General features: G+C 40.5%; 7 protein-coding genes across 37 annotated transcripts; 4 read left to right on the top strand and 3 right to left on the bottom strand.

Moving 5' to 3' along the window:
• Window positions 1-1,352: 1,352 nt before the first annotated feature.
• Window positions 1,353-59,852, top strand: bbox1 (gamma-butyrobetaine hydroxylase 1). 3 transcript variants are annotated; one of them, XM_088296393.1, is made up of 9 exons: window positions 1,353-1,499; window positions 32,756-32,792; window positions 35,793-36,247; window positions 40,316-40,430; window positions 55,070-55,268; window positions 57,383-57,488; window positions 57,592-57,788; window positions 58,764-58,831; window positions 59,481-59,852. In XM_088296393.1, the coding sequence occupies exons 3-9, from the start codon at window positions 35,834-35,836 to the stop codon at window positions 59,675-59,677; spliced, it is 1,296 nt and encodes a 431-aa protein (XP_088152519.1). In that variant the 5' UTR covers window positions 1,353-1,499; window positions 32,756-32,792; window positions 35,793-35,833; the 3' UTR covers window positions 59,678-59,852. The 3 variants fall into 3 exon arrangements, with proteins under 3 accessions (XP_088152519.1, XP_088152517.1, XP_088152518.1); XM_088296391.1 differs by having other exon boundaries at window positions 1,359-1,499; window positions 58,665-58,831; XM_088296392.1 differs by lacking the exon at window positions 32,756-32,792 and having other exon boundaries at window positions 1,380-1,499; window positions 58,665-58,831.
• Window positions 28,771-30,018, top strand: fibinb (fin bud initiation factor b). The gene has a single exon (XM_088296394.1). It carries the CDS (start codon window positions 29,078-29,080, stop codon window positions 29,711-29,713), a length of 636 nt encoding a protein of 211 aa, XP_088152520.1. The 5' UTR covers window positions 28,771-29,077; the 3' UTR covers window positions 29,714-30,018.
• A 473-nt stretch (window positions 59,853-60,325) lies between the features above and the next one.
• Window positions 60,326-99,595, bottom strand: madd (MAP-kinase activating death domain). 23 transcript variants are annotated; one of them, XM_088296368.1, is made up of 39 exons: window positions 99,216-99,594; window positions 95,682-95,897; window positions 93,213-93,854; window positions 91,492-91,795; window positions 90,381-90,512; window positions 90,053-90,166; window positions 89,894-89,974; window positions 87,965-88,021; window positions 87,033-87,205; window positions 86,654-86,889; window positions 86,397-86,553; window positions 86,168-86,271; window positions 85,816-86,015; window positions 85,428-85,684; window positions 85,051-85,181; window positions 84,521-84,622; window positions 84,160-84,201; window positions 83,474-83,491; window positions 82,326-82,385; window positions 80,794-80,902; window positions 80,478-80,664; window positions 79,829-79,979; window positions 79,402-79,605; window positions 78,085-78,135; window positions 76,455-76,558; window positions 76,127-76,210; window positions 75,720-75,878; window positions 75,201-75,321; window positions 74,957-75,019; window positions 74,090-74,210; window positions 73,695-73,800; window positions 73,497-73,607; window positions 73,315-73,422; window positions 73,056-73,220; window positions 72,901-72,973; window positions 72,174-72,280; window positions 67,264-67,333; window positions 64,946-64,992; window positions 60,326-61,792 (listed from the first exon to the last, which is right to left on the bottom strand). In XM_088296368.1, the coding sequence occupies exons 2-39, from the start codon at window positions 95,738-95,740 to the stop codon at window positions 61,679-61,681; spliced, it is 5,124 nt and encodes a 1,707-aa protein (XP_088152494.1). In that variant the 5' UTR covers window positions 95,741-95,897; window positions 99,216-99,594; the 3' UTR covers window positions 60,326-61,678. The 23 variants fall into 23 exon arrangements, with proteins under 23 accessions (XP_088152494.1, XP_088152495.1, XP_088152505.1 ...); XM_088296369.1 differs by having other exon boundaries at window positions 76,130-76,210; XM_088296379.1 differs by having other exon boundaries at window positions 85,545-85,684.
• A 3,277-nt stretch (window positions 99,596-102,872) lies between these two features.
• Window positions 102,873-115,900, bottom strand: nr1h3 (nuclear receptor subfamily 1, group H, member 3). 2 transcript variants are annotated; one of them, XM_088296924.1, is made up of 11 exons: window positions 115,878-115,900; window positions 110,731-110,926; window positions 109,342-109,422; window positions 108,875-109,111; window positions 108,154-108,420; window positions 107,826-108,031; window positions 105,338-105,517; window positions 104,978-105,077; window positions 104,613-104,726; window positions 104,397-104,491; window positions 102,873-103,713 (listed from the first exon to the last, which is right to left on the bottom strand). In XM_088296924.1, the coding sequence occupies exons 3-11, from the start codon at window positions 109,382-109,384 to the stop codon at window positions 103,567-103,569; spliced, it is 1,389 nt and encodes a 462-aa protein (XP_088153050.1). In that variant the 5' UTR covers window positions 109,385-109,422; window positions 110,731-110,926; window positions 115,878-115,900; the 3' UTR covers window positions 102,873-103,566. The 2 variants fall into 2 exon arrangements, with proteins under 2 accessions (XP_088153050.1, XP_088153049.1); XM_088296923.1 differs by lacking the exon at window positions 115,878-115,900 and adding an exon at window positions 113,785-113,954.
• A 139-nt stretch (window positions 115,901-116,039) lies between these two features.
• Window positions 116,040-121,297, top strand: arl14ep (ARF like GTPase 14 effector protein). 2 transcript variants are annotated; one of them, XM_088296926.1, is made up of 5 exons: window positions 116,040-116,245; window positions 117,195-117,390; window positions 117,530-117,625; window positions 118,629-118,669; window positions 119,162-121,297. In XM_088296926.1, exons 1-5 carry the CDS (start codon window positions 116,175-116,177, stop codon window positions 119,388-119,390), a joined length of 633 nt encoding a protein of 210 aa, XP_088153052.1. In that variant the 5' UTR covers window positions 116,040-116,174; the 3' UTR covers window positions 119,391-121,297. The 2 variants fall into 2 exon arrangements, with proteins under 2 accessions (XP_088153052.1, XP_088153051.1); XM_088296925.1 differs by having other exon boundaries at window positions 116,045-116,245; window positions 117,491-117,625.
• Window positions 121,298-121,782: 485 nt separating this feature from the next.
• Window positions 121,783-124,009, bottom strand: fshb (follicle stimulating hormone subunit beta). Its single transcript, XM_088296927.1, has 3 exons — window positions 123,893-124,009; window positions 123,088-123,271; window positions 121,783-122,213 (listed from the first exon to the last, which is right to left on the bottom strand). Exons 2-3 carry the CDS (start codon window positions 123,244-123,246, stop codon window positions 122,016-122,018), a joined length of 357 nt encoding a protein of 118 aa, XP_088153053.1. The 5' UTR covers window positions 123,247-123,271; window positions 123,893-124,009; the 3' UTR covers window positions 121,783-122,015.
• A 6,108-nt stretch (window positions 124,010-130,117) lies between these two features.
• kcna4 (potassium voltage-gated channel, shaker-related subfamily, member 4) lies at window positions 130,118-191,448 on the top strand. 5 transcript variants are annotated; one of them, XM_088296919.1, is made up of 4 exons: window positions 130,118-130,589; window positions 130,769-131,083; window positions 131,190-134,272; window positions 178,064-178,192. In XM_088296919.1, the coding sequence occupies exon 3, from the start codon at window positions 131,233-131,235 to the stop codon at window positions 133,318-133,320; it is 2,088 nt and encodes a 695-aa protein (XP_088153045.1). In that variant the 5' UTR covers window positions 130,118-130,589; window positions 130,769-131,083; window positions 131,190-131,232; the 3' UTR covers window positions 133,321-134,272; window positions 178,064-178,192. The 5 variants fall into 5 exon arrangements, with proteins under 5 accessions (XP_088153045.1, XP_088153047.1, XP_088153044.1 ...); XM_088296920.1 differs by having other exon boundaries at window positions 130,128-130,203; window positions 130,299-130,589; window positions 130,769-134,272; XM_088296921.1 differs by lacking the exon at window positions 178,064-178,192 and adding an exon at window positions 191,088-191,448 and having other exon boundaries at window positions 130,769-134,272.
• Window positions 191,449-203,288: the final 11,840 nt, after the last annotated feature.

The following is a 203,288-nucleotide window of genomic DNA, read 5'->3' as shown; positions in this document are numbered from 1 at the left end:
GGCCGCCCATTTTGTACCCTTACCCAAGCTGCCGACGGCCCTGGAAACGGCCAACCTCCTGGTGCAGCATGTGGTCAAACTCCATGGCATCCCGGACGACCTGGTATCCGACCGAGGCCCGCAGTTCATCTCCCGGGTGTGGAAGCGGTTCTGTCAGTGCCTGGGGGCGACATCCAGCCTCTCCTCAGGATACCACCCACAGACGAACGGGCAGTCGGAACGCGCAAACCAGGACCTTGAAACCGCACTCCGATGTGTTTGCCTGGACCAGCCGTCTACCTGGGTCGATCACCTGCCATGGATCGAATACGCCCATAATACCCTGGTTTCCTCGGCGACGGGCCAGTCGTCATTCCAGACGGCCTACGGATATCAACCTCCGCTGTTCCCGACTCAAGCTGGTACGGAAGAGGTTCCCTCGATCCAGCAGCACCTGAAACGGGCGCACCGGGCATGGAGAGAGGCCCGGGCCGCCCTGTCACGCACAACGCAGCGGAACCAGCGCATCGCGGATCGTCGCCGCCGCCCGGCCCCAGGGTACAAGATCGGCGACAAGGTATGGCTGTCTACACGCGACCTTAACCTGGCGGGGTCGTCCCGCAAGCTGGACCCGCGTTTCGTGGGCCCCTTCGAAGTCTCGGCCATCATCAACCCGATCTCCGTTCGCCTTAAGCTGCCTCCCACCATGAAGATACACCCTGTTTTCCACGTCTCGCTCATCAAGCCGGCCCCTACCTGCCCTCTGGTGCCACCTACCGCCCCGCCACCACCTCCGAGGATCATCGACGGCGATCCTGTCTACACCGTGAAGGAGATCTTGGACTCCAGGCGCAGGGGAAGGGGGTTTCAGTACCTGGTCGACTGGGAAGGCTACGGTCCAGAGGAGCGGCAATGGATCCCCCGCTCCTGGGTCATGTGTCCATCTCTGCTTCGCGATTACCACCACGCCAACCCGTCGAAACCAGGTAGTCCGCCAAGGGGCGTCCATTGAGGGGGGGGTACTGTCACAATCCATGTGTTTTTGTTGCAGCTGGGTGGGCGTGCCCGTCGGCGCGCTACCTCGGGACTCGGCCGCGAGCGAGACGCGCTCACGAGCCACACAGCTGCGACCCATGAAGCTAATGACTCACGGGCTATTTAAGCCAGCCACGCCGACACTCTCACGTCGGATTATTGACCGAACTTGCTCTCGCCCATGTGCCTTCGCCTACAGTCCAAGTTATTGAAATATAAACTTTACCTTTAACAGTTCAGTCAGCACTAGTAAGTTTTCGGGGTCCACTTATTTACATATGTCTTTGCTATTCATGCATAGGCCTTGATTTAGTTGTGGGTGCGTCGCTATTGTTGAGAGGCGTAGAAGCAGGTTGAACAGGTTGTTGCCTGCGTGAGTGCTCCCTCCTCTCGCAGGTTGACTGCTGAATCATTCGGGCTGATTACTCACTGAAGATAATTGTTGCTCGAGCACCTGTTCTCCTCTGAGAGGGCCTGAGAATAAGGTAAGGATTTACTAGGAAGGCTTGATTTGTCTCATTGTACAGCAAAGTGCAAGCTAAATGTCAACGTGTAAGATCAATGGACACATTTGTTATAAATGGCTTGTGATGTAAGAGCCAAGTCAATATTTCAAAGAGGAACTCAAAACAAGCCACAACAGAATTTCAAACAGCTTCAGACAGATACATTTTAGGATTGGGAACTGTAGAGTAAATCAACATAGAATAGAAAAGTTGTGCACAGCTTAGGCATTATCTGGCAGTTTATTTTTTTTTTAGCAGCATGGCAAGGTACTTTTTGAAGTTACAATCAAAACACTGGAAAAATATTTAGAGAAATGAAGTGAAGGAATTTAAGAGCAAAATAAATATATGTGACTTAAACTCGGACAAATTTAGCCGTTTCATGGCAGTAAAACCGCCGGATGACTTACGTGTTACACAAAAGTTTGTGGATGAATTCACGGATTCATGATGATTAGCATGTCTGTCTCACATCTATGAGGTTGTGGGCTCGAATCTTGGCTCCGGCCTTTATTTCTGGCATTTGCGTGGTTTGTTCATGCCACAAGTTTATGTTGATGAAGTTTGGGATTTTTCGGTAAAGATGGTTTTAATTTTAATCTGACCATCGTTTTTTCACATTCATTTAGTTTTTAATTAATTTTAGAGTGGGTTTGTTAGTTTTCCTTTGTTTTTGTTTTTTTCAAAAATGCTTCATTTTAGTTCACTTTTTATTTGTATTTTTTATGTGGCGTATTTGTTGAGTGCAAGATAAAGTCACAATAAATATTCTGTCACAAAAACTCACCAGAAGACACCAGTTTAAGAATGTATTTACTTACCAACAGATGAACAAACTCCCACAAACCAAATCAAACAGGTGGGGCAGGTCGGGTTAGATTAGATGCATCATAATGAACTATAAAACCATTCATTGAGTACATAATGTAGTATTGGATTCATTTTGAAAAACATTTCTTTGCTTAACTCAAAAATAGAGAAGCCGTATTTGTGTCATCTGGTGGTGCTGAGCGCTTAGTGGGAGCAAAATTCACGGGCTGCCAGATGACGTTGCTTCTAGGCAACACACAGTAAATAAACTACAATTCCCAAATGGCTGTCCTACCTTCCTTCTTCCTTACAGCCGCAATACCAAAATAAATATATATAAAATCAACCCTGAAAGATGAAAACATTTATTTGCTATAATTAAATTGAGTTATGTTAATTATAAATGGAAAATGTGTTTTTTTTTAACACAGTTATTTTATTTCATTTACAAAAATGTTTTTTCAATTTTAATTAGTTTCTTTTTTTAAACTATTTTCTCCTCCAGACCATGTTAACTTAAATGAAAACTTAACAGCCCATGGGTGTAACTGTTGTTGACCGATTAGCAACCAGTTCAGTTTGCACCTGGCTTTTGCCCAAAGTCAGCTGGGATAGGCAGCATCTCTTCCACAACCTTAATGAAGACACGCACTATAGAAAATGGCTGCAGTGGATAGAAAAAAATGATCAAGCACAAACACACAGCGTCACAACTTCACATACCTTCCTGTGGTACAGAAAGAATGCCAGTTCCTTCCCTTTGAGAGCAGCTCTACATGACGTTCCCAGTGACTTGCACTGTATCTAGCATAGACCTGTTTGATTGTGATAGCTTCCACTCACACTGGGTCTCACATTATGTTGCAGTTCGACAAGGCAAAGATAGTTGTGTGCGAGAGTTCTGGAAGAAATTGTTTTTCAGTCTGTTTGTCTTTGTATTGATGCACCGCCTGCCAGAGGGCGACAGGTCGAAGAGGTGTGAGCTCATTGTCAATTAGCAATGAGTGAATATTAAACTGCCATTACTTTTTGTCTTGTTTCAGGATTTGAAAACTAGTTTGATTGATTGAAATGAATAATTTAATTCATGGGGATATTATGTAATAATATCATGAGATTGTATATTCATTCGCAGTACATTTACTGCTTCAACTGGCATTTCGAGGACAACTATAAATTGCATGCGTTGAAAGCAAGTTTGAGAGCCATGGTTTAAATATTTAGTGCCAAATTTTACATTCATAGGAACATTAACTGCTTTCAAGATTCGTTTACATCTACCTTCATTACTGTTACCATTCTCCTGCTTAAATTGAATTCACTGTATATTAACTGACATAGTTTCTTCAATACAGTATTTATATTCACCTGTATTTTTACTTGAGTTTTCTCAGGATTACATACATTGCTCCCATTAGTAGGCAAACATAGTGACTAACTTGGAAGAAGAAAAAAACATGTTTCAGACTCAAGATGTTCTGAAAGTATTTCTGCCCTCGTTTCAAAAATCTTTTAGCTGCGGCAACTGATGATTAGTGTTGAAAGTAGCTGCTGTGATGATTTGTCTGTTTAGTAAAAACCATCACCTCCCACTGTCGGGGCTCGCCATAAGGCGAGAAGGAGGTGGACCCAAATAGGCGAGGAGGCAGGGATAAGGGTAACTTAAAGGGAGTTTATTAAATGAACAAACAAGGACAAAACAACGTGGCAGGGTGCAAAATACCAAAAGGCAAGCTAAACGTGACTAAACTGGAAACAGGACTAGGGACAAAACGAGACGGGATCGCACACGGCGGAGAGGAACAGGTGACGAGGGCTGGGAGCATGAACGAGAGCAGGAGCGGGAGCAAGAGCGTGAAAAGGAACGTGAACAAAACGTGGTCGTGGAAAGTCCGTAAATCGTGGCAGCAAGAAACAATGACCCGACAACGTGTTGTGGGTCTGGGAGGCTTAAATAGTCTGAGTCATTAGGGGAGCAGATAGGAATCAGGTGTGTGAGGAGGGTAACGGGGAACAGGTGCGTGGCTGGTGAGGACGAGTGCTGAGGGGAGGCGCTATCACAGCTGACCAAAACAAAAACAAAGTGCACATGGCAGGGAGGTGACGAAAACAATAACAAAACCGCATGACACGAAAACAATACAAAACCCCTGTCATGCCTGACGCGGATCATGACAGTACCCACCCCTCAAGGGACGGATTCCAGACGTCCCACAAAAAGAACAAAAAGAAAAACCATGTCCAAAAACGAGGGTGGGCGGAAGGGGTCGGGCGGTGGGTCAACGACCCGTGATCGAAGCCGGTCTGGCGGATGTCCGGGAGGCCAGACCAGCGAGTCCTTTCGTGGCCATTCAGGCGGCCGTCCGGGTGGCCGAACCCGCAAGTCCAGTCGTGGCCATTCGGGCGGGCGTCCGGGAGGCCAAACCAGGGAGTCCGACTGTGGCCATTCAGGCGGGCGTCCGGGAGGCCCAGATCGCCACATCGAGTGCGCCGCCGAGGCTGAGACGAGAAGCGGCGGCGGGTCGAGGGGCTCAGCCGAGGCAGAGGCTTGGAGCGGCGGCGGACCGGGCGCAGCCGAGACAGGAACTTGGAGCAACGGCTGGTCGTCCAGCCCCGCCGAGTCAGGAACGTGGAGCGGCGGCTGGTCGTCGAGCGTCGATGAGACCGGAACGTGGATCGGCGGCTGGTCGTCGAGCGTCGCCGAGACAGGAACGTGGAGCGGCGGCTGGTCGTCCAGCCCAGCCGAGTCAGGAACGTGGAGCGGCGGCTGGTCGTCGAGCGTCGATGAGACCGGAACGTGGATTGGCGGCTGGTCATCGAGCGTCGACGAGACAGGAACGTGGATCGGCGGCAGGTCGTCGAGCGCTGCCGAGACAGGAACGTGGAGCGGCGGCTGGTCGTCGAGCGTCGATGAGACAGGAACGTGGAGCGGCGGCTGGTCGTCGAGCCCCGCCGAGACAGGAACGCGGAGCGGCGGCTGGTCGTCGAGCGTCGACGAGACCGGAACGTGGATCGGCGGCTGGTCGTCGAGCGTCGACGAGACAGGAACGTGGAGCGGCGGCTGGTCGTCGAACCCCGCCGAGACAGGAACGTGGAGCGGCGGCTGGTCGTCGAACCCCGCCGAGACAGGAACGTGGAGCGGCGGTTGGTCGTCGAACCCCGCCGAGACCGGAACGTGGAGCGGCGGCTGGTCGTCGAACCCCGCCGAGACCGGAACATGGAGCGGCGGCTGGGCGTCGAACCCCACTGAGACAGGAACGAGGAGCGGCGGGGAATCGTCGGATGCCGCCGAGGCCGGAATGGGGCGCGATGGTGGGTCGTCGTGCGTCGCAGAGGCTGAGGCGAGATGCGGCGGCGGACCGTCGTCCATCGCGGGCACCGGGACCGGGAGCGGCGGCTGGTCGTTGAACCCTGCCGAGACAAGAACGTGGAGTGGCGGTGGGTCGTCGAGCTCTGCCGGGACCAAGGCGAGCAGTGGCGCAGGGTCGTCGGATGCTGCCGAGGCCAGAGCGGGGCGCGATGGCGGACCGTCGTCCATCGCGGGCACCGGAACCGGGAGCGGCGGCGCTTCGTCAGGCGCCGCTGAGGCAGATACGGCAGGCGGCTGCTCGTCGTCCACCACAGATGCAGGGACCGGGAGTGACGGCTGCGGCCCGGGTTCTGCCGAAACGTGAGCTTGGGGCGGAAGCAAGGCGTGCCCCGCTCGAACGAGAACTTGGGACGGACGCCGGACGGGCTCCGCGTGAACGTGAACTTGGGACGGGAGCAGGATGTGCTCCCCCTGAACGCGAACCTGGGACGGACGCACAACGTGCTCCGCCTGAACTTGAACTGGGGACGGACGCACAACGTGCTCCGCCTGAACTTGAACTGGGGACGGACGCACAACATGCTCCGCTGGATCGGGAGCTGGGGTCGCAAGCGAGGCGCCGGGACGGGATTCGGCCGCCGACGGGGAGCCGTGACACGGCTCAAGCAGCCGACGGGGAGCCGTGACACGGCTCAAGCAGCCGACGGGGAGCCGGGACAGGGCTCTGCCGCCGGCGTGGAGCCGGGACAGGGCTCTGCCGCCGGCGGGGAGCCGGGACAGGGCTCTGCCGCCGGCGGGGAGCCGGGACAGGGCTCAGCCGCCGGCGGGGTGCCGGGACAGGGCTCAGCAGCCGGCGGGGAGCCGGGACAGGGCTCAGCAGCCGGCGGGGAGCCGGGACAGGGCTCAGCAGCCGGCGGGGAGCCGGGACAGGGCTCAGCAGCCGGCGGGGAGCCCGTACAGGGCTCAGCAGCCGGCGGGGAGCCCGTACAGGGCTCAGCAGCTGGCGTGGAGCCGGGACTGGGCTCGGCCCCTGGCGGGGAGCCGGAACGGGGCTCGGCCGCTTTCGGGGAGCCGGAACGGGACTCTGGAGGCTGCGGCTGACGTGGAGGCGGCGTGGTCTGCGCAGTGGGGGCTGCGTTGGTCACTGCTGCTGGCGTGGGGGCGACAGCGGGCCGGGCGCAGCAGTCGATCTGGGCATAGCCGAACCTGGGGCCCTGATCCCTATCAGCCTGCCGCCAAAGGGAATCAGGGGAACGGGGAACACGAGGGACCGTGACTACTGGTGCTGGTGATCGTGAGCCGTGAGACGCAAGGGGGACGTGACAAGGCATGGGGACCGACGGTGGACGAGGTGCACGACGTGAGCGTGGCTTACGTGATTTGTGGCGTGAGGCGCGCGAGGTAGAGTGAGAGGTGGTCTCGAAGAACTCGAACGAAAAGGGTGTCAGGAATTGCTCGGAGGAAGGAAGGGGACTGGTCCTAACTGAGCCCGGGTTGCGCTGGGCGTCTAACAGGGCGTAGATGTACTCTGCATCGTCCTCGTGATCCGAGTCAACAAAAATGTGCGGGGCATAGTGCTCGGAATCATCGATGGGGTCGGCAATTAGTAGGAAGTCAGTGGGTGAGGGGGCATGGTGCTCAAAATCGTTGTCGTGACCCGAGTCGACCCCCACGTGAGGGGCATAGTGCTCAAAACATTCTGTTAACTCATAATCAAAAAATGCGTGAGGAGGTGAATCGGCCTTGCGGTCAAAATTGTCGTCATAATCGGGATCTATGATAAGGTGGGGAGGAATGACGGGTAAGAAGTCGAGGGCGTTACCGTAAAACGAAGGAGAGGTAAGGGGCTGGTCGGCAGGCTGATGAGGGCGGTTGTCTGTGCGGCGGTGTCCGTGACGCCGCCGCGAGCTCCTCGCTGGGTCCTTCTTTTTTGGTCGGGTCATTCTGTCGGGGCTCGCCGTAAGGCGAGGAGGAGGTGGACCCAAATAGGCGAGGAGGCAGGGATAAGGGTAACTTAAAGAGAGTTTATTAAATGAACAAACAAGGACAAAACAACGTGGCAGGGTGCAAAAGAACAAAAGGCAAACTAAACGTGACTAAACTGGAAACAGGACTAGGGACAAAACGAGACGGGATCGCACACTGCGGAGAGGAACAGGTGACGAGGGCTGGGAGCATGAACGAGAGCAGGAGCGGGAGCAAGAGCGTGAAAAGGAGCGTGAAAAGGAGCGTGAAAAGGAGCGTGAAAAGGAGCGTGAAAAGGAGCGTGAAAAGGAACGTGAAAAGGAACGTGAAAAGGAACGTGAAAAGGAACGTGAAAAGGAACGTGAAAAGGAACGTGAAAAGGAACGTGGTCGTGGAAAGTCCGTAAATCGTGGCAGCAAGAAACAATGACCCGACAACGTGTTGTGGGTCTGGGAGGCTTAAATAGTCTGAGTCATTAGGGGAGCAGATAGGAATCAGGTGTGTGATGAGGGTAACGGGGAACAGGTGCGTGGCTGGTGAGGACGAGTGCTGAGGGGAGGCGCTATCACAGCTGACCAAAACAAAAACAAAGTGCACATGGCAGGGAGGTGACGAAAACAATAACAAAACCGCATGACACGAAAACAATACAAAACCCCTGTCATGCCTGACGCGGATCATGACACCCACAGATTCTCATTCTCCTGCTTCCTATTAAAATCTTTCCCCGATGGACCAGCAGAAGTTTCTTGTCGTCATGCTTTTCACGGAATCGTGTACACATCTCAAACACACCATCAATGTCAATAATTCCAGCAAGGGGCTGCAGCCGTCCAAAACCCAACAATGAGTGAGTTTTGTGATTCAGATTTACTTTTGAATGAAGTGAAATATTAAAAAAAATAGCAATATTAATTCAGTAAGAGGGCGGTATGGTGGGTGAGTGGTTAGCACGATGGCCTCAAAGTGCAGAGGTGCAGCATTCGATTCCAGCTGCAGCCTTCCTGTGTGGAGTCTGCATTTCTCCCCGTGCCTGCGTGGGTTTTCTCCGTGAACTCCAGTTTCATCCCACATTCCAAAGATATGCATAGTTGGTTGGACACACTAAATTGTCCCCAGGTGTGATTAGCATAAATGATTGTGAATGGATTTGTGAGACAATTTAGAAATTCTGGAGAGTCTGTGGGTTTGTTGTTCTATTTGGAACATGATACGTGCAAATAGGTGGTTGCTTTATGTAAGGATATTAGGGCAGCAACAAACGATTAATAATCCATTCATCCAGACGTGGGCAAACTCAGGCCCGGGGGCCACATGCAGCCCGTTAAACATGTTATTCTTATCCCTTTCAAACTTGAAAAATATTAAATGAATAAAACTTGTTCATGTTTTATTTTCTAAATACTGTGGTTTTTCAAAGACACATATATTGTTGGAAGGCTTTTGTTCACTTTCATTTAATATTAAATGCATATTTATTCTCCTTTGAGGTGAGGTTACCAAAACACTCCATCCATCTGCTCCTGGTTCGGCCCCGCTGTCAAATTTTAGAACCCATTGTGGCCCGCCAATCAAAAGGTTTGCCCACCCCTGGATTAATCAGTCACTTCTTGAGGGCACACCGCATGTGGGTGGGGCCATAGGGATCAGGTAAAATGTGAGTGGTCTGATCCTCGGGTAGAGAAGTTGTCTGGTGGAATGTATCGCCCAATCAGTGAAGGAGCCTGAGTTGGTATGCGAGGTCAACACATTCCAACTAAACATAGTCGGACTCGCTTTGACACATAGCTTGAGCACTTTGACCAGTCCTCTTTAGAGGGGTTGGACTCACTGCCACTCGGGATAGAGGCACCGAGCAGGTGCTTATTGCTCCTCTGCTTTGTGACTGTACATTGGGGTTGACGGTGGGGAGCCTCTCTCCACGGTGGGAGGATGGGTTCTGTCTCTTGTTCGTGCTTGAGCACAAAACAACATTTCAAGTTCCTTGGAAAGGCTTTTCTGTACACCATTTTTTCTGAGGGTTGTCAATGATCAACGTGTGCAATGATTATGAGACCTGGAAGGGCATGATTAGGAGGTCCCACCCCCAAAACCCAAGTGGTGGACATCATGGAAGACCATGTTTAAATATAACAGTGTCCACACTTGCCCTTTGAACCTGAACAACCTAAGTCGCAGTTCCATGATTGACTTTTTGGTTGTTTCATCGGACTTGGAGTTGTAATGTTGGACAATCCGGTGAAGAAGGGGCCATATGCCAGTCCGACCTGGCAGAGCCAAATGTAAGGAGGAGTTTCAGAATCAGAATCAGAATGCCCTTTACTGTCACTATACTGTGTACAATGAGATTGGAGAGCTTCCCCTCCCCAGTCCAAATGTAAACAGTAAGGGATATAAGGGCTACAAGTACAAAAAATAACATTCCAATGATGAGTTTTTTTGTTTTTTTTTTACGATATTGAGAGCCCTGCCGAGGCACCGGGCGGTGTAGATGTCCGACAGTGAGGGGAGAGGGCAGCCAATAATCCTTTGCGCTGTTTTGACCGTCCTCTGGAGCCTCACTCTGTCCGCCTCAGTGCAGCCGCTGCACCAGGTGGAGACACAGTACGTCAACAGGCTCTCGATGGACGAGTGGTAGAAGGCCAGCAGCAGCTTCTTGTCCAGGTTGAATTTCCTGAGGACTCTCAGGAAGTGCAGACGCTGGTGGACCTTCTTTACCACTGCTGTGGTGATGTGAGTCCAAGACAGGTCGTCGGAGATCTGTACTCCCAGGAACTTGAAAGTGTGGACCCTCTCCACACACACGCCTTCGATGCAGAGGGGGGGCGGCACCGTCTTGTTCCTCCTGAAGTCGATGACGATCTCCTTTGTTTTTGCAATGTTGAGTTGCAGTCTGTTGTCCTCGCACCAAGCCGTCAGTCTCTGGACCTCCTCTCTGTAGGCTGTCTCGTCACCTTCCGAGATCAGACCGACCAGTCGTAGGTGTAGAGGGCGTTTAGGAGAGGGCTCAGCACGCATCCTTGAGGGGAACCAGTGCTCAGCGTACGGGTGGAGGACGTGTAGGGGCCGAGCAACACAGTCTGGGGTCTGTTGGTCAGAATGTCGTTAATCCAGATGCGTGTGATGATGTCACATGCGCCTTTATCATTTCACCCCACCCAGATGATTTTCAAAGTGCAATACTTAGTAAATGATCATGTGTATCAATTCGAGAGACGTTTTTGTGACATGGATATTTTATTGTTTAATACAACATATTGAAATTTTGAATAATCATGTCCCATACACTTTAAATAAATGTGAGAATATGCCCAAATAGTAATAGCTGTGTCCCTCATCCTTGATAAATATTTTGTGCATTTGTCCTACTTTATGCTTTTAAAATGTCAAGTGTCTGGGAAGGTGTTGCTTTATTGCTCTGAGACTCTCAGGGACTCCAGAGTGCATGGAAACATCTTCATTGCAGTCGCCTGCAATACAGGCGATAATAAGGCCTTTTCTTTACAAGCAAATGAAAGAGAAGTTTGTTTTATCCATTGATTGTTCAACGTAACACAAGCGGTGCTACATAATTAGAACTGTAAAGAATTACTATAATTTTTCCACCCAGGGAAATGGGTGAGGAGATTCTTTATCTCTTAAAGTTGCTACAGAAGCCGCTGCTGCTTATGTGATACAAAATTATTTTTATTGGAGTTGGCGATCATGTCAGTTTGTGATGTCCCTTTTCTCTGCATTAGTTTCTTTTTTTTAACTGATTCTCTTCAAAATATGTCAGCCACATGGGCATTCAGATCACACTTTTCACACATTTTTCCCCAGAATTATGGGCAAGTTGATAGTTGTCATGGTTGCACTAAAAAAAGAACCGCATAAATGCGTCCTAAAACCGAAGCAATTTGCTAGAGGAAGTTAAAGGAGGTGACTTGGGTGATAATTTCTGAAATGTTCCTCTAATTTGAGTGACACATTGTTAACAATCATGCATGCAAAATTGAACAGACGATAAGGATTGTCTCATAGGGTTGTATGAACGGATTATTTATTTAAACAATATAGTCATTCAGATCAAACCATTCGCAAACGTCTCTCGCTGTATTGGCCTCACCATGCGTCCCAGTTGAGCATCTCCCTTTGTCGCTGTAATCATTTAACAACAATAAAAGTGTATTGCTAATATTAATAAGAATATCCCCCATTCACAGTTAAAATATTTAGAATGGTAAATTTTTCTGTCTTCTCTTGATCATGTCGCAGAGTTTTTTAGACCCACCACAGACGTAGTCAGCTAGTATTTGCCTCATGATACAACTCATGTTGACTAACAGTGGTTGAAAGACACCCTCTCTGTTATGTGCCGATGTTTATGCATCCATTTTTCTTTAGATGGGCAGGGAATAACATACATAATGGCTTTGACTTACTTGCAAAGGGGCATCCCGATAATTTATTGACAAGAAAAATTTTACACAACCTAAGTGATGAAAGCAAACACTTTAATGGCAATAATTTAGACAGAGAACATCCGAGACACTTACAAGAAATGTGAATATCAAAGCCATCAAACCTCTTTTCAAACAAAGAGAAGTGATAGTGTTTTTGATGTGACACAAGAAAGGATAGAAAGGAAGACTATCCCATTTAGATAGATTGATTGATAGATAGAACCGCAGACATGCTCGTTCATTTTTCACCACTAGATGTCAGCAGCAATCAGCATCTCCACTTGTATTTGAAAATGACATTTCTGACACATCCCTGGCATTTAACCGCTCCTCATGAATTATAAAAAAGCATCCAATCTTAAAAGACTCCAAGGATTATGTATGACAAACAAACAACATCTATATCTTCTGAGGTTGGCACTAAAATTAAATTGAAGCCCAAAATGATTCACAGTTTGAATGTTGCAAAATATTGCATTTCCTCAAATGTGTCCGATATGATGTAGAAATGAAACAATCAATATTGTGAATATGTTTCATTAGTATCTTTAATACACACTGGTTTGTGTCAGGGTATAGAAATCATTTGGGCTTAATTGTATATTTCCTTTGTGCAACCACAAACCTTGATTTTCTGTTTGACGTCATTTGTGTACAAAGGGTATGATGTAGAATTCAGTGACATGAGGTGAGAAATTGCAACACACACACACACATATAGATCAGTTTAAGTTTTAAACATTCCTTGCAAGGTGTGCAATGATAAACCATTCGTAACATAGATGAATGCATCCTTGAGCGGACTAAATAGCCTCACTTGTAATCGAATGGCCATTGTTCCAGCTCTAAAAGTAAACAGAGTAAAGGGGAAAAAGAAAGAAAGTAAACTAAGGGTACAGATTAATAAACTGAGGGTACAGATGATCAATGAATTGTATTTTTGTCATTCGTGGAACCAGAGGCCCTCCGTACAAAAGCAACTAAACAAAAAAGTGAGAAGAAATTCTTCCAGTAGGAGGCATTTAATCGCTACAGACTGATATGTAAAAAGGATACTGTTCACAAAAAGATTTGACATTCAGCATCACAACCCAGATTTGCCAGAAACGCAGAGAAAAGGGGCTATGATAAATATTTGTGGAAGACACGGGAATTCCAGTGAGATTTGTTTGACTTTTCTTGGCTCATGAGTGTACCAATCTGTTTTTTGTTTTGTTTGTGTTTTCTTTCGATCCTGGGATCGGATGAAAAGGTTGACGTCATTGCTCGTTGTTCTTCATACAATATAAACTTCTTAACGACTTCATCCTTCCAAAGAAAAGTCTGTGAACGGTCTATAATTAAATGATAACAGACGTTTTTTATTTCAAGTGTGGCAGCTGCATCCGTTCAAACCAGCTCTTAGCCTAACATTTTGTAAATTAGGCAGATGATGGTCCTGTGATATGATTTTTTCCTCTTGTGTCACATTTCGTACCGGGTGTGTCCAATGGTTGCAAAAATTGTGGATTCAAATAAAAATGGAATTACAACAGAGGCTTATTTTTTTTTAATGTATTCTTTATTTTTTGTGGAGCTTGTGTCAGGCTGAAAATAATGTAGCCCTGCGTGCCTTTACTGGGGACGGAAATATCCCACTGAAATGTATTACAGCGCGGAGAGCAATATTTCTTCTTAAAAATGAAACAAAATCCAATCCCACGGCCGAAGAAAATGTTCTCCTGCAGCTTTCCCCTCATTAAAGAAAAATGTTCATGATTTCTCAAAGTGACCACCCCAATATTTAATAGGTATTTGAACAATGAGAAGCCTTAAACCGATGCCTCGGGTTAAACCTAAAAGCCCACTGACTAATCTCACCGCACATTTCATTTGCGTTTGTGTGACAAACTGGAAAGACTTCAGCAACTAATCTGAATCATGTGGCAGACAGACTGAGATAGACATGTTTTTCCATGACACAAAAGCCCACCATGATTTAGAATGCTTCCTTTAATATAAATCTTGAAATACTTTATAAAAGTTACTTTACACTGAATGAAATCATATTATTTTCTCAGCTCTTTTGCATTTTTGACAAATAGCAACAGTTTGAATAATGCAGGCCTTCTTTGCATCATAAATGAACAATATCGGGCAAACCTTAAAATAGAATTCATAAAACAACACAGAGAATATAGTACGAGTTCTAAGATATAATGATTAATTGAAAATGATAGCGTACTGAAAACGCAACATGTACTGGTACTAATTTGATGTATGACCTTACAGTTACCTCAGCCATCTTGTGTCAGTTATCATGAGCAAGTTTGGAGTTAGGTGGAGACTTGCGACCAAAAGACGGCTGACAAGAAACCTCTGTGGACATGCCAAGATAGTATGCAAGTGGGACCTCCAAAATTGAATGCAGTCCATCTTGTCAGTTCACTGTATAAATTCTATTTACATGGAATTTCCTTTTTTTTTTTAAGAGGTGGGTGGGTTATGTACAACCTGAGGAGGATTCCATTAGCGGTTCCAATGTTCCAAATCAAGTCAGCACAAATCACTGGTAGAAAAAAAAAATTGCTGCTTAGTTAAGAGTGGATAAAAAGCGGTTTGATATTTGCAAGAGACGACTGCATGCGCCAGAGGTATGTCCCAGTCAAGCGCATTATTGGTGTCATTCACAAGAATCAGCATGCTGCTGCTGCTGCTGCTGCTGCTGCCAGGCAGTCAGCATACGCGCGGAGTCTCAGCCATCATTCATGTAGGAGCAAGATCCAAAGATTACCGCACCGGTTCAGCTCTGTTGCCAACGACCACAATATCTTACAGCATGTGGAAAGCATGCACACAAATTGAGCTCAAATACGCGAGCATGAGGCAGACTTTTTACAGAGCTACTGAACAACTCCATTGTACTTTCCTTGAATGGGTTTTTGATTATCTGCATGACACATATTCCATATTCATAATGTAAACTAATCTGATTGCTCTGATCCCGCAGCTCAGTGAGTGATTGCTAAATTGCATATGCTATTTAAAAAAAAAAAAATAAAGCAACTTTTCTTGTTCAACAATATTCAAAGGTTATTAAAATAACCTATGATTGGCATAAAACGCGCATTTCGCTTGTCCCGAAAGGTACATAAATTATTCTAAATCACTCTCTGACTTGCTTTTTTACTGTGAGAAATATTTTAATTAGCTGTAAATGCAATTCATTAAACAGAATTAAACCAGTCACTGTTCAAGCTCCACACCAACCTTTGTGACCTTTTGCAGAGGATAATACGTGTTGTCGAGGAGTTACACTCTGCAGACTCTGTGTCGTAGCAACGCACAACCTCACTTAATCGACAGCTTATCTCATGCCTGACACTCTTCCAATTATACTGGCTGGAGTAAATGTAGTTTATTGTCCAATAGAAAGTTGCCAAATATAGTTTTGTGTCATCATCTGATTCTTATTAGCTGTCATACTGATATATTCATCATCTTCCACCTGAGTAATTTTAGTAATCCCAATTTTCTAACATGTAGTCCTCTGTGAAGATATAAGTAATAAATAGGAGATGTTTTTATCTGATGCTTTGGCTCCCGCCCACTCTTTCCCTGAACTCTAATCCAGGAAACCTCTGGGACATTGTGTATCTTTGCATTCATCACCGCCACGTCACATCACAGACTCCCTTCAGAAGCAAACTGTTGCCCAACAAGTCCACCCTCTGTCTCATCAAGAGCAAGGCCAGACTTCATCAGGAGTGCAGACACGTGTATAGAGCCATGAACATTGTTGAGCCAAATCAATTCCTTTAAAATATTCGAAGAAATTGGATGAACTGATGATTACACTTTACCTCTTTGTGACGACCAGATCAGAATCAAAAATTGAGTTGATTATAGTTATATTACTCAACAAACCACATATGTAATCAAGATTTCCAACTGGAATATTTTATGAATCAAGATCTGGAATTAGATTAATGTTCCCGTTCCTTTCAGGCAGCGTATTTTGTAGAGTCAAAAGCCTCAATTATAGTGAGGTTGTAAAGAATGCAAAATAACTTTTGCACACTGTCGGACTCACTTTCATCAACAAATTCTGGAAAAATACTCTGACCTCACTTTAAAAAGCCTCTATCAGCCCTTACCAGTGCAGCTTCTGTCCTCGCCACAGCACAGAGACGGTGCTTATAAAAAATAAATAATTACTTCATTACCACTGATCCTTGGCAAAGAGTTTGTGATCCTTGACAAAGAGTTTCACTCCTCACCTATCACTAAGTCATCATACTTTCACCTCTACATCAGCCCGCTTTATCATCTGATCACCAAAAACCTCGACCCACCACTTACATACAGAATTCAATTCTTTTCTTTTTTCTGGAGAAATGTATGGCAATTCACAATCGTCCTCCTCCACATCCGTCAGACATTCAAGATATTGCCACTGTTGTTTGCTCTCTCCAATCCTCCTCTTCTGTTGAGCTTTCTGTTTGCCTCAGCTCTGGAGGGACCAGCTTGGTTCCCCAATTCTAATTCCAGCTACTGTCTGCTATCTGTAACATTAAACCATCCCTTCTTAAAAAATCATACTCAATAGTCATCTGTTCAAGACTGTATTTACTGTATTTCCTCTACTCTGTAACACAAGTGAGCTCTTCTTTTAGTTTTTACGATGATACCCCTTTCTAATGTATCCATAAAAACAAAGACCACGCTGTGTTTTTGCAGACAATTCCCAAGTTGCAAAAGGAATTAGGTCCATATTAGAAAATTAAATAACATCTAACACCGTTTTATGATCATATTTGGGGTCAAGTCAAGTTTACCTTTGGGACCACTGAAAAAAAAGAGAGCACCGACAAGGAAGCCATGTTGTTTTGACCCAACCACTAGCCCCTGCTGGTGTTTACTTCTTTTTGACCCTGGGGAAAGCACTTAACAACCAAAACAAGGTGTTGCACAAGCTGTTGTGTTGTGATTAGGATAGCTCTATCTATCCAAAACAGATGCAAACACTTGCATGGATGAGGAGAAATACAAAAGATACATTTTTGCCTCCGTGTCAAAAAGTGAACATTTGTTTAGACTTACGGAGGTTTGGCAATGATGAAGAATTCTGAGAAGTTGTCTCAGGGCTTGGCTGATCTTGTGCAATGGTTATGGACTTTGGACTTGCCAAAAGTGAATTATCTCTGTTGTGTGTCTCTGTTTTGATCGTTTGTTACAGAGAGACACTTTCAAGTACTGACAGGGAGAAATTAAGTGCAGAAGTGTTTGAACTACAGCCACTGAAAATTTGTTTTTTTTCCCCCTTGAACTCTAGTTATTAGTTTTAGTTTGCGTTCCCATTGGCATTTTAACCCTGCCTTTCATATTTTTGTAAACTAAAATATGTTAATCCTGCACAAAATGGAGATCTTGGTGAGCTGGTATTCTGTCTCGGTGGAAGACATCTCTGTCATTTATATTTCTGGCGCTGTAGTTGCCAGTATTATAATAGCTCTACGAAGAAAGGTCAAAACTATGAAAATTATTTTTATTATAGTCAGCTTGGATAACTTGGCATGAGGAGTCACTGGTTCGAGAATAAAAAGTCTCAAAGTAATTATATAATAATGGAAGAGTACTTAGCTGATGGCACTAAACGTGGGAACTAATCTAGAAAACTTTGCATTACTTACTTCTTTTTTGTCAATAGCGTGACAATTAGCGTAATTCAGCAGATGTCATTTTAGCTGATTATCCAAAGCCTCTAGAGTTGTCCAACAAGCTGAGGGTGGAACAACCAAGAGGAAAAAAAATGTGTAAACATTTTAAAACAAACCTCCATTCAAAACAAATCGAAAAGAATTTCTATGAAAGAAAAAGAAAATAAAGTTGGAGTTTCGCTGTGTTCCGCCATTGTCACGCAAGCCCCAACTCAACACTAAATTATATTAGATATACCCACTTTGAAATCTGTTCTCAATGGGTTTTTTTCAGGCTCTAATACACCATTGTCGAGTCAACATCTGTTGTTTTTTTCCCCTTCAGTTAACGGGTGTAAATGGGCCCCCAAAAGACTGAATTATGGCACCTTCAGGTTTGTATGAAAGGGGATGTTAATATGTTCATGTTAGCTGAAGCACTCCAATGTCTTTGTCCCACCTACTCATTCACACTGACCTTCACCGGTTGTCTGCATTACATCATTACGTTCTAATACACTTATTCACTGTAAATTCTTCTTGTGTCAGAAAAATCTGTTGCTGCAGCCAGGAGGGTCTTTCTGCTACTAGAGTACTTTTTGCTGTCGGAGACATGGGCAGGACTTTGGTGGAGATGTGACAAGTTGCATAAAAGTTCAACTTTGTGGTCTTGGTGGTAAATGCGGAGGACCGGAGTGCAAATTAAGGAGCTAGTAAGGCAAGGCAGAATTAATTGAAAAAAAGAAGAAGAAAAAAAAAAGAAAAACACAAAAAGGCAACTAAGCCATATAGGATCAAATGTCTAGAAGAACAGGTGAAGACAAAAACAAGTTGACAAGACATGAACAAGAGACACAGGGAAACAAGGCAAACGTGAATGGAAACAGATTATTTTCAAAGCAATACAAAAGTCCACAAACACTGATCATAACACCAGACTGCATCATAATAGTTATTTTTTATTTAAAGTAGGAAAACAACGGTGACCTCTCATAAACTCCAATACTACTTTATATGTCGGCCTCAATTAGCACAGTGGTCATAAAACAATTAAGTTCATAATCAACCGCATTAATAATCTTGTTAAAAATGTTGGCGCCTTGCATGGCGTTGAAAAAGGGTCCCTGTTCCAAGACTGAGCTCATATTGTCATATTGTGTAAATTATTCCATCAAATTATATTTGATGTACCCGATAAAACGACAAGACGTTATGGGTTTAACACAGTATTTAATCTCAAATGCATAATATTAAGTGACTTTATGAAACCATCAATTCGTCTCAGTTTCTATGCCACGGGAAATGCAATTGTGAGGGATTATCAATATGTAGATGGCACAATCATCTCATTTTGATGGCATTCAGATGAGATCTGAGCTCGAAAACGTCATCAGTTTTCTGGACAGCTTTTACCACTCAAAGCTGGTCGTCATTACCGTAGAAATGTAGAAAGTGTGCAACGTGTGCCACTTTGGTCTCCAAGCTGTCTTTGGAATAATTGCCTTCATTGGCTTGAGCAGGATTCTTGTCAGCACTGTCAGTGTGCAGAAAAAAACCACCATCAACGTTCTTTCACGCTTCAAAATCTCTGGTAATCATTTTCATCAAAACTGTGGCTTCAATTCAGTTGCTGAGACTGGCCTTGCTGCTTTGTATATTGATTTTTCTCTCTATTCCATGTGTATATGCGTCATACTTCCCATCCACATTCAAATTATACAAGTCCCAAAAGTTAAGATCTTTTCAATCCGACACGTACTCAACAACCTTGTTCCCACAATGATTTGATTAGGCCAGTGGTTCTCAATTATTTCCTGTCACGCCCCCCCTACCAAGAAGAAAAATATTTGCGCACCCCACCACCACCATTTTTTTTTACATTTCGTACTAATGTACATGTTCTCTGTATATTCATGTTAGATTGTCAATAAAATATCCCTTAACAAATATAAATTGATTTAAAAAAAAAAAACATCATTTTGAAAACGACTATTGTGAGGATCTCGAAACTCAGTACTGTTGTGCAAATATTGATGAGATGATAAATATTTACTATACGTTAGGGCTGGGCGATATGGCTGAAAACTATATCAGTAGACATGCATGTCATATCGGTCGATATCAATGTATATTGAATTATTTTATATATACTATATATATATATATATATATAGAGAGAGAGAGAGAGAGAGAGAGAAAGAGAGAGAGAGAGATTTTTTTTTTTTTACGATTGTTGAGAGAGCTGGGACTGTATGTGAATTTGAGGGGGTTCACCGGAGCGCCTCATCCAAACAGAATCAAAGAGCGTGACCGCACACAGGGATAGAGAACAACATAGCTTTAATAGCACTCCAATCAATTCAACAGAGCTCAATAACTCACTTTCATTCTGGCGCATACACAACGACGAAAACGGTAGCAATCGAGCATCCGGGCTAACGGACTCGATACGTTTCTCTTAGGACCGCTTAGCTGTCCAACAATATGCCCGACATAAATTAACATAAATTCAAGCACCCATTAGCTGCCCGAAAACATGCCTGTTGTTAAATACGCAAATTTAACAGCAAACCAATACCTGTATAAACAGAGCAGTAATGAGAAATTTACAACAACTATTGAAAATAAAACAGGGAAAAGGGCTGAATTCCGATTAGTTTTATTTGAAAATGTACAACGCACGCCGGCCTCCATTGAGACGGAAAAATTCTGGTGCTACGGGCCGTTTTGTCCCGCGCGTGTCCGCGGTGGGTGCACGACTCGTGCGTGTCCTCGGAGGGTGCTCGTTAGCGGCTTCACTGCTACGTACGCCTGCCTCCCATGCAATGGCGGTCTCGTGTACTAGAGCTCCGGGCCGTTTTGTCCCGTGCGTGTCCGGGAGGGGGTGCTTGTTATCGGCTTCACCATTAAGCAAGCGTTTCCTGAAGTAGGCCGGTAGGTCCACTTTAGCCACACGTTTTTGTTTTGTTTGTTTTGAGTCATGCTAGCTCAGCGGCGCATGCGTAAGCCTCCGGTTAGATTTCCTCAATGGGAGCGAGTTTGTGACGAATAGGGCAGTGATAGGTTGAATTTGCTCCGTTGTTTTTTTTTTTTTGGATCGATAATTTATCAATACCATTTTCTATTGATATCACTCACCCACCTATCATGATACATATCGATATCGAATTATCGTCACAGCCCAACTATACGTTTTTGTTTTGTTTTTTTTAAACTTTATTAACATGAACAAACCAAACAGTTATTAATACGTACATAATATAGAAAAGACAAAAAGAGCCAGGGGGATTTTAAACAAAAATTCGATATAAATAACTTAAAGCAACTATTTTAATATGTTTACTATACGTTTTTTTATGTTTAGAATACGTTTACATTGAACCTCTTCGTTGTGATGACGTCAGCCATTTCCGTGTTCCAGCCTGAGAGCCTCTGCTAAATTGCTAACGTAGCCGTCATATTATTTTATGTATAGATATGAAATGGTTGCAATATAACATTTCTGTTCATGGCTGCTGGATCTCCGCCCAAACGCGGTCCGAGTCAGACTTCTGTTAAAAGTCAAGCGTACATCGAAGTAATTCATTTTAGCGATTAGTACGCTTAGCGCCTCTTTACTCGCCGCCTCGTTTAGAACGCTACTTGTTTGCGGAGTCGTTTATTTGCCATCACGTAGCTTGTTGCTTCTGCTGTGCGCGGACTAACATATAGTTCAAATAAAGTCCGTTCTGCTGCGGCGCAAGATAGCTTGGCGTGGGGCATTTAAGAAGCGGCGAAAGAAATCACTCCCGGGTCAACGAGCGACAGATAAACATCTCGCAAAAGATAATAATGAGTATAATAATAATAATTAAGATAATCTTGGCTGGTTCTCAAAGATGGTTTATTTTATCAATAAGCTGGCATCCATGCGTGCTTGTCAAAATGTCTTACTTTATACAGCAAGTCTGGCGAAATGAGCCTGCCTATGTTAAGCAACAGCTGAGGTGTGCCAGAATGCAGACAAGACCATTAAGCTTGACACATAGGAACGGGGAACGGAATAATGACTAGCACAGGCTGTCACAAAATTATCTGATCACAGTTAAAGATTTTATGTACTTTTAGGCATTTCTCATTACAACTAGAAATGAAAATAAGTATTGATAGAACACAAATTGGGTTTATGAAACAAAGGAAAGGAACAAAAAAAAGCATGATAAGGATGTGCTGTATAATGGCACCAAATTGGTCAACCTTTGAAGGGAAAACATCTGGGAATCGGTTTTGGCCTATTGCAGTTTCCCAAACTTTAATGAGCCAAAGCACCAAATAAAACTGAAATAATGGTCTCAATAAACTCACAAATTTACTAACCATAATTATTTTTTTCTTATATAAATGTTAAACATAATAAATAAAAAATATTTATGTGCCTGTTTAAAAAGTGGACACAAAGCTGCATAAATAGGTGGATACACACATTTTTAGGGACTTTCTGTCATCTAGTGGAAGAGCATTTAACTGTTCTACCATTCACTTTATCACTGGTATAGATTGATGAACAAAGAAATATATGTAATTAAAGAATTATTTTCTGATGAATCCATTGGAATCAGCCCCTCTAATCTTAGGGCACACTTCGGTGCCAGGTCACACTGGTTGGGAATCACCGCTCTCTCTATAAAGTAGTCGAAGGGCCCCGAGGTGGGGCAAGTTCAGTTTGCTTGGCAGTTTTAAAAGTTGCACAAAACTTTTTAACCACAATTATGCATAACGCTCGACACATATCTTGCAAGATCTTGCTTCAGACAGCATGAAAGATTAACACTGGGTGGTGAGTTTCACTCAATCATTTTTTACAGTGTATTTATGTCCATGCACTTATGAGAAAAATGCCATTTTGGAGTGCAAAAAAAAAAATTCTGTTTATTCATTTACCTTCGTCAATGGCTTGAAAGCAACAGTTTTCATATCAGCTTGGTCACAATGAACAAAACACACACGAATAAGTGTCAAAATGTACATCAGCGGTCACCAAAATGATGCTCACAGGCAATCAGGTCGCCCCCCCCCCCCCCAAAAAAAAAACGGCTTGAAAAATACTCACCAATGATGGGATATTTTGATTTCCAAGGAATGTTGTCGAAGTTACGTGCAGATATTAATAGAAATAGAACAATATTTGATTAATAATATATATATATATATATATATAAATTTATAGTGTAATTAATGGTAATTTGAACAACAACTCAACAACTTCAGACAAGCTAAACAACTTCAGACCAGTAGCGCTGAGGTCTCATCTGATGAAGACCCTGGAGAGACTGGTCCTCGTCCATCTGCGCCCCCTGGTCAGCTCCTCAATGGACCCACTCCAGTTCGCATACCAGCCTGGCATCAGTGTGGATGATGCCATCATCTACCTGCTCCACACTTCACTCTCCCACGTGGAGAAGGCGGGGGGCACGGTGAGGATCATGTTCTTTGATTTCTCCAGTGCCTTCAACACCATCCAGCCCACCTTATTGGGAAACAAGCTGGAGCAGGCGGGAGTGGCCCACCACCTCATCACATGGATCCACGACTACCTCACAAACCGGCCACAGTACGTGAGGACACAGGACTGTGTGTCTGACGTGCTCCTCTGCAGCACGGGAGCGCCGCAGGCAACTGTTCTGGCTCCCTTCCTGTTCACCCTCTACACCTCGGACTACAAATACAATTCCACAACCTGTCACCTGCAGAAGTTCTCTGATGACTGTGCGATTGTCGGCCTCATCACTGACGGTGACGATTGGGAGTACAGAGGGGCTACGTAGGGTTTTGTGGACTGGTGTCAGCAGAACCGCCTCCAAATCAACGCTGGGGAATCCAAAGAGCTGGTGCTGGATTTCCGCAAGCGTCGGCACTCTCCACCTGCACCAGTGAGTATCCAGGGAACAGACGTTGAGAGGGTCTCAACTTACAAGTATTCATCTGAACAAGAAACTGGACTGGAGCAACAACACAGACGCTCTCTATAGGAAGGGTCAGAGCAGACTCTTCCTACTCAGGAGGCTGAGGTCCTTTGACGTTCAGGGAACACTCCTCAGGAACTTCTATGACTCTGTGGTTTCATCAGTCATTTTCTATGCAGTGGTCTCCTGGGCAGGAGGCATCTCAGGCTCGAACAAAAAGAGACTGGACAAACTAGTGAGGAGAGCCAGGTCTGTCCTGGGCTGCTCCCTGGACTCTGTGGACTCAGTGGGGGGCAGGAGGATGACGGCAAAACTGTCATCAATGCTGGACAACCCAGCCCACCCACTCAATGACACTCTGAGAACACTCCACAGCTCCTTCAGTGATAGACTGTTACACCCTCGCTGTACCAAAGAGAGATTTCGCCGCTCCTTCCTGCCGGCTGCTGTCAGACTTTTTAACAAGAACATTAGGTCAGGCCTACAAACGGGCAGGCATTAGTGCAATTGTGCAATCCTAGGATGCAATATACACTACTACTGTACTTTCAGCCAATGGTGTACTTAAATATTGACCAATGATGTATTTTGTTTACCATTACAGTATTCTTAGTACAGTACTTTTATCACTGCAGTATTTCTACCATTGCAGTACGTTCACTATTACAGTACTTTTATCATTGCAGTACTTTCTATCATTTCAGTACTCTTACCATTACAGTACTTTTAACATTGCAATATTTTTATCATTGCAGTATTTTCAATCATTCAGTAGTTTTTATCATGACAGCGTTTCCCCCTCTGTATAATGGACAGGCATTAGGAGTCTTTCCTTACACTTATATACACGTTTATACTGTGTATATTTGCATGCTTTTTATGAATGTCTGCTGCTAATGTTATACATTAACAGCTACATTACGCCGCCGACTCTGTGTGATCTATATCTTTGCTGCTGTAACACCTCAAATTTCCCCATTGTGGGACTAATAAAGGACATCTTATCTTATCTTAAATGCTTGTTATTTTCACAAGTGTATATGCAACTTGTAGTCCGTCGTATAAAATTAGTTCAGTACAGTAGTTCTTAGTCACAAAAAGCTGGTGAACCTTGATCTCCATGATTCATGCGTTATTACACATACAGTACTTGTAAGAGTCCACATAATGAACAGTGCTACTGACACCGTCCTGTCATCACAAGTTTTGCTCGGTCACTGAGGTAATGTAGCAGACTGTTAGGAGTAGTTGGTTTCAAGTGTGATGTCTGGACCTTGAATTACCGTAGACTGTGACATAAGAACCCAAAGTTAATAATGTTTCCAGATGTGCAACCAAGAATATTTTTATTGAGGTCGTTCAAAGATCGGGTAAGTGTTGTAGTTTTTTCTTTGTAGTTTAAGAGAGCTTTCTTATCATATTCAGCACAAGTCTGAGTGTGAATTTGTTTCGCAATGAAATCCATCCCAACCACACTGTTTGCAAAATAACGTTTTCAAAATAACAGTTATCTTTTACTATATCCAAATGACCATCAATGGTACAAAACCCATTTCCAATGAAGTTTGGAGGTTATATAAAACAATGATTTGCAAATCGTCGAGAGCACTTGCCCCCCCGCAACCTGAATAAGAGGAAGCACTCCGGAAAATGGATAGTTTTGCTATAGTAGGCGAGTGAGAGTGTTTCTTCCAACCCCCCACTCAATAATACACTGACCTAAAATATACTCACACATATAATCACAGCAACGCCTAAATTGGAGTGTGACTGGCGTATTGGGTGGTTGAACCATCCTTGCAGACCGACTCAAGTGTGGCCCCATTCAACACGCTTTTTTACCATGATGCACGTCTGCCACTTCTAACCTGCCGGGTCAGTTCACCATGTTATTACCTGGTAAGCAGCCATCCCCCGTCACTTCTTGTAATTAAGCATGCGCCTAATCATCAGCTGCTGTCACACCTGCTTCTCCATCTCGCTCCCCCTAATTAAACACTCTGCGTGTGATGTGGAGCTGCTGTCAAGCTGTAGCTGCATGGACTTTGTAATTTTATGTTTCCGCACAAAGATGTCGACGCTCCTCTCTGCCTTGTGGTTTTCATTGCGTGGTTCTGCTTGCCTGTTTGCTTTCTAGGTTAGTTTTCTTATTTGACAAACAATGTTGGTTCTGTTTCGGACCAAGTCACTTCGGCTACAAGTGGAGGCACAAATTGGGTTCACTTGAGTTGGATGGTAATTATATGTGTCATTACAGTTAATGCCTCAGTTCATTTAATGGCACAGTCCTATGTGGGTGTGTGGAGTTCATTATAGAATGATTACATGTAATTATAATGACATTCATTAAATCTCAAACTGCATAACTTCCCTGGGTCAAAAACGACTGTGCTTTCTTACTTCCCTGTGACTCTGAAATGAAACCATTACATTAAAAAAAAAAAGGGAGAGAAAGACAGAATGAAAGGGAAAAAAAACTTTTCCAGGCTACAAATTCAATTTTCACAGCAGCAAGTTCTGCTAAAGTTGAAGTAAGTCCAGGACTGGGTCCTTTTCTAACTGTTAGAGTAGAAACTTGGCAAACTTAAATACGGTCATAAACATCAGGGCCAGAGTGACACGAAGACAGACTTCCTTGCACGCAATATTGACTCATGCTGATTTGCCCAGACTGGATTACATGAGGATTTTCTGTGTTAAATTTATTTTTCAGTTCCATCACTAAATCTAAGAAAATAAACCAAAACTTAACAAGCTGTCACTTCAATTTAAAAGCCTTTTGGATGAGAGTCACAACCTTAAGCCTTCCAAATAAACAGTCATGCAGTGGGAGAGCTGGTGGTCTGCGTCATTTGCATTTTCCACTGGAAAGACATGCTCATGTGAGCAGAATCGTGATCACCTTTTAAAACTGAAATTGTTCTTCGGTATAGAGATTGAAAAGGCTGTTCATTTTGAAATTCAAATTCTGATACAGAAAGATAACAACACCCTTATTACTTTCATTTCTGCAATGTATGAAAGAGCACACACACAAAACAAAAAGAACGATTTAGATTGCAGCTCTCTGCTGCATGTTAATGTGTGTTGTACAAATATTTTAAACGCTTCTAGGCATTTGAAAAGTCACATGGAGTCTAATTTCTTTCCAGCTAATCCTGTTTTGTCATTTAATACCAGCAGGTGACTAAAATAACAGGTGCTCACAACACGTGCTAACTTTTCAACTTCTATATCTCCTAGCAGCCGATTTAGCGAATAGTAAGTGTTGACAAGAGAGACTGAGTGAAGAAGAAAAAAAAACTTGCATTTGACCCACACTGGTCAAAACATGAGCCAACCCTGTATATGCCAATACCGTCTAATACACACTAATTCCATTTTATTGTATTTATGATGGCTTTAGTTTGGGATGGTGTGCAAATATATTGCATTGCTGGGTATGCCTTCAATATTGATGTAAATAAAAAGAGCTGTGCGCAAATTGAGATGCACCTTGGTTGTTAAAAGCAAAGGCAGAATCCCAATTTAAAGATTTGACTGAGAGTGAGCCGTAGCATATTTGTTGTTGCATATACATGTGTCACAGGAATGTTTGAATGTGAATGCATGTGGCGTATATACTCCAGAGGTCTCAGGCATAAGTAACATTTTGATGATCTTAAATTACTAGTCAATGCCATTTTGTTTGCCGTTGCTTTGCTTGTAATGCACTTCTATCACATGCATTTGCTTGTTATAATAGCCAATCAGTGCCGACTATGTTTTGCATACTACTGTTAATGGTCTTATCATTCAAATCATATCTGAAAAGCACAATGACACAAACATCACTTAATTCTTCACAATTCTAAACACTGCATAATACTTAAGTTTGTTCCTTGTATTATGTTGAGCAAGGTACTAGCTATGTCTATCCATCCATTATCCAAGCTGCTTATCCCCACTTTACGGGTTGCGGGCATACTGGAGCCTATCCCAGCTGTCTTGGGGCAGTAGGCGAGGTACAGTCCCAATTGGTTGCCTGCCAATCGCAGGGCACACAAATACAGACAACCATTCACAGTCAACAATTTACAGACAATTTAGACTATTCAATTAATCTAACCATGCATGTCTCCCATGGTAAATATGAGAAATTGGATGCATATTATATTATATTATATTATATTATATTATATTATATTATATTATATTATATTATATTATATTATATTATATTATATTATATTATATTATATTATATTATATTTAGGGCTGTCAAAATTAAAGCATTAACTCAATTGATTAATCCAAAATATTTTAACTCAGTTAAATATTGTAACTCAATTAACTCAGTTTGATTTACTTCAAGAATAATTTGCATACTTAGCAAATATTGCGTCATATTAACTGTACATCTTTAGCAAGTCTCAGAACAAAACACCGTGTTCTAGTTCCCACTGGGCCTTGCAAACTAACACTGCTGGAGTGTGGCGCTTGTGGGCAGTTTTGAGAAATGTTTCGAAGAAAAATGCCTGTGAAGATGTCATTACTTAGATCGTATTCAAGAATCAAAGAAAGCTATAAGAACAGTCTTTGAATTAAATATACTTGATATTAGGTGATTCTGCATCAATTCCAAGATATTATTCAAGCAAATATGTTACAAGCTTCGCACAAAATAGTAGTTGAAAAATGTGATTAATCGCAATTAATCATGGAATTTTTTGTGATTAATTAGTTTAACAAAATAATTACTTGACAGCACTAATTATTTTATATATTTACTACTCCAGGTATTTAATCACTTGACAGCACTAATTATATTATATTATATATTTACTACTCCTGGTATTTACAAAGAGAATACACATTATTCATTATATGCCCCTACTTTTTGTGACAATTTAGTTTGGTGGCGTGCCACTGTAAAATCATGAGATTGCAGCCACTGGTGTATAATTCATTCCAATAATGAAAGCCAGCAACTGCTCCCGTTTATTGAGTAGCAGCAGACTGACGACCCCTTCAACCCAAGTGCTGCCTTGTAGTGACGACATGTAATCCGAGACGAGTAGAAGTAAAATGTGCTCAATTCCCTACTCGCCACTTCAGCCGTCCAGAAGTTGCGTTTGCGGCTCCAGCCAAAGTCGGAAGTTGTACTTTTTCCACTCAGAAGCTCGCCTTTATTCAAGCAGCGTGGTTGAAACTGCCAGGCTTCACTGTGGGACCACTTTACCACTTTGATGCCACTTTGGCGTTCGGGGAGCGAGGGGAAACAGTCGACGCGAGCAATGCGAAAGTAAAGTGAGCAGTTTTGAACGTGCAAAACCGTTCGAAATGCTTCCGCGTGGGCTGTAGTAAGTCTATAACGGACCGTTTAACGACACAGTGATTTGATTGTGTGCGAGTGACTTTTTTTTAAATGAGCAACAGAATGGCTTTTACGCACTTGCTGCTGTGTGCGGGGATATTGATGATGCGTCTGTGTGGAGCCTACTATAGCGGACATCTACAGCCGGAGATGTCGAACGGTACTTTTCACCACTACTTTGTGCCGGACGGCGACTATGAGGAGAACGACGACCCGGAGAAATGTCAACTGCTCTTCAGAATGACCGATGAACGAAAATGTGGTCCCGACGAGGACCAGGACTCGGTCATCCGGGACGATTTCACCATCATCAAGCGGCAAATTGAGGACTCTGCCCGGGTGCTGGAAGGGCTCGGGAGGAGCATCTCGTACGATCTGGACGGAGAGGACAGCTACGGGAAGTATCTGCGGAAAGAGACCACTCAGATCAGTGACGCGTTCACGAACTCCGAGAAGTCCCTGCTGGAGCTGGAGGTGAAGTTCAAGCAGAGCCAGGAGGGCGAGTTGAAGCAAGAGCATCGGCTAAGCGACGACTTCCTCAACATGATCGTGAGCACACGGGATACCCTGAAGGAGACTCTGGACATTTCTCTGGGCCTGAGGGACAAACATGAGCTGCTCTCGCTCATCGTCCGCAGCCACGGCACAAGGCTCAGTCGACTGAAGAATGAATACTTGAAGTACTGAGGGAATAGTCAAAAGTACATTATCCCCCCCCCCTCTACTGTACTTTTATGATGTGTGTGACCTCAAAGGAATGCAATCACAAAATATTGACAAGCACAATCAATTGGATGCATAATTCAGCCTTTATAAAAACACTGTTCAGTTTTCATTGATTGAACAATGTTGTTTATTCTGTGTTATATGGTCCTTTTTTTGCAGTGGTATACTGAATTCCATCATATTGGGAGTTGTGGCTAATATTTTGCCCACCACATGCAGTTAAATGTATAATATTACCACAGCGAACCACAATCACAATTTTTTTTTTTAATTGTGCTCTCTTACCACGTCGAACAAAACAGCATGCCAGTTGTTCTGGATTTAAATCACCGCTAATTTAGAGAACATGCAGTGGTGGACGCTGTTCCTTATCTGAATTGCATTTTTATTCCATCTGTTTTTCAGCAGTATTTGTCAGGTTTGATCTAAAAAAAATCTAAAAATAATACAGCCAGTGTGACACAGGCAGTTTAAATTACAATACATACTTTCTACACAGTATTGTCACTGTAACTATAATAATCCCAGATGTTTCATATACCTAAAGATTTGCTTCCACTTACTTTTTTCTTTTTCTTTTTTCCAAGTATGTAAAGCAATTTATAATTTAATAATTTATATCTGTGCAAAGCATAAATAGTCCACATTTAGTTGAACCAATAAAACGTGAATTGTTTTTGGGTTTGTGACTGACAAAACAGTTAGTAAAACTATATGGTTGTCAAATTTTATAATCTTGTCATGGAATGCGTGGCCCATTGGACCACAACTGTGTACTTTACTATACCCAGCAGCGCCATGAGAGGTGGGCGGTTGGATGTGGGGAAAGTGATGACGATTTTATGCGCCCATGACTGACAGGGGCCCAAGGAAAATGTAATTTTCATAGTACAGTTTTTGTTTTCCGCAGGGCCCCAAATCCCTGGCAGTGCCCCTGATTGTACCTAAACTAAGAGCATGATCACAGAGTATCCCAAGTACCCCATTTGCAAAACATGTGCTGAGTTCTGACAAACTCACTGGATAACTATAATTTTTTTTGAATGTACAAAAGGATATTTAGACCTACTAATTTCGTAACAGACCAGCAGACGTTGCACAGTTCCCTACTGTTCTGGTGCTAAATATTTAACTCCAAATGCAAGGCCTACAGAAGGCAATATATTGTGTACGGGATATGTTTTGAAGCTATGTACTAAATATGTTGAGTGCCAGTATCTATCTTAAAACAATATTTTAATGTATATTCTTTAACTATGCTAAATTTGAAATAGAGCTGCATATATGTATTGTAATATACTGTCTGTGTGAGATTTCATATGTCTATAAATATATAATATAGATAAAGACTGCGGGCAGCACACTAAGATCTCAACCTCAAACACCAATTTGTGAGTCAACATCTGATTGTATTGTTTTTTTTTTTTATCAAATAAAGAGTTCTTATTTGAAATATTATTTTTGGGGTGAACCATGTGTTATTTAAGGGATATTTTAAACTGTGTAGGAAAGGAGTAAATTCGTAATTTTCTTTTTAGTCATTCCAATTATTGAATGCGGTATCATCTTTCTTCCATTGGGAACAAGCACACTTTTGAGCACTAGAATTACTTCTTTAAATTAAAAACACACAGAGACCCTCTAATAATGTTATGTAGGAAGAACCTGCTCATTGGATTATATAAGATGAGCAGCAATGGAAGGGTGTAGAATAGTGGGCCTCAAAAACTTTTTTCCCCTCATTACAAGTCAGCAGGGTCTCGAATACAGCATTTAACGGGGTATAGCTACACTCAGTTGCACTGAGGTTGCTTAGTAACTAAACGAAAAAAAACCTTGGTTACAAAGAGTAAATTGATATTTTGAATTTAATGTGATATTTTTGACACAAACCATACAGTTTGTGCTTATGGTCATCGAGTCTATCTGTTGTCCTAAAATAGATGGCACCTTTTGCCATGTACTTATATTTTATTCATTTATTTTTACTGTTTTATTGAATGCAATAATAAGGACCTACTCAGACCAGTTTAATTGCTGGAAAATCCCAGTTTCACTTTATGTGTTGTTGATGCCTGTTTGTTATGACTCAATATTAAATAGCATGTTGCTTTTGTTGTTACAAAGGGACAGGTAAAGCCTTTATGACCGAGTTGCCTTTGGAATATGTTAAGATTAACACTTGACAAGTCTAATTTTCATTCAGTTTGTTTTTCTGAGACAATGACACATCCTTTGTGGATTTTTTAATTTGCTCAATTTACTATATGAAATGATATGAGGAAGTAAATCAAGGTAGGCTGAGTTCACTGTAAAAAATGGGGAGTGATATTTACCTGAAAAAAATTGTAGTTTTGTAGTATTGTAGTTTTTTTTCACTCAGGCATTCTCAGTAAATGTTACAAGAAGCGTTTTTGAGTAAATTTAATTAGTTTATTTAATTAATACACTCAAGGGAAGTTAGCTTTTACTTTTTACACATAGCTCAATCCATATACAAGGTTCCTCAATGTGATTGAGATTTCAAGCAACAACCTCCAGATTCGGAGACGGCTGCTCTACACCTGCGCTACGGTTTACACTGGTATCTCCAAAAGGTCAAAAATTACGTCGCTTTAAAAGGATTCCAACGGACCATAGCAGTGGCATGGCTCAGGTTTAGAGTGGGCGTTTCTCAATTTTGAGGTTATAATCCTCTTCCGTATTGAGCAACTTTGTGAATGAAACGTGTGTACAAAAACAAAGTGGGTACAACCTCGGAGTGACTTTTTAAATTTAATGAACGTGTAAAATGTACTGAAAAACTCTTCATGTAAAATGTGCAAAGAAATTCTGAGTGAAAAAAAAACATGTTTCAAGCAAATATCACTCCCCATTTTTTTACAGCGTGGACGGTTGAGAACACAGCTGTATGGTTATGTCATATGTTGCACTGCCTCCTCCTGCTACCTATCGCCTACTTTCTCGTCCATACATACTGACAGCCAACCTTTGTGTTGACAGGACGACAAGCCAGGGGACCGAGGACCTCTTAATACAGGTAGCCACTAAGATCATGCCTTTTCATGGTATCTGGGTACAAATATGGGGGAAAAAAACATTAAGTCTAGCAGAAATGCTCGAGGCGGTACGGACCCGAAGAGCAATCGATGTGGTCATTTAGCTAGCTAGCACGCAAACCAGGGGCATGCATATATTCGACACAATACATGTTTCATGTTTTTTTTTTAATTTATGTATTTGGCCTTTGTTGCGTACCCTGTTGGGAGTCGTCACGTGGACGTCACTCGAGGTAACGACAAAGTTGTTTACATAATTATGTGTTTCAAAGACTCCCCAAAAACGGTTTACACGTTTTTTTTTGTTTTTTTTGTCGCTGCTTTAGTGTGTTTGCAAATCAAACCTCCCCGCTTAAAGTGATGTCACATCTTGTTTAAAGACACAGGAGCTGATTCGGCTCACGTGCGGAAAATATCTGTAATTCAAGTTTATATAGTGAGTAAGCGCAATTGAGACTTCCTATCCCAGGATTTCAGATTTTATTTGCAACGTCGTTTCAACTTAAATGTGGGGATTATCAACACTTATGTCTGACATTCATTTGTAGATCAGGCACGGCTCCCAGTTTTCTCTCTTCGTCTCTTCGTGCACGGCCGATATGAAGTTATTAATACATTCTAAACTACAAAACACTTATCACTGAGAGAGGGGAGTGTGGGGAGGACAGGATTTATTTGGTATTATAAACTGTAGTAATATTAATTGGGTATGGCTTTCTTTTTTAATCCATTAGCTTTTCTACTTTAAGATTTATAGTTATGAATGTAATGTGCAGCCTCCACATTTGAAACAGATTGTGTTCATCTACGAAATATTTGCTTGGATTTTGCCCATTAACCATGTAGCATACAGTATTTCATTTTTTTATTTATTTATTTTTTTTGGGGGGGGGGGGGGGGTTCAGTTGTTTGGGTTGACAGTTCATCAGATGAAGAAGTTGAACCGGTGCCTTACTGGCATTAGTATTTGAATTAAATTTAGGATTTGGAGAAAAACGTGAGAAAAGAAACCCCAAGAAAATATGAGGTTTTAAATTACTAAGATGAATATTAATTCACCCTTTTTCTTTTAAAGAACCATAATGTCCAGCACTAGACTTATATTTACTTGATTTGTTTCACATTTTCCTAAAATGTATTGTCAACTAATTAATGTATATTCATGTTATATTGCTGTTTATTATGAAATATTAGCTTCAGGGGCGCTGCCAGGAATTTTGGGCCCCATGATAAGAAATCTTTCTGGGCGCCCTGCAGCTGGCCATTAGGCCGGCAGAAAATTTTGATACCGTTTTACATAAAACTATGCATTTCATTGATATTTTTGACTATTCCTATATGTGTGAATACATTAAAAAGAGAGAAGAGAGGGCCATTTGTGTCCAAACAGATTTGAATCAAACTTAATGTCCTTGTTGATAGTGATGGCACAACACAACACTAAGTCAGAAATATAAGGTCAATCGGAGCAGGAGTTTGGGACAATAAAGGGGCTTGTTATCCTTACTTTGAACCCTTACATCTCAGGAACTACTGCGACAATCTTCCCAAAACCGGTACTGTTGGAAAGGAAAATTAACAATTTTATTTTGCGTGATTGAGCGCGAATTACGAAAGGAAACATTCATTCCTATATAGCAGTTCAAAAACCTATCTATCTATCAATCTCTCTCTCTCTCTCTCTCTCTCTCTCTCTATCTATCTATCTATCTATCTAGTCATTGTTTATCTTCCTTGGTTTCTAGAGCTGGGTGGCACGGTGGACCACTGGTTAGCACGATGGTCTCACAGTTCAGAGTTGCAGGGTTTGATTCCGGCTGCGGCCTTCCCTGTGTGGAGTTTGCACATTCTCCTCGTGCCTGTGTGATTTTTCTGCGGTCCTCCAGTTTCATTGCACATTCAAAAAACGTGTACGGCAGGTTAACTGAGCACTCTAAATTGTCCCCAGGCATGAGTGTGAGCGCGGATTGTTGCTCATCTTTGTGTTTCCTGCAATTCGTTGGCTACCAATTCGGAATGTACCCCACCTACAGCCCGAAGACAGCTGGGATAGGCTCCAGTTCCCCAGCAACCTCTGTGATGTGAAGCGGCTTAGATAATGGATCATACTCGCCAGAGGCGCTGATGCAGATGCAGCAAACCTCCTTTCTTTGCCCCTGCTTGTCTGTCAGATAATTTCTTCTTTGGTTGAAAAGTACATTTTAATATCTGTTAAGAATTCTTCGAGTCGTTTAATATGTGACGTTTCATTGTCTTATTCTGAAAGGCGTGTCTTTTATTTTGAAGGGTCGCTTTGTATTTCAGTTTCCTGTTTAGCGTTTTTGTTCGTCATTCAGCTCAGAGCGGTGCAGTAGTCAATGACGATATATTTTATATATATATAATTGTGCATAGACATGTATGCACATCTGCACAGTGAAGCTGAATAAAGTGCTGAGTTCTCCTGAAGACTCTGTGCTCTCTTACCGGAGCCCCTGTAGTGGTCAATAATCCAAATAACCAGTTCAGAGGTCGAATCCTCAACAATATCACTATTATAGTGTGTAAAATATTTGTTTTGATATCAACAAAATAAATGGTGCCACTAGAATCATTGCAAAACATTTTATTTTTAGTACATATAATCTAAAATCCACACTTTGATCCTTGTTGCACATTACCAATCACAGAGTGGCAAATAAAATCAATAATGTATTAACACCCAAAATTTCCTTAAAATGACTGCTATTAGTGATGTACTTAACTGAATTTGCCTTTGGGCGATGATCACAAAGATGAGTCAAAAGAAAATGTAGTGAAATTATTATCAATGTCTACTGACTTTGAAGGTAATGTTCATACGCTAAGCGGGCAATAGTTTAACAGATGAGTGTATGGCTCCATCGACATCAAAACAAGCACACAAAATGAAACACTGTTAAAACGATTGTTGGGTGAACTGTGTCTCGTTCTTGCCATTTACATTTTGTCTAACTTCACAGGTGACAGCCCTTCTGTGTCATTTGGAAGAGAAGCCTGAACAATGTTGAGTACCTTGGCCCATCTTGCCCGGCCCGCTCTGCAGAGATGCACCTCATCTGTGGCCTGTTTGACTGTCAAGTTTTATCGTAGACCAGAGAAGGTTTCACAACCACCATCTGCTCGTTCTGATCTGACATCCGTGCAGCGTCGCGAAAAGAAGACTTTGGCTTCACCCTCCCTCTCTGTGGCCAATCACAACCACTCTGTGAGACATGCCCGAGCACTGGATGAAGAGCGACTGGTGGAAGTTGAGTGGGAAGATGGCGGGCAGAGTTTGTATCCCTTCACGTGGCTGAGGGACAACTGCCAGTGCTCACTCTGTACACTGCAATCAGCTCAGGCCCGCAGTCTGCTGATGTCCGATCTGGACATCCACACCGGCATTAACACTGTGGAGGTTACTGATGACAGCAAGGTAGGCCAACCGAGCGTTATTACCAACCTACCTTGAGACCCAGAAACACTTAAAAACATTAATACACGATAAGTATTACAAACAAGTATATTACAAACACTTGAATGAGACAAGACCAAACTATAACTACAGCTAATTTGGACTCTAATATCGCTTTGACACTCACAATCAACATTGACTGTTTATTTCTTTTATATTGGCAACGTGTTGCTCTTTAGCAAAAATAATGAGGCCAGCGAGTTATAGTGATTTAATGCTTCTTATAAGCTGTTTTTTTTTTTTTTTTTTTTACAAACCAACATATGACTTTACTCAAGATACCAGATTAATTTGTTTTTACATTACATTCTCAGGCAAAACATTCCAAGGAAATGAATGCTGCATTCTGACCATCTTCAAAAATCAAATCATTCTGGTTTTCAACATTATTGTGCCATGTGGTCATTTTTGCAAACATCCCTATGTTACAGTTCAAGTGGCTCCCAGATTAATTGACTCTGGCTTCCATTTTAGGACCATTGGGGAAATGTTGGTCACACATTTATCACTCCTTCATACCGCGACATCGAAATTGTTCAACTGTATAAATGTCCATGTTTGCAAACATGTCAAACGTCGCGGCTTGTTTGCTACTCACAATCTGCAGCAAAAAATTCAAACACATCTTCCATGTCAGAGGTAGAGTATGAAGCCTTTCACAACATTGCTTCAAACATCCATCCATCCATTATCTGTCCCGCTTCTCCTCACGAGGGTCGCGGGGAGTGCTGGAGCCTATCCCATCGAGCAGTAGGCCGGGGACACCCTGAACTGGTTACCAGCCAATCGCAGGGCACACATAGATGAACAACCAGCCGCGCTCACACTCACACCTAGGGGCAATTTAGAGTGTCCAATCATCCTGCCATGCATGTTTTTGGAATGTGGGAGGAAACCGGAGTATCCGGAGGAAACCCACGCAGGCACGGGGAGAACATGCAAACTCCACACAGTTAGGATGGAGCCGGAATCAAGCCCACGACCTCTGCACTGTGAGGCCATCGTGCAAACCAGTCTCCACCATGCCGCCTGCTTCAAACATGTTCATACATATTCTTGCAACAATTCTGTTTATGACCACGCATACAAGCAGTGCAAGTACATACAAGCGTTTGAGCTGATGAAGGTCTGGCAACTCATAGTCTAGTGCAGTGCTTCTCAATTTTTTTTATGTTACGATCCGCCCAACAAGAAGAAAACAATTCGCGCCCCCTCCCCACCACCAACTCTCAGCCGCAACTATAAAATAGCATTTTCGTTGCAAAACTAACCGACACCGTAGAGTTAATACTCTCTGCGCACAATGGCCAATGAAAGCGCCACTGTCAACTACTGGAGTGGATGTGCAATTACACTTTATTGTAGTAAGGCGGGGGAAAAAAAGCAAGTTTCCCGGGGTCACATGCGCCCCTAACACTGATGGTGTAGTGGTACACTCGCCCGAGTTGTGTGCGGGCAGCGTGGGTTCAGTTCCCACTCAGTGACGGTGTCTGTGTCTGCCCTGTGACTGGCTGGCGACCAGTTTAGGGTGTAGTGCGCCTTTCGCCCGTAGCCAGCTGGGATAGGCTCCAGCACCCTCCCGCGACCCTGTACAGGATAAGCGCTGTGGATAATGACATGACATGACACATGCGCCCCCCTCAGCATCGCACGCGCCCCCTCAGGGGGGCCCGCCCCATTATTTGAGAAGCACTGGTCTCTAGTGGGTGAGAATGCTCACAGTAAGTGTAGCTTTATTTATTTGCATCACGGGTAATGCATAGTAACACTGTCCGTCCACATCTAACTTTTAATATTTTATTTATTTTTCATAAACTTCAGTTGAATTTCTTCCAGCAGTTCAGGAGCAGCAAATGAGCCGTTGCGTTTCAGATGTTTTTTGAAAGCAAAACAAAACAAAAGTGTGCGGACAGCAAGAACAAGATTAGTGGACCAAGTAACAGCCGCAAATGGAATTTGGAGTTAGTTAATGTGGGCGCCAGTTGAACCATTATGGGCACCTAGCAGTCATTGAATGGTTGGGGGTGCCGCTACTGCCCAACAATTCAGATTCCCTTAAAACCATTAAAGTGTTTAATGGAACAAAACATTTTGATACAGATTAGGATAGAAATGACCGCTTTTTTACCCTACTGAAAAGGTCAAACCACAGAAGGACACAGGCTCAAATCCGTGTTCAACAGAGTGCTGTTTGTGCAAGGTGACACTCAAGCACAACTGTGACATTACCAAGAAGTGCTCCCATCTACCTGTATTAGTTCTTATTCTGTTCAGGGTCGCCTGACCACCATTATTGCGTGGATGGATATACATTAATTCAGTCTTTTGAAATAAAGTAAATGTATAGTAAGCAAAAAAAAATGTACAGTGTGAATTTGAAGACGCCGTGCGTGCACATTCAGCATACTGGCTTTATTTTGCACTAAACCACAAATGGACCTCACCAAAAGTGTCCTAAGATGAATCTTTGTGATTGCAGCATCAGTCTTTGAGGCTGTTTTTCTTCAACTGGAACACGTGTCAAAGTCAAGGTTGTGAACAGTCTTGGAAAACCCAATAGTGTATTTTGGCAAAAACACGTCAGGCATCTGCTCAAAAGCTGACTATGAAGAGGAGTATCACATTTTCAGCACAATCAAAAGCATAAAAACACAAGCGATGAAGGTCAAAATGTTAATGTGGACGTCTGGGAAAGTGATGTTTAATTGTTTTTATACAAATAGTTGAGTCTGTCTCTGGGGTGCCTGCTCAAGTGTACACTGCCTATTTTTCGCAAATTTGTCTGTAATAAGCCATTCTGAATGTTGTCGAATTGTGACCCCCTGCCCCCAAAAAAGCATGATAGCAAGGCGGGGCAAATGTCTTTAAGTGAATTTGAATCAGGAGCTGCTTCATTTTGGCACAGGAGCTTGTGGAGAAAAACGTTTGCCAACTTCAGCAGGATTCATGTTCTTCCAGCTGCAATGTGTGTCTGGGTACATTACTTTTCATCAATTTTTAATTCGCCCATTTCAATATATGATAGGCTAAGCAGACGATACCATCTAATAGTGCTCCCATGTCCTCTACTTTGCACGCCGATATATTTTTGTTGATTACATACATCCGATATATGTTTCCAAGTCACTATAATAAAAATACTATTTTGGTACTAGCTGCGCCCCAGCCCCCAGCCCTGTCCGACACAAAGTTGGAACGATTTCACTCTAATTTTTTCTCCCCCAACACGTCATGGTATTTAGAATTGTCATTTTTGCCCCCTAAATCTCAAATATAAAACAACCATTCAGACTCACATTCACACCTATGAAAAAATGTTGTCTTATCTATTGACTTAACGTGCATGTTTTTGTAATGTGGGAGGAAATCGCCGGAGTACCCGGAGGGAACCCAATCCGCCTCGGAGAGAACATGCTAACTCCACACAGGAAGGCCAGGGACCAGATTAGAACCCACAACCTTTGAACTGTCAGGCGGATGTGCCGCTGCATATCCTGTCAAACAATATAAAAATGGCCCAATTGCTTTTCTTTTTCACAACATCTGCAGTTATGCAAATAGCATGTTTTGTTTTGCATGAAAAAAGTAATATATTACAACACACGTTTGAATTCTTAAAACAGTCCATATTTAAATCCAAAGAATGGAAATAACTTAATGAAAGGCTTCTTTAATTTTACATGTGTGACTTTATTGTAGTATTTTTTTTTTTGCATGGAAAAATGCAGAAGAGCTGAAAATACACCTTGATATTGATTTATTTCACATAGATGTCAAACATTTTCAACACGCTTGCACATCTATGTTTCATTCGAGACGTAACGTGCAATTTACTGCTTGACAATAGACATACATTGGGACAACGTGGAGCACCACAGTCCGCCATTTGAAGATTGTCACTCTAAACGATTGATTGATTCACAAAATAGTTGTTGATTAATGGAATAATCGATCGGTTCCGGTTACCTGCAACACTTAATGAGTGGATGGGAATTTTGGTTTTGTAAACTTTGGTTGGTTCCTCCACAGTTGTCCATTGTGTGGCCTGACCAGCACGCGAGTGTGTTTAATGCGGCGTGGCTAAAGAAACGCTGCTTCTCTCTTGAGGCCAGACAAGCCTTGCAAGAAGAGTTCTTCCTCAATGGTGAGTTGGTATTTTTACATCTTTTGTTTGGTTTCTAAAGCATCAGCCTTTGTATTTATTTATTTTTTTGTAATGACTTCAAAAGAGCAAAAATACTCAGCTGTTGCCTTGTTTGCGGTTGTTTTCTCTCAAAAGCATTAAATCACCAGTTTTTAATGAATTGAACTGAATGAATTGTGAAACCAAGAATGAATTAGTGTTTCAGATTTTTCTTTCTGGGCAGTTAATGGGCCTCTTATCACCTTGATGATTTTATTGAATTTCCACAGTTTAATGGCTTTCAGTCCAAGCAGGATTTAGTGGTTGACAACAAAATCATTTTTTCTGCTGAGGCAACATTGCGGTACTGTCGGAAAATTGACCTGAAAGGATGGAACAAATAATCGCAATTTTTTTTTTTTTACTCTCAAACCTAATGGGGTGTTAAGAAGAAGCTACGCATTCAGATTAAATCAGCACAAGTCATTTATTTTTGGACTTTGTTTACACTTATTCAGTGTGCTTTACAGTGTGCCAAACATGAATAGCAAAAGTTCAGCTGCAAGAACGAGGTCTCGCACTTGAGTGGAGCGGGGGTGGACTTTAGTTGGACTGTGTGAGTTGGACTGTGTTCTCTACCTTTGGTCCTGAAGGACTCACAGGGCTGTGTGGATCCTGCTGTACCTGGTCCAGACTGATTACTATGATTATGGTGTGTGTGCGTGTGTGTCAACCCCCTCATTGACTCCTCTATGGGAGGCTACGTTTTCATTGCAGTGATGTGTTTGTTTGTGAACCGGATTATGGACAAACTATTTGGGAGACCACAGACAGGGGGGTAGGTGCATGCAAATGACACTCTTGGGTTCTAAATTAGATTGTCAAAGATGGGAGCAATCATCTAAGATGCCGCATAGCTCAAAGAGCCAGATGCTGAACAATGTGACACACTCACACTTTTGAGGTTTAATTATTTCTCTCTCAGAGCCAGATTCAAGTTCCTTCCACTGGGAAAAAACACAGCAAAGATGGACAAATAATGATAAACAGCTTCTTCCAAGAGTTTTTCCCATAATCCCACATAAGTGTTATTCATAGTTGGATTTATTTCCCCACTCATACAGTGAAGCCAGGCCAGAATATGCCTCTTCAGAATAATCTTTAAAGCGAACATACTCACTAAATTGGCCACTGTGAGGTCAATAAGATAAGTGGACCTCTGGGGATTTGATTGTTTTCAGCAGGCACTACACAGGATGTTTTACCTTTCTGCTGCTGCTGTTTCTGTGGTTACGCAGACTGTAGTATGTTGTTGGGCTCCAGTAGCAATACTTGGTAGAGCATGTAATTACTTTGGATTACCATCCATAAAAACTCAAGTTATATCATTTTCATAGGCCCCAGCTGACAACACTGGAGTTGGAATGGAGAACAGAGTGGAACCGGGACTAACATTCCGGTGCTTGCGGTACCGTTTGGATTTGTAAATGTCAGCACAGTGTAACACATGTCATCAAATGATTTCATCCAAAAGAGGTTGCAATTCAATAATTAGGAACCGTAATCGGACCCCAAATCTTCCAAATTCAAACCATGCCCCAGTCCTCATCTTAATAACAAAGAAAGAGAAATTGGCAATATAAATTTCTCTTACTGAAAGGCAGGATACTCCGTATCTAAAAAAGTTTAGGAAGAAATTCAAACTCATTTGAATTCTAGCCCTGATCTTTCAGTGTTTTCTTCTAATGCGCTAAAACCATACTCTATGTGTCAGGCAGTTGTCCTTGCGACAATGGCAGCGTATCACACATTGCAGTTTCTTCGGCGTTAGGTAAGAGGAGGTCAGTCTTGGGAGCACCTCCTTTTTGCCACATGGAAAACTGATTTGGAGCAAGAGTCAACAAAAGATCTGCATGTTCTTCCAGAACGCAAGCCCACCGCTGTCAATATTTCCTTTCCTGGGAATGAACAAATCCCAGAGCCCGTATGTATTTCTTACCTGGAATCAAAAGACTCACTGCCTTATTTCCTTAACTGAAGAACTTTAACGCTCAGGGCCAGGGGGGGTTCTGTTCTACCTCCAATTCACTGTTTCTGTTCTTCAGAATGTTACCTTAGAATTACAGATGGAATCAGTTATTGTTATTATAATACAAACTTTTCGGTGCTTTTTCTTTCTACCTCAATTCTAGTTCCTACGACAGACGAATTGGCATTTGCCAACTTGCTGTCACATTTGCTCATAACACACACATACACACGTGCCCATGTCGTGTGTAGGCTGTCGCCTTCATTTCCTTTGTGCTGCATCAGTTGTCTGTCGGAACAAAGATGACATTATGTCCTTGACAAAAAAAGAGTTGAGCTCTAGTTATTTGCTCATGGAATTTTAATTAGCTGCAAATTTATCTTTGAGCTGCCCAATACATTCTATATCAAATATGTCCCACACATCTTATACATTGTTTGTAGTTATATCTATATATTTTTTTGCTCAATTATAAGTAGAGCGATGATGTGCACATTCCGCCACACTGAAGGTTTGCGTCATGCTGCTCCTTATCTGTAATGACCCATTTTTAGTCAGAAATCTGCCTGCTGTTTGCTAAAAAAATCCTGCCAGATGTGTTTAATGTTTGACCAATGGCGACGTCTGCAATTTATGCATGTCATACTTATTTTGTAGGAGTTGAACTCATAATACGTGCCTGAAGGTCAGAAATAATGCAAATGAATTTCCGATGGGCGCTAATCACTGTCCTCCTATGCCGACAAGTCTGCTGCTTTCTACAGTACTTGCGATCTGCAAACTGGGTCACAGAGTATTTAGATCTCTTAGGATTGGCTCACTGACAAAGTACAAAATTACTATTTTGCTTTAAACAGCCATTTTTGCAAAGTAGAAACATAAATGTCATTGTGCTTAGCTAGCTGACACATTTTAGTTAAGAATTCGTGTGTAATCTTAATCGTAATCTAATCGTAAGATTTAATCATTTTTCACTCAACAGAAGAACAGCATTTTATACATTCAATTCTCCAAAAGTGAAGGAATGCAGTTGTATAATTGAGATTGGCTAATTTTCAATTTTCAACACAATGCACTTGTGTGAACTTAGCTTCAGCGCAAGCCCCGACAGATTTCATGTCTCAGCTCAGTAAAAGCTGATTCATCATGCGGACTATCTGGTTTCCTCTTTCCCATCTGGCCTCAATTTTGTCTTCAGTGTCATCACAATCTTGGTGACACAAAGGATCTTGCAGACATAGATTCACCCATGGAAAACTTACATGTTCTCTCAAAGCCAGCTATCACTTGAGTCGCCGTTTTTAGCTTCATCATAATTGAATTCTCTTCAAGGCTTTTTTGTCGACAAACTACATGTCAGTTCTTCGCCAATCTTCAGCCATTGAGACTAATGTCTCTCAATGCTTTGTTTTTCTATTTCTAAACAACTTTCAATTATAAAGAATACATAAATGCATTAATTCGTAAGAGAAAATGTGTATTTACATATTGAGTTCTTACACAGGATAAGAAAAGGCCTTTGGTAAAGGATGGCTCAAATCACTCAAGTTCGCGTTTACAGATTCGTGCCCCTAAAACTGATCTTCATATTCGGAATGGATTTTTGTTGAGTGTCTCTTGAGATATACTTACAAAGGTATGTGAAGGAAAGCTTTGAAAGTCTTCCATGATTATTTTTGGCGATAGAAAACAAACGTAAATGTTCAGATGTACTTTTCTTCCTGGCAAATGATTAAGGATCGGGTGAGAGGGTATGAGTTGGGAAAAGGTTAAGCAATATAAAATTAGAAGGCGGACGGATAGAACTTAATCTTTATTATATGCTGTATACAACTCCATTTTTTAAATAAATTCTCTTCAATATTGTTGTGACTTTCGGCTATTCCCATCAGCAAATGATTTGTGTGGTTTGAAAATTTTTCTTGACACAACCCACAGTTTGTTTTTTTTCCCTTTTCTTTTTTTCCATCCGTGCAGTAACCCGCACACTGCCAGTGCCAAAGAATTGAGAGGAATGAATTCTCTGAACATCATTGTGTGAAATGAACTCTCAAGTCTTTTACAAAGCTTTTAAGCCGATGTCGCAGAGTGAATTGCTAAGCAAGTAACATGCATCTTGGCAGTACTCAAAGTGAGTGCTTTCTCTTCTCAAGAACGCTTTTTGTGCACTTGCAGAAAATCATTTCTTCTGAATGAACTCAATTATTACAGGATTTTCTGCTTTAATAAACTTTTCACTGTACGCTGGCGGGAACAGTTCTGATTTCAGTCCCGAGCCAACCATAGAAAAAGGTGAGCCAATAAGTCTCATTTGGACCATTTCATTCTGCTCGCACCTCTTCAATAAACTCGTTGTTTGAGACAATTTAAAGTTGTACGGTCACAAGTTGTGCTGCTAAAGTGTCAGTCAGAAAAACTACTTTCTGTTTTATTTATTATGTATCTTCCTTTATAAAATGTCAGTCCCATCTGCCTGGAGCTTCCCTGTGTCCAATCCATGGATTGACCCGTTGAAATGATGGCAGCTTTCTGATAAAACTCACTCAAGTCAAGACAAAGTTGCCTTGAAGGCTGTACAGGAGGTGACGTAGCGCTCCAGGCTTCAACTGACACACTGCCTTGAGCTGACCGACCAATGGCTACCGGAGCTTTAGCTTCGGGTTTCCTTCTCTGGGAAAGCCACTGTAGCCGACTACATTTTCCTGGGAAGTGGCAATGTACGTCGAGTATCCTGTCGGACTCTTGCTGACATTTCAAACATGCACCTCCACAGTCCTCCCTGACAAAGCCGTCGTGCTTTTACACAAATGAGCACTAATACATTGACGTACATGTGTACTCATGGCTTTTTCCCTATGACACATGCTTAAATGTCAGCAAACAACACGCATGTTAATTCTGACATGGCCTCTCAGCCCACCACAGCTGGAAACTTTGCAAAAGACAGCAAAGCTGATTCCTTGTCGACTGTAGAAGCGCTGGCCTTCCCAGATGGGAGGAAAAGAGGGGTGATTTAATCTCCAGCTTTTTCCAGTACGTTTTTTTTTTTGGGGGGGGGGGTTGTTTTGCCTTAATGCTTCAACATTGACGCAGACAGTCGTAAGCTTTAATCACCAGTCGAGCTTCTCTTTTAATCCATGTCTAGTCATTTTTCTATGCCCCGAGTACAGTCCACTCATCGGTAAATTACTTGCAGCTCTGCATTGATTTAAGTCGTCTTGTTTACTTAAAGTGGCCACAAAGAATACACATACTGTGCATATATTTCTGTATCATTTGTTCATATAGACATTTTTACCATCACTGACATCCTTGTGAGGAAGTTATTCCATGATCAAACGAGTTATATTCACCTTTCTTTGACCCATCTGTCGCCAATACAATCCCCTCGACATCCGTGTGCGTGGTGTGTTTCCCAACGAGAATTCTGCGGAACTGCAGCTGGTACTTCAGTGGTGATGTATATGCGCACATAGTGAGAAAAGCGGTAGCCTCTTTGTCACCGGTGGCATCTCAAACCACTGGTGGGCCTGTACGAGACATCCAGACCCAGTTTCACAAGAGTGATAATTGTTACAATCAGGCTGGCGCCTGGCCTCTTTTCTCTTTTGTTATCACAAGCAGAAATTCCTGACCCTCTGAACTGTGCAGCCACAAATGGAATGCGAAGACATATATGAAGGGACGTATGCCAGTCCTCACAGTCACTAGGGCTGGGTGATTATGGGGGGGGGGGGGGGGGGAATTACAATTATTTTTGATTGAGCATAAAAAAAATGTGATTTATCACTAATTTAAAAACTTACTATTTAATCAGTTAACAACTAAATATACAGCAGGCTAACTTAAAAGAACACCCAAAAATAGATTTATTACACAGTAGCAATAATATATCACAATAATAGCAATATAAATTAATAAATAAGGAAAAATTACTCTTATGGCAGTATGACAACCTTTTAATTTTAATGATAATATTTGCTAGCCCGTCAATGAGGTTTTCTATTGATTGCTTGAAAAAAGCTGGCAATGTTTTTAAAATGAACTATGTGATATATTTCAATATACAATATATATGTATATATAAAATCTTTTTATTTTGTTTTTAGTTTTACACTAAACTCCAGCGCTGCCAATCAATAGAAATGTGCGTTAAGAACAAATTCTTTGAATTTACACATTTATTAAATTTTTTTTTTTTTTACTGTAATTACTTTCAGAATATTATATAATAGAATAAAAAGAATTGTGTACTTTTCAATTACACAACAAAATCATTGCTCTTTAACCTTAATCATAAATAAATTAAGGCTTTAATATTTGTTATTGTAATGTATTTATTGCATCACCCTTCTAATGGGAGGGAAGTTGCAGCCCGAATCAAAGTGAATGTACTGTACCGGTTTTGTCAAAAATATGTCTATGGGTGAAATCATTTGTAAAGTTAAAATTAAAACGCACTTGCTAGCAAATAGCATTGCTGATAGATTGGATAGTTCATAGGTTTCTAGATTGATGACCAAGTGCAAGTAAGAATATCATTCATCTTTGCATTAATACTGTATTATTCCATATCCTTAAAAAAATGTGAATATGTATCAGAATGTGGAAATGATGCGAATTGGGATGCTTGTGGACTTTTTGTCTTCACAATTTTTTATTCAACAAAATAGATTTCTCCAATGTTCTGAAATTAAGTCTGCTGCGTTTCTTCAAAGCAATTTCTCCTGGCGTGGAGAACACACGGTCACATGGCACTGATAATGCCGGCATACACCGGTACTATTTCGCCGGAAAGAGGAGGTTGGGATAGGGCCTCTGCTGGCTCCTCCAATTAATCAAAAGATCAAGATCTTTTGATTAATTGGAGGAGCCTGTCCAATATTGCCCTCTGACTTATACTGCTGTACTTCAGAAATTGTATCTGCACTTGCACTTCTCCCAAGTCTCCCCACTTCTTCATCCAAGCGCTGCCACCAGTCACCTTAAAAAAATACAAAAATGGCATTTTAGTACAATTTCCCAAAACAAACAAATGAGGAATAAGATGTGGTTGCAGAGCTGTGATGATGGTCCAGGCTGGGACTCAGACCGTAGCCTGGTTATGGCCTCTGCGTACCATGAGGAACTGCGGAGCGATTTGTTCTTTGGGTCAAGAAGTGTCGCTAAGGTTAACACACTCAGACTCCAGACTGGAAGCTGTGTCTGTGACTGGACGCTTCAGGTGTTTGTGTAGTTGTATGGCTGCCTGTGTGTGCAAGGTTTGTTTAAGTGGGGGTTTTCTAAGAAAAATACACGTCCAGTTTCTTTGCTCTGACCCAACTCGGCCAGCCTTTATTTGCAACAACCCGCTCCCCAATCCACTCTAATCCTATATTCAGGTTTACACACACACCCAACTGCCCCCCAGTGCCCCCTACTGGTGCACCCGATAACAACAACATATCATATTGTTACATTCTTTCTCTTTTTGGAAAGCTTGTCCTTTAAATTGGACTTGGTGCTGAACACACATTAACAAACACAAGGAAGAAAAAAAAACATTACAATGTGAACAATGCTGAGACAACAGTTTTTTTTTGTTTGTTTTTTTCCCAGTGACGGATGCAATTTCAACATCACAAACAAAACAGTGCTTCTCTGTTAGGAAGAATCCCACTATTTTTTTTTCCAACAATTACAATTCCCCTAAAAAAAAATCCCCAAAGCATGTTGATTAAGTAGGTAAAGTCCTTGTACCGCTGCGGCTTGTGAACAACTCTACCACGCCTAGTTGTCATCGGCCTATCACTATCGGACGGGGTGGCTGGCTGAGGTTGTATTGGACTCGTTTGGGTGTTTGGTGGATCCTCAGCCTCAATGTCTATTGGTCCCACATGTGGATTTCCCAGAGCGCGCCTGAGGTCTTTACGGTTCCTTCTCAGAACAGTACCTGAATCCAATACAATGTCATAGGATCTGCAATCCACAGAGTTTTTCACTCTGCCCAACCTCCACTTAGTGTGGGGGTGAAAAGGCTGAACCCTAACACAATCGCCAGGTTTTAATGCATCAAGATCCCTAGCAGAGCGGTTGTAATAAGCACACTGGCGGAATTGATTTTTCAGCAGCACTGGCCCTGCCCTAATCACTTTGGGCCGAAGAAGGCTGGGCTTGACTGGGAGCAGTGTCCGGCTCAGCAATCTTTGCGCCGGGCTTGAGTCTAGTCCTTGTGACGGTGTATTGTGGTGATCCAATAACGCAAGATATGGGTCCTGCCCAGCTGGTTTTGCCTTTTGTAAAAGTCTTTTTGCTGTCTTCACGGCAGACTCTGCTTTGCCATTACTCTGAGGGTAACCTGGAGATGATGTTTTGTGCTCAAACTCCCACAGCCGACTGAACCTATGGAAATCCTCAGATGAGTATTGAGGTCCATTATCTGAAATTACAGTGCTGGGTATGCCATATCTAGCAAAATGGGCTTTCAGTTTCTTTATCACTGTGGCAGATTTAGTGTCAGGCAAAAAGTCTATTTCCCAATAATTCGAGTAATAGTCCACTGTCACATGGTAGTTTTTGTCCTCAAACTGAAAAATGTCGATGCCCACCTTAGCCCATGGTCTGTTTGGCATATCATGTGGGTTGAGTGTTTCCTTCTGTTGTCTGTCATCTACTGACCTGCAGATGTCACAACGAGTGATATGTGCTGTAATATGGTCGTTCATGCCAATCCAGAAAACACATTCTCTGGCTCTCATCAGACATCCCCCAACCCCTAGATGAGATGAATGCAGGCGGCTGGTGATGTCCTTCTGGAGTGCGGTAGGGATAACAGCACGTTCACCTTTAAAAACAATGCCATCTTGGTGACTCAGTTCACCTTGAATAGTATGGCCTGATCTCCGGCGGTATTGCTCTTTTGTCTGATGGCCATCCCTGTTGCATCGTCTTAATAAGAGTTTGAAGCGTTCTATCTTCTTCTGTAGCTACTCTCATCCTGCTCAGGCTGTCATTGGAGATAGGTAGGTGCTGTACCATGTTAACAGTCTCTATGTCAGCCTCAACAGAGCTCTGGGATGAGCATTCTGGGAGATATGCTCTGCTTAACGTGTCTGCCAGTAACATGTCCCTGCCTGGAACGTACACGACAGTCAGATCATATTTCTAAATGCGCAGCATCATCCTTTGGAGTCTCTTTGGAGCGCTCAACAGAGGTTTCCTCACAATTGTCTCGAGCGGCTTATGATCGGATTGGACAGTGACCTTACGCCCATACGTGAACTGATGACATTTCTCTACACTGAAAACCATGGCTAAAAACTCTCTCGATCTGAGCATAGCCACGCTCCGTCTGTGTGAGTGCTCTGCTTGCAAAAGCAATGGGCTTGCCTTTCTGCATTAGTGCTGCCCCCAAACCAGTGTCTGATGCATCGCATTGCACCACTAAATCCTCCTCAGGGCAGTAATACTTCAGGACAGGAGCACCGGCAATCATCATTTTAAGTTTCGCAAAAGCCTTTTCATGTTGCTCCATCTATTCCCATTCAACATCTTTGTGTGTCAACTGTCTCAGTACCTCACATTGGTCTGAAAGCTTGGGGCAAAATTTCACCAGATAGTTTACCATACCCAACAGTCTTTGCACTGCCTTGACGTCTGTGGGCCTCGCCATGTGCTCAATGGCACGGACCTTGTCTGGGTCTACTTTCAGTCCACTTGCTGTGAGCCTGTGTAATTGCACTCAGCCTGTCTCAGTTTGAACTTGTCTGGGTTCAATTTAATGTTCTTTTGTTTACATCTGTCCAGAAACTGTCTCAACTTTGCGTCGTGATCTCTTATTGCATCTTCCTGCCTCTCACCCTGGCCTGTAATAAGCACATCGTCAGCAATGATATACAGACCAGGCAGTCCATCCAATGCTTGATTCAATTTTCTCTGGAAAACCTCAGGTGCCGGACTAATCCCCATGGGCATCCGGAGCCATCTGTAGCGCCCAAATGGGGTGGAGAATGTGGTCAGGTAGCTAGACTCCTCTTCAAGTTTGACATGCCAGAAACCACTTTTAACATCACACACCGTGAACAGTCTAGCTTTAGACAAGTCTGGGAGTACATCTTCAATAGTTGCCAATGGGACGTGACTGCGCTTGAGAGCCTTGTTCAAGGGCTTTGGATCAATGCATATTCTTGGTCTGCCATTTTGTTTTTGTACTACCACCATGCTGCTGATCCAATCGGTGCTACAGTCGACAGGTACGATAATACCTCTGCGCTCAAGGTCTTGAAGCTCCTCCTTCAGGGGCTTCAGCATGGCAACAGGCACACGTCGCTTTGGCAGCTGTACTGGTTTGACACTTTTGTCCACTTCCATCGTGGACTCTCCTTCCAGACACCCATCTCCTGAGAATACATCTGCAAGGTCGATCTTAATCTGTTCAAATGTCCACTCTCCTATTGTCTCTTTCTCTGTTGTCACAATACTGTCCATTGCCATGATATTTTCATAATGCATAGCAAGTTTCATAGCCTCACTGGCTCTTTTCCCTATAAGTGGGACAGTGCAGTCATCATCCACTACTTGGAACTCTAACCTATACAGTTTCTGGTTTCTTGGGTTCCTCAGCTTTACTTTACATTTGCCCAGTGGTTTCACCTTACTACCATTATACACCAACTAGTACTGACTTTGTCTCATCCAGTCTCACATCCGTGTTTAGCAGGTTAACAGGAAATACGTTACATGTAGCCTTTATTTGCAACAACCCGCTCCTCCAATCCACTCTAACCCTATATTCAGGCTTACACACACACCCAACTGCCCCCCAGTACCCCCTACTGGTGCACCCGATAACAACAACATATCATATTGTTACAAGGTTGAAACGTGACGCTCAAGTGCACGACTTGGCATTTTTATCATCGAGATGACCTTTGAACATGACACTCGTCTCTCTTCAGACAACTCCACTGTTGTCGCAAGTGCTTTTCTTATGATGGTGAACTCATCAGCTGTCAGTGGAGTCGAATCCGTCTTTAGGGAGGCCAGAAATACCCACACTGATTCCCCTCATCATGCAGCCTTGACGGCATTTCAGAGGTACTGTTCCAATGAGTTGGCACCTCATTGATGAGTTTCAGAGTTGACCGTTGATCTGTTGCTGCACCTGAGCGAGCTTTTTCTGGGCTGTAGTGCTGTCATGAAATTGTGTGACAATTTGTTTCTGATGGCTTTAAGTGCGGGGATTTGATTGCATAGTTTTCTAACTAATAAATTGAGACTATGTGCAATGAGCAGATGCTATCGTGTTTGGAGCTGCGTCTGTCACTTTCCCTTATTCGTTATGGTCCATTCCTCCATCACACCCCTTTCGACCTGGGCCAAATTGTCAGCAGTTTGACTGTGGAAAGTATTGCACAACTGCAAATTCTCATTAATGTGGTGACAGGTCCGAGCCAAGTAGGCCTCCATAGATCCACGTCAGTTGTTAAACTCACTGGCTCAGCTTGCTGTACTTCCAATTTGACTTTTTCCCATTTCTCCTGATACGTGTTGGCCACCGTTTGTCTGAAAATCAAACAAAAATCAAATCAATACATTAATTTCAGATGAAATGAATTGGATATTTCAACTACTACTTTATTTCCAAACAAACATTTCTTGTTGGCAAAACGGTGCTCAAGGCTTCACTTCACAAAGTTGAGGTGCAGGAAGTCCTTGAGAATGAATTTCAACAGACCTTGATCAAGTAGTAACTGCTTCCTGGAAGCTTGATTGTTAAAATTGAAGTGGCGAATAAATCAAAAATAATGACTGAGTCCCAATTAATTATCAACAAAGCACGTGTGAGAAAGTAAGAGAATTGCTGTATAGCTGTCCGCGTTCTGGGTTTATCAGGAACGTCCTTCTCATGCTTGGCCCGACAATGCCTCAGCATTGAGGAGTTGCTTTTGTTGGTATATGAGAGCTCTGTGGAACAAATGCGACACTTCACCTGCAAAAAATATAGTGTGATTAGTAAACTAAGCGTTACCTTGAAATTAATTAACATTCCCTCCCCGGCTAACAGTAGGATAACGGCAAGGCTAATAGCAACAAAGAGCTTCAGGCCGTAAAAACAAAAAGGCCTTAGCGCAACAAAATGAGCTCCTTACTCTTCCTGTGGCTTCATGTCACCGATGGCTTTGTCCTCTCAAGCAGTCCCGTTCATGTCCGACAAAGCTTGCAGCCGCCAGCTTCGGCGTGAGAGTGAGTGGGCGTCGATATCAGATAAAGAACTCTTCTTGAACGGCGCGCATCGTGGAGCGGCGTGTGCTTTAATCGGGGCCGTGCGTCATGTTCAAAGAAGCAGCGTGCGCTCTCCCAGGCTCATCTATGGAGATCTGCTCACTTCCACAGTTCCTCATTCTCATATAAATCAGCCACGTCGAGGTTAATCCTTTTGATATGTTGAAATGGTCATAGGTAGGGATGTCCACATGAATTTCAGTGCCAATTGATCACCGTTTTATTTGGATTTATGAAAGTACAATCATTTCCAATGGAGAGTTTGTAATACGTCCTTTCAGTGACTCTCGCAGGAACATGGGGAGAGCGGAGGGGGGCGTGGCCATATTCCTCATTAAAAGTTGGCATTTTTCAAGTCGTCACATATTTCCTAATTTCTCCAAAATGAATAGATAAAACAGAAAATGATAACTAATTTGAGTTTCCTGATCAAAGAAAATATACAAACTGATCATCTTGGATCTTGTCCTCTAAATCCTCCTCTTACGAGAACTACACTTTGCAGCTGACGGAAGTCGCTGGAGAGGGGCTCCATGGAAAAAGGAGTATAACCAGATGGGCATACAGCAGTGGGAGGAATTTTTCCATTTGTCTGTCTGAAAGAATCTTGCTGATTTTCTCAGTGTGCCTGTCATATTCAATTGCTTTCAGTATAAAAGTATCAAATTAGAAGCCCAATCAATATAAAGTTACACTTCTGTATTTAATATATATTTTTATTTCACTTATTTAGAGGAAAAATGTTCCAATGTATATTGCAAGACTTGTGCACCTAAGGGTTCCCCCCTCGGGGGACGATAATGTGCTCTCAAGGTTGTGATGCGTGTTTAAGAGATTGGGCACGCTCTGCTGCTCATCTCAGCTCCAAACGAGGATGCTTCTTATCCATTTCATCAGCACCACTCCAGGGTGGATTTTATGACCCAGGCCTCATTACCTTAGCTCAAAACGGTCATTTTATAATATAGCTTGAAATTGTTCACCTTGCATCAATATTGTCTTACTTTTATCAATGAAGAATGTTAACCACATTAATAGGTTTCTGAAAATGCAGACTTTCAAATGTTTTCTCGGAATGAGCTAAATGATTTCTACGTGAACGTTGTCATTGTTCTTGATGCATGACATGCAAACAGAGATTCATGTCTATTTAATATTAATTTTCCACCATTATTGAGACTCACCTTGACATTTCTTGATAGTGTTTCTGTCATATTCTATCTGAGTTTTGGCCTAGTGAGTTGGGAGGAGTGTGTAAGGAGGCACACACCTAGGATCCTGCGGTAATCACCTCCTTGTCTCAACTCTGCATCCACACCAGGAAGATGCCAGCTCATTTCTCTTGTTTCTTTGTTTGGAGCCGCTTGCCGTCTTCATCATTTTTTTCTACTACTCCCTGTTGGATCGTCTTCGTTTTTTGTCCCCATTCACAGAAGTATTGGCGTCTTCCTGTGAACAGTCCCTTTTCCATCTTCCAATCCCCGTTAACCACCTTGTCCTCGTCTTCTGTCCTCTATCATAAGAGAGCGATCTGGCGTCTTCCTGGTGTGGTCACTGAGCTCAAGACTGGTAGCTGATTAGCAATGGCTCCCAGGTGTGTGCCTCCTTGCGCGTTCCACGCAGCTTACTGCGTCAGGATGAGGGAAAAAGGGAAAAAAATAGCAGCTTGTCTGAAAAACATGACAGTTGCATCTTAATACAAACAGTTGACTATTACATATTGCTGGGAATTTTTTATTTATTTATTTTATGATGAAGTGTTGGGATAAAATGTTCCTCCTTTCTGAAACCTGTGAGGTGTTTACGAAGGCTAAGTGTGAGAGTTGCCTGAATGCATTGTTAGGAATGATCTACAAGAGAAGTGGACTCTTGGGACTTTGGCGGTTAAGTCTGATAAGACTCTGTGACACTCTTGTAGAACCCCTGTTATGCAACACTGAACTCAAGGAGACCGTCTGTGCTTGCTTGCTGTGGGGCCGTTGAAAAGGAAGATGACATTTCCTCGGCGGCTTTGGAATAATAAACTTGTGATGTGTCCTGAAATGTAGTTAGAACTGAAAAGCTGACCCATTAGAGGCAATTATCGGCGAGCCATCTTTGGCAACTCTGTAGTATCTTGTCAGGGCTTGAAAATAACTGAGGCGATGGGATTCCAACAATATTTAGTGAATAAGTATTATCATCACTAGAGATGGAAACTTAATGTTCACTGTAATTAATCATGGTAAATTAATCACACCTAAAACTAGAGCGCATCTCAGTACACTGTAACAGAGCAGTTTTGCAGAACAACTTGGAAACGCCATTTTGGAGAAAATGTAAGTGTGCCGATTCTAATTCTAATTGCATTGTCATTTTCTGGTTTCAGAGCGCTCCTACTGGAACAGCAAACTGTGTATTCCCACTGCCAACTTCCAGGACATCCTCAATGATGACAAGGCCGCGCTGGCGTGGCTTGTGGCGCTGAGGCGCGTTGGTATCGTCTACCTGAAAGGCGCTCCGGCAGAGAAAGGCCAAGTGACCAGACTTGCCGAGAGGATCGGTTACCTTAGACTGACGTTCTACGGGTAAGAATCAGTGACGTTCCCCCATTGCGCGCCTGTCAACAGCAGCCAAGCCACCTTTAAATAAGCTGCGGCTTCACTAAATGCTCAAATGGTGAGTTTTCCACAGGAGCATGATCTAGAGCTCCGGAGCTCAGCCCAGGGTTATTAAATAAAACTTGATATATTATTTATATCTGTTTTCCAAGGAATCCAAAAAACTATGGAAACATTTGTTAGAAAATGTGCGCTTTGTCCATTGCACTGATTTATTTGGCTTCCTCTGAAAATCTAAGAGTGAAGTCCCCTGGCAAGTGTATCTCTCTGGAGTAGATCGCTTTGGTTTATTACACGAAGACGCGGACGGGAAAAGCAAGCCAAAATCATTCCAGCTGTTTTCAACCAGAGGAATTACCTGCTGCACTCAGTCAGAACAGAGGTTTGGAGCATGGCGCCTTTCCATTGCCAGAGGATGAGCTCACAGGGTTGGAAGTAAAGAGCTGTCTGTTTCTCATCGTCAGAACATGGGAGCGAACGTTACCTCGTTAGCACTCGGCTCTTGTTTTCAACACATCTAACAGAACAGCCTACAGTGCCACACGTTCTGTTCATAGTGTGATTTGCTGAACCTTTTATCTTAACACCACATCTTTTCAGTTCATGGGAACATGTTTCAGACAAAAACATGATTCTGCCATGGGCTGCCCGGTATCGCCCCATTCTTGCCAATCATCAGATGGAGGACATGGAAAGGAGCCTCTGAACTCCTTTAAAAGTCATTTAGTGGCAGCCGTTTTAGATAAGTTTGAACTGATTTTTCAAGGTGCATAAGATAACGTGTCACATGATTACTTTAACGTCAACATACACAGTACCAAGAGAAAGAATTCTTCTAATTGTCTGATTTTCCTTTTTTGCTTGTGGGTATGTGCTTGAATGTCATCTTGCTTATGTTTTAGTGTGTTAGTATGTACAAAAATAAATAAAAATCAAAAATTTTTTCCCCTGATATTTGACTATTTTACAAAAGCTAATATCGGTCGATTAAATCGGTCAGGCCCTAACAATGCAATTATTAAAGGTAATGAACACATTTTTTATTTCAAAAGCATGTATTAAGCTGGCAGCCATCAATCAGGTCGCAAGAAGTAGCTCTCAGCTTCAAAAAGGTTCGGTGACCCCTGTTGTATTCTGTCAACTTCAGTGAGGAATGCACTCATGGATAAAGAGTATTGTTAAAGCCAAGCAACCACTGACAGGCACTTGTCACAACATGGACAAGCTAAATCTTCAGATTAAGGCTCAGCTGTCTACCTGCACCTCAAAGAGAAAGTTCACTCTTAAAAGGACAAAGGCAAAGATATTCTGGACAAAGAAAGCAGATGCGTTGATGTCAAGGTCGGGGGGGAAAAAAACTTCTCTTGATAGATGACGAGGCTTAAGACATCTGCCACATACAATATCGTGCTTTCAGAAATTCTAAAGTGACTCTGTTTAGCCTCCAAGAAATAACATATTTGCACAATAGCCACTTTTGGCTTTTAGGCGCTTCCACAATCCATTGTTACACTGGAATGGAATGCTGACGATCGTAATTGCACCTGTTGTCGGTGGTCAAGTTCGTTGACTCGAATTTAAGGGATGGATTGTTGGGTTTCCACTTTATACATCAACACTGGAGCAAGAGCTTTCCTGTCCAGGCTACGTGCATGAATAGATGCAGTCCTATATATAGTTTTATAAACATAAGATGCAGTTTCAGTTCGTTTTTTTGCAAATATTTCTGTTTTTATTTCATTAACAAAACAGTTTTTTTGTTTAGTTTGGTTGTAGTAACCTTGTAATAACCTTGCTGTGCAGGCAGGCTGGCAGTTAATGCAGTTCACTAAACAATCCCTGACAGCAACTGTAACAAAGTGCACCAGAAGGCTTGTGTCTCAAACGAGTGTAAAGATGTCATTTCCAGCTGACCTGCAAGCCTAATGAAGAAAAGTGCCATAAAAGATGGCTGGCTGGATCATATTTCGTTGCGTAATCACTGTTTCTGTGAACTGTTTCACATCTGTGTCTGACTCAGTATCACCTGTACTGATGAATGCTCTTGTTCATGTCATGTTCTTTCCTATTGCTGTCCTCAGGCATACATGGCACGTTGAGGACAAGTACATGGCCAACAATGTGGCCTATACTTCAGAAAGTCTCAGTCCCCACACAGACTACCCTGCATTACACTTTGCCCCTGGAGTGAGTACATTCAAAGTCACGTGCCTCAATATGAGCAGCAGTATTTGTATTTGTGTGCGGAATGCTTAGTAAAGAGCGCATTATCTTGGTGCGTTGAGCGTAGGTGCAGTTTCTGCACTGCATCGGCCAAGCCGAAGAGGGCGGCGACAGTGTGGTGGTTGATGGCTTCCACACGGCTGAGCAGCTGCGGCGCGAAGACCCCGAGGCTTTCCGCACGCTCACCTCGCTCCTGGTGGACTTCACCGACACGGGGAGGGACTACTGTGACTTCCTGCTGCAGTCCAAGAAGAGCATTATTGAGTGAGAGAGGCGGCATGTCAAAAAACACGTACACCCACAAACAGCAATCAACACCTCCAAACATGAAAAATTAGACTTCTCCGGGTCGGGGATGAGATCCTGCCTCTAGTGGAGGAGTTCAAGTATCTCGGGGGTCGGGATGGCCAGGGAGGTTGACAGGCGGATCGGTGCAGCGTCTGCTGTGATCCAGACACGATTGTTCTGTTATGGTGTGGGTGGAGCTGAGACGAAAGGTGAAACTCTCGATTTACAGGTCCTGCTACATTGCTAACCTCAACTTTGTTTGCAACCTGTGGCATGTGACCGAAAGAACAAACTCATGACAAAAATGAGTTTCCTCATCAGGATGCCATGGCTTTCTTAGAATTTGGGTGCGAAAAGTTGGGAGTCGAGCCGCTGCTCACCAATGTTGAGAGGTGGTAGTGATTTAATAATTGTAACTTTGCACCCAAAAATGTAAATTGTTCTTTTTTGGGGTGAGGGTGGTGGTTGGTCAAGGGTCCACTCAATGGAACAACGAGTACACCTCACCAAGTAGTTTTGAGTGTACAGATAAGAAAGGGGAACACTGCCATCTGCTGCCCTACACTTTTAGTGTTCTGGCTTTCTTAAATCGAATGCCAGCCAGTCCAAGAACATTCTGAAAGAGCCTGCAAGCATCTTGATAATCACTTAGTTTTTCATTGGACTGACCAACATAATCTGTTTATTCTTAAATGTCGTGTCTGAGTGGTGAAAAACTGCACCACATCATAATGGAAGCTGTTTTGATATTTCATGTTAAAATAAGGCGTTTTGGTGGCTGTGTTGAAGTATTATTATTTTGTTGTCGTCATCTTTTGTTGGCATTTCACCCTTGTTGAATTTTGTGATCAGAATTAATAAGCAGGGTCAAGTTGTGAGGATAAACTACAACAACGCCACCAGGGATTCGGTGCTCAATCTCACTCTTCATCAAGTCCAACCCTTCTACAGAGCACTCAAGGCCTACGCGGACATCATGAAGCAACCCGAGAATGTGGTCACCTACAAGATGCAGTCAGGTCAGCGTCAACTGTTTTCCCAGAGCTCTGCTGCTGCTGCAAGATAACATTTCATTTGTGTTCTATTTGGAAAACTGCCTTGAAGAGTGAGAAAACTAATATTTGTCAGCTTTGCCTGTATTAATAGTTTAAACTGAAAATGTAGAACAAACTACGCTATATATGTCCTCAGATATTTGCTTCTTTTTGTGCCTACCTACCCTAAGATACCACAAGAAGCAGCCAAACCCCTGGTTAATAGGAAAGTAGTAGTTAAAAGTATTATTGAAATGAGAGATGTTGACTGAGCGTCGAAGGCCGCACCATTCCCTATTCCTTCATCATTGTGCAGTACAGGTAACTTATAAATATTTTTTTTAATACAGTGGGCTATAAACAGTGAATTTCCCCCATTATGGACATTAGGGACCAAGAACTACCACAATTAGCAAAAATCAGTTAATAATTGAAATATTGGTCTACCCTAAAAGGTTGAGAATCACCTCTAGATGCCACAATTTTTTCATGGGGGATAGATACATCCCACCCTCAAAACAATCATAAAATGGTAGGGAATAGTGTATGACACTCATCAGTCAAATGGAAAATGGCAGCAGGTTCTCATACACTACTAACTTATCTTTCACCAATGGTTGTGCTTGCTTTCCAGGTGATATGGTGACGTTCGACAACTGGCGCCTTCTGCACGGCCGAAAGAGCTTCGTGAGCATGCCGAATAGGGTGCGATACCTGGAGGGTGCCTACCTGGATTGGGACGAAGTCATGTCTCGCCTCCGGATACTCCGTACCTGCGTCAATTACGCTGAACCACGACATGTTAATGACAGTCAAGTAGCGACACTTTAATCACTGCATAGCATTTAAATTGCCTTCATGACATAGTTGGAGGAGTTTGAACCTGTAGCGCAAAGCTCTTATTTAACCATTTATAAACTCTGCTTTGAAGCAATTTTACAAAACCACAGATAAAATATTTTCAAAGTCAAACATCTTTTAAGTATATGAAAAAGTTATACAAAGTATATGTTTTCACCAGCATCGCTATGCTTATATATCGATTATAAAGTGAAAAGTTGCCTTACTTTTAATGGGAGTGCTTCACACACTTGAAGCGTCTGGCAGGGACCTAACTCACCAGCAGAGGTCTTAAATCTCCCAACAGGTGGGGGTTTTCTATATCTCACTTTTGATGTCTATGAAATCTGTTCTTCCAATCAAATGCAACCAGATCCTTTTCCTGATGCATGACAAAGTTATTCATGTTCATGCAATTCAGTCATGTAAGCCCAACGATCAACTAGGTTGTTCATTTTTGGATGTAATCCTGTGGCTTTTATCCTTTTTCACTGGGCTTAAATCAGATGCACACTAGCTGTGCAGTCAAAGTGGTCTGTAAATCAACACCAAGTGTTTGTTTTACTACATTGACAATAAAGCAACATTTTAGCAGTTTGTGTCTAATGTAGTTTTTCCAAAGAATCAAGAAGACGGAGCTCCATATTGGACCACTTTATTAGACGACTAAAGCTGTACATATTTTTTTTTTAAATAGTCCAATTACTAGAACACTCACTTGGCATTTCTTTCCTCACAAGACAAGTTGCCAGTCAACACAATGACAAACATTGGAAAGGTCCACTGATCCTCAAAGCTTTGTAGCAGCCCCACATTCAATTTTGGATTCAGGCTGATTGTGAAAGATGGGATGGAATTAGTAGCACTTCCTACTTATTCACTTGTTTACAGTCTATGGCTAAAAATACAGGCTTGTACCAATGTATTACTGGATGTGGAGGAACCACTTAACACGCAAACACACACGCAGCCAAAATTGAGGATGAGCAATGAGAATCTTTTATTATTAAGGGATGACAACTGAGATGCTCCAGAAAATGTTGTCCCACCATTTTGTCAGTGTTCATTTCTTTACTTCCTTTGTGGAAGAATCGCTATTTATCACTCTCCCGACTACAAAGTGGCCATGTGATAACCGTTAATCCCAAAGACCAAAATTGTACATACCCAAGCATTACTACTGAGGTCTGCCTGGAGTGAAGTCTAATAAGTGCATTGTATCTGGAGTCTCGAGTTTGAGGGTCACATTCAACACTTTATGGAGCGGGTTTCTATAGTGTGACCAATCTAGCGAAGGATTACAAGGTCCACACGCTGACAAGACAAACAATCACATCACACCGATGTCGTATCACCTCAATCGACAAATGTTTTAGTTCTCACTGACATTGTTCACCTTGTGAGAGCCAGATGAGAAATGGCTAACAAGTTCTTATTGCACATTTAGGCAATTCAATATTTACGGGTATTTCTTTTCAGAAATATACAGCAATATGTATATATTAAATAAATACTATATATGTAAATATATATATATAATATTTATTCCTGAATGGTCATAGTAACATGTAACATACAGCAGAGCACAGACGAAGTTACGGTGGAACTAGAACGGCAAATCAGCCCGGGGGACTGAGCTAAGAGCAAGAGAACACGTTCCATTGGCGGCGCACGTGTTAGCAGAGAGCCACGTCACGTTAAATAAGCACACAATCACACCAAGTTCTATGAGGAGAGGGCGGTGAGCATGGGACCGGCATGCACTCGGTTCCTCTAAGACCATCTGGTCGGAGGGCGGACGACTTAAAAGAGATGAGGACAAACCTCCTGGGAAAGAATATTTACACCAGAACACGGAGGGTCTAAAACAGGCCAATATTTACACTGATTTGTGTGCTTCCATGTCACTGAGGGATTGTCTGTGGAGTTGGAACTCAAGCAGAGGCACATGAAGGAGGACGGGGCGGGAGTCCAAGGGGGGTAGAGGGTGCACTAGCTCGGGAGGGGTCGTGGCGATAGAATCTTGGCTTTTCCTTCCGTCTCCTTCCCCTTCACAGCTGCCACGTAGGAGAAAAGGCAGAGGACCGAGTAACAGATTTGATGGGCCTGCACAAGACGAGGAAGAGGTGATAGATGTTAGCTGTGGTCTTGGTCTCATCGGAATTAAACATGGAAATTGACTAATTGGTCAAACACCTGATACAAAGATTCAAAGGACTGCATTCAAAGGGTCAAACTGGGTTTACCTGGCACAAGTTGACGTAACCTTGCTGCTATCTTTGTCATTCTATCCGACCGTGGCCTGGCATCCACACAACCAAACATGTTCCCATCTTTATCAGAGTTTCTAATATTTTTGTCATTTTTCGAAATGAATCATGTACGACTAACTTTGACCTGCAGTCATCCTTTGACAATTGGGTCAATATCGCTATTAAGTGCCTTGGATCTCCTCATCACGCTGACTATAGTGAGTGAAGTGGTTAGATCATTTACATCATAATAAAAACAAAAAAAACACACTTTAGAAAGTTTAATGACCTCGAGCTATTTGATCAAACGAGTCATTTTGATCATTATTCTGTTCACATCAAACAGACATTATGAGGCCAAACATTCAAGGCTATGTGCATTTGATCCGGTGTTTTTAGTTATCTATCACTAAGATTTAGAAACGGTATAGTCAATATTTTACAAATTCTGCAAGGGTGTGCAAACTTAGAACAAATTACCGCAGTTTAAAAGTTACGAGGTCACTCACAAATATATTTTTTTTTACACCATATTAACAGACAATACGTATCTTCATTAAAAAAAAGAAATACATTTCCAAGTGACCCCAAACTTTAAATGCCAACGTAACATGGTGTACTGTCACTCAAACTGGGACTCCGTGCCATTCATGTAGTGACCTAACCAAAGCAACTCCACTCGGCTTTCAGGACATGTTTGGTTTGCTGCAGATTGCATCCCGGGACCATCGTAAACTGAGGAGGTCGTAATTGTCAAAAAACCGCAACGCTCGTGTGGATTTTGCACCACCTTGGAACTAATGCAAAGTGAATACCATACTTCATTTTTTTTGAGAACTACGCATTTCCTTAGTACAGTAATTCTCAAGGTGTGCTATGTGTAGAACTATTGCAACCTGGTTTCCCACACGTACAAGTTGCAAGAAAGAATCACTGCAGTCATACAATTGATTAGCATTTCATCTTTTTTAAACATGTATTTAGGTACTTTTTTTTTTTTAAGGTGCGGTAAACAGCCATTTTTTTTAATGCCTTATATTAAAGCAGGATTAATGATCAAACTGTATATCATGTGACTTACAATAACTTTTTGATGAATGCTGGGTCTGTTATGCTAGACCTTTTACAGATCTGTTCAGCTCCATCGGATCGGAAAATATTTTGCATCTCATGCATAATCGGCCATCAGTCACTGATCAGATCCACAAAATAAGACAACGCAAACACAATTCAATCCTTAGACATTCTGTGCTGCCATTGTTAATAAAAGTTTTCTCATCATATACAGTAGGGTTTCTTTTCTCCGGTCTTGCTTTCTTCACTTTTGATTTTATTTTGATTTTTGAAGTGAATAGCATGCTCCATTGGGTTTTAAATAGTATTACAGTAGCCTCAAAGTTCCTCTGGTTACTTCTGTCAGCCATCACATCATCAATAGACACCAGCGAGACTGTTGCATGGCACGGCGTTACCTCAACAATGTTTGACAAATGACGTTGAATGGTTTGAATCAAGAGCTCGTCCTTTCCTTCTCCATATAATCTTCTCATGACTACGGATACAACTTGACCTTGGTTTTATTTGTCCAAATAGTAGAAAACACGGGGGGCCCCCCGCCCCATTTATTTTTTTTTTTTAGATGTCTTCTTGTAAATTATTTAATTTTGACAATGATGCATACACCTACTCCAAAGTATTCCCGGTTTGTGCTTATTTTATTAATTCCCAGAGGAACCAATTATGTGCTCATCCCTTCGGTATCCTACATGTAGTTGGATGTTGTTGAGCGACTCAAGACTGATGGAAGGCGACACAATTGTTGACTGATAGGTCCGTGGGCTGGTCACAACCCAGTGGAGAATGCTGTGACCGGCCCCCCCAAAAAAGAGGAAAAAAACTAAGAAACCTACTGTGAAGGCCTGGCCAAGTTTCAATGAGGAATCTCCGGATATGGTGACATCACATTTTCAACTATCATTCATGGCAAGTCATTTTTATGTAAGAATTAAAAATGATTCCAGTCGTGCCTTGAGATGTAAGTTTAAACTCTTCCCTTACCATGCTCATCCACCCAAAACACTTGTTCTTTCTTTCAAATGTTCTTTCACCTCAAAATGAACGGAAATGACATCAATTGATTCCAGCCTCTCCTCAAAAAATGTTGCAATGTAAAGATATCACGCTATAATATCCATTATTATAAACCTATAGTAATGACATAATTATACAATTCATCACAGAATTCTAATGAACAATTTTAATCTTCAAAGCACATTGTGCTGCTAATTGTGGTGTGCAGCCCTTGTCCACATGAGGGCAGTATAAGTCAGAAATACAACTAGTATACTGTACACGTTAGTTTCTCTCTCAGCTTCTCAGTATGGTAGAAACAGTTTTTCTTCACAGAAGATGAACATATGCCTGTGAGTTCTGCAAAATTGTCTGTCTAAATGCTGCCCGGTTTGTGCTCAGAGAGGTGTTGCGCTAGGGAAACGCAGATGCTAAATTTGAAAACTTTCAGCTGAGCGTGGCAATTTAATAATAATCATAATAATATTCCCTTTATTAGTCCCACAATGGGGAAATTCGAGATTCGAACCCAGGCCTCCTGGGGAGACTGGGTCCTGAACGCGGCGCCTTAGACCACTCGGCCATCCTACAGCTTGAAGCCTTTTTTTTTTTTTTTGGAAGAAAAGTTACATATTAAATCTGTTGAACTGTGATTTGTTGCGAGGCGAGTTCAATCACACCCCTAAAAAAAAAATTTAAAAAAAAAATCTAGTCACTTGTACCTCAAGGAACCACTGTATTCTATTTACAATTCACGGGTCGGCCCAGTCCTAATCCCCCGCAAATTGCAACTTCCAAAAACATTAGGTCGACAAGTCAGACCATGAAAAGCTGACTTTGAATGTTATTAGCTAAATCAATGTATATGAAAATATGAAAAATGGACTTTCAGTACTGTGTGACATAGTGGTGCACTGGCAGACTGATGAGGACTCACCATGGGGGTCTTGTACTTGTGGATCACCACTTCTTTAGTTTCAGGAACTATGCCGATGCAAGAGACAGAAGAGAAATTCAAGGGCAGCAGGAACTTGAGTCAGTTTATCTTTGAACGTTTTTGGGGTGTTAAAGAAGTGGAAACTGAACATGGATTAAAAACAGGTTGTGAGCCACCGATGTCCCGCCCCACCAGTCAAAAATGGACAGAAATTAAATTCAGGGGATTGCAGCCAATTAAACGTGCTGCGTGGGGCTGTGAATGCCTAAATGAAATGTGAATTTCATGAAATGTAATAAATCTCCAGGTTAGCCTGCTCAAGGACAAAACATAGCCCACAAAAAAAATGGACAAATGTGTTTTTCAAGAGAATTACTTAAATATGAAAAGGACATAAAAACAAGACAACTTTTTTCTCCACCCCAATGAAATGAAAGTGAAAGGACATGACGAAGAAGTGCCCAACATATTTGGCCCCAGGCTGACTTTTCATTAGTAACTGAACCCATAGCAGAGAAGAGGAGGTTGAACAATTGAAGGACATGTTAAACCTCTTCTCCCAGCACCCTAAAAAAAAAATACATGATTTTTTTTTTTTTTCAGTTTCGGAAGATCTCCCCTTGCTGTGGCAAAAAATGTCCCATGAGAGATGGAGTCTGGGGTGATCTCCCAAATGAACCGCAGCTGATGAGGGGAGCACAGCACAGGAAAATGAAGGAGTCGAAAGGACAGATATTGTGTGTATCATTTGTTGGAATAAAAAAGGTGACAACACTTTACCTGCTGGAGAATGAAGGTTTTCATAGTGGCAAAGATGAGGGCAACATTACAAAATCAGCACAGAGACACGACAGTAACCCAGCCTGGCGCTTTACCTTCAACCTTCGCAAACTATTTGCTACGTTTGTGCCTGCTCCTCACAACATCCAACTACAAGACTAACCTACTTAACCTCTTCTTTCCATTAGTCTGTTCAGTAGATATAAATCCATATCAATAATAACGGCAATTAACTACGTGTGGTTTACTCCATTCATTGACCTTCAGCTAAAATAAGTCAAATTAGGACATATTATCTCTGCTTTCAATGGATAGTTTGCATTTATGCCTGGGGTGAGGTGGCATTAAGATGAATCTCATTACACCCCAAAAAATCACGGTGGAATAATTAAAGAATAAGGAACTGTCGTTATAACTAAAATCAATTTAGTACGCTTGCTGCCTTCTGCACTACAGATTTCTCATTCCTATTCAAAGACTTATAAGGCCCGATCCCAATACCACTCCTAACGTCTCGTCTTGTCCTTTCCCCCTTGAAATGCGTGCTCGTGATAAACAAGAAGACAATTCACCGTTAAACTTTTGGGGGTAGAGTCACAAACAAGTGGGGTGTGACTCTTTAGCACGAAGACAGACCCTGACACGCCCCTCGGCAACAAATACGATGTGTGCAGAAATGACATCAACGAGCGTGACGAAGCAGGAAACGCATAAATGCAAGTAATATATTTGTGTTTCATAGTAGTGATGCGTGGTTTTATCAAATTGTCAAATTGATTTTCATACCAATAACACTCAAAATTTCAATATTATTATTTTTTTAATTATTTATTTCATTTGTAGGTTATTGTAATTTGCCGCGTTTTAAAAGTAGTTGCTTAACGCTCACTGGCACGTTGTCAAGGCGAGGCTGCTTCTGAATTGTTTGGTATCCATTTTTTATTGTGTAATCAATAATGTAATGTGGTTATTATGAGGAAGTAATGTCGCATTTGCTTCCAACACAACCTGCATGCGGCTCAAAGTGATGACGTAGTGGATCTCGTGTGTTCCCACTTCCTAGGGGGATTTTTTTTTTCACCTTTCACCCGCTTCATCCCTCCCCCAAACAAGGTAAAGAGGGGGGGGCAGGACAACAAACAAAGTTTTAAGGGGAAGTAATGAGATTGGGCCTTAGAAACATCTGCTGGAGCATAAATCAAGGCAAAATCCTGTTTTTTTTTTTCACTTTAACACAAGCACAAATATATTTTTATAGTAATCCTACCACAAAATCAATATATCTTGGATATGAGTAACTACCTTGAGGCACTTAGGAATTATCAAGCAACAGAATCACATTGTCTCTAATTTTATTTTAAAATGCATCCTATTTTGCTGCCTAGTCCACTTGTGCACCATCCAAGGTGTCATTTTGTGGTGTGTCCATGAGTTTAATGCTCACGTCCAATTTAGTCAACCCTTATTAGCTCTTTGCCATAAAGCTGAGTTACTGCCGCGCCAAGTACAGGCCTACAATCAATAGATGGTGTAATTACCAAATTCCTCCAGGACAAAGACTCCCTTCACTGTATTGCACTTTTTTATGTGACTCAGCTCTATGAAAACCTAAAAACAAAAACAAAAAACAAAAACAAACAAAAAAAAAACAACACAAGACAGAACATTATTAACTCAACAATACTGGATGAGACTTTAAATATATATATGTATATATATGTTCAAAAATAACCACTTTAAAACTTGCCTTATTCAGTATGAAAGGTAAATTAAAAAAAAAAAAAGCTACACGTGAAATGCAATGCTTTTAACAGCAACAGAAGAAAAATAATAACAATAAATAAAGCACAAATATGAGAAGTTTCCATGATACATGGGCAACAGTTAAATGCAACAATTAATGCTCAAATGACTGTTCCAAGCTAACAACGACCGGATTTGATATTGGCATTGGAAGTCACATCAGAGATCAAATCGTTTTCAGTTTTGAAAAGGTAATAGAACAGTGTTCATTCGAAGCAATGTGGCCCATAGATGCATGCATGGAATTTTCATATCAAAGAGAAAAGGACACACAGCTATAAGAGTAAAAGGAAAGAATAGAAAACAAAAAGGAACCCATAAGATGTTACTGCTAAGAAGCAAACACAGCAGAGGTTGTGTACCTTCCGCTCCTTGCAGGGGGAGAAAGCATGGGAGAGAAATGGTTTGGATTATTATCGGACAAAAGTGCACAAACACTCAACGACACTCTTAGTCTAGAATCAAGACCGTACCCTAACCGTTAAGGCGACAAAAACAAAAAAACGGAGAAACACTTTGACTAGGGTGTTCAAAAGCTGGCTTCACCTTTGCTTTCCATTCCCCAGAGCCCTCCATGCCTCCTCCTCCAGCAACAAGGGCTGGCACCACACGCTCACACAAGTACAACAAATTCATGAGGGCACTCAATGATGGGCACTCGCTTCCTACAGCTTTATAGAGACGCCACCTCGGACATTTGTGTTACTGCAGAGCAACAGCCTGTACATCGACATTTTTTGTGTAGAATGTTTTAGAGAAAGCCATTATGATATGATAGACAACAGAAATAGGTTCTACTTTTGAAACATTAAGACTGTTAAAATGTGAAGACCAAACACCCGCAATTGGCAAGAGTTGATGAAAGATTAAAGATGAACAAAGGCAGGTAGATGAATTCTATTTAGATTTGAAGATTAGGTGGTAGACGGTGGAACCTCCAAAGTCAAATAGCCCTAAAGTTAACTAATTCTGAGTTTAACGAAACATTTCAGGAGACAAATGCATATCAAAAGTCGTTTGAAGGTATGGTAAACTTTACCTTTAATCAAATGTTTAACATGTGTTGATCATGGTTTATTTCTTACCTAACAGGTTGATTTTTTTTGAAGGATGGATATATTTTCCTCAGGAATAAATGAAATTAATGAAGGGTGCCCCAGGGGCCCATATTAGGCCCACTGCTTTTTAAAATTTTATCTGGTTCCTCTTGGGGATGTGATCAGGAGTCACTGAATCAGCTTCCATAAATTATGCAGATGATACATCTTTATATGGCCATGTTTCATGCCAATCGATGCTCTTTTAAAATGTATTATGGATGTTAAGTCACAGATGGAACTTCATTTCCTGCAGCTCAATCAGGACAAAACAGAGGTATACTTTAAATCATGATTCTAATGAGAGTGAGAGAGAAACTTTGATTTTAAACTGTGAACTGAATCCCTCACAATATGTAAAGAATCAAAGCGTCACTCAAGACTCGGATTTTGAATTCACTCAACATTAAAAACGTTACGAAAAGAGGTTTTGAATCATCTTAAAAATGGAGCCGGAGTTTGCTCTGTTTGTCTCTGAAGCCAACACGGAGACGGTGATGCGTGCTTTTCTATCTTGTCATCAAGATTATCGTAATGGCCCGCTCTCCGGTCTTTCAAAGAAGTCTCTTGCCAATGATCTACAGCTACTGCAAGACTCTGCGGCACATGCGATGATGACAAGGACCAAAGGGCGGGCCCAGATTACATCAGGTCTAAAAATCACCGCATTTGCTCCCTGTGTGTTTCAGGACTGATTTTAATTCACTTTTATGGCTTTTTAAATGCCTCCTTCCTTAAAACACTCTCTAGTGATTTAAGGTCTTTTTTGTGATGTCATTTTTACATAAAAACCTCCTATTTAACGTCAATGGAGCATCCCATTATGTACCACTGCACACTCACATCAACAAAATACCATCCGCTAATTATATAAGTCAAAACGTGAATTTATTGCGCTGTGATTGGTTAAAATGGTACATGGAGCCAGTGCTAGCCACGTACATCGAAGTTGCGCGAGCTCCAACCATGCAAAAAGCCTTTCAACTTTAAGTTAAGAGAGAAAACATCGTCATGAGCGACACAATAAATAAAACAACGAGTTGACAAGGATTAAGTCGATATTAATCTGCATGATGGTCCTTCTGCGACAAAGCAAAAAAAGCAAACTTAAATATAGCTAACCTAACTATTTTCACTCGTTTTTGTCTGAAAAACAAAAACCAGACTTCCAAGAAAGGTGACGACTACGCCAGACAGCTTCCGGAGTATGATAAAATAGGCGGAGATTTGCAACACTTGTCAGACATGATAAGCAATAAAGAGCGCCAACAGATTTGCTCCCGAACTACTTTCACCACTTTAAATTGCTGAATATTGCATGAAAAAAATAACAGATGAAGAGGGGACAAACCATTAGTAATGATTTATGAAAAATATCAATTTGACCATTTTTGGACATAGGTGGCGAACATAAAAACTAAGTAAAAATGTAATACATGATGTTCCATTACATGCCTCTTTCTTAATAATTTAATAATTACTGGGAAATGACCATTACACATTACTTGAGAATGATAAAATGTTTCATAAAATATTAGAATTTGTAAAGATTTTGTTTTGTTGACGTTTGACTGCGGAACAATTTTAATTGTTTTCTATGCGGACATTTTACTGAAAAAGAAAAAATAGGTAGACTTCGGAAGTTCCACTGTATTTGTGGTGCACCCATACTAATGAATTCCCTCATATTACAAAATAATCATCGTCCTAAAAAATTTAAGCCGTCATATATAGTAAAAATATATGTATTTATTTATCAAGTACATTGTACATTTTTTTATATGTTTTGCTACATTGAATATCATTTATTATGCAAATTCTTTTGGTAGTTTTCTTCCCTTTGAGAAGTTTTATTTTTGATTAAAAAGTCTGACATTTAAATGCTTAACCCTAGTGCAGTATTGAATGTAAAAATAAAAATAAAAAATGACAAAGTTAATACACCTCAAAAGCAGAGACAATATTTTGGTTATTTTTTGCATTGTTAAGTTATTTTAATTTCAACGCACAAGGGTTAAAGAAGATTATCAATTCACCTAAATTTGTATAATTAATTAGTTAACCTTTCAACTGCCAAGCCAGAGCGGGATTGCAACTGAATGTTCCAAAAAAAAAAACAGCATGCCGTACAGACAAGTGAGAAATTAGAGAAAAAACAAGAAACAACAGCTAGTGATTTGAAAGACTGAAAAAAAGTTAAATGTCAAATATTAGAGAAACCTTATTTTAAAAAAAAAAATAAATAAATAAATCGCTGGCGAGAGATGTCGGACATCGGGTGACCAGGTGTCCCTGTTTAATCGGGACAGTCACGGTTTTGAGCCTTGTATCCCGAGATTTTCATTTAAAGACATGAAGAAAACACTTTTGCATTTTTTCATATTCCATTCCATAAGCAAGGTCAAAACCAAACAGCGGAACAACACCCTCAGTTCTGCCAGTGTACGGCGAAGGGATCCTGGAGGTTAAAGTAAGTTGGACAACATATGGTGTAGATAAAGCACTATACAACTGCCTTCCATTTACCATTATGATGAAATTGGACTTGTTTGCCGGCAAAAGTATAATTAATAAATAATTCCAATGGATGGATTCGGGATTCTATAGTTAAATGTTCAGTGTATATGCGAACGCAGAATTGGCCTGCGAGTCCAGGCTCTATAATCCATACAGTATTCTTTCATTTTTGATGAAACATTGTTAAAGACGGACGGCAATTGTTATCACAGAGAGCCTTCTTTATGCAAATCATGTTGGATTTGGAAAGAATTGGCAATATTTGCCATAACAACAAGCATTTTTCATTTCTGATACCCCAAATGGAATAGAAAAATCAATTAATCTGCAAAAAATATCAACCTCCCTAAAAGTAGAGCCAATTTGAAGAAACCGATGTCATTTTCGGACACAGTTTCCTCAAATTACTGAGAAATCATCAAAATATCTTGCCAGCCATCTGTCCTAACTCACTGACTATGCAGATGTGAAAACAACACATGACAATGTTTGAGGGTCCAAACTTGAAATGTCCAGGTTGCTACTGAATAGCCAATTATTAATGAAAAGTCTTCGATCAAGGTCATCAGTCTTACCACTGATGCACAACACACACATCAACACTTAAATTCCGCCCACACAGTAAATGAACAAAAAGTTTTATCTCCCAAATGTGAAAAGAAACACGTGGAGGAATGTGTTCATAGTTGATATAGTTTGAGAAATGCAAGCATGCAGGCAAAGACACTAACACGAAAAGAAAACAGCTAAATCAAAAACGCCAAAGACAAGTTCTTCCTCTAAGGAAAATATCTAGTATGACAAAAGGCCAATCGAACATTTCACCAGACATGACTACCTTTGGACTACAAGCTAAAGTGGGTAACACTAGAGGAAGACGGTCACAACGTGAAAGGAAATGCAAAGTAGTGAGATGAGCAGAAAGGCATTGAATAAGATGGGATGAAAACTCGATTACCATGAGTGAGTTTTGTTTTCATGCCCTTGAATGAGGTATGAAGCCTCTTTCTGCGGTGGTCCGTGCTACTTACCTGACTGTGCATGAACTTCAGGTTAATTCCTTCCAGTGTGACCTGCAGCAATCCTCCCTCACCAGTTTTCATATCTTGGACAGGAAACTCTCCACCAAGCTCTGGGCCTAACGAAAAAGTCAAACATTTCGCGCTCTTCAGAATTGAAACATTTTTTAGACAAATTTAGAGGCTTAGTTACATTTATCTGGTTGTAAATGTTTACCATGAAGGAAAGGGACAGGAAGTTGTTTCATTGACCAGGACGTCATAAACATTTAGGATGTTACGATTCAGTCGCCAATACAAGGAGCCCTCAGTTTACGACATATATTTTAAGGTCACGACGGGAAGGTGATGAACTTTTGATGAAGAAAATGCGTCATCATATGGCACAAGAAAGCACGCTCAGTTGTCGCTCTATTTGATGTTTTTAATTTGACTGTTTTATAGTCATGGCCTAGAATTCTTTTCCCCAGAAATAATAAATGTAATTATGACGATGACAGCATCAGTTAGCAATAGTCTCCAGCACGTGGTTACTTGCATTTACGTCATCGCTGTAAGAACAGAGCGGAAACCGGTCGTTTGTGACTTATTGGAATGGTGAGTGAAAGCCTTTTACAAAAATTATTATAAGTGCGCCACTTCTTTTGTGTACTGGAGTTAATTGTGACTTTGATCACAACTACTTGGGGCATCACACACAGATAAATCCAAACTATACTATAAAAACACATAGCCGTACCTGGTTTGGAGCTTTGCTGTCTGGCGGCAGCTCTTTCCATACTATCTTTAACACAGTAGTAGAGTTCACGACACTAGAAAGCGAAGAGAAAAGTACTGCATCTTAAGGAGAGTGGAAGGGGCCGGGGACAAACTTCAGAGGGACAAACTTCAAACCTTTTTGGTGTAGAACTTATTGAGTTGAGTCTCTTGGCCGTTACGTCTCCAGAGACATAAAACCTTGGTCTTGGGGCAGTAAGTCATATTGATGAGCTTCTCGTACCACCAGCGCTCGTACACTGTACCAATGTTGCTGCGAAGTACTATGCAGTCATCACAAACCTGAGACAATGAGTGAATACACATAATATACTTTACCAACACGGCCCAAGTTCAATTTGTAATATCAAGCCACAATAGCAACGTTTATGCAAACCTCCATGAAAAAGATGTCTCCAGTGGTGTCAGTACCAGCATGTACAACAAACGTTTGTTTCTTGATATGACGGCTTCCACAGGGCCTGATAGAGAGCTCACGGCCATGCTAAGAGTACAACACAAAAAAGTGATCCATACTGTAACAGTTTAAAACGTACATTGAAGTGACAAAATGTTCACCATTTGTGTCAGTTTGTCCAGCAATTCATTGATCTCTTGACTGTACGTAAGGCCAATGTGGGACTTGCCCATCAAGCGCCTCACTTTCTTTCGGATGTCATTTTTGTTCACCTAGAAAAACATGCACAAGAATAACTGTTGAATGTATGATGGTATCAACCCATCAATTATATATTACATGCAAATATTGTTTCTTACTTTCGTCATGAGCATGTACGCAATCATGTTGTGCAGTAGTGTCGTCAGGAGTTTGTCTTCATCATCTTCCAGACGCTTTCGATCATGTTCTCCCAGTGACAAGTATCTATTGAAAGACAGACCAGAAACATACTTTGGGTACATTGTGAAAGGTTCATTAATTAAGTATATATTACAGCAATTCTATCTAAAAATAAAGAAGTGAAATAGCACTTACTGAAGTGCAGTCTTCCGCAAAGGTTGAACTGCTAAAATTATTTCTGGGTCATTACGTAAATCAGCTTTATGGTATTCTTGTAAACATGCTAACTAGCCAACCAACCCAGCAATCAAAACACAAATCTATCCTGATTCAAGCTTGGGGGGGAAAAACTAAAAGCTAAATTATTTCAAACCGTTCAATCATCTCTTGTGGTCCTTGGTCCAATCCCATTCCCTCACGCTCTAACATGACGGAATCCAAATAGGCATCCTCCCAGAACTGCACCTGGTCCCACAGAGTGGAACGTTCCTTACCTGTAAAAAACATCATATCATTCAAAATGTGCCAAGATCAAACAAGAGCAAACATGGTCGCCGTTTACTGTTGAAGTAAGTTTTTGTATTTCTTGTATTTAGGTTCTCAGGACTATAATAGAGCAGATTTTTGTTAACAAAAAATATTTGGATTTGATTAGGATCTTCAGTGACATAGCGTTGTGCATTTGAGTCCATTTCTTGCAATGTTTAAAAAAAAAGAAGCTCTAAATAGACTTGTCAGTCAAATGATTATTTACATCAGTAGTGGATTTTATTATTAGCTTTAACAGACTGATTAGGGATTGGTTAATACTGACTACTTATACCTATGCACAGTTCCACTACTAGCCCTGTGGGTGCACTAAGCTGAAAAGTCAGATGGTTTTTACTTTTTCCATTATTATTTAACAATCATTTGATGACATTATTAGCTTGCATTTGTCAGAATCGGCAGAAAGGGAAAGGATGAGGAGAAAGTGAACATGTCAATATTTACAGTGCAAGATTTACAAGGGTAACGCCAGAGGACAGTCACACTTTGCAGCTTCCCATTCCTTCTCAACAAAACAAACAAAAACAAACAAACAAAAAAACAAAAACATACAGCTTGGATTTAGAGAAAATTGATCAAGTGGAAAAAAAAACCCACAAAACACCAGCTGTTAAATTAAGCACTAGACTTGGTGAACAACATTTGCACCCTACACAAAGGAAAAAGGGCCACAGCAAGAGATTAGCCCTACTTAGCGAAAAGGTTTCCATGGCAGCATCCTCTAGTTGATCCCAAACGGAGCTCTTATCGCGGCCTGGAAGATTTACCCATGAGGAAAAATAAGCGGGAGGGAAGAGAAGCAGAGGGGGTTAGGCCAAAATTGAAAAGCGTTAATGGCAACATAAAAAAAGGGTACAGACCAAACACAGAAAAAAACAAACAGGAAGAGAGGCAATCAGATTGACACAAGTGATTTCAACACAAACGGCACGTACCCAACAGGCCTTCGCAAAGATAGATCCTCATACTGATGTCCTCCATTGGCTGAGTAGGCATCCCTTTTGCCATTGCAGATGCATGTTCTTTTGCGCCAGGTTTTAGTGTGTGAGTCTTTCCCTGGTTAAACCAGACAAACCATACACATTTTGTGCCATCAAAGTAATGCCATTTTTTAGTTGGTGACATCCATTTATTCGTATTTTCTTTAAATGTGCTTCCACATGGCCATCATATGTGATATGCTCCCAGGTGCAGCTCTTACTGAAACAGCTTTTATAATGAAGTCGAATTTATTGATTAGGGATGTCAACGTAGATTTCTGAAAAGCTTCATAGGAAGGCTGATATGAATTTTTTGAGGCAGATAAATCAATAAATATTGACTGAATAAAATAATTTCTTTCATTGTTCAATACATAAGACGTGAAATACACATACTACAGACAAATAAATCAAGCCAAGATTTCTTTTTCCCCAAGAATGCAATGAGACTTGAGCTATAATTCTTCAACTTACAAACACTGAGCTGGTAGCAGGGTTTGTTTCAATCTCACTGTCAGAGAGGGTCCCTCTGGACTGGGTTGAATGTAAAGCACTTCTTCCACCCGAGCCATCTCCCACTGTACTGCTCAGGTCACTGTCGGCACCCAAAGTCTCTCCAGAGCTATTGCTTATCTACAGACACAAAATAAATTCATTAAAATGCTGTAAATGGCAACTTTTGTTCACTTGATTAGTGTGGCTTCACCACCCTTACATATTGTTCTTTTGATATTCCCAAAATGTTAAAAACAGAGATTTAGTTGACAACTACTCAAAATAGGACAAATGATTGGTTGATTCGTAACTATCATCTAGGATGTAAAATGAATGTAGATAAATAAGACAAAGGAAAAAGGCACTATGAGTTGGTCCTGCCCTACCACTGTGCTGGCCTCTGAGTCTTGGCTGGTACTTCTTGTTAAGATGGGAGGTTCAGAACTTGTTACAGACTCAGTGTCACTCTTCTACGAAGACAAGGAGAGACAAAAGATCATAGACAAAAATCACCAATCATGACAGCAGCATATTTTGATCAGACATCACAGAGTACACTGGCTAGCAATATCCATTCTAAGTACAAAGTATATAAGTGGGAGTGAAATGTACGCGTACAGATACCCAGGATGCTGCTGGATCGGCAAACTTTAGTAAAATGCCCAACCTCCCCTAGATTCTATTTACTCAGGTTTATGTACAGCATGCACTAACCTGAGATCCAGAGGTGACACTGAGACCACTATCAGCACTCATTTGAGATTTCTTCTCCTCTGCATCTGTCACCTGGGGGCGCTGCTGCTTTGCTCCATCAGCCCCTGAGGACGAATACAACTGTCAGACTATCTATCAATGTATCTTGCGCAATCTTACCTTGCTGCGAGTCACCCGATTCAAAGCCAGCAATGCACATCAACAACACAAGGAAAGAAATATATCGTCTTCACTTCATAGATGAAATTTTCCAGTACACTATGGTGCAGAAAGCACAACTACTGCTACTGGTCAGAACATAAAGGTGACCGTTATACCTATCAAAAATTTGCATTTTTCACCATTATTCTGTGCAATTGCAGTATTAGTTTTAATTACAATCACCAGGGACATGAATGTCATGGCAATATTGGGATTCCAAGGATCTTTTCAACCCCCCCCCCCAAAAAAAATGCAAATTATAGATCCTTACTTGGTAAATGCATGCATGATTTCAGATTTGTTTTCTTAAATTACCAGTTGTAAAATTAAACATCCATCCATGCTCTACGCTGTGGTCCTGCTTAATCTGTGCAGGCTTGCGTCAGTGAGTTAGATGGTGAAGAATTTTACAAACATTCCAGCGAAACAAAAGGAACATTTTTTTGTATAAAGAAAATACGAGGTGAAAAATAAGAGAATGTCTTGCTGATATATCAAAATAAATTACAAGTACAAAGTACTTACACATTAAATTATCTCTATCTATCAAGGCAAAAATGAACAAGAAAAAGACTCATTTATGTCATTGAAACCCCTAAATTGTGCAATTGTGAATTCATGTGAATGGTGAGTGTACATAAACTGACAGATTCATTCAAGTGTAAATTAAGAAACTTCAAGAGGACCAGACAGTGAAGCAAGAAGGGAGCAAGCCCAAAGTGCAGTCAAATTGTGAAAAACAATCACAAATGAAAACCAAACTGCAAGAGCGTGAAGCAGTGTAACACTCCATCACAGACCGAAACAGTAAGTCTTCGTCAGTGCTGCCGATGTGGCTCAAAAACACACAGACACAGGCAGTTAGGCATGCCGACAAACTGAGAGACAATAAGTGTAATTAGTCTGTCACCTTCAGTGGAATATGACACATTTAGTCATTTTGCAATATGAAACATTTACAAACGGCATCAATATCTATAAAGAATAAAATCAAAAAATAAAAAGCCAGACATTAGAAAGAATAAAGAGAAGGAAAGGGCAGCATGTGTAAATGTAAGCTGATTTTGATGCAAGGTCTTACATTCAAAATATCTTAAAGCCTGTAAACTATAGCATAGAATTTGCTACTGCTAAAACAAACAAAATTGGGCTGCAACATGAATTTAAATCTTATTGATATCAGATCATGAATATGATTTATGAGGCCTAGACTGTCAACCATAAGAAACAGGCTAAAATGGGTCTACGTCATGTATTAAATATAAAATGTTGCGCTACCTGACTTTATGAGTCAATAATATAATCACACTAATGAGTCCCTTTTATATGCCGGCGTAAAGAGATAGTTGACTATAAAAAGACAGAGAGGGGTGGGAAAAGAGCCAACAATTTAATACCCCAATCTTTTTTGATGTGTGAAGTTTCTTACTCTGTGGTTTTTCCATAGATTTTTGCTTATCCTGGTGCTTGCTCCACAATTCTACCCAAGATGCATTGCAAGCAAGGAGAGAAAGACAGATAGTCAGAGAGCATGTTGAAAATGTATGGTCGATGAGCATTGAAAGTAAAATGAAATCAAGTTAAACAAACTCAAAAAAATAGATATGGCACGACTGAATGATGTCAGGAGAATGTTTTGTAATGTTTCCATGTAGCTCCGTAACAACCTGAAAACTGACATAGCTTTTCAAGTTGTGCCCATTATTGTGAGTATAGCTATAAATGGTAACATTACAACACATTCAGAGCACCTGGAGAGCCACACCAACATCAGAATGCGCTCTGAGTCAGATCACAGAACAGAGAACACCCTTAACAAATTGAAGTGGTTGGGCTGGCCAGTTAACAGTTAACGGCGCGAGTCAAGAGCACGGAATGTGGTTGATGGGCTGACAAGCCACAAGATGAAATGGGATCAGTTGCAAAAGCTGGGGTGCACATCTCACAGCATTCTGTAGAATTGAGGGTGCAACTTCTAACAGGAAGAGAAGGGTTGCAAGGTTGAGAGAGGTGTCAAGCTACTTGAAGGTTGACTGAACGTGTCCCTGGTATACAGGCCCAGAAAATTATCTCATTTACGGTTCACCAATTATTGTACTTCGTGCTTTAGCAATGACACAACTCAAATGCTTCCATTTTGTTTGTAACTGGGACTGTTTCCTGGGAGTTTGTTTCCACAATCCATGCTGAGAGCAAATAGAACGGCCATATTCTAGGTGTTTTACGAACCTGCAGTAAAGGCAAAAGCAAGCGATCATTTTTCTAAAGATGCCCATATGACTGGTTTACCTTGGCCACTACTGCAGATTTAGGTATTGCAAAACAAAAGGACATGCGTTCAAGGTGCTGAGAGGCTGACGACAGACCTCTCGAGAGGAGGCAAACTGGGACACAAATGTTTTAGGAAGGCGAGACAAACGCAGTCCCAGCATGGACACAGGGCTACACACTATTCCAAACATTTTTTTTTATTTTGACACTTTAAGAGTTATATTATATTGAATTTTTTTTATACATGTCCACATGTGAATGTAAATCATTCACAGTCTTAGTTGCTTTTAGCATTGTCCTGATTGCTGAAAAGCCAATTGACCAGTAATGTGTGGAATGTTGTAACTCCTGCATTGTCATGAATGTAACTTTCTTGGGAATGGTTGAAGAAGGGAGAGGAATTTGTTCTGGAGTTGATGAGCTTTTCAAGGGATCTCACTGCGCACATGCAACCAGGCTGGAGTGGTGTACACACCAATCGAGGCAATAAAGTTCTCTTCATTCAGGCTCCGGGTGTCAAAATGGCGGGCTCCTCTGCCCGTTGTGTGATGCGGCAGCTGCAGATGAGGAATGGTCAGAAGACCTGGTGGTCTGGCTGCCTCCATTCGACCGGAAGGACTCTCTTTACTCCCCGGGCTGCCAGCGCTATCTGTGGGACTTCGCTTGCGCTTTTCAGGGTCTAACAAGTTATCAAAATTAAAGGGGCCACAGACGAAGTTCAGCAGAATTAGAGGAGTGTTTATTAGTTTTGTTAGTTAAATGAAAGAAAGCTCGACACAAATGCAGGCTGGTACATGCGGCACAGGCATATGCTTAGAAAAAAAGTTTTAAGGATGAGTACATCATTTGTATTACCGGTAATATCTTATCACAAAAAACACAAAGATTATCTGTTAACTTACCTTTGGTTTGATAATGTGTGCGGGCTATCTCCAGTAAGCTGAAGACACTGGCCATTCCTCCAAGGCCTGCATTTGTGTAGGAATGCTCCAAACTGGATACTGTACATTTCAGTATGTCCAACATGCCCTTGTACACCTTTCTGCTCACCTCCTGAAAACAAAGATGATTCATATCAAAAATACAAGCACATGCAAGAACTGACACTTAGCAAAACAAGATGTGATATCAAGTGTGGAAAGTTGCTCTGCTATTTTATGTTGGTTTTCAACAGAAAAACCTTCATATAAATAACGTAATCGCTTCCTCGCATTCTATTATAAGCTCTCTTAATAAATTCAATTGTCTGTTTATTTTTTTCCCAATTTAGCAAAAAATACAGGTTCTTAAAAATATAGATTAAATGAGAAAAAAAACAGGATGTTTTTTGCAGGGTTGATTAACACTCAAATGACATTCATAATCTAATATTAATTACAAGATCTTGAGGCAAAGAAAATATATTCATATCCTGATAGTGACATTTGCCAAAGCTTCATCTTTAATAACCTAATTTAATGAACCATATTGTGACGAAACATAAATTGTATAGAAATCTGCTAATTAAAAAAGAGTTGGCATTTTTAATTGGGGTTGAAAGAATCCTCTTACCACATCTCGTATGATCTCCTGTCTGCAGTCTTCCTCTGACTGGCTGGCTCTGTTAAGTTTACTCAGCACAAAGACACGGAGCTGCTCATTCTCCAGCAGGCGTCGCACTTTTTTCATGTTGTACCAGCTGACACCTTTTCCATCCAAGACACTCTGTACAACCTCCTTCAAGAACTGCTGGTTTTCACTGCATTCATACCACAGGCTTAGATGTATTCATCAGATATGCAAAGGTCGTTTTTCAATACATAGCAAGCAATATTGCACACGTGGCTGTGATACTTCTCTTAAAAAGTTAGCATATTTTAAAGAATACCTCGTATTATTGATCCGGCCCTGAGGAGAGGGTGATTCTCTTTTCACCGTTGGACTGTGTTTGATTCCAGAAGACTTCTGGTCCACAAGTGCCCGAGGTGCTCGTGCACCTGTGAACGAAAGCAACACACTAAGATCTCGAAACACTGCAGACAGCCTAAAAAATAGGATCCAAAATTTGCACAAAAGGAAAAACTCAGGAAGTCTGGGTAAACAGCAACAGCATTTTAGAAGGTGTTTGTTTTGTTTTGATGCCGCTCCTTCATCACCGTAATAAGTGAAATGAAACAACGAGTAATCTACGGTCAATAATTGACCACATGATCACAGAAGCTGCAAGACAAATATTACAACAGGAGAGTTGAAGGGCAAAACACACAAGCATAGAATAGACGCGCACACAAAAGGAGAACTAAATTCTGCTCTGGGTGGTGGCATAACATTGGATTGGCACATACTGTACGAGACCAAAACTATTCAGTGTAGAAACGACGTCAGCAGTTACATGCCCAAAAGAAAAGGAGGATGGATTGCTAAATTCACTAAAGCAAGAAAACAAGAGCTCAAGCTGACTCAAGTGAATTGCCGCAATGTCGTTGATGTCTTGTAAAGGGTTGTGTCAATCATGCTCCTAGTACAAACCACATCACATTAACAAAGGCAAGCATCAAGTGTGAGTCATCGCTTATTTATATAATGCAATTCTTTTACATTACAGACCTAGTTAGCCAAAATAAAGATTTTTAATCTAATTGCCCTTCTGTTACGAATATATGCATCTTCAGGATTGACGTGATGTTGACATGAATGAAAAAATGTGTTTGTTTTAGCTCACTGACTTAATTTTAAAGGGCAGAATTTACATAATATAACAGGTAGCAAATTCTTATCTTAAATTTTTATTGTCTAATTAGGAGTCCAGGCAGATGAAAACCAACACAATATCAATGGAACAATAAATAAATAAATCACAAACAGTATTGACCTGGATCTTGTGTGTACTAGTATGTAAAATCTCACAATAAACAAAAAATGCATCACTAGCATGATATTCCTGAAGAAAACAAGAACAAAGGAAACCCCAGTTGTTGTTTTGGTTTTTTTTCCTTTTGTTTTTTTAAACAACCGTAGTCGAGATTTACCAGCTACATAGCATTAATGTAAATGCTAATATGCGGAGTACAGTATAATTATGCCCAACCCCATTGAAATTGTCGAAACAGGGGGAAAAAAGAAACCTGCAAGAAGTATTTTTTTTATTTATTTTTTTTAATCGATTCTGTTCTGTGTTTGGTGCCTGTGCCCATCTGTTGCATAATGTGGTACTTCACTTACATCCGTCCCAACCTTTAAAAACATTTGTAATGGATGACTAAATAAATAAAATCTATCATGTGACTCGAAAATAGTCTGAGGGGAAACTAAGTGAATCCTTGATGGCACACACAGAGGAAGAGAGAAAAGGATGTGGGGAGATGTAGTTGACTGGCTTGGAGAAACATGCACCTCACTCGAGAAAAGGGCACAACCCACCTTCTCCGCTCCCCGGGCCGGCCTCTGTTATTATCTCCATTAGAGAATTTAGCCCAAATACTGCACACAAAACCCAGAATTAGTTGCTGCCACGAGTGGACAGAGACAGGGATACCGGCCCAATCACAACCAGTCTGAACATCAACCCATACACACATCATGCATGCACACTTAAGATGACTCCAAACAGAAGAAAAGTGGCCAAAAACAAAAAAGGAAATGATGGCTCATGATGTATAATTCCCGAAAATGTATTGTATTGCAACGAGTACAAGTTGCGCATTGCACATGTGTAAAGTGCAAAATATATACTGTATGAGCCTACACAGGACTTTGACTACAATTGAATGCTCTATGGAAAAAAAACTCAAAAGCATCAGGACACTATAATAGGCCGTTAATGTTTAACTTGTCATCTTGATAAATATTTGGGATTGAATGGAGAAGAAACCCCAAAACATCAGGAAGCCACCTAACACACAGTAAGACAAAACAAAAGCATAGTCTCAGGTGGGAAAAGGTCAACTGCTTGGGAATTCCCGAAAAGGGAATGTTGTTCTAAGGCAAACGGAGGTTCACTGGATGCTGTAGTGTTCCCCTGTTATTTGCTGGGGATACGGCCAAATACCCCAAAACCCTAAAATGGCCCCAAAGTACTACATGAAGCGCCTCACTTCACTTTAATATACTGTCGTTCCTTCAAGATGCAGGCAAAGCAAAATAAAAAATAAAAAATCACCTAAACTCACATGAATAGTTCTTTGGCACCAAGACGGCACCATAGCAATACTTTAATGGTTTTGGCCGGAGCACAAAAACAGCAAACAGCGACTAATGGAAGATAGGCTGAAAAAACAAAAATCGCAAATATGTGGGGAACGCTATGGCTTGTAAATATGTAGCTGTCACAACAAAATTAGTTTTCCCTTTGCAGAGTAAATGCATATATAAATGGTTGCATTATGTTGAGGGTTATTTCGATGAATAAGACCACCACCAGCAGTAAATATGGAAGGAATGGGAAGGTGTGGATCAACAGTTCACCACGGTGTCCACTATCTTAGTCCTAAACCGAAAAACCAAGATAGGTATGGGCCTACTGAGGGGAAGGGGGCAAATGCAAACCAAAACAATAAGACTAGACATACCCGGACTGTCAGGTGCATCTGGACAACAAAGACAAAACATACCGTAATGAAAAGGAATGGGACATTTTCTATGGCAGCTATTCCACATGGATTGGAGCTATTGAGCACCATGCTACTTTTTCTCTCAGTTTTTCTTAAAGTAATTACATTTTTGCCTGAAAGCATGATCATTTGGCCAATAGCTTTAATTTTTCCTATCACAACGACCATGAATAAATGACTACTAATGCGAGAATCAACTATTTCACCACAGACACAAATAAAATTCAACAACTTTTACAATACACATAGCCTTTTAAATCTCTTATTCAAAACGTCCTACTATTTTTTGTTATTTGCTCACTATGAGGTGTGATTTACGCATAATAACAGTGCATCATGTCCATAAAAGGAATGATATTCTTGACATCAAATCAAAATCAGACTGCATTTTTAATGGTAGAAAGAGGAATTGTTGCTAATTCAGTCACTATGTTTTAATGTTACAAAGGAGCACCAATAATAAAATGTAGACTCCCTAGGGAAGCGCAACAACATTTAAACCCAATAACATTTGAGTTTTTTTAAGAATTGTGAGAACACTGTGTTTAAAATCCTCAATACACTCCTTTAAAATAGTGCCATAAGTGTTAGCAATCAGAGGGAGGACAAAAAAGTCAGGCTATAAAAATAGAATTGCTACAGACCTGCTTGGTCCAGCTCCTCCTCAATGTCAAAATTTAAGTATTCTTTTATGAGAAAGAAATGTATTTCGATGGAAAAGCAGAACACAAAAAACAATAGTCATTCAAATAATGAAAACCTACACTTTCTTATATGCTCAAGTTTAAAAGCGATCCCCTTAGTAAGCCATGCGCGTACTTAGCTACCTGTATACTGTAAGCGCAAACCTCTTAAGATCAAATCATTATTTTGTCATACTTAGTATTAATTTGTTTAGGCAATAACAAAGCATTAAAAAATACTAAATTAAGTGGGCTCAGAAAATCAACTGACCTTGGAGAAAGAAAGTCTGTCAAAAATGTGTGATCGGTTGTGCTACTCTACCTTTGAGGCTGGGGAAAGGAGTGGATTTCTCCCTCGCAGCTTTGTTTGGTAGAGCAAGCTGGGACAGACTGAAACTGGTGCCATGATTCTTGTAAAGATTACCTAAAATGGATAGATGTTGATGTTATTATCAACAACTACAACAACAGGGGGCGCTGTGTAGCCGCAAGATGTCTCCGTACAACCCTGCATGAAAACTATTTTGTGACCGGATATATACTTATCATCACCGGACAAATATGTGTAAAGCAAAACCAGTCAAAGCCTGTGAAATATTTACCCGAAAACGCGACCTTCAGAAGCTAAAAAACAACTATAAAAACGTTTCAAACTATTCTCATCCTGAGTGATCGTTACTGTGGGAGTTGTCCATCTTTTACCACTGATCACGATCAAGCCATTCTTTCCACAGCACTTGATGGGGTGCTCTTCCCTTGCAGAATTTGCTAAGGCATCGAAAGGCCAAACATTTTCCACCAGGCAACTCTGTAGCAAAATAGCACAATTTATATTAGTTAAAATGTTCTTACTTGCAAAAGACATCAGTCCCCCAAATCCGTCATTACTGCTGTTGGAAATGGTTGAGTTTGGTGAGCTGTCGCCTTCTCCATCAGACTCCCCGGGCAGCCTCAAACTAATCGGGCGTGAAGGACGCTGTGCCCTTTAAAAATAAAACAGATCTATTTAAATATCCTCAGAGATGCACAAACAATTGCATGCAATATGAGGAAAATATTAAAACTTATAATAAGTAAATACAAATCACAACACCACACCGCCAAAGATTCAAGACCACCATGAATGGATAAATAGTTGGACATGCTGGGTTTTGACATTGCATGGTTGGTCAGAGCGCCCATTTGAATGAAGAGTTAGTTCATTCAAGTGATGAACAAGTTTAACACACTTGTTGCCATTGAGGTTCTGGTTGAATCGAGGGGTGTATGACTCCACTTGCTCTTCTGCATCAGGATCATCTTCAGAGGGAAAGCCATACTGAGGCTCAAAATAGGGGTTGTCATACTCTCGTTTTTTTGTGGCCGGTTCCGCCAGGCCAGATTCAATTGTTGATCTGAGAGACGGCTGGCTGGTAACGCCAAGGGCTGCATTCTGAGGGCCAGAACCAACAGCTGGCGTCTCACTCTCAGGTGCGTCCCCTTGTTCCTGTTAAAAAAAAGATTTCAAAAATGGATTATATGGCAAAATGTGCAGATAGAATAGCTAGATAACTACAGATATTTAACAAGCAAATAATTTTATTTTATTTCAATTTAGCAATGTTAGTGATAACATACGTGGTTGACTCCCTGAATGATCGTGCTGGGACTGGAGCTTGCAGTTGTGCTGGAGCTTGAGCGAAGGGCCTGTCCATCGGATGTTTCGCCAGGACCGTCCCCGCTGGACGGACCGTCTGAGCCTTCTCTTAAGTCTTGGAACTCTTGAAACTCCACCTCACTTGCATCTCCCAGAGCAGCATGGGTATGTGGTTGAAGGCCTAAAGCATTCAAATCAAACAATTAAACCAACAAACAAAAAGGTTGGAAGTGATAATTTACATAAAACCAATTGGGAAATAAAAGCGGTTCTAAGATTTTCCAATGTAAAACGAACAAAGCTTGAGACATTTTGATAAACTTAAAAACATACTTGGTGTGTCTCCCTGAATGTCTCCTTGAATCATCTCACTCACAAGTTCTCCAAGTGAGGAATAGGATGAACTGGAGTCATCATATGCCTCACTGTCACTACCACTGAGGAAAGAAATACATGATAATCTATTAAACCAGATTACAAACGATGAAATTCTATGCATTATCCATGATCAGTAACTCAACACTGTCTCGAGGAAAACCAAAATGAGTGCATTCATCCTTACCTGTCTGTGGCGTCAGAATCATTGCTCTCATCCTCAAATGGACTTGCCATAGCCTCAACTAGCTGCGAGCCCCCATCAAAAACTCTGTAAACTACTGACTGGAGCTGGTGAGCATACCACTTCGGTTTATCACCAATTAAGGATGGGTCAAAAACATCTGAAACCAAAGTGTGCAGGGGTGTACAGTTAACGGTCATTCTAATGCAAGGAAATGTTACATTTAGAAACAAGACATCAAACTGTAAAGATTATCTTACTATTATGTATTCTCTGAAATGCCAGATTAGTGGGATTGAGAGCCCATTCTCCATAGAACTCCACTGCCTGGGTGTGGGAAAGCTTATCAGCAAAACTCGATCGTCTTGGGCGAGATGCAAGAAACGACGATGACTGAAAAGCCACCACAGGGCGGGGGAAGAGGCGCAAGGTCCGTGTGTGCATTTGGAAACCATGGAGAACATTTTGAGAGTTGAAGAACCGTACCATGGCCACTCTGTTAAATAATAAAAAAAATGTGTGAATTATAGTTCAGTTCTTTTCTTTCAAAATCAAGCACATCCCTTGAACTTTCGGCATTAACGGTAAGAAAATGGACAAATATGTGACACCAACACATACTATAAACAAAAGGCTTGCCTGGTGGCTACATCCACAGAATCGACATCATTGCCATAAATGAGGGGGTTAAACTCAGTGGATGATGGCGAAGCTTTATCACGTCCAGGGGGAAGCAGAGGCATTTCCTGACCTTCCTGGAACTTCTCCAGGTTCAATATGGGTTGGGTGTTCAAACTCATACTTGCCAAGGCCTGGAACAAGTGATAGAAGGATAAAGAGTGAGACCGCAAGAATAAAATTGAAAAAAATAATAAAATAAGGGATTGATGATCCACTCCCACCTGAGGCATCAACATTACGACAGTTACGCCACAACCATCTACGCACTAAAAAAGGAAATCTATTCATTTGAGGAACTAATTTTTTTCAAGAGATCATCTGGGTCATTTGAAACAAAAAAAAAGGAAAGTAAGGATGGATGGAAATTGCACAAATGCTCTTACTAGCATCTCTCCAAAAGGAAATGTTGACACCAAATAATCCAAAATAAGCAAATCCCCTTGTTTTAACAGTTTTTCAAGATGTTTGCAATCTTATAATACACAGAAGCTAGGATCTGTGCAATGTTGATGCTTGCGGTGGGTGTGTCATTATCAGAGAAGAGGGGGACAGAATGTTCTGAATCTTGCTGCAGAGTTGTCAGTGTTTAGCTAAGCATAATGGAATATTGTAATTAGTTGCTGGATCTGGTGAAATGTCTTTGTTAAAAGGTATCTGCTTCACCTTTTCTGCTTTTGGTTACCAGGGCACTCGATGATGCAAGAATCAAGGCACACATATTCAGTCATGCTCAAGCCAGAGCTAAGCAGCACGTTTAGGGGTCCGTGAAACATTCTGAGACACTGTTATGCATGTAACTCAATTCTTGAAAAAAGAGAAAAGTAATCGTCATGAGCAAAGTAATGTGAAAGAGGATGCAGGAGCATTCCGCAGGAGAATAAATGAGTAACCTTATTTTCTGTGGAGAAGATCTGCTTTTGGGTGATCATGGTCAACCTAACCAGACACTAGGAGAGAGATGTTGGGAGAATCATAAGACGGCCTGAGGTGATCAGTGTCACTGGAACAGCACATGACAAAATCATGGCCCTTTCCTTTTCTTTTTAAAGTCAGCTTTTCAGGACAAAATTGTGTGCTAATAAAACTACACTAACCTCATGAAAAAAAAAATTTCAGTGCCTCTTGAAGTCCCTATATAACTGAAGGATTACAGTAGTTCTGCTATTGTTTGCGACACACAGACGACTAGAGTTTGACGCAAAAATGGGCAACGCAGTTTTAACACCTGACAATCAATGCTCTTTAAAAGGCACTTTGAAAGCCATTGCTAACGATGCTAAAGGTTGGCCATGCATTTAATTGCATGAATACACAACGCCGCAACAGCTGTGTGAATGGGCACAGGCGAATAAAAAAAGTTATTGTTTCGCCTCAGATGCACTACTTTGGCAAAAAGGCAGCATGAAAGGACCTCTATTAGTGACGAAATTGAAGTAGTTATGATGGGATAATGGCAATAATGATTGCCAAAAACCTAGAATACAAGTAAAGCTCTTCAAGGGCTATCCCATTTTAATTATAATCGGTGTTATTTTCTGCATACAAATGGTCAACTGCTAAACAGAGAGGCTTCACACACTTAACACCAGCCTCACTCACACATCCACACACAAGGAAAGTCGCAAAGCCATCGAACTGGCTCTGATTCAAGGTACACCGCTGGCATCGAGCAGAAATCCAAATGTCAAACGTTCATATTTTTCCCCGCACAAATGTATGGTCAGTCCACACCTGTGTGTGTCATTACTACAAATAGCTGACCAATCCTAAGTGATGCAAATAGCGTAGTCTCCTTGATGATGTAACGTGAATGATTGAACACACATGCTGTTTTTGTGCTCTTCTGAAAAGTCATTTTCGAGGTACAAGGATTCCGCCCGACGCCAGTGGCATACAGTATACTATATTCATGTATGTGTATGTGACAAGATCAGTTTCGAGAACGTTTTATTGAATACTGAAATCATTTAAAAAAATAAAAAAACAACGTGAAAGGAACCTGAACCTGCTGCATTCTTATAATGGGAGAGGGCAACTACCTTGCATTCTGTAAATGGACCTCTGGTAGCATTCTCATAACGGGTTTAAAGTTTTTAATGAATAATTCCTCGTTATTTTTAGAATTTGTTGTGTTAGTATAAAGAGTTAGAAAATCGTTTCTATCCTAACATCACTTTTGTTCCGACCAAAAGTTAAGCCCATCCAGCATTGCATTTGATATAAAAATATATTTACAAATTATTTCCTTTGCCACAATGCATTTGTCAAGTCCCCTCTTAGACCCTGGAGCAAACAGGACGTGAATGGACCCTTGTGTGAGTTCATTATGGCTCATAATGTTACCTACGAATACAAAGTGTCTGTTTCCATGAATCAGAACCAAATTCTGATGATGTGAGAGTTAGGGGGATCATGTGTCACAACCAGTCTTAACAGCAATACTGTTTTTTTCCCCTTGGATAACAGGGTCCTAAGAACTAATTTTACCTTCAAGAGCTACAGCATGCAAAGAAAACAGAAAAAGAGCAGAAAACATTGCAGTTGTTTTGTTAGTGCACAACAAAATCAATTTCTATTTCTTGCACAGTCTAAACAAAATACATACAAGTCCGTTGGAGTAGGAAGCCCCTACTCTTCACACGGCTGGAAAAGAGTTTTTCTTAATATTAACTTATATAGAAGGAAAAAAATTAAGTATGATGAAAAATAACAAGTTGGCTCGTAATAAATACCAGGGTTCCAGAATGTCATGGCATGTACAGTACTAGTAGGTTTAGGACAAAATTTTTAAAAAAAGAATTAAACCAATCACAAAGTACCTGCTTCAGATGTTTCTTGAGCTCGCCAGCTTCAGGCTCTGGAAGAGGTGGTAGAATCTCTGCATTTGTAGGTGCTTTCACCTGGAAAAAAAATACATTAATTTTGATTGTTTTAAAACACAAAGTCAGACGGTAACAAAAATATGTCATTGTAGTTACCTTGCTGCTGTCCAGATCCACAAGCCACACATCATCTGGAATTTTGAAGTCTGATTTATAAAGGAAAAAGCTAGCTGGTACGCCGATGATGTAGGGAGTTGGGGCCAGAAGAAGCTGTGCAGCAGCAGAATACAAGAAAACAGCAGTTAACCAAGCCCTTTGTTGCAAGGCAAACCTTTCTTTCATTTAGTCTCTCTCAACATTTGTACACACATAAGCAGAAAACTGTGGTTGGAATGCATCTATGACAATCTGAATTGTATTCCACAATTCTTTTTCTTATTTTTGTGATAATTTCAAACGCCAAAGGTGCTACCATCTATTGTACCTGTTCAGCTGAAGCCATGCAAGTTGGCAGTAAGGGTATGACAGGGAACATGTACTCCAGTGGATAGATCATGGCCACAAATGCCATTACGCTCATGGATAGAGCATTGTAGTCTCTTGACTGGAGAATAACCTGAAGAAAAAAAAAAAGGACAAACTGAATAAATGCATCGCAATGCACAGCTCAATAGGCCATAATTAAACTGCATCATCTGCCAAGACAAATCCTAAATCAAACAAACATTTGTTTTTCTATTTTAAATATCATTTTTTACATATGACATCCAATAAGCAAAAGAGAGACAGACCGAGAATGTCGCGATGACGACAGTGGGCATGTATAACTGTCTATTTCAGGGGTCACCAACCTTTTTGAGACTGAGAACGACTTTTTGGGTACTGATTATTGCGAAGGACAACTAATTTGATTCACACTTTCAATTTTCTCAAATTACCAAAGAGGGATATTCCGTCCATTTTTGACGATACGTTTTTGAAAAGAACTGACTCAGGAAGGACAATCGTGGTTTTTCATCCATTCCTTGAATAATCCCTAACTGGGTCAAGTACCCAGTAATTTTTTAAAATATAATTTTAAAAGAAAACATAAAACAAATGGAAAAACATTTTATCCCTAGTGACAAAATTTGCTATTTTTATCCAAAGAGTAAATCTGTGGGTGATTTGTGACGGACGGTGTAGCTGACATTAGCAGCGCAGCGCGTTCACAGAAGTTTGCTTCCTCTAACTGTAAAGGAATGTGGTTACAGTAGATTTGTGGTGTGCTTATGTAAACATATCCAGTCACTCCCCATGCCTACTCATTCATTGATTGACCAAAACGTATAGTCAATAAAATTAGAGCTGTCACTAAGCATTAAAACGTATGCACTAGCACCAACGCAAACATATGAAATCGTTACATGCTCATATGGAAAAAGAGACAAAGGATTTTCAATGAAAAGCTGTTACATGAAAGTGGACTGTAATGGTGAAAAGTGAGGACAAATTTAGATATCCGCACCAATGTCTTATGTGACAAAACAGACGACGTACAAGTATGGCATATTGTTATGAAAACACTGGACTAACTTTTGATGATCTGATCCTACCTTGTGCTCCAGCAAGACACATGAGAGAACCTGCAGACAGGCATCCACACCCAGTAACTCTAGAGGCAAGTGCAATGGAAAATCGACCATCGAGAAGCGGGAGTTGTCAGGCAGTGCGAAGGTGAGGGGCCGTTTCATTTCATTGGGCAGAACTTCCACATCCACACGCCTCTGGCTTGCCACCGGTACAGGTGAACGTTGTAACCTGTATATCCACGATTCAATGTCCCGAAGGTCAGCCAACAGCTGGCTGCCCTTCTCTTCCACTGAGAGTGCCCCAGTGAACACCCGCCACATGGTGTCTCTGTGGAGCACATTATAGTATTTTTGAGAATACAAGTACATAAACATGGAAAAAGAAAGTGTCAGTTAAGAAGATTGAAGCACACGGTCCTAGGAGATGACGCTGTTTTGATGCAGAAGTATTGCCACACGAACATCATTACGCTCAGAAACCACATTTGTGTTATAGTTAGTCGGTGCAATATTGCAACATTGGCAAAGATACCCGGTGCTTTGCTTAGTGTTTTTCAAAAGAGTAAAACTGCAGGAAAAAGTGAAAATGCACAGGATTTCAGTGAATAAATGAGTCTTCACTTTCATTTATGTGTGTGCATGTGTGTTCAGCAGATATAAAAAAGATAATATCATTAAGCACTTTCTAGCATGTTGGTGATTGTTTCTGTGGCAGAGGGAGAAAAATCATGAGGTTAACCAGAGGCAACCAGAGACCTCAATCTATTAGTGGCATCACAGGAAAAAAAGGCTTGCAGCCACAATATTGTATTGCACTGGAGAGGGGAGCTCTCTAATCGCGTTGCACACTTGAGTACAATGACAATAAAGGGATTTCTGATTCTGATTCTGATTCTGAATATGATGTCTCTTCTCCTTCTCTGTCATTGCTTGATCTAACCATGTCGGACAGAACAATTATCTATCCCACTCCGAGTTATGTTGCTTTCTGAAATAGTCATACAAGTACAGAGTAATCCTTGGGGTAATACAGTACAAAACTGGCAAGTATGTTGCACAGTAAAACTACATTACAGAGATTTGGTGGTTTTACCACTATATTATTGGAGTAAAACGTTTTGTGCAAACACACAGTCACACGGGAAAATTAATACTTTGTCACACTATCACGAGTAAGCCAAACAGGAGTGCAACAAAGACTTATTCTATGATGCATGATGATTCCAGGAATGAAGTCCTTTTCAAGTGGGTAAATGATACTGATTTAGCTACTATCAGTTTTGTTGTCTTAAACTCAATAGAATCAAATCATTTAATTTGCGGAAAATCCCTCATTTATGAGATGGAAAATCAGGAAATGCAGACAAAACTGAACACACCATTAACATATTAAGTTTGTCTTAAATATTTCTCAAATTTGTAGTACATGTGCACATCCATGCAATAAACATGCAAGCGCGAGCTAATTAGTTTTCTCGTCTATAAATAAGACGGAGAGTTTGTGTATAAGTTATTAATTGGCACATTAATGTGTGTGTACGTCAAGGAACACTAGGCAGTTGCAGTGAAGTAATCGCTAGATAAAGTGATGTTGCAGGAACACCTAAGAACATGAGAGCAAATTCTGTTTGCAGAGGGGGCATGGAAGTCATTCTAACATTGATTATAAAACATTTTGGGCAAAACAAATTGTTAAACTTGAAATCCTGGAAAACGTATACACGGATGAAACAACCATTTCTCACCTTTGGAATGTATGGGGCATTCCAGCACGCTGTGTTAGCCTCTGACTGCAGCAGTCTACCATCCTCTTAAGAATATACAAGCATTCCCTGAAGGTGGAGAAGAAGGGGTAGTGGCTGAGTATACACAACGAGGTCAGTGTACTGTTGCGATTCCTGGCAGCCATCTTTGCGGCATTTCGCTTGAGCTGTGCTGCGTTTCCAGCATTTTGCTCACTATTTAGGGGTTCAATCTCCTCTCCAGAAGCAGAATGAGGAGCTGACTCAGCTTTGTTAGATGGTGATAACCCAGAAGACTGGCCTCCAGAGCTCCCATCAGACCCCTCACTTGTGGTGTCCCCTCCCTGTGTTGCGGTCTCTGTATGGCCACTTTTATCCGTACGGGTGCGGTGATGCCCGCGCTGAAAAGACCGGTAGAAGTTGACACAGATTCCGTAGCGAGTAATTCCTGAGTCCTTGTCAGTCAGAGTAAAAACAAAGGAAGAGTCGTCACGAAGGCTAACTCTACGCTGCCGTATACTAAGGCAGCCTTCTGGTTGGCAAAAGAAGACCACATCTGGTGGAAGTGGAAAGTCCTGGTGGTCCTCCAGAGGATAGCGGCGGAGAAGCTGAGGGGTCTGGGCCACACTATCGCTACTTGGTTGCCTAGAGGGGAGACGGAAAAACAGAAGATTTGTAATGGATCGTAACATGATTGCTGGACTTCACCCTTGTTATACTAAGCTGACGTATGTGCATAGCAAGTGTGGGGCTCAACAGTGGTCTTAATTAATTCTCCAAAGCAAATGTACGCAATGTGCAAAGTACATTTAGTAGCCCTTTTGCTAATTACAGAAAAAAAAATGACTAGGGCCGTGTCATATCACACCACCTGGGACAGTTTTTGAAAAGGTACAAAAATGTCCAGCTTCGTCATAATTACACAGATAGGTGACACATTTTCGGCTGTACTCTGTAATTGGAAACTATCATCTGCTACCATGAAAATCACAAAAACACGACATGGGAAAGTTTTACTCCAAGGATTTATTCCACTACTATCTTATCTCTCCCGAGCAAAAGCAAGCACACAAGCACACACACACACACACAGAGACACATGAGTCTCGCAGCTGCTCACGATATCACATAACATTGTGCAGGATGTCAACAATGAACACCTCTTTGTTGAACACTAATGTAGAGTTCCTATTTCCTCCAGTGGCAGTTCATACAAAGAACTACTGTACTCGGCTTTGCACACTTGCTTATGAGTCAGCTGCTGGAGAAACACACTGTCACACTGCAACTCCGGCCAGCGAGACCATATTTTGTTTTTAAATTTTTTTTTTTTCTTCAACTGACCAGGCCTACTACAGCAAGACTCAAATCAGGGCAAACTTCAGAATCTCATCTAATTAGGGGCCAACTCTGACAAACTGTGAGTGTAACATTTGCAGATGTTACCAGATTGTGTACAAGTTGGTGCGCTAAATTAGGTTAAAGTGGTGAGGTTAACCTGTTGCAACCCACGCTTGTCTGGCTAGAAAGTGAACACTAACTGGTGCAAAGATGCTTCATTTTTTGTCTGATTTTATTATTTTAGTTGATTTTATCCTCTTAAGCTCCCAGTCATTGTTATACTACTATCCCCATACTTTGTTCTTTTTTTTTTGTATGTGCTCGCTCCAATTCCCATGTAGACCAGAAAATAAACATGCACGTAATAAGAACTTGATTAATTCAAATACACACACGAAAAGTACAAAAAATATTCACTTCTAAGCTGTAATACAAATTTAAACCTCTCCAAATGTAGCATACTTCCCATGAAAATGCAGATTTAAAGATTTTTTTTCCCATCAGTTACCCTTTGAAAAATAATCCCAAAAAACGACATGGTGCCCCTAGAGGTTCATTCAGTCATTTAACTTGAGTTGTCCTTAATTAACAAATTAATTAATTGTCCTGATTTATGCTACAATAGCACAAATTAAACAATATTAATTACAATACAAATAATAATAATCTATAATTTTCTTATAGTGCTTTTGTGGGCACTCACACTTCACAATAGATACATTATGCATGCATTCGCACATTCATGCTGTGGTGGAAGTAAACTGTTCTGTAGCCACAGCTACCCGGCGGCAGACTGACGGAAACGTGGCAGGCAGCTTGCGCCTCGATTCACACCCAGTCGTACACCAGTGTGAGTGACACTGGAGGCAAGGTGGGTGAAATATCTTGCACAAGGACACAACAACTCGGACGCAGCGGGATTCGAACAGCCAACCCTTAGGTTACTGGGTGATGCACGCTACCTCCTGAGCCATGGCCACCCTACAGCCTGTAATAAAGCCATCCTATAAACAAATGTGAGCATGTCCAAGTAAATTATTCTATTTTTATTTCGGGGCAAAATGATTTTAATTGTCATCCTTATGTTTTCTTTCAACCAAATCATCAATAACAGTCAAAGAAAATCCTTACCTTGCACCAACCACCACCAAGTAGTCAAGGAGTCGTGGGCACGGCTTCTTTTTCTCCATGTTGGATCGACCACGTCTTGTAATTCACGTCATCCGTGATGAATGGGCACTTGTTAGTTATTAGTGGATTTCAATCCAAGATGGGAAATTTCAATTGTATTATGAGACAAAGTGTTGTTATAATCATTTTGAAGTCTCTGGGATTCCCTGGTTGAACCTGCAACAAATGAAAGGGGTAAAATTACGTTGGTTATTTTTGCTTTGTTTGGCCACAACACCTTTAAAGAAAAATTCTGGTAAGAGTGCCAAATTAACAATAGATTACATTGAGCAACAGAAACACAGGCAGCTAAAAATAGTAAGTGTATAAAATTAATTAGATAAGATCACATTGAGCTTTTTTATTTTGCCGCCCAAAAAAGTCAGAAAAAAATTCATGTAAATTTTTCCATTTTTTTATTTTCACGTTAATTGAATATCTGAAACGCCCATATCCGCGGGATTCATGAAAAAATATGTTCTATGCGACCCCACTAGTAAAAATGGGGCATTCTAATTTGATATTGCGTTTGTGAAATATGAATTAGGCTGCAAAATCCGCCTGCTTTTATTCATATCAGGAGGCGGCCATTTTGTCATTTGGTCCAATATAATTTACAAAAACACTGAATTCAATAGAAGCTAAAGAACACATCTTAACCAAGGGCGCCAACAATTATAGTATGTAATGTATTGTAATGTAATCAACTTAAAAGTAACAAACTACCATGTGTGAACCTCAGAGACCCAGTGGATAATGAGGCTAGATATTTCAGTAGACATTTTAAGTGAATATGCTGTATATTTTGCTGCAATTCCATATCAAACTAAGCCGTTAAAAGTTATATTATAGCTGCATTACAAGCTAAATTCATTATACCTCTTACTTTTGACATTTAAAAGGACTTTTCAGTTTTGACCACATTAGGCAAACGTGTTTTGTTGTGTGATTAACTGATTACGTGAGCTGTTGCGACTAGATTCACACTGCACAGTGTGATGCCCACATTGGATTTTTTTGTTGAATCAGCACTTTTTATGTACTTGTTCAAGTTACAAAATAAAACGCAACTTTACTTTTAATGTCAGGAATGTGATACAAATGCACAAAAAAAAATAAAGTGATGTGCACCAAAAAAAGGCTTTCATGTGGCACAGTGTTCACAAAAGTAATATGATGCATTGTACAAACACAACACATCCACATCCGATTTACAATCACATACTGTATGACAGAGGCCAAGGTCGGATTTAAAAACTAAACTAAATTATTCCGTTCACACTGCATGAAAAAACTGATATGTGTCACAAAATATATATTTATAAATTAATTAATAAAAAAAAAAAAATGTTAAAAAAGGAATTGAACATGAACGCGCCTTTTCTGTTGCCGGTCCTTCCCTATGAAATGTGCTTCCATTAAATGTTAGGCAACCCTCCTCTCTGACCATTTTTAAAACCCGTTTGAAGACACATTTTGATTCTTTAGCTTTCGACTCAACATGAGACACTCACTGCTCTGCTGTTCTTCTGGTATCTATTGTAAATGTGTTTATGTATTTTAATTTGTGTTCTTATTACCTGCTAATTTATATTACACCATATGGAAAGCGCTATGTTACAGCTCCATCTGTGGTGAAATGAGCTATAAAAATAAAATTGTATTGTATTGTACGTTAACATAGCCTTAGAGGCCTTTGTAGAGTTTGCACTCCCTTTAACTACACTAGAAACACTTAATTGTCAATAAATTGCATAGACAATAGAATCCAGTTTGTAAAATTATTTTAATTAGTTGTATTGTCGTGTACACAAATTCACCTTTGTGTTTCTTCCACAACATATAGTTGTTTAACACTTACAATAGGGCAGCTGTACAAACTACAAAGACATTTGCACTACAGAGATCATAAACTATACATAACTATTTATTACACAATACGTTTTTACCCTTTACAAACCAACATGCTCTGTTAAGGTTATGTTACATCAACCCAGCAAGACATATAAAGCTACAGATTTTTAAAATAACCCAGTCAATAGTGTGACCAGCAACATCACACAATACGAGCACACGAACATGGACAAAAAGACAGCCAGCTTTCTCGCCCATTCAATACAGTGAATTGATACACAACAGGTGTGCCAGTAGGGGTGCTGGAGCTGATTAACGTGTCAGCTAATCTTATGGGTCAGAGGGCAAGAGTTGTGATGCCCTCTGCCCTGCTGAACAAAAATGTAAAAATAGAAAATAGTTGTTGGAGAGATGCTAGTCTGTTTGCTTGCTACTGTTGAGATGCCCTTCAGCAAAACATCATCACCCACCATCCCAGCTCAGGTGGTGAACAACTTTGCATATGCAAGCCTCTTTCACGATATCTCAATGCATCACTGTATGGATATGATCTGGTTCTGCATGCAAATCTGAAATATGCAGGTAGTGTATGTGTGTAGTAGTAGTATTAGAGTGACTATGAATTTAATGCATAAAAATAATTATTTAGATAACTTCATCTGAGAGACTGATACAAATGTACACCTTTAAAAGGGAAAGATGACAGATCTGCATTTACTTTAGTGTATTATACTCAACGGATATTTAAATTGCACAATGACACTCTTAATAGCTCCAATAACCAGCACTTTTGATAGAAAATTACTTTTTTTCAAACCCAGTGAAATTGTTTTAATAAAGGTTTTACGATGATGACAATCGGGGGTACAGATTACTTCGATATCAATTATTTCCTTTGGGGGGAAAAGTGTCCAAAATCTATATCAAGGCATATCACTTCGGTGAATTCCTCATAATGGAGTGTTAAATGTGTCTCTATTGACTTCATTGCGACTCTGACGAAGCCTACCATGTCAACATCCATAAATGACAGCAATGATGACCATGCCTTAAAATTGCAGTCGTGCCACCTTGTATGCAGTTTACGTATGACAGTTACTTACTTCCATAGCTGGATGAATAGTGAAAAAACAGCCATGATGCGATTTTTATTTTTCTAGAAATTGATGATCCAAATAAAATCGGCCAGTCACGACCTGTCTATTACTACTGCAAATTATCTGAACGCAAGATAAAAAAGTAAATTTACAATACAATGTCGAATGAAAATCAGCTGTAGAGACAACATTAAAAAAGCACAAAGGAGTAGCAGCGGTATTCTAATAAGATGCACTGATGGAATCAGCAGTGTAGCTCTTACGGGTGTCATTAATCATAATATTAAAACAGCAATAACATCTCTCTGACAGGCCTTGTCTTGACTTGACTTGACTTCGCCTCTCTCACCCCCACTGCTAGCTTGGTGGTTTCCTACGTCACTATTGGATTAGCTAGTTAGCTGCTACTAGTAGCGTTAACGTTTAGTCTCCACAATTCTTGAGAAATTTTTCGAAAGAGGGTGATGGGTGGGGGGCACTTTGCTATCGCAAATGTTGACGATACGAAGCGCAGACGTGCATCGTTGTCAAGTTGCATCCTTACCTGCTTACATTAGCGAGCTAGCTAGCTGCTAATGACTGCTGCGACGCCAGCTGCTGGTGACAGTCGGCCTGCAGGGTAGATGATGCCCTCTCGGGAAAGCAGAGAGCAGTCGTGTCGCAAAACGTCCTCTGCCTGTCTCAATGCGCCGTGTCATTTGTAGACCTAAGAAACTGGCGTCGTCCGAAAAGCTCGACTTCGTCGAGTGATACGTAGGCGGCGTAGTCAAGTGGTTGGTAAGTGCGCGTTCACACCCCCTGATTCGGTCTGCTTCAACCTGCATTCAGAACATCCTCCTCTTCATCCTCATCCTCATCCTCATTGGAGTGGGGAGTTCCGCAATCCGCAAGTTGACTTCTTAAACGGAAGCCATCGCAAGACACGCGGAACTAGGAGATCAGTACTGCACATCCAAACGATATTTTATAATTTTAGGGTCAACCACGAGTGAGTAATATTGGGATTATTTAATGTCATACCTAAAAACATGTAGAATGTTCACGTAAAATGCTTTATTTCAGTTTTTTAATTACTCACACTAGACGAATTAACTAATTACCATGAATGACATTAAGATCAACTGATTTTAATTGAAAATAAATGCTAAATTAATGTAGCGTGTTTAAACTAAAGTTTGGTATTGTATTACTATATGCAGTGCAATGGTGGGGTGGCAAGGCCTTCTCTGCTGGCCTAACATAATCAAAAAATCTTTATCATATTTATGATATATATATGCACACACAATTATTATTCACAGTCATGTCATTATGTTGTATTTTTAGGTGAGTTTTTATCTAATCAGAATTCAGTTAGCTTGTGTTGCCAAACAGATTTTATAATATCAGTGGCACATTTTTTTTCTCCAAGCCTTCAGATTCCCCCGATAGCCAACCAAATCACTAGTTGGTTACAGTGAGCCTTCTTGCAGGCTGTACGTTGAAGGTGCAAACGTGTCCTGCGATTCAATAGTCACTTGTGATAGGGCAGGGCCAGGCTAGACATTCTTACCCGACAACCGTTCAAAAATATGAAATATATTTTTGCTTTTTTAACCCACAATGGCTGAAAGGAGGGAAGGGTGTAAATATGATTGCAGTTATACTTGCAAGGCCATTTTGAAGAGAGAACAGCTCTCTCATGAGCCAAGGTGGTCCAACACTCAGTCGCGAGTAGTAAGTGTGTGTCTGTACATCATGTCTCCAGCCGTGGTGTCATTAATGATGGCAATATCAGGGGTATTTATTTAAGTCGGACTAAGTAGGACTTCACTAAAGGCCTACGTGCGAAATGCACGGCCCACCAGTTTTTTTGTAATAAACCAATTTATACGTGCACTACTACCAATTTATCATCTTTAAAACAAGTCTTAAAGGGATGCTTCATTGACGTTAACTTGGCACTTACATATTAGGTTTGCATGTAAAAATGACATCGGTCCTAAAATGCCCATCTAAAAAGACTGTAGTGATTTATTTTTTTATATATGATATTTACGACAAATTGGCACACCCCCTGTTCGGCGCTCGGCTTATTTTTTTCCAGTTTCAGCTTCTACATCACAGCAGGGAGGCAAGCGAAGTAATATTGCACGAATTGCTCGAATTGTCAGTTCTGTTGTCTAAAACGGCGACCAAAATTTCCAACTACTATTTTTTTTAAGTTGATATTTACTTGAATGATATCTTGTAATTACTGTAAATATCACCAAATATGAAGCAAATTTTAATTCAAAGACTGTTCTAATCACTTTTCTTGATTCGTGAAGACGATCTGAACAGTCATCTTTATAGGCATTTTTCTTAGAAACATTTCTCCAACCTTATAGAGTGCATTTAGTTCTACCCACAAGCACCACACTCCAGCAGTGTTAGTTTGCAAGGCCTAGTGGTTACTTGAGCAGGATGGTTTGTTCTGAGATCTGTTTAAGATGTACAGCTAATATGGTACAGTATTCGAATTTGGCTTTGCAAGATGTGCAATTTATTCGTTAAGTAAATAAAATTGAGATTATGGAGTTAAAATATTTAAGTAAATTTTCAAATTAATGCTTTAATTTTGACAGCCCTAATAAATATATATCCATACACATTTGTACACTTTACATATATATACATACAAATACAATAACAGAGAGAGCGAGTGCGAGAGAGAGAGAGAAAAAAACACAACACCTTTTGGAGACACAAGAGCCCGAAGGTTCGAGATGGCTTTTTTAAACAGCACAATTTGCGAGTCAGTACTTTAGCCACACAAGAGTTTTTGTGAGTACAATGTTGTTTAATTTAGAGTAATCACACAGAAACTTGCAGACTACTTTAAATGACAAGATACCAAAAACATCACAAATATGTCAATCATTATCCACTGCTTCAAATCATTTGATTATTTAATACAACCATTTGTTTTACATATCAATTAAATGTAAATAAAATTAAGGAATTTAATGAGCAGTGAATACTTTTACTTTCAAGTGTTGTGTTAGTTAAGTAGTACTGCTGTTTTCTCCTCAATTGTTGAGGTTTGCAATGCGAACATTTCCCCCCTAAGCACTGGATATATACAATTTAAGACCTTTATCATACATGGCATGTTAAATGCATTCTTGTAAATGCTACATTTCACTGAGCCACTTAAATAGGAGCTAATTACTTTGCCTACTTGCCAGTTAACCTAAACAAAACATCAGTTGTTTATCTTTGAAACATCTGTGCTTTTCCCACTACAATAAGCACATTATGTCTGTTATGAAAAAAACCTATAAACATATTTTGACCATCTGGGTGATTCATTAAAAAAAGTGATTCAAAAAACATTCATTAATTAGCTTAATCAACAAGCCAAAACAGGCATGCCTGTTTCAATTGAGAAAAACAGAGCCTCTTTTACTGCATGTGATTATGTGAAAACTCAATGTCTTTTTTCCTATTTGAACATTTTCACCTACTCAGATGTCCAATCTCCAAAAACTGTAGTATAATATTCTCAACGTATGTTCGCAAAAAAAGTCATTACCACTGTTGTATGACATACAATGCTTGGTGGCGTTTGTTATTACACAGCAGTTACAGTAATATGGAGAATACGAAAGACAGTTAAGTGACTGTCAATTAAAACAGTGCAATGAGGTAATCTCTTGCTCAATTTCCTGAAGCATGTTAACCCCAAATGTTTACATTTTTGTGGCTGTTGTCATGATTTTGCCTACATAAAATGCCAGCTGATGGTTTTGAATTATTTTTCTGATTCAACATGTGTTAAAAGTTGAGTGCAGTTCTATTATTTTACAGTTTGAACGCTCTTGGCGCATAGCTGCTATTGTTTCATGTCATGAATGATTCGAGCTATGCTTTCAAGTTAATTTATTCAGTAGTCTTGCCATGGGTGAATTGGAAATTTGGTTAGGCGTGACCTTCAGCTGCAGTTTACGTTGATGTTCGGTCATACTTTTGCATCTAAGTATGAAAAATGTTTGCGTATATTTTCAGGACGTACAGTAGAGAGAACAAACATTGTGTAGTTGCTCAGGTAAACTAATGTGAAGTAGAGGCATCCTTTTTAGATCACTTGAGTGCCCAAAGGGATCCTTTTTATCAATACTGATGCACACAAATTATTTATTTTCATAAGACATGTGTGGAGTGCACAAGTATCCTTGTGGATACTTGTGCACTCCACACATGTCTTATGAAAATAAATAATTTGTGTGCATCAGTATTGATAAAAAGGATCCCTTTGGGCACTCAAGTGATCTAAAAAAGGATGCCTCTACTTCACATTAGTTTACCTGAGCAACTACACAATGTTTGTTCTCTCTACTGTACGTCCTGAAAATATACGCAAACATTTTTCATACTTAGATGCAAAAGTATGACCGAACATCAACGTAAACTGCAGCTGAAGGTCACGCCTAACCAAATTTCCAATTCACCCATGGCAAGACTACTGAATAAATTAACTTGAAAGCATAGCTCGAATCATTCATGACATGAAACAATAGCAGCTATGCGCCAAGAGCGTTCAAACTGTAAAATAATAGAACTGCACTCAACTTTTAACACATGTTGAATCAGAAAAATAATTCAAAACCATCAGCTGGCATTTTATGTAGGCAAAATCATGACAACAGCCACAAAAAGGAAGAACAGGTCTATGGGAGGTGGGGGGACCTTCTGAACACAAACCATTTCAGGGTCTGAGAGCCACAAAGGCATTGAGACGCTCCCACAAAAACCCAACAACAGCACAATGCTGGAAGTAGTCCATGACCAGAAGAGACAGGTTCCAGACCATGCCTGGTGTTATGGCTGTCTCACGATTCAACAAGCCAAGGAGTGTGATTTGGGGACTGCAGTCATTCAGTGACATCCCAGATTTCAGAGAGCAGTGGGGGAAGCTTCTTGTCCTGAAGACGAAGGGCAAAAACCTGTTCAGAGTGCACGCTGCTCAGTGTACGAAGGCTCACCAGCTTCATCAGCATGCGTGGAAACATCAAGTGATCCTGAAAAAAAAAAAAGTCAAAAGATACTATTTTATAATAATAATTAAATAAAAACTGACTAAATAATCCTGACAACCAATTCTATCGTAAAACCATGAGCTCAGCTATTAACTGAGAAAACAGTCGCCCGCACTTTTACACACAGTTATTAATAGCACATCTAAAAAAACTATGAAGCGTTTGTGCCATTGTGCGCCGTTGAACGCCGCCGACTGTCAGACAATCTAAACACTACATCCGCTGTAGCGAGGCGCTACACAGCTCCAAACACGGTGAACGACTTGCCCCGGGCACAATTTAAAAAAATAAATAAATAAATCAGGATGTGCCAATTTTATGCCGAGTGTGTGCCTAAAAAATTAGAACCCTTGGTGAGTTTTAGTCTATTGTCGAGCATCTCATGCAAACTGAATTTTAGGTCAATAAAAAGAGTTCCCAAAATTTATGTTGTCAGCAAAATATCTGCAATATTCACAAATAATAATCCACGAGTGTGGATTGTGTGGATGTAACTTTAGTCACAGTATGTTGCTGTCTAAACTAAGGTTTTATGTCTTAATCCAATGCATCCAAAAGTTACCCGGGTCATGATCCAATGTGCTTGTTGTGATGACGACAACAAGGTCATGTTGACACACTGTGGGTAACAAGAGAAGCGGTTACATAAACCAGTGGGCACTTACATTTGGTCTCTTTATTGTGATGTAAGAGCGCAGAGCGTCAACATAAGGTTGTTGCAGCCTCTCCACAAGATCATGATCATGCACATTTGGCCGATCTGAAAAATGCGTAAAAACAACACATTCACAATGTGTGCCACATATAAAACACCAACCATTAGCATAACTTTGAAAACAAATTTTCCTTAGTCACAATCTTTGGTCAGGATGAAATCTGACCTGCAGAAAATATGTTGATGGCAATAAGCAGAGCGTATTCAGCCTCGTCCAGCTGCAGGTCATTCATTCCTTTAGAAAACTCAAAAATGGGATTAATGAACTCAAACTGAAGGCCTGTTGAGAAAAGAGGGACATAAAAAACAATAATGAAAATAAGATCTTTTGAACTTCTGAACAGTTACTTACAAATAATGTTACACACGCTTGTTCAATATTTCTGTAGGAAGTCTCTTAATTTGGATATTTTGCCTTTAATAGAATCAGTTTAATTTGCACAAGAACCATTTGCTAATAAATCATGGACGTAAAGACTGGTACGATAATAATTTATCACACATTGTCCATAAGCACCCATTAAAACGTACCTGCTTTTGCGAAATCCTCCTTATTATAGCTAAAATCCTTCAGAAACGTAATGCTGTCAATGGCAGGGTTGTATCGACGCGATGTCTCCAGCAGCATAATCTGATGACGACAAACCTTGTTAATTTTATTTTGTAGTGAAGATCTACACGCAATATATTGTGAATAACTATGATTTCACAACAGTACTGAGCTGGGCAATTCTCCTATAAAAGGCTACAGGGGTTAACCCCTAACCTCGGTGTTTGAGAAAGCAACAAGACAAAAAACTGATTTAAAATAATGCCTTTTTGACAAAGCAAAACAGACATTCTATAACTTGGAGCGACAGCAACAGAATTGAAAGCAAAAACATGACATACTTCTATGGTTGAGGTCTTCAATAGAGCAATCTGGTCCTCTCTTGTGAGTTCTAAAAATCCAGGAAGCTGTTTAGCAAAATCCACAATCTCCTGGACCGACATGATCGCCAGCTCTGTGAAGTGGGCAAATCGCTGCTGACGCACTTCTCGATTTTGTAGATCCTGATTCTGTGGCCAGGGCTGTTTTGAAACACACAAAAAACACCATGCTTAGTCATGTACATACTCATATGCTTATACAGTGGACGATGCATACTAGTGGTTGGACCTGCGGATATATTTAAAAAAAATAAATAAAAAAAAATAAAAATCTAGAAAACAGAATCTGCCAGGTAGCCCGCAGCTGCAATTCACAATCGCAGTAAACTCAAAGGAAATTTTGAGTTAAGAGAACTTGCTACCTTCACTGCTGACATACTCAGGGCATGCAAAAATAATCCATAAAAATCCATCAGATCTGCCAACCTAAAAAAATTCACTTTCATTCGCCCAAAACAGCTATTGCGGTATATGATGGAATTGGATAAAAATAATTATGCACACAGTTCAAATGCACAACATGATCATTATGACTTCAGTATTTGTCACTGTATTGCATTTATCGCGTCAACCTTGTATTGGTGGACACAGTTGCAGCCTGAACCAATCTATATTTATGAATTAACGTGTCATCGTCAAAATGATCTGTCTATGGATAAAATCAAGGTTCAAAAAACGTCTTAACTGCTAATCAGTTTTGCTAATAAATGACTTCTTAACTTTATTTAAGAAGAGACGTTCTAATTTTGAGGAGCAGTTTTTGGCGACTAACAAAGGTTATCTCATATTATTCATGCTTAATAAATTAAAATACTTTGAACCTTATGGTCCCTTACTCTCACCTGATGAAAGCTGTGATGACCTAATTCATTTTCGCTTTAATTCATTTACTCTGTAGCGTGTTATTTTCACTTAGACACTCAATTTTCCTGCACTCTAGCTCTTCAAAGATGGTAACTCTCCACTATAATGCTGTTCCATTTAAACCTGTGACAAATATACTGTATCAACCAATCAATTATTTCTGTGTTTTGCCACGACCTGCAAATAGCATGGCTTCAACGTCTTTATCCAAGTCCTCGCTTTGTCACAAGCATACGAGTCAGAAGTGTATCTCTCATTCACTGACATGGATGTGATGATTACTTGTGCAGTGTTGACACCAATGTGAAACGAACGCTGTATTGTGTTTAGCTGTGTCAGCTAACTAGCTGTAGCAAGTAGGGAGCTGGGGCAATGCAAAATAGAGTGCAAGAAGCATTCACAGACACAACAGCAGAAAGCAGGGAGGTTGGGTTACTGTGTTTCAGGTGAATGCGCAGATTTTTCCCCCCCCAATATAGGGCATGTTCAGAAATTCACTCTGACGCCCAAGGGTGCGTTCCGAGAGGCAGAGCATGCTCTCCTCCCATTAATTTCGGAACACATCTTATGTTCTCAACCAATCAGCAATTTGTGCTTCAACTATTTCCATCTGTACTCCAACGGACTGGTGCATCGTGTCCTCAGTTGGAGCCTAGAGTGCGCACCGGTACTTCGTTTTTTGTGCACTCTAAATAAATGAACAGCGCACAGAACAACGATGTCAGTTTTGGAACGGTCGGAGTGAACCAGTGCAAGCTCAGAGGTTATTTCCGATAGGCCTAATATAGTGTTAATTGCATCACATTAATTTACGAAATGTGTACTAGCATCTTAGTGGTGTGGCCTGACACAATAACATACTGGCCATCTTTAATGTTTTTTTTTTTTATAGCCAAAACAATCAGTCTTATATCTGTAACACGTTAATGTTCAGTAACGATTCAAAACATTTGGCAGCTTTGCATTAGCCCAGGGAAACTGTATGTCTGACTTTGGGACAGGGCATATGCACCAAGTGTGGGGCAGGCGTATATTGCAATTACTTATTTATTTTATTTTTTTTTTAGCTCTGTGGAAAATTTGTACTTGTCATTACAAGCAAAGCAAATCACTTTGTGCTAGTGCTCATTTTCCAGCATCTGCCAAGAAAGAGGTCCAACTCCTTTAGTCGTTGGTTTAATGACTTTAATGTATTTTCTTCTAAAATGCTACATGCATGTCGTTAACCAGAACACGCACGTCACACAGAGGGGATGATAGTGAACCTTACTTCTGTCTAGGAGTACTTGAGTATGACTCCTAATGTTCACCTATCACATCCATGCCACCTATTCACCTTAATGTCATCTGAAAGTTCATGCGAACCCTGTCGCTGACTTACATACGGACGCATACCGGTCTGCGACCTTGCCCATCGCTGCAAGCATGCAAGTGTTGCTCAAGCATCAACCACTGTTTTGCAGAATTTTCCACAATAGATCGCATGTAAAATCATATACAGTTGGGATATGAGTTCAGCTCAAGGAAACAAAGGACTTAAGAACAAATTTCGTTGTTGCACTAAAATACTGCGATGTCAACTTACTGTCACTTTTGGTCGATCAAGAAATGATCTCTTGTTGCATTGTTTCTGCATGGCCACCAGCTTCTCAATCATTTCTTGCTGCTGTGGATCCAGTGAAGCTACTTCCTGTGGCGGAGTGGGAGTGACCACTGTGGACGAGCGGGCCGTTTCCTCATCATGCTGCTTCTTCATCTTCTTCAGACGAATTTGCTCTTCAGAAAGCACACCTATGTGCAAAGGTGGACAGGGTTTGGAAATGCACAGTCAAAAAGCTGAAAATTAGCATACCAGATTGCGAGTACGCACAATCCGGTGAAATTTCAGATTGATTGTGCTTGCAAACACTCACACTGCTCAAGCATGCCCGCCTCGCGACACTTGCGCAGGCGGCACTGCTGGCACTTGCGTCGCATGTACATGTCCATTTCACACCGCTGATTGTTCTTGCAAGAGTACTGGGCACTTTTAATGACACTACGTCGAAAAAAGCCCTTGCAGCCCTCACAGCTTAGTACATTGTAGTGGAATCCAGAGGCCTTATCACCGCATACACTGCACACCTCATTTCCCAGCATCTTCGGGGCAGGACCCTTCTTTCGCTTCACTGGCTGACCATCTATACAATAGTTACACAAAATAGGAGAAAAATCAGTTAAGTCATTTTAACAAACAAATCATTTTCTTAACGTGAAATTGAAAATGCCAGAAAAGGAAAAAAAAAAACACAACCCTTTTTTTTATCCTCAACTGACACAAAAGAGCCTGTCCCTGTGACTTCCTAATCACAAAGCTAAACACTTTAATGGACATATAAGCAGTCTAAAAAAGGATGGAGAAGAAACAGATCTTGGCCATTGGAGACTCTTCTAAGATCACATATTAAAGGATTAACACACTCAATATTTAAAATCAGCAGTCAAACCATATCCACTCGAGAACGTTATCATTTTTTTGTGGGGACTTTGCGTTCACAATAAAGATGTGAAAACTAGGAGAAAAAGGTAAAGAGCAAATTGCACACGATGTAACACACTATTTCGGGGATCCGTTTTTCATGCATTATCTTTCACCTGTGCCGGTGGATGTGTCGCCCACATCGGGCTTGATGTCACCCAGCTCAACTGGCAAAGGGCTGCTCATCCCAGTGGGAGCAGGGCCATTGTGAGGTGGGGCAGGGAAGTCATCTGGCTGGGACAGGTCACCAAGAGATAGCAGGCTTTCCTGCTTCATTGTGGCGCTGACATTGCTCTCCTCCACCATGCAATGAAGTTGCAGCTCCGCAGGACCGTCCAAAACTTTACTTTCATCTAACCAGTGGGACAAAACTCTCACTCATTTTCACATTAAATATGTTTTCATGTTTGAGCCTGTCAATTTTTCTTTTTTAAAAGAGGGAAAATTAGAGAGTATATGTAGAGTACAATGCAATACTTAATTATTTATATAGTGCTTTCACGATGCAGTTATTGGTTTATTATTATTATTTATATATTTTACTATTTAATCACATACAAATAATTAAGGACAAACATCTTACCATGACCAACATCTGAGATATCAGTCACAGGCAGCGTTGACATCTTCTGAACAGCTGGTTGTCATCACGAAATCTATGTACCTATGAAAAAAAGAAGAAATGAAGGGGGGCTCAAGACTAAAAAAGACGGTTGTGCAATCTATTGTGTTCGTTGCTCAAGGGGTTACGTGCTCAAAGTCAAACGTTAACTTTCATTGTATAAGACAAAAGAAAAGAAAAAAGCGTAATTGGAAAGAGATGCCTCATGCATTACCATGATTAACGAGTGTAAAGAATGTGAAATTTCTCCAGTCTAAAAATTGTAACAGCATAGTTATGTTCTATCGTCACCGTTGTGGAAAAGTTTATTCCAAAATGAAACACATGATATATTACTAGTTCCCGTCCTTTGAAGGTATTCCTTATAAAACTGCGTCATAGAAAAAAAGTGATACAGTAATGCAATATGCTGATGCGTCAGGGCACTAGACTTCCCATAAATGGTGGTATTGTGGCCCTAAAATTTGAGGCAGTTAGTGAAAGCAAACTTTCCTTTTACTAGGCCACATCCAACCAATATATTTGCTGATTATTTTATGCGTTATTCTTGAAGGATTTTTAGTTGTTGACAAACCCAGACCAATGGTTGGTGATAACGCAAAAATGAATGAATGAAAAATAGTTAAAAAAATAACAACATATCTGTGCGGCCTGATATTAAATGGCAGCAATGTTTAAGGACCACATCTCTAAACCACAACCAAAATAGTAATTATCTTTGACCACGATTATAAAACGGCACATAGAAAAGCAGAAATGAAAGTTTGTCATGTGCCACATTTAGATGGATTCGGGAAACTATCAGCAGACCCAGACATGATCTTTGCAATTCTGAACCAAGCTTAAAAGAAAATGGGTTCAAAGTATTATAAAAATAAATTATAAATGTGTTTAAATGTCACTATAAGAATTAAGTTAGTCTATATTGTAGCACATGGCATATGAGCAATTGGATCAGATTAAGTAAATTAAAGGTGGAAATTCACCTGAAAAAATTCCATTGAAAGCTCAGCACATCTTAATTTCTCTCACTTCTAAAAATCATTTAGTAATAGCAACATTACAAAAATGAGCAGATAACGTGAAATTTTTTTTTTTTTTTGCTAAATTAAAATCCATACAAAAGGGTGATTTATTTTTCATTCATGTGCCTGCTGTCTATGACGTCCAAAAATAATTTGCAACAAACAAGAACTGTGTGTATCAAATAATCAAGAGTCTCGCAAAAATTCTAACCGTGTTTGTTCCAAACTAGATTAAAGATTGCATGCACGAAAGCGTGATAATTTGACAGATCAGGATACCTTTTGCGTAAATTAGCCTGCTAAAATGACTCTAGACGGAGCTTACCTCTGATGCTGATTATCTTATTTATCGCCTCACGCACACAAGTCATGGTCTCAGTCCCTCGATATCATTGTGCCAATGGAGGGAGGACTTGCTTGACTAGTGAGGCTTGAAGGTGCCAATACTCTGTGACTTATTGGGCCCAAGTTTGCTGACTTGATAAGCGAAGGGGAGAAGATGAGTTCCTTCCTACAAAGCTCTGTGGGAGACAAGAGGGAAAACAGGGTAAAAGAGGGGGGAGGGAACATGAGAGGTTATTATTGGTCACTTGCATGTCTCTTCAATCCCCAGCAGTGCTCCAGTCCTTTCCTGTTGGAGCAGCCGATTTTACGAAGACACACAACATAGCAGAAAACAAATGATGAGCACCCAATCGAACTCGCTCGCCCCCAAATGTTTTTACAGCAACACATGAAAACAAAGCTCACCTGCCTGGAATCCGGTTCGCTCATGTCAAATTTGGATATGATACACTTTCACATATTTTTAGTTGATGCACAACACCTATGTTAACTAATAAGGTAAATTGATCGTAAAAAAAAAAACACTGTTTTTGCTTATAAAACCGTTCTCCTGCCTGTGACCTCATGTCATCACCACCCTGATTTTCTGTTCAAGTCCAATGTCCGTCGCATCTTATCGGTCAGTCACCTTTTGTTTTCATAGCATGCTACAAATTAAACATTTAAAACAAAAGAATTAAACAAAAGGTTGGTTGTATTACATGCCAGATGTGACCAGTGTGGCTAATTCTTACGTGGCTAATTCAGACACATTGTGATCGACTGTAATCATTTACAACCACAAATAATGTATTTTACTTTTGAATACTGAAGCGATATATTCAATCCACTCCTGTTCATTGGCAGTTGTTTTGGGGGGTAATTGCCACGTTATTTGAGTACTTCCTTGTATCAACTGCAAATATTTAACCCGTGGCAAGACTTAACACGTTAAACCAACAGTTGAGATGAAGTAATATCACAATTCTCAAAGGGATTTCTACATTTTCTGAACATCACATGAATAAACTGTGTCAAAATGTCAGAGGTATTCTCAGTAGGTTGTTGTCTCATCAACTGGGAAATTGCAGCCTACAGCTCTTAAACAATAAGCTAATGCTCACAAAATCTGCATATCACTTCAGTCTTTCAGCATTAACTAATGCAGCTTCTAAATAACATACTACGGAGCATCAAACGTTCAATGCATGAAAGCTCAAAAGAGTCCAACCAAAGTTTTAAATGCACACTAAGGCTGCACAATATATTGAAAAAATATCATCGCAATAATGGCCCCTGCAATATGCACATTGCAAAGCCGTACAAATTTTTATCTGACTTTGACATATCAGCTGCAACCTTAAATATGTGTTGCCATCCAATACGAGAACTGTATCTAGAGGCATTACTAAGACTAAATAACTAAATTTAATTCGCTAAGCTACTTGGAGCTGGCGGATTTTCACGCATTAAAAAGTGTATTTCTAATAAAAATAGAATTTCTTTACATTCATGTTAAATATTGAACACCCAGATATCGCATTTTACCTGTTTTTCCCAATATTGTCCTGTAATAGTTCTCTAATATATACCACAAAACCCATCAATATTAGGACAGCAAACTGTCATATCAATCAAGACCTATTTATGGCCACCATGAAAGCATGAACTTCATAAATGTGGCATTTTGCAATACTTCGTGGTTCTGAAATGTGAAGAAAAAAAACCTGAGGTCAACCACCATCGCAATCATTGTTTGATATTAACTGCTATAATAATTTTGCTTAGAAATGGGTGTATGGTATAAAAATTACAGTGAGCCTGTGAAGAAAGTGCAAGCATGCACAAAAAAAAAAAAAAACAGTATTGCTGTTCTCTATAGTTTCAGGTGTCACACCCTTCGATGAATCAAAAGTGGACAACCATACTCAGCAACATTTTTGTGGGAAAGCAAAGATTCGGGACTTTCACAAGGAGGGTTTCTCTAAAAAAGTTCCCACAAACTCCTAGAAGAAGAAGTACATCATTGATAGCACCCTTTCACACACTCCTCAATGTTTTCACTTCTCTGAACAGGAACCCGGGCTTGGGTAACAAACAAAATAATAAATTAAAACATGACGACTCACTATGTAAATGAGTAAATATGGCAGCTTCATGACATGGCTCTTGAGTGACAAACCAGTACACAAATAGGCACAATATATAATATGTAAACAAATAAAAACATCTGTGCAGTGCAAGTGAATTCAATAGGTTGTCAGTTCTGTATTTTACGATGTGGGGAGTTGCAATAAGTTTTAGGAGAAAATAATACAGCTTGTTTTGCGAGACAGGGAAATCAATATTTGCTTCCATATTATTCAACTGAGCAGGTGCAACTATTTTATGGAGCAAACGCATTTAGACTTAAACAGACCAAAGCACTGTTGGTACAACTGAACTGAAGACACGGCTGTCAATTAATTATGCTGTAGTTATAAGCTCGAAATGATTTAACAGATATACTATAGCCTCTTAAATCATTCACTTCTATTATTACTGTTTTGTTTAGAACGTTGCTGTTTTCACAGTTGCGCAGAGGTAACCGTGCAGAGTAAGCAGGCCTTGGTAAACAGAGTAGTTACCTGGCAAAGCAATGAAAAGCTATTCGAGCTTTGGGTGTCAGACACTTTTATAACACGCTTATAGAACGCGTCGATCTTAGTATGACCACGTTCACAACTCTGGCGAAGTTAACCAGAAGTTCAGCATCATGACAAAAACATAAACACAGCTAGGCTACTGCGTTAGCTTTCAATTGCAGCAAATACATGCTGACAAAGATAATGACTGTCAAAGGCGCTGGAACGAATTTTGACACTGGTCTTAAAATGCTCGATAATTAGTCCGAATGGTATACACAACGTAAACGAGATTAGTTTGATGGGTAATCTAAAAAAAAAGCCACCATCTGAACATTAGCAAGATGCATTCAAAAGAAACTCTTGTAACACCTTCAACTTCAATGGCGACAGAGTTCAACCGCGATTAAAGCGGAAATTTGGAAACTTGCCTGATAGTTTGCGAGTCCGTCGCCGCTTTTACTGAGGTTATACCGGGCGTTTGTAACTACTGACAGCGGTTTTGAGAACCGAAGTTAGCCAGTTAGCATGCTAGCTAAAATCGTCGTTGCATCATATGACGCAGAGGCCCGTAGTCGACACAGGAAGTGAAGAAAACTCATTCAGTCAATGGATAAAACAACTGAGCGGCACATGACTGCAAATTGCTCAACACTTGTTTAAGACATTTGAATATCGTGGAAACCGTAATTTAAGTAGTTCAATTGAAAAAGTAAAACCTGTATAGATTCACTTCATATACAGCGCCAAATATATATATAAAAGTCCTAATGTAATGATTCTAACGCAGAGCCATAACAAAAACCCACTATTCACCTTTTTAAGAAATTAGAATAGCAATCAAACTAATTTTTAATAGTTGATGCGGATTAGTAGGTAGGATTTGGCCCTCTGATAAGTATGTATTTTCCAGTGTTTAGTATGTGTGCGTTCATTTTTACTTTGTGAATTGAACTGCTGTAAAAAAAAATATGATATTCTCATTTTGTAAAATATAATTCCACTTGAAAATAAATAAATACACAATTTATGCAAAATTGCTATACATTATATTATATGGTACAAATTTGTCTTTGTGAATATCTGAACTACTTGCATTTTCCCATATACAAATACTGAAGATACTTCATAATCATTTGATCTGTGTTTGTTTGTCCGCCATGTCGCAGGTTCAGATCAGGAGGGTAAGCAAAGCAACATGTGGAAAAACTAGTCTAGGGAGACAGAATTAGTTATTTAATACAATATACAATACAATAAGACTTTATTTATATCGCGCATTTCACAACAGCTCTAGCTGGATGTATTTGTTTTGTGGAGCATGCATGTTAGCCTACCTCAACCCCATGGTGGCCAAGTGAGACTGTACCACGCTTCAGCGAATGGTTGCCGATCTGTGAAAAGCCTACTTTTAGGAATCAGTCCGTGGCGTGAAAAATATTTCTAACCCAGGGGTGTCCAAAATGTGGTCCAATGTCCCACCGTCAATTTTTAGGTAGAACGTCAGCTACATGTATAGTGTTCAACACCACTTATCCTGTACAGGGTTGCGGGAGGGAGCTGGGGCCTATTCCATCTGACTTTGGGCAAAGGAAGGACTACATCCTGAACCAGCCAGTCACAGGGCACACATAGTCACCGTCACTGAGCGCAAACCGATTGCACGGTGCACATGAAGAGTAAATACGACTACAAGTAATAATAATTTGTCATTTATAATCAGTATTTCGTTTTTTTAATTGTATAAAACCACAGATAAGGTAAGGTGAGGCGGACTGGATTCTGCCTCCATACAGTGCAGCCTCCTTTAAAGTGGCTCGGGCAGTTACGCCGAAGGGGCCATACGAGTTTTACACAGGTTCACAGTGGTACCATTCTTATTCGACTGCATAGCCCACAAACGGTGGAGAATAAATGCAAAACTCAAGGACAGCTCATCTTTTTGGATAGAAAGAATTGGATGTCAACTGCACCGGAGGCAACAAAGTTACTCTCTGTAGCTTGCCCCCATGGTGCCAACTTAGACAGTGTATGTGGTTAAGTCCCTTATATAATAGGATTGGCATGCAGACCAGTCACCAGATCTTAGATTTTAAGGGGGCACATAAAATGTATGGTAGGGCCCAATTATTATTACCCCTCAACAACTGGATGTGTGTGCGCGCATGTAGCTTGATCATAACAGTGCAAACATGCATACATACCTACTACGTGGCACATTAGATTCCCATCAAACAAAATCCCATTGTTACTTTATATTTTTAAACAACTCAACACCAGCATGTCTTAACCCAAGAATGGGAACTGTTATGGTAGGGTAATTCTGCTACTATACACTGATTCGGGTAAACACACTCGAGTGTTGGCCAGACCCCACGCAAGGTGGCCGGCCGCAATGTCAAGGTGCATGACGTCACATGAATGTTTCCTGAGGAAAACAATAAACAACGCACGTATGTGATCACGTGGTAAACATATCTTTGGAATCCACTTCACATCTACTGACGGACTTCAAGATACTTACCTCAATCGTTTTGCGATCATAAGTATTCAAATTCTTTTTGCGATGGAAACGAATAGACGCTAACAAAGTAGTAATGTTAATTTTAGTACTTTTAGATGGCATTAGAAATGAAAAATGCCCAGTAATCGTTACACATGGCAGACAAGTAAAACCGCCTCCAGAGGTCACTGTTCCGTGGCTGGCACACGTTTATTCGCAGGCGGAAACCGGAAGTAACCAACATCCGCAGAACAGACAACGCCAGTCTCTGTGCACAAACAAACTTGTTTCTTTTGCATCTTTGAGTACAACAACATCATGCCCGTCACTTGTGCGTCAGTGGGATGCAACAATAAGTTTGTTAAGGGGTCGGACATACGCTTTTATCGGTAAGTCTGGTTTTAATGAGGTAAGAATAAACGCATGCTGTGTTTCACCGTCACTTTTGCCACTATACAAAGATAATTCAGTCTATTATCTTTTCGCACAATCACAGTGCTCATACTTTTTATACTTCAGATGACACAGCCACGTAGCAATTCAAAGGTAACATCAGTACCTGTTGTCATAATAGCATTGTACATCATCAGCTGGTCGTATGTACAATTTATTGGAACTACATTACATACTTTACGCACTTTATCACATGTATATTGAATTGTATAATTAACTTATGTGATGCACCTAAGTTATTTTCAATGGTTTTAGTAACCAAACTGCCATTATTCTGTAAAAGTTCGGACTGGAAACAGGAGCCTTGAGCTTACTCCCCGAAAGGAATGCTTTCTATGTTACTCAAATACAAATGCATATCATGAATGTTTTTTAACAAATTCAAAATCGGCATGAAGATGGCTGCTTTATCAATAAACACTATATACCACATCTTCCTAAAGCTATCTTAATTATTATTTCTTTAACTTTTTTTTGTGATACCGAGAACCCCCTCGCTCATTTCCTTTTGATGATTCTCAAAAAGCATGAAGTAACTCAACGTAGTGAATAGTAGTAAGTTATGAAATGTTCCCATTTACCCCCTGCAATGCGTTCATGAACCCGTGGTTAGGAAACACTGTTGACATGAAACGTAGACACAAATATTTTCTTTTCTGAAACGACAGTTATCATGTCATATCAACAGTAAACATGTCTCCATTGAGCTCATGAAATGATTGCTAGAAATACTTTCACATCATGTTAGCTGCATAGTTTTACTTAATTTCCCTGACTAACAGAGGTAAATACAATCTATTGAATCAAAATCATACATATGTAAAATCATATATATGTAATGTGACATTATTCTTAAATGCACCAATTCAATTTTCTTCTTGTCAGGTTCCCGCTGAGCAAACCTTCACTATCTGCCAGATGGGTTCAGAGTCTGGGGTTGAGAAACTTCATCCCAACTGCCAACACCTGCCTATGCTCGGAACATTTTTCACCTGACTGCTTTAGGGACTACAATGGTAAACAGTTTCTGAGGGAGGATGCTGTGCCGTCATTGTTCCCTCACGGGCAAGACTCTTCAAAGGTTTGGGTCCAATCAATGTGTTGCCTCCTCACTCACAATGTTTAAACAAGTCATCTCGCCATTACAGCGAAATGAATAACCCCTTTAAAACATTTGCTAGATTGAGCTACGGAAACGACAAATATTGCCTCTCCCTAAGGATACCGGAATCACAAATATCATGGGACCACAAGTAGAGAGGGACAAAGCGAGAGAGATTTCCGGTCTACGCAGAGAAAAAAGAGGCGGTGCAAGAGTAAGTTTTCTATTTTGTTTGTTGGTGCCATCTATTTTTTTTTCTGTTGCAGAGGTCAGTAACTGGATCGGATCGTCGACAGAGTCTGGACCAGAATTTGTCCCAAATGAGCACAGCCAAAAAATAAGTGTTACGACTCAAAACCTGACAGGGTGCTTTTATTTTAAGTAGCGGATATTTTTTAATCTTTCTTCCTTCGAGGTAGGGTGAGAAACTCGATCATCTGGGAAGGCCTTAGTGTAAAAACGGCTGCTGTTTTGCAACAAGAGTGGATTGGGCATCTGGTAAGGATGCATCCTTGTGTGGTTTTTCCGGGCATGTCCCACCAGGACGAAGCCCGGGGGTTGATTCAGGACATGCTGGAGAGACTATGACTCCCAGCTGCCTTGGGGAGACCATGGGATCCTCTAGATGAAGAGGCTGGGGGCGTCCCTGCATAAGCTGCTGGCCATGTGACTGGACTCTGGATATGCATAAAAAAAATGGTTGTACGGAGATAGCATTATACATATCAGCAGTCATACATATGTGTTTAGTTTTGTGATACATGGGGTTGTCAAAAGGCCTTTCAATTGGACTGAATTTATTTGATACGTAATTTGCAACGTTTTTGTGCAAATTGATCCGAAGCATCTGTTTGACACATTGATAATGTCCATGGTGTGTAATGTCTGTAATACTGAGTGCTGTGAACATGTTATAGTATTTGTAACTCTACAGCAGTTTTTCTTTTTTTTTCCTACCAGACTGCCATGTAATTTATTATCATGCTCCCTGTGGTGTAGCAAGGAGCTTTGGAAGAGGTTGGGTCTCTTAAGCCTCCATACAAAATAAAGGCATTTTGGGCTTTGTGTACATGAGTTCGGGGTTTGCGGTCAAAACACGAAAACAACATTTGATCTTTTTTTTTTTTTTTTAATTATTGTAGTATATAGTTTAATAGCTTATGGTATGATCTGCTAGACCCAAATGACTTGCTTAAAGTTGTTTATTAATGTTTCAGGGTGGACGAGGTGGCCGCGGTGGAAAACAACTGTCTGACAGGTGAGACCCCAAGTGTAGATAATGGGACTATTGTCAAACCACTGTGTGGTTTTTTTTTTTGAGGGGGGGGGGTTGCTTTTTGTGTTTTTTTTTTTAAATAATATATGCTCCCCTCAAAATCTCAAAGGTAAATATATAACCCCTAATTAATTCTCCTAATAATTCTTTAACATCAAATCACATGTGCAGCAATTATTAGTACCCCTGATGTTAATAGTTTTTACAGTCCCCCTTTGCCAACAAAACAGCATCTAATTGCTCATAATTTTTCACAAGATGGGAGAATACAGAACAATCTGCTGTGAAATCATGTTTTTTTTTTTTTCATGTTTATCCATTATTGCTTGCAAGTGCTTATTAGACAATACAATAAGTATAGTAGAATGGATAGTTCTAACTAAAGTAGTAGTACTTTAGTTAAAAAGAACAATGAAGAGGTGTATCATTGAGTCCAGTCCTGATAGTAATGTGTCTTTACCATGGCTCATGCAGGCAGAGCTTTGGCGGCAAGAGCAGAGTCTACGATAGCAAAGGACGACTGTTGTCCAACGGCAAGGACATGTGCGACTGTTTGGATGTGGACTGCATGGGTTGCTTCTATCCTTGTTCGGACTGCAGCTCACGAAAGTGTGGATTCGAGTGCCGCTGTGACAGGAAATGGCTTTATGAGCAGATGGAGGTAGAGGGAGGCGAGATCATCCGCAACAAGTTTGCTTTTTAATAAAGCAAGGTAAACTTTATTTAGACTAATTGGCCACAATCTAATGAGATCCATTGGAGGTTTGTGAACATTTCTACACATATAAAAAGTCGCCATTTTCAAAGGCGCCATACACTGAATTTTCTTAGTGTAGTGGTTGTGGCCACTGCATTACGTCATACTAAGAATTTCTACCTTATCTAGCTGCATTAAAGGATCAGAGTAGTAATAGTTTTTGCATTGGATCTCATCAGACTGTGTAAGGTGTGTCTAATATTGTTGCCTAGAAGTGATGGACTCGTTTTGAAATCAAAGGACACTCGGAACCAAAACCTTTTCCTTCTAAAAATTCCGCTCTATCCACATTTTGGGATTATGAAGGACTCTTTCTTTTTTTAATTTTTTTTTTTATTTTATTGTTTTCAATACACATTGGCAACATTATACAGCGCTCTACATGACAGAAGATTATGCTGTACAACAAGAGGATTTTAATTCACTTTTAAACCAGTTTTGTTCATTCTCATGAAAACTTATATCGTGTATATCATGTCGCTTAAGATACTAGGATGTTATCTCGATGAGGCAGCTCATTTCCAAGTTCCATCCACATCTAAGCACCCTTGGCCTCCCTGTGTGAATCTAAGTAAATAATAATTCTAATAATTACCAGCGATGGACATTCCGTCCCAGGGACGGAACGGTTCAAAATTTACTCAACTGCCCTCCTCTGATATGTGGTACTATTATATAAATTTGCAATATGATTGAGCTTAGAGTATTGATTTTGTTATTTTTAGGCCCCTTTTAATCAGTTTGGGAGGATGCTTTGTGTCATTGTCCCGTTAGAAGATTCATTTGCCCAAGCTTTAAGATCGTGCCTCAATATTTACGCATAATGTTCTTTCCTAATGATGTCATCTCCAGTATTTTGTGAGTGTGCACCAGTCCCACACATGATGTTGCCACCAGCCCATGTTTCACAGTTGGGATGGTGTTCTCAGGCTTGTATGATTGCCCTTTTAGTTCCAAGCATGTCGATGCGCTTTGTGGTCAATTAGATATTTTTTTCAAACCATATACATATCTACAAAAATTAAGGTATTTGTCTTTGCAGTGTTCATTTGCAGTTTAATCTGTGTTTTGTTTCTTTTGAGTAAATGGCTTTTTCCAGACTGTGTCTTCTCAGTACATGGCAGAGTACTCATTTCACTGTGGATAATGACACACGCTTGCCATCTTCAGTCAGCATTTTCACACGCTATTTTGATTTTGGTCTTGGGTGTTTATGTACATTTTGGACAAAAGAACGTTAATCTCTAATAAACGCAGAATCAGTCTCCTTCATCATTTTGATACCTGGACACTCATAGTTTTTATACCTGCATATAATTGTTAGAGTCACTGATTGTGTAGTGGTACACACGCCTGAGTTGTGTGTGGGCAGCGTGGGTTCAGTTCCCACTCAGTGACGGTGTCTATGTCTGCCCTGCGACTGGCTGGCGACCAGTTCAGGGTGTAGTGCGCCTTTCGCCCGTAGTCCGCTGAGATAGGCTCCAGCACCCTTCCGCGACCCAATACAGGATAAGCGGTGTGGATAATGACATGGAATATAATTGTTAGAACAAATGAACGTGGTACCATGATGCAGCCAAGTATGAACCAGCCTTCCGCAATTCTATTCCTGATAGCTTAGTTGATTTCTTTTGACTTTCCATGATGTTATACAAAGAAGCAGTGATCTGCTTTCAAATACATCCACTGGTATGTGTCTCTAATGAAATCAATATGTTGTCAATACAATCAATCAGAAGCTTCCAACGACAAGACACCGTCTTTTGGATTTAGCATGTAACCCTCTTCTATCTGAACTTCTGATTTTGAAGGAAATAAAGAAAAATTGTCAGATACAAACCATTCTCACTTTATTCCGTCATTTTATAAATTATACTTTTTACTTTTGCTAATTGTAAATTACCTAAAACAGGTAATGTTTAATCTGATTACATGTCCGACAGTGAGAAAAGAAGTGTATGTGTCTTTTTTAAAATGAAAGTTATAATTTCAACTATACCCATATTTTGTGCGTTGTTTTTATTCAAAACAAAAGTGATTTAATTTGCAACACGAATGGAAAAAAAAATGTAGTTGTATGCATTTCACTGTGCATTGACAGTGTCTCATCAATTTTCATTTTCAAAAGTTTTATTTCCAGGTTTTCTGCATTTTGACAGTTTCAAAGGTTCTTTGTTTTTCCACGAGTCAGCTAGTTTTCAGATAGGTAGCAAATCTGGCATTGTAGCATTTTTGTCCGACATGAATAATCTAAATAACATTGATATAAAAAGACTGAAATCACTATTTATATACTTGTAACAGTTGGAGATGTACATGTTGAAAGAATATGTAATCATGTGTTCCAGCTTTTTAATTCAAATTCATGACATTTCAATTCAAAGTGACATCTAACCAAAAAAAGACAATTCTAAACAAAATCAAAATCTGATTGGACAACTGCAAGTCATTTTTACAATCATTTACACAATGCAACAATCAACAAATTTATGTTTTATTTTTATTTTATTTTCCACATTTAAATGCAGAAAGACATTTTTTTTCAGTATCAACGTTCAAGTTAAAAGGACATTATAAACAGTTATGCACGACCCAAGGAATCCGTCCACAGTCTGTGTAGTCTTCATTGCATGAAGTACACTCGCAGCTTGTGGCCACGGGGTAGGTGACCCCCACTGGACAACCTCTGATGTGTTTCACTTTGTAGATCCAGTTTCCATTGCAGACATTCTGTTTCGTCTGCCACTTAGCAGACAAGTAGACTGGGTCCTGCGGACAGAATAGTAGCAGTAACAGTTGTTTGTGATCATGCAGTCCTTCTTCACCAGGAGTAGATAAAAAGTTGAAATTAGACGAAAGGTCATGAATTTAACTCAACCCATTCATTTTCTGTACAGTTTTTAATTTATTTATTTTTGCCTAAACCAGCTGACTTTGGGCAAGAGGCGTAGTACGCCCTAAACTGGTTGCCAGCTAACCTCAGGGATTGGCATTTATGGAGTGTGTGGGAGCTGGCCAAAGTACCCATAAAAAACAAAAACACGTGGGGAACATACAAGCTCTACATAGGAAACCCAGAGCCCAGTTTTGAAACCCTCAACCTCAGGACTGAGGCGGACAGATCTAACCATTACTTTTTTTTAAATTAAATTTTTATCAATTAGCATTTTTTTATTTGACATTCTAACTCGAAATGGAAATGAATGTAAAATGTTCATCAAGATTAAGACAAATCTTTTAAGAGTAAATTTAAACTGGCATTTTATATTCTAAAGGAAATGAAAGTAACCAGATCACAAACACACCCATGCAATAGCAGCAAGACTGTACAGAGCGCAAGTGCAGACAATCACATTGTGTCAATTAGAATTGTGACCCTGAGTTGTGACAATAGTGCACTTACTCTCACAAGGCAGACTCTGGTTATGAGAGAGTAATTGAGCACTAAGCTAATACAATAACGTCTCCTACAAAAGGCATTAGAAGGAATCCTCCAAACCCCCGGACAGTTGTGGGAAACTGCTTGAATTTTAAGATGATTAAAACTTCTTTTTAATAACTACCTGTAGTTTAGTCACAATTCTCTAAAATAAACAATCAAGCTCCGGCTTAACTGTCATTAACATTTAGAACTTTGCAGTACCTCGTGGTAGCACTGTCCAGCGCACATGGTGGTGTTGACGCGTTCAGTTTTGCCACAGCTCTCTACACGGATGATGCAGTTTTGCAGCGAGCAGCCCGAACTGCAATGCTTGCTGGCACCTGCCAGCACCAGCACTGTTGCCATGACAACTAGCTGCATCCTTTGATGAGTGCAGCACAGTCGTCTGCCGCGAAAGGGGATCAGGCATAACATTAAAAATAAGTCATGTCAGAAAATCGGAGTGATCGCTAACAATTGGTGCAATCTGAAACAATAGAAACAAATTGTTTAGTTCTGTTTGTGTTTAGTCTGGTGTGTTTTCCCTCTAGAAACATCAAACTGCCCAAGTTTTATTTGGTCTAAAGCCCCATATCCCATTTTTGATGATTCCTTGACTTATAGAAGGTTCAACCACAATTTCTGGCTCCAAATTGGTTGCATGCTAGTCGAAAATAGATCTGAAGAAAAATAACAGCAACATCTGTTGACTTTTCAAGAATTCCCTTGAGTGTTTGATGACAAAGTTGAACTTTGTTTTAAAGTCAGCTTGAATTTCAAATCACTAGAATTATAAACACCTTTATGCATAATAAAATTAAAATTCATCAATATGTCCAAAAACAGGCAGTTCAATACAGGCACACTATGTCATCAGTTCCAGACATGGCTCACACATGTATAATTTTTTTTAAAAAATGCACAGTGTCCATACACTATTAAGAGACCTGATATTGCTTTGGTTAAAATGACTATCTTCATTATCTTCAATTTAACTCACGATTTTCACATTTCCCCAAAGTCTTACCTTTTAAAGTGGCTTTTATCAATTTGGACGTCCTGATCTCCAAATGTCTAAAACACCTTTGCTCCTTTGGCTCTCCCCACACTCTTAAATAAGGAGGCTCTTACAGTAAATTCTCTTAATCTTGTCAGCTTTAGCTGTGTGTTGTTTTTCAACTTGTTTTGTCCAAACATTGACACAGTAAATCCCCCTCTTTTTCCCTCACCAGATCAGGTAAGGCCTTTCCTCCTACGTGTATGTAGGAGGAGAGGATCGTATCTCTTGGAGGGTTTGGACCAACCGCAGAAAAATAAACCGTCATCTGCTCCCACTGAAAATGGAAAATCCCAAGTGATGCATCAGCAATCACTGTTTTCTTTCTTTTTTTTTTGTCCTCATTGTTTCGGTAATGTCATCAGTAACTCCCTGAACCATATCCATCTTTCCACAACTAAAATCAACCCTCATACTTTCCCACTGCAAGTTAGCAGAAGGCTTTATTTTTTTACTTTAAATTCTGCAATGGTGACAGCGTGGTGGATTAGTTTGGTAAGCACAGTTGTAGTTCTGGGCTTTCATGTTTCTATGTACTCTGTGGTAGCCTCCCACATTCTAAATACATCCAATATAGATTAATTTAGTTTTTTACTGAATTGTCCAAAAGAGTCGGTGATGGTGGCGGTGTGGTTGTGGAAGGGGCTTTGGAGATAAGTCCATGGTTTAACCCTCCTCTCGCTTCTAAAAGAAGTTTCAACTCACCCACAACCCTCATAATAATAAGTTTAAGTTATTTTGGGTGTACTTTTGATTTTCAGGAAGGCAATGGAATTGTCTTTGACTTATGCTGATCATTTTTTAGGAAGGCCTACCTGATTTTGGACAAAGTTGGTATTTCGGTGCAATTGTTGAGAGAATTTATGCTGCACCACAAACTGGTAAGTCTGCGGGCACCGTCAAATATTCAGGGAACTGTATGAGTGCTGCAGGCTTGGGTGGCTCTGTCTATCCTTGCAGCCTCCAGAGACGCAATCCATTCTGCTGAAATACCACCTAAACGACAAAGGCCTTTATGAAGTGTCACCGATGTCCTCCAAGCAACTGTTACCTTTAAAGACTCAAACAGAATACACCTCTGCTTGAAAGCACTGTTCATAATTTGTGAGTAGCTCAAGCAAGGTATAATTGTCCTTTCATTCAGTAGTATGCACTGCTGGGATGTGATTAGAAAAAAATCTTTCACCATTGTCGTTTTTTTTATTTATTTATTTCTAATTTTGATGGGCATGTTTTTTTTCTTTTCAACTGTTTATTGATTTTTAACCAAAGACATATAAAAGTAGAAAAAAGGTGCAATTCCGTACAACCTAATCCACCTCTCCCTCAAGAATCAGAGCGACAGTATCAACCGATAACTGAGACGGCTGCCAATTCTCTTGTAATTTATCAAAACAGCTTAACAGTCAATTTTCTTTTCCAACTGTAAATTAAAAAGTGTACACCTATGCACCTGCCCGCTGCCTCAGGTCTGCGGACCAAATGCAGCTGGAGGTGCGAGGGCTGGGCGGAGCCTCAGCGGAGATCGCGCCTTTTCTGTTGCCGGTCCTTCTCTATGGAACGATCTTCCGTTAAACGTTAGGCAAGCCCCCTCTCTGTCCACTTTTAAAACTCATTTGAAGAGACTTTTTTTATTCTTTGGCTTTCAACATAACATGAGACTGTCACTGTTCTGCTATTCTTCCGATATCGACTGTATACATATTTTAATTTGTGTTCTAATTTACTGCTAATTTTTATTAAATCAATTGTAAAGTGCTTTGTTACAGCTTCAGCTGGTGTGAAATGCGCTATAAAAATAATGTTCTATTGTATTGTATTCTTTTGTTCACACATAATGGTTTTAGTAAAATGAGCCTACAAGCCAAAAATGTAATAAAGGCCAAGACTAAATTTGTGTCAGGAGGGACACCAAAGATGGCTAAAAGTAAGTTGGCAGGAATGGAAAATCCCCCCTTCGAAACGCACTCAGTTTCGGCCAACCCCAAACCGTGAACGTGGTTTGCAGGTAATCACGCCTCTTACATTTGTCACACACTTGGAAACGTTTTTCAATAATGCAATTGTATTATGTAATTCATGTTGGATCAGGGCATGACGGCCACAAATTGAGGATAAAGAATTTTAATTTCAAAACGAGATCCTGCTGCTGTTCAGACAAAGTCAGCTATGGCTCAACTTCCCAATTTATTTCATATAAAACTGAAATACATCTATTCTGTTGAGGTTCTCTTCCAAGTAGAATATCCGAACGTTTCAGGAGGTCTGTTGGGGGAAATGAAAGAAGATCATTCTGTGACGGGCATATGAATACTGTTTCTGTTCCAGACATTGTGCAAATTCCACACACATGAAGGCTAGACATAGTTCGCTTTTAACAGCTTGGTCAATGTTATTAAAGATCACCTCCGATTTTACATACATGTAAACCTAACTGTAATTGTAGTTGTTGTCTAATGCTGTTTAAACAGTAAATTAGCAGTAAGGAATGTATCTCATACAACTATAAAACTTTGGACATTGAGTAGTCCAAGTGATCAGGAGGAAACAGTTTAACCCCCCCAAAAAAACATAAATAAATATATATATATATATATATATATATATATGATTCTTTTGACGTCTAACTGTAAAGTAAGAATTAATACTTGGGTTCAGCAAAAATTCAAATGATACGAAGGAGACCAACATCGACAGGGAATCACTAAGATGCTCCTAATGATTTGATGGTACATTGCAAGTATTACTGTCTCAAACGAGACGTGCTGCAGTATTATGTATATTTAGTAAATTACAACAGGTTTGAGGAATGCTATGGAACAAGAAAAAAAGGAAATTGAGACTGATGATAGTCTCTCATGTCTCATTAAGAGCCGCAATATAACATAATTCATGTTCTTGGTCACAACTCGCAATACAATATGATAAGACATTTCGTAGATCCCCCTCCTGTGTTTGTTGATCTGATTCATGAACAAACATTCTTACTAAACCTTGACTATGCATTTGGCACAGAAAAAGATGAAGCCACTAAAGAAAGGTACAGTTTATGTCTCGACAACTCTCAACTGCTAAAATCAAAGAGATTTTTATTAGTAGAGCTCTTCCAATGCCAGGTGTCCCTGCTAATCTAATTTAGCTATCGTCAGAGTTGTGTTGTCCAATATACATCATGCAGACAGATTTTGTGAGCAGTTGCACCTGTTCTGCTCGAGTGCACTCAAACATCCTTGGCACACTGCAAAAAGCCCAATGGAAATGTTAAGAAAAATGGATTAAACTAATAAAAATAATTCTTAAAATAAGCAAAAGTATCTGCCAACAGAACATGCAACAAGATTTTGAAAAATAAAAAATGACCATCCCATATCAACCGCAGCAGTTATTAAATGAGTATTTTGAAAATTATAACAGGTAACATTGACATTTTATAAGATGTAATATTGAGAACTACTTTCCTAAAATAAAGAAATATTCACTTGTATTAGGTTAACTTAGATTTCATGATTGGAAATTGTAAAAAATGAGTTTAATAAATATAACAAAACATGACATCTTAAGATCTCTACCTCAGTTTTGTGTGATTGTTTTCATACTTGTCGTTTTTCATTTATCTTATTACTATATTATGCTGAATGCTAAAATAAGAAAATGTGTCTTGTGAAACCCCACTTCAGGTCATTTGATTGTTGGTCACTCATCTTAAAATGTTGAAAGTTTTTTTTTTTTTTTTAATGAGCATTACAACACATAAAACTAGCTATTAATACTCAATGCCAAGACTGTAAATTCGAATACAATAATTAACAAATAAATGTTTGACAATCATGAAAATACCTTAAGCAAACTTAAAAAAAAAAGCAAATTTTGTTAACATTTAAGAAATTATATGTTACTTAAAATTTCAGTTTTTGCACTGCACTTGTGCCATTTGTACTCCTTCCCCTTCTATCACTCAAGTGGTAGCAGCCTTACATCCCCCCCTTGTGCTAAGTCAGATGCATGATCAATGTGGTGGGTGAACTGGAAGGTTGCCGTCATCTGTAGAATGGAAAAGAATTCAATCGTATCAGTCAATGTTTCCCAAACCGAGACACCCATTTTAGCTTTAAAAAAAACCTCCAGCACAGCACCAAACAAAAATGTCACAAAATGTACGACTCCTCAAATGATGATCTCGCATCGTATCTATTTTGTGTGAAATCTGGGCTTGTTAAATTGAACACAAAGTTGATATACTCCCCAACAAGCCTTGACTTATTTTCTGATAAACTACCATTGTGAAAGACAAATACACACTGCTTTACCTCGACAATAGATTTAGCATTCTTTTTTTAGTGTATACTATATCTTTGCATTTTAATCTATCGGATTAAATAACAACACCATGGTAGCAGTTGAAATAGTGCACATGAAACCAAATGATCACTTCAGGAGGATTACAAAGATATGTTCCCCTTCAGAATGGCTCCTTTGGGGAATATGGGAATTTCTTGGTGACTTTACAGTCAGCATTGACAAGCTGTGCTCGTTCAAATTAGTGTTTCTGTTCAACTATTGATACTTTTTTTTATCTTTCTCATTCATCAGGGTTTCTAGTTTGTTAATCATGTCCATCAATTCTTGCAGCATGTTTTGTTGTATGACCGTTTCACTTAGTTCATTTGACATGTAATTTAATGATTTATTTAATTTTTTCCTACGTCCTCCACACCTTCTTCAACTCCAGGTTTTACATTCTTTTGCATTTTAGGCCTTCTTTTCGTTTTGCAGTTTTCTACTGTCCCTCTTTGTTGAAATGTTTGACGTCCAAACTAGAGGACCTTCAGAAACATGGAAGTTTAACTATAGGCACTTTTTTGTTTGGTTTACTTCACAATCTGAGTCGCTACTATGTCACAATTGCTGTTCACTACCTTTGAAGCCACTGGAAGGTGGAGCAGGTGCACTCACCGAGCTCACCGACGACAGCTCTCGTCACCGGCGTCAATCACAGTCGCCGTAGGGTCACATTTGCCCCCACCACCTGCTTTAATACAGCTGGAGGGGATAGCGGTTGCAGTCAACAGTTCTCCACAACCTCAGAGCTTCAAAGACTCCAGATGCGGCTTTCACTTCTTGGTTGCAACTTCACAAAAGGCCGGCATTAAGGTGTCTAAATATTGCAATGTCGATTTAATCAGCCCAAGGCCTTCAGAATCAGCAGATCTGGCCAATGTGACTTAAACAAATGGCAGTGGGACTCTTTCTTTGACTAATTCGGGTTCAAATTTGTCCTCATGGGGCCAGCCGGGGTCAGCAAATTGGGCTTCAGTGACCAATGAGCGGTTGGCTAGAACTAAATTTGTTGCAGCCAATTTCAACTCTCTGTAGACTGTTGCCGAGTTCTGCACACACGAATACACTTAATAATCATCATCTGTGGTAAGAAGATGATGTATTTTACTTCACATTTTTTGCTTTAGTATCATTATTAAATAAATGTTTCGGAGCTGCTCCAGATGATGTACATATGTTGCGTAGAATTGATTGCTTCTATTCCTGCGATAGGATCAAGGTGGTATTAAAACGTAGTCGAATAAGTACCCACTGAATGCCAAAGTACCAAATGCCTGGCCCACTACTTATTTGCTGAACTTACTTCTTAGTTTGACATTTCAGATCATTGACATGCAACGTTTTCAGCATCCACACTCGAAACTATCTGTTTGTAATAGATTAATTTATTGTTTTTTAGTTGTAATTTTGCAACCAAGTAACATGAAAATTCATGTGCTGTTGAACAAATGGAACAAACACGTTACGATTTATAGATGGAGAGACAGATAGATGTATAGATATATCCCATGGGAAATTGAGTGCTCAGTTGTGCAGCTGCTCAACATACACACTTGGGATTAAACATAAAGTGACATGTAGGCTGACCTCGCGATCCTCCTCCTCCTCCCTGCCTCTTCATCACTAATTAAGTGTTGTACCCGTCTATAATTTGATGGCTTCGTGTAGGAAGCGCAGAGGGTGCTCAGAGGTGTGAGACTGCAGCACGGTGGCAGTGAGCGAATGCATCCACTGGGGGAGGACAGAGCACCGCCTGCATGCTCTGCAGTGAGAGCGCCCCTATCTCGCACGGAGAAGCTCTCCGCTACACACACGCACTCGCATTCGCGCGCACACGGGAGGGATACAGGAGGATAGGTAGGGATACAGCTGCAGACAGACAGACAGATGTGTGATGCTCACACTCCGCCATGCTGGGGCCGCTTGGATTGACCGGGGTGAAGGTAAACTTTTGCCCATCCTCACATGCATTCGCCTCAACCGTGCGTGGCTCTCATCGATGTCATATCGCCGCTCGCACACCTTTTTAAACCTTTAGCACCGCCTGCATTCAGAAAGGGTTGTGGCGATGGAGCCGACACAGTGGGCTGAAGTCGCAACAGATCCTGTTGAATTGAGACGTCGACACGCAGCCCAAAAGTGCCCTTCTCAGAGTGCGTCAGAGCTCGCATGGATATAGTGGATGAGGTGGTCGCTGCTTGGCAACGTCAAGGGATTGGTTATATGACATCCAAAACTGACACGGAGATTTGGAAGTGCATCCTCACCTATAGCACACCCATCACCCGCCGGCTGATACGTCTGGGAGGCGGTTGGTCCTTTTTTACATGTAAGTATACATGCTAGGAGCTATAAATAGGCAGCAATGAGGGAAAGGCGCGCAGCAGAGATTTATGAATGCCGTCACCCGATAATAATACAACACAATGAAGTTTCTACACTGCACAATATGCATAGTAGACTGAACTGTTCTATACTAACGATTCGGTTTGTGTTGTTTTCTTGCAGCACCAGACAACATCAGAGGATGTAATTTACCAGAACCATAATATAACAGCAAGGATCCCATTTTTTAATGTCTCTCATAAAATGCCAACCGGTAGTGACCAAGGCAAGGAGGATCAAAAGACGCATGTGGTGGAATTAACCACCTGATGGAGACCACCAAAGATACTGTGTGTGACTCACAATGCTGACCACATCAAGGCTGCTGCATGTGTGTGCGTAACAGGCCGGGCCCCCACGGCCCTCACCTTTGCTGGGAAAATTATGTCATAAAATACTGGGGGGCCTGTGTCAAAAGGTTATTATTCATTATCACCGGTGAGCGCACACAAAGTATGGATCTGACTGGGTGGACTCTTATTTTGATCCACAGCTGACTGGTCCATTCCAGCTATACAACTTCTATCCTCTGGTCTCCTTGCAGGTTTTATTTTTCTTCGCTCAACGACCGAACCTTCTGACTTAAAATGGAGTTTGCAATGGTGGGCGCGGACGGCGGGTGCAACAGCCACCTGCCGTACGGGTATGCCCAAGCCCGCGCCCGGGAGAGGGAGCGAGAGAGGGAGCGCCAGGCAGCCCAGTCTAGAGCGGCTGCAGCGGCGGTGGCAGCCGAGAGCGGATCCGGAGCGGATGGGGGAGGCGTCGGCTCCGGGGGAACCACCTCTTCATCCACCACCACAACCACCTCCGCCTCATCGGGCGCGCATCTCCTTAACAACCGCCAGCATCCGTCTCGCACCGCCTCCGCCAGCGCCAACATCAACAGCGGCAGTACCGCCTCGCGCCCCTCCTCCTCCTCCTCCTCCTCCTCCACCTCTTCCTCATCGTCATCGCAGGATCCCGAGAAGCAGAGACTCCTCAGAGAGCGCAAAAAGCACCGCGGCGTCGGACGGTGGAGACGCAGCCGGACCACTCTGGGCGGAGACCTGCGCCACTCCGAACTGGCGCTGCTCGGCTCCGAGGAGGACATCATGATCGAAGAGGAAGAGGAAGCCGAGGAAGAGGAGGAGGATGGGGAGGAGGAGCGGGAAAAGGGTTCCAGTTTTCTATGTAACATGGATGATGATGATGATGATGATGACGACGACGAAGAAACTGTTTCAATTACTGACAGGCATCCTCAGTCCGGATATGCGAATGTTTACAGCGAGTTGGGCTGCTGCGAGAGAGTTGTCATCAACGTGTCGGGCCTCAAGTTTGAAACTCAGCTCAAGACTCTCACTCAGTTTCCCGACACTCTCCTCGGAGACCCCGACAAGCGCATCCGGTACTTTGACCCGCTGAGGAACGAGTACTTCTTCGATCGGAACCGTCCGAGTTTTGACGCTATTCTTTACTATTACCAGTCTGGAGGGCGCTTGAAACGACCCGCCAACGTTCCGTTTGACATTTTCTCTGAGGAGGTAAAGTTTTATGAACTTGGAGAGGAGGCGATACAGAAGTTTCGAGAGGATGAGGGTTTTGTCAAAGAGGAGGAGAAACCTCTCCCGGAGGACGAGTTCAAGCGCCAAATTTGGTTGCTGTTTGAATATCCGGAGAGCTCCAGTCCGGCCAGGGGGATCGCAGTGGTGTCTGTGCTCGTTATTGTCATATCGATCGTCATTTTCTGCCTGGAGACGTTGCCCGAGTTTAGGGATGACAAAGAGTACTTGCAAGCCAGACACAATTCCACGCTGCCGGACCACGGATTTACCCCCTTCAACGACCCATTTTTCATCGTGGAGACGGTGTGCATTATTTGGTTCTCCTTTGAGATTATTGTCCGCTTCTTTGCGAGTCCGAGCAAAACGGCGTTCTTTAAAAACATCATGAACTCCATTGACATTGTTTCCATTTTGCCTTACTTCATAACCCTGGGTACGGACCTGGCGCAGCACCAAGGCAACGGACAGCAGGCAATGAGTTTCGCCATCCTGAGAATAATCCGCCTGGTCAGGGTCTTCCGCATCTTCAAACTGTCCAGACACTCCAAAGGCCTCCAGATTCTGGGCCACACTCTGCGTGCCAGCATGAGGGAGCTGGCGTTGCTCATCTTCTTCCTGGTTATCGGTGTCATCCTCTTCTCGAGCGCCGTTTACTTCGCCGAGGCGGACGAGCCCACCTCGCAGTTCACCAGCATCCCGGACGCCTTCTGGTGGGCCGTGGTGACGATGACCACGGTGGGCTACGGGGATATGAAGCCCATCACCGTCGGTGGCAAGATAGTGGGCTCCTTGTGCGCTATAGCGGGCGTGTTGACCATCGCGCTACCGGTGCCGGTCATAGTGTCCAACTTCAACTATTTTTACCACCGAGAGACCGACAATAACGAGGAACAGGCGCAACCGGTGGTTGAGAGCATGCCGCCAGGATGCCCTTACTTCCCGGACTTTTTGCGCAAATTCAAAGGCTCGCCCTCCGGCTCCTCGCTGGGGGACAAAGCCGAGTACATGGAAATGGAAGAAGGGGTGACGGAGTCTCTGTGCGGCCTGGACAAAAGCCCCAGTAAAGGGAACGGCACAGACATAAGCAGAAGGAACAGTACTAATTCCAAATCCATTCAGACTGACGTGTGATTACAAATATTTTTGTTTTGTTTTTCTTTTCCCGGAGAAAATATAAATACACCTGAAATATATATTGGTAGTCATCCAAACGAAGTTTTACGCACGGGCCATGAAGCGCCACCCTTCCCGGACCCCTCTGCCCTCCTTCTACCTACAAGCGCTCAGAAGTCGCCATGGTTACCAGGTCTCATGATAGTTTCACGCACACCTTCCACATAATGCCAAATTAATTTATTTAACTTTTGCTGGATTCCAAACTAGACATATAATGAAATTACAGAAAAGATGCTCTGCACTCGCACTTTATGAGTTCCATCTGTCAATAGCAGGAAGAGTAGTGAAGGTCAATTTTCTATTATGCAGTAGGGCCACATTTTGTTTTGTACTTGCTAGATTGACATATTTTTAGTCACAAAGGCTGGCAGGCATTCTTGGATCAATTAAAAAAATGGAAACAGACTGCTTAAAAGAGTTGAACAATGGAAATGACACCTTACCCTAATTGAAACGTTATAAAAGTGCAATGTGGAAGTTGATTGAACTCTCTTAGCCCTCAGATACTTGTATGAAGTGAAGCTTATTGAAAGGGCAGTGCATTTGGCCGTCATCACATAAACCAGGGCTAGAAATAATCATGTTGTGCTGTACATGTGCACCCACTATGAGAGCTAAGCACCAGAATCACCACATTGAAACACAGCAGGAGGAAGGACTTCTCCCTCCATGTTTCTAATGAACATGACGTCAGTGTCCCAAAAATTTTACTGTAAGCCACCTCCAAATGATAATATCCCTTTACACGGACGCAAATGGAACACTGAAGCAAAAAAGACTCCATAGAGGAAACTCCTTGTGAGGAAGTTGTGAGCAACTTCCCCATGTCAGCTGGACTTGGTGCCCATTTTTTTTTTTAACTCAAGAGGACTATTACTATCCCATCTGGATGTGGACGTCTTCCAAGGTATGTTTCCCCTAATCACAATATTAATGATGATGATGACCAGACAAATATTTACAAAGAGTTGAGTTGCATCAGACACAACATTTTGCATCAATTTTAATGCTTGAATGACAAGAAATTAAATACATAAATAACACTTGCTAAACATGTATGTATTCCAAATTAACACACATGCTCATTCTTGCTTGTCGTTCCCGTCTTTTAGACTGATGATCAAATCATATTTTAAACAACGTTCATTACTAAAAAAAAATACCCGAAACAAAACACTGTTTCTAAAATAACTGCTGTATCACCTTATCAGTTTTTAAAAAGTGTGTTTAAACTTCTCGATCTTCTTTCTGGTGTCTGACTTGCATAAACATGTCCTAACATTATGACAGTCTAGTGTTTCCAGTGTTTCCCATCAAATTCAGTAGAAGGGTTTTCATCTTGAACCTAAAATGTAACAATTAAGACAGAGTATCAACAACATTTTATCCAAAACTTGTTTTAATACATAGATCAAAAGTTGCCCTCTGAATTTTATTGGCATATCCATTTCACATTTCGTTACATCAAAATGATTTGGATGAACTTGCCCGAGGCACACTGTGGCTTCCAAAGCTCAAAATGGTAACATGCAATCCAAAGGTATATGCAGCCGTTGTGTTCATGCTCACGAAGAAACAATGTAATAATATATACATAGAAGGCTTAATAAGTATTTCAGTATTGTTGATGAGCTGTATTGAGCAAAGTAATAATCCATCTAACTGACATGTATTTTTTTGTTTGTTAAGATGCTATTGATTGCACAAATATTATACAAGATCATTAAAAAAAAAAAAAGAACCACACTCCATAAATTAAGCTGTATTTGAAATTAATGTACGCGTCATGATCTCTTCAAGCCAAGTCGGGAAGAAAGTTGACAAAAATTCTGAACGAAATAACAATAATTTGTTCTAAGACCCCACAAGTCTAAAAACAGTGTTCTTATTAATATTGCTTTTGTGAAAAACGAATTAAGCAGCATTTTTAATCTTTTATCCATCTCAGGGAGCTGCCAAATTGCCCTTTAGTGTACTGTCACTTGCTGACGTGACACCACAAAGCCTAAGGCCTCAGGTAACGACCGTCACGTACAGACAGATGATCGATGGTGGAAGGTGGCCTCCAAGTGCTAATACACAGCGGGCAATTTAACACCATCCGCAAGTGGAGATCTTGCAGTTCCTTTTACTATAAATACATTTTTCTCATGGAGATCTCCTTCATGGACTCCAGCAAACCCGTCTGCCATGTAGACTATGAGCCAGGGATGAGCTCGAAGCTGCTTTGATTGCCCAGGAGTCAATTGTCTCGCAGAACATCAAATAAAAAAAAAACTTTATCCGTATTTTGTGCGCACCTTGCACTGAGCACGAAAATAGGACCCCTTGTCTTAAATTCACACATAAGACCCTATCTTCGTGCTCAACGCAATACTAGCGCAAAGCGTTGTCTAACTATACGCATTTTTGTATGTGGGCACAGAAATGAGTGTTTGCACTGTTGTGTGACTGAACACAGCTGACTTGACTCCCAGCCATTCCTAGTGGCTCCCCTCACTCCCTATAAATTTAGCGGAGTAGGATAAAATTAAGTTTATAAGGAACGGCATGAAGAGCTCTACTTTTCATTGCTGTAGCATCGGTCGCTGAAAAGTGGGTACTTGAAGACTGCCTTCAACCCCCAATCGTGCATCTGTGTGTGACAACCTCCACACAGATGCACATCCAGTTGTGCCGCAGTATGTGGGTGCTTTTTTATATATATTAAAGATGATACTCATAATAATAATGGATTCAGTGAATTGCATTGTACGATAATTCAGAGGGTTTCATGGACAATGAGAGCAACAACAACAAAAATAAATGTTGTCCATTTGTATGAATTGTAGTTAAATTATTGCTTTTCATTGTAGTATTTAAAAAGAAAAATCATGCAAATAAATGAGGGGGAAATACCCTCTCAGATGGAAGCAACATTTCAGAAAATATATGTTTTAGTGCCACTAGTAAGCCTTTCTACTAGTCTACACATTTTTCTGGAAGATCACTTATAAACCAAGACATGAGACAGTTTTTAATGTGACATTCCTCTGCAATGAATGTTGAAAAAGTAAAAAAAAAAAAAAAAAAAAAAAAAAAAGGAAAACCAAAGTAAAGCCCAGTATGTATCTTGACAGATCCCTCCAGCACACCAGCATTTATCCTCATAAAAGATTACGAGTGCAACACAAGCACCCAAACACTGCACCTTGTCACTCACTGAGCCAGCTCTCATCAACGCATAATCACTGCGGCAGCGTGTAATTACTTTTTGCGCTGTGTGTTATTCTCACAGGAACCATTAATATATGATATTTCCACTCAGAATCAAACACAGGGACAGCCCCGGCCTGGCACATGGCCATCTTCACTTTGTGCCTCACACTTAGTACTTACGTAACGTGGCTTATGGCAATAGGCGCAATCCAAAACATTTTTTGAGCAGTGTGTGGGTCAGGCATATTCTTAGTGCTGCGCTGCTGATCCGAGTGTGAAAACAGCCTGTATCATCTCGAGCCGCACAACAAATCTGAATGGTTTTGAGAGTATCACATGCATGGACGGTGTTTGTGGCGCAGATTTAGACCATATGGCCATGTTACAAACTGAGTTATTTATGCTTCTTTCTCAGAAGTTTTCCCATGGCTGTCAAAGAACATCCAAGGCGGCCAGAAAGCTTGTGTGTGACATGCAATGCCATACAAGGCCATGTTAAGAAATGAGTTATCATCACTATTACTCAATTAATAGTTTTCCCCTGAGAAAATTATCCAGAGTGAACAAATTATCTGGCAGTTGTTTAAGCCAAAATTAAACAGTTAATAGGCTCATTAATTAATTGCAATATGTAGATATTTACTTTAAAAATATGTTTGATCATAAAATGTAACTAAAAAAACAACAAACATAACATTTCTGCAACAATCATTGAAACTGACCACAACAGAGCCTTAAGAAGAAAGAAATATTTGTATGAATATTTATTTTATATTTTTATTTGACAAAATTAGAGCCAGTATTTTCCTAAACAAGACTGTTAAAAAAACAGAAGCAACTTTACTTGAGTTGTATGGGCATTAAAAAAAAATCAAAAACAAAATTAGTCACAGTATTTAATTAAAATAGATGGTTCTTGATAAATCGCTATAAAACACATAAAGTGATTGATTCTGTGGTATAATATAATGATTATATTGAATCATAGTTATTGTGGAGTGCAAGAGTCCTTGGTGGTTTATTGTCCTGGGTTTGCAGCTCCTACTTGTAGATTAGCTCATTTGTTTGTTTGCTTAAAATAAATTGTAATCCAACTGAAACCATATTTGCCCGACCAGTGGAACGTATCTCACTTAGCACAAATTCAACACCACTCACAATTATATCAACAGCAATTATGACTAAATCAGGGATGTCCAAACTTTTTGCAAAGCGGGCCGGATTTGAAGTTGCAAAATGTCGGGGGGGCCGACCTCGGCTGACATTCACTGCATAAAGAACAATATATTCAAACACATTTTAGCAAGCGATTCTGTGTTTCACATTTTGCTTTTTTATTTGCATTTAAACCATCAAACATGTATTTTGGTTCATTTGAAATATGAACATCACATGCAATTGAATATTTGCTTAACTTTTTATTCTTAAACAGAAGTAATTATACTCTTGAGTGCAAATAATATTTGAACATGAATTATATTATGAACATGAATTATATTATCATCATGGGAGTTCAATGTCCACAGAATTTTTGAAAAACAGAAATGATTACCACAAGTGCAGGACTAATTTGATATATATGACATATCAAATATAAATGTTGATTGAAAATTTTATTCTGGAATGAAAACCGACAACTTGTCTGAATTTGTGACTGAACAAAACAAAATTAAGTCAGTTATTTTAATGACAAATGACTTGCCTGCATTAATGTGACGGGTGATACTGAGATCTGGACTGCAGCACAAAGGCCAGGTCTGGCTCAAAGGCAGAAGTATTAATGCGCAAGATGTCTCGCAGATGAGAGTCTGTGAGCCGTGTCCTCAGACGACTCTTATTTAAGTTCATTACAGAGAATGTCTTTTCACACAAATACGTCGACCCAAACAAGCTCAACATTTTCTTAGCAAACTCTCGAATCTCTCGAAACCTGCCTTTATCCAGCTCTCTGTAAAAGTTGGCAAGAGAAAGTTGCTGGTGCCGACTACGGCTCTCGGCGTCACACTGCAACTCAATGAGCTCCAGCTGTAAATGGGCTGGAACATTGTCTGTGTCCACGGAGAAAGGTGATGAAAAAAGAGCGATGTCCTTCTCAATAGCTGCAAAATCCCGAAAGCGTTGTGTGAACTCTTCAGCCAAAGATTTCATATCTGATGCGTACCTCTTCGGTGTCTTTCAAACAGTTTGAGCTTGATTCCAAAGGCTTTTATGTGTGAAAATAGTTTGTTTATGACTCCGTCTGGTCGCTGGAGACTGGTGTTCAGGACATTAAGGTGCTTTGTAATGTCAACTAGAAAACCCAAATCAGCTAGCCACATGGGGTCACTTAGTTCTTGCATAGGTTGTCCCTTTTCAGCCAAAAACTCACAGATTTGCTGCTAAAGAGAGTAGAAGCGCGACAGTGCAGAACCCCGACTAAGCCATCGCACGTCAGTGAAATAGACAACATCTCCATATTCTGCATGAACATCGCTGAGAAACTGTTGAAACTGGCGGTGGCATAGCGCTCTGGAGCGAATATAGTTAATAGCCTTTATCACCGGTTTCATAACATGTTCGTATTGGAGATGTTTGGCACACAGAACTTGCTGATGAATGATGCAATGGAGTTTTACAGCGCTACCCCCTTCTTCACTTACTTTGTTACATATTAGTGTCGCTAATCCACTTCGTTCGCCAGCCATGGATGGTGCGCCGTCCGTAATAATCCCAGAAATTTTATTCCACGGGAGTTTTAAGTCATCCACGGCAGCGCAAACAGAAGAGAATAGGTCTGTTCCTCTCGTTTGGGCTTTCAGGCTCTGCAGGTCAAGTAGTTCTTCAGTAACGTTCATGTCATTGTCCACTCCTCTCAAAAAAATAAGCAACTGGGCAGTGTCCGAGGCGTCTGTGCTTTCGTCGCAAGCCAGCGAAAAAAAATCTAACTCCTTTCCTTGGACCCCCAATTGTCTTTTGATGTCTGACGACACTTCCTCAATCCTGCGTGCTACGGTGTTACGTGCCAGGCAAACTTTGGCAAACTCTTGCTGCTTCTCGGGACATATTTTCTTCGCCATAGTCATCATGCAGTCTTTGATAAATTCACCCTCGGTGAAAGGTTTGCAATGCTTCGCGATCAGTGTTGCTACCTCGTAGCTAGCTTTCGTGGCATTCTCATTTGACTCTCGGGCTCTTGCAAAATACTGCTGCTGTGAGAATAAACCCGCTTCAAGTTGCGCCAATTTCTTGCTGCGTTCCTCCCCGGTCAAATTGTCATACATGTCAGCGTGTTTCGTTTGGTAATGTCGTTTGACATTGAACTCTTTAAAAACAGCCACGGTCTCTTTGCAAATGAGACAGACACAGTTGTTACGTATTTCTGTGAAGAAATAGTCCAATTTCCACACATCTTTGAAGCGTCGACCCTCGCAGTCAACTTTCCTTTTTTTGTTTATTGTCGCCATTTTATAAATTGGGGGTAAAGGTCACCCGGGCTGATGCCTTGTAGTGATACTGCCTCTAGTGGGTAAATTAAGAACAGCAGTTAGGAAGAGCGCGCACTCAGTACTGTATATGTGCGGGCCAGAATGTATTAATTTTATTACAGAGGCTGCGGGCCGGATTAAGTTTGACCCCGGGCCGCATTTGGCCCCCGGGCCGGACTTTGGACATGTCTGGACTAAATGCTACAAGCCAGTTAAATAGCCTTATTAGTTTGCGGCCGGTTTAAGGTTATTGTTATTGAGTATTACAGCTGTTGGTTAAATGTTAGGTTCTAAACAACCACCACCAAACTTTTTGTTAACTTACCACGCTGTCTCTGTGGTGATCTACGATGTCTCTTCAGCTTTGTTGTGTTTTTTTCTTCCTATATGTACCCGCATTCTTTCTCTTTGACTAAAATCAAGCATCAGGATTTTTTTCTCCACTTCAATTTTGCGAAAATTAGTCCATATATCACGTCCACTCTTTTCCCTGGGCCCTGAGGAAATGTGAATCACTCAAATGAGTTCTTCAAAGTTTCAATCTGGGACTGCTCCAATGTGATCTGCTCGGCAATGCCGGGACATTTGGCAAATTGTGCACGCATACCAATCTTGTTTAGATCAACAGAGGAGAATGCCGTCACCGGCATGTGCCATGTTTTGACCAGCTCGGTCCTGTTATGTTGAGGATAGGCACTGATGAAATTGTGGCGTCAAGTGATAGTTTTTTTTTTTTTTGCAATGTTTTACAGGATGTCTTAAATAACGTGTCATTGATTTTTTTTATTTTTTTTTTCATCAAACCAATTGTCAACCAAGAAAAGTTGTCATCAGGCACATATCCTGCCCCCAAACACACTGTTGCTTTGTGATTGGTCTGCACCACCATTGATGGCTCAGAGGAAATCAGCAGTCTCAGGACAAGATAGATTTTCTGGGGTGTGTGAACTGGCAAATACTGCGAGAATTCAGCTTACATGCAAAGTCAGTGCAAAGCATGGCCATTAATGCCTGACCTTTACGCAGTGTTTATTTTGCTGTGACCGGCAACTCATCAATGCGCCTTATTTTACTGTAAATCAAGAAAAAACTCACCACCTAGTATTATTTGGTTGTGAATGATGAGAGAACGTGCCACCTAGCGATATTTTGTCATGAAATCGCTCAAGAACTTGTTTGAGAGAGCGGTAATCGATGCTAAGAAATCATATCATTTTTTCTCTCGTCTTTGCTCGTGATCAAAAATGCCCACAGATTATAGCCCAGTTTTTATTTAATGAACTGCATTTTAGTCTTGTCTTCATTAGTCGATCAAATTCATAAGAATTTAGTCCCAATTATTTTTTAGTTGCGGAGGTTTTACTCTCGTGTAGTCTTTTTTTCATCTGGTGAAAAAATGACAAAAATATTTTCAATTAGTTTTTCGTCAATGAAATTAGCACTACTAATGGTTGTGTATCTCTTTTCACAAGCGGTGGATTGGATACTTGGCTTACTCATAGACATATTCCTTATAATAAACTGCCATCTTGCGGGTTTGCCAATTTGGCAAACAGGTCTCCTCCAACCTCAGCCTCCTGGCATTGCGGTGCTCTTGCGAATATGTCAACAGCAGGCATCAAACTTTCTGAATCATTGTGTTATGTCAGCTATGGGGGGCACACGAACGATTGAGGTGGGCAGGCGTTCTCCAAATGCCTACTTCACAGCTCATATGTGTTTCCGCCTAATAGAGACTTGCCACATTTAAAGGCAATGAAAGGAGCTGCTTTGATTGTCTATGATTGAATTTGGATATGACCAATCCGCAGTGCAGCCATCCATCTCGCTGGTCTGCTGGCCCGTGTTCATCTGTGATATTACCAATATTGTTTCTAACTTGCTCTTGAGCAGAGATAAATTATGAGATGCGTCGGATTTATGCCAGACTCTCATCATTGGAACTTTGTTTTTCATAGACAGCGTGACTGCATCATAACGCCAACGCTGAACCTGATTTTCATTGCCAATTTGGCTAGCTTGGTTGGCGAGTCCAGCAGAAGGAGTGTCTTGAAGATGCTCCGCCAGGTGGAGTGCCAATTTTGTGGCAGAAGGTCGAGCTAAACCTTACGCCTGCTCAGACCACGTCTTACACCGGTACAGGGTAGACAGCTGGTCAAATATGACTTATTTCATTCAGAAATAGGTGAACAGGGCGCATCAAATGCTCACAATAATTGTGTTATATTTTTTAAATCATTAAATTTTTCATCAACATCATGAATTTATTTTTTAAATCGATAGTGGGGGCACAGAAAAGATCGGGGCGGGATGGAGGTTTCCCTGGAGCCAATTCCCATCACAGATTTCTGAAAGGGAATGAGAGGAGGAGCTTTGATTGATCATGATTGAAGTTATGACCACCCTAAGAGCGGCGTGTCCTTCGCTGTTGTGGGTTTGCCGGCCTGTGCTCATTTGCAAAATTTCCAACATCAGGTCTTACCCGCTCCGTGCAGAGATACACTACGTGTCAGGCAGGATTCATGCCGGTCACAAGAAGTTCTTAGTCTTATCCTTGGTGTTTTACCAAACCGTTTCCTGCCATTGATCAGAAACTGTACTAAAATATTAAAACTTATTTGCCTTTGCAACACTGTGTAGTTAGCACATTTGCTTCGCAGTCAAGAGGTTCTCTTTGTACAAAAGGGTCATCTCTGGCTTCCTCCCACATTTAAAAAAATAATCATTGGTTAATTGAAAATTCAAATGTGCCTATACATAGAATGTGAGTGCAAATTGTTGTTTGTTAAAATGTGTTCTTCACGTTGATAAGTTTACGTGTTGATATATCCTAGAAAGACCGTTTTTTGGCGCCCAGTTCTGGGTGTGAAACATTTGCCACTCAAAGTCTGCTGGGATAGGCTCAAGCTCACCTGTGAACCTGATGAATAGACGTGTTCTAGAAAATGAATGGATGCATGATGTGTCCTGCCTTTCATTGTGACTTTCACAGTTTAGAAATAGTATTTATGAATGGAACTTTCAGCGTTTCTGCGACAGTTGACTCTCTGAAACTGTAATGACTTCTTCTGCAAACAGATGCCAAATTGTGCTGACAACCAGTGCTAAAAGTCCTCACTGACCCTGCTGACAAATGACCCATTATGCTGTTGAGAAAAAAGCCGTACATGCAGCCAATGCATCTATCCAAAAACCTGCTCAGGGACACTGGGGGGGCTCCAGTCTCTCACCACAGCACATCCAAGCACATTTACACTTATCAGTCAATATCACAATAAAGCCTCTTTGAGACTTGCCTACTTCACCTCCCTAAAAATTGGGTTTTCTATTAAACTTATAATTACATATTGATTGTATTAAGTAGACTTTATTCGATACCCCGTACCAGCGTGGGTTTTCTCCGGGTACACTGGTTTCCTCCCACATTCCAAGAGCATGCATGGTAGATTGATTGACCACTCCTAATTGGCCCTCGGTGTCACTGTTCGTTTGTCTACTTTGTCTGCGCTTGGCTGGCAACCAGTCTAGGATGTATCTTGCCTACTGGGATAAGCTCCATTGCGGAGAAGCGGCTCAAAAAATGGATGGTTGGATTTATATATATACTCTGAGTGGATCTTTTTAATCATATATAAACAAAATATCATCATTCTTTTTTCTTTTTTTTTAATTCAACAAAAGCCATGAATAGCGTTTCTGCAACCTCACTTGAGTAGCAAATTTTAGCATGTGACATATTACAGTATGGTTCATGGCTGTTTGTGTTGTATGCAACTCGTTCGATTAACGGGAATATAGTGTGCAACAACCTATGACGACAGTAAAGTAACTTCGAAGAGGATATAACAGATACCTAAAGTTAAATTGTTAAGGTACATCAACATGAATTCCTGTGATTTGCGCGTTAGAGGCAAGCTTATTACTGTAAGCAAAAACAAACGAAATAAAGAAAACTAAAATGAAAAAAAAAACATTTTCATTAACAAAATAAAAATGAGAATGAATTGGGAAAAACAAAAACTAACTTAAACAATATTGTTCCCAAAACTAAAACAAACGAGGTCCTAAGCAGCTTCACATTGGGCTGAAATGACCCCATACTTTTGCCATCTTCTCGCACCGTCAAACAAACAGCTTCGCTGCCACCTCTCGCTTCCTGTGTGTATGTGACGTAAGCGCATTTTGCCACTCAGACGCCCGCTTGCAGTTCTGCTTTTTAATGAAGCGCAAAATGCGAATTCCTTGTGAACCCGCTTAATTTGAGCCTTGTAGTGATATTAAGCCCCGTAATCGATTCTTAATTGCATTGACCTTGTTTAGAAGCATTGTTCACAAAATTGTTGATGGTCGAAGGTGGGCGGAGCTGTGCTCAGAATTGCCAGCACGTAATGCCTACAACATTAGCATGCAGGTGGCAGGTGTGCCATCCTTCACCTGCACAAATGTGATTTTTAATCAGAGAACAATGGGCAGATCGAGAGAAAGGAGGAGACTCTTGGCCATGAGGGAAGGTGGATGATAATGAAGGTGGATGAAAATAAACCACCCAAGACTTGTTTGGGGAGACAGTTGTTCAATTCCCATTTTCTTTCGTTGTCAGAGAAGTCACTTTTGGAATCAAAAACCCTTGTTTTTTATCCCCCTTTGAGGGTGTTGCTTAGATAGTAGTGCTGTTGTTTAAATATATAATGATCGCTATCACACCAAAGCGGAGGTATCGTTAGTGATATTTTGAATCCTCAGTTGTTCGTGATGGTGGGGGATCATTGTGTGAATGAAGCAATTACACAGTTCTTAATCAATTAATTAATCAGTAGTGGGACTTGACATCGTATTTCCCTTGAATGTCAATTCTTCATCTTACCAAAACTTTGTTGAAACAGTTTGGAGACAGATCTTTTCAGTTTCAACATGCCCCAGTGCACAAAGAAGAGTACAAACTTGACCTTTACTCGATCAAACATCCCTTTAGGATGAGGTAAAACTGCGATGGTGGGCAGATCGAAGGCTTACACACACATCTGTAGAAATAACAGTAGCCCCAAACTGAAGTGTTAGGCGGGCCGTGAAATAATGCAGAGGGTCATGAAATCAAGCAGGGCAAAGCCAAAGGATCTAAATGGAACATTTTGAACATGTTTGGCCAATATAGATGATTCTGATTCTAATGCCGCTGGGTATGTTTCTATCCTGATGACCCGGGCAAAAACCCGCCCAGCTACCACTGTATGAATGGCACATCGGTTCAAAACTACTAACACATAAACTTTCTGCAACTAATTAAGTTGACCCCAAAATGGCAGAATATGTCCAGAATCTTTTAGTCTTATCTAAATTGAATATTTTTTTCACAACAATGTAATTTGCTGAATGTGCTGGCACTGTCTCATTTGCCCTAAATAGCCACTGAGGCTGATGTAATACGACCACAAGAGCAAATAATAATCTCAGAAAATGATTGCTTTCAAAATGGCATTTGATTGCTTGTGATTGGAAACATGTGAGTATATCTTTTATGGAAAAAAGGCCTGCTGACTTTAATAGTTAAGATCCGTGTTTATTTTCACTGCTGCAGCGCCATAAGAGAATGAATGATTAGGATTTTCTGAAAAAGTCAAATCGAACAAGCAGACATAGTCCCGAAAGCATCACAATGCCTGAGAAAATTGAAGGATATTTCGCATAATTACTCATAGATTGAGCTTACATGGCTCACTGACCAAATTTTGCTTGGAGGTAACCAAAGCAACCCGAAAAGAAAACAGCTAAAAACAGAGCGAAATGTCACAAAGCTGGAAACTCTCATTAGAGTGCCTCGCTTGCTATTTCATTAATCAGGCCTGATAAAAGTTTGCCAGTGGACATTGCCAGCTGTTATCCCCATGGAAGAATTTGTATTATGTGTTGTTCAAAGCTTTCTCTTTTGATTGTGGTATTGAATTGTGTGTTATATTCTGCTGAGTCCATCTTTAAGTAGCAGTAAATACCATGTGTAGGAAATTCACATCATGACAGATTTGCAATTGAAAAAGTCTGGAAAAATGTAAATTTGTTAAACAGCCAATCCATAAGCTGTATCCAAAACGTCGTTACAAAATAATATTGCTCAGGTGTGAATGACCTTGTCAGTATTCATTTAACAACACTGTGCAATGTACTTCGTGTTATGTTTTGTACAACTGCTGCATCATACTGTGTGTCTTTTTAATTACAAACATCTCTCAGCATGATGGACTGCAGTGTGTATACATTTTAGTGCGAGTTGTTTTACATCCTGCAAAATAGCATAAATCATCCTTCAGTGAAACTGGTCTTCATCTTGTCCATTGATCACTTAGAGTGAGACAGCGACAAATTATCACTCTTTATTTCGAACAGCACATCTTGTATAAGTAGAAGACACCAGCGCAATTCACAAACACCTTTAATTAAAACGGAACATTATAATGACAATGGAGGGAAGATTTATCGGAGATTTCTTTCTTATATGTGCCGGTAATGAAGTGGTTCGTGTGGTCTTGTTGTCTCATTAAATTGCTTTTATGAGATGAGGAATTCCAACAGTCTTATCTACACGAGGAGAAAAAAAGAGAACAAAACAGCAATAGTATATATTTGTTTTATTTGGTCTGTGAAAATCAATTGCCATTGGAACCTGACAAAAATACCATAAAACGACCAGTGGGTGTTTGGAAAAGCCCCTTAATTGAGCCAGGGTAACTTTTTAAATGTCTCTGGCCACTGAGAACTTAATAAACATTATTTGTCACCTCCCATTACCTTCGTGACCTCAATGCTCAAAGCTCATTGTGACAAGAGCAGTTATTCAAGCAGGCTGGGGATTACAAACCCAGTGTAAATTTAAACCATCTTGCAGCTACTGGGTAGTGGTTTTGCAATGTTACTCTATTGAAGGGGAGCAACCCGAGTCATTTCTCCTCTTCTGTGTCCCATCTCTCCAATTGGCTGCATTAATCTGACAATATCCTCGGCTTTATTATGTTACTTCATCCTAGACGTGTACATTGCACTGCTAATTAAACATATGCCCGAGTGTCGTGTTGCCCAATACTCGTCCACAGAGATATCATCTGAATAAATGATTCTATGATGTCATGGATTGGTTAGAATTAGAAATTGTTGTTTAGATGTTTACATCACTGTCAAGAAAATATCCATGACAAATGCTACGTTGCATAAATTATTGATTGATGTCAGTACAGGTGGTCAAAAGCTGGATTAGTTACACTGTTACACACAGACAGTCTGGGACAATTCCGTATTACAGCTTTGTTACGGTTGCATGAAAGTAAACTAAGACAAAGACTTACCAGCCTGATTGAACAGTTGAGCAATGGCATCCTGTTTGAGTTGACATAGTTCATGCCGGATATGATACCAAGTTCTGTGACACTTGTGTATCCATCCATATATTTGTGAGTTTCTTCTGTATGTGATGCTTGTGCCGAGTGCATGTATGCCTCCATGTTTGTACTGTGTTGTCGACAAACAGTCATACACCATGCTTAATTTACAATAAAGTTAACCTCCATAAAGGACCCTTGACTAGTTTACACAGGTATTGATCTGGTCAGGGATCGCTGTAGATGTTAGTACTGCAATTCCTTAATTAGAAATTCTTATTTTTTTGTACAACAAAAAAATATGTTTTGGACAAAATCGTAAAAAGGTTGTGGTAATGATATTGCTGTCATGCAGGAACTATTTGTATGTGATTATGCATATAGCAGAATTAAGTGTGACATTAACTTAATATGACACAGCACCGTTAGAAGTAGTTGAGCCTCAACTGTTGAATTTCTTTTCCATTTTGTGTTGTGGACTCCTTCAGGACAACTTGTCTACGTCGTTGAAGATACTTTTTATCTTATCAGTTCTTATTCATTTCATCATCAAAAGTACAAAAAATATAGTGTATCAAGTGGCGTCTGTAAATTATTTCTCCAGCCGTAGTGTCATAAATGATGGTATATTGAGGGGTATTTACTCAAGTCGGACTAAATAATACTTCACTGAAGGCCTTGGTGTGAAATGCACGGCCCGCCACTGTCATATGTACATTAAATATTTGTACGAAAAACTGTTCTCCGTCATTAATATAAAGAATGAATAAATGAATGATTGCGGAGGTAATTGAGCCTGCCCTCTTGTGCCGCATGGTAATTATGAAGCTGTGCAAACTGGTTGACTTGTGAGCCCTTCATAACCTTGGAATGTCGTTTGTTGCTACCATAAATTAAGAACCCCCTTGTAATTCCAATTGTTATCATACTACATATTGTTGAAAAGCCTCATAGGCACCTTTACATTGTTGTGAGGGTTATGCATCTATGGAATGAACAACACAGCTGGGACAATTTGATTTCCTAGGGAAATTTGTGGATGGTGTAAAAAGATAAGTATTGTTTTTGACTTATAAGTGTAGGCGAAGGCAGTCGGCAGTCCTCAAAGCAACTAAAACACGAGAGTGAATACCGGCATGCAGAATCTCACAGAGGATTTGCCCCATTTTGTGCTGTTTCTTATTGCACTGAAGCACAACCGTTACAAGATGTAATGGTTACAGCAACATAATATTACTCCATTTGATGTTATAAAATGGGTGCAAAAACCGTCTGAAAGAATGGTTCCAAAGTTTTCCGAGGAGATTATATCTGATCAAACTTATTATAGGCCACGCTATCTTACTGGATTTATGTGCCGCATTGTTCTGGATAACGTCTGTGTTTCTTGGTCATTTTCTTTTCAGGTCAATGAGGCCTGAGAAGAGAATTAATACATTTTAGTCCGAGAAAAACTTCTTGTCCCCCATTAAAATGCTTGAAAAGCTCTCGGTTTGAAAAGAAATGGAAACTATTACCTTTTGTTGGAAAAATATGACAGAAGATGACTCATTATGTCGCATTTGGCTGGGACGATATTGTGCAACAGGTACATAAAACGACTATGATTAATGGCCTATGAATGAATGACATTGTATACACTACGATAGGCCATCAATGGCTGGCATCTATTTTGGGGGCCAAACTGCTCTTTACTTTTTTTTTTGGTTTGGTCATTTATTGTCGCAGAAAATGTTGTATGTTCATCTCTGAAATGTAACTTGTTATTTTTGATTCATTTATATATTTCGTCCATCAATCTTTATATAGCATTATACAACACTATGTTCTACCACAAGCTCATGTCACCAAATTTGATCGCAATTGCTAGCGTTGAAATATTGTACTCTCAACTGGAGCACAAAATGCACAGATGCAACTACACAAATGGATAAAGGAGCTGTATTATAAAGGCCTAAATGGATTCGTCCTTTTTTATTTTTTTACTATTTGAACTGTCTACTACATTCACTGGTGCCACATTCTAGTACTCGAGGGCCGCTATCTTGCATGTTTTAAATGTTTCCCTTCTCCAAAACTCCTGACTCGGTATGTAGAAAACATAATGTCACTGTACATGGTGCAACACTGCCCATGAACACTTTAACTATGGTAATCATAATTTTCCAATGTGTCTTAGAGGTGGAGAACTGACACAAATTAAAGTATTCAGTGAATTTCTTTGGACAGTGTGACTACCTTTCCCGCTTAAATGCTGATAGGTAATGTGTGGTTATGTAAGTGTCACGTGTGCAGTCAACATCTATTACAGTCATATAGCCTCAGGTTTGAGCCCGTGTTCAAGACTAGGTCGATGTAGACATCACATCGATGGAGACACAAATCCAACATGAGCCTTGATCAGGGGCGTCTCCTCCTGTATCGATCACTCTTGCGCAAACTTGTGCTTGACTCTCTAACGTGAAGAGATCCTCGGTTTTCTCCTTACATGTTGGAAAATGGCTGACATGACCAGACCTCCACAGACCTTGTCTCCCACTTGTTCTCTGCTCCCCTGCTTTGGAGTGACGAGATGCTTTTATGTGGAGTGACTAATGCTTTGCTCTAAAGGGCCTCGGGTGCATCTCGCTGTGTGTGCATGTGCGTGCATTTATTTGTGCACGAGGACGCTGTTGTCGACCAATCGGCTTGCCGAGGCTTGACTATCTTACATGAAGATGAGTCACTTTCATGGGTGGCCAAGACCGAGATCCCCCACACACACTTCATCTCAATCCATGCAAATGCTTTGATTTGTAATTGTGCACAGGAGTTGCTGTGAATCTTCGCGCCTATGCATGTGTGGACTGGCCACTGTATGGGCCTTACAGCCAGAACAGGAAGTCAGAGGTCAGACTGATGCTGAAGCATTGCCATAAACAATAATATTTGCTGTGACTGGTTTACACTCGAACGGTCAAGATATATTACGGGGCCTTTGCCCACTTGAGATGATGAACAGGAGGAAGAGCAGTGGAAATGCTCGGAATTCTTAACTTTGTCTGTAGGGAAATGGAATGTTTGTAAAATGCTACACATTGACAGATGAGGTTGTGATATGCACTCGTTTGTTCCACTTGTGTATTAGATTTATAGATTATTATAGTTTACTTGTCTGAACTATATTGTATTTGTCAACAACACTGGTGTGTCAGTGAATCTAAACATCTTGTAGCGTGCGTATAGAAGCATGAAACTCATTTATGTTTGCCGTTAACAAATAGGCAAGTGAAATGTTTATAGTAAAAGAGATTTCTCATGTGTTCCATTGTATGCTTGCTTCTTCCTGTTATGTTTACACTCCGAAGAGGAATGCAGTGCATATAGAGTCTGCAAACCGGAGCTTTGACGTGTTCTTTGGATGAAACACTCACTCCAATAGCAACAAAAGTGTAATTATCTAAAGATGATTAGTATCATAAATAAGAGTCTTCCAAATGTACTGTAAATTGTCATAACAGTGAAACAACAAATTCATGCAACAAAGCTTATTAACATTTGAACTGTGTTAAATTGCAATTTCAGGAAACGATATTTCCACTAAAGCTCAGTGGGCTAGTGCATCCCATGTCTTCCTCACAGCCGACGGGTTTGAATCTCGGCTCTGACCGTCCCGTGTGGAGTTTGCATTTTTTTCCCCATGGGTTATCTCTACACTGTCAGGAAAAAAGGTACTAGATTTGTACATTGAAGGGTCCCAATGGCTTATCACCGTACAGTAGCTTTAAAACATGGCACGTATCAGGATCCCTACGATTTGCACCATTTGTTATAGATTTGCAAAAATATTTTAGGTACCTTTGAGTACATAATTTACCATTTGCTTACAGCGTACTCACAAGTGTTGTACAAAGTACTATGTCATGAACACTTCTTCCTAGCATCAAAGAACTAACTGGGATTTTATAGACACACATTTAACAAACTATGAATGACACGCTTAAATGATAATGATTACATCCCTGATGTCAAAAAAACAAAAAACTGTTTTTTTCTTCACAAAAATATTGTGAGCTGTTTTCCTTTCTCTGGTACAGATGACGACTTTTGCTATTTATTCCTTTAAACGATATTCCTTCCATCAGTGGGCTCATTCGAAAGGCATTCAGATAGGCCAAGCTCTTGTTTGTACCACTACAAATATATTTAGATGGAACGGTCTCATTTGGTACATCTTCGAACCATAAACAGTATTTGTTTCTACTTATGAGGGTAATAGTGAACCCTACAGTGAACTTTACAAATATATATATATATATATATATACATATATATATATATATATATATATATATATATATATATATATATATATCCCGGCTCCGGCCATCTAGTGTGGAGTTTGCATGTTCTCCCCGTGCTTGTGTGGGTTTCCTCCGGGTACTCCGGTTTCCTCCCACATTCCAAAAACATGCATGGCAGGCCGATTGAACACTCTAAATTGCCCCTAGGTATGAGTGTGAGCGTGGATGGTTGTTCGTCTCTGTGTGCCCTGCAATTGGCTGGCAACCGGTTTAGGGTGTCCCCCGCCTAAGATAGCTGGGATAGGCTCCAGCACCCCCCGCGACCCTAGTGAGGAGAAGCGGTACGGAAGATGGATGGATGGATATATACCTTGGAGAACAAAAATGGACCGCTATAGTACCCCATTTTCTGAGAATTTAGAGGAGATTGACGGCACCAAGAAATGCTGTAACAAAGTGGACATTGTGATGTAAAATGTTGCAGTGCCTCGAGTTCAGGAACAGCAACTGGATAAGCTAATGAGAGCATGTATGTTGTTTTTTGTTCAGCTGGTATAACAAGAAAGTAGTTAAAGTATTCAGTAGTATCTTGTTTTAGAGTCTGGTACTAGATTTGCAAAAAAAGTTTTTATTTGATAACAGCTTCAATATATCAGGTTGATTTATTCCTTGCTTATTTAAGTCATCTATGATTGGCTCCAGTTTCTTTATGACCCATCCATTCAGTAACTGCCGCACAGCTTCAACAGGGAAGCCCAGACTTTCCTCTCCCAGCCACATTGTCCAGCTCTTCCCAAGCCAGCTGGGATAGTTTCTGGGTCATTCTGGAGGCCGACTCCCAGTACAACATGCCTAGAACAATTCACCAGAAAAGCATCCAGGTGGCATCCTGACAAGATGCCTGAGCCACCTCATCTGGCTCCTCTCAATGCAGATGAGCAACGGCTCAACTCTGAGTCCCTCCCGGATGACTCTAAGAGGGAGCCCGGAAACTCATTTTGGCCGCTGGTATCCGGGATGCTGTTTTTTTTTTCCGGTCATAACCCAAGGCTTGTGGATTGATCAGTAAATCGAGAGGTTCACCTTTCGTCGCAGCTCCTTCTTCACCACGACAAACCGATACAGGGTGCGCATCACAGCAGACACCCCGATCCGCCTGTTGATCTCACGCTCCCTATCGTCACTTGTGAACAAGAGCCCACGATACTTGAACTCCCCCACTTGGGGCAGGATCTCGTGCCGGATCTGAAGAAGGCACTTCACCCTTTTTCGACTGAGGTCCATGGTCTCAGATTTGGAGGTGCTGATCTTCCAACCACTTCAAACTTTTGGAGTTGGAGAACATGACTTGAATAAGCCAACAGTACCACATCATCTCCAAAAAGCAGGGTTGCAATACTGAGGCCATCAAACCGGACCCCTCATTGCCTCTGCGGGACCTAGAAATTCTGTCCATAAAAGTTATGAACAAAATCAGTGACAAAGGGCAGCCTTGGTATTGGCGGAGTCCAACACTCACTAAAAACTAATTCGACTTTCTGCCGGCAATGGGACCAAATCCTGATGGTGGTACAGGGACCGAACAGCCCGTGTTCTGGGCCTCGAAACACTGTACTCCTGAAGCACACTCCCACAGAACTTCTGAAGCACATGTAGACTGGCTGGGCAAACTCCCATGCACGATCGAGGACCCTTACGAAAAGTGTAGAGCTTGTCCACTGTTCCGCAGCCAGGACAAAAACCACACGGCTCCTCCTAAAACTGAGATTCGACCTCTTGACGGACCCTCCTCTCTAGCACCCTTGAGTAGTCCTCGCCAGGGAGGCTGAGGATTGTGATTTTTTTACCCTGAACAGGACAATACCTAAAAAAAATATTTTTGTGGTTTAAAAGCAATAAGCGTCTTGTCTCATTGTGAGTTTTATTAAATAGCTAAATAGGTTTGTTTTAGCAACTATGCAATCAAACATGAACTGCGACTAGTGGGAAAAGCATAAATATGCTATTCCAAGTTAGGTTTGATATTTTGCCAAAAAACAACAATGTAGAGTAAGATCAGGATGAAGAGTAGCAACGGTGGCCTTCACTGGAAGCTCACTTGTGCTTGCCAACTTTGCTCGCATGTCCTCATATTCAGCAAATAAATGGGATAGTTGACTGTGTCCCTCTGCGCTACTGCCTCGCTCCCCATTTGTACTCACATCCTCCCACTGGCTCCCACAATTTACTTTATTTCTTTGACTGCAGCGGGAAGCTTTTAATTATTCATGCTCCAATAGCTCTCATTCAGATCGTTTGTTATCTTGCCCTTCTGCCCCTTGTCTCTCTCTGCCAATTCTCCAATTCCATCCTATTAACTTCTATTATTGTGCTCTTTTGGTTATGTAAGTCAACAACCTCATGTTACTACATCAGCCTTTGTGGAGCATTTATCACGTGTGGGCTCACTATTTTGCCTGTCAATAAAAAGTATGTGGCCCAAAGCCATCTTTTGAAAAGGACATATGCTTCAAAGTATGAAAACACATTTTTTTTTGTAATTGGCAGTGAATGGCTAAGAAAGCAACTTTCACTGACATACTAATAACCAACGTAGAAACGACATTGTTTCGTTTGGTCATGATCCCACATTGCTAATAGTAGCTTGGCATGTCTGCTTGTCAAAAGAGTCCATTTTCATGTTTAGTGGTTGACCTTACAAATGCAACGGCATCTTAATTAAAACACCTCCTGGAACTAAATCTGGGAAACCTGTAACCAAACTGTAACTGTACCTCTGAGATGAAAAAACATCTTTATGTCCAAGGGACTTTGTAGCTTCCCTTTCTTTGGTCCAGCCCTTGCTGCTATTTTGGAAAACTTTCATTGACGTCTGTCGGATTATGGAAAGAAAAACCACACCATCCTCTTTTAGGATTTTTGTTTTACTTCTCAGGCCACTAACAGTAAATCCGTTCTCTATCCCGCCAACTCCTGGCTTTATGCAATCATGGGTTTTTTGCCTCTTCGTTAGACAGACTTGGCAGGTAGAAGTCGCTGCCTCAGCTCTGATGGAAAGTTCCATGTAATGTTACATGGCTAACAAATGGCCGATTTGTCAACTTTTCCCTCAGCCTCAGTATCTCTTTGTGTGAACCATAAATTTTCCACACTCCCAAATATGACAGGAAACTGATTGATAGAGAATAATTGGAAGGCTAGAATACTAAAATAGTTATTTCAATGATGCATAAGCCTTGTCAACACTTCCTTCTGTTTCATCATTTTTAAAGGAAGCAAATCACTTTTATCTACCATTGGCTGGCAACCAATTTAGAGCCTGCCTCTCGCCCAAAATTAGGTGGAATAGGCTCCATGCTCACCCGTGACCCTAAGCAGGTCAAATAACAAATGGATGGAAGTGCACAAGTATGACTCACCACTTCTAAATTCTCCACTCCAGAGCACCAAATTCAATTTACTCTGTGATAATGTAGATAATGTCAAATCTTTTTTTCTCTTCCTCGTTCAATTATGGAATTTTCCCTTCCTGAAAGTGTCTTGAAATAAAGGCATTACATCACTGTTTAAATGAATTGCTCCGATTTGACTGTGAAGGACAAAGCAGATTAGCTGTCATTCAAATTAAAATTCGGATCACTCACATTATAACCCGACCTCGGTATGCACAACCATCAAATCAAAGGAATGATTAGATAATTAGCAGAAAGTAACAGGGTCGCAGGGAGCTGGAGCATATTTGGTGAACAAAAATACACCTTAGATTGGTCGCCAGCCAATCACAGGGTGCATATAGAGACCGCCATTCACACTCACATTCACACCATCACTGAGAGGAAATTTAATAGAGACTACCTGCACAAAAATTAAGATTATTTTGATCTAGTTTGGCAGCATTTTACAGATAGGAAAAAAAACAGGAAAATAAATAAAAAGTAATAACTTGAAATTGTTTATTTAAAAATGCACGAATACAGAAGGCACATCCAGTTAGCAACTGACGCTTTTTTGAAGATTTGGTCAAAGGGTACTCAGCTGTTATAACTGGTAATTTGGTATTATGAAAAAAAATACATTATTTTATTCCTGAATTTCTGATATTAAAATTGTCCAACAGCCTGATTCTTACAGTAAATTCTGTGACAACTATCACATTTTGTGCATCATCATTTTTGTGGATTGTCTTTCACTGTGCATGTGCAGAGAGTGGCAATCAAGTGACTGGAAGATTTCCAATTATGAAAAAGAATGCAAAGCTAGAATTTATCTTAAAACTTTTACAGTTTTACGAAAACTGTGGTCAGTTGGCCAGGATTTTATTAAATCACATTCCACAGAGTTTATTTACAATGAACCTGAAAAATGGTTAGGGGGGAAAAATGAATGGCGAAGCGGGTGTCCATGAATGAAAAGCAACAATATATGAATTGACATGTAGGCTGAAAAGAAACCAATTTAAAAGTCTTGATTTAATACTTGATCAAACACTCTGCAATCAGTACCTTGTGACTATTTCCAAGGGTTGTACATGTAACATTCAAAAGATGAAGATGATAAAAAATTTACAATAAAAGCCAAGATCTTTCGAAAGAATTTGAGACTGTTTATCTCCTCCTCCTCCTGGTGCAGTGTGTCAGCATGTGAGGAAAGACTTACTATGAGCCATCTCTCTCTCTCTCTTTTTTTTTTTTTTCTTCTTTTGCCTCTGTGGGTTTCCTGTGAGCTAATTGGAACCCTCCCATGTGTCCCTGCTGAAAAAGTGCATGTTTGTGGTTAAAAATAGGTACAGCATTTCCTGCACTGACTCGCTGGTTACTGCATCTCAGAGCCACATCATTTATGGAACTGACATTTTGATCGGAACACTTTTATTATCAAAAAAATAAATAAATAAGAATTTAAAAAAAAACTATAAAAAGCACGACTATCCTTAAAATTCATGGAAACAAACATGTCAACATGTGTTTATGGCTTATTATTTTTTTAAGTCAAATTCTTTCATTCTTTCACCCTTGAATCATTGCATTCTCAAATTACATAATGTGGTGATGACTGAGAACGAAATCAGCCGGTTCAGTAAACTACATGTGAGATGAAATGAAATGAAAAAGTCAAAGTATGTGCTTTGTCATCTTTGTCCTTGAACAGATAAATGATGAATCAAAGGAAAAATCCTGAATAAATGTGTGCGGTAACAATGAACTCAGATGCATTGCATGTATGCTAGAGTAAAGCAATTAACATCTAACGCTGTTTTGCTGAGTGGGCTGTGGTTATCTTGATTGTGTGTGAAGATGCCTGAAGAAAAGAAAAGTACTTTTGGCGAAATAACTATTAGAAGTATTAAGCATTAGAGCACCTTCCTGGTTGGTGACATTTTTCTCTGCCACCCCCCCTGTGTAAGTGTAAACGATGACATTTTGACGAATAAGGAAACTTGCAAATCCGTGTGTGTCATATATGCAAGGTCATATATGTTTTGTGAAATACTAAATCAGTGACAGCTATGGTGTGTTTTTTTAATTTATGGCTGTCAAACTGCGCTCCCTGTGCACCCCGCCTCCATCTTGCCTGTCACACTTGATCAATTGCTTCCATTTAATGTTGTTTGAGGGTTACGTTCCCATCTATTATGTTGAAAACTCTCCTCAAGCAAAGATGAATATTTCATTTCCTTTTATGGGGAGGGCAAACTCCAACAGCCCTTACTCATTGGCTGCATACTGCATACTGACGCTTGAATAACATTGATATACTGTACATACTGTATGGATATTTATTGTATGGGAATAAGTGCTTCTTTCTTCAGCAGCAGCATAGATGCTGATTTCTTTGAATTTATAGGGACATGCCATCATAATGTGATGAACTTCAGTATTCTGTTCAACAAAACACTTAGTGCTTTATACACCTTATACATTCAACTGTCTTGAAGTCAAGCAGCTGCTCGCTTATAGAATCTGATGTATGGCGCAATGTGAGCGTGGAGATTTTTTTTAATACGCATGCGTTGCACTGCTTGCAATAAATTACATTAAAATGAGATTAGCTGCTTTCAGCCATTGAAAGTTTTTAAATGCAGTATTATCAGCCTTGCAGATGTCATTACCCTGCAAGAGTAATATAAGTATATTGGTGCCTTGAGATACGAGTGACTGGACTTCTGAGTTTTTCCAGGTACAAGTGTCTTTTGGCTGATTTTTTACTTCGACCTGTGAGGAAAAATTTGTGATGCGAGCCCTATCGTGGCAGTCCTGGCTGTAGTTTACTGTCATTCATTATTGAAACACAGCCTAACAAATATTGTCTGAGTCGTAATATTATAACATGATTGAGGTATTTGAACACTAACTGTGGAGCAACACACATAGACAGACAAAGTTCGCAGGCATATATTTTTTATCCTTTGTTAAAATTTTCTGCTATTACTGCATCTATCTATATGAGTCAGGCTTCTTGGTGTGTCACTACCCTGCCCACAGGGGTCCAATGTAATCACACAAGAAGGAGCAGCACAATCTCGACTGAATTGATTCTTAACATTCGATTCAATTATGTAATTATTGATTGTTTTCTTAATGTCTATCCATCAATTACCTGTAATGCTTCTCCAGACAAGTCGCGGGAGGTGCTGGAGACTATCACAGCTGTCTTCAGGGAGTAGGCGGGGTACACCCTGAACTGGTTGCCAGCCAATCGCAGGGCACACCATCCATGCTCACACTAACATCTAGGGGCAATTTAGAGTGTCCAATCCTGCTATGCATGTCTTTGGAATGTGGGCGTACACTGGAGTACTTGGAGAAAACCCACGCAGGCACAGGGAGAACATGCAAACTCCACACAGGAAGGCCGGAGCCGGAACCAAACCCACGACCGCTGCACTGTGAGGCCATCGGGCTAACCACTCACCCACAGAGCCTCCCCGTTTTCTTAATGTACAAATGTATTTTTCTAATTCAAACGCACATTACAAAAAATAAACTACTGTTTAGTTTTGGAGGCTGGAATGGGTTAGAGGTATTTTTAATCATTTTCTCTGGGAAATATGAGTTTAGATATGCATGTTTTGAATTAGGAATGTGTTCACTGAACAAGCTAAGCACATATCTCAAGTCACCACAATGATTGAGGAATTTGTCCGAAAGAACATACATATTTTAATTGATGTTTTCAGTGTAATATTGTTTTTTAAACTAGAAATAAGGATACACATTGCTTTATATACATTTTAAATCACATTCTCTTCCAATTTCAATCTTTCCTATTACATTATTTCTATTAATTCGAGGACTGCAACTCTCTGAAGTGGACTTCATTACTGCCCTTTGCCATGTTCCCAAAGTCTGAGTGAAGAGGCGCTATGTAAATTGCAAATGTTTGAGGTAAACATAATCATCACCATGGCAACACAAACTGGAATCTATGATATGAGCTGTTTTCCAATGGAAAAGTTGTGACCGAGTGAGTAGATTCTTTCATAAAAAAATAATAATAATAAATCTTTGGGACTTTCTTAGCCAAGAAGGAACAATTTGCCCCCAATTTGAGAGAGATAGAGATTATAAATAATTGTGTTTCCCTCTGTGTCCAAGTCTATTCAACTATGCAGCACCATAACACTGTGCTTTAAGTAGCTGAGTAGGAGCTTGGCTGTTGTACTACACAGTGTGACTATGTAACAGCTGGGGAGTAGCGTTTAAGGCACAGTGGTGGTCTGAATTATGCATTATGCTGTGAATGTTACACCATGTCTGTTTCATTTAAATGCAGTCCCTGTGCGGCGACTCTGCTGTAGAACAGGAAACAGCCATATTAGAGGGAAGAAAATACTGTCATCATTTTAATGGGATTGTTATTAAATGCAACATTGGCTATATTTTCTTTGATTTAAGTGCATTTGTGTGTTGTAGGTTGTTGTAGTTTGATTACCTCAAAACCTTGTTTTGTCCAGATCCCATTTATCACTCTTCATTCTTGGAAATTCTTGGTTCTTTTTTAAATTGGAACTTCATATTAAATGAGTTACACAGCCATAACCATGGCTCATGTCCCTTTATGAGGCTATCATTGCAATACTTGGAATTGCAGCCTTTCAAAGTCCATTTTTAGGGCCATTTAGTGAAATGTTTGAAGCTTTTGTAACATTTCATCATTGTATAGCTTTGGTAACATAATTCAGCATTGTTATGTCGACTAGTTGTGGGGAAAAAAAACACAGTTATTTCTGTTAGGTTGTGGTGGAGGTTGAGGAGGACCCAAAATGGAGGGAAGCGAGACAGGGGTATCTTAAACGGCATTTAATAATAAAAAAAAATACAAAAGTACAAAACAAATGGGAGCGACAAAACACAAGGACTTGACTTCACTGAAAATAAATCAAGACAGGCAGGAGGGCAACAAGGACAAATTGACAAGGGCAAGAACAAGTACTGAAAGAAAACATGGAACTATATACAAACAAATTGACGAGACAACGAGGAGCACCTGGACAAGACACAAAGGGTTGGAAGGACCTGATTGGTAAACAGTGAAAGTTCATAGTAATCCAAAATCCACAAATACAGAACTTGACTACTTCTTTTTAATGAGGTGTGTAGGCCTACTTTTGATTCCTCTCCTAAGTTACAAAATGTGGTTTCCTGCCAGAATAAGTGAAACTATTACGCTCATTTTAAATAAATCCACATTTTTGGACAATACTTGATTATGTTTTCGAATTTATGATTGCTATGAACTATTTGGATAGTTGCCCATATGCTTACGTCTGTCCTGAACCCGTCCTGAACTCAACTCTTGTGCTTTGAGTCATGCATATGAGTCCACACTTTGCTTTGTGATAATACTGTAGCTCTGAGCGGCTTATACACTGTCAGTTATTATTAGCAAGTAAAGTTTATTTCTAACTGAGTGCGTCACAGCAAAAGTCAAACATGAGCTAAAAGTTTGCAACACAAGCAAGCAGCGGAATTTGATACCACAACTTGACACAGCAAGTCTTGAAGTACCCCAATATCACTGGGCTTAGATTTATTGAACACCTGGAACAAACCACATGGTCAGATTTTTTTTTAAATTATTATTATTTACATTTGATGTAGTTTGGATTTAGAATTACATCAGCGGTACCCAACCTTTTTCTGCATAAAAATTAATCACTTTCATGGATTGACAATCCGGGGTGGGAGCTGTTGCCACAACAACAAATACCAATCCACTGTATATTTTTACTGTATGTACCTTTACTAGCTGCACACTCCAAAACAAGGGCAACAACAACAACGCTTTAATGTGGTTACTATGGTAATGCAAATCATGAATGACAGGTGTGCCACAAAACTTCGGCTCCTTTGTAACTATAACCACAGATGGGCACTTTACCCTACTTTTCTATCTTCATGCCTCCGTCCTTACTATTAAAAAAAAAAAAATCGTCCTGCATCTTCATCCTTTTAAAGCGCTTCCGTCCTTAATTTTCATCAGTTCTGGCCCCCTGCACAAAACGATCTTCTTTGTAGATGTGAAAAGTGTTTGTGAGCCGCGTGGAATATTTTATGAAATAGCTCTTAATAGCCTATAATAATCTAATATGCCTCTTCTCACTTGCCGTACATAACTGGACACAACGCGACAGGCTAAAAGGAAGGAAACAAAACATCACCTAAATTTGCAAAAACTGCCACTGACATCCCCAATTTCTGCAAATATTAGAATCGCCCAAGTATAACAGATTTTAGGGTGTTTTTCTCTTCATAGAGAAGCTCATCATCGCAAAGCTAATGTCACTAATAGAGAAATGCGTCATCCATAAATACAAAATTTCGTGGCAATATTTTTCCAAATTGATGTGGCCGTAAGTAGAGATGTCCACATCCATTTTTGGGTTGAGTAATGGCAGTTTTCTGACATACTAAGTGATGTAAATACTGCTGCCCTAAGTGACAGTCAACTTCAGTGTCCTTGGACCTTGTTAGTTACAAATACGTAATTTGTTTTTTTTTCCCACGTTACACAATGACAAATTGAACAAATGAACCATTCGGTCAATTTGGGAATTCCATGATAAATGAAAGCACGTATATAGAAGACACATTGACATGATTCTTCTTGGCCCTTGTTAGTCTTTCTTTCAACTTTCCTTTCAATTTATGGAGAACAATACATCTTATTTCAGTTGAAAGAATCACTTTTGAGTCTAAAATTAGGTTAAATGACAATCTGGGAAGCTGGCCCTTAATCAGTACTCCTGCTTACGTTTTACATTATGATTAACCTCAGCTGTCTAATCAAGCAATTTCCAAGGACAAAGAAAAAGTCCTTTTCAGTCACCCTTTTATGCTCTTTCAAAAGACTTTTGTTTCACCTGCCTTGGTCGCTGTAATCTTTTGTATAATGATGTCCAAATGCTTAACTGTATTCACCAAATGTCGAAGGGGGCTACATCTCATGCACATGTCAATTCTTTGATCACCAAATGGTTTAGAACCCGTCCACCCAAGCTTTAGAAATGGCTACGTCAGAGTTGCCAAAGTAGAGTTTGCAGTGATATCGGAACAATAAAATATTCAAGCCCAAAGTTCACAACACAACCTCAGCGGCTCTATGCTACATTTCTATTATGTTCTTGGTGGCCATGGCAATCGTGTTTCACCACACAGTAGAAAAAACAGGATGGGCATGACACAACACGGGTGGACGGGATGGGAAAACGTGACAGTCTAGACTTCCACGGATGCCAGATTTTTACGCTGGCAACGGCAGTCACAGTGCGAATGAGAAACCTAATTGGCTGCAGTAAAATGGAGGCAATGCAATACAAGGTGACAGCACATAATAAGACAGAACTCGGTGGCGGTCCCTTGTGGGATGGGAAACGTTTATATTTTTCAGGTATCTCACAATCCGTTCAAATGTGACGTTCTGCGAGGTTTGATGTGCGTTCTCATGAAAATCGAGTGTCCATAGGAGCTGCTTCCTCACGTTCAATCACAGCACGGCATGGCGCAATGCATTCTACTACAGTCTGACACAGTACGCGTGATCAGGGAGCGGTATAAAGAAATTCTGGTAACAGAGTTACATTCAAGTCTGCCATGGCCTCAGGCAAGCTGCCCGGCGTTAATGTTTCATTTGCGGAAAGCCTTGGCAGAATGTGGAAAATGTGTCTGACCTCGATCAGAATGTGAGAAACGTGAAGGACTCATCAGAACGGGATGGGCCAGGGGGGGAGCGTAATGGCATCTAAGGTAGACTGCGGGCAGAACCTTTGTGTACCTCAGAGCTTCCGGGACTCAGCAGGCCTTTCCCCTGTCATAAATACTGTGATGAACTGCAAGAAAACCTTGCAAGATTTGAATACAGAGAAAATGCAACAGTGCACACATTTTGTGTGCAGGTGGCTTAGTGGAAAACGTCGCAGTCGTCTTCCGCGCAAATTCATGATGTTCATTTGAAGTGTTCCCTCATTTGGGAGCTTTCTACTTGTGAAAGAAATAGAAGCTCTCAGAGACCATCACTGCTTCACTGCTCAGTGGTATTTATTAGTTTCAATTTGTTGGAGGGATGAACTTCATTCTCCAAATTGATGAGATGTCAAGTGGTACCATATTTTCATAGCTATGCCACCCACCACGCCAACTTGTTTCCTGGCTCCGGCACATGGAACAGTGGCAGCTCGTCAAATAGAGGGCACTCCCACCTGCCCGGCGGAGTCACTTTGAAAGGGACAAACATTATTAACAAAAATGAAAGATTATCATAACAAATTTGCACATCTATTTTTAGATGTGCAATACAAATAGTAGACAGTTATTGTTGTCGAACGCTCTAATACAGTTGTGGGCAAACCTTTTGATTGGCGGGCCACGATGGGTTTTAAAATTTGACAGAGGGACCAGGAGCAGATGGATGGAGTGTTTTGGTCAACTCACCTCATCAGAGAAAAGAATATATGAACAAAAGCATTACGACAATATAAATGTCTTTCAAAAACGGCAGTATTTAGAAAATAAAACATTAACAAGGTTTATTTAATTTATTTAATCTCTTTCAAGTTCGGCGGGCTGGATTAAAGCGCCTAACGGGCCGCATGTGGCCCCCAGGCTGTAGTTTGCCCACGCCTGTTCTAATACCTTTCGTTGATCCTTGGATTCAATTATTTTCCTGCAAAGTACAACTGTAGAACGATACATCAAGGACATAGAACTAATGTGGTATTTGAATTTGGTTTTGCAAAGCACGCAAATTATTTTGATTGCTTTATGGAATTTAAATTAATCTCAACAGTTAACTCATTAACTTTGACCGCCCTAACGTAAATCCCACCAGCTGCCACAGACATCAAGAAGGAAAATTCATGCAATATTGTGTTTATCTAAAAACATCAAAATGTACATGAAAATGAGAAGCACTCCAGCACAAACAAATCTTTTGTATAGTCACACTTGTGAGAAAATGTGACGTGCAGTCCTCATGCATGCATACGTCCGCTCCTTCTTTCAATGGAGAAAATAAATCAGACCACTTTGGGAAGCCTGTATTAAAGTTGACATTTTTGTTCCACAAAACGTTGTTGTTATATAAATTTCCATCTAGTATTTATATCTGTCCCCATCTAAAATAACTGTGTAGTCAAAATGACCTCCTGTGACCCACATATTTACGATGTGCCACCATCGAGACACGCATTAGGAAAGTGAACTGCTAACATCCTGTTGCTATTTTAGCAATTAGGTGAGACACCTTCCAAGCCCGCACATGTGCTTGGCAGAGCGACTTTGGTCCTATTAGAAGGGGCGGCCCTTCACAACGCCTTCTGGTCACATACTGTCGCCTCACGTTTCGCCTCGCGTCTGTTCAGTGCTGTGCAACAACCTGGCCGCCTGCCAGTCAATCAAATGAGACACCAACACGCCAACTGGTCAGACAAAGAGAAAAACATTCGGACATTTCTCTAAGGATGCAAACCTTTTTCCAGTTTTACAAATTCCAAACATTTCTGTTGAGCGTTATAGACAACTCATTAATTTCAGCAGGGCCTTGGAAACCTCATTGTTTAATCTTAAAATGGATCTTGCATTCAATTTTTGTCAGAATAAAATCTGTCTGTGTGATTTCAGAGAGAATCCCTGCCTTCTGAGAAAAAAATAGAAGTAGTTGTGGAAAATTACGTGTAATCGCTAACTAGAACTAGAGTATGTGTTTTGCGCCAGGATCCTCCTACCAACCTTTTCATAGACAGCGCACATGTGCTTGGAGTGATAACGGGCACATCTTTATATTCATGATGGGGCAAGTTTAGTTTACCATGTTTGGGAATTTGGCAGACCACACTGCGCTATTCTGAGTATTCCAGTGAACTGAGGTCATTTTTTTCTGATGCACCTGACAATTGGGTGAGTGAAATCATACTCGACTTGAGACCAGGTCTAAGTTGTGTTGCAGGAGGTGTAACGCAAATTTGGTCAATTTGATTAAGGCGTAGACTCCCTGTGATGGATGTCATCATATTTCATTCATAAATATGACAATAGCGTTAATTGAAGCATCTCAATCATTGAAAAAAATCAATGAATTGAATGCATTTTTATTATTATCATCTTTATTATAGTTTATGAAACACTCCACGAGGCCACGGCACAACTTTGTGAGTGTGTTGGGGGCATTCCCACACGGACATCAACCATTGGGTGGAAGGTGGTCTCCAAGTGCCCTCTTCACAGCGGTACTCTGTGATCGCCCTGGCCAAAATTATCATCCACACGTGGAGGACTGCTTGCAGATCCTTATAAACGTAGTTTGCACGCTTCAATCTTCTGCTTGGACTCCAGTGAGTCTATTTCTGCTTCCGCAATGTCAGACTGTGTGTGTCGCTCCTGTGCTAAATTTAAAGGGAGTGAGAGGAGCCACTTCCAAATCGGTCGTGTTCACACCCACAACGGCACAAACGCCACTTTCTCCTGTTTAGGAAAATAACAAAAGAAAGAAAACCAATCATGCACACACTTTCAATTGCTCCTGCATTTTTTAGAATCTTCCCTGAACCTAACTAGTACGTTTTCAGGGTGTGGGAGGAAGCTGGGGGGTCCCAAGAGAACCCACGCAAGCACATGTTGCAATTGCAAAACTCCAACCCAGAAAAACATGAGCCCAGATTCAAACCTGAAACATTCTTGCTGTGAGGCGGCAGCACGAAGCAATATGCAACTCTGCTGCCTGAGGACCAACAGTAAAATGAAACTATTTCACACTATAAAAGTGCTGCTTGATAGTTGTACGGCGTGATCATCTTGATTCATGGGAATGCTGTCTCGGTTGCAGACACTGCAAAATTGGCACCACTTAAAAAACTCGCTCACTCTCATTATGTTTAAATGATGTTGCTCTATAAATGTAAAATTGATACAGTACAAAATTTGCACATTTGTCAGCTCATCTCACTTTGGTTTGGAGAATATAAATTCTGTACGGTGGAGCAGCAATGATTACAGACAATGTTTTTATTAGCTCTGTGATTGGACAACTGTTCAGCACTTCAGCAAAGTTATAAATTGAACAGTAAGCAAATTAAAAAACATGGGTCAGCTTGACATACCCCACCAAGAAAAGTGCTCTTCATCGCTGGTTTGTCTAGTTTTGATCAAACCGCCTGACGATTTTCAGTGTCAGTGTGTTGGTCGTAACAAAACAGCGTTTTGAATTCATTATATGCTCGGTTGTCTGTGTCACCATGCTGGCTTTAATTATTCGGAAGCCATTTACGAGCGTTTAGCACACTGCAACAGGTGTGCACGATGTCCGCAAACAAAATGAAATAGCTCTCAATGGGATTGGTGTCCTTTGGCTAAATCAAGCACGGATCTCCAAGTGCAGGAGAAATTAACACTATCTACAACCTAAGCGGCAGCCATCCATTTTCGCAGCGCTCATCCTCATTAGTGTCGTGTGTTTGCTGGAGCCGATCCCATCTGACTTTAGGCGAGAGACGTGAGCGACACCCTGGACTGGTCGCCAACCAATCACAGGGAACAAATTAACACAGTTAATTTGCCCGTCATGATACTTCCACCATAAATTACACGACTGGCTGGAAATTGGTTTTACGCTAATCCAATTCATTTGCAACATAAGGATTTTCCTTAACCTTGTAATGGTGATTTGAATATCACTCTTGTGTGTCTGCTGTGGATTAATGTTCCTTTTGTGATAGCTGATAGAGGCCGTCATGTTGATGATATTTTATGTTATTGTTGACTTCTTAATACTAACTGTGCTGTGTTACATGCTGCAACAAAACTGGTCCAGGCTGTTATTTCAAATAGGTGAGACAGCTTAGACCTTGGGAAAGGATTGACAAGAACTCTGTGTTGCTTCTTCGAAAAAGCCTTGAAAAAATCTGATTGCTTTTGACAATTGGATTTGCGTTTTTTTTCTCATCCTACATTTTCCATTAGCAGCGAATAACTCGAGAAGCGTGTTTACTCACAGCCTTAAGTGTTTTTACTCATTAAGTTTTCTTCCTTTCTTGGTAAATGGATGCAAATAAAGGTGTGATTGAACAGACAGGAGATGCTGCTGGGATTTTTGGGGACAAATTAATTCTTCTGTTTAACACGTCTCAACATTGTGCAGTGGGAAGATGCCGTAGTGGGCAATAAAAGAGCAAAACTAAGTCCGGGCATTTCCTTGTCACTTGCCCATGGTGCAATGATACATTGACGTGATTGAAAATGAATTTTACTTCAGAGAAAATTCCAGTCTGTGGAAATGCAAGGCCACAAGAGAACACAGAATTACTCTGTTGCTCAGTGTCATGGTTAGAATAGTGAAGTGTTTTCAGGCTTGGGAAACGTTCACAGTGGATGTAAAAAGAAGAAACAACAGAAAAGCCTTATTGGGACAATTTTGGATACAAAACAGTGTCATATTGCTCGCTTCTATCCCTTCTTGGTCTTTTTTTCAACTGACCTTTTCTGAATTACAGCACAGTACATTACAATAACAAATAATTTTACAACCATCTTATTGTCTCCAGTGGATCTTTGGGGGCCTGATTTAGTTGAGAATGTTGAGCAATGAGCGAGAATGTTTAACTTTATACTGCTTACTGTTATTGTTAAAATGATGCTTTTGACATTTTAGAGTGAGTCATCAGTGTGGGCAATCTGTCTGAAATAAGTGTCCCCGGATGTATGCATATAACATATATGGGATTTTTCTTTTCTTTTTTTTTTTTTTTTGTTGTTGTTGAAAAAAAAAACAATGCCCGTGCATGACTCTGAAAAAATAGAGGTTGAGTAGGCAATAACCGTACGTCCTGTCTCATAAAGTCACATCCCTGACACATGCCAAAACACATTGCTGAAAAGGGAACAGTGCAGTCGGATTATGGCCTGGGTAACAAATTAAATCATGTTTTGGCAAAGTCAAGCAGCGCTCACCTTAAAATTGAGCATTGTGAATGCACATTTGCGCATCCCTTCCAAATGTCAGATGTTTCGGGGCAAAATATGCATTTTGGTGTGCCTAAAAATAACATTTCCAAACAACTGTGCCAGAGCACTGCTATTACACCACCTATACTATTTTTTTTTACTGGCTACTGTGGACTTCCCTTTGCTTAGGTTGATATCAACTATTATTGATTTACAATATTGGTGGACCCAAATGTACACCTTGCCTTTCAATTTCAATCAATTAATCAGTATAACCAAGCTCAATCTAAAGAAGCTGGGGTATTAAAACATAGGTCAAAGGTCAAAGTAACTCAGGAGGCCCTATTATTGTGCCTTGTGTGAGTTTAGCGCAAAGTGCAGTCTATCTGTGAGCATCTAGGGAGTTTTCTTTTTTAGATGGACAGGAACACAGAGGGTTGTCTGCGCCGTTGTTGGCGTGAACACAGCTGACTTCTTTCCCAGCCAATGGAAGCGGCTCCCCTCATTCTCTTGTAATTCAGAGCATGATGAATGGATGATGAACTGTTGGCCACTTGGAGTCCACCTTCCACCTCAATCGTTTATGCATGTGTTCGACATGAGTGGATGAAGCGATCTCAACAAATGAAACGTGAAGAAGGCTGGCATTTTTTTTAGTTTGAGGTTGCTTTGTTAAATTCGACAGAAAGTGTGTTGAATGTCTTCAAAGGACAATTAAAGCTAGTCTATTAAACAAAATGTGCTGCCCAGTGTCGGTAAGTGCTGTCTCCAACAACCTGTTGTACTATTCTGAAGTGTTCTTAAATGAGCCCTGATCTAAATCTGATTGAAGGAAGTTGCTACATGCACTCGAGTGCCTCATTTTCATCAATGACATTTTAGTAAATGTTCATTATTATTTTTGTCATTTTAGTCAAGTTATTTCCATCATCACTGAGTTTTTCTTTCTTTAATGGAAGGGTAGCAACAACTTCACAGCTAAAAGAAGAGTGTACAGTGCTGTTGTGTTGTTAGTTCCTGGTACGTAGCCTACCTTAGGGCTTGGGTTATTTCCTTTGTCTACAAATAAAAAGTGGACCGTTTTGTTCATGGAGCAGATATTGATCGATGTGTAATTGTGCTGTGAATGCTTGGATGCCTTTTATGATCATCGTCATGACCTTTGCGTTGCACTCTGCTCCTTTAACTCATTTAGTACCATTGACGGCTAAAGACGTCAATTTTTTTTAATTAACTGGTTGTGAATGAGTTGATATTCATAAGAACATGACTCACTAGGTCCCATCTTGGATAAAAGGAACGCTTGGTGCACTTCACACAATTAGAAAAAACAAACACAACGTTTGTACATTTTGATTGAACTGTACTGTAAAATATGCAAAAGACTGTTTTTCAAGTATGGTTATTGCCATGTTTGTAGTTTTGCAGGCAAGTGACAGAAGAGAGGAGGTTATTTATACTTGTCGTTGGAACAGAGTGAGCAACAGGGTTGCAGACGTGCTTTACATTTTGTTGTTGTTTCTTTCAATTTAGGAAAGATGTGATGAATGAGCCATCAGCGCAAGTCAATATATACAAAAGCGGCAATCTGTATCCTGTAAGTGATTCTATTGGAAGAAAGAAGTGGCCCGGATAGCAATCAATGCCAAGAAATAAAACTACTGTACCACCAACATAGCTTTCTATGCGTTATAAAAAACAAGATTTGTTTTTTCCAATCCCTTCGATATATACATTTCAATATATTCTTTAAGTTATTTGATATTCTCTGAAGTCCTTGCATACAAAATGTATCTTCAAAGAGAGCAGCCTTCACTTTGCCATTTTTGCCCTCAAAACGCTTCGCTCTGTCAGCAAGTCATGAGCCTGAAAGATTAGATTAGAACTGCTGCCTGATTAGATCAATGTCATCGTAAAGAACAAAATACAACAAAACAATATAGATTATTTGGCTGATGGCATGAAAGTAATTGGTACTAACCTACTTTTCAGATGCTTCTGCTGTCTGCTTTCATGCAACATGCAATGTACGTTGCTTACGTAAGGCCCGGCAGTACCTTTAAAGACAGCAAATGGGTGGAAGGAAGCATTTACTTTTGCTGTATTTCAGGTAGTGTGCTCCGAACCCAGCATTTGAATTTCAGCATTTGTGGCTTCAGTGGCAGCCAAACAACATTGCCTTCTTTGGACAAAGCCACTCATGCACACAACATGCGGTACTTAATGAGGACAGCATACAACATGGAGGCAGCAACAGGACTAATTTGAGTGTGGCGCGCAGTCATGCACCATTCCGCCTAAATCAACAGTAACGGTCGAGCAGATGTGCAAGTTTTCCCGCTAAAAGTGCTGACGCCGAGCTTGGTGGCACATTTCTTTTGTGTCGCTGCGTCCACGCCGATGCGGGTCAGAGTATTTATAGTCTGAATCATGTGTTCATCTAATTTGGCGTATGTGCGAGTGACTGGGAAACACACTGTGGATCTGAGAGCCCTGCAGGAGTGTGAGGCAAGAAGCGGCAAGAGGCAGAAAATCCCCACTGCCTTTGGATTAGTGTCAGCAAGCGGGAAGCCAGACAACATGTGCATGTGCACTCTCGGTCCTTGCTGGAATATTTGGTTTATTTCATGCGCTTTTCCATCTTGGAAAGCCTTCATTTGTGGGGAAACTTTTTGAAAAATTCACTTTAATCTCTGGTGATTACCCAGAAATCTGCACGTTTTATTTTTCTGATGAGTCCATCTGTTGATGTTAGTCATTTGATCAGATTAAAACCGGCTGTAGATTAAATTGAAGTGCGGTTATTTGCTTCCTGTGGAAGATTTATGACACGGATGTTCAAGGTTAGAATGTTGTGATGATGAGCGCATGTGGTAAAATCGGTTGACAGGATTATGGAACTTCCTGAAACAGTTGGAAACGCAACATTTGCTTCCCACAGTTGACCACCGACAGCCAGCTAAGTCGTCAAACACCATTTCAGCACGGGACACTCTGAGTCCTCTAATACACAGTCCTAATACCATCTAAGACTGGCACTAAGGCTTTCCGACAGGTGACCTGCCTGTGAAGCTCTTCTCAAAGCTTTGATGGAGGTTGATTCAGCTGCTCCTGGCACCCAGATCACATGATTGTTGATGAGAGTATTAACACAAGCGCTCGCGTCTCAAAGGAGATTCTCCAGGGAAGGTGAGCTCAAGTGCAATCTGTCATAATCATGCCGCTCTAAGAAAATAGATTCAAAGAATAACGTGACAGTTGTCTACCTGTGGCAGATACAACCCGAGTCCAACCCAAAACACCAGTTTAATTAATATGTTATTATTTATACATGCCTTAGTAGTTCATATTTTAGAAACTGCTGATTTCTTTTGGTGAGTCAGTACACAGTACAGTTGGGTGCAGTTATATTTGGTCATTGTGTGAATACATCCATCCATCCATTTTCTGCCAGAGCCTATCCCAGCTGTCTTTGGGTAGTAGGCGGGGGACACCCTGAACTGGTTGCTAGCCAATCGCAGGGCACACAGAGACAAACAACCATCCGCGCTCAAACTCATACCTAGGTGCAATTTAGAGTGTCCAATCAACCTGCCATGCATGGAATGTGGGAGGAAACCGAAGTACCCGGAGAAAACCCACAAAGGCACGGGTAGAACATGCAAACACAATAATCGTTCCCATGACCTCTGCACTGTGAGGCCAGCGTGATAACCAGTCGTCCACCGTGCCGCCTGTGTGAATACAATACAATACAAATCCGATGGTTAAGATAACTTATTTTACGTATATATTTTACAGTTCGTCACTATTAGGATAGGCTTGATGTCACACAGTCATATATTTCTTGGAGTCAATACATCACATAAAAAGAAATTGTGGACCAAATAAAAGATTTGCATACACATTTTGTATTCATATCATTTTCATGTTTGTGTCATTACAGAAGAGAGTATGTGAAATAGACTGAAAATGCAAAGTTAAAATGAATTAGAAAAAAAATAAAGCATTTGTTCCTCATGAAACTTCAACCAGTCCTAAAATGTTGCCAACATTCCAACAACAATTGAAAGATCCAATAATAAACACTCAAACAAAACCTCCCATAAATATCCTCGAGGGTTATTTTTTTCTACCCAGGTGGAGAAGATAATTGCAACGTGACAATTTACCAACACGACCACAAGCTTCGTTCTCTCCTCCTTGTAAAAACTACCATGAATACATATTTGGGAAAACCTTTCACTTCATTAGGGGCAAACAACGCAATTGCCTTTGTACGCAGTGGCATGGTGACATTTTTGGCTTCTGCACAATTTCAAATAAAGAACCTTCTAAATGCTTCGCTCTGTTCTACTCACTTTGAGTCCTACCTTACCGGTTTAAGAGTCCCTGTCCATCACGGTTGCAGCCAACTATCAGCTTTCCATATGAGGGACAACTGTATTTTTTTCCCTTGTCATATTGACTTTTAAAATATGTGTAAATGGAAATGGAGAAGGTGTTGCGCAAACAGACATCATGAATATGGTACGTTTCAAACCAAGTATTTGTTTTGGTTGACTAGGAGAGGAAAAATAATGTCATAATGTCTTTCACAATGTCATTACTTATACAATTAATGACATGATTTCACAGTCAAATAATTGTTCCACCTTGAGGAAAGGTTCATTAGTGTTTGTTTTGGAGGTTCATTAATATTAAGCCACTGATGCAATGGTTGTCTGTCTCCGTTTATCTGTGACCAGTCAAGAGTGTAGTCCGCGTTTCACCAAAGTCACCTGGAATAGGCTCCAGTCGTCAGCAGCACACTTGACGAGGTTAAATTGTACAAATAATGGACGCTTAATTGTCACAATGAAGCAATCAGCAACAGAGGTCATGACAAACATCATCATACTCATCATTAGTTTATATTAATCAGTCATTTACATCTAAATGTCTGTCTTGTGGCTGCTAATGTAAAACCAGTCAGTTGAAAGTGCAGAAAATGTACAGATGCGCTGATTGTCAGCAATGTCCGCAGGGGATATCAATGATTTCTACTGCAGGTTAGAAGCCACACCAGTTGCTGCAGTTATAATAGCTGCAGTGTTATTGCTCTCGAGTCTTCACACGGACCATCGTCATTAGCAGAGGTGGCAAAAGTGCTTACACTTTGTCGGCCTACTTAAGTAGAAATTCAGACACTTGTGTAAAGAAGATTCTGGTCAAAAAAATGTTTTTAAAAAACTAACTCCTGTACTAAAGTAAACATAAATTGCGTAGATTCTTAAATGTACTTAAGAACATAAATCGTAAGTAAAAATTGATTTTTTTTTGTGTCAGTTACTACATACAAGCCTTTTAAATTCCCAATACCTAAATCAATCAAGATGTCGACCATGCCTCTTACTATTTCATATGTTTTTTAAGTCGTCGTCATCCGCTGAAGTTGAATATAAGTAACAATCTGATTATAACTACGCAAGGAATAGTGAGCTTTAGTGTTCAAATAGAAGGGAATCAAGGAAAAAAAGAAATTGAAAAATAAATACTATAAGAAGTGCAGATACAACTGTTTGTCAGCCATGTTTACGGTATTTATATTTATGAGCACAACTGTACCTTGGAAATCCAGTAGTACAATAATGAAGGATTTGTACTTTACGAGTAGTTTCTAGCACTGATCAGAAGTTATCAAACCCACACACAGGGCATTATTTTCATGCCCAGCACAAGTCTTGCACAAAGTGTGGTCTGATAGTGCGTACGGTTGGGGTTTTCTTTCTTTTGGAATTTTCAAAGACGAGCACCATTGTCGGCGGGAATTCAGCCGACTTGCTTCCCGGCCGCTGCAAGCATCTCCTTTCATTCTCTTTCAATTCAACACAAGCGAGGCACACACAGTCTTTGACATTACAGAAACAAATGCAGAAGATTGAATTTTGTTGATAAGGAATTGTAAGCAGTCCTCCACGGGTGGATGATGTAAAATTGGCCCGGGCGATCACAGATTACAGCTGTGAAGAGAACACTTCCAATCGTGTCTGCCTTCCAACCCAATCGTTCTTGAACCCCCACAACCCACATCCCGTAGCTGTGCTGCAGACAGGGGGTGATTTAAAAAATATAATAAAGATGATAATAATAACAATGTGTTTGATTAATTGATTTCTACATATTTATGAATGAAATACAATGACATCCACCACCTTGCTCAAATTCTCCAAAATTGCCTGCTGCACCACAACTTAGACCTCCTCTGAGCAGGTCTAAAGTTTAACCTACTTTGCCCTTAGTCCGCCAGAACGCCCAGCATGATGCAGCATGATCTGCAAAATTCCCAAATTGGTAAATGATGAACGAACATCAATATGCAACAGTTCTTACGCTCGGTCGCAAGAACCCATGATTTTATAACAATAAGAATCGTGTTTACACTCATCCATCGACTTAAAAGTCTCACTTATGAAGAAGATATCGTCAAACAGAGGTCAATATTCTGCAATGTCTGGCAATAACAATGACGCGCTGCACTGAATCATGACTGCATTGCTACACGATGCCAGCCGGTTGCCAACGGAGACGAGCGCGGAGGAGGAAACATGGCCTTCATTTAATGGGTGCATTGTGAAGGAAATTCAACATATTGCTCTAAGAAAGGAATAGAAGGATGTAAAAAAATTGTGTTTTTTATCCTTCTAGATTTTTTTTTAAACTCATCTAGATCTGCCCAAAACAGACACATGATTATTACTCTATTTTCGTATCCTAATGTTGAACCTTAAGATAATGAAGCATCGTTTTTCTTATTATGATATGGATTTCCAGCCTCACTACTGCTGCCTCTCATCTACACATTGCTTTGAACATGTGTGACTTAAAAATTATTCCTCATTGCAGTTTTAATTATCTAGCACTGGTACTGCTTCGAACGGCTAATGAGTGGCAGCCGTCTTGATAGATTGGCCTGGAGTGCTGTGTGTACTACTTGTAGATTACTGAGTCTTTGGGGAGAAGCCTCACATGCAAATTGGTGATAATGCAAAATGAACCATCATAGACTGGGTGCTACAACGCTGTGGTCTGCCCCTAATCCTGTTCAACATCTTGCTGAATGGCAAGAAGTGGAAGTGTGGTGAAACGTGGCTACCCGTCAGCCTTCAGGAGGGAGTCGGAATTTAACAGCAAAGAATACTAATGAGACAAGCCTCACTGCTACAATCACGAAACTGGGTGTGTCATAATTGGTTACACTAAAACGTTTTATCTGTATGGAGGCAATTATAAGTATAGTCTGCACTACATGCAAATGGGTGATATGGAGTCATTCCCGGATGAGTTGGACTAGGAGCGGGGTATACACCTTGGACGGTTTACCGGTCAATCGGAGGTCAATTCCGAACACAAATAGTACTTTACATATCTTTCTAAAACAATGGTCGGAGTCATTGTTTTTTTTTTTGTTTTTTTTTCCCAGAATACACAAAACACTGAACCAAATACTGATAATATTATGTGTCCTTTTAAAAAAGAAAAATCTTACTTCATCTATATCCATATACACTTCACATGAATTCACACAATACGACATACACGCGCAAATTTCAGGTAAATAACTCAGAGCGGGGCACTTGACCCTTTTTTGACGGTCAGTGCCGCGCACTCCAGCCGCTTTCTTGGTACGGTTCCGCCCTCGACCCTCCGGCCTTATTCATACAAATTAAATGACGTCACAATTTCATTGTCTGGTTATGCGGTCTGCCTTTTTAAACTGCACTTGCATTGGCAGGTATGCGATACACATTGGATTTGTTTCCGCATTTGGAAGAGGCCTGATTCCGGTCTGAAAGATATTTGCTGACATAAGTAAATTGACGAAATTGGGCCACTTGAGAGCAAAAAAAATGGTGTCAGTTGAACCTTGTAGAGTAAATCAGGCCTTATATTACATGAATGATGGAGCCCCCACTCTATAAATGAGGAATCACAGATATCAGAAGGTAAAATATAGCTACCAAAGATGTTTTACTCCAAAGAAAACTGTGAAAGATTATGAACATATTACCAAAAGAAGATGCAAAATCTTTCATGAGAACATTTTGGAAAGCAATCTGCCACCTTTGGTAAACATTTCAAATCTGACAGACCCTTGTCCATAAACTGTCTTCAAATCGTTCCCTCGCAACAAAGCGAACAACCAATGACTCATTTTCATTTTCAAAGGCCACTCATTCAAAAAAACGAATGCACAAAATGCGTTGCCATGATATTAGACTGTAAACTCACATCTGTCAGAAACCGAAATAAATAAAATGAAAAGGTGTGAGATAAACATTTTAAAATGAAAATGGCTTTTGATTAATACTTTGAAAATGAAAACATCTGTTAAATCTTCCAAGTGGCAAGGGACTAAATCCAATGTCGACAGCAAGCACAACAAACACTGGTTCTCCAGTCATACGCTACTCGGGGAATTCGGTATGTAATGCTAATTGTCTTGTTGCTGCTGCAGCTATGATTGCATCCAAAATGTTTCCTGCTCCTCTGAGAATATGTGGAAATCCTCAAACTATTGAGGTGGAGAATTGTACAGCTGCTCTGTTTAGAGGCTGCATGAGCCTCTTTATAGTCTGTATTTTAATAGGCACACACCTCTTTAATGGAGCCATTCTTCTGCAATATGGTCATCTGAAAAGCAAGAGCAAGAAACAGAAATGCTTGATAAGGAAATAACAGGAGCAAAATCAATACTATAAACACGGCTTCAGAGAGGCCAGTCTCTGTTGGTTACTTTATTTGTTTTAACTGATGCATATTTTTCCCGAGGAAACATTTGGTGTTTTTTAAGGCTTTTTTCAGTCTTTTATGTTGCTTTTTAAAACTCAAGAGAGAATGATACCTTTATTTATGTATAGATTTGTTTCTTGAGTACTCCTTTAGTGGATATGTACAGGGTGATGGTACCGGAATTTGACGGTGGCGCAAGAAACAACTTCTTACTTGTTTTGCTTTTGATTCTTTTATAATCATGACCTAGAACTGTTCTAATACAAGTATTTACTCTAATTATGCTTTTAGTACTGCTGATTGAAACAGCACATCAGTCATAGCAGCACTTAATTTCTTGAGTGACTCTTTCTTATTCTATATTGGTGGAAGTTGTGACAACGTCCATACAGCTTCTACACAAGCAAAATTCAGAAGTCACTCAATCGTATGCATACTCAAAGCACAACTACGATGAGTGTGTTTTTTTTTCAAGCCACTTTACTTAAGAATACAAAGTGAAAATGTAATCATGTTTATTATTTTTGTCCACATCCATAAAAGTTGTAAGACAAAGTGGTGTGTAAAGTTCAGAAGTGTAATAATAGATAATGGACCTAGCTATGATTTAACAAGAATGTGGAGTGAAATTAATTTGGATTGTTGTAACTCATCACACGTACCCTTGTGAAAACACAGACAACCCAAAACAAACAAACAGGAAAACAGCCTACAGGGTGAGATAGACAACTTTTGGTAAAAAATTATTTAATAGCAGCTGATAAAAAAATGTAGAATGACTAAAACATTGGTAAATACATCACATAACGTATAATAGCAATGCGTTTGCATTCAATGTGCTGCAGAATTTCTGCTATGCCATGACATTTCTTTTCGTGGCATTTCAAAAGTGTTACTGCGTCTTAAAAACAAAAGAATCCCTCGCCCCATTAGAAAGAGTCATACACTCTCTTCTCCGGTTGTTTTTAAAGGTGTGTACGTATTCTCAGCATTCAAACAAAGATTTCAATTTCAAGCTCCCTCACTGCCCGTGTGAGCTGGCAGCTAATGAGCGTGGCGGTGACGTAAAGCTGAAAGCCGAGGCGTAACCTGCGGCATGATTGTCACAAGAATGCTGTTATTTGAAGTGGATTTCAAACGCCATTTCCTGTTTGTCTCCTCGTGTGTGCGTGTGTGTGTCGCAGCTCTGCCAGTTACAAGGCGCAAACCCAGCATCTCTGGAAGTGGCAGAGAACCAACTCAACATTGTGACCGCCATGATGGCGACGAGTGGACACCGAAGAAAGAACAACAGCTGGAGGGGACTCAACAACAAAGGGAGGGGGGGGCATGTGGGGGTGGAACTACGACTTTCGCAAATAGTTAAACAAACCCTGCAGGGTTGCATAAATGAATAAAGTGTGGCCCGGAATGATTGCCTTAATTACCACACGTATGAAGCGATGATATGAGACTTACACTCCGATATTTTCTTTACACGTGGGAAAAAAATGTCTTGAAAGAAAGAGTAGTGAACTTTTTGTCAAGAATAATATTGTTAAATCAACGTGAAAGGGAGGTTTAGGGAAGGTGTTATTAAATGCTAAAGTTGTCGCTCTGCCCATGTGCGGCCAGCAGTATGACTTACTCGTTTGATCTTCTTTCCTATTGTCACCCAAACAAGGCCGAGTTGCTCAAAAGCTGGCAACAAAAAGTTTTTCCTCGTCCAAGTTGCGTCCAAACATTACAATTCTCATTGATAAATTGTGCTTAAGGCCGGGAGATAAATTGATTTCACGTTGTCGAGCGCATTAACATCCACTCTCACTAAAACAAAGATGTCAGGCACATAAATATCCGCCGCACACCTTCTGTCCCAGATGATGGATGGAACTCTTCAGTACTATAGCCAAGATTCCCTCTCTTAAAGACAATACACCTTAGGTTGTTCTCAGATGCAAACAACAAATGGAGCAGCTGCTTTGTTGACTTGTTTCCACTTTTACGTGTATGCAAAGTAACATGAACGTGTGTTCTCTATTTTTTTAAACCTAGCCTTGATAAATACATAACCAAAGGTGAAACCCTGAATTTATTGTATGTTGTGCCCAGATGTTGTGTTTTAGATGCACACCGAATAGGAGACAATGTATATAGCAGAACATTTATACGTGTGTGAGTCCTGAGATGTGTTGCAGAGTCAGTTGAGACTTTCAAACTTTATTTGACTGTTATACGACCATCCGTCATAATAATCATCTGTGTTTGTTTTGCCCTCCCCGATACGATAATAATGTTGCTCATATTGTTGTGAATGCTGCTCTCACGCGCCCACTTTCTTATTTTATTTTTTGGAACATTGCCCATCAAAAAGTCATTATTTGAAAACACAAGCTTACTAATGTTGTTTGGCCACTGAGGAGTTGAATTGCCTCCTACCACTCGGATGTTGTTCACTCACACGCCCGTTTTGCATTATTAGCTGCATCTTCAGTTTTGTTCTGGTTTATTTTGCATACTGTGTTAATTACACTGGCACTTAAGAAGCCTGGATTTAGAACCCAATATCTTTTTTACAAGTATTTTCCCTCCTTTACAGAAAATCCAAAGTACACACTACTGCTCTTTATTTGAACAATTTATATCTGTAATTACCTCAGTGCTCGTATCCGTGGGGGTGGAAGCTACTCACTGAATGTCCCTGGTGTTTCCAGAGCGTCAGAAAAACTTGTAACCATGCAGGATAGCCACAGTAGTTTTAAAATTGATGTCAGTGGTTGTTGTTGTAAATTTCCCTACAAGGAGGATGATTTTTTTTTTATTGGGAAGTAGATTTATTGTTTATCTTGTCACTTCAGTTGCTTTAATAGCAGAGTTACTGGATTAAAATTGACAGAGTCATTTCTTGTCTGAAAAAATAGCATAGGAAAAGTATTAAGGGGTAAAGTGAACAAATTGTGTCATGCTGCATGTTTGGAGACCCGAAATCGAGCTGATGAAGCGACTAAGTGTCTACAACAATGACATTAGATTCAGTCATTTCTTAATGTGCACTGTAAGCCCTTTATTTATTTTTTTGTGAATATGAATCAACAAAACAGACACAATTGAGGTTGGACCTTGTCATTTCAAACATCCTAGCAGTCTTGAATGCAGCATTTGCACAAAAATGTGATTTATTTGAACAACATAAGGCCAATGTTTGCACCAAATTGTGAAGTCTTCCTGGCTGGTCAGTGTTTCCTGATAAGAAAAACGTGGATCTTACTAACTTTTTTTACATGCTTGATTGTGTCTTTCTGGCAAATGAGAGAGAGCTTTGATGGTGTTGAAGTCAACACCTCCAGTCACCCCGCATCAAACAGCAGCGGAGGAGAAGGAAAGGAATCCGTTTAACTGGACCATCTCTGACCCACTTCCTCAAGCAGGCTATTAATTAAAACAATGAACGCGGTTTGAGACTGAAGTTTATTTAAAGTCGCCGTGACACCGTCCCTTAAATCTGCTTTTGTCGGCACATCAGAGTACTGCTACATTAATTAACATTTTAGAGGCAATTAAAAGACAACTAATATCAACCATATATATATATATATATATATATATATATATGGTTGATATTAGTTGTCTTTTATATCTATATCTATATATATTTATTTATTGATTTTTTAAAAATTATTTTTAAAAAAAGAGTGGACACGAGGAGACTGAAAATTGGTCATAATTTGTGCTAACCGCAGATGCTTTACAAAACACTGCAAAATTAAATTCTGCAGATATCGCTGACAAATATTCATTTTGTGTTTCCTACAGATGAGGGGGCCAAATGTGGAAAAAAAAAAATCCATGAAAAAATATTAGCAAATATTATAGTTTTCTGGGATGTGGCCAACACAGCGCTAAATACAAAACCACTACCTGCAATGACTCACCAAGGGATGTTTGCATAGTCTTGTCCTCTCATTTTGCATTCCAAACATCGCTTAATGCAAATTCCTCATGCTAATGCTTATTTGTAATTGAAATAATGGAGAATTTTTAGCAACCCCCTACAGATGCATGACTACCTCACATCGGAGCTGCTGGCTCCCACATTCACACTAACGCTGGTGGGGCCATCAGACAACACTCGCAACAAGGTGAGAGGAGAAAAGTGAAATTCTAATGAGGCCTGCCGCCAGCAAGAAAACACACGGAGGCTATGTTCACATATAAGAGAGGTATCACAGCCACGAGGCCATGCTCATCACACACAGTTTACAGTTATTCTCAGCCGTGACTTCTACAATTACCGTACAGTGGACCCGCTGGCAAAACCTGTAAAGCGTAATCATGCACTGCTGCTGGTATTTTGCTGCTGTGTATGAATTCACCAGACTTGAAAGATTTATGAGTCTATCACTTCACACACAAAGCTCTTTGGCCGCAGAAGAGTTCACAAGATATAGATGAGTGCTAAAGTTAATTTTTTCGAGGATGACACAACATTAACCACGAACGACTTTATTTTATCCTTGAACCAACTCACGTTTGATTTATACGGTGATGCTTTGTGTTGTCTATTTCCCAGAACGAGTCAAGTTCAAGTCAATTATGGATATCTACAGGAGCATCTCGCTAAATTTGAATTATGTGGAAAACCTCATTTATTTCAGTACTTCAATTCAAAAAGTCAAAATCATATTACATAACTTATAGCTAACGTAAATCCTATATTCATCATTGTAAGAAAATTGTTTTTTGTTTTTTTATCCAGATTAGATTTGTAATAAAAATCCAATTTCCAACCTCACATCAGTCTCAAATGCAGCATTGCCAAAATGTCTCGGAGCATAATCAATACACAAATAGTCTATGACCATGGCTGCAAAAAAAAAAAAAAGAAAAATATTCTTGAGCTGGCTGTTGATGGGATGTAAAATGTAGTTTGTAAATGTTAGAAGGCAAAGGCACATTTGTTTTAAGGTCTCAGCATATCACATTAAAAAGTTACTTGCAAAGAGGAATAGAGGATAATCTAAGTTACCGCATTGGCCTTTTTTTTTTTTTTGTTTCAGGACATTGTTATGGAAATCAAAAAGGTGAAGGGTATGTTCGAAACTTAACTCAGTGTTAATATAGTGTGACGGTTGGCAAACACATACACACACACGCGCAGTCACACGGCAGGTTGTCAGAGTGATTATGTTCATTCATGCAGCATCCTGCGTTAGATGAGAGTGAGGAGCAAATGAATGCATGGCTGTCAGAGTGCCCCTGAGCAAAGCAACGCAGGCGTCGCTCACTGCTGCTGTGTGCGAGCACGCTCGGCACCAGCCGTCACTCATCAAGCGCTGACACATTCCACTCGAAGCTTAAGGTGAAATTAAAGACACGGGACGGGAATAGAAGTTCCATGTCAACGCCATTTTAACCTTGTGAACATTGCTTTTGTTAGCCGTGTTATATTTTGTCATGAATCAGCAGATGACCGATGTCCAACGTGTTAAAAAATGGAATATAAACATCAAGTGAATTCGGATTGAAATTTGACGGGTTGGACAAACGACAGTTTTTGCTTGTCTACGCAAGTTGGTCCTGTTTGGACATGCGAGGCTGAAGTTGACGTTATTAAGGTTATCTGGTTTTATCTCCATCAGTCATTGTCACATCATCTGCTGACGCAGTCAACAAAGATGCTCTTTGCACGCATGCTGCAAAGCGTCCGTGCTTTGCAGTCGCAGTGTGAAAAGTTGTCCGGTTATGGTGACGATGTCAATCGGTGTTTTGTTTCGGTTAAAAGGTGGCGTTCCGAGCTGTCGTTGCGATAATGGAACCGCTTCACATACTCTACATACATCCGTTCCATTGTCTTGTCACTCTCCACGAAGGAACAACTGACTTTTAATGAACATGTAAAATATTTCTACAGTTGGTGTAAGAAATATCCATGTGAGTTTTGGCCAGCCTTGCTTTTGATTTGCATGACGCTTTGTTTTAAGAATAATGCATCCTTAGACCAACTATGTTTGAGTTCTTCTTCTCTCTCTCTCTCTCTCTCTCTCTCTCGCTGTATCTTTGGAGTTCAAGTCTTTAATGATCCCTTTTTTTGTTATGTTCAGACCGCTGACTTCTGGATTTTCTACATTCACAACATTTTATAGGCAGCAATATGAGATGTGATTGAAAATGGACAATGTGCAATGTTGAATAAAGAAAAATATAATATATTCAATAAAAACTCTTAAAAACAATTTTATTTTTGGTGTAATTTTTTTTTACAAGTTTGACTGGTGAATTAGGGGTAATTACTGGATCAAATTATGGGGTGATGATAGTTTTGTTGCCAGAACACATCCTATCAGGGGACATTCAGTTCGGCAATTCGGATGGTGGGGATGTTGGCGGGTTCACATTTTACACCACCAAAAAAAATAAATAATAAAAAATGCTATTGTGTGATAGAAGATGAGAAATTTGCCACATATCCTTATTTAACTTGTTTCTCATAGGGAAAAAAAAGCCTGGAAGTGCAAACAGCGCAAAACGTTTTGCTCAATTCTTTCAGTTTTTGTTGACGTTTTTCTCCATTTTTATTTGGCACAAATTTGATTCCATAATCAAGTACCCCCAATATTAGTTAGAAGGGCACAGCACAACAGTATACCTCAAACCACAGTTAACACTGACAAATTGGCCCTAACTGCTTTAGGCCTCTTCGGAAAGTCAAATTTCCCATATGCCACCTTTCCTTCACCTTTGTTGAATTACGTTATCAGGTCAAGGAGAGAAGAGAAGTGGGTCACCTTTCTCAGCTAGGATAGCAAAGGAAATTTGATTTCAAAGTGGTCCACAAACTCACAGCCAGCCAACTCAAAAAGCAAAAACTGCCAGTTTAACACAATGGTGATAATCAGTGCAGCTGGCGACGTTCCTGGGATGAACAGGCCTCTTTGCTTGGCACCGACTGGCGGTTCGAGACCGGAGCGAGTGCCACCAATCAAGGAGGAGCAGTTGGCTATTCTCAGCAAAGCATCATCACACACAGGTAACACACACACACACATGCACACACACGAACAAGAGCGCTAAAACAGTTTGACGGCCAGAAAATACCATGAGCCGTAACAGATATTCCTAGTTGAAAAAGTGGCTCATTTGCCAAATCCAAATTTCCTTTGCGAATCAATATTGTCTTCTGAGGTTGAAATGTGAAATTATATATATGAATGCCTGTCTGAGTAACCAAACGTTTTCGTCAATCGCGTCCTTTAACGGCACTTGTTTTTGAAACCCGAGGCCTGAGTGTGCATGTTGAGCACCATTTAAATATTTTAAATGGGTCTTCCATGGTGCAATTACTTGACTCTTGGACAAACACCAGTTCATCCATCAAGCCAGTTGACAGACATCACGGAGCCGTCCGGTGACGGTCTAACCTTCTTACCTTTATCCAAAGGCCATGGGACAGACATCTTTGCATATGGAGTACGTATGAATCATCAATCATGTTTGATTGACATGGGAATGACAACAGTAACTAGTATTTGTTTTGCTGACAGTTCATTCTTCGTTGAATATGAACCATATTTCATCTGATTCTAAATAAAGTGCTTGTGGTGTGACAAATTCATGAAGATTGTCAGGTTTTATTTAGCAGTTGACTGTACAGTGTTTGATTATTTATCAATATTAAAATGCATTAAGAGTGAACCCATTCATCTAAGTCCAACACATGATTTCCGAGGGAACGTATCAAATTCATTGCACAACTATTTTTGAACTGTTCATGTAGTAATTCCAATTCGAATTTAAAAGGCAACAGGATTTCCGATTAAAAAAAAAATGGTAGCAGACTTTGCTTTGAGGATAACCATTAAAAAAAGGAGAGAACAAGATGGTGTGTTGTCATCTCCAATTACTCCAGTCAGCGCCTGCTTTGGCCTTTCCGAAAAGGAGTACATCACTCACAGGTGTAAAATGACACCTGACATGGAACAATATCTAGTCACATGGATGGATCCATGCCAGTGAACTTCACCATTTTCCTTCATGGAAACCCAATACTGCAGTAACAGCACAACGCCAGCCGCTGAAACCCGATCAGCCAAATCCCAAAAGGTAAACCTGCTCAACTCGGCACGCAACGCTCCTGATGCCTCACGCTGAACAGAAGCATCGTGTCCGCTGCTCCACATATAATAAACTCTTCTTTTAACATCCAGCAAAATGTCATTTGGCCGTCTGTCATATGAATAGAGCTCGAGCCTTCCCTTGGGGAAATATTTACTAGCTTGGATGGCCTTGAACTGGCTGATTCTGTTCACACTCAGTTAACTGACTGGACAATCAGTGACACAGGATAGATGACTTCACAAGACAACTTATCACATCTTATTGTAGCTCGAATATTTATTATCGTCTAAGAATCATAGGTCCATACAGAATAATTTCTGGTTCAGCACAAGGTTGATACCTTGACTAACAAGGCTCCTGACGTAAATTTCAGTAAGTCGCTCGTGGGCTTCAACAACGCCGCCGCTCGAGTGAAATGACAAAAAGATGATCCACAGTTGTCGATTTGATAATTTGATTGAATGGGATGAACACATGAATGCGACCTAGCATAGCAAAATGAGTCGTAAGTCTCGTGTAGATTCCAAGACATGAGGCAACAATGATTCGGTAGGTCTAACATGTCATGTCAATGAAATTTAACATGTGGAGTCGTGGTTACACTGTGACTGCGTCACAGTCCAATTTGTGAGTTTGATCGGAGTTCAAATGTTCAACGTGCATGTAAGTTTAATTGAAGACGTTAAATTGTCCATTGGTGTGAATGTGGGCATGAATGGTTTGAATGTGCATTACGATTGGCTGGTGAGTGGTGACCCGTCCACGGTGTACGCCGCCACTTGCTCTAGTTTGCCCATTAACCTGATGTGGACTAGCAGTAAAGAAGATGGTTGGGTCCATGCTGCTGCCTTGAAGATGTCACACTCACAGGTTTGTTTCCTGGTCAGTACTTCAATAACTAGCAAGTACCGGTTTGAAAAAAAAAACAAAACTAAAATTAAAAAAAAAAATAATGTGCCAAACAACCCGTGTGTGAGTGACTCGCCGTTGCAACTTTGATGGAAATGAGATCAAAGTAGAACAAACAAATGAAACAATGTATATGGTTGCTTTGTGTGACAATGACATAATTCCGTATCTTTCAGTATTATTCCACCTTGTTCCACTTCTTCTGGTATTTTTCAATATAATTCTCTCGCTTTCAATATCATTTTACGCTTTTCATCAACATTCTCAAGCAAATTTGTTAGGAAATTGAACGTTGTGGTTTTAAATGCAATAATCGATTAGATGTTTCGGACATTGCATGAGTTGTGTTGCCGCTTTTAATGAATTAATAATTAAACTACTGTAACTACCGAGACAGTATTTTAATTCCTTTTTTTTTCAGCTTCAAAAAGAAAAATGCTGATCTGGAGTTAAAATTCCTGCATTTCTTACTGGTGTGCAGGTCATCTTGTCCATTAGAAAAGCAACATTTTATTGATGTTCCGCCGCTTTTTAAACAGATACATTTCCGTCCATTAATATCTAGATATTTGAAAATATTGACTTGATTAAGATGATTTACTATGAATTGTCTGTCCAAATATGTCGTGCATCTGGCTTCCCCCTCTCCTGTTGCAAATCAATTGTTCTTGTCGGATGGCACATGCGCAGAAAGGCAGCTTTGTTGTTCATTCGATTTATGTGCAAACATGAAATTTGGTTTCCAATCAAATATTGTTGTCTGCGTGTGTTAATCCAATTCAAAAATAGTCAAACAAGGTCAGATTAAAGTGTCAACTTGCATTTTGGTCTGACTTCTTTCGATTTAATGCAATAGTTTGTCTTTCTTCGAGCCAATAAATGTACTGAGTGTGACAACAACAGGCAATTAATAGAAACATCTTGACACACATGACAGTGTTCAATCAATTTTGGGTTGCAAGGCAGACAAAAGGAAGAGTGGTGGAATGACTAGTCAAAGCAACATTACATCAAACAATTGGATTTGGCTCAAAGCCCAACAGCGGCTTGGGACAAGTTTTGAGGCTTAAGCATCTTGTTAGCTTTCAAATCTTCCTGCACACAAAGTAAGAAGAAATCACAGTTTGCTCTAGTTTTGTATTTGGTGATGTGATGCTGTTCTTGAGAGTCAGTGTATTTCACATAGGATCAATAGAACAAATTCAAATCATTTTATTGATGCAAAACACTCCAGCCAGTATTTCTTCCTGTCAGTTATGCTGTTCTTGGCACAAATGTACATTCCTCACAAATGGGGCATCATTATCCGATCCGCTTCTCCTCACGAGGGTCGCAGGCGTGCTGGAGCCTATCACAGCTGTCCTCGGGCAGTAGGCGAGGTACACCCTGACCTGGTTGCCAGACAAACGCAGTTTGGGAAGGAAACCAGATTTCCCAGAGAAAACCCACGCAGGCACAAGGAGAACATGGTGGGAGTCATGTTTGAAACCCCTACCTCTGAAATGTGAGGGAGACATGCTAACCAGTCACCATGCTGCTAGGGCATCATTCTTCCTAAGTATATGTGTGGGTTTTCTCCGGGTATTCTGGTTTCCTCCCACATTCCAAAGACATTGTTGATTGAACACTGTAAAAGTATCCCTCGGTATGAGTGAGACCGGTTGTTTGTTTCTGTGTGCCCTGTGATTGGCTGGCAACCAGTTCACGGTGTACCCCGCTTCCTGCCCGAAGACAGCTGGGATAGGCTACAGCACCCCGTGACCTTCATGAAGTTAAGCGGCTTAAATAATGGCTGGATGGATATATATGGGATGCGCAGCAGAGCAACGATGAGGGTTGCATCCTTGCAGAGGTTGCTAAATCCTCTCCAAGATCTCTCAGCATTGACATTGCATCCAATGATGACAAGCCCATTTTTTTCCAATGAGGGAGATGCCATCCAATACCTGTAGACATCTCCACCAAAAGATTTTAACATGGCAATCAGCATAGTGTTTTACCGTCCTCTCCACACTCTGACCTGACCATTCAACTGTTGTAGGCAAAACTAGACTCTTTCCGGAGGAGAAAAATATTTCACATGTTCAGGTTCCATCACACATGTTTCATCTGTGTAAATGGGCCCCATGGTGAAGGACCGACATGGCAGGCCTCAAGGCAGCCTTATGAGACTGGAGCTCGGCTGCGTGCAGTCTGGTCCGCATTGCTCCAAACATTGATTGCAAATCGCTCAAAAACATCATACAGTATTTATATGTACTCATCAAGGTTTTGATGGCCACCCGTCATGTCTAAGTGTACTCTTGCTTGTCGATCAGAACCACAGACGCCACAGTAAAGACAAGATATTTTGGTTTGTGAGACAAAAAAAAAAAACATTTTCTGATCATATGCTGAAAACAAATGATGAATGGTCTTTCACTTCAGGTGACTTTGTCCTTTCCACCTGTCTCTTCCTCCCACTGCGGGCCAGACTGTCTGTTTGAGCCACAGACGATGATGTACGCCATTCAGCGGGATGCGTACCTTGGCGGTGACACGTATAAGCAAAGCATCTCAGTTCATTCTTCAGCCCCTTCACAAATGAAAAGCTCTCGAAGGCGAGTCGAAAGAAGGCATGTGATTCATCTCGCTTGACTCGTCTGCAGCAGATCAATTGGAGCGTATTCCCCCAACTCTCGAAGATGCTGGGAACACAGAGAGGTGTAGTCTCTTGACACAGTGAGGAGGGAAGAGAATGGATTCCGTGTTGAACAGCATGTGGGTAAATTGTATAGAAGGGTAATTTCTGTTTGTTGTCATGGTAACAAGCAGTGTGGGCTGTGGCAAAAACACATCCCTTGCAAAGAGGCTTTATCAGGATCCAGAAGCTCGGCACGCCATTGCTCACCCTCCTCTATTCCGAATATGGGAACACTGGTTGTGGTGCAAATGTGTAATGATTTGTTACGATCACAAGTACATAAAACACACAGAGATCAGCCGAGGGAGCTGAAGAGAGACACGGCTGGATTGTGGTGATTGTGTGGAAGATGATTTTGTTTTGTCTTCTGGGATTTTAGTGTAAAGCTCAGAGAGGGAAAACGTGTCAACAGCAACAGGATTTGCTTTAATAGACAAACTTAAAACAGGTTTCTTATGAATCTCATTTTATCCTCCACGCCATATACAGATGATGCAAATCCTTTTCAATTTACACTATATTCAATTGAATACGTGCCAAAGACGAGATATATAATGTAACCCGACTTTAAATTTGATGAATGCAACACATTCCAAAAAAGCTGGGACGGGAACGCTTCCCACTCTGTTTATCACCCTTAGTTTTAGCAACACTCATTAAGCGTTTGTAGATTTTTTTTTTTCGCCTACTCATGCTTAATGTACAACTTCAGTTGCCCAAAAGTCGAGGCTTTCCCTATTTTGTGCTCCATAATGTGCCACATACAGTATTTTCGATCCAAATATTGATAATGTCGGTACCAGGTCAGTATCGTAACCCGCTCAAACAGGTAACAGTTTGCTCGTCTCCCTCATCACTTATTCCCACTTGTGTCGTGACGTCCCTACTCTGCCTCGTGACTTAACACCCACCAGCTCATTTAAATGCATTCACGGAAATATGAGCGCCACGACGAACTCTCTCATAAAAGAAAAAACTTTGGTCCGTACAATTACTTCAAAATATGGCCCTGTATTTACTGCATATTGTAAAATATGAACTATCACACACCATCATTCCGAAGTATGGCAGCATTTATCCACGCCTCAAAAATCAGCAGGACCGAAATGTTGAAAAACAGTTCAACACTACATCTCCACAACTGAGTACGACATAATTGTGAATCTTGATTTCACAAGCTTTAAGCAGGTACAACATGTTTGATAGCAAATCTCTTAATTTACTTTGCAGGTGTTTTAAAATTTGTGTTTGAAGTAAAAAAATTGCAATATTATCTTAGACTTAGCAGCTGTAAATGCTCTTTACATTTTTAAAGCTGCTATTGTATTGAAGCTCTGTTAAATTACATGGAAGTAGGAAATTTTTGTAAAACGTAATATTTCCATTTGTCAAATATCACCCACCACTAAAGCTCAATGTTTGTAGTCATCGGAACAAAAATGAATAAGCAGGGTAGAACGGTGACCCTGAACAGGTTTAACAAAGAGTAGTTGGGGGGAAAATGTAACCATTCTAAAATGATAAATAAATCTAGAGCTTAAGAGTTGATGGAAAACAACCTGCCAACTGACAGAATTAGGATTAAGTTTGGGGTGAGGATTAAAGTGGGGAATTAGAAATAGACAGGAGCACTAGGTGATGCGTTCAGGAATGGATTTGCTTGGAGGAGGTTGTCCAAAGTGCGAGACAGAGACAAAGATTTCGCTTTTCTCATTTCCTTCAATAAATCTGTCTTTGAATTTGTGGGCTTCATTCATAAGAAGAGCGCATGACTGACTGAAGAAATGCACCATATTGCTGATGTTGCATATGCTTGCCAGTCTCACTTGACTGTAATCCCTTGTGTAAGTGCAGCTGGAAACTAACTGATGTTCACTTTGATTGTCCGTACATGATTGAGCGTAAACATCTGCCTTTTCTTCAGGAAAATGTTGCATAAAAAAATGTCTCACCTTCTGTATATTAATACTAACTATAGTAAGAAAAGGCTTGTCTGGAGATAACAGCCTTGCTCTTGCTCCGAACATGACATAGTCTGCACCCAGGAGCTCCTGCTTTGCATAAAATGAGCATTGATAAATTTAGCAGCGCTTACATAACTCACGCTCAGTTTGAATCTTACTGATGAGGCAGAAAAAGACATTTATTTCCCTTCAGCCTCCCCACTCTAATGATTTTTTTGCAGTAAAGCGGCAAACATGAGCAGCGGGGGCCGCAGCCTTTGACAAGGCTGGTGGGCGGGCACTGGGAGGCTGACAAGTGTATAGTATGTATAAGCAGAGGAAATGCGCACGCACCGCCAACCTTCAGCCATTTTCCTCTTTAAACCCTGAATAGAGAAGAGAATGTAGTTACAGTGCCATGAAAAATAATTTGCCCTCTTCTCAAATGCTTCGCTTTTTGCATCGTTTCCCCACCTCAGTTTTAAAGAGCATCAAACAAATGTAAAATTGATTTTGTTTATTGTGATTGATGGATGCATGAATTCTGCTTTTTACCTGAAGCACATTTGTGTTTTGCAGCAGGACTACGATCCAACACCAGCAGTGGAAAATGGAGTGGAAAAGCTGTGGCAGGCCTTTCATGCTGAAAAATCATCCAGTGTTGCTAAATTGGTGGACCAAAAATATTGCCAGGGAGATGTGAAAGACGCATTGGAAGTCAAAGAAAAAACACAATTTCAGTTGTTGCCTCACCAACTATTCGGTTTAGTGTGTTAGAATTTTTTTTTTTTTTACACAGGTACAAGTTTCACGTAACTTTTTTCCTATCAAGTAACAAACATTTATAAACATCAATTAATTTGAGAAGAGGGCAAATACTTTTTTGCGGCACTGTAGGTGTAACCACTGTTCAACCACCCCCATTCTCCGCCGGGTTAATTATGCTCTCAGTACATACAAAGTTGTAGAAAATAGATAAATGTGTTTAAAAAAATACAAGGGAAGCATAAAATAAATAAAATAAAAGAAGAAAATAGTTTTTGGACAGCAGACATGGTGATGGTGGAGAAGCCTCAAAGCCATGTCAAATTTGTCAAATTTCTAGCCACCATTTGTGGTCTTAATTTGTTTTGATTTTCACTGGCTACATTTCAGGTGTGTCAGAGTGTTTGATCGGTATTTGTAAGTGTCAAGCAGACGTACAGAAATAGTGTATGAACAGGACACCAATGAGGATCCACCATAGAGCATAAATTACCATTTTGTCACTAGCTGAACACTAAATGAAGAAAGAAATATAACGAAAAGAAAAAGTGCCAACAAAATTCATCATCATGTCAATAGAATGCATTTGATTTTCAAAAAACTATGTCAATAAAAAAGAATAACAACCTTTCGCTTTTGCCGGCTATTCAATCATTTTGTCCCTCGCTGCATCTGGAGGCAAGACATGCTCACTGAAGCGGAATGTTTGAAATCCCTGTCAAAAAGTATGTTTGCAAGACAAAAAAAAACAAAAAAATACAATTCTCATACACAGCAGACATTTCAAAGCCACAATCTACTTTTCTGAGTTATTACAAGTCAGAGGTGATGCATTCGATGCACACTTGATGGACACAAGGAAAACCTATAGTGAGTGTCTATTTATCTTAGAAACAGGAAGCAATGACCCCTGTGGCCTGTCGTTTTGCTTCTTCCGCGCTCAACGCAAACATTCAGCGACAGGGGTATAAGGTGGACTGTTGTCTGAGGAGCTACACACAATCACATCCCTTTCTATCCTAGCTAAAACCCCATCATGGGATGCCAATGATATGGATGAGGAGAGAATGGTGATGAATATAGGTAAAAGAAATTCTGGGTCATGTGATGCAATTGGTAAGCCCCCCCCCCCCCAAAAAAAAAAAAAAAAAATATATATATATATATATATATAAAATTCCATAATTAATATTTGTGAAGCTTGTAAAAGGTATTTACTTGAATAATATCTTGTAAGTTATGTAAAATCACCAAATATTAAGTGTATTTTAATCCATAGACTATTTCTTTCTTTGATCCTTGAAGACAATCATCTTTACAGGCATTTTCCTTGGAAACAATTCACAAAACATTTAGTTCTGCGCACATGCACCACACTCCTGCAGTGTTGGTGATAACTTGAGCCGGGTGTTTTGTTCTGAGATGATGTGCTAAAAATGTACAGATAATATGATACAATATTTGCATATGCAAATTATTTTTGAAGTAAATCAAATTGAGTTAACTGAGTTGAATTTTTTTAAATTGATCTTGAGATTTAACACTTCAATTTTGACAGCCCTGCCAGTGGCTTTCTCCCAGGGTGACGTCCCTGGAACACCTCCAGCAGGCATCTTAACCAGATGCCGAGCCGCCTCAACTTGCTACTCTGCGGAGAAGCAGCAGCTCCGACCTGAGTCCCTCCCAGATAGCTGAGCTTCTCAGCCTATCTGTAAGGGAAAGCCTAGATACCAATAATCCCTCTAAAATGCGCACGTGAGCAATTGTGCACTGCTCTCACACTCGCAGTGCACACGGCGACGCTGGCAAGCATCACACACTCACATTACATTTCTACACTCATTCCTTCATTTCCACCCCAGTTTAATCTACAAACAGGACTCCACACCATCCCCACTTCCCATAAAGTTTGTGTAGCATGCCCGAGGGTGGCACTCTGTTGTTCTACTATAATTTGAAGCATACATTTACACCCGCCACCCCCACTTGACGCTGCAGGCGACATGCAGACTGTTCCATTCAGGATGTCCAAACATGGCCGTAGTTTGCGAGCCCCTTAAATGAGGTCAGCTGGCTAGAATTTTTTGTTTTAGTAAATGTTTTCCATAATTTATGAGCGTACAATGTCAGACCATATTGATACAGATTGTATTGAGATTTAATTATGCTTAAAACGGCCTGTGTGTGTCCCCATAAAAGTAACAAATTAGGGCCAAATGCATTCATGTCACAAATCTCGATTCAATTATATGTTCAATTTTAATATACAGGTATAGGTGGTTAGAATCTTTTTGTAACACCTCTACAACATGCAACGGCACGGTGGACGACTGTTTAGCACGTCTATTTTACAGTTCGGATGTGCAAGGTTTGATCCCGAGCTTCGGCCCTCCTGTGTGGGGTTTGCATGTTCTCCCTGTGCCTGCGTGGGTTTTATCCGGGTACTGTGATTTCCTCTCACATTCCAAAAACGTTCATGGTAGGTGGATTGAACACTATACATTGTCTCGAGGTGCGATTGCAAGCGTGGTAGATTGTTTGTCTTTGTGTGCCTTGCGATTGGCTGACAACCAGTTCAGGGTGTCCCCCGCCTCCTGCCCAAAGATAGCTGGAATAGGCTCCAGCACCCCCGCAACCCTCGTGAGGAGAAGCAGATCAGAGAATGGATGGATGGATGGATCAGGTAACTTATGATCTCAGGTTTTGGACAGGCGTGATACTAGTTTGGCCGCCGTGTTTGATGTTGCTCACCGTGATCCAAGGATGCTCAGTGAATTTGTGTGAATGCTCACACGCATGGAAAATAGGAGGGAATGTTGCCAGACACCGTCTGAATGAAACAAATTTCAGCCACTTGTATCCAGGAGCCTATTCTTTTGCTCACGACCCACAGCTAATGAACATAGGTGAGGGAAGGAAAGTAGATAAACCAGTAAATTGAGAGTTTCTTGCTCCGACAGCTCACCTTTCACCACGATGGACGATACAGAATCTGCATCACTGCAGATGCTGCAACGATCCGCCTGACAATATCCTGCTCCATCGTCCCCTCACTGGTGAATAAGACCCCAAGACATGTGAACTCCTCCACTTGGGGGTGCATTTTACCCCTCTCCTGAAGAGGGCACTTCAACCTTTTTTCATTGACCATAGCCAGTTCAACCATTTAGATTGTCCGTAAGAAAACAGAAACCACTCGCGTACTCAGTGACAGATGTTAAACAATTAAACCAAGAAAAAACAAGAGCAGCTGACGACCGAAACATTTTAAGAGCTACAAATAAAGACCTCCAAAACAACAGTTAGTGACATCAGTAACAGCCTCGACAGGAAAGGAGCGGTGGTGTCAAACTCTGTTATAACATAAGAGCTTGTGAACTAAAGTGCAGCAACAAAGATGGTAACTACTCATTAGGTTGGAAAAGAAGGCCAAAAAGTGAAAAAGTACATGAATGAGCCTAACATAAAATAAAAATACATTTGTACAGAATGATGAGAAAAAAGATGAACCTTTAGCAAAGTGACAGGGCGGTGAGAGTCAAGCAAAGATGTGCTTATGATCCCAAACATACAAAGCTCATTTGCGACAGTGGAGGTCATTTTATGACTTAGACTTGCATGGCTCCCCCTGGAGTGGGCTCGTTAATTTCTTTATTGAACAACATGAGGGCAACGCCAAAACAACAAAGCAATTCATTTGGGTAAGAAGTGGAAGGTTGTAAACTGACCAAGTGAATCCCCAAACTTAAATCCTATAAAGCACGCAATTGAATGCGATAGTGTAGACTAAAAGCAATACAGACATCATTTGCTTGGTGGTGTTGGTCGACCTTTTCATGGATTTTTTCTGATTTATTTATTAATATTCAAATTCCCAAACTGAATCAAAGGATTTACACATTCTTAACTGTTATGATCTTTATGTGGCAGTGTGTGCGCTTGTGTAGCGCCTGCGTGACAGACTAACCATGACCACCTCTCTGTACGTGCAAGAACGAGCGCATCATTACGGACACCTACACAAGCTAATGAGTTTCATCGTAAGAGTTTGAAAAAAAAAAAACACAAGGTTCAGTTTTGAATAATACTGTCAGAGTCACTTTTAAAGTACTCCTACAGAAGGCTCGGGGGTAATGGTTAATTCGAACAATGTCTACCAAATTCATAAAAGAGGTGATTTTTGGGGTAAAAAATGAATAAAATACCGCTCAAGCAAGCACATGCAGGCAGGCGGGTGAGCAGTCCCCCTGGAGCGCAAGTGAAAACAAGATAAACTTTATATACGCATGGAAATAAATCCTAGAGTTTTAGTGCGGCAAAGGCACAAGACAACAATCAGTTGATGCGATCTTCAATGGATGCGCTGAAGGCAAAAGGCTTGACGGAAGGCAGGTATGCGTTAATCCAGGATTAGCGATGACTTGATATCAGATGCAGGCGCATCAGCAGGTCAGAAGAAGTCACATCGGCCAACAACACACACTTGTCTACACAGCGGAGGAGCAAACCAGGACAAGAAAAAAAAACTGTGACTTTATTGCTGTTACCAGTAGCGTACTATTTCCTTTATGGCGCCATCACACATTTCCACTGCAGTTTGTCAAAGTCACTGTAGTTTCCTGTGAACAGTTGAAAGTGGACGACACTTAGATGGGGAGCCAGAAACTATTAAACCCGTTAAAATTGGGTGAGGAGAGAAACTAAGTTCCGGGATTTTTTTTTTGGCACTTTGTCTCAGAGGGGAATATGAAGGTGTACAATTTGGCGCTGAGCCATCATTATGATGATTTTTTTTTTTTCCTGTCTAGAAAACCAACAACGTCGAACCAACAGGCAAGCAACCAAATTTCCTTCTGGATGAAATGTGAAGGACGCGGTATGTCAAACCAAGGCAGATGGAAAGCGTTGTCCCCGAAGCCCACTTTAATAATTAAGCTGTAATGATATGTGATGTTCGAATCGAAGCCCATGGCTGTTTTTCCACCACATGCTCGGCAACATAAGGTCGTGACCTCTGGCTTCTACAGATGCTGTTTCCAAACAAAAAAGTGACCTTCTGCTTTCATGCAGTCCCTGTGCGGTAGCAGATTGATTGAAGGGGACATTTGCTATTATGCTACACAGTTTGGTTACACTTACAATAAATGGAGAGTAAGGTGACTTTGAGATTGCGGGGTACAAATGAAAAAAACTACTTTTTTTTTGCAGAAGTGAAACAAATGCTTCTTGCTCGTCTTTTTTTCCAATAATACATCCTGGTCTCAAACTGTGGACACGTTCAAATAATTTTGAGTAACGATATTAATAGCCAGTGAGGAGAGTAAGCCGACTCACATTCTCGGCCAGGGGTCTTCAATCCTGTTCCTCTACACACCTGAGCAATCGTTATCTAGCTTCTGCAGACCTTGCTGATTATCTGATCATTTGAATCAGCTGTGTTGCAGCAGGGAGAGATGGAAAACCTGCAGGACACCGACACACGAGGAACAGGATTGAGGACCCCTGTTCTAGGCGAAGACGGAGGGATAACTTGAAGGACATTTAATTGCAGAGAAGAAAAATGCAAACAAGGGACTTGGAATCAACAAAAATATCAAAGTACAAAACAAGGATCAAAGTAACCAAACTAATACTCGAAAAGGCTTGGAGGGGTCTGATTGGTCAACATGAGGGAGTGGACGACAAGCACAGGTGGTCACAATAAGCTTTAACGAGAGACAAAGGAACACAGGGAAAAATGTGAGAATAACTTCCAAATAAAAAATTCATTTCATAGCATGTGTGTTGACTTTCTTGACTGTGTGGGTTAATTTTTTTTTTTTTCATCCAATCAGATTACCGCTTCGATACGTCGCCATGCGCATATTATTCCGTCCTACGCATTCAGAACCTCAAGTTCAGGCGTCTACCACACAAACACAACCATTGAAATTGCTGGTTCGTTTATAAAAGGTAAAGCATAAAGGTAACTGTTTTTTTTTTTTCTTTACGTTGGTGAAATGCTCTTCTTTAATGCCTCATGCATCAAACTCATTTGTATCAATGCATGCTGGTGAGAGCGCTTAGGGAGACTCTACAGAAAACCGTCCATGAATCAGTTGTTTTTAGTCACAGTGTCAGGTTATGATGGAGGTTGAGGAAAAGGTGGACCCAAAAAAAGAAGTTCATTAGGATTGGGGTAACTTAGATTGTATTTAATTGAAAATAAAAAAAATACAAAAGTACAAAATAACAGGCATCAACAAAACAAGGACTTGACTTGGGAAAACGGGACTGGCATGGAGAACAGACATGAACACGACACGGACAGCGACTGGAACAACAACAATGGACCAACAAGAAGCGAAAGCAACCAGGGAACTAAATACAAACAAAGTAACGAGACAACGAGGAACACCTGGACAAGACACCAAGGGTTTGAGGGAGCTGATTGGTTCACACTCGGGAGTCTGATGACAAGCACAGGTGAACATAATCAGACACACACAAAACAAGGAGAAACATGAAACTAAATCAAAAACAACAAAAACTAGAGGTAGGCATTCTGTCAGTCTGTCAGAGTGTCACTGAAGACGCTTGTTTTGGTGACGATAGAAGGGAAACCACAAAAAAAAAATAAAAAAGGAATAAGCACTGAAGGAAGTAGTTTTTTTGTGTAATCGTCATTATCCGGGTCAACCCAATTGTCATGTTCTTTAATTAGCATCTTCATATTAAACAAAAAATGAATTGATAAAAGTGCATTGAGTTATTAGTTTGATGAATGTAAACAAAAGCATGAAGTAAACTCTGCAATTGCTCCATTAGCTCACAGGCGCCCAATCTCAAATAGTATTTGCATATGAGATGAGTTCTGCAGTGTCAAACCAATAAGGTGTTGTATTAATATCCAAAAGATCATTGCGACTTAAAAGCTGTAAATGTAATTAGATGGTTGTGTGCTGCTCTGTTTTATCAGGTGGGATGCAACCCCCCATTACATTTGGTCAACATCTTTGACATTTGCCACACTACGATATTTACGCGCTTTGTACTGTTTTTGTTGTTTTTATTTTTTTCCACCAGCACCAATTTCTTTGATACTGCTGTGTGAGAACCTCCCCACAGGGATCAATAAAATTTCGTATGATCTTTTATGAATCTGTGCACAAGGGCAAAACAATGAGTAACTAAAAGGGCAGTTACTGTGCAGTGTGGAACAACAATGGTGACGACAACCACTGCAAAGTCATCTCCTCAGTTCTGTGTTGATGCTCTAATGGGATAGCGTTTGCGTTTGACTTCCGCTGTTATCTCGTCAGTATCAATGTGAAAGGCAGCTGCACTGCCATGATTGGTCGCTACCTGTGCTCAGAACAACTGTGATGTCATTTTTAGTCAAGAGCAAGTGTCAAAGTGGATGCCCCTGAGATGGACAAAAAAGTGTGTGCTTTTACTCCTTAACTCATATTCCACAAACGTTATCAGAATGGCGTGTTAAAACGAGTGGAGGTGCATAGAAAATGTTAATTTAAGGATTTTTGGGGGGTTTGACCTCCCCTTTAACAGGCCACATCGAGTTCCCAAATGACACAATCATAACTGGTTGGAGCTGTAAGTATGTTTTCATTTTTCATACCTTCATGTTACAAACAAAAAGGGGAAGGAGCATCATCAGCATCAGTTTTCTATCGCACTTTTCTGCAAATTCAGGTTAGACCCCAGAGTTCAAAGTAAACATGGTGAAGCAACATTTAGCGGTTACGCTGCAGACAAATGGAATAAGCTGCCAACAGAAGTAAAGTCAGCGCCAAGTGTAAATGCTATTAATCTAGGTTAACAACTCAGATTTTTTCCCCATACCTACAGTATGAATAAGGTCTTTTAATGCATTTTTTTAATCCTTTTTTTTTTTAATTTTGTTTTTGTAGCTATACATTGTAGCTGCATTTGGACTGGACTGCTTACCAGTCAATCATTAATTATTTGTTAAAGGCTATTATTGAGACTCTCCCCCCTCCTCTACCTAGCGATGGTTTCTCAACTTTAACACCGATGACTGTTGAAGAAGTGAGAGTGCAAGAATGCAATGAGCTTGATGAATGAAAATATTCAAAGGTTGTTATTTTCGGAATGGCGGAGAAATCCAACGCAAGCACATTGGCCACATTTGGTGAATGCTGCGCAGGAATGCCAGAGACAAGATTCGACCCCAGAACTTCAGGGCTGTTAGTGAGAGATGCCACCACTATTCCAACGTGATGATGTTATATTCCCAAAAAACCTGCGCTGTCTTTAAACTCAAAGGATGCTTTTCATTTTTGACAAGTCACATTACATGTCACTTTGAAGCTGTCGGCAAGTTGAACGTTGATATTCTCGTGGCTGTTTTATACAAAGCAAATGAAGGCGCACACCATTTAGTCTGTCCAATACAAGTCTGTGGAAACTAAACTTGTGTTAAATGACACACGAAACTGCTGTCGACACGATTAATGAAATGTACTAAAGTGTAAATTTATATCGGAGTTAACAGTAAATGATTCTCAGACAGATAAATGTTTTTGTTCCTACGTGGATGGCTTTTTTTCTTTCATAACTTATTGATATGCAAGACGCGTGCAAACTGAAAGATTTTGTGATTATAGCCTTGAGTGCACAGTACAACATGAATATAGTGTTCCAGGTTTCTCACCATAGAGTGTCTGCATCCAAAATGTCTTTGATTTTCTGTTTCCTGGCTCAGGATTGTTCGCTGACAGTTTATTTGAGTGGTGATGAATAGGATTTAGCCGAGGCCAAAAGCACAGAAGAGCAGGAGAGTAACACGAACCAAAAAGAGTTGGCACACTGCCGTAGTCTGAAGACGGCAACTCCATCTGTCTTCTGATTACAGCAATTGGTTATTAGAAAAGACAGATTTGTGGGATGCTTCCTTGTGTCCACTGACTCGCTCCGGATGGGAACGTCTGTCTCTGCTGTTGCGTGCTTTGAGGCATCGAATGACTTCAAAAGTTAGTGGTCCATGCACTTAATGCAGACCCTTGGTTAACAGTGACAAAATTGGACAATGAGGAAACGACAACATCACTAATAGGCTGTGAGTTTGTGTTGGAAGTTAATATTTTCGCACCGCTGCCTGGCTGTCCGATGTTATTGTTTCATCCAGTAGAGCCCGAGGAATAATTCTGTGATTTTGTTTTTCCATCTTTGTTGGCATGAACACATCCCCTTTTGGATGACTGGAGGCATCATCATCATCATATTTTAAGTGTGATTGGCTTTTTTGGAAAGTGTATCTTAGGATGAAAAAACATCACACGGAGATAAACTCGCTTCAAACGGAACAAAAAGAAAAAAAATGGCTTTCCCTGACAAGAACACTTCTGAAGGTTTTAAACTGTTGAGCTGGCCTCGTTCAATCCACCGACACAGACTGATTCAAATGTTGTATTTGGTGACCTAAAAACATTTGCAAGTGCACTTACTGGTTTGCTCCAAAGAGAATACAGCCTGAAGAGAAAGTCATCACGAATCTCAAGTCGAATCAACTTGATTCGCTGCTACATTCACATTTTGTTTGCTGCTTTCAATGTTGGTCTTGGTTTTTCCTCTAGAGAGAAGCATTCATCTCGAAAGGAAAGTGAAGATCACACTAATAGATAGTAAATCCAGCATGTGGACAATCCACTTTCAAATGACAATATTTTCTGTTCTTGTCAAAATTTTACTCACGTACACTCTGCCTAAAAAGACAAAAACACACTTAACTTAAATAAGCCCCAATTGACAGATGTTTATTTTTTTTTAATCAATGGGATAGGTCAAGCTTCCAAGCACACACACAAAGCAAAACATCTTCCTGCAATATCATATTCAGCGGTTATCATTGTGGCCCATTAAAGCAGCCCACACGTGTCAGCTGCCAATGTATCATCTACCGTGAACAGTTATGGATGAATGGAGCGGCCCTTCTCGAACAAAAGTGTTCTTATTTTTTTATAATTTTTTTTGAAAGAAGTAAACAGTCTGAATTGTACCTTGCTGTGATAACAGCATGTTGTGAACAATGAAAGAAGAGAGTGCAGTGACTCTCAACCAGTGTGGGATGGCACACGAGTATCATCAAAATGATCCAATGTCAATTATTTTGACAAAAAATGTTTAATTTTCTAATATTTTTTGGGTGTTAATTTATGTATACCAACCACATATAGTAACCGTCAAAACACTGAAATCTTCTTCCACTAGATGACCGAAGGTGCATAGTTAACCTGTATATCCACTTTTTGTGTATCGTTTTGCTAGTGGCGTACCGTGAATTTTTTGGGTTTATGATAAATATGTGCCTTTGCTCAAAAAAGGTTGAGAAACACTTTACTAATGTATAGTTGCTGCGACACTGTGGATCACCTTTGGGTGGGTGTCCTCATATGTAATGTTTGTTTTTGTTTTTTGGCTCTAGGACAGCGAGTGTGACACAGCGAGCTGATGTGCTTAAAATAACAATTGCCACAGACCCTGCTCGTAAACATCCCAAAGATGCGTGCTGACAGAATCTCTGTCACAAGGGGATTTGCCTTACAAATGGAAACATTGCTTTTAATTTATTCTCTTCTTTTGATGTATGTCTGGTTCAGAAACAAATGACCCAGTTTTATTTTTTTAGTTTTGACAATGATAAGATAACTCGGAGCAATGCAATTATTAATTGATCATTTATATTGTCAACTCAACAACCCAAAAAAAGTAATTGAACACCTCGTTCTTCAGTTACAAATAATATGTTGACTTTTGATAATGTTGAAAGACTTAGTCTCTTGCTATTTATATGTACTCCGTGTGATTTTATTTATTTATTTTTTTTAATTATTATTATTTAAATGACCAGCCTGGGGACTACAAATAAAACATCGACTTTTGGCTCAGTCTGGCTTATTTTTTAAAACCAAGATTATGTGAAATTGCACTGTCCTCTTTCACATGAACTAATCTAAAAATAAATAAATTAATTAATTAATGAATTAATGGTAACAGGTCGTATATCCAATTGAAGCTTGGTCATTTGCGGAGCTAAAGGTGGAATAAACAAAGACGTTTCTCAAGTTGATGGCAGAGGTCAAACTGGAAACTTGCAACATTTCATCAACCATGTGGGCCGGCCTTAACATTCTTATCAGTCAAAAGGCATTCTCAAAGCAAGATGATAGGACGATAAGACGTATGAACCGATGATGACCTGCATCTTCCCCTGACATGAACCCCATAGAACACCTTTTGCACCAACTGGGGCAGGCCATCAAACCCCGAGTCCAGATCCTCTGGCTAACATGGCGAATTAGTGTATCTGCAAGAAGAGTGGAGTAGAATCCCTTAAATGAGAATTCTGTGACTCATTTGGACTATGCGTCGACGATGTGAAGTCCTGTGGCACAACCAAACACCGAGTCTGGTTACTGGTAATTCGTCTCAGCTGTTGTTGTTGTTATTGCGATTGTTTCTGTTTATTAGCCTTTTTATTGTTGACACTGTCTCAATGAAATTTTTTATTTTTTATTTTGACCCCTACCTTGTTTGTTAGCCTTCAAATTTGAGAAATGCAGAAACGTCTTTGTTACATCCACATTTAGCTTAGCAAATGACCAAGCTTTAATTTGATATATGCCATGTTACCATTTACCAGAAAAGAAATCTATTATTTGTTAGTGAAGAACCAGGTGTCCAGTGACATTTTTTGTTGAGTTTTATAGAATTACTCTATTTCCAAGCTCATGACGAAAATGAAATACAATTGGTAAAAACATCGGTTTTGGACGAAAGGAATGAGACAAAGGTGCGGTAATTGTGTGGTTTTTGTAAATTCAAATTAAATTCGCTGTTGCACCATGCCTCTTGATCAATAAGTGGCTTTGCATGCATGTCATTTGACAAAGCTCAGAGGTTTCCTCTATTTGGCAGCATGAGTATGGTCATGCATTTTAAAAAGCAACCCTTTTGTTTAAACATTTAAAACGAGTGGTGAAAAATGAAATAACC

This window comes from Idiotropiscis lumnitzeri, chromosome 5 (genome assembly GCF_059441095.1).
Source record: "Idiotropiscis lumnitzeri isolate Australia: NSW breed Sydney's pygmy pipehorse chromosome 5, RoL_Ilum_1.0, whole genome shotgun sequence".
In the NCBI taxonomy this organism is placed as follows: domain Eukaryota; kingdom Metazoa; phylum Chordata; class Actinopteri; order Syngnathiformes; family Syngnathidae; genus Idiotropiscis; species Idiotropiscis lumnitzeri.
This window is presented reverse-complemented; position numbering and strand designations above follow the sequence as displayed.

Bases quoted from the DNA above. Each gene is read 5' to 3' on its own strand.
- nr1h3 (XM_088296924.1), bottom strand. From the start codon at position 109,384: ATGTCAACGCTGCCTGTGACTGATATCTCAGATGTTGGTCATG. The intron at 108,032-108,153 runs GTGAGTGTTTGC...CTTTGCACATAG, and splicing joins GGCGGGCATGCTTGAGCAGT to GTGTGCTTTCTGAAGAGCAA. The intron at 103,714-104,396 runs GTAAGTGCCCAC...TTTTTTTTTCAG, and splicing joins TCACAATAAAGAGACCAAAT to GATCACTTGATGTTTCCACG.
- bbox1 (XM_088296391.1), top strand. From the start codon at position 35,834: ATGTTGAGTACCTTGGCCCATCTTGCCCGGCCCGCTCTGCAGAGATGC. The intron at 57,489-57,591 runs GTGAGTACATTC...CGTTGAGCGTAG, and splicing joins CATTACACTTTGCCCCTGGA to GTGCAGTTTCTGCACTGCAT. The intron at 57,789-58,664 runs GTGAGAGAGGCG...TTTTGTGATCAG, and splicing joins TCCAAGAAGAGCATTATTGA to AATTAATAAGCAGGGTCAAG.
- fshb (XM_088296927.1), bottom strand. From the start codon at position 123,246: ATGCAGCTAGTTGTCATGGCAACAGTGCTGGTGCTGGCAGGTGCCAGC. The intron at 122,214-123,087 runs GTACTGCAAAGT...TTCTGTCCGCAG, and splicing joins CTGGACAGTGCTACCACGAG to GACCCAGTCTACTTGTCTGC.
- kcna4 (XM_088296921.1), top strand. From the start codon at position 131,233: ATGGAGTTTGCAATGGTGGGCGCGGACGGCGGGTGCAACAGCCACCTG.
- arl14ep (XM_088296925.1), top strand. From the start codon at position 116,175: ATGCCCGTCACTTGTGCGTCAGTGGGATGCAACAATAAGTTTGTTAAG. The intron at 116,246-117,194 runs GTAAGTCTGGTT...TCTTCTTGTCAG, and splicing joins TCGGACATACGCTTTTATCG to GTTCCCGCTGAGCAAACCTT. The intron at 117,626-118,628 runs GTAAGTTTTCTA...TTAATGTTTCAG, and splicing joins AAAAAAGAGGCGGTGCAAGA to GGTGGACGAGGTGGCCGCGG.
- fibinb (XM_088296394.1), top strand. From the start codon at position 29,078: ATGAGCAACAGAATGGCTTTTACGCACTTGCTGCTGTGTGCGGGGATA.
- madd (XM_088296368.1), bottom strand. From the start codon at position 95,740: ATGGAGAAAAAGAAGCCGTGCCCACGACTCCTTGACTACTTGGTGGTG. The intron at 75,879-76,126 runs GTAGGGCAGGAC...TTGTGTCTGTAG, and splicing joins ACTCAGAGGCCAGCACAGTG to ATAAGCAATAGCTCTGGAGA. The intron at 73,608-73,694 runs GTAAGAAACAAT...ATGTTTTTCTAG, and splicing joins CGTACATGCTCATGACGAAA to GTGAACAAAAATGACATCCG.